At 44.3% G+C, this 288,358-nt stretch overlaps 2 protein-coding genes and 1 long non-coding RNA gene across 3 annotated transcripts; 2 read left to right on the top strand and 1 right to left on the bottom strand.

Annotated features, from left to right (window-relative positions):
• The first annotated feature begins 78,487 nt into the window (after window positions 1-78,487).
• On the top strand, window positions 78,488-227,661 carry myo15aa (myosin XVAa). Its single transcript, XM_078239875.1, is given in 63 exon segments — window positions 78,488-78,570; window positions 85,155-85,218; window positions 86,448-86,557; window positions 87,039-87,113; window positions 91,946-92,042; window positions 94,476-94,481; window positions 95,434-95,537; window positions 95,686-95,749; window positions 99,319-99,432; window positions 101,514-101,675; window positions 102,912-103,025; window positions 106,219-106,277; window positions 108,485-108,608; window positions 109,616-109,711; window positions 111,160-111,291; window positions 112,337-112,462; window positions 115,220-115,297; window positions 119,153-119,292; window positions 123,557-123,602; window positions 125,117-125,241; window positions 127,557-127,674; window positions 132,960-133,135; window positions 135,136-135,220; window positions 139,410-139,491; window positions 141,344-141,474; window positions 141,584-141,679; window positions 144,224-144,459; window positions 145,387-145,565; window positions 146,685-146,757; window positions 147,523-147,714; window positions 148,910-149,022; window positions 149,227-149,318; window positions 157,330-157,453; window positions 157,888-157,955; window positions 160,750-160,917; window positions 163,143-163,224; window positions 167,807-167,963; window positions 168,366-168,468; window positions 169,965-170,106; window positions 180,623-180,744; window positions 181,425-181,484; window positions 185,038-185,113; window positions 186,282-186,397; window positions 187,140-187,258; window positions 188,829-188,970; window positions 192,381-192,492; window positions 193,546-193,620; window positions 197,476-197,687; window positions 201,532-201,897; window positions 208,142-208,198; window positions 209,263-209,335; window positions 210,279-210,352; window positions 211,499-211,581; window positions 213,114-213,244; window positions 213,459-213,553; window positions 218,146-218,223; window positions 218,708-218,804; window positions 218,944-219,104; window positions 220,791-220,924; window positions 222,148-222,281; window positions 222,852-222,985; window positions 225,062-225,202; window positions 227,560-227,661. Coding segments are annotated over 63 exon segments (7,230 nt in total).
• LOC144510382 (uncharacterized) lies at window positions 120,289-120,591 on the bottom strand. The gene is made up of 2 exons (XR_013500627.1): window positions 120,459-120,591; window positions 120,289-120,390 (listed from the first exon to the last, which is right to left on the bottom strand). It is a non-coding gene; the product is annotated as an uncharacterized LOC144510382 (long non-coding RNA).
• Window positions 227,662-237,563: 9,902 nt separating the features above from the next.
• Window positions 237,564-271,904, top strand: alkbh5 (alkB homolog 5, RNA demethylase). Its single transcript, XM_078240385.1, has 4 exons — window positions 237,564-238,692; window positions 268,136-268,216; window positions 269,100-269,255; window positions 270,455-271,904. Exons 1-4 carry the CDS (start codon window positions 237,956-237,958, stop codon window positions 270,648-270,650), a joined length of 1,170 nt encoding a protein of 389 aa, XP_078096511.1. The 5' UTR covers window positions 237,564-237,955; the 3' UTR covers window positions 270,651-271,904.
• Window positions 271,905-288,358: the final 16,454 nt, after the last annotated feature.

Raw genomic sequence — 288,358 nt, 5'->3', positions numbered from 1 at the left:
TTTCTAAACTCCCAACGAGTATAGACCCAGAGTCCTCAACCGTTCCTCATACAACAAGCTCTTCATTCCAGGGATTGTTCTTGTGAACCTCCTCTGGACCCTTTCCAGGGCCAGCACATCCTGCCTTAGATACGGGACCCAAAACTGCTCACGGTACTTCAAATGGGGTCTGACCAGAGCCTTATACAGCCTCAGAAATACATCCCTGCTCTTGTATTCCAGATGTGGAGATGCCGGCGTTGGGCTGGGGTAAGCACAGTAAGAAGTCTCACAACACCAGGTTAAAGTCCAACAGGTTTATTTGCTACCAAATAAACCTGTTGGACTTTAACCTGGTGTTGTGAGACTTCTTGTATTCCAACCCTCACGACATGAATGCTAACATTGCATTTGCCTTCCTAACTGTCGAATGACCCTGCACGTTAACCTTGAGAGAATCTTGAACAAGGATTCCCAAGTCCCTTTATGCTCCTGATTTTCTAAGCATTTCCCCCTTTAGAAAATAGTTAATGCCACCATTCCTCCTTCCAAAGTGTATAACCTCACACTTTCCCACATTGTATTCCATCTGCCACTTCTTTGCCCACTCTCCTAACCTGTCCAAGTCCTTCTGCAGCCCCTCTGCTTCTTCAGTTCTACCTGTCCCTCTACATATCTTTGTATCATCTGCAAACTTAGCAACAGTGCCTTCAGTTCCTTCTTCCAAATCATCAATGTATATTGTGAAATGTTGTGGTCCCGACCCCTGAGGCACACCACTAGTCAACGGCTGCCGTCCTGAAAAAGACGCCTTTATCCCCCCACTCTGCCTTCTGCCAGTCAGCCAATCCTCTATCCCTGCCAGGATCTTACCCTTAACACCATAGGCTCTTAACTTATTTGACAGTCTCCTACGTGACACCTTATCAAAGGCCTTCTGGAAATCTAAATAAATCGTGTCCACTGGTTCTCCTTTATCTAACTTTCTTGTTACCTGCTCAAAGAACTCTAACAGATTTGTCAGACATGACCTCCCCTTGATGAAGCCGTGCTGACTCAGTCCTATTTTATCATGCACTTACAAGTGCTTCGTGATCTCATCTTTAATAATGGACTCTCAAATCTTGCCAATGACTGAAATCAGGCTAACCGGCCTATAATTTCCCGTCTGCTGCCTCCCTCCCTTCTTAAACAGCGGTGTTGCACTAGCTACTTTCCGGTCCTCTGGGACCCTCTCTGCCTCTAGTGATTCCAAGAGGGTTCTCTTTTAGAACCCTGAGATGTAGTCCATCCGGTCCAGATGATTTATCCACCTTCAGACCTTTCAGTTTCCCAGAACCTTCTCCTTAGTGATGGCCACTGCATTCAGCTGTGCCCCCTAATTCTCCTGGAGTTCTGGCATCCCACTGGTGTCTTCCACCGTGAAGACTGATGCAAAGTAACTATTCAGTTCCTCTGCCATTGCTTTGTTTCCTATTATTACTTCTCCAGTACTATTGATCGATCATCTTTACAAAGCAAAGTTATATATTTACAAAGCCTTTTAGGATGCATGCCAGAGTACTTCAAAGTCAGTGAAGTACTTTTAATATTTAGTCACTGTTGTGATTTAGGGAAATGTGGTAAACAGTTTTCACATCAGTAGGACAAATGAGCAGACAATCTATAAAATTATATTGTTGTTTGAGCTATGAATGCAGCTTGCGAGATATCTGTATCACCATCCTTCAATCTTTTTCCTCTTACCAAAATTAAAGTGTTTATATGTAGGTTTATTTAGCGATGGGACTGTGTTCCAAGGATGAATGAAGGCAGTTCATTGTGTTGAACCACAAAGGATAAGAAGCAGCTGAAAAAAGAGATCAGAGAGCCAGAGCTTTCAATCATTAAACAGTGTTAGGGCTCAGCTGTTCAGGTATTCAAATGGATTTCTGGCCCCTCCACTGAAGATGAATGAGGCTTGACTGACAGCCTAGACTGTTGAAGCAGCTGAGCCCCAGGGAAATCATTGCTTGATTGACAGTTCTGGCTCTCTGATCTCCTCTGTCAATTGCACCATTTGAATTTAAACAGTAGAGGTTTCAAGTGCTTGTAATTTAGAATCATAGAATCCCTACAATGCAGAAAGAGGCCATTCAGCCCATCAAGCCTTCACTGTCAACAATCTCGCTCAGGCCCTATCCCCATAACCCCACGTATTTACCCGACTAATCTCCCTGACACCAAGGGGCAATGGAACATAGCCAATCAAACTAACCCGTACATCTTTGGACTGTGGGAGCAAACCCATGCAGACATAGGGGGAACATGCAAACTCCACACACAGTTACCCAAGGCTGGAATTGAACCCGGATTCTTGGCACTGGGAGGGAGCAGTTCTAAGCACCGTGCTGCCATTCTCTCACTTTTATTGGCCTGTAAAAATGGAGGGGTTTTTTTTAGGAAAGTTATCAATGACTGGGTTGTTTTACCCATCACACTGTCACTATAGAGTTTTGTTCTATACATTGTATAGTGCGTGAATGAGCATTGAAGTGCCATAGTTTGGCATGAGGGGAGTAGGTGGGAGGCTTGGGGTAGCATGGGTGGGTTGTGAGGACCTTGCTTATTCCATTATAACTGGAATGAATTCCCACAGCACTGATGGGAGCTTTTTAAACTGATCACCTCAACACCCTCTGGCTTTTTCCTGAACCAGTTGGCTTGACTGCAGCCCCCCATCCATTAGAATGAAAATATGAAAATCCTATTTTTCCTGGTACTTTATTGTGAGGCAAGTGGGCCGAGCCCCTCATTTTCCAACTCCCATTAACCGTTTGAAGATGAAAATCTAGTCCATGGTATGTAAATGAATGTTGTCCGGTGTTTTCTTCAGTTAAATGTTGGGAAGACTGAAGGCATCTTTTCTGATTTATTTATTATGTCACATGTTAGTATACAGTAAAAAGTATTGTTTCTTGCGCACTATATAGACAAAGCACACCGTTCATAGAGAAGGAAGGGAGAGAGTGCAGAATGTGTAGGGAAAGATCAACTTAATGCGAGATAGGTCCATTCAAAAGTCTGATGGCAGCAGGGATGAAACTGTTCTCGAGTTGGTTGGTATGTGACCTCAGACTTTTGTATCTTTTTCCCAACGGAAGAAGGTGGAAGAGAGAATGTCTGGGGTGCGTGGGGTCCTTAATTATGCTGGCTGCTTTTCCGAGGCAGCGGGAAGTGTAGACAGTGTCAGTGGGGGGGGAGGCTGGTTTGAGTGATGGACTAAGTTTGTTAACAACCCTTTGTAGTTTCTTGCGGTCTTGGATAGAACAGGAGCCATACCAAGCTGTGATCCGAGAAAGAATGCTTTGTATGATGCATCTGTAAAGGTTGGTGAGAGTCTTCCTTGCCACAAACTCAATCTTGCCAACAATCCCACTCATCTCTCTGGCTACTGCTTCATTCTGAACCAGACTGATCATAACTTGTGCACCCTGATTTGACCCCCGGGGTGACCTTTCAACCCCCTATTCTCTATTACAAAGACCACTTGCAGGTAAATCCCGTTTTTACGAAATGGGTCGGAACGGAGTTCATTCTATAAAAAAGGATTTTCCTTAAAACTGATATTGTGCAGTTCACCTTTTGAGTTTACACAAAGATATTGATAACATTGGAAGCCATAGGACATAAATATGTTGATTATTGAACAGGGCTGTGTGCATTCAAGTGATTTCATGCATTTGAGGGGAGCAGGTTAGTTCTACCATACTGATAAGAAGTGTCGTTGCAATAGTAATCCTGCTCAGTACGAGAGGAACCCGCAGGTTCAGACATTTGGTGTATGTGCTTGGCTGAGGATGGTGCGAAGCTACCATCTGTGGGATTATGACTGAACGTCTCTAAGTCAGAATCCCGCCTAAACGTTGTGGAACTGTCGCATTTCCGGTAAAATAGTACTACGCAGAAACATGGTTTACCTGTACCTCCACCTCTGTGACGTTGCCACTTCACCACTACCAAAACCTATTTAATGTTAAACCTACATGCTTGTTTTTGTCATCTCCATTCCTCAGTATTCCAATGCGCTTGCTGTTGACCTCCCATCTTCCCTTCCAGATCATCTGACATTGTCACCTGTATCCTAGCTTAGTCACTCATCCCTAACCTCCTTTCATTCTCAGCCCCTCTCTGTCTCATATTTAACGTTTCCCTTGTCATATTTAAATCCCGTCATGACATTGTCCATTATCTGTTTGCCTTCTTAAAGCCTTCTAACCCCCCCCACCCACCCAAAACACACACATGTTCGTATGGTTCTGGTCTTCATAGAAATCATATTAAACCCTACAGTGCAGAAAGAGGCCATTCGGCCCATCGAGTCTGCACCGACCACAATCCCACCCAGGCCCTACCTCCCCATATCCCTACATATTTACCCACTAATCCCTCTAACCTACGCATCTCGGGAGACTAAGGGGCAATTTTTAGCATAGCCAATCAACCTAACCCGCACATCTTTGGACTGTGGGAGGAAACCGGAGCACCCGGAGGAAACCCACGCAGACACGAGGAGAATGTGCAAACTCCACACAGTCTTCTGTAAATAAAGAACGGGAATATATGCTGAGTCGAGAAGTGCTGAAAATTGTGCATGAACTGAGATCCTTAAGGGTTCACTGATGTACTGTCATTGACCTGAAACATTAACTCTGTTTCTCTCGCCAGAGATGCTGCCAGACCTGCAGAGTATTTCCAGCTTTTTCTGTTTTTATTTCTGGATTTTTGAGATCCATAGTATTTTGTTCATGTCCTGGATATAATTTCCTGAAACTGAGAGTGCAGGTGAAAGCAAAAAAAAAGGCCAGTATGTTTTGGTGTGGTCAGGTGCCCCATGACCTCCAGGCTTGTTTCAGAAATATTGATTTTTTTTCATGAGCGTGGATAAAAACTCAAAAGGTGGAAGCCAAGTTTAAACCTCACCTGACTGCACTTTGTAAACTGCAGGGCTGGAGCAGACAGTTTTCATGCAGCAGGCCTTGGACAACCAACTTCCCGTCGAAACCCAACAGGCCTAAAACTGCCCGGCCAGGTGTTAACAGCCACATTGTTCGAGAATGAACGATTGTTTACACCTCCATTGGACCTGTTTTGATAGAATGCTGCACAGACTCGGTGGCACCCAGCGCAGTAGGAGGCCTAAGAACAAAGAACAGTACAGCACAGGAACAGGCCCTTCGGCCCTCCAAGCCTGCACCGATCATGTTTGCCTATCTAGACCAGCTGCTTATATCCCTCTCGGCCCCGTTTGTTCATATGTCTATCAAGCGGGCGGCACAGTAGCACAGTGGTTAGCACTGCTGCTTCACAGCTCCAGGGACCTGGGTTCGAATCCTGGCTCGGGTCACTGTCTGTGTGGAGTTTGCACATTCTGTGCGTGGGTTTCCTCCGGGTGCTCCGGTTTCCTCCCACAGTCCAAAGATGTGCGGGCTAGGTTGATTGGCCATTCTAAATTGCCCCTTAGTGTCCTGGGATGCATAGGTTAGAGGGATTAGTGGGTAATTATGTAGGGTTATGGGGATAGGGCCTGGGTGGGATTGTGGTTGGTGCAGATTCGATGGGCCGAATGGCCTCTTTCGGCACTGTAGGATTCTATGATTCTAAGATAAGTCTTAAATGTGGCTAACGTAACTGCCTCAACCACCTCACTCAGCAGTGCATTCCAGGCCCCCACCACCATCTATGTAAAAATATTTCCCCCGCACATCGCCGCTGAACCTTTCCCCCCTTATCTTGAACTTGTGCCCCCTTGTAATTGTCATTTCTGCCCTGGGAAAAAGCTTCCAACTGTTCATCCTATCTGTACCTTTCATAATTATGCCTGAGGCATAATGGGACAAAGACTGGACACAGAATCTTGGAGAGAGGTGTGAAGATAGCAACCTGGAGCCCTGGTTCTCTGCCTTTTTGCACTTTCTTCAACGGCATCTCTAGAAAGCAGCTTCGACTGGCAGGTGAGAAGCACAGCATCTCCAGTTCCTTGTACCTCATGGCAAGCATCCAGAAGATCACCCCAGTGAGGTGACCCAAAGACCAAAACCAGCCCTAGACGAAAGGGACAGTTCAAATTCACGACTCCAGACCCTGAAACATCAGCCAACACTCAAAGACCAAGGAAAAGCCTTTTCCAAGCCTTATTGAACAGGTATCACCAGTCTTTTCAGACAAACAGTCCAGTTAGTAGGTGTAGTGAATCTTCAGAAGCTGGTGTTAGAAGTAGATAGCTATTGTAGATTTCAGACTATTTCCTTAAGAAATTTAAGACTGTTTTTTGAAGGGATTGAATATTGTGCTGCTTGTCACCCAGTATTGAATGAGCAAAGGTTCCTCCAATTAAATATTGAAACCATTGACTTCAGCCTTCCATTCCTTCTCCTAACCAGCGTCCCATCTTCATTATCTTGTGCTCTCTCATTCAGTAGTCTACTATCCAAATCTTTAGCTCACATATAAATGGTGTTTACCGATCACCACTGTGCTGTCTTTTTCTGAATTAAAGTCAATAAAGTGTAATCTTGTTTCATACTTCATTGAATCATCTGTCACTCTTCTCTGAATCTGCTACATTGGAAATATGTTGGTTTCGTGTCCAGAATCTCTCACTATAACACAAGTGCCCTTGTAAATGAGTTATATAAATTAAAGTAACCAGTTCCAAATTAATGTTCTCTTTGATGTCAATTAACTACGTTGATGACACTCAGACTGGATATTTTGTCATAGAGGTTTACAGCATGGAAATGGGCCTTTCGGATCAACTTGTCCATGCTGCTCCTTTTTCGTATCACTAAGCTAGTCCCAATTGCCCACATTTGGCCCATATCCCTTTATACCCATTTTACCCATGTGACTGTCTAAATGCTTTTAAAAAGACAAAATTGTACCCGCCTCTACTACTACCTCTGGCAGCTTGTTCCAGACACTCACCTCCCTCTGAGTGAAAAAAATTCCCTTCTGGATTTTGTATCTCTCCCCTCTCACCTTAAACCTATGCCCTCAAGTTTTAGACTCCCCTAACTTTGGGAAAAGATATTGACTATTTAGCGGATCTACTAGGCCCCTCATTATTTTTTAGAACTCTATAAGATCACCTCTAAGCCTAAGGGAAATTATGCAGTCAATTTCTTCCATTTTCTGTCTTCACCACTGAAGAGTTGTATTGCATATTTCATTCTTCAGTCTCCATAACCTTACATTTACCTATAGTCATTTGCATTTCCATTCTTTAACACATCTACTTAAGTATTCCTGATCACTTTTCAATACCAAAAATCTGTTCTGCATGGAAAAGAAATGTGAGCAGTTACTTTCGATGCAAGTGGGAAGATGGTACAGAGCGGAAATCTCCAATACTTGTGGTGGTTTGTGTTACTGGTAAATATTTAATCTACCTTTCCCTTGAACTAGATCAAATTAAAAGTTAATTAATTAAAAGACTAAACGCCATAAGTTAAGTTGATTTAATTAATTAGTCAATATATTTAATGAAGTGGGGTCACGTCGGAGTGGCAAGGGATGTGATGTCCCACAGCTGCTGCATGTTCAAGTTCCTGGAGAGCATTGTGATTCCAGATAAAGACATCTGTAGGAAGTGTCGCCCCTTCAATCCAGGCAGTAGTCATACCCTCTAGGTTAGGAAGTGGCGCATGTCTGGTTAATAAGTGACATTGAGAGGAAATAGTTAAAAGTTAAAACTAAAAGTCTTGTAGCTGAATGTGCAAAGCATTCGCAACAAAATAACTAAATTATAAGTAGTTAACATGTTTGACTTAACAGCCATTAAGGTTGCAGATTAATACTCCAGGATACTTGACTTTTAGAAGAGATAGGCAAACTGGAAAAGGAGGTGGGAGATGGGGAAATAGCCCTGATAATAAAACATGGGATAAAGACATCAGAGAGAAAAGACCTTAACTAGGACAATCAAGACTAAAATCAGATTGCATGGAGCTCAAGAAAAAGATGGGGCAGAAAACATTGGTGGAAGTAGTTTGGATACTAGTGGTGGTTACAAATAGTAGTTACAATGTTGTTTGGCAGAGAGTTTAAGTCAGGAAATTAGAGGTGCATGTAACAAAGGTAATGCAGTAATCATGGGATAAATTCTTATATAGACTGGGCAAAGCACATTTGTAATAATGTGGAGGATGAGTGCTTGTGATGTATAGAAGAGTTTTCAAGATCTATGTCGAGGAACTAACAAGTGGGAAGACTATTATAGATCTGTTATTGTGCAATGAGAAAGGGTTAATTAACCTTATAAAGGAGCCTCGAGGGAAGAATGATGATAAGTCAAAAGCAAGTCCCTTAAATCTGAACAAAACAAATTACATAGGAATGAGGGCATGTTGCCCAAGATAGATTAAGAAATTGCATTAAAGACATGGTGGTAAATAAGTAATGGCAAACATTTAAAGAATTAATTTGTCATTTGCAACAAATATACGTTCCCCGAAAGAAGAATAACGCCCCCCGCCCCCCCAACTGGAAAAGTGGTTCTACCATGGCTAAAGAGAGAAGATAAAAATAATATATAAATGGAAAAGACTTATAACACTGCCCAAAAGAGTAATAGGATGGAGGGTCAGGATTATTCTGGAATTCAAGACATTGACAGATTATGAGAGTAAAAAAGTAAGAGACGTAAAAACAGCCCGCAAAAGATAATAGGTATGTAAAAAGGAAGAGATTAGCAAAGGTAATTCTGGGCTCATTAGAGACAAGGACATGAAAAGTTATAGTAAAGAATGAGGAAATGGCAATGACATTAGACAAGTAAAAATACTCTGGAAATAATGGGGAACCAAAGGATGAGTGAAAGTGAGGAACTTCAAGAAATTGGTATTAATGAAGAAATAGTACTGGAGAAATAAATGGCATGAAATATTGACAAATCCACTGAACCTGAGGCCTGCATCGAAGAGTTTTTTTTTGTTTTGCATTTTAGTAACACCTAGATGGTTTAATTGCTCAAGGTGTATTCCATAAGGTAGAGTACATTCTACTCCAGGTATCCGCACATCTTCACTGTTGATGTGGAAATAGTGAAAGAATGTCAGGTTTCCCCTTATCTGAAATGAACTGCCCGTCCCGAATCCTTTCGTACGTGTTGGACATCTGTCAAAGTTGATTACCTTTAATTCGGGGGCAAGAGGATAAATTTAGGGCTGGATTCTCGACACCTGATGAAGAGTTAGCTGCAGAAATAGCGGATGCATTGTTGTTGATCAACAGTTTGAAAACAGTACTTGGATTGAAAGATAGTAAATACCATCCTACATAAGAAATGGGAGTAAGAGTAGACCATTCAGCCCTTGGAGCTTGCTCCACCATTCAATAGCTGATCTTCTACTTCACCACCACCATCCTTTATTATCCCGGTATCCCTTGATGTTTTTAATATGTAGAAATCTATTGAACTCAGACTTGAACATACTCAACAATGCAGCCTCCACAGCCCTCTGAGGCAGAGAATTCCAAAGATGCACCATCCTTTGAGTGAAAAAAAATCTCTCCTCATCTCAGTCCCAAATGGCCTTCCCCATATTCTGATACTGAGTCCCTTGGTTCCCAACCCCCAGCCAAGGGAAACATTCTTTCAGGCTACTATTCCAGAAAGAAGATAGCGAAAACGGAGGATGATAGGCCATTTAGCCTGACATCAGTAGCAAGAAAAAGGCTAGGGTCTATTATTGGGGGCATGGTAACAGAGCACTTAGAGAATCGTAACATGATGAGGCAGAGTCAACATGGATTTATAATAAGGAAATAATGTTTGACAAATCTGTTTTTTTTTGGCATAACTGGCAGTTTAAGGGAAAATCAGTAGATGAATTGTATTTGAATTTTCAGAGAATTCTTTAATGGTGATTATTTACCTCTAATAACACAAAATGTTGATGCACAAATTTAGGACCCGGGATTGGGGGAAAGGTATTAACTGGATTGAGAACTGGTTAATGGACAGAAAAGGAAGAGTAGGAATAAACGTATTAAGTTGATCCTCATATTAAGTTGACCTTTCTCTACATCCTAGCTATGACTGTAACACTACATTCTGCACTCTCCCCTTCTCTTAGTATGGTTTGCTTTGTCTGTATAGTGCGCAAGTAACAACACTTTTTACTGTATACTAATACATATGACAATAATAATCAAAATCAAACGAGTCCATTTTTGGGTTGTCAGGCGATACCTAATTGGGTACCTCAAGGATCAGTGTTTGGGCCTCAGCTACTTACAATCTACATCAATAACTTAGCTGAAGAGACAATGTAATGTATCCAAATTTCTACTCTCTGGAATTTTGAAGAATGAGAGGTGATTGAATTGAAACAGGTAAAATTTTAAGGGGCCTGATCATGTAAATACTGGGAGGATGTTTTCCCTGACTTGGGAGTCGAGAATGTGAGGTCACAGTCTCAGAACAAGAGTTTAGCCTCTTAGGACTCCTATGAGGAGAAACTTTTTCGCTTAGAGGGTTGTGATCTTTGGAAATCCCCATCTCAGAAAGCTGTAGATGTTTAGTTGTTCAGTATAATCAATAAAGTGATTAATATATTTTTTGATTAAAGGGAATTGAGATATGAAAAGTTTATTTATTAGTCACAAGTAGGCTTACATTAATACTGCAGTGAAGTTACTGTGAAAATCCCCTCGTCACCACACTCTGGCACCTGTTCAGATACACCGAGGGAGAATTTAGCATAGCCAATGCACCTAATCAGCACGTCTTTCGGATTGTGGGAGGAAACTGGAGGACCCGGAGAAAACCCACGCAAACACGGGGAGAATGTGCAAACTCCACACGGACAGTGACCCAAGCCGGGAATCGAACCCAGGTCCGTGGTGCTGTGAGGCAGCAGTGCTTGCCACCGTGCCGCCCCCAACGTGATTGTGAAGGAGTCAAGGCAGGTTATCAACCATGATCTTATTGAAAGATGCAGCAGGCTTGATGGGCCGAATGGCCTACTCCTGTTCCAATGTTCTATGAAATGAGCTAAGCAGAGAAGGAATTTAACCTAGAAACTTCTGTACTACACCATGTGTTGGCTTTATGTCACTAACGAGGGGTTGAGAACACATGGAACTAATGTGCATATCTGGGAACAGGATGTGATGCTTTTCAACTTGATGTAATGCCAAGTCTTCAGCTCACTGCATGTGAAAGCACCAACACATTGATAACCAGGTTTGCTTTTTATTCATATGCCTCTACAATACAGATAGCATTGCATTGTTTAGGTTGATGTTTAAATATCCTATTTCCTCGCGCATGTGATACCTCCCAACACAAACACACAGATGCAGTTTTGTTTTGTGTGATCATTCAGTGGCAACTGCGTTTTTCCGGCACAGGTAGGATATGAAGATTTTTTAAACAATAATTGAACTACCTGTTTTTGTATTGTTTTTCTCTTTTCAGGACAATCAAATATAAGTATTTTCCTCCAGTTGATCTCCTGTCTTGAGATGCTACCACTTGATGGGATGCAGTTCCACAGGTGCAGACATTTGTTGTGATACGGGTTCAGAGTTGCAGCTATTAGTTGGGGTTGTACAGATGCTAACAGTTCTGGGGTACAGTTCCACAGATGCTGACTGTTCTGGGGTACAGATTCATTGATGCTGACTGTTCTGGGGTACAGATTCATTGATGCTGACAGTTCTGGGGTACAGATTCATTGATGCTGACAGTTCTGGGGTACAGTTTCACTGATGCTGACAGTTTTGGGGTACAGATTGATTGATGCTGACAGTTCTGGGGTACAGTTCCACAGATGCTAATAGTTCTTGGTTACAATTCCTCAGATACCGACACTTCTGAGGTACAGGTCCACAGGTATTGTCTCTGACATTTTATTCAAGTATCCACTGTACATTTAGACATCAACCACTGAGAGCCATCATAGTTGATCCTGATGCTGTTCTACATTGTATTTATTTACACTTTGGAGCAGGGTTACTGCATAGTGATCTGGAGTGGAAACTGTGGCTTGTATTTCTCATGGCAGCCTGACTGAGAGCTCAGCTGAGATCCACTCATTAAAAAAAAAACTTTATTATAAAATGCTTCAAATTCTAGCTAAACAAGGAGAAAGCTCAGACCTAACACACTCCTGGTAGGAGACCTAAGCCCTTCAATACTGTTCACAATGAAATCTGATTGAGTCTGCTTACTCTCTGATTGTTAATTCATAATCCTCAGGGAAATAGGGTATGAACAAACAAAATCAGCAAGAAATGTTGAATCTACTGAAAGAAATTGTATAATCTATTGTCATTACAAGTTCTTGTTCATTCAGACACTGGGAATATCAATTCCCACATCTATCGTTTGCTGATATTGGAGATTATCTGAACACCTAAATATCAGGAAAGATGATAAAATTCAGACAGGATTGAATATTTGACATATATTGAAGGCTATTTTGATTTTGTTTCATATCGAAGCACCAGGTTAATAGAGAACAGCCATTGTATTGAGAGCTGGTTGGTTAAGACTAGCTACTGAGTTCGGGGATATTGATTTAGATATGTTGTGAGTTTCAGTTACTGATTGGGATGAATGTGGGAGATTAGGGAAGGGTGGATTTGAATAGCCAAACAATTTGGTCAACATTTGGATGAACTATAGAATACTTCTGAAACCATAAACCAATTGATATAGCAGCTACTAATTTTTATTTGCCGAGTTATGTAAAATAAGTACTTCTGCACAGTTTGAACAGAAGCAGAGTTGTAATTTAGACTATGAAACTGGCAAATCAAATGTTTAAACTGGGCAGCAAAATCAACAGCAATGCAAGATGTAAATAACGACATAATGATTAAAGAAGGAAACCTGGAGTGGTACAGAGGTTGAGTTTCTGAGGGTACATTTCCTTCTGATTATTCAGTTATTTCTACGATTCTGGCCTTTGTTGTTCATGCCTTTTGTACATTTGAGAACCTCCGCGCTATCTGCTCCCAGTGTCATAGACATCCCCTGTCTGGAAACGTGGAGCAGTGAGTTAATTGGTAACAACCTTCCCTACAAAGAGATACCCATCCTCCACTGAAAAGCTCCCTGCGTAAAGTAGCTAAATACAAGAAAACAGATTTCTAAAGCACCTTATGACATCTTAAAGTGGTCCCAGGACACACCACGTGCAATAAATTAGTTTCAAGTACACTCAATATTATGTAGCTAAATGCAGTAGGTATTTCACACCCAGCAAAAACTCATAAACGGCAAGGCGATGACTGATAAATTAAACTGTCTTAGGCAATGATTGAGGGTGGAATTTTGGTCAGTAGGTTAAGAGAATCTCCCTTAATGATAGATTCCAGCATTTTCCTATCTACGGATGTTAAGCTAACCAGCCTGTAGTTACCTGCCTTTTATCTAACTCCTTTTTAAAACAGTGACGTTACATTAGCTGTTTTCCAATCAGCTGGCACCTCCCCAGAATCCAGTGAATTTTGATAAATTACAACTAATGCATTTGCTGTTACGTCTTTCAAGGATAAAGCCCTATTACTCACCTTCCAATCAGAGGGAAAGCTGTATTTCTCACCTTACTATCAGAGGTAAAGTTATATTACTCACCCCACGATAATGGCAGAAATATCTTGTGATGTGGTCAAAAAATATACTTGTGAGTTTTCTTGGATTTAGCATTAACTGTGACATCTTGACAGTTTAAAGGCTGTTAGTGCTCACTGTATAATCTTTTGTATTGTCACAGAATTATTACAGTGCAGAAGGAGGCCATTTGGCCCATCAAGTCTGCACTGCTCCCCAAAGGAGCGTTCCACCTAGTCCCACTCCCCTGCCTTATAACCTTGCACATTCTTTATTTTCAAACTCATTTTATTCATGGAAAGTTGGTGACACCAGTCAGGTTGCATTTGTTACTCTTATTTTGTCCTGATGGTGGGTTTGCTTTCTAGGGTGATTCCTTTTACTTACCTTATCTTTGAGAAAGATCCTCTGTCTGTGATAAATTCAGCAACAGTTTCCTTAAGTTCTTAGGATTCAGCATGGAGAGTTTGCTTAGCCCTTGGCTTTCTATCTTATACCTGTTTAGTTCTCTGGCAATCAAAGCAATTTGGTATTCAGATATACCAGGGGAAATCACTGTCCAAAGTAAGTAAAATATTGCAAATTCTGGATTCAGTGGAACTGTGCTGCTGGTTCAAGTTTAGACCAAGATATACTATTACACTGTTGCAACATATTACCGTCCACCACACATATTGGGAAGATCAAATCAACACATGTGCCCCAACTACAATTGGTGCAGACCTCACAGTGACAGGAACAATGTAAACAGAATGAAGCTGTGTTCTTTTGAGTTAGGAGGTCGAATTACTTTCTAGATTAATCTCTATTCTTGAGATGACTAGTTGATCAGGTTGCAGATGAGAACATTAGAATGATAGACTTTCTGGATCCAACATGTTGTTTGATTCTGACATGGCATTTTATGACTCTTTGTAAGAGAGAGAATGCTTGCCACATAAAATTTAAATGATCCCAGTTGGAAGGATGATTGCTTTAAAAAATGTAACTCTTCTGACATGAACACACAGCTTGGAACTATTCAAACTGGCTTCAGATTATTTTTGCCTTGTGGCCCACCATTGCTCGGAAAAGAAATAAGGAGGTGGGGCACCAGGGATAGTAAGCAATCAAGAGAAGAATTTGCATATGGGAGGATAATTCAAGAGTCCCGAACAGCCAGCCCACTGCCCTTTGTGTGATCTCTCGGTTTAGTTCAGGCTGGTCTACGTTGGTCAGTTTTGACGTGGGAAAGTCAAATTACAGATCACCAATGACTTATGCTCCCAGTTCAGAATTACCATCGTCACGTGGATAGAGAATCGGAAACAGATTCCAAGGAGATCGGGAAATAGATGAGGGCGATATGGGAGCTGTTAAAAATGATATTTGCTGCCCTCAATGTGGTCTTCTCTACGTAGGGGAGACTAAATGCAGACTGGGTGACCCGCTTTGTGGAACACTTTCGCTCAGTCGACAAGCATGTTCTCTAACCATCCTGTTGCGTGCCATTTTAACTCAGCACCTTGCTCTCATGCCTACATGTCTGTCCTTGGCCTGCTGCAATGCTCCAGTGAAGCCCAGTGCAAGCTGGAGGAGCAGCATCTCACCTTCTGGTTAGGCACGTCGCAGCCCTCGGGACTCGATGTTTAATATCTAACACATTCTCCGTCTCTTCAATTCTGACAAAGAGCCAAAAGGACTAGAAACGTTAACTCCGCTTTCTCTCTTTACAGGTGCTGCCAGACTTGCTGAGTTTTCCCAACATTTTCTGTTCTTGTTTCAGACTCTGCCATTCGGTCCTGCACATTGTGGAAACATTGCATGTAGAGATCAGAGATACAGAGTCTCCACTTTCCAAATGCCTCTCATAATTGTTAGCAGCTACATTCAAGTCAATGCCAATACCAAGAATCTCACCACTGTAGTAATTACACTTTAACGTGTTGCCAAAAGCTGATTGATGCTTCTTGAAGACTTGAAGTGTGTATGAAATCAGCAGAGCTTTGTAATTCATTGAGCACATTGTCGAGGTGCAAAGGCATGGGAGAATGTTGGACCAGAGGGCATAGTCGCAGAATAAGGGCGTGCTCATTTCAGACGGATTTGAGGAAGAATTTCTTCTCTCAAAGAATCTTTGGAATTCTTTGCCTCAGGAAGCTATGGAGGCTGAGTCCTTCAACATTTCCAAGGCTGAGATCAATAGCTTTATAATCATTCGGGGATTTAGGATTACGAAGGTAAGGCAGGAAGGTAGACTGTGAGTGTAAGATCAATTGTGATCTTATCGAATGGCGGAGCAGGCTCAAAGGACTGAATGGTCTACTCCTGTTCCTATTTCTAATGGTCTTAAGAACTGCCCAAGATACCTGGCATGCTTAGCATATTATCAGCACCCCCTTTGTAATTGAATCCTATATTCATGGAAATGCTTTGTGTCATTTGCCCAATATGGGGGCTGGCAAGTGCGGAAGGCAGACGTAATGCACATTGTAATACTTAGAAGCTTCAGTGAAGAAACAGATCATTCAGCCCAACCAGTCCACATTAGTATTTACCCTCCACAAAATCATGCAATCCTCATCACATCCTCTTTCCCTAGCTGGAGAGCCTCAAACTAGATGTCACAGTCTTGGGAGTAGGGATTGGCCATTTAAGATGGAGACGAGAAATTTCTTCCCTCAAAGAGTGTGAACATTTGAAATTCCTACCTCAATGGGCTGTGATTCCCAGTCATTGAGTATATTCAATGCACCATCATTGGATAAATGTGTTTTAGATTGGCAGTGGTGAGAAAATCAGTCAGAGGATTTTGCAATGCCTCCCCCCACCCGCCCCCCCTCCTTCTCATCCTTGCAACTCTATTTGTCCTCGTGCTGTTCTAGTGCAGAGGGAGTAATAAGCATGCAATGACTTTATGGTTGGTATTTACACTTGTGTCCTGGTCATTCTAGGATTGGAAAGTCTATTGTTCTGATGTATGTGCAAATTTTAAGTTACTGGCATCATGTTTAAGATGAAACCCACAAATACCTTTTGTCTCGGAAGGCACTTCAAGGAAGGAACTATAAAAGGTCGTGAATGTAGCCCAATCCATCATGCAAATCAGCCTCCCATCCATTGACTCTGTCCACACTTCCCACTGCCTCGGCAAAGCAGCCAGCATAATTAAGGACCCCACCCATCCCGGACATTCTCTCTTCCACCTTCTTCCATCGGGAAAAAGATACAAAAGTCTGAGGTCTCGCACCAACCAACTCAACAACTGCTTCTTCCCTGCTGCCATCAGACTTTTGAATGGACTTACCTTGCATTAAGTTGATCTTTCTCTACACCCTAGCTATGATTGTAACACATTCTGTCTTGTAACACGGACCAAGAAGTCTAACATGTGCGCGAGTCAAAGGGTGTGACATGAAACCCCACGGCGCAATGAAAGTGAAGGTCGCTGCAGGTCGACTGAGGTGGGATCCTGCCGCCCCGCGTGGCGGGCGCACCACCGGCCCGTCTCACCCATTCCGGCGGGGAGGTGGAGCAGGAGCGCACGTGTTAGGACCCGAAAGATGGTGAACTATGCCTTGGCAGGGCAAAGCCAGAGGAAACTCTGGTGAAGGTCCGTAGCGGTCCTGACGTGCAAATCGGTCGTCCGACCTTGGTATAGGATCTCTCCTTCTCTATGAACGATATGCTTCGTCCATATAGTGCGCAACAAACAATACTTTTCACTGTATGTTAATACATGTGACAATAAATCAAATCAAATCTTTTTTATTCTGGATTCCCATCAACTGTTTGTTTCTGTCTACAGGACTGGAAACAGTGAACCATATAGATAAATGCAGATAACTTTCTCCAAATGGTCAGCAACAAGATGGAGGAGCAAGCAAAATCTGTGGTAAATCATCAGTTGTTTTCCAAGCAGGCACTAGCGTCGAGGATAAAACTTTGTTGGGAATTTCCCCTGCCCAGCTGCCGTAACTTTGACAGAAACCTATTTAACTCTCGACCTCAGATTTCTGCCAATCTTTTTCCAGAGTTTTGGTGCTTGGTTGGCTGAGGAAATTCTTGCTGGAATTCTCCCAGCGCCTCAGTGACTTGGTGCCATACTGAACCTTAAAAACCAGGAAGACCCCAGGGATACTTCCTGATCTGTGCTCAGTTCATGACGCTTAGTATAATTGGCCCTACTGTTCCTGGGTTAGGGCTGGGAATCTTTACTTTCCAATAAGTCCTGCTGGATGTGTGTGGATGGGGCGCATGAAGAGCAGGCATGGGCTGAATCATAAAATCCCTACAGTACAGAAGGAGGCCACTTGGCCCATCGAGCCTGCACCGACCACAATCCTAGACAGACCCTATTCCCATAACCGTCATTTATCCTAGCCAGTTCCCCTGACACTAGGGTCAATTTAGCATGGCCAATCAACCTAACCCGCATGTCTTTGGAGTGTGGGAGGAAATCGGAGCACCTGGAGGAAACACACGCAGACACGGAGAGAATGTGCAAACTCCACACAGACAGTGACCTGAGGCTGGAATTGAACCTGGGTCCCTGGCGCTGTGAGGCAGCAGTGCTAAGCACTGAGCCACTGTGCTGCCCACCTTATAGAGACCTATAAGATAATGAAGGGGCTGGATAGGATAGAGGTGGAGAGATTCTTTCCACTTAGAAAGGAAGCTAGAACTAGAGGGCACAGCCTCAAAATAAAGGGGGGTCAGTTTAAGACAGAGTTGAGGAGGAACTTCTTCTCTCAGAGGGTGGTGAATCTCTGGAATTCTCTGCCCACTGAAGTGGTGGAGGCTACCTCGTTGAATATGTTTAAATCACAGATAGATGGATTCCTGATCGGTAAGGGAATTACAGGTTATGGGGATCAGGCGGGTAAGTGGAACTGATCCACTTCAGATCAGCCATGATCTTATTGAATGGCGGGGCAGGCTCGAGGGGCTAGATGGCCTACTCCTACTCCTATTTCTTATGTTCTTATGTTCTGTGCTGTATGCATAATGATTCTATTCAAGCAGCCCTGAACCTGTACCAATAAAATCACCACCATCATTCGGGGTAAAGGGAGACTGTGGAAATTATAGCATACTGCAATCTTGGACAAAGCAAGCTACCGGAGAAGTATCGCCTCTGTCGAGGACTTCACAAACTACTGAAGCAATCAGTGGGTCAGAAATCAAGAATGATTATGGAAGATCAAATTTACATAGCACAGCGAGTTTCCCAACACCTTCAGTATTCTGGCCTCTTTTATTGAAACTGAATGATCAATAAATAAATGATGAATGTTCTGGGGAATAAATACAGTCAAAAGCTTTAGCGGCATTAAGGTGAGCTTCGTAATGAGCCTTTCCCAACTGTTGCTGACAACAAGGTGCTCACTGCACCGTACAAATGTCAGAAACTCTTATAACATAGCAAAACTGTTTGTTAAAGCTTAAAAACAGACTGGTGAAGATAAAGGGAGAATTATGTTAAATAAATAGAAGGAGGTCTGTCAGGTTACTGAGGATTGTTGAATGGAATGCTAATGTGTTCAGTTCACAGCAGTGAGAGATTAGATGTTCTCCCTTTCCATTCATGAGTGAAAATGAGAATAATGATGGTCATCAAATATGCATTCGGAGCCAGAAGGCTGTCACAATAGTGATCAAATATGGTTTACGTGGCATGGGCAATGCGAACGTGTAAAGTATTCAGCTGACCCCCTTGCTTCTTCACTGACTGAAAATGAAACTTTGGGGATGTAGAATGTTTTCACGTTAAGATATCGCAAGAGCAGAAAACAGCACAGGCAGGATGTTGGAGCCCTCAATGAGTGACAGGGGATAACGAGGTAGGGAGTTCGGCAATGCAGCTATTGTACGGTTCGCTGCCATATTGTAGGTACCTGATGCTGCTTCAACATGGCACAGTGTGTACAGGCGGTCAGGCTGGCATCTGTTGTACTCCGTGTGGAGTTTTATTGATGGAAGGTGTAATGTATTGAATGGAGTTTTGAGGTTAACATGCACTTGAGTAAGCAGATTGACTAAAATGGGGTAATCTAGTGGAAGGCTGGTTGAAACAGTTACTTTTATGATAGATGTTACAGAAAACCTGCTTCATGTGGGTTTGTACTCATCTGGAAACCTTAAATTAACATCTAAGATCGAACTGCATCATATCAACAGGATCACTGTTAATAGGAGGCACATTGCCTTCATTAAAAAATACATTTCAACAACTTTTTTTATTTTGTTTGAAGCACGTAATACAAGGGAATAAATTGTCTCAGTGCATCATGCCAGTTGTACATGGCAACATGAATAATGCATGCTCTTTATATTGAATTAAATAGAAATTCTTTTTAAGTGTATGTGTTGTTTGTGATGGCTCTCCCAGGAGATTGGTGCTCCCTGCATGGGGAGACAGATCTGGTTCATGGTATAGACGTTATGTTATGACAATATGGGACAGGTTTTGTCGACCAGTTGATCTTATTCCAGTCCATTGTTTCTGTACATTCATGCATCACGGCCATGGAAACAAGCCAGCCAGCTGAATACAGTTTGTATTGGTGCTTATCTTCCACATGAGCAGGGGTTCTGTGTCTTTTCACTCCATTTCCCTTCAACCACTAATCTTACCTTTCCATGTTCACCTGGTCACTCCTTCAATCACTAATTCAAAGAATACATTCCAAGCCTTACAACCCTGTGTGAAAAAATATCTCCCCTATTGTAGAATCTGCACTGACCCCTTCTCGAGTGCCTCAATACACTCCCTATAGTTTGAAGTGCAAAATTGCACGCTGTCTCCAACTGTAGTCTCATTGAAATTTTATATAGATTCTTTTAAGTTTATTTTATTAGCGTCTCATGTAGGCTTACATTAACACTGCAATGAAGTTACTGTGAAAATCCCCTAGTCACCACACTCTGGCGCTTATTTGGGTACACAGAGAGAATTTAGCATCACCAATTTAGATCTATGAAATCTTGACTTTTATATAATGTAACTTTGCCATTCAATCCAGAATTTGTAAAGGGGTTATTTACATCAAGTTCTTCAGTTCTCCCACAGCATCCAACTTTCCCCCATTCAAAATATAATTTTATTTGTAACAATCAGATGTACCACATCATATTTACCGGCACTAAATTCCATCTGGCACTTTTGCCTATTCAACTATCTTAACAATATCCTTCTGCTGCTTTTTTTAGTTCCTGGAGTTATTTACTATTCATCCTATATTAGGAATGGAGCAGGAGTAGACTATATGGCCCCTCAGATCTGCTCTATCATTCAGTACAATCATGCCCAATCTTATGCTTCAACTTCACTTTCCCACCCACTCCCCGTAATCCTCTGATATCCTGAGATGTCAAAAGTTGGCCTTTAATGTACTCCACGGCGGCGCATTCCACAACTCCCTAGGGTAGAGAATTCCAAAGATTCACAGCCTGCCGGGTGAAGAAATTTCTCATTTAGCCCTAAACCACTGACACGGTACCACTGTGATCTAGATTCCCTGGGCACAGGAAACAATCTCAGTGTCCACCCTCTCAAACCCCTACAGAATCTCATACGTTTCAATGAAATCGACTCTCATTCTTCTAAACTCTAGAGGGTATAGGCCTAGTTTACTCAGCCCACTCATCATAGGACAATCCTTTCATCCCAAAAACCAATCGCCACTGCTGTGCCGCCTCCAGAGAGGGTTGTCCCATGGTGAATGGTGCAGCTTGATAGACAATTTGTTACCATTTTGGACAGTTGGTGGCGGCCACTCCCAGTCATTAACATCAATACTGTCGCGCTTCAAGGAGTCGTTCAGAGTGCCTTTGAAGCATTTTCTTTGTCTTCTTCGGAGCACTAGCCATTTGAGAGAGGAGAAATCAAGATTTGGTGGGGGGAGATGCTTTCTGGCCATCTGGACACACTGTCAGTGCATTAAAGTTGATGTTGTCGGAGCTTGTTTTAACTTGTCTCCCTGACAGCTGTCTGAGGCTGCACCAGACTGGTTGCAACCTTAGTATCATATCTGACCCCAAGATGATCGTCTGATAAATTTGCACCATCTTTAAGACCACCTGTCAACATCCTTGGGGTTAGCATTGACCAGAAATTCAACTGGACTTGCCACATAAACACAGTGGCTACAAGAGCAGGTCAGAGGCTAGGAATACTGTGGCGAGTAACTCACCTCCTGACCCCCCCAAAACCTATCCACCATCTACAAGGCACAAGTCAGGAGTGTGATGGAATACTCCCCACTTGCCTGGATGAGTGCAGCTCCAACAGCACTCGAAGTTTGACACCATCCAGGACAAAGCAGCCCGCTTGATTGGCACCACATCCACAAACATTCAATCCCTCCACCACTGATGCTCAGTAGCAGCAGTGTGTACTATCTACATGATCCACTGCAGCAATTCACCAAAGATCCTTAGACAGCACCTTCCAAACCCATGACTACTTCCATCTAGAAAGACAAGGGCAGCAGATAAATGGGAACACCACCACCTGCAAGTTCCCCACCAAGCCACTCACCATCCTGACTTGGAAATATATCACCATTCCTTCACAGTCGCTGGGTTGAAATGCTGGAATTCCCTCCCTAACAGTATTGTGGGTCAACCCACAGCACGTGGACTGCAGCTCACCGCTACCTTCTCAAGGGCAACTAGGGATGGGCAATAAATGCTGGCCAACCAGCGATACCCATGTCGCACGAATGAATAAAAAAAACCACTTCCACCTCCATAATATGGCATGATTCCTCTGCTGTTGAAACCCTCATCTATGCCTTTGTTAGCTCTAAACTTGACCATTCCAACACACTCCTGTTTGTCGCTGAGGAATGAATTTTGTAGCACAGACATTTTCTTAGACTTAGGTTTTCCCATTGTTTAATTGGAGCAAATTCTTCTCATCCGATACCAAATGTCAGGCAAACAGTCTGGTAACTTAGCCACAGTAAATGAGTCAAGAAAGGTGGTGGTGAGATAGGGCAGAGTGTTGCCAGCCTACATGTGAAAACTAACACTGTTTTTGGTTGATGTTACCAAGAAGTAGCATGTAGATGGTGGTGGTCAAACAATGATTCTTTGGGGACACCAGAGGTAACGATGTGAGAGCAGGAAGAGATGCCATTTCTCTGACTATAACTGGATAGATGAGGATGAAACCAAATTAGGAGAGGTTGTGGAGAATCTGCATTAAAAATGTTCAAAGACTCTGTTTCCACTGCCTTCTGAGGAAGAGAATTCCAAAGACTCATAACCCTTTAAGAGAAAATAAATCTCCTTATCTCCATCTTAAATGACCAACCCCTTATTTTTAAACAGTGAGCGCCTAGTTCTAGATTCTCACATGAGAGAAAACTTCTTCTCCATATCTACCTTGTCAATACCCCTGTTATGGTTCAGGTCAGAAACTCCAAAGTATTTTATGGAGCCCGCCTAGATCAGACGTTTTGCATCTTGAATTTGGCTCAGATAAGCATGATAGGTTTCACTTCAGGTATGATTCAAATGACCCACGAGGGAGCTTTTATCAAATAAAGTTTATTTAAGAATATAGTTAACATATATAGAAAGAAAATTAGCAACAGCTTTTATTAATTACAAACAAGAAACAAACAATCATGATATAGTATAACCCTTAATCAAACCTATCCCATAAACAAACCCTTTGCACAGGTTTAAAACAGCAGAGAATAATGCTCACGTGATACTGGAACTGAATCCTTTGGTTGGAGAATTGAAACCCTGACCTCTCAGTCTCGATGCACCCAGAACAGTTTGACCAGCTTCCCAGAACACCAGGGAGACTCCAGGCAAGCTACCAACATCAGATTCTTTCCTCAGGAAGGCAAGACCTTGCTTTCAGATAACCAGCAGAATTTCCAAATAAAACAGGGAGAGAGAGACGCTTCTTTCCAGCTTGATGTCCCTTCTAAAAACTAAAACGTGCAGTTCAGAAGTGAAAATGAAACAGCTCCTGTCACCTGACCTGCAATGACCTCACAATGCAGGGTCATAAAACTATTTCCCAAAGTAAAAATGAACAACACCCTTTTAATCACTTAAGGAGCAATAAAAGGATTTCTCGTAGATAACCTGGTGCCACAATGAAATCAGCTAAGTCGGTGAGCTACAGAGACCATGATTGTTTTAAAAAACGCTTAACGTCACACCCCTCAGGAGCTTAAAGGTTTTGATTAAGTCACTTCTTATTCTTCTAAACTCCAGTGGATACAAGCCTAACCTCTCCAATCATTCCTCATAAGACAACCTGCCCATTCCAGGTAAACCTTCTCTGAACTGCTTCTAGCGCATTGACATCTTCCCTTAAATAAGGAAACCAATCCTGTTCACAGCCACGCCAATATCCTGTACAACTGAAGCATAACCTCCCTATTTTTGTAATCTATTCCTCTCACAATGAATAATAACACTCTATTAGCTTTCTTAATTATTACTTCTATACTATCCTTTTGTGATTCACCCAGATCCCCCTGGACAAGGCTTTTTTCTTGATTCGTTCTTGGGATTTGGGCATCACTGCAAGGTCAACATTTGTTACCCATCCCTAATTGCTCTTGAAATGAGTGATTTGCTGGGCCATTTCGGAGGGCAACCACATCGCTGCAGGTCTGGAGTCACACGTAAGCCAGACCAGGTAAGGATGGCAGAATTCCTTTCCAAAAAAGGACATTAGTGAACCAGATGTGTTTTCATAACAATCAATGATAGTTTCATGGTCACCATGCCTGAGACTAGCTATAGATGTCAGGTTTATTAATACGGGCATAGAAACGAGGCCCTCCAACCCGGTGCACCATTTAATAAGATCATGACTGATCTAATAGTAACCTCAAATCTGTATCCCGCCTGCCCCCGATAACTTACCACCCCCTTGCTTACCAAGAATCTATCCACCTCTACCTTAAAAATATGACCCCTAGTTCTAGATTCTCCCACAAGAGGAAATAACCTCTCCACATCCACTCTGTCAAGATCCCGTAGGATCTTATGTTTTAATCAAGTTGTCTTTTTCTCTTCTAAATTGCAGTGGATACAAACTAGCCACTGCAACCTTTCCTCATATAACAACGCACCCACTCCAGGTATCAATCTGGTAAATCTTCTCTGAACTGCTTCCAATGCAATGACATCCTTCCTTAAATAAGGTGATCAATACTGTACACAGTACCCCAAATGTGGTCTCTCTAGTGCCCTGTACAACTAAAGCATGACCTCCCTACTTTTGTATTCAATTCCACTTACAGTGGGTAATAGCATCCTATCAGCTTTCCTAATGGGGTGGCACAGTGGTTCGCACGTTCTCCCCATGACTGCGTGGGTTTTCTTCGGGTGCTCTGGTTTCCTCCCACACTCCAAAGATGTGGAGTTAGTTGTATTGGCCGTGCTAAATTACCCTTAGTGTCAGGGGATTAGCGAGGTAAAAATGTGGGGTTACGGCAGTAGGGCCTGGGTGGGATTGTGGTTGGTGCAGACTCGATGGGCTGAATGGCCTCTTTCTGCACTGTAGGATTCTATAACTGGCTTCTTTTCCTTCCTGCTAAAATGGACAATTTCACATTTTCCCACATGCTGCAGCTGTGACGCATCAACTGTCCTGCCATTCTTAATGTGTTCTAATTAACCATTGAATTATTTTATTCAATTATATATTTTACTTGTGCACTATTTGTGTTTATACATTTTATTAACCTCATTAAGGCGCGATACTATTTTGAACTTTAAGAATAGATTAAACCTTCGTTACTTACCAGATAAGCACCAAATAACTAGCTTCTTCTCCTGTAACAGAGTAAGACCACTTCCTGAAGGCTGAGATAATTAGAAAGCAAAAGTGCACCTCTTTCCTGAAATCCCTTAGTTACCCAACTCCCAGCACTCTATTCTAAGTCGCACACGAGCACTAAGCCACACTAAGTTGTCTGGCTTTGTTTGCTGCTAAGACAGGAGTTAGCTGAGTCAGTTACACACAAACCGGTTTGAGCTGCCCTTAATTAGCTAAGCCCAGCAACTCTTCCAGTGCAGGCATTGTTAAAACCCTGCTGAAAGCTGTGAAGTTTAGAATCTAACTTCGAGATTTCGGTTAAATGTGAACTACAAACAAAATTTGATTTTTACAAAAGATTTAAGAAGTTAAGACTTCTTACTCACCATTGACAAATTTAAGTTCCAGCAGTTGCCACAGTGGAAGTTGAACCCATGACCCCACACGCCTGGATTACTAGATCAGTGATATTACCACGACACCTATACCTCCCCTGAAACATGTGGCTGAGGATGTTGATGCATTGGAAAGGATGCAGGAGAGATTTACCAGGATGTTGCCTGGTTTGGAGGATATGGACTATGAAGAATGAAGAAAGATTGAACAAACTTGGATTGTTTTCATTGGAGCATCGAAGGATGAGAGGGGACCTGATGGAGGTTTACAAGATTATGACAGGCTTAGACAGAGTGGATAGTCAGAGTTTTTTTCCCAGCGTCAAAGGGTCGATTAGTTGGGGGCATAGGTTGAGAGTGAGAGGAGGAAAGTTTATTGGAGATGTAAGGGGCAAGTTTTTCACACAGAGAGTGATGAATGCTTGGAACGCGCTGCCGGAGGAGGTGGTGGAAGCGGATTCTATAGCAACGTTCAAGAGGGATCTGGATAGATACATGAATAGACAGGGAATAGAGGGATATGGACCACGGAGAGGCAAGAAAATATTAGATTAGAAAGGCATCTGTGTTGGCACAGACTTGGTGGGTCGAAGGGCTGCTCCTGTGCTGTACTGTTCTTTGTTCTTTGTGTTCCTCGTGGTGATATCTACTGGAATTATTATAGATTGGGACTGTAACCTGAAAAATAATGTTTATTTGTGAGTTTAGCTAATAGAAATCCTTTGGGAAATGTTGTAAGACTAAATTTCACTGTGTAACTGTAATCATTTGTGTTTAAATTATTTTTTAAAATAGCTTTTAATTTAATATTTAAAGTCTCGAAAGGTGGCATTAGAATCTTTAGTTCTGATTTCAGTATACATAAATCCTCATAATAAAAATACGAATTACAAATTGTTGTGATAGATTGATGAGGTTTCCCTTTGAGATTTGGTCAGCTCAGCAATTACACCTGCTCTTTCATAACAGCCGAATGGCCTACTCCTGTTCCTATGTGTCACATACCTATTTTTCATTGAGTATTAGAAATAGAGTGGTCTTTCAAAGTGTCTGTTTTTCTTACATACTGAATTAGTGCATGTCTCTGGGACTCTCTTCTTTTGTATTACTGTCTATATGTCAGTTTGTTTGGCCCCACAGAGGGTGGCACAATGGTTCTCTCCGCTGCCTCACAGCGCCAGGGACGCAGGTTCAATTCCAACCTCGGGTCGCTATCTGTGTGGAGTTTGCACGTTCTCCCTGTGTCTGTGTGGATTTCCTCCGGATGCTCCGGTTTCCTCCCACAGTCCAAAGATGTGCAGGCTAGGTTGATTGGCCATGCTAAAATTGCCCCTGAGTGACAGGGGAATTGGCAGGGTAAATACGTGGGCTTACGGGGATAGGGCCTGGGTGGGATTGTTGATGGTACAGACTCAATGGGCCAAATGGCCTCCTCCTGCACTGTAGGGGTTCTATGATTCAGTCAATAAAAGAGCCTATTTATACATGAGGTCTGCTAGGTCTTAGCTGTGCTACTCACATAGATAATTAAGGCTAGCATTATGATATTTCTTTTCGGAATGAGGCTGTTGACTTTTTCTGGTATGAAACAGCTTTCTATTTGCACGGTGAGTGATAAAAATAAAGTAAATAGCACTGCAGGTCAAACAGACCGTGCAACACCTGCCCTACTTACACTTGGAGGATGTGGCTGTTATTTGTTTAAATGATTAAAGTTTACATGTGAGCTAGTTTACTAAAGTACAGACTTGCTCACAAAAGACAATTTCGGACTTGATAAATATTAGATATTGCACCATGATGTGATTGCAAGTTTAACCTGGCAAATTAATCTCCAGCTGTCAACGATGTCAAAAGACAGCTGGAAGTGAGAGCTTCCAATCTCCCTTGTCAGAAACTGATTGCTCGTTGGATTAACACTGGGGCTGACTGATAACAGCGGAGAGTGGAAGCACAAAGATAAACTCAAGAAAGATAATCAGATTAATTTAAGTACATCGTCCCACAACGTAGGTTCCCACCAAAAATAATTAATGCTTTGTTAACTAACAGGTTTAATGCTTATCAAGTCCCAGGGGTTCACATGTTAAAGTAAGCCTTAACAATATAGTAATAAAACCACTCAACTGTCACGAATAACTTTGTTAGAGTGATGCTAACATTGCAGTATTTTTGAAGTTAAAAACATGCACTGTTTAGCTAAAAAACAACTCCAAATGCCAACATTGTGGATAATCAGGGCCCACAATGATATAAGAAATAGGAGCAAGGCTAGATCATTCAGCCCCTCGAGGCTGCTTTGCCATTCAATAAGGTCATGGCACATCTTCTACCTCAGCTACACTTGTTCACACCATCCCAGTCAGGATGTGACTGCACTCGAGAGGGTGCAGAGGAGATTTCTCAGTTGTCTGGACTGGAACGTTTCAGCTATGAAGAGAGGCTGGTTAGGCTGGGGTTGTTTTCCTCAGGGCAGAGAAGACTGAGGGGCAACAATATTATGAGGGATATAGATAGGGTAGATAGGAAGAAATCTTTCCCCTTTGTAAAGGGGGTCAATAACCAGGGGGCATAGATTTGAGATAAGGAGCCGGGGATTTGAGGAAAAACCTTTTCACCCAGAGGGAATCTGGAACTCACTGTCTGAAAGGGCGGTGGAGGTGGGAACCCTCAACATTTGAGATTATTTAGATGAGCACTTGAAATGCTGTAGCATACAAGACTATGGGCCATGTGCTGGAAAATGGGATTAGAACAGATGGGTGTTTGATGGCCAGCACACACTTGGGCCGAAGGGCCTCTTTCTGTGCTGTAAAACTCTATGGCCAGAATCTTACCACTGTCCACACCAGCGGGATTTTCCCATTCCGCCGCAGTGGACGGAGATTTGGCTGGCCGCCAAATTCTCTGACCTCGCAGCAGCGGGAGCGTGGTGTGAACGGGCGGTAAGATCAAGCCCCATGACTCTGACTATTCCATGTCCTTGGATTCCCGGAAATCTGTTGCTCTCTGACTTGAATATGCTCCATGTGTAAAACTTGACAGGCTGCATCACGTGTGACCAGGTCAATTCTTCAACGCAGAAACATTGCCAAGTTCAAGTTCTGTGCTGGGTGGCTAGGTCAGCCTGATCTCTCTCACACACACGCGCACACACACAAATAAGGCAACCGGTTGTTGACACTCATGAAGCTGAATCAAAGTTGTTCAAAGTTTTGAAGACATCTGTTTAATCTACACTTTCTCTGCTCTAAGAGGAACAATCTCAACTTATTTTAAAGAATAAGCAAGGAGAAAATGTATCTGCTGGGAGGAGTAACCGGTGGACATAAATACAGGATAATTGACAAAGAACCAGAAGGGAAATGAGAAGCTTTTTATGCAACAAATTGCTAATATCAGGAACATACACGTGCTGGATATAAGCAGATTCTATAGTCACTTTCAACAGCATATACTTGATGTATACTTGAAAAAAATACTTGCAATGTTGCTATGGTGAAAGGATAGGAGAGTGGGATTAATTGGGTAGCTTTTCAAAAAGTCAGTGCTGGAACAATGATTTGAATGGCCTCTTGCTATGCTATATGATTGGAAGACTATCTGGTCCTTCCACATAACTGAAGTCCTTGATTCCCTGGCACTATTGTAGTACATCTCCCCTTGCCTTTTCTCCAAAGGCTTTGACATCCTTACGAACTGTAGAGTCCAAAATTAGACACACTCCAGCAGAGGTTCAATATATTACAATATAGTTTAACACATTGTAACCTCTCCAGTTCAGAATGCTTGGGACCAAGTTATTTCTGGATTTTGGAATTTGCTGGATTGTAGAATGACATTTGAATGCCCTAAGCACAAGCCTGTGAACTAGGAAACACCGTGGATATAAATATTTACCTGAAGCTTAAAACAGTGAAAAAAAAATTATAAAACAGTAACAAAAATTCAATCATCCCAGCTCCAGGACAACTGCAGGAGTTCCTCAGGATAGTGTCCTAGGCCCAACCATCTTCAGCTGCTTTACCAATGACCTCCCTTCCAACATAAAACAGACTGAGAGCCAACATAAAACAGACTGAGAGCCAACATAAAAGGGAATTCCAAAGTCTTTTATAGGTATATAAATGTTAAAAGGGTGGCAAAAGGAGGAGCAGTGCCAATTAGAAACCTAAAAGAGGATTTACACATGGAGGCAGAGAGCATAGTTCAGGATTTAAATGAATATTTTGCACCTGTCTCTAAAGAACCCAATGCCGCCCAGGCCAAGGTGAAAGAGAAGATAATGCAGACACCAGATAGAAAAGGAGGAGGTATTGGATAGGTTGTCTGTACTTAAAGCTGATAAGGCACTAGGACCTACGATGCACCCTAGAATACTAAGGAAAACGAGAGTGGAAATTGCAGAGGCACTGGCCATAAATCCAGTGCAGATTTCTCATGGGAAAAGTCATGTTTAACTAACCTGCCATTTTTTGAAGAGGTAACAGTGAGGGTTGAATAGAGTAATGCTGTTGATGTGGTGCACATGGACCTTACAAAATTTGATACGGTTCCACACACCAGACTTGTGAGCAAAGCTATTGCTCATGGAATAACCGGGACTGTAGCAACATGGAACTGGCTGAGTGACAGGAAACAGAGAGTAGTGGTTCCTGAATGTTTTTCATATGAAGATACAAATGTACAAAGTTGGAGCAGAAGAAGGCCATTTAGCCCCTAAAACTTGCTCCGCCATTCAATAAGATCTGGCTGATCTGTTTGTGTTGAGTTCACATTCCCCACCTTCCCTGAACATCTTTGATTCACTGCCCAAGAATCTATCTACCTCTGCCTTAAGAATGTTCAGTGACCTCGCTTCCACCCCTTTCTGAGGCAGAGAGTGACTCCTCATTGAAAATTGGTTCTGGACTCACCGACAAGAGAAAGCTCTGTCATCATGTGAACCAGGCTGTCTAACTGAGGTGCTTCCAACTTTAACTTTTAACATCATTGACGAGCCTCTGTTACAGCTTTCAAGTAAATATTGTTGGCAACCTGAAGGTAAACCTCCTGTTTTAATCTCACTTCTGGGTTTCTTTCTATTTTAAAATAGCAGTTCTCTTGATTGAGGGTTTTTATGATTTATTTGCTGAGTGTGAAATGGCTACTCCTGCTGGTTGCAATCAGTATTGCAGGCAATGTGACAGACTCTATGGAAAACCAAAGCCACATTTATATTCTTGAGAAATCGGTGTGAAAGGGCCACTCACTCCCACACTTCACAAAGAGTAGGATAACCAACATAATAATATCATCGTGTGATATAAATCAAAGGTGAAAAGATAATTAACAAAGGGGCAATGAAACCATCCTGAGGAACTCCTGCAATAATGAACTGGGGCTGTGATCTTTGACCCCAACAACCGCAAGCAACAAACCATCCCACCTCCCAGAATTCTGCTGAAGTTGTGTATAAATTGGGGGATATTAGGTTAGGGAACCAAGGTGAGTAAACGGTGCTAAGATACAGATCAGCCATGTTCTAACTGAAAGGTAGAACACACTCGGGGCACAACATACTTCCTCCCCTGCCTGTGTTCCTACACCACTAATTCTCCCGTTATAATGGCCAGGCTCTTTTAGAATGAGCCTATTACATAACAGTAGTATTGAAATTACAATGCAGAAACAGGCCATTCAGCCCAACCAGTCTGTGTTGGTGTTTACCCTCCACATGACCATCATCTGTGTGGCCCCCATCCCTTTATTACACTTTCCTACAATCACCTGCCTAACCTATTCTTAAATGTTGACATAGTCTCCGCCTCACCTGGTGCATCCCACAACCTCGCGACCCTCGCAGGAATACAGGAACAGGAGAAGGCCATTCAGCCTCAATCATTCAATTAGGTCATGGCTGAGTTCCAGAAGGCATTTGATAAGATGCCACATCAAAGCTTCTTGCGGAAAGTAAAAGCTCATGGTTTAGGGAGTAATATATTAGCACGGGCAAAATTGGCTGGCTGGCAGTAAACAGAGAGTATGCATAAATGAGTCTTCTGCTGACTGGCAGGATGTGATGAGTGGAGTCCCACAGGGGTCTGTGCTGTGGCCTCAAGTACCACTGTGCTAAATGGGGTGGATTTTGAACAGATCCAGCAACTCAAACTGGGCACCCCTAAGGTGCTGTGGGCCATCAGCAGCAGCAGGATTGTACTCCAGCACAATCTGTAACCCCATGGCCGAGTATATCCCCCACTCTATCATTACCACCAAGTCAGGGGATCAACCCTGGTTCAATGAAGAGTGCAGGAGGGCATGCCAAGAGCAGCATCAGGCATACCTACAAATGAGGTGTCAACCTGGTGAAACTATAAAACTGACTACTTGTGTGCCAAACAATGAAAGCAGCAAGTAATAGATAGAGCTAAGTGATCGCACAATCAATGGCGGTCCTGCCATATCCAGCCATGAATGGCGGTGGACAATGAAACAATTCACTGGAGGAGGAGACTCCATAAATATCCCCATCCCCAATGATGGGGGAACCCAGCATATCAGTGCAAAAGACAAGGCTGAAGCATTTGCAGCAATCTTCAGCCAGAGGTGACAAATGGACGATCCATCTTGGCCTCCTCCCGAGGTCCCCAGCATCACAGATACCAGTCTTCAGCCAATTGGATTTACTCCACGTGGATTCAAGAAACAACTGAAGGCACTGGATACTGCAAGGGCTTTGAGACCTGACAATATTCTGGTAATGGTACTGAAGACTTGTGTTCCAGAACATGCCACATCCCAAGCCAAACTATTCCAGTACAGCTACAGCACTGACATCTACTTGGCAATGTGGAAAATTGCCCAGGTATATCCTTTCACTAAAAGCAGAACAAATTATGTCCATTATCACCCATCAGTCTGCTCCCGATCGTCAGAAAAGTGAGGCAAGGGGTCATCAACACTCACTCAGTAGCAATCTGTTCTCTGGCACGTAGTTTGGGTTCTGCCAGGGCCACTCAGCTCCTGACCTCAAACACGGAAAAAAGAGCTGAACTCCAGAGGTGAGGAGAGAGTGACCACCTTTGACATCAAGGCGACATTTGACCAAGTATGGCATGAAGGAGCCCTACTATAACAAGTTAATGAGAATCGGGGAAAACCTTCTGCTAGTTGGAGACATACCTGGTATACACAAAAATGGCTGTTGGAGCTCACAATCATCTCAGTCCCAGGATATCACTGCAGGAGTCCCTCAGGGTAGTCTCCTTGCCCAACCAGCTCCAGCTGCTTCATCAATTAATTTCTTGAGTGTTTCCTTTATAAATTCACCACCAAAGAAATAAATAAAAGGAGAGTCAGAGAGTTGTTTGGACATAGAATGCCAGAAATTAAAGGGCAAACAGATTCCAGAACAGCTTTTAAAAGAGAAGGTGGATAAATATTTTAAAAAGAGAAACATTGAAAAAGGGCAGAAGATTGGGACTTCTCCTTGAAAGCATCAGCACAGGGGCGATGAACTGAATGACCTGCGATATAAAATTGACCACTTGGTGGCAGCAGGAACAGACTGGTCAGCAAGAAAGAAGTGCAGAATGAAGTGAGATTGATGCTAATAGAGGTTTACAGCATGAAAACAGGCCTTTTGGCCCAACTTGTCCATGCTGCCCTTTTTTTTAAACCCCTAATCTAATCCCAATTGCCCACATTTGGCCCATATCCCTCTATACCCATCTTATCCATGTAACTATCTAAATGCTTTTTAAAAGACAAAATTGTACCCGCCTCTGCTACTACTCCTGGCAGCTTGTTCCAGACACTCACCACCCTCTGTGTGAAAGAATTGCTCCTCTGGACACTTTTGTATCTCTCCCCTCTCACCTTAAACCTATGCCCTCTAGTTTTAGACTCCCCTACCTTTGGGAAAAGATATTGACTATCTAGCTGATCTCATTGTTTTATAGACCTCAATAAGATCACCCCTAAGCCTCCTACGCTTCAGAGAAAAAAGTCCCAGTCTATCCAGCCTCTCCTTATAACTCAATCCATCAAGTCCCGGTAGCATTCTAGTAAATCTCTTCTGCACACTTTCTAGTTTAATAATATCCTTTCTACAATAGGGTGACCAGAACTGTGCACAGTACTCCAAGTGTGGTCTTACCAATGTCTTGTACAACTTCAACAAGACGTCCCAACACCTGTATTCAATGTTCTGACCAATGAAACCAAGCATGCTGAATGCCTTCTTCACCACTCTGCCCACCTGTGACTCCACGTTCAAGGAGCTATGAACCTGTACCCCTAGATTTCTTTGCTCTGTAACTCTCCCCAATGCCCTACCATTAACTGAGTAAGTCCTGCCCTGGTCCAATCTACCAAAATGTATCACCTCGCATTTATCTAAATCATACTCCATCTGCCATTCGTCAGCCCATTGGCCCAATTGATTAAGATCCCATTGCAATCCTAGATAACTTTCTTCACTCTCCACTATTCCACCAATCTTGGTGTCAAATGCAAACTTACTCACCATGCCTCCTATATTCTCATCCAAATCATTAATATAAATGACAAATAACAGTGGACCTTGCACTGATCCCTGGTCACAGGCCTCCAGTTTGAAAAACAACCCTCTACAACCACCTTCTCTCTTCTGTCATTAGGCCAATTTTGTATCTATTTAGCTACCTCACCCTGGATCCCGTGAGATTTAACCTTTAATCTCTGTTATGAAAGACTAGAGCTGCCTGTAGCTCCCTCCTCTATACTGAAGCTCATTTCACCTATCTCAGAAAGAGGAGAGCTGCATCCAGGATTCAAACCCAGGACTTGTGTCCCCGAGTCTAGCACACATACTCCTATGTTCATAGAATCCCTACAGTACAAAAGGAGGCCATTCAGCCCGTCGAGTCTGCACCGACCACAATCCCATCCAGGCCCTATCCCCATAACTGTACTTATTTACCGTACTAACTCCCTGACACTAAGGGTCAATTTAGCATGGCCAATCAACCTAACCCGCACATCTTTACACTGTGGAAGGAAACCGGAGCACCCTGAGGAAACCTATATAGACACAGGGAGAACATGCAAGCTCCACACAGACAGGGACCCAAGCTTGGAATTGAACCCGGGTCCCAGGTGCTCTGAGGCAGCAGTGCTAATCACTGTGCCACCATGTTGCCCATGTTGCCATGGAGCTCTGTTGCCCAAACCTGCCGCTCAGCAATGCTGTCTTTGGAAATGAGTTTACAGAGCCAAAGTATTAACCTAATTTACTGGAAATAAGTCAATAATATGCTACTGACACCCTGATATTCTGTACAAACACGACACAGCCTTACCAAACAGCGGGGTGCTGGTGCAGGCTGACATCTCCAACAACGACAGGACTTAGTTCAGAGAACAGGATCCCAGAATCTGTGGGGAGCTCCTTTGAAAACAATGCATATCATTGCTGATCTCAAAATCCAAAAGATTACATGACAAGACTTGAACGTAAGCAACACCGACAGGTGGTGAACCCTGGAGAAACTTGGGAGAAAATGTAGAAATATCGACAATGCCAATTGGACACGTACAGAGATTATAAGTAGAGGTCGTGAAATTACTGAGAATTGCTGAAGTGAAGACAAAGTATAAAACAAGTTAAAGTGGGTAGAGAGGGAGTATGGAAAGTGAGAGAGAGTCTAGGCATTGGTGAACATGGATACAGGGAGAGAGAGTGTGAAGGGATGATGAGGTAGACTTTGTGTATTTTGTGCATGGTTATTAAGAGTTTTTGAGGGCAGGGTAGATAAACCAGTAGATGTAGTGTTTTTCCACTTTCAAAAGGCATTTGATAAGGTGCTGCACAAAATGTTACTGCACTAAATTAGGCCTTATTGGGTTGGGGGTAATATATTAGCGTGGGTTAAGGATTGGTTAATGTAGAACAGGAACAAGTGCATCATATTCAGATTGGCATGCTGTAACTGGTGAAGAACAGCAATAATCAATGCTTGTGCCTCAATCCATATTAAATAGAGAGAATTCTTTATTTTACCATTGTAATCTCTTATTACCTTTGATTCTCCAGAATCTCAAGCTCTGACCACGGGCGGCACGGTAGCACAGTGGTTAGCACTGCTGCTTCACAGCTCCAGGGTCCCGGGTTCGATTCCCGGCTCGGGTCACTGTCTGTGTGGAGTTTGCACATTCTCCTCGTGTCTGCGTGGGTTTCCTCCGGGTGCTCCGGTTTCCTCCCACAGTCCAAAGATGTGCGGGTTAGGTTGATTGGCCAGGTTAAAAAAAAAAAAATTGCCCCTTAGAGTCCTGGGATGTGTAGGTTAGAGGGATTAGTGGGTAAAATATGTGGGGGTAGGGCCTGGGTGGGATTGTGGTCGGTGCAGACTCGATGGGCCGAATGGCCTCCTTCTGCACTGTAGGGTTTCTATGATTCTATGATTCTATGACCACTTGCTCATGTACAGCATTGAATCCAAATACGTGGAAGTCTTCTCACTGGATTCCTTTCTCCTATCTCCCTGTGCACTACCCATTGTCTGTTGTTCATATATTGTCTTCCCTGTCATTTCTCACCCCTTTTCCTCCCTCTGCTATTCTGTTCCTGATTGTCTCCCTTTAACTCTGCTTCCTGAAATAACGGGGACACTCTTCACCCAAGTGGCCATTCTTTTTGTGTATTTTTTGTCAGCGAGTGCTGACAGGCTGTTCCACCATAGTGGTCATCACAGCTGGATTTCATTCCATTCACACCTGACATCTGCATGTTTTCACATTCCAGCTACAATCGCGGGACAGCAAACCCGCCCCAAACCCAGTGGACAAAGATTGTAACACCGACCCTTGCCCCAGCTGTGATCAGCCAACTCAGAACAAACAGGCTTCACACATTTGGTCCCTTTCTGGTTTCTGTGGAGCAACAGCACACAGGATGCTGCATCTCCCCGCTGAGCCATGCATGTCGGCACGGTAGCACAGTGGTTAGCACTGCTGCTTCACAGCTCCGGGGTCCCGGGTTCGATTCCCGGCTCAGGTCACTGTCTGTGTGGAGTTTGCACATTCTCCTCGTGTCTGCGTGGGTTTCCTCCGGGTGCTCCGGTTTCCTCCCACAGTCCAAAGATGTGCGGGTTAGGTTGATTGGCCAGGTTAAAAAAAATGCCCCTTAGAGTCCTGGGATGCGTAGGTTAGAGGGATTAGCGGGTAAATATGTGGGGGTAGGGCTGGGTGGGATTGTGGTCGGTGCAGACTCGATGGGCCGAATGGCCTCCTTCTGCACTGTAGGGTTTCTATTTTAAAAAAATGTAACCTTGTGGAGCAGCACGCTGGCACAGTGGTTAGCACTGCTGCCTCATAGCACCAGGGACCCGGGTTCGACTCCCGGCTTGGGTCACTGTCTGTGCAGAATCTGCACGTTCTTCCCATGTCTGTGTGGGTTTCCGCTGGGTGCTCCGGTTTCCTCCCACAGTCAGAAAGACATACTGGTTAGGGGCATTGGCCGTGCTAAATTCTCCCTCAGTGTACCCGAACAGGCGCCGGAGTGTGGACTAGGGGATTTTCACAGTAACTTCATTGCAGTGTTAATGTAAGCCTACTTGTGACACTAATAATAAATAAACAAATAAAGTTGTACTCTTTGATCTTTTTCCAGGGAACAACAATCTGCTTTGACATAGGGAGGAATGAACTGTTACCAAGCCTCATAGAGAAGGAATTGGGAACACACTTGACAGTAAAAAGCCTATTGAGTGGAAAGGTAAATTGTCAAGTGTATTGATTGTATAAGCTAATACAGCACACTATAATGATGCATCAACACTCTGACACATTAACCCTGTTCCTGCTGCAGACTGTTACTGAATGGGTGCACCAGTCAGTTAATGGGTTAGAGAAAGTTTGTCTTGCATTTACATAGCACCTTTCATGACAATTGGACATCTCAAAGTGGTTTACAGTCAATTAAGTGTGCTTTGCAGTGTTGTGATGCGATAATGACCCAATCATTTGTTTTTGTGATGTTGATTGAGACATAAATATTGGTCAGGGCACCAGGGATAACTTCCCCGCTCTTCGTTGAAAAGGTGCCTTGGGTTCTTTTACAATCCACTGGAAAGGGCAGCCAAGTACCTCCGTTTCGTTTTTGTCATCAAAAGACAGCCCCTCTAACAGTACAGAACCCCCTCAGTACTCCACTGGAGTGTCAGCCTTGATTGTTGCACTGAAGTCCTGGATGGGATTTGAACCCACAACCTTCAGTCTCAGAGACCAGTATGCTACCAGCGGAGTCATGACTGGTGATCAGGGGAGGAATCTCCTCATTTTCAAACTGTGTAATGGCCTAATATGAGTTATAAACAGAAATATCCAACAGACAAGGTTGGATCTGTGGAGTGAGAAACAAGGTTAACATCCCAAAGGTGTGTGACCTCTCATCAAATGAGGGTTATGAAGAAAGGTCACAGGCCTGAAATGTGAACTTTGTTTCTCCACAGATGCTACCAGACCTGCTGAGTGTTCCAGCATTTTCTGTTTTTATTTCAGATTTTATTAATAATGTCAATCTATGTCTTCACGGTTGGAAGGAAAGAAAGCTATAGCAACGACAACTAAACACGAATGTAGCTTCTCTCTTGCATAGAACAACATCCCACAATGTTGTATAAAAGAATACCAAGCTAGAGGTGGAAGAAAGAATGAAAAGAGGTGACTGAAGACAGGGTGAAAATAACTGGGACTTGAAGAGGCTTAAAAAGTGGGAGAGCAGTGACAAAAGCAAGTAATTTGGGAAGAGAATTCCAGAATGTCGAGGCCTGGGCCGGAATGTTACAGCTGTGCAAGCCGATGGGATTTTCCCATCCCGCTGCAGTGAATGGAGATTTGGCTGGGTGCCAAATTCTCCGACTTCGCTGCAGTAGGAGCGTGGTGTGAACAGCCGGTCAGATCACGCCTCATGGTGTGTTTGCATTCACTGGAGTGTCTGCCGTGTTCACCGAGGCAGAGTGGAGTGGGGCTAAGGTGGGATTTGAAACCACAGACAAGGATTTTTAAAGCTGATGCGGGACAGAAATCCGCTGGCAGTGGGCGAGGAGTGGAAGTGATGGGGGTGTAGATAATAAAATTTCATATCTCTACATTGATTCAGTAAGCAGATTAATATACCGTAATAACCTGGAATAATACAAGTATGGGAATAGAAACTGAGTAATACGGTTCTCTGTGATTTGGAGTATATGTAAGTTAGAGCTGGAAAGCGCAATGGAGAGGCTTAGACAAATGTTTGAGGGTTTTTGCATTCGTCACGATGAAATTGGCTATAGGCAAAGATATGGAGAATTTATTATTGTCACATGTATTAACATACAGTGAAAAATATTGTTTCTTGCACACTATACAGACAAAATATACCGTTCATAGAGAAGGAAAGGAGAGAGTGCAGCATGTAGTGTTACAGTCATCGCTAGGGGTGCAGAGAAAGATCAACTTAGTGCGAGATAGGTCCATTCAAAAGTCTGATGGCAGCAGGGAAGAAGCTGTTTTTGAGTCGTGTCCTTAGACTTTTTGTACCTTTTTCCCAACGGAAGAAGGTGGAAGAGGGAATGTCGGGGTGCGTGGGGTCCTTAATTATGCTGGGTGCTTTGCCGAGGCAGCGGGAAGTGTAGACAGAGTCAATGGATGGGAGGCTGGTTTGTGTGATGGATGTAAAAGACACAAGTAGGCAGTGTTGATGATGGATTGAATAGGGTTTCAGGTTCAGCACAGCAGTAAACAGGATACTAAAGTGGTGCAAGCAAAGGCTGGAGAGGGGGGAATGGGGATCAGAGGCTGGAGAGAGGAGAGGGAATGGGGATCAGAGGCTGGAGAGAGGGAAGGGAATGGGGATCAGGCTGGAGGGAAGGGGGGAGAATGGGAACCAGAGGCTGAGGATCGAGGCAGAATGGGAAGCAAAAGCTTGGGGGGCGGGCGGGGGGGGGGGGGGGGGGGGGGGGGGGCGGGGGGGCGGGGGGGCGGGGCGTGGGGGGGAGGGTGCAGGAAGAATGAATATTCGGTCATTGATTGGGGGTTATAAATTTAATATTGTCATTCTGGAAGAGAGCAAAGAGGCTGGGAAAGCATCTTTTTTATAGTGAGTTGCTGGATCCTGGATGCTTTGCCATTGTGAATAGTTGAGGCAGAAAGCATTGTATCTCATTGAAAAATTAGATAAATAAATATCTCCAATATGGGCTGTTGGGAGAGAGGAGGCCAGAGGATTATTCTAACAAAGAGCTGGCAGAGACACTATGGTCCAAATAGCCTCCCAAAAGGTAAATGTCAATGTTTCCTGAGCTTAACTGAGGGAAAGAGACAGACGCACAAACTATAGAAGGAAGATTACAAACTCACTGCCAAATGTTAGAATTGTCCAGACAGGAAAGTCAAAGGTTCCAAATTTCCTCTGAGGTGAGATTGCAGAATTTCCAGTGGATCTACTGGGTTCCTTGTAATCTATCCAAATTCCAGTTGTTGGCAGGGGATAGGAAGGGAGCAATAGCCCTTCACACAGATATAATGGATGCTTTGGGGGGATGTTGGGAGTTCCAGGCCAGGCAGATAATTAGCATAAGGAGAATGAAGTGGGCAGGGTGCAGACCACTCTCCAGAGAATTTACTGCTGTTAGTTTACCAAGGGACTGGAAGGAAGGGGGGCAGAATTCTGTTTTGCTCCAATGTGGTTATGATGTAGTAGGAGGCATGACCTATCTCCATTGAAATACCCAGAGCTTCTGCCTCAGTGATGCTTGGAAGAACCAAGCATCAGGTCACTTGAGAGGAGGAAGATCCACCATTGCCCTGGACAGAGATGGCCATGAAACTGCTTCTTTACATTGTTTCAGATTGGCCCCATGATACATCCACCCTGGTGTGGGTTCCCACCCATGACACATTAATACCATGACATTTCATCACTTATCGCTGTGCTGAAGCCAGAACCTCTGGTAGGTTCAGAGATTAACAATACCTGACCTGCCACACATATGCCAACAAAACATGCCCAAAGGTATTCAAGCTTAAAGTTCTCTGTCTTCTGGTGTCATCCCTCTCTCCTTTATATCCACAATCATCACCCCTCTCCTCAAAAAACAACCCTCATCCCCATCATCCTTGCAAACTATCACCCCATCTCCAACCTCCCTTTTCTCTCCAGCTTCCTTGAACATCCATTGCTATCTTTTCCTGAACTCAATCCCTTCAATCAGGTTTTTGGCCCTTATATTAACTCTTATAAATGTCAAATAACTATCCTATCTGGCTGTTACAAAGATAAATGTTCATGCCATCCCCTTCTCAACCTGTCTGTCGTCTTTAACATCACATCATCCTCTCCCAATGCTTCTCTAGTCATCCATCTGGATAGGACTGCTCTCGCCTGGTTCCATACTCACCTATCTAAAGTTAGCCAGAGATCCACTCAGACACAGAACATTGGAACATTGGACTTAGGAACAGGAGTAGGCCATTCAGCCCTTCCAGCCTGCTCCATCATTCCATACAATCATGGCTGATCTGGCTGTGGTCTCAAATCCACTTTCCTCTCTGCCCTCCAAAACCCTTGACTCTCTTGTCTGTCAAAACTCTGTCTAAGTTCAATGACCCAGCCTCCACGGCTCTCTGAGGAAGAGATTTCTACATACTAAAAACCTCATTCTTAAACTATGTCTCCCAGTTCTACTCTCCTGATAAGTGGAAGCATCCTCCCAGTATTCACCCTATCAATCCCCTCAGGATCTTGTGTTTCAGTAAGATGAACTCTCATTCATCTAAACTCCAATGGGTATAGGCCCAACCTGTTCACCTTTCTCCATAAGATAAGCCCTTCATCCCAGGAATGGGCGGCACAGTGGCACAGTGGTTAGCCCCTTGGTGTCCCGGGATGCGTAGGTTAGAGGGATTAGCAGGGTAAATATGTGGGATTACGGGGATAGGGCCTGGGTGGGATTATTGTCGGTGCAGGCTCGATGGGCCGCCTTCTGCACTGTAGGGATTCTATGGAATGACTTGTTGGAACCTTCTATGTACTGCTTCTAACGCAAGGATATCCTTTTTCAAATAAGGAGACAAAACTGTGCACAATATTCCAGATGTGGCCTCACCAATGTCCTGTACGGCTGCAGTAAAACTTCTCTACCTTTATATTCCAATCCCTTTGCATTAAGTGCCAATATTATATTAGCCTTCCAAATCACTTGCTATACCTGCATACTAATTGATTATATATGATTTATATAAAAGAACACCCAGATCCCTCTGTACCATCAAGTTCTGCAATCTCTCTCTATTTAAATAATATCCTGCTTTTCTATTCTTCCTGCCAAAGTAGACACATTCACATTTTTCCACATTACACTCAATCTGACAAATGTTTGCCACTCATTGACTCTGCCTCATCACATTAAGGTTTTCTAAGTATCCTGCTTATAACCTCCTTAATAATAGATTCTCGCAGTTTCCCAATGACAGATGTTAGACCAACTGGCCTGTAGTTTCCTGATTTCTGTCTTCCAACTTTCTTGCATAAAGGTATTACATTAGCCATTGGGACCTTTCCAAAATCTAAGGAATTTTGGAAGATTATAAACAATGTATCCACTATCTCGGCAGTCATTGTTTTTAGGATCCTAGGATATAGGCCATCTGGTCCTGGGGAATTGTCAACCTTTAGGTCTAGTAGTTTTCCCAGCACTTTCCCCTAGTAATGGCAATTATTTTAAGATCCTCTCTCCTGTTCACCTTTTGATTTTCAAGTACCTTTGGGAAGTTTTCTAAGTCTTCTGCAGTGAAGAATGACACTAAATATCTGTTCAACATCTCTGCCATTTCTTTGTTTTCCATTATCAATTCCCCGGACTCGCTCTTTAGAGGAAAAACACTAACTTTAGTTACTCTTTCTCTATTTAAATAGCTGCAGAAACTCTTACAATGTGTTTTCATATTTCCAGCCGGTTTTCTTTCAGACTCAAATTCCTACCTCTTTGTTTTTTATTCTTAAAATCTGACCAGTTTTCAGACCTAGCACTAATCTTTGCAGATTTGTAGAGATTTTCTTTCAATTTGATGCAAACCTTAATTTCCTTATTCAAATAAGGTCAGACGATTAAAAAATAGTTTTTAAAAAAGGATAAAAAACTCTTTACCTGAATACTCGCAGCAATTGGAACAAGATGGATAAATTGATAGCAAGACTAACGTCAGTAATGGTGACCATAAAACCAGAGGTTATTGTTCTAAAAACATCTGGTTCACCAATGTCCTTTCGGGAAGAAAATCTGCCATCCTCACTTGGGTCTGGTCTACAGCACGCCAACCACGTAAAGCCAAGTTGGTGACTCACCACGATTTTCTGACGGGCAATTAAGGATGGGTGATAAATACTGGCTTTGCCGCTTACACCCACATCCCGTGATTGAATAAAAATACTCCCCAGTCTGTGTGTGAAAATGAAGAGACCTCTTCTCTTCCCATTTCTGTTTGTGTCTATCATCCATGCAGAAATCAGAAAACACACAAAGTTTGTCCAATTTGAAGCCACATTTATTTCCAGATTTGAGGTTTCAGTCATTGAATTAATGACATTTGAAAGATAATTGTTGGATGGACAGCTCCCTCTCTGCTCCATCCAGCTGTCCCTCACAACTGCGATGCCTTGTTCATCACAACATACTGACTCATCCCCACCCCCCCTCCCCCCCCCTTCCAGACCATGTGATCTCCAGGGAGAGGCAAAAACCCAGAGTTAAAACCAATATGGGGAAAAGAAATCTGGGAAATTCCTCTCCGACCCCTTGTGGCGATCGAAACAAGTCCAGGAGATCACACCGGCCCTGATCAGACAATGCTTCCCAAGACAATTTCTATTCCATTTCTGTTTTACAAATACCATCTGAACCCTCTGCCTCGGAGACTGGTTCCCAACTATCCGCAGTCTCGCTCTGTACTGGCACCAACAAGACCAACATTCAATGGAGACTTGAAACTAGTTGACGGGCTGTTCCCATTCCTGTGTTATTCCAACTTTAACAAAAACTCTCCTCAATCCTTTCTCTGAATTGTTAATTTGCAGAAATTCATTCCCCCACTCAACACAACCCATCTCCCAGAGCATTCACTGAGGTAAAACCTCAAGCCTGAGCTCAAACTCCCAGTGAGGGGAATTCTGGAAGCCACAGTTTCAGACTCTGGCTCACGTTCATGTTCAACATGAAAAGCTGAAATGATGGAGGGCTGAGTTGGAGTGACCAGATGTTGGGACGTGTGTCTCGATGAAGGACTCTTGTGAAACACGAGCAGTTGGGGTTTGAAAGCAGCCTAAAACTGGCACCAGTCAACACAGACATCTCCAGTCCCTCAATATTCTTTTTATAACATCCTGAATAAAGCTGCCTGCAGGGTTCTAAGTGTGGTCTAACCAAAGATTATTGCTGGTTTGTTATAACTCCCTGATTTTAAATTCCCTGTTGAAATGAAGCTGAGTGTTTGGTTCAGTTTTCCCCTGGCCATGCCAAGCTGTGCCACAAATTTTATTGATTTATTGGGATTGAAAGCAGCCTTAGATCGGCACCAGTCAACACAGACACCTCCGAGCCAGTTGGTGGCTCTATCATATCCTGGGAGTCTCAGAACAAGCTGGTGTCGATGTTTCATGTGAAGCTTTGCAGTGGATTGGCAGAGATGGGCTGGTCAGTGGCGTTTCCCAGTCAGTTTCACTCCACAACATTGGAATAACATTGGAGAGTTTCAGACTCATTTTCAATACAAATTTCTGGAAGGTTTGCAAGAATAATCCCGGGAATGAAAGGTTTGTCATATGAGGAGCGGTTGAGGAGTCTGGGTCTGTAATCGATGGAGTTTAGAAGGATGAGGGGGATCTAATTAAAACTTACAGAATATTGAGAGGCCTAGATAGAGTGGACGTGGAGAGGAGGTTTCCACTAGTGGGAGAGACTAGAACTCGAGGGCACAAACTCAGAGTGAAGGGACGCTCCTTCAAAACAGAGATGAGGAGGAATTTCTTCAGCCAGAGGAGGGTGAGTCTGTGGAACTCATTGCCACAGAGGGCTGTGGAGGCCAGATCATTGAGTGTCTTTAAGACAGAGATAGATATATTCTTGATCAATAAAGGGATCAATGGTTACGGGGAGAAGGCAGGAGAATGTGGATGAGAATCATATCAGCCATGATTGAATGGCGGAGCAGACTTGATGGGCCAAATGGCCTAATTCTGCTCCTATATCTTATGGTCTTATGGAAGTGATGGGGATCTTGTCTGATTCAGGTTCCAATTGTGCTTCAGTAGGAATGAGACATTCAGGAAGCTTCCTCGAGATTAACCAGCAGGGTTAACCAGCTTGGGCTTGTAATCGCTGGAGTTTAGAATAATGAGAGGCAATTTGATCGAGGTATATAACATTTCAAAAGGGACTGATAAAGTAAATGTTGACCAAATGTTTCCCCTTGTGGGGCAATCTAGAACAAGAGGTCACAGGTACAGGTTGAGAGGCGGCAGATTTAAAACTGAGATGAGGAGGAACTACTTCTCGCAGAGGGTGGTGAATTTGTGGAACTCGCTGCCCCAGAGCGCGGTGAGTCTGAATCGTTGAATGGTTTCAAGAAGGAGATAGATATATTTCTAATAACAACGGGATAAGAGAATATGGGGAACAGGTGGGGTGGTGGATTTGAGACCAGGGAGAGATCAGCCATGGTCTGATTGAATGGTAGAGCAGGTTAGTAGGGCTGAACTTGCCGAATTCTGCTCCTAATTTCGATGTTCCGATGTTTCTATCAATGTTGAGAATAAAGAGACTCTGAGAACAGACATGAGGAATGCTGTTTCAATTCTAAAGCAACAAAATGGTTCACTTTTTCCCTGGCCATGGCAATCTGCGCAAAAAATGTTATTGATTGACTGGGGTTTGAAAGCAGCCTGACACTGGCACCAGTCAACACAGACACCTCCGAGCCAGCTGGTGCCAGGGAGGACTCTTTATCATATCCTGGGAGACATAGGGATTAAACTGATTGGTGCATTCCCGAACATCAACTTATTGCAACCCAAGCAAAGTGCAAGGGTTTTTGCAACCTCCTGTTTGATCAAGGATGGCTCCTTGGATGGGTCACATGGGGACATCACAGAACAAGTCTGCCCCTCACCCTGTACATCACAGTGAGATCAGACATCGCAAGAGGAGACTGAATTTGAGGCAGGAGGCTGCACAGACTGAAGGAAAGGGAGCTGCACTGACTGACAAACTGGCTGATCTGTCTCAGAGTGAATGTAGTCGGGGAGAAGATCCAAACAGCTTTACTCTGTGATGGGAGTGTGAAGAATTGCATCCGAGATTCCTTTATTCCTCCCGCCCTGTCCATCTCCCCAATCCTGCACCTTCCAGGTAATAAGTGACCTCCCTGTCCTTCCGAATATCACGTTCCTCATGTATTTTGTTCAACTTAATTTTACAGTTATTGGTCCAAAGAATAAAGAAGAAAATTACAGCACAGGAACAGGCCCTTCGGCCCTCCAAGCCTGCACCGACCATGCTGCCCCACTGAACTAAAACCCCCTACCCTTCCGGGGACCATATCCCTCTATTCCCATCCTATTCATGTATTTGTCAAGATCCCTCTAAAAGCAACTATTGTATCTGCTTCCACTACCTCCCCCGGCAGCGAGTTCCAGGCATCCACCACCCTCTGCATAAAAAACTTGCCTTGTACATCTCCTTTAAACCTTGCCCCTCGCACCCAAAACACATTTCCGCTTGTAATTGATATTTCCAACCTAGGAAATGAATTCTGACAATTCACTCTGTCCATACCCCTCATAATCTTGTAAACTTCTATCAGGTCGCCCCTAAACCTCCGTTGTTCCAATGAGAGCAAACCAATGCCCTGGCTGATGAAGGCAAGCATGTCGTATGCCTTCTTGACTACCTCCTTCACCTGTGTTGCCACTTTCAGTAACCTGTGCACCTGTACACCCAGATACATCTGCCTATCAAAATTTTTAAGGGTTTTGCTGTTTACTGTACACTTTCCATCTGTATGAGACATTCCAAAATGCATTACCTCACATTTGTCCCGATTAAACTCCATCTGCCATCTCACCGCCCAAGTCTCCAACTGATCTATATCCTGTTGTATCCTCTGATGGTCTTCATTGCTATCCGCAATTCCACCAACCTTTGTGTCATCCGCAACTTCCTAATCAAACAAATTACATTTTCCTCTAAATCATTTATATATATTACAAACAACAAAGGTCCCAGCACTGATCCCTGAGGAATGCCACTTTTCACAGCCCTCCATTCAGAAACGTAGCCTTCCACTGCTACCCTCTGTCTTCTATGACCGAGCCAGCTCTGTATCCATCTTGCCAGCACACCTCTGATCCTGTGCGACTTCACCCTCTGTACCAGTCAGCCATGAGGAACCTTATCAAAGACCTTACTCAAGTCCATGTAGACAACATCCACTGCCCTACCCTCATCAATCATCTTCATCACTTCCTCGAAAGACTCGATCAAGTTAGTGAGACACAATCTCCCCTTCACAAAACTATGTTGCCTCTTGCTAATACATCCACTTATTTCCAAGTGGGAGTAAATCATCTCTCGAAGAATCCTCTCCAATAAATTGCCTACAACTGACGTAAGGCTCACCAGCCTGTAATTACCTGGATTATCCTTGCAACCCTTCTTAAACAAAGGAACAACGTTGGCTGTTCTCCAATCCTCTGGGACCTCCCCTGTAGCCAGTGAGGATACAAACATTTCTGTCAAGGCCCCAGCAATTTCCTTCCTTGCCTCTCTCAGTATTCTGGGGTATATCCAATCAGGCCCTGGGGACCTTGTCTACCTTAATGTTTCTCAAGAACCCCAATACCACCTCTTTTTTGATCTCAACATGACTCAAACTATCTACGCACCCTTCCGCAGACTCATCATCCACCAAGTCCTTCTCTTTGGTGAATACTGATGCAAAGTACTCATTTAATACCTCACCCATTTCCTCTGGCTCCACGCATAGATTTCCTCCCCTGACCTTGAGTGGGCCAACCCTCTCCCTGGCTACCCTCTTGCTCTTTATATGTGTATAAAAAGCCTTGAGATTTTCCTTAATCCTACTGGCCAATGATTTTTCATGACCCCTTTTAGCCCTCCTTACTCCTTGCTTAAGTTTCTTTCTAACTTTCCTTGTATTCCACACTTGCTTTGTGTGTTCCCAGCCTCCTAGCTTTGACAAATGCTTCCTTTTGCTTTTTTACCAGGCTCACAATATCTCTCCTTACCTAAGGTTCCCAAAACTTGCCATACTTATCCTTCATCCTTACAGGAATGTGCTGGTCCTGAATCCCCATCAACTTACACTTGAAAGCCTCCCACATGCCAGATGTTGATTCCCCTCAAACATCTGCCCCCAATCTACATTCTTCAGTTCCTGCCTAATATTGTTATAATTAGCCTTCCCCCAGTTTAGCACCTTCACCTGAGGACAACACTTATCTTTATCCATCAGTACCTTAAAGCTTCCTGAATTGTGGTCACTGTTCCCGAACTGCTCCCCTACTGAAACGTCGACCACCTGGCCGAGCTCATTCCATAATACCAGGTCCAATATGGCCCTTTCCCTAGTTGGACTATCCACATACTGTTTCAAGAATCCATTCTGTTAATGTATTAAACTCCGAGAATTTGTACTTTGGGATAAGAGTTTCTGGTCGATTCCTTCAGTCTCGCTGTCTGAGTTCATGATCTAGATCTTTTACGGATTTAAATCAATTCTATTCTTTCTCAGATTAAGTTCAGGGCATCAATTTCATTATCTTTTTAGAGAAGCCACTATCTTGCCTCATCCCCTGGGGGATAGGACTGCCAGCAATTTCCTATTTGAAATGAATGGAGAGTATGGATCCTAAATTAACCCCAATGTTGTAAAGCATGTCCTTTCTCCCTCTCTGAGCACTCTCTCTCTCCACTCTCTCTGTATCTGCTCCCTCTCCCCACTACTCCTCCCCTAGCGTCTTTCCTCTCTGAGAATTCCACCTTTTCCCACCCTTGCCGGCATTGTCTCTTTTACAATTCTCTTCGGTTTCCCAGTCGGGAAAAGGTCACTCAGGAATATCGATTGAGACAGCCACCAAATCCCACCTGGGACCAGAGGAACATGTGGGATAGAAGGAGGCCTTTTGACCCATTTTCCAGTCCCGTCCACAGTGGGAATCGTCACAGCCGAGAGTGGAAAATCCCGCATTATCATGTATGGGCGGTTGTTTGAAAGAGTTAGCCAATGATTGCTCTGTCTAGACGGTGAATGAGTGTCTGAGCTGAGCTCTCCTACACACCCCAGGCTCCAGGAGTAGCTGACTGGAAGATGCAGCTTGCACTGAGCTGCCCTCAGTTTTCAGGATTGAACATTGAGATCTGGACTGTTACTTCAGGAGTTTCTCACACTGACTCTCTCACACACCCATACAAACTGCAGCAAACAACCTTTCCACAGCAACACTTTTCCCACCGTCAGCTGCTTGAGGATGTCTCCATTCTTCACTCTCCCATCACAATGTCAAACTCTTCAGATCTTCTCCTCCAGCTCATTTACTCCGAGACAGATCAGCCAATTCCAGTCTGTCCATCTCACTTGCCTTCACTCTGTCTGCTCGTGCAGCCTCCTAACTCAAATTCAGCCAGTTTACAAACCGATTGTGATGTCTGATCTCACTGTGACGTACAGGGTGAGGCTCACACTGGCTCTGTGATGTCACCGTGTGAGGCGTCCAGTTAAAGGGGCCTCTCCCTGATCAAACAGGAGGTTTCAAAAACCCTCCAACTTTTCATGCGTTGTAATAAGTTGATGTTGTGGAAAACCCCCACACGCTTTCCACACTCTGTCACCCATTGGTTTTACACATCTCTGCCTCTACATCATATTCCCACACTGATTTGTGCTGTAGTTAGTTTCACCCAGTTTATTGCCCACACTGTGTGTGTTTACAGACATGCTTTGTAATCTCATTGTTTTCCTTATCGAGCTTCCTCGTCCACTCCAATCTGATATGGGATTCATTATTTCTCTCGTACTGCCGAGCTCTCTCACTTCATGCTCCTTATTCCGTTATTCTATTTCTTATTCTGGTGCCAGCCCCCCTTCCAATTTAGTTTAAACCTTCCCCAAGTTCACTGGTGAACCTCCCTGTGTGGACATTGGTTCCAGTCCTGTTGAGGTGTAAGCAGACCCTTTAGAATAGACACTTCCTGCCCCAGAATGCCCCAAGATACTGAAACTCTCCCTCCTGCCCCACGCTTCAAGCCAAACACTGACCCTCTCAATCTTCCCATTTCTACTCTGGTGAGTGTGTGGAACTGGGAGGAATCTGATGATTAGTATCTTCAAGGTTCTCCTTTTTAACCTCATCCCTAGCCCGTGGTAATCTGACTTGGAAACTCCATTCCTGCTGCTGCTATGTCATTGGACACAACATCTGGCTCACTCCCTTCCTGTTTGCAGCATGTTCTGCCCCCTCTCCATGATGTCCTTTACCCTGGCAGCAGGAGGTTACACACCATGTGGGGCTCACAATGATAGTTACAGAAGTGCTGATCTGTCTGCCTGACTATGGAATCTCCTGCAGCAACTGCATTTCTACACTTTGGTGTTCTGTCCTGTGCAGAGCCTTGCCCATTCATGCTGTGGCCCCGATTACACTCCTGCACTCAAAAGAGAAAATGCTGGAAAATCTCAGCAGGTCTGGCAGCATCTGTAAGGAGAGCAAAGAGCTGATGCTCCGAGTCTAGATGTCCCTTTGTGAAAGCTAAAAGGCATAGAACGTGGGAGATATTTATACTGTAGGGTGAGGGAATGAAAGATGAGACATGGCCACAAAAAGGGGAAAGGCTGCTAATGGCAGTCCATAGAGAGAATAGAAGGTGTGAATGGCCAAACGGCAGAGAAGTTGAAATCAGAGGGTAAGCTGTGACAAAATGGAGATGTGGGGGGAGGGGGGAGATGGGTGGGAGGGAGGTAAAATTGAGAAAAAGGGGAAAAGGGGAAGCAAAGGGGGAAAATAGATAAGGAAAGGGGGTTACAAAAGGGGGAAAGAGTGGAGAGAAAAGAAAAATAAAGAAAGACAATAAAGAAATAAAAGGTAGAGAACAGTTAAAACATAAAATGAAATGAAAACAAAGGGGTCGAAGTGGGGTGGAGCTAATCACCTGAAGTTGTTGAATTCGATGTTGAGACTGGAAGGCTGTAAAGTGCTCAGCAAAGCAATCACCCAGTCTACGCTTGGTCTCTCCGATATAGAGGAGACCACATTGGGAGCAGCGAATGCAATAGACCAAATTGAAAGAGGTGCAAGTGCTTAACCTGGAATGAGTGCTTCGGACCTCGGATGGTAAGCATGGAAGAGGTAAAGGGGCAGTCTGTCTCCAGATATTTCAGAAAATGGTTTGAAGTTATCGTGTAAACTGGAGAGGTTTCAATTCTTCATGTTATTCCCAGATCAAAGAAGCTAAAAGCATATTTGTAAATAAGGGAGTTTCTTGGTGGACCGAACAACTCTGGAAAAAGGGACAGTAATATAAATTAATCATCTGGGTCCCTGGATCAAAGGCTTGTTTGGAAGGTTAACAATAATCTACATTTCAGTGGACAGCATCTCAAGTATGCCACATTGCTTTTTAGACTACACTGTGCAGGTACCCTTTTGTGGTTTTGGTTTATCCGTTTGTTTACTCACAGAAACAAGCCAGTCGGTTTGAAGACAGGCAGAGAGAGAGAGGGTTTTCCCAGGAGCTGTAAAGCAGAGGGAACCATAGCAAAGGACTAACAAAAACAAAAAAAGATGTTTTGGAAGTCACTAAGCGAGAATGTGGGTGAGGTTCATGCTTGACCTGAGAGGTCCAGAGTCATGAACCTTTGAAAGAAAATTGGAGGGTTGCAAAGCTAATGGAAGGATCCCCGTGAAACTTTGTACCTTGGAGTGCATATTGAGAAGAAATCAATGCGAATTCTGGAGAGCTTGAATACTTGGTTTGAATTCCAAAAGGAGGAGTGAATGAATCCTCACAACCTTGTAACATATAAGGGGATTCTTGGGTGGAATTAAGAAGTAAAAGGAGAACTGGATTTATGCTCAAGTCTTGACAAACTATTATTAAATTAGTAGTGTTTGCTTTGTTTATTTTTTTAAATATATAATAATGATATATAGTAATGTTTATTTTTGTTTACAAATGTGAAATCTTGTGGTATGGCTCTTTCGATTAATTGCTGGGTGTTCAAATTTCTCTTTAAATATTAACAATCTCTGGAGGTATAACATAGTGAGAAATGACCTTGGTTCAGAAAATCAAGATGTAGAATCAATTTGGACAGAGATAAGATAAAGCAAAGGAAAGAAGTCACTGGTGGGAGTAGTGTTTCGGCCCTCGAAGAGTTGACTGAGTATAAATTAAGAAATAATAGGGGCTTGTAAGTTTATTGCTAAGGGAATGGAGTACAAAAGTAGGGAAGTCTTGCTGCTGCACTACAGGGCATTGGTGAGACCACACCTAGAGTATCGTATGCAATTTTGGTTTCTTTACTTAAGGAGAAATATACTTGCACTGCAAGCAATCCAGAGAAGGCTTACTAGGCTGATTCCTGGGATGAAGGGATTGTCTTAGAAGGAAAAGTTGAGTACGTCAGGCCTATGCTCATTGGAGGCTAGAAGATTGAGAGTTGATCTTATTGAAATATATCAGGTTTCGAAGGGGCTTGATGGGTAGATGCTGAGAGGATGTTTCCCCTCATGGGAGAATCAAGAACTAGGGGAGACATTTTAAAAATAAGAGGTCTCCTATCTAACACTGAGACAAGGAGAAATGATTTCTCTCAGCAGGTTAATTAATCTTTGGAAATCTCTTCCACAGAGAGCATTGGAGGCTGGGTCACTGAATATAATATTCAAGGCTGAGTTCAGATTTTTGATCAAGGGGCCAAAGAACCGAATGGCCTACTACTGCTCCTATTTCTTATGTTTTAAAGAGATATCTGCACTCTAATTCTGGCCACTTGTGCATCTTTACAGTTTTAGTTGCTCCACAATTGGCGGCTGTGCCTTCAGTGGTCTGGAACCCAAGCTTTGGAATTCACTCCCTCCAGCTCAAAGACACCCCTTAAAACTTACTTCTTTGCCCAAGCTTTTAGCCAACTAATCTAAAACACCTCTTTATGTGGCTCGTTATCATACTTTGCTTTATAATGCTCCTGTGAAGGGCCTTGGGATGTTTGATTATGTTAAAGGTGTGATATAAATATAAGTGATTGTCCTTAAAATGCCTAATTCTTTTGGACATTTTTGTGCTCCTCAGCACCTTGGCCAAACAGTCACCAGTTTTGTGATTGATTAGTCCATTCATTTAGTGCTAATTTCTATCATCCATTGTGGTGCAGTACAACAGGGACTGAGACAGGTCGAAAGTTTAAGAATCCCACTGGTGAGAAGATTTTCAGAATGGCTTCATGCTACCATTCCCAGGCTGTGATAGGGCAGAGTTGCAATCCACTATGTCTCATTTTAATTTTAATGTGTTTTTCAGTACTTACATGTAAACATGCTGATTGACAGTGTATAGTGAATTAGTTAAAACCAATGGTGTGACTGAGAATGATTCAAGTCCCTGTATCGTGTGACACCATTAAGTCTGAAATTAATGTGATGTAACACCTGATCGATTTACAATCGCATGATAGCATCGTTATCAGCAAAGCATTGGGTCAGTTACCAAATACTTAAGGAATTAACATCAACGTTAAGACAGAAGCAAGGCTGATATCATCCCTCCGGGTCTTGTCAATGCATAATAATGACTGGATTGGTTTACCAATAAACACAAGGAGATGAGATGAGTAATCTGAGACCCTCCTCACACATTTCCTGTCCTACTCTTTCTCCTGATGTGGAGATGCCGGCGTTGGACTGGGGTAAACACAGTAAGAAGTTTAACAACACCAGGTTAAAGTCCAACAGGTTTATTTGGTAGCAAAAGCCTTGGCTTTTGCTACCAAATAAACCTGTTGGACTTTAACCTGGTGTTGTTAAACTTCTTACTGTGTCTACTCTTTCTCCACCATCACACTAGTCTCTCTTTTCAAGAAGATTATGCGAAGAGTTTAAATTGTCCAAAATGCCAATTTCCCTCCATATCTTAATTGGTGTTTCCGATCGTATCAGTCAGTGTCAGTGAGTCAGTCTTTGACCATATTCTATTTATAAAGCCCCATAAATTATTAATGAAACTCATTAAGTCTCTTTTGTTACAAATGACTGCACATTTTTTTTACTGAGACACATATAATCACATATAGTTGGAGCAGCTTCCTGGTCTGCAGAGACGCATGTGGCTAATAATTGTCTCCAATTGCCAAGCTCCTGCAGCAAGCTTACTCTGTACAAATTTAGCCTGTCTGGCATTAAACTTTAACGAATACACAGCAATTTGAATCCTCTGCCTTTCATTAGCATTTGATGCATTCACGGTGTTGTGAATGTCACGTACGTTCTACACTCACAAAAGATAAGCTCAGAGAATTTTACAGATCTATCAACATCTGGGCTAATATTAGTGGATCTGATAAAGGATGCTCCCAAAGCAATTCCCTTTTTGCAGCCTGATCCACCTGCTCTCTATTTTGAGTCATTTCAGTTTCCATTTAAGTATTTGAAACTCCGTACGTTTGGCTTATTAAATTTAAGTGTATTTATTTGTGTCACAAGTAGGCTTACATTAACACTGCAATGAAGTTACTGTGAAAATCCCCTGAGTAGCCACACTCCAGCGCCTGTTCGGGTTTGGGAGCTTTGCAGGAATTACACATTAAATAGAAAAATGTACCTTGGCAGCTTTCGACACTCAAGAATACAATAATTCACAGCAGGAGTGGGCCATTCAGCCCCTCGAGCCTGATTCACCATTCAATAAGATCACGGCTGATCTGACCATAACCTCAACTGCACTTTTCTGTCTGCCTCCCCCCCATTGCCCTTGACTCCCTTGTTGATCAACAATGTTATGGTTCAGGTCAGAAACTCCAAAGTGTTTTATGGAGCCCATCTGGATCATAAGTTTTGCATCTTGAATTTGACTAGGATAAGCATGATATGTTTCACTTCAGGTATGATTCAAATGACCCATTAGGGAGCTTTCATCAAACAAAGTTTAGTTAAGAATATAGTTAATATGTATGGAAAGAAAATTAGCGATAGCTTTTATCAATTACAAACAAAAACAAAACAACCATGATAATGTATAACCCTTAACAAATATATCTAAGATGTTCCAATTAAACCAAAACCTTCCAGAGGCAAAACCCTTTAAACAAGTTCAACACAGCAAAGTCTAATGCTCATGTGATACTGGAATTGAGTCCTTTGGTTGGAGAATTGAAAACTCAGTCTTGTAAGTTCGAGTCGTCCTTTTGCACACCCAGAACAATTTGAAGTCAGAACAGCTTCCCAGAACCGAAGGAAGACTCTGGTCAAGCCGCCAACAGCAGATTTTCTACTCGAGGAAGGAAAGACCGTGCTTTCAGATAACCAGCAGAATTTCCAAATAAACCAGGGAGGGAGAGAGACGCTTCTTTCCAGCTTGCTGTCCCTTCTAAAAACTCAAACCTGCAGCTCAGAACTGAAAATGAAACAGCTCCTGTCACCTGACCTGCCAACCAGTTTTCCTCCTAACAATGCAGGGTCATCAACTAGTCGCAGAGTGAACATAAACAACCCCCATTTAAACCACTTAAGGAGCAATAACAGGACTCCTCATAGACAGCCAGGCAACAATGACATCAGCTGAGGCTGTGAGCTGCAGAGAGCATGTTTTTTAAAAAGCTGTTAAAGGTACACTAACATCACAACAGCCTGTCTAACTTAGCCTTAAACATATTCAAAGACCCAGCCTCCACTGCTCTCTGGGCAAGTCAAATCCCCAGACTTGCCCAGAGAACCTCAGAGCGAAAATATTTCTCCTCACTCCTGTCATAAATGTTCAGATCAGTTGGTCTAGATGGGTGCCCTTATGAAATATAAAACTTTCCTGTCCCTAGGATTTAATCAATTTCTGAAACATGACAGCTCAGATTCAATCGCTTGTCATTCTACAGTCAACAGGTCTTCCCAGGTCCAGGATAGCAGGCTGGACATTGCAACTGTTCCTGACTACAGGGAGGAGGATAAATCAGCCACAATTCCACTCCTGATCACTGAATTCCTACTGAGATATCTGCTTGTGTGTTTGTGCACAACTGGCAAGGCATCAGTCATACAGGGAACTGTCGGGGAGAGGTTATTGGGTGGCAGCATAAGGGAGCTAGATTTTTATTAGGAGAGAGATTAGGGGTGCAATCTTACTGGCTGTTCTTGCCACGCTCCTGCTGCAGCGAGGTTGGAGAATTTGGCGCCCAGCCAAATCTCCGTTCACTGCCACAGGATGGGAAAATCCTGCCGGCGTGAATGGTGGTAACATTCCTAGGAGTAACACATCGCACCATGCAAAGGGGATGGGCCATTCAAGAGCCCTGGGCTAATCAGGCAATTTAAGTAAAGTGAACAGTCTATGGCAGAATTGACGGGATGCAGGTGGTGGCTGGGGTTGAGGGATTGTGAGTGCATTACTGGCCAGTGTTGGTGGGCTTCCTGAAGAGGAAAACAGCTTTGAGGAATGAGCACTTTTCCAGGAAGACGTGCTTTCCTACTTTGATGGAACCCATTCTGCCAACTCAAGCTTCATGCAGGCGTACAGCACATTGGGGGAAATTCTAAACCAAGGCCTGTTGAACAATAGAAAGGAGCAGGAGATAATCCTAAGGTTCTGGCAAGTGTACAGATGGCTTCGATTTATACAGTTCAGGATTAAATTGCAAATCAAATTACTAAACTTCACATTAAAATGTCTAGTAAAATGTCTGGTCTATCAGCCTAACCTCTTCATTGTGAATATAATGTGACCAGTTGGCACTTTGTCAATATGTGTGGAACCCAGGCAATATGAATATCAGATTATGCAGGCAGATCATTAGAATATTAATCAGTGGAGTTGACACTGACATGAGGGACTATATCAAAGGGACTATATTTTGAGTATTATATCTACATTTGCTTCACTGTATTTTTGCAATACTGTCACGAACCCTGTAGAGATAAATGGCTTTTAAAAAAGAAAGGGGTCCCCATGAAAAGAAACCCGTTGAATAAAATTGTGTTTTAAAATTTTACTATAACAAACCAACTAAAATTGACATAATTCAAACATTATATAACAGGTAAAGGATATTTCAAACAGAGGTAAATTTTGCTTTAAATAGATGATATAACACATATACACCTCAAGTAGTTACAAGCATTCTCATTACTTACAAAATGTGGGGCCATGTGCAATCTCCCTGTTTTTCCAACTCAGCCTCCATTTTGTAGGATTTCTCACTTCCCATATCATCAATGCGATTCTTGAGAGTCACATTCACCAGGAGCCATATTCCACCCATTCTCCCTGGACACAGTTACCACTGCCGAGATGCACATTTACGAACCCTGTCTGGCTCTGGTTATGGTGGTCAGAATCCCCAGAGACTCCCTTCTCCATTCCCTATAATTGGTTTGGTGGACTCTGGCCACATGGAGAGAGCAGCAATGGGTCTTGTCCAATCTACAATTGTTGCCCTTCCTGTCTTTAGCTCCCTGCTCTTTCCAATTGTATAACATACAGTAACACACTCTTTGCTCTATTCTCAGAGAACTGCTCATACACCAGGATCTGTTCCAAGACTGCCAAACAGTAAACTGTTCCATTCAGCTAGAACCTTGCTCATTTCCTCTTTACACAAATTCTCTGTCTATTCTGAACTACAAAAACTAGAAAACATCGGCTGATCCAATCCCAATGCAATTAGCTTTCTATTTACCTTTTGCTGCTTAGTTGTTCATTCCCATGGCAACCCTCAGATCCAGTAAGAAGTTTAACAACACCAGGTTAAAGTCCAACAGGTTTATTTGGTAGCAAAAGCCACACAAGCTTTCGAAGCTCTAAGCCCCTTCTTCAGGTGAAGAAGGGGCTTAGAGCTTCGAAAGCTTGTGTGGCTTTTGCTACCAAATAAACCTGTTGGACTTTAACCTGGTGTTGTTAAACTTCTTACTGTGTTTACCCCAGTCCAACGCCGGCATCTCCACATCATCAACCCTAGATCACCTGAGTATTTCATAGAACATAATCAGGAAACCAATTGCTCTTCTTTCACTGTACTTCCCAGCCTATTTATGTCTTATGGCGGGGGCATAATGTTCTGTGTGAAGTTATAATGAATGCAGATCCATTAAAGAATCTAAGCAACTCAGAACACAATCCCCTGACTTTTGATAAGTTTGACTTGCTTACTTTAGCAGTGAATCCTTCAAAATGGAGTAGAAACATGAACTAAGGTGACAATGAATGTCAAGACGGTTTGCAGAGAGGTCAAAATTATTCATCCAACATGATGGTGGTCAAGGGAAAAGTGGCTGATTGGATGGTATTACCCTTCATGACTAAGAACTCTGTTAGCTCCTTGTAGGAGGTGATTGTGGAAGATATAGGAGAGAAAGGTTTAAGAAGACAGTTTAAATCGAGAAAATGGAGCCATTTTTGCATTCCAGGTTGATCTTGGACTGTTGAGGTGGAGAAGAGGGTCATACCAAGAGCAAGGACTGGGTTGAGAGAGACTGTGGCATTAAAGATGCAGTTGAGGATGTGATTAAGCAGATCAGTAGCTGCAGTAATATCAGGGTGAACACAGGGCTGAAGATAGTTGGGCAATTGGGCCAGTTCCAATGAAAGGTCATCAAAGCTTGGAAGTCTCTCCACAGCTGCTGCCTGACCTGCTGAGTATTTCCAACATTTTCTGCTTCAATAAGAAATAATTGGAAAAGAGGGCAATGAACTCAGATAAAAGAGAGTAAGACGAATTGAGATGCAGGTTGAACTCACCAAGGTTGAGGAGTCTTTCAGTGTGGAAGCTGAGGGAAGAAAGCAGTAAAATTATCTCAGTGAGATAATGTTTCTAGCACTTGGGTGGATGCTGAACAGTGAGGATTTTAAATGTAGTGTGAAGTGTGGAGCGATACCTGAATGAGGAGAAAGTGCCAAAGGAGTTAGGGGACAGACCAAGGTGTGATTTGGTGATAAGAGTGACAGCACCACCCTGATGGTTTTGGTGGGGCAAATAGGGGAAGGTGTAACTAGATATGGAGGCTTCATGTCGGGGAAAGGGGTCATCACCACTCAGCCAGATTTCCATCAAGGCCATGATATCAATTCAATCATCCACAATAAGTTCACAAATGAAAAGGCTCTTGTTCACAAATGAATGAATGGATATTCTGAACCCTTTCCTAACTTGCAGAGATGTAGAGAGGAATGATGATAGGTAACTTTCTGACAGGATCCACAAGGTCAGCATTGGGAAGGGTGGGGGGTTGGGGAGGGTGGGGGGGGGAGGCTGATTTGGACAAGGAGGAGAATGGCAAGATTAGCCCCAGCAGGCGTGCTGGGCAGGAAGGTAACTTGGTAGGCTGTTACCTACCCTCACTGAAGAGCCACATCATCACTACAATGACTGAATCATACAATCCCTACACTGCAGAAGGAAGCCATTCGACCCATCAAATCTGCACCAACAACAATTCCACCCAGGGCCCATCTCTGTAACCCCACATATTTGCCCTGCTAATCCCCCAAACACTAAGGGGCAATTCAACATGGCCAATCAACTAACGTGCACAACTTTGGACTGTGGGAGGAATCCGGAGCACCCGGACGAAACCCACGCAGACACATGGAGAACGTGCAAATTCCACACAAACAGTGACCTGAGGCTCGAATTGAACCCAGGTCCCTGGCGCTGTGAGGCAGCAGTGCTAACCACTGTGCCACTGTGCCACCCTGCATGAATGCACTGACTTAGGAAGGTGCCCACCATTATCTTTTCAAACCACCCATAGATGAGCAATGGACACTAATACTGCAATTGACCACCTCGAGAACATAGTTTTAAAAAGTGATTAATTTTCTCAATGAAAAATTATTCCATGGGTGTATTGAGGAGGGCAGTCAGAATAATAAATATAGTTCAAACTAGGAAGCATGTTCTGTAATGCTTTACAATGGGAGGATTGGGAGTGTGATCTCGGTAATTCAAACGCAGTGGGGAGGAACGGAGGGGGGTGGGTAGGAATGGGGCGGGGGAGGAATCATTGGGACGATGGTAAAAGTAAGCAAATACATGGAAAAAAATGGTGGAAATAAAAAGTTTAAAAGGAGAAAACAACATTTCTCAGAATGTAGACAGCAACTTAGTAAATGTGTGAAGCACAAAGGATAGATTATTGTTCCAAATGTGACCCTTTCTCAATTCCCAAAAGATTGAGCTACCTTCTCTCTTTCTGAAACTAGTTAATCTGCTGTGCAATTCCAACATGTTCTGAGAGTAGAATTGGTACAATATATACGGTGAACTTTTGTACTGCAAGGATTATACTAATAGAGCAATATTGTGAGGCTCCAGCAGTAGATTTGGCAGAAATTAAGATTAGGCTCCAATATTTAATGCATGATTTTCTAACCTGCATTTGTTGCTGGTGAGATTTGACATTGGAAATAGAGCCTTGAACAATTGGCATTTTAAATGTCAACATGAAGCACGCCCAGATAAAATAGAGCACAGGTTATTTGGAATGTAAATTGTTCCCTGCAATGTCCCATCAAACACTGATGTGGACTTGCCGGCGTTGGACTGGAGTAAACACAGTAAGAAGTCTAACAACACCAGGTTAAAGTCCAACATGTTTATTTGGTAGCAAACGCCACTAGCTTTCGGTAAGCTGGTGTTGTTAGACTTCTTACCATCAAACGCTCCCAAGAAGGTACTGCAGTTTAGAAATGAGTAAAGTCCCTCTACGCAGAACTTTCAAACAGCTTGAGTTCAAGAGAGTGAAGCTCCCTTTACATTGTCTCATCAAACAATCCCAGGGCAGATGCAGCACAAGTTAGATACGGAGTAAAACTTCCACCAGTATACTTGCAAGTCCAATGACAGTCTGAGTGAATTGCCACCAAACCTGAACTGTTGCATTTTTGACTTAAAGCTCAAATGGACCATTTTTCTATGTTTAACGATGTTTTGAAGATTAATAATTTTCCAAGCATGAGTTGATAAGCAGTCACAAAAGTTCAAAGCCATAGAGATTGAACTTGCCCAATGTCATTTCACATAGCCCTTTACATGTATCAATCCCAGGTGTCTGAGCTGACTTGGAACCTCAGATCAAAAGGATGAAGGACAATAACCTGAATCTCTGAACTGCACAGTTCCTCTGGAGCCTGTGGGAGTTTCAAAGTGTTGTTGTTTGGTGTCTTGATGGACTTCTCTCCCTCAAACTGTGGCTCAGTGAAGTTTCCATTCAGAGCATTTATTTATTTCATTAATGAGGAATGGAAATCTAACAGAGATAATAATCTGTGTGCAGTCACACTGAACCCTTTCCTGTCTTGCACAGTTCAGTGAATTTGTCAGATGGCACAATGATCTTGCTTTACTTGAGACAAGGAATAAAGGAGTTTAAATTTGTCATTGTCATTCCATTGTTCAGGCATGATCCGGGAGCAGTGATGATAAAATAAGGAGTGTAGCAGCCCAAGCCAGATTCACAGGGAATCCTGAGCTTCTGTTGAATTGGTCTTGAGATTGTTTTTAATTGACCCTGGCTGCTGCCTGTAAGGTTTAAACATTAAAGTGAAGGTCCTGAGACTAGAGTCATAGAATCATAGAGGTTTACAGCATGGAAACAGGCCCTTCGGTCCAACTTGTCCATGCTGCCCTTTTTTTTAAAAACCCCTAAGCTAATCCCAATTGCCCGCATTTGGTTCATATCCCTCCATACCCATCGTACCCATGTAACTATCTAAATGCTTTTTAAAAGATAAAATTGTACCCGCCTCTACTACTACCTCTGGCAGCTTGTTCCAGACACTCACCACCCTCTGTGTGAAAACATTTCCCCTCTGGACACTTTTGTATCTCTCCCCTCTCACCTTAAACCTATGCCCTCTAGTTTTAGACTCCCCTACCTTTGGGAAAAGATATTGACTATCTACCTTGGCTATGCCCCTCATTATTTTGTAGACCTCTATAAGGTCACCCCTCAGCCTCCTATGCTCCAGAGAAAAAAGTCCCAGTCTATTCAGCCTCTCCTTATAACTCAATCCATCAAGTCCCGGTAGCATCCTAGTAAATCTTTTCTGCACTCTTTCTAGTTTAATAATATCCTTTCTATCATAGAATTGTACACAGTATTCCAAGTGTGGCCTTACCAATGTCTTGTACAACTTCAACAAGACGTCCCAACTGTTCCTGTTTGCTAATTTTATGCATGGAGCACCTGCATGAATCATTGGATCGTAAGGCAATGATTTCCTAGTCAAGCTTAATAGTTATGAATCATTCTGCAGTAACACCATTTAGAGGGATAATTGTTTCCATTGTTACAATCCCAGCTAACGTTATTACTGAACAAATCAGATCCCAGAGTGACTAGATAGACCATAACTTTTTTAAACCATGGAGAAAAGTTATTGAACAAGTTCACCGGAGTCTACTGATGAACTTTTAATACAAAGAATAAAACATTTATTGAACATGAAAATGAACTATATTACACCCGAAAAAAAAGGTGGGATACATCTTACTACAAACACAAGAAAATGATTCAAATATTCATTGTTCCTTCGCTCGCAAGTATATTTACAGACACATACAAATTCAGAACGATAAAACAATTTACCATACCTATCTTATACTCTAATATTAAGGGTAAGTATGTGGCACATGTAAATGACAGATGTGACCAATGCAGATTCTATTGGTTTCTCAACAACCCACCCAGAAGCTAATCACACCATTAGCAAACTGGTCCCACTGAAACTTTGCCTTTCTCACAAGCGTTTTTAATCTCTACGTTTGAAGAATTCACCTTGGAATTCTTTTCCCAAAGATTGTTCCCACTTGGGCAACTTCAACAAGAATCCATCTCCAGAATTTCACTCTCACCTTCTGAGATTCCTTTCTCCACGTCAACTTGGGCTTCACCTTCCAAGCATAATTTCAGATCTTTGGCCATGCCAAACAGAACATCACTGCTCCAAAAGCCACCTTTGCGCTTACAGCTCACAGCACGGAATCACCAGACTTCACCTAAGCTCACGTTGCTTCAAGTCTACTCCCCACAGCTCGCTCTCTTCAATTTGGGGTCAATTGCTCTGCTCTTTTCAACTTTGTTTACCAAGATCTATTTCTGATTTCATACCTAGGACTGTCTTCTGGGATCTGTTTCTGACCTATTCCCTTGTCTGGGACCTTCTTCTTTGTTTGGGACCTCACCCTGTCCCCACTCTGTTCTGCTCCCTGGGACTTTCAAAGAACATCTTAGTTAAAACATGGGTATTCTGTTTGGTTTGGGAAGGAAGCAGACCTTACAGCATGAGTGTCCCAGCTATCGGTTTCCTATCTCGATCTTACAGATGAACGGTGTGTCAGGCTCCAGAGACACCATCTCCGGATGTCCCAAAGCACTAACTGGTCAATATAGCATTCTGGAAATCCATGTAAGAGGGTATCCAGGGCCTTGGTTTAACTTCTCACCCGAGAGCAGCCACCTCCAGCTGCACAACATTAATAGCTGCACCAGAGAGTCAGCCTAAACTCTCTGGGGTGGAACACAAACTCACAACCTTCTGACCTGGGCGCCAAGAATGCTACTGACTGAACCATGGTTGGAATCTAATATGACCTGTTGGAGTTTATAATGTTGCTGGATAAACCTCCATACCCTTGGCATTTGATTGGCTAGCACTGGATTTTCTCTGATCCCCTCCCCGACCTGCTCCAGTTACAATCCCAGGACTGGCTCTACTGCCTGGTGGAAGCCCCAGATATTCCTGGAGCAACATACAACAGGCGGTGACTCAACGTGATGGATCTTCACTGCCTTTCCTTCACTATCCTATCTGCAATAAGGCATTGCATCAAGATCTGTGGGTCTACCCTTTTAGGGGGGAAAATACACTTTAAAAAATAGTAAAGGAAGGTTAGTTCTGAGCTCATTTAGTAACACCACGCTTCCACTGCAGTGAAAACATTATTTACTGTCCCTCGTGAAACTGACGGCAGATTTATTATAGAGTTCAGTTCCTGGTCCTACACATGATGCTCAGATTATCAATGTAAATCAGATTGTACTCTGCCAGCTGTGGATCCTGGTACATTTCACACAAAAACCATCATTCTGTTGTTTTTTCTGTGTGATTCTCACCTTCGTTTTCAAATTCCATCCCCCCCCCCCCCGCCCCCCATCCCCCCCCCATCCCCCATCACTCCTGTGGCATTGAATGTCTCCTTGTCCCCTGTTGCCTGCCCTCCATCATCACAAGCCACTCACTACAATTACGTTTGGCCCTGAACTCTGCCTAACCCACTTTGCCTTGTTGCATCTCCTTCTGCCTCGCATAGCTCCAGAAATCCTATTTCTCTGACTGTGATTAACAACAGAAGATGCTACAAATACTCAGCAGGACTGACAACAACTGTGGAGAGAAAGAGAGAGAAAGAAAGACGTTTCTGGTCTGTGACCTTTCATTACACTCTGTCTTTGGTCTTTCTACACTTTCCCTCACCCCTCTCTGACCCTTCAAAACAGCTAGGGTTTGCTGCAAGTGAAAATGGAGTGGTTAAAAAATGTCAAGTGGATTTTGCACAGCTTTTGAGTACAAAAGCTCAAATGAGGTGGAATCAGGTATCACATTTAAACTTAAGAGGGTGACAATATCCAATTATATGTTGTGTGTTCTGGTGCCTTATTTGGCTGGTAGGACGGAGAAGTTTAACCAAACACTTTCATGTCAACCTTCCCCACCCCCCCTGTGTTTTTTTTGGTGTGGAAAAGTTCCCTCTGGCTATCGGCTGATGTAGGAGCGGTTCAGCCCATTTGCATTATTCATACGGGAAAAAGCTAGATAGCGTTACACTAAGGCAGTGGAACCAACATTAAGACTCCTTCAACACACCGAGAGAGCAAGCCGCGCCAGCCAAAACATGTGAGGGGCTGATTTTACATTGGAGAGGTGGGGGAAACAAACAGGTGCCGATTTTAAATGGGGAACTCCGGAAAGAGGCAGCGGGGTGACCTGTGCAGGTCTCGCCGGTTGAGTTAAAGGGGACAAGATGCGTGTCTATTCTCCGGCAGACAGCCGAGTGTAAGGGACTGGCTACAAATACAACTGTTGCTGCAACTTCTGTTCCAAGCTGAATGATGCAAAAGGCAGATTTATTTCGGCGGAGGGAGAATCGAGGCGAGGCCAGAGATGTGCCACTGGATATAAATGTGCGTTGAGAATCCTTCTGCTTTCTGACCTACCTGGATCCACATTCCTGGGTGCTGTGAAGAATTACTGCAATGAGGGGACATAGAATTTATGGTTTAATGTAAAAGGTTACTCAGATCTGGCGATCCATCCTGGTGTTAATTCCTGGTCTGTTTCAATAATTTGATACACTTTGAACCCTGGCATTTAATCGCAGGCAGCCTCTGGCTATTTATTGATGAAGGTTTTGCTGTGGGAGACTTGGCATCATTTCCAAGGTGAGTGAGATGGGATGCATGAATTGATTCGTGGGGCAGTTCAGTGGAAGATTGAAACATTGCTGATCTTGCCACTTAGTATGACTCTTAACAGAGGTCACAATGCCAGGCAAGAAAGGCGATTCTAAACCCGCAGTAAAGAAAGGGGGCAAGGGAGAGAAAGAGGAGCCACAGAAAAGCAAGAGTGCGGACAAGAAGAATCCAGGGAAAGAGAAATCAGGAGACAAAGCCGACCCCAAGAAAGGGAAGGACAACAAAAAAGGAGGAAAAGGTAAAGAGGACCTTAAAAAGGGTAAAGATGCTAAAAAAGCGAAGAAGGCTATAACTAGTGATGAGTCGGAAGAGGTGTCAGAAGTGGAGAAAAGTGCTGATGAAATAGAAGACAGCGAAGAATTGAGTGATATCAATGAAGAAGAAACTGAGGTCGATAGTGATTTGCCAACACCAAGGGGGAAAAAGCTCGCAGCTTTGAAAGGTGCTTCTAAGGCAGTGGGAGGTATAAAACGTGATGGTCGCAAAGGGGAGAAAGTACAGTCCGAGACGGAAGAGACAGAAGACAATGAAAATGAGGATGAAGAGGAAGAAGAAGAGGAGGAAGTGAAGCCTGGTAGACAATTTAAATTGAAAGGAGCCTCCAAAGCTGTGGCAGGCTTTGGCAAAAAAGAGAAGAAGCCAGCCAAGAAAGATCTTCACCTGAAGGGGACTTCGAAAGTTGTGATGGGGCTGGCAGGAGATGCAAAAGCAAAGAAGATGAAGAAAAAAGATAATGCAAAGACTCACTTAAAGGTGGCTTCGAAAGCTATGGGCTTGAAGGCATTCCAAGGCAAGACAGAAACAGCTGTCCAGAAGAAATCTGTGAAAGGAATGAAAAATGCCTCCAAGCTCTTCATGGGATTTGGTAAACCCAAACTCAAACCAAAAAGTTTGAACAAACGTAATTTAAAGAATACCTCAAAGATGTTTATGGGCTTTGGAAAGAACAATCTTCCAGCTGCAAAAGCCAAGAAGCAGTCCACCGGAGTCCTGAAGAATACTTCAAAGCTCATGCTGGGGTTTAAGTCGAGCATCAAGAAGAAGCAGGCTGAAGCAGCCCCCGGAGGTCCAAGAAAGGCATCATTCCTGTTGATCCGGTTGGGAGATAAAGCTGGAACAACGGAGAAACCGGAAAAGGCAGCCGGTAAGAAAGGGTTGGGGAAGCTGTTTGGTAAAGCCAAATTTGGTTTTCATACCAAGAAGAAGAACACCGATGCCAAATTTAAACCCAGCGCTCAGCTCCTCGGTCGGCTGGCCACTGCTTCCAACTGGCTCACCAGGAAGTTTCTGTCCAGAAAGGCTAACTATGGAATGCAAGTGAGAGGTTCAGCCAAAGGAGTTGGATCAACAGCTTGGTTCTCTAAAATCGGAGCCCAAAAGTTACCATTCCCACCCGGAGATGAAATCCTCGTGCACAGAGCAAACTTGATGAGAAACCCCAGGGGACCGCATGCGTGGAGCCCTGAGCAATATGGTTACAGTGAGCTATATGACGGCGGAGGAAGGAGCTACCAAAGGATGCCACCCCGTCACTCATGGAACCAAGGATCATTTCCCTCCCCTGGATCGTTCCAACAGTATGACTATTATGATGACGAAATGGAATACTATGATACACCAACTGAGCAGTATGACCAATACTATGATGAAGAAGAGGAATACTATGATACATATACATATACTGGCTATGGCTATCCTGAAGGGTATGGGTATCATGAAGATGAAATGGAATATTATAACTATCACAATGTACCAACAGAGGAACAGTATGATTATTATGAAGATGGAGCAGAATACTATGATTCACCCTATGGATATCTGGCACCAGAGCAATATGACCCTTATGACAATGAAGTCGATTATTATCATTTGCCGTATGAACAGTATGATCCATATGAAAATGAAATGGAATATGATATACCTACATCACCAGACCAATATATGTATTATGATGATGGATTGGATTACTACGAATCCCCTTATGCACACCCAGGAGAGATTGGTCCTTATTCAGATGACCCATATTCATCGCAGCATTTTGGATATGGGTTCAATTATAGCGAGGATGAGGGGTCACCGTATCTTGAGTCATCTTATAATCAGTTTGGCTACCCAATGAGTGATATTGAAGAGCAGGAAGAAATGGACAGCGAGTCTGATTTTCAAGGGTATATCTCTCCATGGGTTAGTCAGCAAAACACAGAAATGAGCTACCAGTTACCAGCTCCGCCATTTTCTTTGCCTAGACAGTACAAACTTTTTCCTAGGCCCCAAGTTAAACTATTTGGGCGTGAAAAACTTGAAGTCCCAAGGCTGCCCTCTCCATATTCAAGGTCAACAAATTTTGATTGTCAGCTGGAGGAGGATGGATTACAGGACCATTCTTTCGCTTGGCGTGAGGAATCAAGCTCAGCTTCATCAAGTCCATTCCTGCAGCAATATGGCCACCATGCCCCCTCGTCCCCACGATCACCCAGCAGACAATTTGGCCGCCCCACAGAACACCAAATCAGAACTTTCTCAGGAGCGACGTCAAGGCGTCCTAGAAGCCCAATACCTATGGAACCCCAAAATCAACCACCTAGAATGCAATACCACAGCCCCCCACTTTCACCCCAACCATCAATAAGGCGACTTGACAGCCCCGTGGCAAGACAACGAGCAAGGCCACTATCACCGCAGTTACCTGGTGAACAAAGGAGTTATCGATTGTCTCCACAACCGTCTATTAGACAGTTTGGCAGTCCCACTGGTAAGCGTAGTCCAAAGTTATCACAAGAACCATATGGTCTTCAAGCGCCTGAAACCCAAAGATCCCCAGCCCTTAACAGCCATCCAAAACGAAGCTCGCCGCAACCACTAAGACGTGCTAGTTTATTTTTACCTCCCCAGCCATCGCCGAGCAGTCGGGTGAGATGGGAAAAGCAAAGATCATCCTCACCACAGCCAACTCATCGGCACTTTGAGTCTCCACCATCTCCACAGCCTTCAGCTCGACATTTAGGCAGATCTCCCCAGTTGCCCAATAGGATGTTTGGCCAAAAGAAAGCACCAGCAGCATTGGCCCCAAACACAGTTTATCCTCACTTGTTTAAACGCTTTGCAGCCCCTTCTCCTGTAGAATTCCCAAACCATCCTTCTCCAAAATCTTCACTAAGACAAAATAGCCCATTGCCACCCTCTCAACCACCCTTACAAAAAATCGGCAGCTCGATGAAAAGAGATTCACAAAGACCATCTTCACCACCTTCGTCATTAAGACAACGTAGTCCACCTCTGCCACATTCGCCATTCAGGATGTTTGGTCGGAAAGCACCAACTTCTGAAAGACCAAAGCCAATCTCCCCAAAACCATTTAAACACTTTGGTCAACCTCCTCACAGTGCACCCCAGAGGCCTCCTTCACCTCAATCATCATTAAGGCAGCATGGACAGCCTTTGTCACAGTCACCTTTAAAAATTGTGCCTGGTGAAGAATCCAGAAAACCACCTTCACCACAGGCATCAATAAAGCAAAGGTCACCTTCTCCAAGGCGAGCTCTGGGGATGTTTGGCAACAAGGCACCAGAGGCAAAAGTCCCCAAACCATCATCTGGCAATCCATTTCTACGACGGATTGGTCTGCCTAAGAATGAGCCCCAAAGACCCACCTCACCGAGAGCATCAATTCGAAGACCCTCCTCACCGAGAGCATCGATTCGAAGACCCTCCTCACCAAGACCATCACAAAGCATAAGAGAAAGCCAAAATACACTGCTCCGTAAACAATCCGTTGCCCAACAAAGTCTTACACAAAGTGGGAATCCATCTCTTGACATATCAAAGTTAAAGCATTTTGGTCCTAAAAGAATACCATCAGAATTTCCCAAACCAGCTTCTGGAAATCCTTTTTTAAAACGGTTTGGTCATCCTGCAGTAAATTATCAACCCGGACCAAATTCTTCACAACAATCAGTGAGGCAGCATGGACCTCCCTTGGATATAGTGGAAACTCAAAGACCATCATCCCCTCAAGCATCACTAAAACAAGCACATAATCGTGTCAATGTTAGAGCATCCCAGGAGATTCCTCCTCAACAGGCATCAAAGCCTTTTCTTCGAAGTCCTTTTATGAAGCGTGGTGGCCTCCCCATGGGTCCAAGGTCAGTAGTAAGTCCTTCTTCAGATGCAAAGGAACCCCTGATAAAGCCTTCACAGCCACGCCTTACAAACCCATATTTAAAAGGTTTTCGTCACCCTATGGTTAGAGAATCCCAAACATTACCTTCTCCAAGACAATCCATCAAGCAGCACATGGAAGCAAATCCACACTGCCGATCACTTTCCCCAAAATCATCACTTAAAAAGCAAGGGCAGTTAGTGAGTGTCAAAGGGTTCCAAAGACCACCCTACCAGCAACCTGCTTTCGGGCAGAATGGACCACCAGGGGAACAGATGAGCTCTCCATTGACACCTTCTCCAAAACCAAAATTCAAAATGTTTGGCCGCAAACCTCCGCAAGCTGACAGCACAAAGTCAAATTCTGGAAAATCATTCTTAAAGCATTTTAGACAACCTAAGAGCAGTGAGCCCCAACACCCTCCTTCACCTCGATCATCAGTAAGGCAGAGAAGTCCATCTGGATCTCAAAGACCACCTTCGCCACAGCCATCAATGAGATCGGGGAGAATGCCAATGAGCGTAAGAGGATCCCCAAATCCACCCTCCCCGCAACCTTCGATGAAACAAGCTGGGGCACTCATGGGCCCTTTGCGTTCACCTTCAGCAAGTCCACAGATGAAATTACTTGGCCGTAAGAATACCGAAGGACAAATTCAAAGGACACCTTCACCAAAACCATTATTTAAACGTTTTGGCCACAAGACAGAACAGGCACCTGTCCTACAACATTCTCAAGGTGAAGTCAGCAAAACTATGGGACAGCGAAGTCCACAGTCTCAAAGGAGACCTTTTAATGTGCAGAGTTATCCGTCGGCTGAAATGCAATCATCTAATCAATCTCCTGAGTTAGAGTTCCAGAGACCTGTCTCACCAAAGATGTCTGGGAAACATTCGAAACCAATGGAACAACCTGACGATGAAGAAAGTGCAATGGGAAGGTATGCGGTCGTACTGCCTCGTGTTCACTCAGTACGTTATCGAACCTCACCTCCTCCACGTCACCATCACTCAAAATACCATTGGTCTCAAAGTGATTCAGGGAGGATGGCTGGCTCTTACTCAGCAAGAAAGGGGTTTCAACATCCACCAGTGCAAAACGTTACAAAACTCTCAGTCTACAGGCAGGAGAATACAACAGGCCCTCTAGTGCCAGGCCCTGTTCCGAAGGAAATGCATTCGCAAGAATGGGAAGAGGATTATGATAATGGAAAAGGAATGCCTTGGTTTAATAAGGTAAATCCTTTCAATATTGAGTACTTGTGTATTATTGTACAATTCTTATGTTGCACTGTATGAACCAGAGCAGAATTATTAATGCAATGAAGTATTTCATTTGTACTTATGCTCTCAAGTGTAGAAACATAGAATCCCTACAGTGCAGAAGAAGGCCATTTGGCCCATTGAGTCTGCACAAACCCTCCAAGAGAGCATTTTATCCAGGACCACCCCCCCCCCCCCCCCCCCCCACTCTATCCCCACAACATTTACCCCACTAATCCATCTAACCAGCACATCTTGGGACACTAAGGGGCAATTTAGTAAAACGTTTGACAAAGTCCCTCATGGTAGGTTGGTGCAAAAGGTTGGATCTCATGGGATAAAGGGGGAGGTGGCTAGATGGGTGGAGAACTGGCTTGGTCACAGAAGACAGAGAGTGGTAGTGGAAGGGTCTTTTTCCGGCTGGATGCCTGTGACTAGTGGTGTTCCGCAGGGCTCTGTATTGGGACCTCTGCTGTTTGTGATTTATATAAACGATCTGGAAGAAGGTGTAACTGGGGTGATCAGTAAGTTTGCGGACGACACGAAAATGGCTGGACTTGCAGATAGTGAGGAACATTGTCAGAGGCTACAGAAGGATATAGATAGACTCGAAATTTGGGCAAAGAAATGGCAGATGGAGTTCAATCCAGATAAATGTGAAGTGATGCATTTTGGTAGAACTAACGTAGGGGGGAGCTATACAATAAATGGCAGAACCATAAAGGGTGTAGATACGCAGAGGGACCTGGGTGTGCAAGTCCACAGATCCTTGAAGGTGACGTCACAGGTGGAGAAGGTAGTGAATAAGGCATATGGCATGCTTGCCTTTATAGGACAGATGTGGAGATGCCGGCGTTTATAGGACAGGGCATAGAGTATAAAAGTTGGGGTCTGATGTTGCAGTTGTATAGAACGTTGGTTCGGCTGCATTTGGAATACTGCGTCCAGTTCTGGTCGCCACACTACCAGAAGGACGTGGAGGCTTTAGAGAGAGTGCAGAGGAGGTTTACCAGGATGTTGCCTGGTATGGAAGGGCTTAGTTATGAGGAGAGATTGGGTAAACTGGGGTTGTTCTCACTGGAAAGACGGAGGATGAGGGGTGACCTAATAGAGGTGTATAAAATTATGAAAGGCATAGATAGGGTGAACGGTGGGAAACTTTTTCCCAGGTCGGTGGTGACGTTCACGAGGGGTCATAGGTTCAAGGTGAGGGGAGGGAGGTTTAACACAGATATCAGAAGGATGTATTTTACACAGAGGGTGGTGGGGGCCTGGAATACGCTGCCGGGCAAGGTGGTGGAGGCAGACACACTGGGAACGTTTAAGACTTATCCAGGTAGCCACATGAACGGAGTGGGAATGGAGGGATACAAAAGAATGGTCCAGTTGGGACCAGGGAGCGGCGTGAGCTTGGAGGACCGAAGGGCCTGTTCCTGTGCTTTGTTCTTTTGTTCTTTGTTTATCATGGCCAATCCACTCAAACTGCACATCTTTGGATTGTGGGAGGAAACTGGAGCATCCAGTGCAAAGGGTTTTAGGAGTGGTTTTGCACTGTGTGGAGTTTGCACATTCTCCTCGTGTCTGCGTGGGTTTCCTCCGGATGCTCCGGTTTCCTCCCACAGTCCAAAGATGTGCATGTTCGGTTGATTGGCCATGCTAAAATTGCCCCTTAGTGTCCTGAGATGCGTAGGTTAGAGGGATTAATGGGTAAAATATGGAGGGGTATGGGGGTAGGGCCTGGGTGGGATTGTGGTCGGTGCAGACCTGTTGAGCCGAATGGCCTCTTTCTGTGCTGTAGGGTTTCTATGATTCTATGGTTTGTTGAATCCACTTGAATAAAATGGCACTATGAGCTCACCGCATAAAAGTAGTATGCTGCCAATTTAGTAATTTGGATGACTAAATTCATCCTTGGCATCCCAAGGATTAAAGGACAGCTATACTTAATTATCAAGGGAACTTGATTTCAGTTTTCACAGAAGGATAGTTGGAATTGCAAAACACTCAGTGCCCTAGCCAATATTTATCCTTAACTGCATCACTACAAAACCAACTGTCTGATCGTTAACACATTACGATTTGTGGAATCTTGCTGTGCATAAATGGGGTGCCATTTTCTCTACATTATAACAGTGACTGCATTCCAAAAAGATATTTAAAGTGCTTGGGGCACCCTGAGTCCATGGAAGGCAGTTTTACAGCTATTGCTAAGGCTGTTGTAACAGGACCCTCGGAATCACAATATGATTAGACAAAGTCAACATTGTTTGAGTAAAGGAAAATCATGTTTGACAAATCTATTCAAGTTGTTAACTACATAGGGAACCAATTGATGAGTATATTTAGAATTTTAATAAGGTGTGACACAAGAGGTTGTTAGATAAGATAGAGATGATGGAATTGGGGTAATATGACATGGATGGAGGATTGGTTAACAGACAGAAAGCAGAGGATAGGAATTTATGTATCATTTTCAGGGTGGTAGGATGTAACAATGAAATGCCGTAAGGATCAATGCTTGGGTCTCAGTTGTTACAATTTCTATCAATGACTCAGACGAGAGGACCGAGTGGGGTATAGCAAAGATAAATGATAATATCTGATAAATATTTGATAGATTGAGGAATAGAGGGCTATGGGGAAATGGGACAGAAAAGGAGTTGAGGCTGGCATTGATCAGACATGATGGTATTGAATGGCCGGGTAGGCGTGAAGGGCCTGGTGAACCTACTCCTGCTTCTATTTCTTGTGAGTTCTTGTGTGACTGTTACAAAGCTAGATGGGGAAAGTAAGCTGTGAGAAGAATGGATCACCAGTTAAGTGATTGAGGAATAGGTGGTGGTTGGAGTATATTTTGGGGAAGTGTGAAATTATCCACTTTGGTAGGAAGAAAGAAAAAGCAGAATTTTTTTTAAGATGAGAGACTAGTAAATGTTGATGTTCAGAGGGATTTGGGGATCTTTTTACTTAAGTTGCAGAAAGTTACATGTAGATACAGCATACAATTTGGAAAGCAGAGGCAAATGGTATGCTGGCCTATTATTGCAAAAAGGTTTGCCAATATGTCTTTTTTCTTCCTCAGCTGTGGTTTTCTACCCACTGTGGTTGACAGGGCTCTCAACCACATTCGGCCCATCCCCTGGGCCACTGCTCTCACCCCCTTCCCTCCCTCCCTCCCAGAACCAGGATAGGGTCCCCCTTGTCCTCATTTTTCACCCCACCAGAATCCATAGAACCATAGAAAATTACAGCTCAGAAACAGGCCTTTTGGCCCTTCTTGTCTGTGCCGAACCATTTTTTGCCTCGTCCCACTGACCTGCACTTGGACCATATCCCTCCACACCCCTCTCATCCATGAACCCGTCCAAGTTTTTCTTAAATGTTTTCCACTTTATCCGGCAGCTCATTCCACACTCCCACCACTCTCTGCGTGAAGAAGCCCCCCCTAATATTCCCTTTAAACTTTTCTCCTTTCACCCTTAACCCATGCCCTCTGGTTTTTTTCTCCCCTAGCCTCAGTGGGAAAAGCCTGCTTGCATTCACTCTATCTATACCCATCAAAATCTTATACGCCTCTATCAAATCTCCCCTCATTCTTCCATGCTCCAGGGAATAAAGTCCCAACCTATTCAATCTCTCTCTGTAACTCAGCTTCTCAAGTCCCAGCAGCCTCCTTGTGAACCTTCTCTGCACTCTTTCAACCTTATTTACATCCTTCCTGTAACTAGGTGACCAAAACTGTACACAATACTCCAAATTCGGCCTCACCAATGCCTTATATAACCTTACCATAACACTCCAACTTTTATACTCGATACTCCGATTTATAAAGGCCAATGTACCCAAGGCACTCTTTATGACCCTATCCACCTGTGATGTCACTTTTAGGGAATTCTGCACCTGTATTCCCAGATCCCTCTGTTCAACTGCACTCTTCAGAGTCCTACCATTTACTCTGTACGTTCTACTTTGGTTTATCCTTCCAAAGTGCAATCCGCATTCAAAGGATTGTCCTCCGCCATTTCTGCCAACTCCAGCATGATGCCATCACTCAACATATCTTCCCCTCACTCCCCCTGTCAGCATTCCACAGGAACCATTCTCTCCGGGACACCCTGGTCCACTCCTCCGTCACACCCAACACTGCACCACCCTGCCCATGGCACCTTCCCATACAATCATAGAAAGTGCAACACCTGCCCCTTTTACCGCTTCCCTGCTCACCATCCCCGGTCCTAAACACCGCTTTCAGGTAAAGCAGCCCTTCACGTGCATCTCCTTCAATCTGGTCTATTGCAATCACTGCTCCTCCCCACCACTTTCAGGGCAACTGCCACATTCCTCTAGGCAGTCCCTTAACAGTCTGTGCCTCCATTCTGCCATCCACACATTCTGATCACTTAATGGACACTTTTAGCACCTTTCTCGGCCTTCTTCATTATCATTTACATTCCCTTTGTCCAATTGCAGCCCCCTCACCCCCACCCTCATAATATCGCCCTAATGAAGGGTCATCCAGACTCAAAACGTTGGCTCTATTCTCTCTCCACAGATGCTGTCAGACCTGCTGAGATTTGCCAGCATTTTCTGTTTTTGTTTGAGTAGAAGGTCTGGCTGCAATTATATAGGCCGTTGGTGAGATCAGACCTAAATACAATGTGCAGGTTTGTCCCCCTTAACTAAGGAAAGAGACATTTGTCTTAGAGGGAGAGCACCAAATGTTCAATACATGGATTCATGGGATGTGAGTGTTGTTTGAGTGGAATAGGCTGATATTCTCGGAGGTTTATAAGAATGAAGTGATCTCATTGAACATTTATAAAATGATTTGAGAGCTTGATGGGATAGATGCTGAGAGGTTGTTTCCCCTGCCTGGGACTAGGGGTCATTGTCTCAGAGAGTTCAGAATCTTTGCAACTCTCCCCTCCAGAGATCTATGGATGCTTCATGGTTGAGTATATTTAAGTCTGAGATTGAGAGATTTTGAGGCATTTAGGGAACAGAGGGATATAGGGATAGGATAAGAAAGTGGAGTTATAGAGGTTTACATCATGGAAATAGGCCCTTCGGCTGTCCATTGAGGTTGAGGTTGAAAGGCAACCATCATCTAATTGAATGTCAGAGCAGTCCCAAGAGTCTGTACAGACTGGCCCTGCTCCCATCTGTTATGTTCCTAAATGCAAGCTTTTGTTTCTTCTCAGCACCCAAAAGCAGCCTAAGTTGAGTGCCTGTTGAAAGGCCTGAATACCTTTCTCCTGTACTAAAGCTTCTACGTTAACACACTTAAGATTTCACTGTCGCGAAGCCTGGAGGAGTTCATCTCCAAAAAGGAAGAAGGCATTACACAGAACTTGGCCTCTCCACAGCCTTTGCCCCACTTCTCTCTTGTGTTAGAGCCACTGCCCCTTCTGTCCTTTCCATTCCTTTCAAAGCTTTTATGTGGACAGGTCACCTACTCCTCTCCCCTCCCTGTGGGGATGAGGCAACATTTTGTGGAAAATGTACCGACCCAGTTCCAAAAACACGGCACAGCACTTTCAGACATTTTGCAGTGGAAAAATTCCATAAATTTTGCTCACCTTTAAATAATATTGCAATAGGACCTTCTTTTAAAAGTGGGAGGGGTAAGTATTGGCAGGAGTTGTGTTGTCAAATTTTGGTATCTTGCTTTCACATTAGTCAGTTGTGTATCCTGTTGCCAGGATAGCACACAAGATATTTAGCCATATCATAGAAGAAAAGTGTGCAGATAGCATGCTGCCCCAGGAATCGAGGTAAGTCTGCATTGTGCCTCCAAATGTCATATAACATAAGGCAATTGGCAACATTAATTATCAGTTATTCCTATGACTTTAAGCACGCTTGCTTACACCAATAAACCAGTTACAGCCTCAGGTGATGGTGATCTCTGGGAAAGGACGTGTTCCTGAGGGAGACTATCCTCAAATTATATAATCTGGTTCACTTAAAGCAGGCCGTCTCTCTCTCTCTTTCTCATTGCATGTAGCAGCCTCGGCTGTCTAAAGGTTGCTAATCGAGGGTCTCCACACATTTCTATCTCTAGCAGTCTTTCGATTATACCTCAATGGGATATATAGAAGAAGCAGCCTCAAGAACTACTTAGCTAGTACAGGGACACACATTCTAACCAGCTGAGCTAACCAACTCTACAGCAGACTATCACACCCCGAGAAATGGCATCAACACACACTTTGTACCCATCCAACCCGCCACCCAACCTTTCTCATACACACAATCACTGTACCCATCCAAGTCTCCACCCTTTCACCCACACTCATAATCACTGTGCCCCATCACACACACACACACACACACACACACTGTAGCCCAATCAACTCTCTATCTTTTCACACATTCCCTATACCTTACATCCAGCACTCTACCTTTTCACAAGACACAGTGCTTGTTCCCCCTCCCTCTCCTTTAAGCTATTTACTCTGTTTAGTTGGCCCCCCTCCCATTCCAGCTGTTATCCTATTTTTCTGTATCCTCCTCCAAGTTGGCACTTTTTAGCCCACTGATCCACTTGAGAACAAAGCAGATTCTCATTTGTCACCTATTTTGATTGAAACACAAGATTCTGAGGGATATTGCCAGGGTGGATGCGGAGAGGATATTTCCTCTTTGGGAGAATCTAGAATGAGGGGGTCACTGTTTAAAAGTGAGGAGTCGCCCATTTAAAACGGAGATGAAGTGAAAATCTTTCACTCAGAAGATCGGGAGTCTTTGGAACTCGCGGTGGTGGGAGCAGAGTCTTTGAATACTTTTTAGGCAGAGGCGGATACATTCGAGGGAAGCACGGTGGTGATAGATTATCAGGGTTAGGCAGATTTGAGGTTACTATCAGATCAGTCATGATGGAGCAGGCTTGAGGGGCTGAATGGCCTACTGCTCCTAGCTCTGTACTCGTATTTTACACCCTGGCACAGCCAATGATGCACTGAGCTATCTTTACCAGTGGAAAGGATTCCTCCCTGGCTGAGACCAGTTCCAGTGCTTCAGTTTCCAGTGTCTAACTTTTTTACTACAGATCAGGATTATTCTTAGTTGCTTAGTTGACTTCACTGCCAATGTGTACCTGTCAGGATGGTAAATATATTTTTTGTAAAAATTGATCTGTATACTTCGAGAAAAACCTCAAACCGGAAATGTGTCTCAACATGCGAAAAGACCGTTCGGGGCTCAATCCCATTCTTTATAGTGTTATCCTTTATCTGAAACTATTTAACCTCTGTTGCCTATACTCAACATCAAAGTATGTGCTCCCTTTGCACATTTAGGTGTACCAATTTCCGTAAAAATGGTTATAAAGTTAGGAGGCAATAAAGAGATCTCATAATTTTTTGTATCATCAGGAACATATTCTGGAGGACATTCTGAAATTAGAAAGAAAATGCCCAGAGTTCAGGAGGTGGAGGGGTTTTATTTGAGATAAAGATCTGGTTTGAATAAGAAACAGATGTTTCATTCACAAGTTCAAAATGAAGGAAAGATTAACTGCTTGTGTTTCTGTGATTTGTTCTTGGCTCCAGATGTACTCCCTCAGTGATCAGCCTCTTGTGCACCATCGGAAACACCTGGAAGAAGAGGGAGTGGCCGATATGACCCAGTTGGAGTAAGTTCAGCTGAACTATACGCATGTGTTTATGGTGCGTTGGGCATTTCCTAGTGTAACTTATACTTTCCCAGGACTTCTCCAGTGTGGAGCTAATCAGTCTTCCCATCATACAACCTGCAGCTTTTTCATAGCTCAGCAAGTAGCATCTAACACCTTTCTAATTCATTTAGTCACCTTACCTACTTTCCTCAACTTCACTGGGAAGGTCTTAGCCTTCTTAATTAAAAAAAAACAAAACTGAGACAATGCTGACAGCCCTGGTAATTGTAGGATCCTGGAGGTGGTGTTGATTTGATTTGATTTATTATTGTCACATGTATTAACATACAGTGAAAAGTATTGTTTCTTGCGTGCTATACAGACAAAACATACCGTTCATAGAGAAGGAAACGAGAGAGTGCAGAATGTACTGTTACAGTCATAGCTAGGGTGTAGAGAAAGATCAACTTAATGCGAGGTAGGTCCATTCAAAAGTCTGACAGCAGCAGGGAAGAAGCTGTTCTTGAGCCGATTGGTACGTGACTTCAGACTTTTGTATCTTTTTCCCGAAGGAAGAAGGTGGAAGAGAGAATGTCTAGGGGGTGCATGGGGTCCTTAATTATGCTGGCTGCTTTGCCGAGGCAGCGGGAAGTGTAGACAGAGTCAATGGATGGGAGCCTGGTTTGCATGGTGGATTGGGCTACATTCACGACCTTTTGTAGTTTCCTGTGGTCTTGGGCAGAGCAGGAGCCATACCAAGCTGTGATACAACCAGAAAGAATGCTTTCTATGGTGCATCTGTAAAAGTTGGTGAGAGTCGTAGCTGACATGCCAAATTTCCTTAGTCTGAGAAAGTAGAGGTGTTGGTGGGCTTTCTTAACTATAGTGTCAGCATGGAGGGACCAGGACAGGTTGATCTGAACACCTAAAAACTTGAAGCTCTCGACCCTTTCTACTTCGTCCCTGTCGATGTAGACAGGGGCATGTTCTCCTTTACGTTTCCTGAAGTCGATGACAATCTCCTTCGTTTTGTTGACATTGAAGGAGAGATTATTGTTGTCACACCAGTTCACCAGATTCTCTATCTCATTCCTGTACTGTGTCTCGTCATTGTTTGAGATCCGACCCACTACGGTGGTGTCTTCAGCAAACTTGAAAATCGAATTGGAGGGGAATTTGGCCGCACAGTCATAGGTGTATAAGGAGTACAGTAGGGGGCTGAGAACACAGCCTTGTGGGGCACCGGTGTTGAGGATGATCGTGGAGGAGGTATTGTTGCCTATCCTTACTGATCGTGGTCTGTGAATTAGGAAGTTCAGGATACAGTCACAGAGGGAGGTGCCGAGGCCCAGGCCACGGAGTTTGGAGATGAGTTTCGTGGGAATAATAGTGTTGAAGGCTGAGCTGTAGTCAATAAATAGAGTGCAACCCTGGAACACCTAGATAACAAGGACACCTGTTGGGATTAACGAGGGCACTCTTCAGTATTGTAGAGATGAGCTATGAAACTTATGGAGCTGTGACTTGATTAGCCAGATTCACTGGAAGAGAATCTTAAAACACTTATACAAGCTGTGTAACAGAACAGAGGAAATAAACCTGGCACAATATGTTCAAAAATTTCAGGACAGAGGGCACAAGATCCCATTGTGAAGGGAGAATTTAGATTGACAACAGAACTGGTCATTGTTATAGGGAGGCAACGGATGGAATCAGATTCGCAGGAAGGACAGTCAAAGTGGATTGGAGCTAATCAGCTGAGTGCTAAAATGGGGAGTCAGTGGGGTTGGTATTTTGTGTTCGGGTTAGGTGAAATATGTAAAGGTTTTGTATGCAATCCCTTTTTTGTGATTGTTTATTTTTGAGCTTTTATCGAGAATATTGCAGTCAAACCTGCATTTTGCCGAATGAATCACATGTGTGGAGTTTGCACATTCTCCTCGTGTCTGCGTGGGTTTCCTCCGGGTGCTCCGGTTTCCTCCCACAGTCCAAAGATGTGCGGGTTAGGTTGATTGGCCATTCTAAAATTACCCCTTAGTGTCCTGGGATGCGTAGATTAGAGGGATTAGCGGGTAAAATATGTAGGGATATGAGGGTAGGGCCTGGGTGGGATTGTGGTCGGTGCAGACTCGATGGGCCGAATGGCCTCTTTCTGTACTGTAGGGTTTCTATGATTCTATGATAATCTCAAAGCTGTAGCAGAGATGGATGTGCAGAGACTCTGCTGCGGTGAGGGCCTTCCTGCATATTCAGAGTGTTTTATCCATTCCATGTGTCATATCTGACACATGAAGTGGTGCCTGGGGCTGTGAATGAGTGGTCTGTTCTCTCTGAGCCTTGGATAATCTGACCCAGTGAGGCCAGGAATCTTGGGGCTACTTGCCTACTCAATGGGTTGTTCTGTTGGAGTTTTGTGTACTGGATTTTGAGTGAGACTTTTCTTGGTGCTAGTCTGCTATTGGTGAATTTATCAGGACAGCAACCTAAGATATCGCCAAATTAATAGGAGCACTGACTTACAATTGCATATAGTCTGGGAGGATTTGTGGTAAGAAGTTTAACAACACCAGGTTAAAGTCCAACAGGTTTAAACCTGTTGGATTTTAACCTGGTGTTGTTAAACTTCTTACTGTGTTTACCCCAGTCCAACGCCGGCATCTCCACATCAGGATTTGTGGTCTCAGGGAACTATAAATATCAAACTGCTACGAACAGCAGAGAGAAACTGAACGTCTTTATCCTCTCCCTATCTGACTTACTTTTAAAACGAGTTGTGGTGTGTTTCCCCACAGTCTCAGTTTGTGTGATCTAATTTAATAATAACTCACAGCAAGCTCACGTTATGATTTACTCAGAAGGTTAGTTTATTCAATTTAAAATCCAGGGAGGACACACACACACACGGGCATGCGCACACACACCTATACGGGGGGGGGGGGTAGGGATAGAAAAGAGGAAGATTTACAACTATGGGCAACAACAGTGAAAAAAACATCGAAATGAATATTAGTTCACCTGATTTCCACAGTCCGAGAAGTCAAAAGTCCAGAGGGTGTTTCCTTTGTCGTGCGATTCAGTCCAGATGAGCTTCTGGTTGGGGGCAGCAACACGAAAATCCTTGAAACAAATGACGATGCAGCATGATGGAGCTTCTGTGCTTAGATCATGCAGGCAATGATCAGACTTTTAAAATCAAACAGGCTGAGAGATGCTGGCTGACTGTTTGCTCAACTGGTCTGCTGGAGTTCTTAAAACAGGCGTCTGAGAGTTTCTCGGTTCTCAAAGGAATATTGAGGTTTCAAAATGGCCACTCAAGTTACCTGACCTTCTTTCTCCACAATGATGTTAAAGGGATCTATTGTCTGGGACTGGCTTTGGTTACAGATAATGTCCCAGTCATTAGCTTTTACCCTCTGTCCATATTCTTGTATTGGGAAGCCATTGTCTAGGCACATTCTCTGACACTGCTAGAGGGGTAAGCTTATCAAGATGCAAATGATATCCATTGTCCTCTCAATGATCACCTTTTGAAATGCATCTGGACAGTCATAGAATCATAAGAATCCTACAGTGCAGTGCACCGACTCACCGACAGAAAATCCCAACTAGGCCATTTCCCATTATCCCACGTATTTATTCCGCTAATCCCCCTAACCTACACATCATGGGACACTAAGGGGCAATTTAGCACGGCCAATCCACCTAGCCTGTACATCATTGGACTGTGGGAGGAAACCGGAGCCCCCGGAGGAAACCCACACAGACACGGAGAGAACATGCAAATTCCACACAGTCCAAGGCTGGAATTGAACCTGGGTCCCTGGTGCTATAAGACAGCAGTGCTAACCACTGCCACCATGACGCCCTTCCCAGGTGTGAGATGGGTCTGTTAACAACTCTATAGGCATAACAAGTTTTGATCTGCGAGTCCCCTCGTTTTGTTATAATGTCCTTACAACTGGATGTGAGATTCCACAATAATAAGAGAAGGATTCTGTTGTTCCTGTAACTCCTGTTGGTAGCTTCCAGAACACAGGACCAATCCTGTGGTCATGTGACTTGTAGCAACCAACTTTTTGGTTCAGCAGAAAGTCCATTTTAAAAATAGCAAAAGGCAATAAATATTCAATATATATAGTTTTGGATTTCTTTTCACGTCTTATTGACCTAACAAATAATTTTGACTCTATTGACGTCTTTTAAATGTGATCCTAGCACACCCTGATTAAGGATTTCACGAATGAGATCGAGGCATTTCAACAAGGAAAGAGTGTCTCAGCTGAAATCAAAGTTCAGCAGTGTACATCAATACAAACCCTGTGATAATGTGAGTGATAAGCAAGCTGTTGGGTAGAATGTGCAAAAGTATTGTGCCATACATGCAAGCTTTTGGACAGTACACAAGAACTAGGAGCAGCAGTAGGCCATTTGGCCCCTCGAGCCTGCTCCACCATTCAATAAGATCTTGGCTGATCTTTTCGTGGACTCAGCTCCACTTATCCACCCACTCACCATAATCCTTAATTCCTTTGCTGTTCAAAGATCTATCAATCTTTGCCTTAAAAACATTCAATGAGGTAGCCTCAGCTGCTTCACTGGGCAGGGAATTCCACAGATTCACAACCCTTTGTATGAAGAAGTTCCTTCTCAACTCAGTCCTAAATCTGCTCCCCCTTATTTTGAGGCTATGCCCCCTAGTTCTGGTTTCACCTGCCAGTGGAAACAACCTCCCTGGTTCTATCTTCTATTCCCTTCATAATTTTATATGTTTCTATAAGATCCCCCCTCTGAATTCCGATGAGTATAGTCCCAGTCTACTCAGTCTCTCCTCATGAACCAACCTTCTCAACTCCAGAATCAACTTCGTGAATCTCCTCTGCACCCCCTCCAGTGCCAGTATATCCTTTCTCAAGTAAGGAGACCAAAACTGTACACAGTACTCCAGGTGTGGCTTCATCAGCACCTTAAACAGCTGCAACATAACCTCCCTGTTTTTAAACTCCATCCCTCTAGCAATGAAGGACAAAATTCCATCTGCCTTCTGAATTACCTGCTGCAACTGCAAACCAACTCCTTGTGATTCTTGCACAAGGACACCCAGGTCCCTCTGCACAGCAGCATGCTGCAATTTTTTACCATTTAAATAATAGTCCATTTTGCTGTTATTCCTACCAAAATGGATGACCTCACATTTACCAACATGGTATTCCATCTTTCTCCCTCAATGTCAACTAAATGAAGGAGATTGTCATCGACATCAGGAAGCGTAAAGGAGAACATGCCCCTGTCTACATCGACAGGGACGAAGTAGAAAGGGTCGAGAGCTTCAAGTTTTTAGGTGTCCAGATCACCAACAACCTGTCCTGGTCCCCCCATGCTATAGTTAAAAAAGCCCACCAACGCCTCTACTTTCTCAGAAGACTAAGGAAATTTGGCATGTCAGCTATGACTCTCACAAACGTTTACAGATGCACCATAGAAAGCATTCTTTCTGGTTGTATCACAGCTTGGTATGGCTCCTGCGCTGCCCAAGACCGCAAGGAACTACAAAAGGTCGTAAATGTAGCCCAATCCATCACGCAAACCAGCCTCCCATCCATTGACTCTGTCTAAACTTCCCACTGCCTCGGCAAAGCAGCCAGCATAATTAAGGACCCCACGTACCCCAGACATTCTCTCTTCCACCTTCTTCCTTCGAGAAAAAGATGCAAAACTCTGAGCTCACATACCCCAAACGACTCAAGAACAGCTTCTTCCCTGCTGCTGTCAGACTTTTGAATGGACTTACCTTGCATTAAGTTGATCTTTCTCTACACCCTAGCTATGACTGTAACACTACATTTTGCACTCTCTCGTTTCCTTCTCTATGAATGGTATGTTTTGTCTGTATAGCGTGCAAGAAACAATACTTTTCACTGTATGTTAATACATGTGACAATAATAAATCAAATCAAAAATCTGCCAGACTCTTGCCCATTCCCTTGAACTATCTGTATCCCTTTGCAGACGTTCAGTGTCCTCTGCACACTTTGCTCTGCTACTCATCTTAGTGTCATCTGTGAACTTTGACACACTACATTTGGTCCCCAACTCCAAATCATCTATGTAAATTGTAAACAATTGCAGTCCCAACACTGATTCCTGAGGCACACCACTAATCACTGATCGCCAACCAGAAAAACACCCATTTATCCCCACTCTTTGTTTTCTGTTCGTTAGTACTGGTGGTGGAGGAGAGGTGGGGATGGTGGCGGCAGTTCATTCACAAAACACAGTTGCAAGTGGCACTATATGCACAACACTTGATTTCCTAGGGGCAGACAGAGCTGTGAGCTGCTATCTGCAGAACCCGAGCTGTGTTCTTCAATGATATCAATAAGAAATGCTGCAGGTTATATGCAAGTGGCAGTTAGTGGCATTGCCTGCCTCAGGGAATCAATGCAAATGATTTTTTTCCCCTACATGTACATGTGTTTACACAGTACACACAAGTTATTGGACAGTGTGTTACAGGGCTTTTACACGTTACATTTGTTACTGGGCCTTTAAGAAAAATGGTTCTCACATTGCAGCCTTTGTAATATTTCTGTTTTTGTTTTCAGAGACCTACATGATGGTTCAGTGTTGTACAATTTAAAGAAGAGGTTTGAACAGCATATTATATATGTAAGTACTGTAACACCAGGTGTGTTCAGGGCAAGAGAAGAAAACTTACCATGAAAATGTGAATATGGATCAGGAAACTCTCAGTGACTGGAGAGAATGACGATTATCGCGATCCCAAAAGAAATCTAAGTGGCAAGGAAGGAAGGGGTTCCCAGCTGTTCAGCTGTGCTCTCTTTCAGTTTATTTTTATTCAACAAGAAAAATATTCTGGATCTAGTTTAGGGGATGGGTTAGGAATGCAAGAGTTGGAGAAGCATCGAGGAAATAGCAACCAAACACAAATTAGTTCTTCTTTCAGCTTTTCCCATGCGACACGGGGTCACCACATCATCCACCTATCAACCATCATATTTTGGGATTTGGTGGATGGTTGCAGTCAGATGCCCCCTCCTGCCCCTCACCCTCCCTATTTATCCAGGCTGGGGTCCAGCACCGACACGCACTGGTGTAGCTACAAGGACAGTAAGCAGTCTCACAACGCCAGATTAAAGTCCAACAGGTCTATTTGGCAGCACAAGCTTTCGGAGCGCTGCTCCTTCATCAGGTGAGTGAGGACTTGTGTCCACAAATAGGGCATATACAGACACAAACTCAATTTACAAGATAATGGTTGGAATGCGAGTCTTTACAGGTAATCAAGTCTTAAAGGTACAGACAATGTGAGTGGAGAGAGGGCCAAGCACAAGTTAAAGAGGTGTGTGATTTTGTTAGTGAGATTTTGCAAGCCCAGGCAAGTTGTGGGGGTTACAGATAGTGTGACATGAACCTAAGATCCCGGTTGAGGCCGTCCTCATGTGTGGGGAACTTGGCTATCAGTTTCTGCTCAGCGATTCTGCGTTGTCGTGTGTCGTGAAGCCTGGTGTTGTGAGACTTCTTACTGTGCTTACCCCAGTCTAACGCTGGTATCTCCACATCGTAGCTACAAGGAGCAGAAGCAAATGGGTATTCACTTGGGAATCATATAAATAGGTGATTGGGTTAGAAAGTATATGCTTGTAATGTATATGTCTGTAAATAAATGCTTATAAAAATGTGTAAAGATTGATTTCACTGCCTGGCTACCTGGAGTATAACAAGTTACCTTCCTGATTTCAACAATTAAGTCACTGTAACCAGAAATGGATGAATGGTTCGCAAGATTCTGGTGAGCATTTTGTTCAGGGTTATAGTCCATGGCCCACATTGATTCTCATCACCACTTTATAAACAAATGTGTTTCTTTCTTGCAGACATACATTGGCAGCATCCTCTTATCTGTGAATCCATATAAAATGTACAACATTTACGGGACTGATGCAGTGTTGAAATATAAAGGGAAATCATTTGCAGAAAATCCACCGTAAGTGCCCAGCTTTAACTTCATTGGGAATGGGGAACTATCAGAGGCAGGGTCTTCAGCAGATGGTCACAGTGGGAGCAGCAGTTCAGGTGTTTAGTGCCACTGGGCTAGGTAGGGTTGGAGTAAGTCAGGCTGACTGCTGATTGCAACCCTGTGATCAAGGCGAGCAAGTGTGCACATTGAGGACAGAGTCCAATTTGGCTGCCTTGAACCTCCATTAATGACTAGTCTGCTAATGGCTGTTTGCTGGGATACTTCCAAAATCTGCACCTCCCAAAGCCCAGAAAAGGAGGGGGGAGAAATAGGTTTAAAAATGCAACAAACCAGCTGTATTGGGAGTTGACATCCTGTAGCTCAGATTACGTCAAGACTCCTGATCAAAAGGTGTGGCGCGCAATATTGAAAAAGGCAAAATAAATGTTCTTGTGTTGAAATATTAGAAAGTTCTGTAATTTCCATCTTCATGCTTCTTTTGTTGCAGACATCTCTTTGCTATTGCGAATGTGGCCTACTCAAAGATGGTTGATGCCAAACACAATCAGTGCATTATAATCAGGTACAGGATTGTCTCTTTCCTGTTCAGTTCTTGGTTTTATTTTGAGGCACTCAGATGCCCTGGGTGCAAATCTTTGATCTAGTTTGTACTCAGATATCAGTGTTGGTAATTTTACACTTTCAAGAGTCAGGAAGCACTAATTTATTTATTGATGTATTTATTTATTTTACTCATTTCTGGCATGTGGCAAGACCAGCATTTTTTGCCCATTTGCAGGTGGTTACGTGCCACCTTTTTGAACTAAACAGTTTATCTGGTGTAGGCACATGTCCAGCGGTATCAGGAAGGGAGTTCCATGATTTTGATACAGTGATAGTGAAGGAATGACAATATGGTTCCGAGTCTGGATCGTGTGTGACTTGGGCAGAAACTTGCAAGTGGTGATGTTTCCATGCATCAGCTAGCCATGTTCTTCAAGTAAACATCCTACTTCTGGCCTCCGGTTTTCATTCATTGTTGAAGCAGCTGAAGATGGTTGGCTCTCAGACACTACCCTGAGGAACTCCTGCAGTGATGTCCTGGGGCTGAGATGATTGACCTCCAATGACCACAACTATCTTCCTTTGTGCAAGGTATGACTCCAGCCAAGGAGATTTTTTCCCTTGACTTCAGTTTTGCTGCGGTTCCTTGAAGCCACACTCGGTCAAATGCTGTCTTAATGTCAACAGCAGCCAGTCACAGTTCACCTCTGGAATTCAGCTCTTTTGACCATGTCTGGGTCAAGGCTGTAATATGAACTGAAGCTGAGTGGCACTGACAGTACCCAAACTGAGCTTCAATCAACAGGTAACTGCTGAGTAAATGTCACTTCATAACACTGTCAATGATACTTTCATCACTTTGCTGATGATTGAAAGTAGACTGATGGAGTGATAATTGCTCTGGTTGGATATGTCCTGCTTTTTATGGACAGGTTAATGGGGAATCTTCCATTGGATGGGTAGATGCCAGTGTTGTAGTTATACTAGCACAACTTAGCTAATGGAACAGCTAGTTCTAGAGCACAAGTTTTCAATACTACACTCCGTGTTGTTGTCAGGTCCCAGAGTCTTTACTATATTCAATGCCTTCAGCCGTTTCTTGATCTGAAGATTGTCATTTGTGACGGTGAGAAGAGGAGGCCGAGATGGATTATCTACTCGCCACTACTGACTGTAGATGGTTACAAGTCGTTCAGTCTTGTCTTCTGCCATCACATGCTGGGCCCTGCCATCATTGAGGATGGGGATATTTGTGGAGTGTCCTCCTCTGGTTAGAAACATAGAAACATAGAAAAACTACAACACAAACAGGCCCTTCGGCCCACAAGTTGTGCCGAACACATCCCTACCTTCTAGACCTACATATAACCCTCCATCCTATTAAGCTCCATGTACCCATCCAGGAGTCTCTTAAAATACCCTATTGAGTTCGCCTCCACCACCCCTGACGGCAGCCGATTCCACTCGCCCACCACCCTCTGTGTGAAAAACTTACCCCTAACATCTCCCCTGTACCTACCCCCTAGCACCTTAAACCTGTGTCCTCTCGTAGCAGACATTTCTACCCTACTTGTCTCTACAGTTAGTTGTTTAATTGTCCACAACGGGCGGCATGGTGGCACAGTGGTTAGCATTGCTGCCTCACAGAGTCAGGGACCTGGATTCGATTCCCGGCTGTGATTGTCTGTGTGGAGTCCGCATGGGTTTCCTCCGGGTGCTCTGGTTTCCTCCGACAGTCCAAAAGACATGCTGGTTGGGTGCATTGGCCATGTTAAATCCTCCCTCAATGTAACCGAACAGGCGCCGCAGTGTGTTGACTAAGGGATTTTCACAGTAACTTCATTGCAGTGTTAATGTAAGCCTATTTGTGACACTAATAAATAAACTTTAAACTGTGAAGTGACTGGATGCAGCTGAACTGCAAAGCTTGGGTCTGATCTGTTAATGTGGGAATGCTTAGCTCTGTCTATCATGTGGTCTTTCCACTGCTTAAAATGCATTTGGTCCTATGTTGTAGCTTCACTGGGTTGGCACCTCAATTTATGTATGTTCTTTGCTGCTCCTGGCATACCCAGAATGAGGGATGTGCCGGACAATTATTGCAGATTGTGGTTCAATACAATTATGCCGCTGCAAATCACCTCATGGGTACCAATTTTGAACTGCCAGATCTGTTCTAAATCTATCCCACTTATCATGGTGGTCGTGCCACACAACACGATGGAGTGTATCTTCAGTGTGAAGATGGGACTTTGTCTCTACAAGGACTCTGCAGTGGCCAGTGCATTCATACTTTTTAAAATAATCGAGGGAAGAGGTACTACAGGTACTAATACACATACAGTGCCAGAGGACTGACTGATACCTAATATTGCACCTTCATTTAAGGTGGGAGATGGCGGTGGCGTACTGGTCACTGGACCATTAATCCAGAGGCCTAGGCTGATGCTGTAGGGATAGGGGTTCAAATCTCACCGTGGCAGCTGGGGGAATTTAAAGTCAATTCATAAATCTGCGTTTAAAAACAGGTCAAAACAATTATCAATTGTCATAATCACTTCAAGGAAGGAATTCTGAAGTCCTTACCCAGTCTGACTCCAGACCCACATCAGTGTGATTGACTCAAGTGTCCTCTGAAATGGCCTAGCAAACCATTCAATAGTATCACTAAGTGTAAAAAAGAATGAAACCCAACAGGCCATCCAGCATCCACCTAGACGATAGAAAGGACAACAGCACAGGCAGACCTGTTGACCCTGCAAGTCCTCCTTACTAACACCTGGGTCTAGTGCCAAAATTGAGAGAGTTAATCAAGCAACAGCCTGATACAATCTTACTCACGGAATCATACCTTACAGACAATGTCCCTGACATCACCATCGCCATCCCTAGATATGCCCTATCCCACCAGCAGGACAGACCCAGCAGAAGTGGCAGCTCACATGATATATAGTTGGGAGGGAGTTGCACTAGGAAACCTCATCATCGACTCTGGACCCCATGAAGTCTCATGGTGTCAGGTCTAATGTAGATAAGAAAACCTCCTGCTGGTTATCACCTACCATCCTCCCTCAACTGATGAATCCTCCACGTTAAACACCACTTGGAGAAAGCACTGAGGGTGCTGTCGAAGGAGCTTTGCTGAGTTTCTGAAGTGCACCTTGTAGATGGCACACATTGCTGCCACTGTGTGTTATAGTCGAGGGAGTGAATGTTTAAGCTGGTGGATGAGGTGCCAATCAAGCGGGCTGCATTGTGCTGGATAGCGTTGAGCTTCTTGACCTGCAACCTTACCAGCTAGAAGGACAATGGCACCAGATATATGGGAACATTGCCACCTGCAAGTTCATCTTCAAAGCACTCACCATCTTGATGAGGAAGTATGTCACCAGTCCTTCAGTCACTATGGGAAAATCCTGGAACTCCCTAACAGCACTGTGGGTGTACCTACATCACATGGACTGCAATGGTTCAAGAAGCTCAATGCCACCTTCTCAGGGGCAATTAGGGGTGGGCAATAAATACTGGCACAGCCAGCAATCCCATGAACAAATAAACATTTTAAAAATACACATAACATGCCGGGGGACTTTAGACTACTCAGCTTAACATGGGTTTCAGGAAAGATGATGGAACTCTTACTAAAGGCGAAAATAGGAAAATATCTAGAATCCAAAAACGTAAAATAATAAATATATAATGAATCGTCAGTGTGAAATTTAGAAAGGAAATTCTTGCTTGACCAAACTGATTACATACTTTGAAAAGGTAGCAGAGAATAGACAAGTGTATTACAGTGAGGGCTGCAACAAATTATAAAACAATAACTTTTACAATGAGCATATAATCGGCAAATGAATTTCACCACAGTTGAGTCTGAGATATTATAGTTTGCTAAGGAAAGTAAGTAGATCACATATTGCTTGGAAAATAAGAATCTGAATGGGGTAGAGGAACAAAGGGATCTCAGAGTTCAGATACACAAATCACTAAAGTAGAGTTATAGATTAATAAGGCCACAGGAAAAGCAAACAAATCACTTCTTTTTGTTTCTGGAGTATGAAAGAAAAATATCGAAGTTCTGCTAAACCTATGTCAAATTTTGGTTCGACCATTCTTGGAGTACTGCGTACAGTTCTGGTTGCCATATTATTAAAAGGATACAGAGCACTGGAGACCAGAAATATGAGTTTATGTCCATTCGCCTCTTCCTGTGCTTTATATTCCATGTAATTTGACATTGTTCTTTATTTTCCTTGAACACTCGGGTCCCTTTAAGAGCAGCACAGCAGAGTAAGGGTCACCCAGGTCAGGTGACCCTTACTCTGCCATGTTGCCCTTAAAGGGACAATCATCACAAACACCATTATTTATTAGCCATAAAAAATATTGCAGATGAGCAAAACAGACAGTTTGACAAATAGCTAAGAAACATCCAATTGGTTAAGGAACGGTCTGTTTGCCTTCCAGTTGGTAGGAAAGGTTTTTAGACTGTGTGTGCGGAGGTTTTAGAAAATCAGTGATGAATTCTCCAGCAATACCTCCAACCCTTTTTCATGTTAGTGAACAGCCGTGCTTTGCTCCTTTTCCTCTCTCTTCTGAGTGCATCTGGTGTTGTCTCTTCTCCAACTTCCCCAGACACCAAAGGAGCCACAACTGCATCTTCCAATACCCCATCCCCAGGGTCTTTACAACTTGTATTAACATTGCTCCCAAGTCTCAGAGTGTGTTGGTTTCCTGGATTTAGCCTGTCGCTGTGTGTGCAGGTTAACATTTTAACAGCTATTGCAAACACCATATCCATCCCCAGCAAGGATTCTACACTCATTGTGCTTCTTTCTATTTATCAAGTGGTGAAAGCGGATCAGGCAAGACTGAAGCCACCAAACTGGTTCTCCGATATCTAGCTGCAGTGCACCACAGACGCAAAGACAATGTGACGCAACAGGTAACCTGCAGTGACATTTGATGAGATATGTTGACAGTTATCATTCCAATTCTAAATATTAGATATCAGGCTAAACTTCCTTGTAATCAGTTATCTTCCCAAGCAGCCATTCTTCATGTGTGAACCTAGCTTTCATGCATTTTTAAAATTCATTTCTGGGACATGGACGTCATTAGCTGGCCAGCATTTATTGCCCTTTCCTAGTTGCCCTTGGAGGGCAGTTGAGAGTCAACCACATTGCTGTGGGTCTGGAGTCACATGTAGGCCTGACCAGGTAAGGACAGCAGATTTCCTTCCCTAAAGGACATTAGTGAACCAGATGGGTTTTTCCAACAATTGATAATGGTTTCATGATCATCAGTAGATTCTTAATTCCAGATATTTTTTATTGAATTCAAATTCCAATATCTGCCATGGTGGGATTCGAACCCGTGTCCCCAGAACATTAGCTGAGTTTCTGGATTAATAGTCAAGCTATAATACCACTAGGCCATCGCCTTCCCTAGAAGGGAAGTGGTAGGCATCTTAAAGTTGCACAGGAGATGCTGCCCTAGATTAGTGGCTATGGAGTTGCGACACTCAAGACTTTGTTTATAGATGCATTTCTCACAAGGGTCACTAGATATCAGGGCAGGTAATCCTGGTAGAGTTTGGGTCACAAAGGAGCCTAATCTTCTTTGTGGGTTCCACAGACAGTGACTCTTCATGTGTTCACTTTTCACACACCAGCCTAGACAGTATCAGTGGGTGTTGGTCCAGGGTTGGCTTGTCTCACAGTCTAATCCAATACAGTCCAGGAGCAGTAGTGGATCAGCAATCATTAGCATGAACTTTCATTGACCTTTTAATTTATAGCCAATTATGTCACCAGGTTAGGCCCCTTGCAGATTAGACATTTCAGCAGCAGATCTGGCTCTGCATTTGAGTGAGTGCTGTTCCAACAAGTGGAGGTGCTGGGGTTCACAATTGGTTACAAGGTTTAATAAGTACCTCTTTCCACCTGGAGCAGAGGGAGACCATCATTTTGCACCACCACCCCAATCCATCACTGAATTGAATCATCTGTACCTCAACTCTGTCTTTGCTCTTTATGTCTGATTTTTAATCAGTAAGGGAATTGAGGGTTATGGGAATAAGGTGGGAAAGTGGAGTTGAGGATGATCAGTCACACTCTCACTGAATGGCAGAGCAGACTCAATGGACCGAATGGCCTATATCCGCTCCTTTTTCTTCTGGTCTTATCCCTTTATAAACCTTCCCAACAAAAATCTATCCATGTCAGTCTTGAAAATTTCAATTGACCCTCAGCGTTTACTGACTCCAGAATGTCATTGGATCTGGGGCAGAAACATGTGACTGAATTGTTAAACCCATTCAAACAGACATCATCCAAGAAACAGCAAAGACGTACAAATTCTACTATTATCAGTTTGGGGTTCTTTAGTTCCTGTGCAACTTCAGCCAATCAATTTAGGATGGGAATGTTATTACCTAGCAGTTAGCTACTGCTGTTCTATGAATAGTGATAGGCAGATAAAGACACCCCTTGAACCCCATGCAGCCTGTTGTCCTACACAGCTGCTGTGCCTCATGTATCATAATATACACTGTGTTATCTCCTGAGAGAGATGAAAAACAGATGAAAAACCCAAATTGTGGGATAGATCTGGGAAATTTTTTTTCAAACCTATCTAGGTGATTGAAACTAGCCCAGGATCATTCTGACCCTGAATTCTCTCCGATATAAGAGCTGATGACCACCCAAACCAGAAACAGGTCCAGCTTTTGCTTGAAACTCTTGCTGCTCAGTGAGTAGGAGACCACTACATGCACCTGCAACCTGTTCCAGAGATCCATTATTCTCTGGGTAATGGACCACCTCCTGACTTCTAACCTAGATCTGACCTACAGCTTAAGATTTTGATACCTAGTGATTCTGAACACATTTCATTGAAACAGATTGCAAACTGGAATACAATCTGTTCCTCAGATCATCCTAATTTAACACTTCTCTAAAGCATAAAGTCCTAGCTTCTTTAAACCTATCTTGATAACTGAGATGTGTTATTTTGGGGTCTAGTTTAGTGGCCCTTTCCAAAACTTCAACATCATCCACCACGTGAGCAGACCAAAACAGCTCCCAGTGGCTGGAATTTTACCAGCACGCCCGCCCAGATTCCGGGGCAGGCAAGGCTTGGAGAACAACATTCTCCGCTGGCCTCAGTCGGGATCGTACGAACCTCGGACGACATGCCGGTAAAATTCCACCCATTATTCCAAATGAGACCTGATCAAGGTCTTGTACAAGGACAAAATAGGTTTTTGGTTTGAATTGGAGAGAGTTTGTGGTGTTTTTGGTTGTGTGTATCATGTGTTCGATGTTATTTACATCTTCTGCCTTTTTCTCTTTCTTGCTCCTTGATGCCGATGAAGATTGAGGTACGGTAACAGTTGCTGCGAGTGTCTCCAACAAAAGGTCAGAATGTCCAGCTGCACTTCCAGTTTTATGCACTTGTTTCAAATGCAATTGAAGAGGCAACAGTGCCCTCCAAAAGTATTTGGCAAACCTTGGAAACCTGAAATTAAAGCAGAAAATTCTGGAAATACAGCTGGCCCATCAGCATCTGCAAAGAAAGTGCTTCACGTCTTAAGGCAAAACTCAGTCCAGCAAAGGATTTTTAACCAGATCTTTACTCAAGGTTGACTCTAATTGTTATGCTGGTCGGGAAATGCAGGGCAGTGAGTTGACTGCCTGTTGATACTTGTCTGCTCTTCCTTTCCATGGGCTTCCCACCTGGTGCCAATGGTCGAATTGACTGAGTATCTTATCGCTTCTAAGACGCAAATACACCCGCTGTGTTTTCCTGTCTTTATGCACTGGAAAATGCATCATTTCTGTAAATATATAAAACTTGCATGCTAGCTTTTCGTTTCTTGGTTCAAAACAGTTCAAAAATATCTTACAAAAATTGCAAGCATTGGGAATATTGTTGCAAGCATCCTGTGTCAATTGAAAGCCCTGTCAGGCAGGTATAACACAGAGTAAAGCAACCTCAAGACAGGCGAAGCATTATTGGGTAGAGATAAGGCACTCTTGTGACAGGTGGGACATTTTTAGACTGAGTATAAGGCACCTGGGAGGCAGGTAGAGTATTATTAAACGGAGTGTGGAGCTCTCTCGCGCGAGGTGACAAGTTGGTCCTGAATATACATGGAGCAGAATCACAAGGTTAGCGAGACAGATCACCAATCCGCTCACAGTGATGTGTTTCACTTTGGGAATGCAACATATCAAAATTGGTCGATTTAATTGAGTCTCTTTGAGTGATTGGCTGTTATTCTGTGTTGATGGGTGAAGAGTCGGTGATTATTTTTAACTTCTCCTGAACAGATCCTTGAAGCCACGCCCCTGCTGGAGTCCTTCGGGAATGCCAAAACTGTTCGAAATGATAACTCCAGTAGGTTTGGGAAATACATGGAAATATTTTTGCAGGAGTAAGTATCAGCGTTTGTCAGCTTGCACCATCCAAAATTGTACCCACTAGTCCATTTGCTGAGACACTTAATCAGGTCCTCGAAGACCCTGTGCCAGGGGGTCTAATGTTGATATTGTCTCTGTACTGATGACATTCTTTTTTTATAGTGGGGTGATATGCGGTGCCATAACCTCGCAGTATCTTCTTGAGAAATCGAGGATTGTGTTTCAGGTGTGTGCTATGTTCCACTTTTTGGTTTCAAATCATACCGCCATTCTCTGTATATATCTGGTCAAGCTGTCATTTCTGTTTGATGAGTCATAGAGTCATAGAGGTTTACAGCATGGAGACAGGCCCTTCGGCCCAACTTGTCCATGCCGTCCTTTTTTTTAAAAACCCCTAAGCTAATCCCAATTGCCCGCATTTGGCCCATATTCCTCTGTACCCATCGTACCCATGTAACTATCTAAATGCTTTTTAAAAGATAAAATTGTACCCGCCTCTACTACTGCCTCTGGAAGCTTGTTCCAGACACTCACCACCCTCTGTGTGAAAACATTGCCCCTCTGGACACTTTTGTATCTCTCCCCTCTCACCTTAAACCTATGCCCTCTAGTTTTAGACTCCCCTACCTTTGGGAAAAGATGTTGACTATCTACCCTGTCTATGCCCCTCATTATTTAATAGACCTCTATAAGGTCACCCCTTAGCCTCCTATGCTCCAGAGAAAAAAGTCCCAGTCTATTCAGCCTCTCCTTATAACTCAATCCATCAAGTCCTGGTAGCATCCTAGTAAATCTTTTCTGCCCTCTTTCTAGTTTAATAATATCCTTTCTATAATAGGGTGACCAGAATTGCACACAGTATTCCAAGTCTGGCCTTACCAATGTCTTGTACAACTTCAACAAGATGTCCCAACTCCTGTATTCAATGTTCTGACCAATGAAACCAAGCATGCCAAATGCCTTCTTCACCACTCTGTTCACCTGTGACTCCACTTACAAGGAGCTATGAACATGTACCCCTAGATCTCTTTGTTCTGTAACTCTCCCCAACGCCCTACCATTAACTGAGTAAGTCCTGCCCTGGTTCAATCTACCAAAATGCATCACCTTACATTTGTCTAAATTAAACTCCATCTGCCATTCGTCGGCCCACTGGCCCAATTGACCAAGATCCCGTTTCAATTGGAGATAACTTTCTTCACTGTCCACTATGCCACCAATCTTGGTGTCATCTGCAAACTTACTAACAGTGCCCCCTATATTCTCATCCAAATCATTAATATAAATGACAAATAACAGTGGGCCCAGCACTGATCCCTGAGGCACACCGCTGGTCACATTACATGTGAAATGTACCCAAAGAGTCGCCATACTTTGTACAGACCCCACATGTATCACAAGCGTACACCAACCTCATGAGAGCAGTGATGTGTCACTGAAAGCAGAACCTGTTTCAAATGACCACAACATGTAGTAAAGTGAAATACCTGCCTGCTATATTTATTACATTGGGGGTGCTGTCACTGGCCTGGGGCATTGGCCTCTGACCATAATCCCTATCAGGATCGAGTGGCCTTTGCTAGTAAGTGTAAATGTGCAGCCATTGTTTCCAGGCCATATCTTAGCATATGAGGCGAATTGTCTCAGTGGGAGCAATTTTAATGTAACCTGTCCGGTGTGAAATCAATGGACAGTAATTACGAGTGGGATATAAACTGTGTGGGTGATCTAATCCTGTCTGCTATCCTCCAGGTGGGTTACATTAAAACTTAAATTCTTCACAGTATTCCAGGTGTGGTCTAATTAGTGCCTTGTATAGTTTTAGCAAGACTTCCCTACTTTATACTCCATTCTCTTTGAAATAAAGACCAACATTTCATTTGCCTTCCCGATTACCTGTTGAGCTTGCATGCTCGCTTTTTCTGATTTATGCACGTGGACCCCAAATCCCTCTGAGCGGCAGCTTTCTGCAGTCTTACTCTATTTAAATAATATTCAGCTCCTTTATTCTTCCTACCGACATGCATAACTTCACATTTTTCCTCATTATATTTCATCTGCCAAGTTTGTGCCCACTCACTTAACCTGTCTATATCCCTCTGGCGACTCTTTGTGTCATTCTCACCACTTGCCATCCCACCTATTTTTGCATCATCTGCAAACTTGGCAATAGTACATTCACTTCCTTCATCCAAGTCATTAATGTATATTGTAAATAATTGTGGCCCCAGCACTGACCCTTGTGGCATTCCACTAGTTACAGGTTGGCATCTTGAAAATGCTCTCTTATCCCAACCCCCTGTCTTCTATCAGTTAACTAGTCCTCTATCCATGCTAATATACTATCTCCAGAACCATGGCCTCTTATCTTATTAAGGAGTCTTTTGTGCAGTACCTTATCAAACACTTTTTGGAAATCCAGGTATATTACATCTACTGATTCCTCTTTATCTATCCTTATCAGCTTAATGAATTCTAATAAATTTTCCAGGCATGATTTCCCCTTCATGAAGCCATGCTGACTCTGCATGATGATATTATGTATTTCTAAATGCTCTGCTATTACATCCTTTATAATGGACTCTGGCATTTTCCCAATGACAGAAGTTAAGCTAACTGGCCTTTAGTTGCTTATTTTTTTGTCTCTCCTTTTTTGAATAAGGGTGTTATATTGACAGTTTTCCTATCCTTTGGGATTTTTCTAGAATTGAAGGATTCTTGGAAGATTGCTACCAGTGCATCCACTATCTCTGTAGTTACTTCCTTTAATATCCTAGGATACAACCCATTAGGTCAAGAGGACTTATCTATCAGCCTTTAGCCCCATTACTTTCCCTAGTATTTTTTCTCGAGTGATAGTTATTATACTTATTTTCTCCCCTTCCCCCCTTAATTATTTAGTATTTTTGGAATGTTATTAGTGTCTTCTGCTGTGAAGACTGACACAAAGGCCAGAATTCTACCGCCTCGCCCATCCTGATTCTCGGGTGGGCGAGGCTCGCAGAACAGAAATCTCCATTGGCCTCGGGCAGGATTTGATGATCTTGCCTGAGCAAGGTCGTAAAATCCCACCTAAAGTATTTGTTTAACTCCTATGCCATTTTCTAATTCCCCATTATTACTTCCCCAGTCTCATTCTCGAAGGGGCCTATATTCACTTTGGCCTCTCGCTTCCTTTTTATATATTTAAAGAAGCTTTTGCTGTCCATTTTATATTACTTGTTTGTTTATCCCCATAGTTTATCTTCTCCCTTTTTTTTGTGGTCACCTTTTGTTGGTTTTTACAACTTTCCTAATCCTCAGTCTTGTAACTAATTTTTGCCACATGATATGTTTTTTCTTTCAGTTTAATACTATCCTTAACTTCCTTGGTTAACCATGGTTGATTTGTCCCCTTCCTAGAATCCCTCTTCCTCGCTGGAGCATATCTTTACGAGTCATGAACCAATTACATAAATGTCTGCCATTGCTGATCAACCATCGTTTCTGCTAAACTTCTTTCCCAGTCCACTCCAGCCAACTCTGTCCTCATTCCTTTGTAATTACCATTATTCAAGTGTAGCACAGTAGTTTCAGACCTAAATTATTCCCCAGCAAGGTCATACTAACTAATGCAATACGTCAAGGACCCCCACAAAGGAAATTGAATCCACTGATTAAGTCAAAAATTTGGGGAGCTTGAAATATTTTACCCAGTTCCAAATGCGTTACCTGGAACTAGGAGATAAAAGGTACTTTCTGTTCTACTTCGAGGGTGACTGGAAATGAGCTTTTTTCACATTTTTCAATACCCAGGCCAAAAATGAAAGAAATTACCATATTTTCTATGAGATGCTGGCTGGACTCTCGAGTCAACAGAAGCAAAGATTCTATCTTCAGGAGGCTGAGACGTACTACTACCTGAATCAGGTAAGTTCTTTAAGAGGTGCAGATATAACCTTCACTCATTCCTCAGTGACTAAAGGTGTCACCTGATGTAGGAGTAAGCCACGACAATGAGAACGGTTTTGTGGTTCAATCCTCATTGGTCTCAATTAGTTTTTCTTTGTTTGTTCTTGCCGTGTGGGAAATGCTGTCATGATCACATTTATTGTCCATTCCTAGTTGGGCTGACATGTTGGTGGTGTGCCTTTGCCTTGGACCACTGCAGTCAGTGTATTGAAAGCATTGTACAATAGCGTTCAGTAGAAAATTTCAGGATGCTAACACAGTAACAATGAATGATAGAACATGTCCAAGAGATGGTGTGTAACTTGAGGTGATGACCTTGCCCAAGACACTCCTGCCCTTGTGCTTCTCGCTGGTAGAGATCATGAGAATGTGGTGCGGGTGAAGTGACCTTGGAGTTGCTGCGATGCATCTTGTAGATTGTAAAAGTTGCACCAGTGGGGGAGCAGATGGAGATTGAGTCCAGTGGTAGGGATATCAAACAAGAGAACATTGTTGCCCTGAATGTGTTGAGCTTCTTGAGTACTTTTGCAGTAATACCGATATCCAGGCAATTAGTGAGTCGCTCAGGACAAAGCAGCGTGCTTGATCGATACCCCAACCTCAAACATTCATTCCCTCCACTGCTGGTGCAGTGGCAGCAATGTGTACCATCTTCAGGATGCACTGCAGTAATGTGCCAAGGTTCTGTTGACAGCACCTACCAAACCCATGACCTTTACTGACCAGAAAAACAAGAGCAGCAGATATATGGGAACACCAGCATCTGAAAGTTACACTCAAAGTTATATGTTCTCCTGATATGGAATTATATTGTAAGAAGTCTAACAACACCAGGTTAAAGTCCAATAGGTTTATTTGGTAGCAAAAGTGGCTTTTGCTACCAAATAAATCTGTTGGACTTTAACCTGGTGTTGTTAGACTTCCTACTGTGTTTACCCCAATCCAACGCCGGCATCTCCACATCATGGAATTATATTGCCAGTCCCTGACTGTCAGTGAGTCAAAATCCTGGATCTCCCTCCTATGTGTGTGTACCTATCTCACATGCACTACAGCGGTTCAAGCAAGTGGTTCACCACCACTTACTCAAGGGCAATAAAGGATAGGCAAAAACTGATGGTGTTGCCGGCGACTCACATCCCAAGAACGAATGCAAGGAACCATGTTTGACTGAGCTGTGTAGACTTAGCAAGGGAATCAAGAGGTGAACCAATCATTGCAGACTATAGCCTCTGACCTGCTCTTGTATTTGTCTGGCTGGAGGAGTGAAGATTCTGGTCAATTGGCCAAGATATTGATGGTGGGAAATTCATCAATGGTGAATTGATTGAGGGTGGAGATTTCTGGGCCTTCCCTTTTTTGGGGATGGTCATTCTCTGGTACTTTTATGGATTGTCTGCTGCCACTTGCCAGCCCAAATCTGGATGTTTTCCAAGTCCTGCTTTGATTGGAACATGCTGTCTCATAGTCAAAGGAACTGTAGTCCTGGTCTTATAATGGAAGGTAAATCACTAAAACAGCGTAGAGGACTGGGCCTTGTGGATCTCTGATAGTGGTATCCTAAGTTGTGATATTTGGCCTTTCCAGCAAGTTTGAACATCTCCCTGTGTTCCACTTATGCTTCCAGCAGCTAAAGGATTTTTCTTTGACCCTGTTGACCTCAGTTTTGCAAGATTTCCTTGTGTCATACATGCTATTGATGGCACTCTTGATGACTTCTACTACCACTTTGTTGGTGATTTGATGGAGGTTCCAAGGGTATGATTTGGCTAGTTATATTTATCCTGCTTGTTGAGGATCGGACACGTTTTACCTATTGTTGGGTAGATGCCAGCATTGTAGCGAGGTTGGAGTGTCTTGGCTTATGGTTAGTTCGAGTGCACTACAGTTAGGATGTTGACAGTTGACATAATCTTTGCCGTGTCCAGCGTACATAGAGTGAATTTGATTGACTGCACAGTGGTATCAATCATGGTGAGAACCGCGTTCACTCAGACTGATTTGAAAAATAGAATTGAGACGATGTTTGTTTTTTTCAGGGTGGAAACTGTGAAATTCCTGGGAAGGATGATGCTGAGGATTTCCTCAGGCTGCTCAGCTCAATGGAGGTGCTGAGTTTTAGCCCAGATGAACAGAACAGCATCTTCCGCATTCTTTCTTCAGTCCTTCACCTCGGGAATGTCTACTTTGAGAAATATGAGGTTTGATTTTTAAACTCTTATACCGAGATAACAACAGAAAGTACTGGAAATATTCAGCAGGCCAGGGAGCATCATGGAGAGAGAAAGGCAGGGCTAATGTTTCAGACCGATGGCCTTTGGAAAGAGAGAAAAGCTTGCATTTATAAAGCACTTTTCATGACTACAAGACACTTTACAGTCAGCGAAGTACTTTTCAAGATTAGTTGCTGTTGTAATGTAGAAAATGGGACAGTCAGTCGCACAAACAGCACTCTGATAATGACCAGGTCATCTGGCTTTGTGATTTGGTCATCACAATTATGCCCAGACACCCTTTTCTCCTTCTTCGAGATGGTGGTTCAGTGATCTTGCGATCTTGGCTGTCAATGTGTGAGAGTTGGCCTGTTGGTGCAGGTCGGGGTACTGGGAGCTTTGGTTTTGTATCTGACCTTTATCTGCTCAGGCTCCTTGGGAGCAACAGAGCTGGGAAATGTACCACGACAAATGGATTCCTGAGCTGAGTTACACACTGGGATCGAATCAAAAACTTAATGTTGGTTTATAAACAGAATAATGGAGATGGAGGAGTGAGATGCAAGCTGTAATTTAATTGAGGGGTTTTGCATTGAATGTAGAAGGAGGCCATTCGGCCCATCAAGCCTGCACCAACAACAATCCACCCAGACCCTATCCCCGTAACCCCACATATTTGCCCTACTAATCCCCCTGACACTAGGGGGCAATTTAGCGTGGCCAATCAACCTAACCCGCACATCTTTGGACTATGGGAGGAAACCGGAGCATCAGGAGGAAACCCATGCAGACACCGGGAGAATGTGCAAACTTCGCACAGACAGTGACCTGAAGCTGGAATTGAACCTGGGTCCCTGGCACTGTGAGGCAGCAGTGCTAACCACTGTGCTGGTTTATAGACTGAATAACAAATGTATGTTACATCCAATCTAATTAAGAAGTTTTGAAGCTTTACAAATAGAATAATATATCCTTGGAAGGATTACATCTCATTGGAGAGAAATATTTGATTATTATTATTATTGCATTATTATTTTGTGATAAACCCCCAAATCCAGATTTGATTGTCATCTCTGCTGATGTGACTTGTCAGTAGGAATGTTGGTACATTCTTCCCGCATGGACCTTATTGTTCAAATCTAATATATTTCAACCAGGATTGCTGGCGGTTAAAGAATGCCTGGAATGTGTCTCATTGATATCTCACATACTTAAATGTTACAGACTGACTCACAGGAGATTGCCTCGGTGGTAAGTGCTCGTGAGATCCGAGTGGTGGCAGAGCTGTTACAGATCTCTCCTGAGGGGCTGCAGAAGTCCATCACATACAAAGTGACAGTAAGTTCAGTTCACTGAAGCTGCAGTTGATGCAACCTCATAACGAAGCCTTTAACAGTCAGCCTCCACGTGGAAACCGTCTCTCTGAGCAGAGAAGCTGTGTTTCTCGGGCAGTGTCAGATTCATAGTACCACAAAGATATACAATGCAGTAGCGCCAAACCAGAGGGGAATTCATATCGGCACGAGCATCACATCTGCTGAAATTGCAAAAGATACAGAGGCAGCTTTAGAATGGAAGATCTCCGTGTGTTCAGCATTGCGCGCTTTGTGCTGTGACAGTCTGAGAACAGTGTAGAGCACCCAGCTGCTCTGCTCAAATCAACAACTCTCATCCAACTACTCCCTTTCACTGATAACACTCTGCCCACAGTATTCAAAACAACTGACCACACCTTCCCCCCACCCCGCTTACCTCTCTGAGAGACTGTCTACCCATTCCCTTACACTTCTGCAGTGCAAAACCTTATTGCCCACTTGGCCCACGATGCCTGGTTTCCTTGGCAACGCCTCTTCACTTTGGTTTCCCTAATACAAATTTCACATCACAATCTCCAAAACTCTCCAAGCATTTTTTATGATCTGCTTTAACAAAAATGTCACCTCCTAAAAGTTTTATCTACACACTAGTTGCTGTGGTGTTGAAAGAAAGAACTTGCATTATAGCTTTCGTAACTTCAGGATGTGCAGAATTGCTTCACAGTCAATGAGATAAAAGTATCTGTTTTCGGTGTTGGTTGAGGGATCTAATGGTCTAATGCCTCATCGACAAAATGACACCTCTGACAGTGCAGCACTCTGCGGGATTAGCCTAGATAATGTGCCCAAATGGAGAGTGGGGCTTGAACCCACAAATTTATGACTCTTGGAACCAAATATTTGTCTCTGGGCCGTGAAATGCCATATCATGGCTCACAAAACAGCACCCACGAACCCTGCCCATCTTCACCCACTATTTTCTTTCATTTCGGGAAGAGGCAGATTGTGGGTGCAGTTTGTGAGCCGAGATTGGATTCTGGCTCGCATCTGGGGTCGGAGCATGTCCGAGGCAGAAGTGGGTTCCTCCTGTGCTAAAAGGACATCAAATGGTGCAACGTCAACACATCATCTGAAGGAAGGCATGATATGCTTGCTGGGGGTGACCTATAACCCTCCAGCCTAAATACAGTTTTGGTGGAAGAGATACAGTTGCGCTGTGTGAGCTGACCCTGAAGTCACCCGCCCTGACAAAAAAGGTTTTGGTTAGCTGCATCTGTGTGCTGTGGACTGTGAAATCCCGCAGAAATCAGATGCAGAACTTTGGAAAGAACCAGCTGCAAAGACATTTAGGACCACTATCACCTTAAAGGCTACTGAGGGAGCGTGGCTCTGGCTTCCTCCTGGCTAAAGGTCTTCTCGCAAAAGGATGCAAAGCTCAAACGCAACCTCCAGGACAGAAACATCCTCCTCCAACATTGCCTTTGGATTATTTCAGGGTAATTGGCCCTGTTTCTGTACAGCCGCGCAGATGGGTAGTTCCTCAGCATTGTACACTATTCCCTTGCCTCCCTGCTTTGGAGAGATGCAGGGGGTGAGCAAGCCACTTTAGGCTGCTGCTGTTCCAACGGTGCCTGTACGCACCACAGATGGGATGGGGCTATTCCCATTGTAGACTGCGGATGTTAAAAATGCTTTTGTTAATGCTCAGGAGGTGTGTTAAAGTCACCAATCTCTCTGAACTTTCTGCAGTTCTAATGCGGGGGAGAGGGGTGTCCCTTTAAGGGAACCCTCCTTCCACTATCCACTCCCTGCCAGACATGAAGCTTACTTGCTGGCAGTGTCTGATGCAGCAAAACAGACCAGACATTGAAGACGCTTGCTTATTGGAGTCAGAAACAGACTCCAATGAAAATGGGGTGGGGGGGGGGGGGGAGCGCGGGAGGTGTGGGGGAGTGGTGTTAGTTAAATCATTCCCCTCTTATATAGGGGAGCCCAACATCGGCAGGGATGGGTGTGTGTTGCACATAGGAAATATTACCCTCCTGCAAACACCGGCAGATAACAATGGAGTGGATTTGGGAATGTGGAGGAAAATCAGATTTCCTCTGAAAAATAGTGTAGCCTTTCACCATTGAAACGAACCGCCAAACCCAGGCAAAAAGATGGGAATAACATTGATGGGGAGCCTGGATAGCATCCTAACCTGGAATTATAGCACCAGACCCATACCTTGGGTAATTCTTGAGGTGTTTAATGATCAAGAATGGGAAAGCCTGAGGAACACCCCAACATTCAGTGCAGTACCAAGAGATTGCTGCACTGTGGGAGGTGCAGTACTGAGGGAGTGCTGCACTGTGGGAGCTGCGGTACCAAGGGGGTGCTGCACTGTGGGAGGTGCGGTACTGAAGGAGTGCTGCACTGTGGGAGGTGCAGTACTGAGGGAGTGCTGCACTGTGGGAGCTGCGGTACCAAGGGGGTGCTGCACTGTGGGAGGTGCGGTACTGAAGGAGTGCTGCACTGTAGGAGGTGCGGTACCAAAAGATTGCTGCACTGTGGGAGGTGCGGTACTGAGGGGGTGCTGCACTGTAGGAGGTGCGGTACCAAAAGATTGCTGCACTGTGGGAGGTGTGGACCTGAGGGAGTGCTTCTCTGTGGGAGGTGCGGCACTGAGGGAGTACTGCATTGTGGGAGCTGCGGTACCGAGGGGGTGCTGCACTGTAGGAGGTGCGGTACCAAGGGAGTGCTGCACTGTAGGAGGTGCGGTACTGAGGGAGTGCTGCATTGTGGGAGGTGTGGCACTCAGGGAGTGCTGCATTGTGGGAGGTGCGGCACTGAGAGAGTGCTGCTCTGTGGGAGGTGTGATACTGAGGGAATGCTGCACCGTGGGAGGTGCGGTACTGAGGGAGTGCTGCTCTGTCAGGGACTTTTGTTGCCAGATTGTTTGATCATGACATTGTCTGAGCTGAGGAATGTGTGATACATTTTAACGTACAAAGAATTTGCACATTAACACACTGTTCATGACATTGGCGGGAATGTTCTGGCCCAGCCCACAGCCGGAAGTGTCGCTGGCAGGACAGAACATCTGATAAAGCAGCCGAAGGCCTGTTCACTTTGTGTGGGACTTTCCTCGTCTCGCTGCAGGAGGGAGGAACTGGAAAATCCCTGCCCTTGGATTTCTCGGGAGCTTATGTTTTGGTTTTTTATGCCCACAGGAAACCATGAGGGAGAAGATTTTCACCCCTCTAACTGTGGAAAGTGCAGTCGATGCCAGGTATGGATATGGTTAATGACTCACTTTCTGTGATGTTGATCAATTAGAATGTGCCAGGCTGAGTGTCATTGAGGCGAATTGCTTCCTGTGATGAGGCAATGGTTATGGGTGAGGGGGGATTTCACAACTTGCGATGCCGCACCACACTGGGTGAAGCAGGAAGATGATTGGAGATTAAATTGATGACAGATCAGTGTTGAAGTAGAAAAATGGAGAGAATATGTCAGCTGATATTTTGTTGACTATTTTACATTTAGAGAAATACACTGCCTCTCTGTGAATACCATGTGTACACTCTGTCCATTCAGCAGACTTTGACCAGGGCACCTGCTCATTCGTCTCCCACAGGCAAAGTTTGCTTTGTTTCACCTTGAGAAAGATTTACTCACTGCCTCGGGAGAGGTGATGGTGTTGGGTGGTTTATTGGAGACGCGGAGGTACAGAGGCTGGAATTCCATGGAGTTCCACCAGACTCTTGCTGTTATTCCGATGTGAGACAATCAGAATTGCACTGGGAGATAGCCAGAGACTAGCACAACCCCTGTACAATTCCAGTCCCTGGTCTACTGGATACATACAAGACGGAAGATATGAACTTGGGGACGATTAGATGTATGCGATTGGAAACTCTCGTCGCACTTCTCCAGTTAGTTCCTCCAGGCTCCCACCAGTGAGCTAATGATGGGTAACTGGAAGAATGTGTAAGTAATTTCAGGGACTGGTGGACATGTGGACATGCAGCGAAGGTCACAGGTTCAAGGCTACGGGCAATTCAAAACTGCGAATGAACATTTTAGCTTTGAGCACTGGGGGAGTTTTTGATTTATGAGGTGAATGAAGGGGTATGGGGGGCCAGGCAGGAAAGTGGAGCTGAAGCTACGATCTGTCCCACCATAGGAGCAGGAACAGGCTATTTAGCCCATTGAGCCCACTCTGCTATTCAATATGATCAAACTGATCTTCCACTTTTTCCCGCATTATCCCCACATCCTTTTACTCCACTGGTATTTAAAAATCTGTCAATCTCTGCTTTTAACAAATTCAGAGACTGAACTTGTGGTGATCTCACCATGATCTTATTGATTGGCAGAGCAGACGCGAAAGGTTGAATGGCATTACTCCTACTCCTCTATAGAATGGAAGTTAATGCAGTACGTTGATAAGTGAGCTGGATTTAGTACCAGATAGGACACAGATGGCAGCATATTGGATGAAGCTTATAGAAGATGGGAGGCCAGCCATTAGATTGAATCTGAAAGTCACAAAGAGATTTGGGTTGCAGACAGGAAATAGCCTTGATAGTGGAGAGGATATGGGGTCAGAAGCTCGGTTCAGGGGTTGAATTAGGTGCTGATATTCCGAACATTCTGATTCACCCTGAGACCATAGTTCGGGAGGGAATTGGAATTGGTAATGGGGTAATGGACTTCAGGGTATATCCAATACTTAACTGGTGGGAACAATTCCAATCCTGGGTGTCAGACAAGCAACATGACCAATCAGAAGCAGTGGAGAATTGAGAGAACTGGTAACGGGACAGAACTGGTAACGGGACAGAACTGGTAACGGGATAGAACTGGTAACGGGATAGAACTGTAACGGGATAGAACTGGTAACGGGATAGAACTGTAACGGGATAGAACTGGTAACGGGATAGAACTGTAACGGGATAGAACTGGTAACGGGATAGAACTGGTAATGGGATAGAACTGGTAACGGGACAGAACTGGTAACGGGACAGAACTGGTAACGGGACAGGACTGGTAATGGGATAGAACTGGTAACAAGATAGAACTGTAACGAGACAGAACTGGTAACGGGATAGAACTGGTAACGGGATAGAACTGTAACAGGATAGAACTGATAACAGGATAGAACTGATAACAGGATAGAACTGGTAATGGGATAGAACTGGTAACGGGATAGAACTGGTAACGGGATAGAACTGGTAACGGGATAGAACTGGTAATGGGATAGAACTGGTAACGGGATAGAACTGGTAACGGGATAGAACTGATAACGGGATAGAACTGATAACGGGATAGAACTGATAACGGGATAGAACTAGTGGGGGTTAGATCTGGATGCCCTCAGATGCATGTTTGTGGATGATGTTATCAAGAACAGCTTGGCAAGAGTTTTTCCAGTTGGTAGTGAATCCATGGACCAAGATTATTGATGTAATCACTCTTGTTCTTTTCTTGCAGAGATGCCGTTGCCAAGATCCTTTACTCCCTGCTCTTCACTTGGCTCACTGATAGGATAAACAAGTTGGTTTCTCCCAAGACAGAATCCTTGTCCATAGCCATTTTAGATATTTATGGATTTGAGGTATGTTAAGTACTCAAGAAAGGGAGCTTGGGGAAGTGGCAAATCCTTAATCAGGCCAACTGATATTAAAAATATCCTTTCTCCTTCAGGGTTTTATAAAAACAAAACTCTCAGCAGCCACATCCTGACATTGCAAGACCTTTGGCCTGTGTCAGGACCCTTGGCCACTGCAGGACCCTTGGCCATTGCAGGATCTTTGGCTGTTGCAGGACCCTTGGCCATTGCAGGACCTTTGGCCATTGCAGGGCTCTTGGCCATTGCAGGGCCCTTGGCTTGTGTCAGGACCCTTGGCCATTTGTGGGATTTGTAAAGCAGGGCTGTAGTGGATAGAATATCATTGTGGTCTAAATTCCTCCCCCCCAAAAAAGAGTCAAGGTTTAGGTTTTGTATTCACATGTTAGATCATAGAATCCCTATAGTGCAGAAAGAGGCCATTCGGCCCATCAAGTCTGCACTGACTCTCCAACAGAGCAACCCACCCAGGCCTTATCCCCATGGCCCTATGTAGTTACCCTGCTAATTCCCCTAACCTACACATCTTGGGACACTAAGGGGCAATTGAGCATGACCGATCAGCCTAACCTGCGCATCTTTGGAATGTGGGAGGAACCCACACAGACACGGGGAAAAGGTGCAAACATTTTTCCACACATTTTTCGTTGACCAAACCACAAAAAGACTTTGATTTGAACAGATCTCATACAAATCTTTTCCAAATTAATTCATTAATTTGCCTCTCCTCCTGTCTCCCCCATCCTCATCAACCCTCCATGAGCAACTCCACATTACATCTGCCTGTTAGAGGAACTGAAAGATACAAAGGAGAGAGAGTAGATGGGGTGGCAAAACACAGAATGATGAGATCCAAAATCACATTTTAGGGAGGTTTTGAATAAAACTCTAACTATCCTTAAATCTCTGCAGCCCATGTTTGCTATATACACACTGTATACAGTCTGACATCTCTAACTCCACATTCTACACTAATTATTTTACTTCACTTACAGGATTTAAGTGTTAACAGTTTTGAACAGCTATGCATTAATTATGCTAATGAGTACCTGCAATACTTCTTCAATAAGATCATCTTCAAATTGGAGCAGGTAAGAGATTTAAGGTTTTGTTTTTAATTTTATTTGACATTAAGATCTCTATTATTTTTTTCACTGTGTCAGTGAGTACCAATGGAAGATTATTGAAATTAAAAGTTAGCTTTTTTCCTCTCTACGGTTGACTTGATCTGCTGAGTGTTTCGGTTCATTTCACAATTCAGGCGGGTGGAGTTCCAAATTTACTGAATTCTATCTCCCGCTTTTTCTGTAATGAGAGACTGAGCCAAAGCACCAGATAATGATGTGCCAAAATACTGTCCTAATCCTTCCCCAAGACATTGTAATAACATGCAAACATACACTGTCCCTGTCCTGCACTGGACTGTATAATGGTGTGTAACATACTGTCCTGGTCCTGTACTGAGATTGTATAGTGGTGTGTAACACACTCTTCTAGTCCTGTACTGGGCCTGTGTAATGGTGTGTAACACCTTCTCCTGGTCCTGTACTGAATCTGTGTAATGGCATGTAACGCACTCTCCCAGTCCTGTACAGGGTCTGTGTAATGGTGTGTAATGGTGTGTAACACACTCTCCCAGTCCTGTACTGGGGCTGTATAATGGCATGTAATACCCTCTTCTGGTTCTATACTGGCTCTGTATAATGTTGTATAACACCTTCTCCTGGTCCTGTACTGGGGCTGTCTAATGGCATGTAACACCCTCTCCCAGTCCTGTACTGGGGCTGTATAATGGCATGTAACACCCTCTCCCGGTCCTGTACTGGGTCTGTGTAATGATGTGGAACACACTATCTCGATCCTGTACTGGGACTGTATAATAGTGTGTAACAAGCATACTGTCCCAGTCCTGTACTGGGACTGCATAATAGTATGCTCACACACTCTCCCAGCCTGCCACTGGAGTATGTAATGATGTGCTAACTAACATACTGTCTTATTCCTATCCTGGGACCATATAATGATGGGTTAGTGTACCATTACACTATACAGCCCTATAATTCTGCACCATATCTTCCCCGTGAGACAATGAGTAGATGTCCCGCCGAAGTGTCACTGAGCCATGTAATTGATGACTGTTTGAAATGTTAAATTTCTCACACTGTGCTAATCCAGTTGATCTCTGCTACAATTACAATAGCTTGGGAGCTCTTCGAGTCCTTGGCCTAGTGAGGTGAAAATTAGTCAGGGCTCTCACTCCTGAAGCCTAATCAACTCTAGAAAGTGAGTGAGTAAACATGAGTTTAGTGACAGGCCTTAACAGCCACGAGCTATGCTCACACATGCAGACTGGTCATTAGAGTAAGGATGCTGGAGGAGACTCCTGTAGTCTAACACAATCACACCAACCTTTCCTAGAAATTCCAGCAATTACAGGAATTGTAAACATTATCTGGAAGTAATCTGCCTTGTTCTGTTAGAACAAGTTAATTTTCTTCAGATTTGGCTGATTTTAGCTTTGTGCATTTTCCTTTTACAGGAGGAGTATATCAGAGAACAGATTGACTGGAAGGAAATCACCTTCAGTGACAACCAGGCTTGTCTCGATCTTATCTCACAGAAACCGCATGGAATTCTTAGGATACTGGATGACCAAAGCACCTTCCCACAGGTTGTAGGGATGTGGATCAGAGGCAATCTTGCCACTTGTTCAGTAGCTTGTTAAAGAATAGTTTGTTAAAGGGACACAGCTTTAAACTATCTTAAAGATCATGCTGTTTCTCAACCTCTCCCTCGCTCTGGCTCATATTTACTCTTGTGTTCTATGTAAAGTATAACCCTCTTCCCCATTATAGACGTGAGCCCCTTCCATCCATACTGCTCAAAGGAAGTTCAAAATATCCACCAGATTTACCTAGTCACAGCAACAGTGCCAAAATCAACATTCTAATTGACCTTTGTTCCCGGGTTAGTCAGAGGGCACAATTTCTATTCCTGTACTCCAGCGAGAGTCAGCACCTTCAGGAACTGTATCCCAGTGAGAGTCAGCACCTTCAGGAACTGCATCCCAGTGAGAGTCAGCACCTTCAGGAACTGTACTTCAGTGAGAGTCAGCACCTTCAGGAACTGTACTCCAGCGAGAGTCAGCACCTTCAGGAACTGTATCCCAGTGAGAGTCAGCACCTTCAGGTACTGCACTCCAGTGGGAGTCAGCACCTTCAGGAACTGTACTCCAGTGAGAGTCAGCACCTTCAGGAACTGTACTCCAGTGAGTGTCAGCACCTTCAGGAACTGTACTCCAGTGAGTGTCAGCACGTTCAGGAACTGTACTCCAGTGAGAGTCAGCACCTTCAGGAACTGTACTCCAGTGAGAGTCAGCACCTTCAGGAACTATACTCCAGTGAGAGTCAGCACCTTCAGGAACTGTCCCCAGTGAGAGTCAGCACCTTCATGAACTGTCCCCAGTGAGAGTCAGCACCTTCAGGAACTGTCCCCATTGAGAGTCAGTGGGTCCCTGCAATTTACAAATTCAACTCTGAACCAAAAATACATGGCATCCTCAGAAAAACTAGAGACAAGGATATCAGAGATTCAATAGGTACGATGCGTACCAGTCTGTAAACTCTTCATATGTGTTTCTGTTGGAATGTTGTAGCATTTGTTGAACCTTTGACTAACTGGCAGTGTGGCTGCAATTCTCTGTTCTTTCAAACTAGGCAACTGACCACACCTTCCTGCAAAAATGTCACTATCACCATGGCAACAACCCCCTGTACTCGAAGCCAAAGATGCCTTTGCCTGAATTCACCATTAAACACTATGCTGGGAAAGTGACATATCAAGTAATTATCCTTCTTCATTTTACCCGCTTGCCTCATCCTTAATTCACACTGTATTTATCTATAGCTCGGTTCCTGACGTTGATTTTGAAGTTCAGGGTCTGTTGTTGAGTTCAAAGTTCAGGGTCTGTGATTGACGGAAGATTTCGGCCTATAATTCCACCAGTAACTGATAGTAACACGCTGAAATTTCATCAAGAACTAACAGTTACATTGATAACACTCGTATTCTATTTCCCCAATATGCAATATATAAAAACTTACCAATAGTCTAAATAGAATACCTGAATATCTGACCATTAAACCAGCAGTAATCATTTAACCTGATGATATTCACGCTGTAACTGTCTGAGTATGGTCTGGTATATACAGGGTTAATGTGGGACTGCACATACATTGATGTAGGCATGCACGTGACCCAGTGCTATGGTCAGTGTGGTGTTGGCTATGGATGTATTAAGGCCTCAGATGGAGATAGCTCCTTAACTGTACCCTTTACTTTATGTTTGCATACAGTTAATAAAGACTTGCTGTTAACATATAGAACACTATCCTGACACTAACTGATGCCACAAACCCCCTGCACTATACAACAGCAGGATGAGACCATATGGCCCCTCAAGCCTGCTCCACCATGAATAAGATCATGGGGTTAAAGAGAAGGTGGCAGCACGAACACCTGGGGGAGAAAACAGAGTATCATGTTGAACAATTGTTTTTCGGTCTGACGGGATCCCTGTAGTTGGTATCAGGATCTCTGCTGCTTCGGGGATGTATTGATAACTTGGACCTGAATACACAGGGCATAATTATAAAAATTGCAAATGAAACGAAGTGTGGAAAAAATTAGGTTAGTAAGAGACTTTGGGAGGATTTCAAACAGTTGGTACAAGCACTATGGAGCAAGCAGTGTGCTGCCTCACTCTGTGGATAGCATTTAATGTAGGTGACAGGGGTTTTACCCACCAGCTGGAGAGGATCATCACCATGGAAGGCATTGAGAACATGGCCGCGAAAAGCACACAGAAGAGGGTTGGCACTCGCACACAGTCCTGTTTAGCTCCATTCGTAACTGGGAATGTGTCACCATTACCCCGACGTACACAAGCATGCCGTCATGGAACTGTTGAACCACTGTGATGAATTTCTCAGCCTAATTTCTCCAGGACCTTCTAAAGGCCCTCCACAGTTGACTGTGTCAAAGGTCTTAGTGCAGAGGTCCATATTCTGCTTCTTGGACTGTCTCCTGGAGTTGTCTAACTGAGAACATCATCACAGCAGTTCCTTGACATTTTCTGAAATTGCATTGCCTCTCTGGCAGCAGATCCTGGTCCAGATGTTGCACTAATCATTTCAAAAGGCTTCCCAAAACTACTGGAAGAGAAAGATTGCCTCTCCAGCATTTAGCTCAATGACAACTCATCACTATTCCAGCACAATGCCTGACAAAATATCCGCACGACTGTCCAGTGCAAGTTCAGAAAGATGCAAGACATTTAACTCAATCAGAAAGGAGACAAACTTCAGTCTCATGCAAACCACAAAGACTTGAAGAGATTCTACAAAGCTCCTGAAATCTGTCCACAAATCCGAGTCTACTTGTTCACCACCAATCCTCAGTGCCAACAGATCAACACTTCCCACAGAACAAGCCCAAACTCTGGAAGGATGGGCAGAGTGCTGTAACCAAATCCTCAATTGGCCTTCATCCATCAATGATGAAGCAGTCAACTGCCCTCTTGATGACCAATCCCACACTGTCAGAAACAATAAGCACATTCGTACTCCTGTCCAGCAGCCAAGCTCCTGGAACTGATGTTAACCCAGGCTGGAGGTCAATGTCTGGTCAAGAAGCTTACGGAGCTCCTTAACCATCCTGTAAGAATACAAAGATGCTTCCAAATGTACAAGCAGAAAGGAATTAATTAATCTTGCAACAAACAATGAGGAATCTCATTCTCTCCATCGCCAGTAAAACCTTCACCAAATAGGCATTAAATGCCCACTTAAAGACCTCAATTAGCAGCAGGGCAACAAGGATATAATTGGGGGAGAGGTGAGATGGTAGCAGGGTCCTCACCTGCCACGTTCCTGCCCAATTAAGTGTTCCCCCATTACAGTGGGGAGATGGTTGCATAGTGGGAATTTCACTGTACTTGTGCTCCAGAGGCCTAGGCTAATGCTCTGGAGACCTGGGTTCAAATCCCACCATGGCAGCTGCTGGAATTTAAATTCAGTTCATAAAACCTGGAATTTAAACCAGATAGTGACCAATAAACCATTGTTGATTGTTGTAAAAATCCATCTGATTCACTAATGTCCTTCAGGGAAAGAAATCTGCCATCCTTACCTGGTCTGGCCTACATCTGATTCCAGACTCACAGCAATGTGGCTGACACTTAAATGCCCCTGAAATGGCCGAGCAATCCATGCAAAGCAAGGGCAATCAGGGAGGGGCAACAAATGCTGGCATTGCCAGTGATGCCCCTGGACAAGGCATTAAATTCTGCTCCATGATTCTACAAAATAGATGATTTGTGATGCAAATAGAATGAGAAAGAGTGGGTGAGAAAGGAGGAATTTGATGTCAGGAGATTATGTAACTGAATGGGTGGATAGTCCCTGACAGCATCGATTGAGCATATCTTGTTGGGAGAATTGAATTTGGCCCGGTGAATGGTCTTCCCTTACCCCATGCCTTCCGGCTTTGCAATGGTGCTGAGCAAATCTGTTTCTCATTCCTGTTTCTATTTCTCATAGGTCTACAAATTTGTTGAGAAAAATCATGATCAGGTTCGACAGGATGTCATGGAGCTGTTTGTCAACAGCAAAACCAAGGTGAGTTGTGGAGATTTGTTTGCCCGAAGTTCCAACTCAATTCATTGCTTATGTGTGGCATTGATCATGCCCAGAACTGTCAGAGATGACAGAGAAATACTCTGGTCAGACCACCCTGCCAAGTGGACATGTGTATTTTAGCTGTCAGGTGGCCTGCCACATTCAGTGACCTACTTCTATACCCTGCACCAAGAGGTCTGAATTAAAAGTTCCTCCAGCCTTGAAAGCAAATATGTAATTGGTGATCGGAAAATTGTAACTATATGAGAGCAGTACAAGGGATCAGAGATTTAATAAAAACCATACCTCAGATTGATGCCTGCAGCTTCTTCACAATAACCACCACACTGAATACATTCCTAAATAAAGTGAATCTGCAAATCTTACAAGAACCACTTGCGTTCTGCATTGATAGTGCTGGAGGGCTACACTGGATGGATGAGAGGGGAGGGTTCAATGGCTTCCCTCATCTATAACCATCTTGTGATCATTCAAACTTACATCGATAGTGCAAAAACAAACACTGAAAATGCTGCAAATACCCAGCAGGTCTGGCAGCATCTTTGGAGAGAGGAAGAGAGTTCACATTTTAGGCCATGATTGCTCTCATTACCACCCAAGGCCCTAAACACTCCTTGCAGATGAAGCAGCGACTTACATATACTTTGTTCAATTTAATCATGGTTACTGTATCCGCTGGTCACAATACAGTCTCCTCTACATTGGTGAGACCAAATGCAGATCGGGTGGTTGCTTTGTGGATCATGTTTTGTCATGTGTTAGCTATTTAGACAGGGTTTGGGAATTGTCCCAAAACGTGCTGCTCGAGCCTACAGTCTTTTTAATCAGAGCTGTTTGTTTACAGCAAGATCTCTTATTTCTCTGGCATGTGATCTGACATTATTGTTATCTCAGCATGGTGTGTGCTTCCAATGTTAACCCTTTAAATGATTGCACCATCCCCCTGTTGGTCACAGGCCCATACTCTCCCCCTGGGCTGCAGCATTGGTAATTCATGTGCTATAGGCCTGAGTGGAAAGGAAGAAGATAATACTGGTTTCTTTTGTTCTTGGCTGATTACAGCACAGTTAATACAGTTAGAAATCATTTCCTCTATAGAGCAAATAATACCTGACACCAAACTGATTGCTATGTCCTCACACAAGACTTTGCAATTCGTAAATGTCCTTGGTGAAGTCTTTGAAGAATATCAACTTGGAGGGCTCTCAGCATGACTAATCTCTCTCTGAAGACTAGTAAGTAGTCAGTGACAGTGAGGTGCCATGCTGTTCAAAATATTGGCATCATCTTGTATTACTAGGAATATAGTCTGGCCATCCTTCCAGACAATCTTCTCAGATTTGAAGACATTCTTCATCCCATTTCTGGCCTTGCTTTTATTTCCTGAACATTCCTTGGTATGTGCTGAGCGATTAAGGCCGTAGCTGTTTCAACCATCTCGCTGAAGTCTAAAACCTCTTGTTCAGTTCCTTCTACCCCTGCCTCTTATGAGGTCATCAGCGATAATTCCTACAGCATTAAGGAGGGTAGTATCCGGTCTTTCTGGGTTTTTTAGTGTAATTGTGAAGAGGTTCTGTGCCTTGTGAACACTTTCTTCAGTTGTCCCACTTATAGCCTGTTATGGGCCTCTCGCATTCGGAAATGGTTCTGAGAGTGGGAGGGTAGATTCCCTGATTCTGCTGAGCCCTGGAATTGTTTCTGCATTTGATTCTGCTTCTCCATTGCTGCTTGCTGTTTTGGCCCTGTGCTCAATGCTGTCTGAACTCTAGGTCTGTGTCACAGCTTGCCTCCCACAATGTTCTGACATCTTGGTGAACCTTGGAATTTTTTCTTGTATCCTTCCTTCGAGGTTCTCTTTCCTTGCCAGTCTGTATCATCTTTCAGTCTTTGCTGGGTCTTCCACTCACTGGCGCCATGCTTTGTTCTGTGGTAAGGGTTTAGACAGAGTTTAGGGGTTCTCTAGTCTCCCAAAAGTATGATGCTTGAGTCCATTGTCTTTTTAACCAGAACTACTTGCTTACGGCAAGTATTTACATATTTGGACCTACACATGAGATAAGAGGTTCTACTCCCCTCAAAATCTTGCTACTACTCCACCATGTGATCTGATATCATTATCACATCAGTGTCATGATTAGGTTGATTGACAAGGTCATGTGATAATGTGATTAATGGGAGGAGCTAGGTATGCAACAGAGAGAAACAACTTTTAGTTCTGGCTGAGGTTTGCTTAAAGACAAAGATCTGCAAGCTGCTGTCTCCACAAAATCTCTCAAAGCTTCAAGGCTGTTTACTCCCCTTATAGCAAGTATATTTATGGTTGTTAACTGTACTTAAAGTGGTTTTTGAGTCTGTAAGAAGAATGTTGCTTATTTGGAACTGAAGCTGTGATAAGTTAGAAATGAGCGTTTTTTTCATGTTTAAATATTATTGAACGAGTAATAGTTAAGCTGCTCCATTTGTTGGAGTTACAGTTAAACCATGTTATTAAATAAAGTTTGTTTTACTATAAAAGATCCATAATTTGTCAGCGGAATTATTCCTGGAGTGCAACATCCTATCCTCTTGTTTGTGCCAAAATAGAAAAATGTTTGAGGTCTAGTCTGGCTTCCTAATGTAATGTGGGATTCTGGTCCAGAGCCCGAGCACTCGATATGTAAGAATTGCAAGGAAGTGAGGGGTGGTTACTGGCAGTCCTGTATGAGCGAGGGGATGGTGGAATGGTGAATCTGTGTGAACAGCGGCTGACATTGCTGCCAAACCTGTAAAAGCATCAAACATCTCGTATGTAGACATCTTCCGATGAGGCACATTACCACCTAATAGACTCAACACCAAGTTCAACAGGGCGGCACAGTGGCACAGCCATTAGCACTGCTGCCTCATAGCGCCAGGGACCCAGGTTCGATTCCTAGCTTGGGTCACAGTCTGTATGGAGTTTGCATGTTCTCCACGTGTCTGCGTGGGTTTCCTCCGGGTGCTCCAGTTTCCTCCCACATTCTGAAAGATGTACTGGTTAGGTGCATTGGCCCGAACAGGCGTCAGAGTGTGGCAACTAGGGGAATTTCACAGTAACTTCATTGCAGTGTTAATGTAAGCCTTACTTGTGACTAATAAATAAACTTTAACTTTACTTTAACAATTTCAAACTGTAATCTCTGTTTCCTTTTCCTTTTGTGTGTCAACCTTTACTCACTTTGCTTATGGGCATCAGCTATTCGCTATTCTGCTGTTGAACACCTTCTCTGTCCCCATCTTTTGTTTCTTTACTTGCCCCATCATTCCCTTTGGCTCTGCTCCACCAACTCTTCTGTCAATTAATACTTCCAACCTTCCAGCCCTTATTACAGACCTTCCCTTTGTTCCCCACCTTCTCCAATCAAGCTTTTGTAACTCGAACTCTGGAAGGTCAGCTGTGGCCAGCCAGAGTCCAGAGTACAGTCACAAATAAGCAGATATAATTTCAGATTTGATTACAAGTAATTAACAAATGCCAGCCAAGGTATAGGAGTTATCTCTATCCACCCACAACTATTGATTAGGGCTACATCATGCATAAGATACACGACCATCCATGGTATTTTGTTCTCAAATTATTCATCAGTATTCACAATTCCTCAAGGTAGCATTCTCACCCTCCCCACCCATTTCCACCCTCTTAACGCTAGCTTTCATAACTCTAACTCTAAGCCTAACACTATCCCTAAGCACCAACATTAGTAAACCACAGGAACCACCAAATTAATCAGGCTATATAACTAGAACTCTGGAAGGTCAGCTGCGGCCAGCCAGAGTACAGAAAAGTAATTGATGGAATGGATTTTTGTTTCTTAGATTCTCACTGCTCTCTTCTCTGGACAAACCATGAAAATCATGTCAGCAAGGAACAATACCGTCAGCCGCAGATATCAGGCTCCCACTGTGGCAGCCAAATTCCAACAGTCTCTGATGGAACTGGCAGAGAAGATGGAGAGGTAGGTTCAGAACATGGAGGCAGCATTCTCCCTCTCCCCACTCAGCATCACACTAGCTTTCTCTTAACCCTAATCCTGACTGCATTATCCTCCCATTCAGCTCAGTCCTCCACCAGAACCCTAACCTCCAAACCCATTAACTCTCTAAACCCAATCCTCAAATTTAACCCCTAACTCTAATGCTAAGCTTGTGGGCGGCACGATGGCACAGTGGTTAGCACAACTGCCTCATAGTGCCAGGGACCCGGGTTTGATTCCCGATTTGGGTCACTGTCTGTGCGGAGTCTGCACCTTCTCTCCGTATCTGCGTGGGTTTCCTCCCACAGTCTGAAAACCGTGCTGGTTAGGTGCATTGGCCATGCTAAATTCTCCCTCAGTGTACCCGAACAGGCACTGGAGTGTGGCAACTAGGGGATTTTCACAGTAACTTCATTGCATTGTTAATGTAAGCCCACTTGTAACACTAATAAATAACCTTAACCCTAATATTTTTGTTCCTAGCTTAGCTCCTCACTTTAACCCTAACACTCTAGCCCTAATCCTAACTTAACCCGGCAGGGACCGGGGTTCGATTCCATCCTTGGGTGACTATCTGTGTGGAGCTTGCACATTTTCCCCGTGTCTGCGTGGGTTTCCTCTGGGTGCTCCGGTTTCCTCCCACATTCCAAAGATGTGCAGGTTAGGTGGATTGGCCACGCTGAATTGACCCTGAGTGTCCCAAGACGTCTAGGTTAGGAAGGTCAGCTGGGTAAATGCTTGGGGTTAAAGTGGGGTTACATAATAGAGCAGGACAGGAGGTCGGTCTGAATAAGATGCTCTATTTAAGAGTCAGTACAGAATTGATGGGCCGAATGGTCTCCTTCTGCACTGTTAGAGTTCTATGATCTCCTATCTGACAGTTTTGGCTGCGATGGTGAACACTCCAGATCCCTGGCTGTGATTTGAAGCAGATCATCAGATTCTCTCAGAGTCAACAAAGAACAACAAAGAACAAAGAACAATACAGCACAGGAACAGGCCCTTCGGCCCTCCAAGCCCGCGCCGCTCCCCGGTCCAGGATTGAATCCTGAATCCAGGATCCCCTCCCAATTTTCCAGCCTATCTACATACCAATATCCTATCCACCGAGCTGTCCCTCACAGCTACGATGCTTTGTTCATTACAACCTATTAACTCACCCCCACCCCCCCATTCCAGACCATGTGATCTCCAGGGAGAGGCGAAAACCCAGAGTGAAAAACCCCAGGGCCAATATGGGGAAAAAAAAATCTGGGAAATTCCTCTCCGACCCCCTGAGGCGATCGAAACGAGTCCAGGAGATCACAATGGCCCTGATCGGAAAATGCTTCCCAACCCTAGTCATTTCCACTTCCACGAACACCATATGAATTCCCTGCCCCCGAGACAGGTTCCCAACTATCCGCAGTCTCGCTCTGTACTGGCACCAGCAAGATGATCATAGAATGAAGCCTTGAAACGAGAAACAAGGAACAATTAGCCCGCGCCGCTCCCTGGTCCAAACTAGACCACTCTTTTGTATCCCTCCATTCCCACTCCGTTCATATAGCTGTCTAGATAAGTCTTAAACGTTCCCAGTGTGTCCGCCTCCACCACCTTGCCCGGCAACACATTCCAGGCCCCCACGACCCTCTGTGTGAAATATGTCCTTCTGATATCTGTGTTAAACCTCCCCCCCTTCACCTTGAACCTATGACCCCTCGTGAACGTCACCACCGACCCGGGGAAAAGCTTCCCACCGTTCACCCTATCCATGCCTTTCATAATTTTATACACCTCTATTAAGTCTCCCCTCATCCTCCGTCTTTCCAAGGAGAACAACCCCAGTTTCCCCAATCTCTCCTCATAACCAAGCCCCTCCATACCAGGCAACATCCTGGTAAACCTCCTCTGTACTCTCTCCAAAGCCTCCACGTCCTTCTGGTAGTGTGGCGACCAGAACTGGACGCAGTATTCCAAATGCGGCCGAACCAACGTTCTATACATCTGCAACATCAGACCCCAACTTTTATACTCTATGCCCCGTCCTATAAAGGCAAGCATGCCATATGCCTTCTTCACCACCTTCTCCACCTGTGACGTCACCTTCAAAGATCTGTGGACTTGCACACCCAGGTCCCTCTGCGTCTCTACACCCTTTATGGTTCTTCCATTTATCGTGTAGCTCCTCCCTACATTATTCCCACCAAAATGCATCACTTCGCATTTATCAGGATTGAACTCCATCTGCCATTTCCTTGCCCAAATTTCCAGCCTATCTATATCCTTCTGTAGCCTCTGACTATGTTCCTCACTGTCTGCAAGTCCTGCCAGTTTTGTGTCGTCTGCAAACTTACTGATCACCCCAGTTACTCCTTCTTCCAGATCATTTATATAAATCACAAACAGCAGAGGTCCCAATACAGAGCCCTGCGGTACACCACTAGTCACAGGCCTCCAGCCGGAAAAAGACCCTTCCACTACCACCCTCTGTCTTCTATGACCAAGCCAGTTCTCCACCCATCTAGCCACCTCCCCCTTTATCCCATGGGATCCAACCTTTTTCACTAGCCTACCATGAGGGACTTTGTCAAACGCTTTACTAAAGTCCATATAGACAACATCCACGGCCCTTCCTTCGTCAACCATTTTGGTCACTTCTTCAAAAAACACCACCAGGTTAGTGAGGCATGACCTCCCTCTCACAAAACCATGTTGACTATCGTTAATGAGTTTATTCCTTTCTAAATGCGCATACATCCTATCTTTAAGAATCTTCTCCAACAACTTCCCCACCACGGACGTCAAGCTCACCGGCCTATAATTACCCGGGTTATCCTTCCTACCCTTCTTAAATAACGGGACCACATTGGCTATCCTCCAATCCTCTGGGACCTCACCTGTGTCCAGTGACGAGACAAAGATTTGCGTCAGAGGCCCAACGATTTCACCTCTCGTCTCCCTGAGCAGCCTTGGATAGATTCCATCAGGCCCTGGGGATTTGTCAGTCTTTATATTCTCTAACAAACCTAACACTTCCTCCTTTGTAATGGAGATTTTCTCCAACGGTTCAACACTCCCCTCCGAGACACTCCCAGTCAACACATCCCTCTCCTTTGTGAATACCGACACAAAGTATTCATTTAGGATCTCCCCTACCTCTTTGGGCTCCAAGCATAAGTCCCCACTTTTGTCCCTGAGAGGTCCGATTTTTTCCCTAACAACCCTTTTGTTCCTAACGTATGAATAAAATGCCTTGGGATTCTCCTTAATCCTGTCTGCCAAGAACATTTCGTGACCCCTTTTTGCTCTTCTAATTCCCCGTTTGAGTATTTTCCTACTTTCATTGTACTCCTCCAGAGCTCCCTCCGTTTTTAGCTGCTTGGACCTAACATACGCCTCTCTTTTCCTTTTGACCAGTCCCTCAATTTCCCTGGTTATCCACGGTTCTCTAACCCTACCCTTCCTATCCTTCTTTTTTACAGGCACATGCTTGTCCTGTAGCCCTAACAACCGTTCCTTAAAAGACTGCCACATACCAGATGTGGATTTACCCTCAAACAGCCTCTCCCAATCAAGAGCTGCCAATTTCTGCCTGATCCCAATAAAGTTAGCCTTCCCCCAATCCAACACCTTACCCTTGGGACACCACTCATCCTTTTCCATCACTATCCTAAAGCTAACAGAATTGTGGTCACTATTTGCCACATGTTCCCCAACCAAAACTTTGAAGACCTGACCGGGCTCATTCCCCAGTACCAGGTCCAGTATAGCCCCCTCTCTAGTTGGGCTGTCCACATATTGTTCCAACGAACCCTCCTGTACACATTTTACAAATTCCTCCCCATCCAGAGTCCCTGCCCTCAGCGATTTCCAGTCTATACCAGGGAAATTGAAGTCTCCCACTACAACAACCCTACATTTCCTGCACCTATCCAGTATCTCCTGACATATCCATTCTTCCACTTCCCTTGGGCTGTTGGGGGGCCTGTAGTACACCCCCAACATAGTCCTGACTAACAGCCTCACCTCAACCAATGGCTGAATCCAGATGAAGCAATTGTTAATGGGATCAAGTGTGTTCAAAATTTCAGCCGTGTTTAACCACATAGTACCATCCATTGCACTTTAAAGTAATTTTTACTGTGAAGCGTTCAAAGATTTTTTTTCAATCTGAAAAGGTACAATATCTTTTGAAGTCTTTTCCCAAAGCACAAGATTAATCTGATCAACTGATAATCAATCCACCCTCTGTTTTTTTTTTCAGCTGCAATCCTTTTTTCGTCCGCTGCATCAAACCAAACAACAAAAAGGTAAAACGAATGGAAAGTGGGGCAAGGGTATTAAATGAAGGTCAACACCTCCCACGGGGTTATAACTGTCTCTCTTTTCCGGAGAAGGTTAAATGGTGGGGCAAAAGGCTACACTCCAGCAAAATGGAAACGTTGGAAATAGTGGAAGCATTTAGATTCTTAAGGGAATTAATAAATTGAACTTGAGATGTAATATGGAAACTGGAACAAGCTGTCAGAGCAGGGGACGCAGGCTACAGCACAGGTACAGAGACAGTTATCTAGGCAGTCTGAAGTGAGTCGCAGGCACAGGTGTGGGAGGCAGAAAGAGATGACTATTTGAGGAAGCAGTTGATTGATGGGATTCATGCTTTGCCCAGTCAGATTGGTTGCACCCTTTGCCTCTTTACTGTAATAATGCATGTTCACAGACTTCGTCTGAAATACAAAAGGTATTCATTAATTAGAAAAAAACTGGACAGAGGATGCATTAATTAGAAAAAAACTGGACAGAGGCTGCCCTATTCCCTACATGTCTCTGTCTGACTTCTGCCTAAGAGAGGACTCCACCCCCTAGGGTGGTTACCCCTCTCAGATCCAATTGGTCCCTCAAACCAAGTGACCCTGTTCTGCTGTGTTGTCCTTAAAGGAACAATCACCGCATTTACTTTCCTGTTTTTCTAAGGTGAGGTCAATAAAGAAAGCAGCAATTCAGTGGTATAAAGTTGGGTGTTTTAAAGTCTGCAGCTTGAAAGAAAAAGAGAGCCAAGGGATGTAAGGTATTACGCAGTGTGAGACCTTGGGAAAGACTGGACATAAGGAGAAAAATGCAGTCACTGCAATTTCAATACAACGAAGTTGCAGTGAAGTGGAAGAGGATGTGGGAGGGAATGTTTGTGGTTCAGGAAGAACAAGACAGGAATAATTAGAGAAGATTGACCACCGTGGCTTTAATAGGACAGAGAGTGGTGAGAAGGGTCTCAGGTAGTGAAGGCGGTGAGTAACTGAGTCTTATGGAATGTTCCAGGTCTGTACTGGTCTCAGCCTCACTGGGTTCGAAAGCTGCCCTGACCTTCACTGAGAGCTGGATGCATATGGTTTTTGGTGAGAACAGCATTGGGAGCTGATGTGATTCCTCTAGACCGTTGAATAGCATCTTGGCACTCACACATGGAGAATTGGGCAAGTTACTGGAGAGTGCCGTGGAACTGTTTCCAGCAAGGAGTCCACCAGAGAGGAGGAAAGGGCAGAGAGGGAGATGAGCATTTACAACAGAGCTTAAAGGAGGAGGAAGGACAATCCATCAGATGACAATAATAAAAGCAAAATACTGCGGTTTTGGAAATCTGAAAAACAATCAGAAAAGGCTGGAAAAACTTAACAGCTCTGGCACCATCTGTGGAGACAAACAGAATTAACGTTTCCAGACCGGACGACTCTGAGAAAGATTCATACATACTGGAAACGTGAACTCTGTTTCTCTCCACAGATCCATCAGATGACAAACTAGAGTAAGAACTTCTCCCTTTCCACAGGAATCCGAACTCTTTGAGGTCGATGTTGTCAGCTCTCAGTTACGGTATTCCGGGGTTTTGGAGACTATCCGTATCCGGAAGGAGGGCTATCCTGTCCGCATTACATTTGATAATTTCATCAAGAGGTCAGTGTGGAATTTGTCTGTACCTCGATGCTGTTTGATGCTCATTTTTAAATCATGGGTCAGGATTTTACAGCCCCTCCCGCCTGGTGGGATATCATGGTCCCGCTGAAGTAAATGGCAATGTAAATGGTAATAGGGGAAGGGTGGCACAGTGGTTAGCACTGCTGCCTCACAGTGCCAGGGACCCGGGTTCAATTCCAACCTTGGCTGACTGTGTGGAGTTTGCACATTCTCCCCACGTCTGCGTGGATTTCCTCCGGGTGCTCCAGTCCCACCCACACTCCAAAGAAGTGCAGGTTAGGTTGATTGGGTATGTTAATTTGCCTCTTAGTCAAGGGTATTAGTGGGGTAAATACCTTAGTAAGGGTTATTAGTGGGGTAAATACATGGGATTATGGGGATAAGGCCTGGGTTAGGTGCTCTTTCGGAGACTCAGTGCAGGCTTGATGGGCTGAATGGCCTCCTTCTGGGTTTCTTTCTCTGATTCTGGGCTGTGGGGAGCTGTGAAACCCTAGCCATGATTTCTATTAGACTTTTATAATCAGATGGCCAAATCTAGAGAAACAGAACTGGGACTTCAGTGACCCAGGGGTTAACTGTGCTCCACACCCTGGGCCCCGAATTTGATTCCAGTTCAGAATGATGACATCAAAGACATTTTGTCCTGACAACTCTAAGTTAATTGAGTTTGTTGTTTTTCCAGTTTTATACCTTTACAATATACCTGTTACAAATTTTAATGGCAACCCAAAGTGCACAGTCGCACAAACCAGGAGCGAACATGGTCAAACAAGAAGTTGCGTTTAGATGCTAATCAATTTGGATTGTAAAGTCTGTAGAGGGTAAATTAAGGGAGGTGAGGAGTTCAACTGCTTTGAGATGATGGAAAATAATGACTTAAATTCAAAAAAATTTGAATTTATACATTGAGGTTGCCTTTCACAGCCTCAGAACATCCCAAGAACATTACAGCCAAGGAAGTAATTGCTGTAATTTGGAGTGGGATTATGGCTGAAATTTTCCCACTGTTCCCGCCAAGGATTCCCCAGTGATGGAGAGTGTGATCAGCTTGAAAATCCATTGACAGCGACTTGACCGCTGCCGGCCAATGGTGGGCCAACACTGCTGGGGAGGGGGTGGAGCGGAGGAGGGGGGGGGCGCGGTGGGGGGGGGGGGGGTGGTGGTGGCGGTGGCAGAGGACAGAAGATCCTGCCCTTTTGTGTTTTGAATCCAACACGATGAACCATCAAACAGAAGGTATAGACTCCAGAGGGAACTCGAACCGAAAACTGACCTGCGGCAGCAAGAGGACTTATGTTGATACAGTAGAATACGAGTTTATGAATTGGGGTGAAGCTAAATATAGAGATCACTCCGCAGAGGTAACTTCCAATTGCCAGTCCGTGCCTTGCCACTGTGTCCATTTGAAATTTGGATGGATCCTGCACATGATTTTAAACACATTTCAATTAAAAGCAGGTAACCTGGGGTAGTACGCACCCAGATTTTTGATATATGTTCATTGCCTCTTAGATTTTGCAATGCCATTTTCCTTTGTTTGACCTCGGGATGTGGGTGATGCTGTCGAGTTCAGCATTTATTATTTATCTTTAGTCACCTTGGGAAGGTGGTGGGGGGGGTCAATGATAACACAACTGATTGCAAAACCACTTCGGGAGGCATTAAGAGTGAACCACGCAGTATGCGACAGTGGTCAAGTGGAGGTCCAACTGCTGTGGTATCAGGCCCCCTCCTTTGAAGGACATTAGTGAGCCAGTAAGGGGTTTACAACCGCTGACACCATAACTGTCGCAACTGCACCCATCAGCCAGGGTGAAGGTTAGAGGGGGAGTGACTGACCTCACTGCTTCTGAGCTAAAGAGAGGAATAATTAGCCAGGATCTCCATCAGGATGCAAGATGAAAAATTCCCAAAATGTGGAGTTGGCTGAGGGCAGTTGGAGTAACTTCAGTCTCCCTCTTCCAAAATCTCCCCGATTCGGCCTGAACTGGATTTCCTCCTTCAACTTCCCCTGTGCCTTCCGCAGTTATATAGGCCCCCCAACAGTTAGTGTCTAGTTAGAAAATAATATGAATTAGACAGACAGTGGATAAATGAACTGAGAACTCTGGCAACTTTTCAGAAAGGGAGATGTGTGAATACTAAATCAATGGAACGACCAAAGGACTTCAAGTTCTACATTTTACAACCCTCTTTGTTTGGAGGGCTCTTAGTTTGGAAAAGAATCACTTGTTATAAATGAGTAAACTGTATTGTTACCCAGACAAGATTAATTATACCAACTTTTCTTATAGGTACAAAATCTTACTGGGACTGACAAATCAGATAAAGGCGGATGGCGAGAACTGTGTAACCATCTTGAAACAGATTGTTCCAGTTAGTAGAGGAATGTACAGCATTGGACTTACCAAGGTCTGATCACATGTGAATTCATATGCCAATCTCAAATCCACCTCTACATTATCTTCTGTTACTGTCCCTTGCTGACAGGACTTTCTTCTGCATCAATTGCCTAAAACTGATTGAACGTTATGGAAGTTTTCTCTCTCACCTAATATTTTTGTTCCATTTTTTTCTCCTCTGTTCAAGATATTTATTATTTCTGAGTATCCTTCCACAGACACTGATTCTCACTGAGCTATGATTGCACACACACACTAACTCTCACTGGGGTACAGCTCCACGCACACTGACTCTCACTGGGGTACAGCTCCACACACACTAACTCTCACTGTGGTACAGTTCCACACACACTGAATCTCACTGGGGTGCAGTTCTATTCACACTGACTCTCACTGGGGTATAGTTCCACACACAGTAACTTTCACTGGGGTAGAGTTCCATACACACTGACTCTCACTGTGGTACAGTTCCACACATACTGACTCTCACTAGGGGACAGTTCCATTCACACTGACTCTCACTGGAGTACAGTTCCACACACACTAACTCTCACTGGAGCACAGTTCCACACACACTAACTCTTACTGGGTTACGGGTTCCACACACACTGATTCACTGGGGTACAGTTTCACACACACTAACTCTCATTGTGGTACAGTTCCACACACACTGACTCTCACTGGGATACAGTTCCATTCACACTGACTCTCACTGGAGTACAGTTCCACACACACTAACTCTCACTGTGGTACAGTTCAACACACACTGACTCTCACTGGGGTACAGGTTCCACACACACTGATTCACTGGAGTACAGTTTCACACACACTAACTCTCATTGTGGTACAGTTTCACACACACTAACTCTCATTGTGGTACAGTTCAACACACACTGACTCTCACTGGGGTACAGGTTCCACACACACTGATTCACTGGGGTACAGTTTCACACACACTAACTTTCATTGTGGTACATTTCCACACACACTGACTCTCACTGGGGTACAATTCCACACACACTAACTCTCACTGTGGTACAGTTTCACACACATTGACTCTCACTGGGGTACAGTTTCACATACACTGATTCACTGGGGTGATGCACCATCAATCGAGCAAAGACTAGTTTGTATGCAAGAACAAATAGGCTTTTATTAGCAAAAGACTTGGAGCACATCCATGCCGATGAACTGGTCCAGACTGAGGCAGGGGGGTGGGGAGCAGTTGCCTTTATACCTGGACCGGGGGGTTGAGGAGTCTCGGGTAGGGCCGGCAGGGATGTGTCCAGGCATGTCACATATACAGGTAATAAGCTAACAGTGGTTTACCACATGGGGTACAGTTTCACATATACTGACTCTCACTGGGGTACAGTTTCACACACACTTACTCTCACTGGGGTACAGGTTTCACACTCACTGACTCTCACTGGGGTAGAGTTCCACACACACAGATTCATTGGGGTACAGGTTCCACACACACTGATTCACTGGCGTACAGGTTCCACACACACCGATTCACTTGGGTACAGTTCCACACACGCTGATTCACTGGGGTGCAGTTTCACACACACTGACACTCTCTGGGGTACAATTACTCAGGCATGGTCTCTTCACCAAGTTATACTTCTGAGGAGTCTTGAGGTATACTTGAATGTTAACCTACTCCTGGCGAAATGTTACTCCATGCGTTCTGGGTCTTGTATGGGTGCAGTTCTACATGCTGGAATACTTTGCTGGAATAAGATTCCATGGGGAATAACGCTTTCTCGGAGCCAGTTTCAGGTGAATTTAGACTTACTGGTTAATAGTTCCACAGGTGCTGATTCTTGGTGAGGTGCAGATTTGTCCCGGAACAACTGGGAGGGAGGCGGGGGGGAGGGGGGCGGGGGGCGGGGGGGTGGTGGTGGTGGTGGAGGAGTGTTTGCTGAGATGATTTTATGGGAGTGATAACGTCCTATAGCTTTACCTAAATGGCTCATTTAGAATCATAGGGTGGTTGTAGCACAGAAGATGGCCATTCGGCACATTGTGTCCATGCCTGTTCTCTGCAAGAGCATCTCACCTGGCCCCACTCGCCTGCCCTTTTCCCATAGTCCTGTAAACATTTTCTATTTAGATAACGATCCAATTCTCTTTTGGAAGTCTCAGTTGAATCTACCTTCAGCATACTCTCAGCCAGTGCATTCCCAAATCCTAACCACTCACTGCGTAAAACTGACATAGTTCTATATAAATCTTATTGTGTATGAGTACATTTACTGTCTCATTGATGGATCTTGAGACATGTATGTTTAAACATGAACATTTTATTGGTAGTCTCTAACTATGTGCAGATCACAGTTATTGCCGTGCATGGTGCTGCTGCCAGGCAGGCTGGTTCCTTCTAGATTGTTTTCTGAATCTATTACCATGTGACTCCATACAGCATACTGTCGGTGGTGCTATTCTCCAGTCCCACATTAACCCATGCTCTACCGAGCACATATACCATGCCGGCACATACAGCACCTCCTATCTTCTCAAAATAAAATTTTCCTTCTTTCCATCAGAATATAACTATTTACAGCACAATCTTTATTAGCTCTCCCTTCACCCCCATCTCAAGTCTTTGACTTTATCAATTCAGATCGTCTTGAGGCTCGACAGTTTTTCCACATCATAGTCTGTCACGTTTGGAAGAATGGTCGTTGTATTCTGTATTTCTGGTACTTAGCTATGTCTGTTTGATTTGCTTTTTGCATTCCTCCTTTACCAGCACCTCATCTTTTTTTTAAGATACTGTGAATTGTCCCGATCCTTCTGAAGGGCATATGCACTCTGCTCATTCCTAGAGTGAACTCGAATTTTGTGTTTATGTGATGCCTGCCATGGTTTTGCTGGATGGATACATTTTGCAAATGGAACCTTCATTTCCACTTGTTTCGTAATCTCAGCCATTTCATTTTTCAACAGTTCAATGGTTGTCAGTATGTCTGAGACACACAGTGTTTTTTCTTCTTCTAGTTCCTCTTCCTTCAGTGTTTGATCTTATTTTTTTCTTTCTCTGTCTGCAGCGAGAACTTTGTTGTTGGCCTTCCTTTTGGTTTCACTGTTGGCCAAGTCTGTCTCCAGTAAAGATTTAACTTGTTTCAGTTCTGTGCTACTCATGGCTTCATTATCCACGCGGAAAGTTTGACAGCTTTTCCTTGCAATGCCTCCTCATTATCATTCAGTTCTTCAGTCTTTTTCTTGTAGCTTTCAGTTTCCTTCTGGAATATAGAACATAGCTGAGTCTTCTCTGCCAATTTGTTCTTCAGTTTGTTCAGAGTGATGTTAAATTCATTTTGCTTCTCTTCATAATTTTCCAGAGGAACGAACTTTGTCCTGGGGGATTCTTGTGACATGTGAAGATCCTTCAACAGGCTTTCCTTTTTTTTAGGAAGATCACTTGCTCCATCTTGAGTTTTCCTGTAATTCAGTGAAGCTTTTGAGTGTCTTCTGGTGTGTTTCTTTTCTGCCATTTAAGACACTCTTCATTTCTTCATGTTGCTGAATGCTTACCCATTCATTTTGCATTTGATCATAAAGGACAATCAGCGGTTCCTTCAGCTGTTGCTTTTCTTGTTAGGATGTGGAGATGCCGGCGTTGGACTGGGGTGGGCACAGTAAGAAGTCTCACACACCGGGTTAAAATGCAACAGGTTTATTCGGAATCACGAGCTTTCGGAGTGCTGCTCTTTCATCATCTGAGGTCTCTGGGGTCCCTTGTTGCCCACAGTGCTTTATTGGGGGTGTACTAGACCTTCCTCTAGGGTCTGCAGTCTCCACAGAGTTTGAAATACCTGTAAAAGTATCTCACCAAATGGTGTCATGTACTGATCTATACATTAGCTGTGGATTACTTCACCCACAAGTGAACCAAATACAAATAAAAACTTCGCAACTTGTATTTCTTCTTGATTCCTTAGTTAATCCTGTAATTCTCCTGTATATTAAAAATTCTCTTCTCCAAGACTCCCGTTGTTGGGTCTGTCTTAGCCATTTCCTTATCCAAAATGGATCAGTCTCTTCTAATTTTCTGTCTATGGATGTTTTATTTTTGTATTAGTTGCAGCTTTACATATTGTTACCCCTTTCTGGCAGCAACCATTTTTTTTCACTCAGGCTGTCTGTGGTCTTTGGTTCTCTCTCTGTGATTTTTTGCACTCTTCCCTGTGATCATGGCTGTTCTTTTTAAAATTTGAAAATAGCAGCAATTTGGTTGTCTTTTCCACTTATTAAAATCTCTGCAGGCATTTTTCTCCACTCTGCCATATCTCCTTCATTTAAGCTTTTAAACTTTCTTTTTTTGCAAATTGCTGAGCCCTTGGGACTGCTGCCTATTCTACAGTACAATACAGCTTCTTTTCTGTAATTCTGCTCACTTGCCTTGTGATCTGCCCAGGTTAATTCACTCTGCATTACTCGAGGTCTTACAATGGACCACAACTCACACTAGTGGATTCCTCAACTTCCAAGTTTTTAGTGAAGCTTCTCCAGCTGTTCCTTCAATTTTACGACTGAGGTGCACATCGCTCTAGTCAGGCTTTGGCTGCTTTTAGTTTCTCATATCTTGAAATTCTGTTTTGGATTAATTGTTTAAATGCCACCTTTCTTACCATCACTGATCACCATGTTGCGTTATGGATTTGTTTCTCATTGATGAGGTCTTTAGACTTGTATATTTATACATGAACACTTTTTTGGTATTCTTTAACTATGTATACATGATGTGGAGATGCTGGTGTTGGACTGGGGTGGACACAGTAAGAAGTCTCACAAGACCAGGTTAAAGTCCAACAGATTTGTTTGGAATCGCGAGCTTTCGGAGCACTGCTCCTTCATCAGGTGAGTCACTCACATCAGGTCACTCAGCTGATGAAGGAGCAGCGTTCCGAAAGCTCGTGATTCTAAATAAACCTGTTGGACTTTAACCTGGTGTTGTGAGACTTCTTACTGTCTAAACTATGTATAGATCCACGTTACTGCCATGCATGGTACTGCTGCCATGCAAGTTGGTTCCTTTTAGATTGTTCTCTATTATCATGTGACTCTACAGGTCATACCATGGGCAGTGCTAGTCTCCAGTCCCATGTTAACCCTTGCTCTGCCAAACACCTTTACATTACAATGGCATGCAGGCACATACAACAAATCTTATCAAATACCAAATACTGGACATTGAATATTAAATTAATCTTTGTACTGGAGAATGTGGTAAAATTCAATAAAACATTATTTGGAAAGCAACAAGCTAGCATCTTTTTTTTCCAGCTTTTTCTCAAAGAGAACTTGTATCACACTGTGGAGATCAAACGGGATGGTCTCCTGCTCATTGCCTCCCTCACCCTGCAACGCTACGCACGTGGATTCTTCGCAAGGAAGCGTTACAGGATGCTCCGGAGAACCGTCATTCTGCTGCAGGCTTCCGCCAGAGGTTACCTCATCAGGTAAGAGAAAAATCCAGAGCCTAAAAAAATATAGAGATTAATCTGGTGTCTGTTAAAGGGAAAAGTTGGAAGGTCAACTTGAAAGAGAAAATCGTCCAGGAGAAGCAAACCGCAATGTTCATTTTTTTAAATTAAATCTTCTTCAACTGCTGATAAGAGTCCCATGTAGTACGTTGCCTTCCAATGCCAGACTAGAAGACATCCCTAAAAGGTAAAGAATGCTTTGAGGGGGGAAGAGGCATTCGTGGTCCAGGTGGGAACCAGTGAGATAGGAAAGAAAAGTGTGGATGCCTTTCAGTCAGAGTTTCAGGAGCTCGGGAGGAAATTAAAGAGTAGGAGCTCAAAGGCAATAAATCTGGATTGCTCCCAGTACTCTGCACTCGTGAGTACAAGAAGAGTAGGATAAAACAGATTGACGCATGGCTGGGGAAATGGTAAAGGAGGGGAGAACTCCAGCCTCTTGGGGCACTTGGACCCATTCTGGGGCAGGAGGAACCTGGTCAAGGCGGACAGATTGCATCTCAACAGAGCTGACAACAATGTCTTTGCCCAAAGGTTATCTGGACTTTGGGAGCATTTCAACTAATTTGATCGGAGGTTGGCACTCGGATGAAACATGATAGAGGGGAGAAAATGTACACAGAAGATTAGAGAGAAATGGCAGAAAAGTAAATAGTAGTTCAGGAATAGCAGGAGTCAGAGAAGGGGAAAATGTGAGCCTGTCTCAGATGGGTTTGGTATTTATGTACATAAATGGTAAATAATATTGGTGAGTTGCAGGCACTTGTCACCACATGGGACTCTGATATTGCAGCAAAAACAGAGACCTGATTTAAAGAAGTCCTCTTGGAAGCTGAATTATTCTTGAACACAGGAAGGGAATACAGAGAGTTGGGGAAGGGGCTTTGGAGGGGTTTTGGTGAAGTGGAGTCTGGGAAGATATTTACCATCACCTGGCAACCTCCCCTACCTGGCTTGATCCACGTGATATTGCAGTTACACATTCAAGAACAAACTTCAAAAGGCTGTACTTGGAAATAGCGTCTTTATTCTGTGCATTCTTATTTTGATTCTGCACCTTATGTTTCCCCAGGGTTCAGCAAGCTTATCCAATGAGCAGTTTAACTATACAACTCAGTTGCACATTTAATTCCCAGTCCATACATCTCAGGCCAGGTTTCAAACAGTCGTGGCTTTGATTCCCTCTATGGAGGATTGGCTTCTGGACACTTCCTGTGTCATATAAAAAATAGCCATTGAATTGACAAAGAGGAAAGTCCCCAACGCCCATCGATCTCTGCATTCTTACTCATGGTACTCAAACGCGGCATCCATGGGGGTGCCTAACCAAGGACTTGTACCTTCAAGGAGGATGAAAATTGGTTAAACAAATGGAGTTAAGACTTGAGATTCTTTGGTATGAAGATAAGGGTCCAAGAGTCTGTGACTGCAGTCCAGTGATTACACTGGGATCCTGTTCTGCAGCCTGACCCCATTGGAGTTTGCAGGATAAGTGGCAGGGCCTAGTTTGTATGGGACTCGCAAATGGCACTGCCAGTACAGATGCATGTCCATAAACCCACCTATCCCTTCACAGCCAGAGATCCAGTGCTTGTCCAGCAGGGGTACGATGGGGCCTAGGCTCACTCTTTGACACCGTCCCTCTTTTTCAGGATTCTGGCTAGGTCATGACCCCCTCCCTGGGTGGAGCCCATTTGCAGACATCTCACAGACTTGCTCCCTGCCACCCTCAGCATCTTGTTCTCCGGGTCTAAGGCAGACCACAGGTGAACTATGGAGGTGGGAATTCTAGCATCAAGACACCCTGTGCACGGGGACACCAGTTGATGTTCACTGTCTAGAGAGGGGAGAATGCATGTTCTCATAATCTGTGGGACCCAACATAAAACCTTGTTCTCCTGGAGTTATTTAAAGAGACCAGTGGAAATGAAAGAAGTGAGACCTTCCTCTTGCATATCGCTCTTTGTTTTTCCTGACAGGAAGAAATTCCAAAAGTTTAAGGAAAGTTTGATCAAAGTACGATCCATCGTCCACATGTTTACAAATCGCAAAAGATTCCTCAGAGTAAGTAAGAACATTGAGGGCACCATTTTACTCAGTGTTACCACGGACTCCGTGTCCACCATGTCAGAATGTCCAACTGATCCGTGTCCACTTGGCCCACAGGCTCCATGTCCACCTGGTCCACAGGCTCCATGTCCACCTGGTCCACAGGCTCCGTGTCCACCTGGCCCACAGGCTCCGTGTCCACCTGGCCCACAGGCTCCACGTCCACCTGGTCCACAGGCTCCGTGTCCACCTGGCCCACAGGCTCCGTGTCCACCTGGCCCACAGGCTCCGTGTCCACCTGGCCCACAGGCTCCATGTCCACCTGGCCCACAGGCTCCGTGTCCACCTGGTCCACAGGCTCCGTGTCCACCTGGCCCACAGGCTCCGTGTCCACCTGGCCCACAGGCTCCGTGTCCACCTGGCCCACAAGCTCCATGTCCACCTGGTCCACAGGCTCCGTGTCCACCTGGCCCACAGGCTCCGTGTCCACCTGGCCCACAGGTTCCGTGTCCACCTGGCCCACAAGCTCCATGTCCACCTGGTCCACAGGCTCCGTGTCCACCTGGCCCACAGGCTCCGTGTCCACCTGGCCCACAGGTTCCGTGTCCACCTGGCCCACAAGCTCCATGTCCACCTGGCCCACAGGTTCCGTGTCCACCTGGCCCACAAGCTCCACGTCCACCTGGCCCACAGGCTCCGTGTCCACCTGGCCCACAAGCTCCATGTCCACCTGGCCCACAGGCTCCGTGTCCACCTGGTCCACAGGCTCCGTGTCCACCTGGCCCACAAGCTCCATGTCCACCTGGCCCACAGGCTCCGTGTCCACCTGGCCCACAGGGTCCGTGTCCACCTGGCCCACAGGCTCCGTGTACACCTGGCCCACAGGCTCCGTGTCCACCTGGCCCACAGACTCCATGTCCACCTGGCCCACAGGCTCAGTGTCCACCTGGTCCACAGGCTCCGTGTCCACCTGGCCCACAGGCTCCGTGTCCACCTGGCCCACAGGGTCCGTGTCCACCTGGCCCACAGGCTCCGTGTCCACCTGGCCCACAAGCTCCGTGTCCACCTGGCCCACAGGCTCCGTGTCCACCTGGCCCACAGGGTCCGTGTCCACCTGGCCCACAGGCTCCGTGTCCACCTGGCCCACAGGCTCCGTGTCCACCTGGCCCACAGGCTCCGTGTCCACCTGGCCCACAGGGTCCGTGTCCACCTGGCCCACAGGCTCCGTGTTCACCTGGCCCACAGGCTCCATGTCCACCTGGCCCACAGGGTCCGTGTCCACCTGGCCCACAGGGTCCGTGTCCACCTGGCCCACAGGCTCAGTGTCCACCTGGCCCACAGGGTCCGTGTCCACCTGGCCCACAGGGTCTGTGTCCACCTGGCCCACAGGGTCCGTGTCCACCTGGCCCACAGGGTCCGTGTCCACCTGACCCACAGGATATGTGTGTACTGGGCCACATGGTCTGTGTCCATTTTGGTCTCTGGTTGAGGTGCGTATTAACAATTACCGTCACTATTTGAAAAAGAGGTGGAGTCCTGACTAACCTTTCTTACTCAATCACCATCTCTAACAATGAGCTTACTGATTATTCACCTTGTTGCTATGGCTGAATAACAGTAGTTAAATTTCAAAGCAATTCATTGTGGGGTTAGATTTCTACTGGAAATCCCCCACCGACACAGGATAAATGCAATGTTTTTCTCCAGAATTTGAAAGACCCCCTGCTGTGGTGGCAGCGGGGAATTGGAGATTGAACGTATGTGAAACATTGTTGGATTTTTCTGAGACATGAGATAGTATTTCATTTTCCTAAAATCATGTTTTTCTCTTTTGTAGCTACGAGAGCAGAAACGTGAGAGAATTGAGATGGTAACAGACTTCTTTTCGTATCATTTTTGGTTTATCTCCCATTACTCCTCATACTTGGGTTCACTACCACACACTGGGGTTTGGTATCCCATACAGGGAAACAGAATCACATGCTGGGATATGATCCCATAGTAAGAAATCTCACAAACCAGGTTAAAGTCCAACAGGTTTATTTGGTAGCACAAGCTTTTGGAACGCTGCTCCTTCATCAGGTGAGTCACCTGATGGGAAGGAGCTGCGCTCCAAAAGCTTGTGCTACCAAATAAACCTGTTGGACTTTAACCTGGTGTTGTGAGACTTCTTATTGTGCTTACCCCAGTCCAATGCCAGCATCTCCACATTATGATCCCATATACAGGGATTTAGTATTGTATGCTGAGATATGCTACCATACCTTGAGGTATGAAATCGCATACTTGGATATGAACCCACATACTGTAGTACAGTCCCACATACTGGAATATGGTATCACAAACTGGGATTGCACTGGGGTAAGGACCCTAATACTGGGATATGGTATTATACACTAGAGAATATTACTATCCCTATGATATTCATAGGTTATTTAACATTACCCTCGCCCTAAAGTGCTAATAACCATTTTAATGATTTTATCAGTCAACAATAGACTTTCACTGAACACCCTGTGCATACACTCTTCAGGATCATTTCACTGAGTTTATACTCCTATTACTCATTTTTCTCCCAAAATATTTTGCCCTTGCACTTCTCCAAATTAAGTTTCTTCTGCATCCGTCTGTCTAACCCGGTAACCAACCAACCGTAACTCTTGAACTAACCTTAATCCTAACCCAAACCCTAACCCATCCTCAGAAAAGAGGATATTTGAACAACATGTTTCAAATCATGAGGGGTTCAGGCAGAGTAGATCGAGAGAAACTGTTCCCATTGGTGAAAGGCTCAAGAACTGGAGGATGTCGCTTTAAGGTGACTGGCAAGAGAGCTGACAATGGTTTGAGATGTTTTTGCACAGCGAGTGGTTAGGATCTGCCAAGCCCTGCCTGAAAGCATCATGGAGGCAGCTTTATAAGGGATTGGATAAGCACCTGAGGAGAGAAAATGTGCGGTTAAAGGGCAGGAGGTGAAACTAGCTGAGTTGTTCTTGCAGTAAGTTGGCATCAATACAACAGACTGAATGGCCTCATTCTGTTTTAACCTTACTGTGATTTTGTAACCCTAACCCTAATCCATTAACCCCCACTCTAACCCTAAACCTCTACACCCTAACTATGACTGTAACACTACATTCTGCACTCTCTCCTTTCCTTCTCTATGTACAGTATGCTTTGTCTGTATAGTGCAAAAAACAATACTTTTCATTGTAAGCTAATACATAATTGTAATAAATCAAATCAAAACCTAACGCACTAAAACCTCATCCCAACCTTAACCCACGAACCCTAATCTATTAACTCTAACTCATTAACCCTAACTTTAACCCTCAACCTAACCCACTAATCCTCGCTCGAATCCAATAACTCTTATCCTAACCCTGAACCTTCCTCACTTTCATTCAGAATTCTATCCAGGCTGCTACACTTCTTCCTGTTCAATATGCTTGAATTTAACTGCATTTATGAAGGTTTTGTGACACAGTGGCAGCGCCCCCTATCTCTGGACCAGAAGCTCCAGGTTCAAGTCCAATTCCAGGACTTGTTGGCCACGGAAGGAGTGTTTATAATGCGGATTTACAAGCTGATAATCAGCTCGGGAATCTTTCCCCCTCTATTCCCCAAAAAGGGAAAAACAATGACTGGAATTCTCCCATCCTGCCCGCCACAGGAATTGTGGGGGGGGGGTGGGGCGGGGGCGGGGGCGGGGGGGGGGACGGGGTGGGAACGGACCATGAAAAGGTCCATTGACCTCGGGCAGGATTCTCCGGCTTTGAGGCACTCTCAAACCCGCACCGTGTGTGTGTAAAGATATGCTAAAAAACAGTTTATCCTCTGAAATGTCTAATAATGTTCTGACAATCTAAATACTCTGCATCTCAGTGTATTCCCTTTATCTCTAAAACAGTCAAATAAATTCAAATAGAAACATAAGAATATAGGAATTGCTAAATGGAAAAACATCACAGTCATTGCATTTGAGAGAAGCCCCAAGTGAGGGAGACCCTTTGGGACAATGGGTTCACAGATATCTGTCCCTCCAAAACACACTACACTCACCACATGCCGTGATTCAAGTTACTTGTATACTGTTGTACCATTTTTTTGTAAACCTGTTGAATAATTGCTGTCTCAAAATTAAGACTCCAGCTGTATCTGGAAAGTTATTCTGCTGAAATAAAACAATGATCCTTTCAATCAGGAACAAACGATGAGGGAAGTGGTGAATGTGGCTCACCTGGACATTTCTGCCGAGTTGGCGTCTTTACTCCAGGCTGCAGCAGGTAAGCTATTCCACTGGTTAACCTGTGATGTTCCATCTCAGCTACTCCCCCTCTCTCTCTTTCTTTTCCTCGTCTGTCTTTCTGTGTTTTTTCACTCTTTATGGGCCCGATTTTACCATTTTGACTCTAAGTGCTGAATCTGGGCGCAATTCAGATCCGACTTGGAAATCTCTCAGGCGCCCCCATACACACTCAGCCTGAATTTTAAAAATCGCCAGTCTGAATCGCTCTGTGGGCGGGGCTTATTGCACCCGAAATGCTGCAGCTCCGCTCAGAGCTTTGAACTGCGCATGCGCGGTGAAAGAAAAATTGAAAAACGTGCCCATGTCACATCGCCCCTGGGCCGCAAAAAGCGGATAAAGCAGCCTGGGAGCGAAAAGCGGGAGTGATGGCCCCCACAACATAACTGTCCCCCTCATCCACGCCCCCCGCCCGCTACCCAGACCGATCACGACGCTCTGCCCTCCTTCCCCCCCAACCGATCGCCCACAGAGTGGCAGTGGACCTCCCCCGCCAGAGAATGATCGGGCCTCCCTCCCACCAGAGAATAATCAGGCCTTAGGTCTCCCTCCCACCAGAGAATGATCGGGCCTCCCCCCCCCCCCCCCCCCCACCACCGCCACCTTCCCGAGAATGATCAGGCCTCCTTCCCTCCCCCCCCCCCAGAGAATGATCGGGCCTTGCCCCCTCCGCCCCCCAGAGAATGAGCGGGCCTCCCCCCCACCAGAGAATGATCAGGCCTCTTCCCCCCCCCCCACCCCCGTCAGAGAATGATCAGGCCTCTCCTCCCAACCCCCAGACAATGATCGTCCCTCCCTCCCACAGAGAATGATCGGGCCTCCCCCCTCCACCAAGAGAATGATCGGGCCTCCCCCCACCTCCTCCCTACCTCAGAGAATGGTCAGGCCGCGCCCCCCCCTCCCCCCTCCCCAGAGAATGATCGGGCCTCCCCCCCCCCCAGAAAACGATCGGGCCTCCCTCCTCCCTCCCCCCCAACCAGGGAATGATCTGACCCGCCTCCTCCTCCCTCCCCTCCCTCACCAGAGAATGATCTGGCCCGCCTCCCTCCCTCCCCCACTCCACCACCTATCTGAGTCAGAGAGCCATTGGGAGCTCTTCAGAAGCTGGAGCGCCCGAAACAGACCTTGGCTGAGCATGTCACAGTGAATCTGGATGCATGAACGTGGTGGTAAAGGGGGAAATGCTGGTAGAGTTGGGCGGGCAGCCCTTTAATTCAACTTAAATGCACACAAATCCATTTAAATCACCATTGCGCCCGTTTCAGGCGCAATTCGGATTGTGGCCATTCCCGGGTCTCGGTAAAGTGGGCATCTGCGCGGACGCGGATCGCATTAATAGCCTCATACCCGACTTTACCAAGTTTTCGCGCCCAAAAACAGGCGCGACGCAATGGTGAAATCGGGCCCTATATCTCTGCCCTTGTAATGGAAATATTACACCAGTAAGTAATTCAGCTATTCGACTGACAACAGTATAAAGATTACAAACGAAATAATCCAGGAGCACTATCTGGAAAATCATGCAGTTCCATGAAAATCCCACCTTAAATGTCACAGAGGCTGCAATGTTGTACCTCTTTACTCTAAAAGATGAGAAACCTTTTAACCTTTCAGTGAGATTGTAAGTCATATCGTAATAAACATACAGGCAATTCCAGTGGTGGAAGCTGCCAGCTGGTTTACGCTGCTAACTTCATGCTTTGCTCTTCGTGAATTGTGGTATTTGTTATTTATTACCTAGAATCCATGAAATCCCCGCTTTCTGACCAAGGCAAGTACGTTAGAAATTGTGAGAAACCTATTGATGTCTAATTTTATTTGTTTTCTTGCAGCTCTTAAAGAGAACCAGAGCGATTGCATTATCCAGATTGAAACTCCAAAAGTGCAATCTGAGGAGCAGCTGATCATGGCTCTTGACATCAACAACTATCCTTTCTCCAAGTTTGTACGGACTAACTTCAAGGTAAACGTGCGCGGAATCCTGTGCTGGTTATATGGCGCATAAATGATTTGGAGGAGGGGACAGAGGGCTGTTCCTTACATTGCTATCATTGAAGCCTTTGTTTGTGCAGAAACACTTATTCGGTATGTTGACCACCCCACTGGATGGAGCACTGACCCAATCGGAAGAGGATTTGAAGGAGGAAGCTGTTATGGTCTTTAAGCTGGTAAGATTAATCAGACTGCCCATAAGCAAACGGTGTGCTGTACCCGTGATACACTGGCTGCAGCCCAGAGTGTGATTGAGGAGCCCACTCCCAGGCCCTGCCCTGAAGCAACTGCCTGGGGATGAGCCTCCCAGTAATTCTCCTTACATCATTATGAGCTGCCCCACTTGTGTTTTCACACATTTGGCTGCAGTGGCAATTCAGCAATGTGGGGAAATGCAGGCATTTACTGAGGATTTCTCTCCTGCCCCATTCCTTACTGTTATTTGTACGGGCTGACACGCAAAACCCTTGATTAGAATTTAGTCTGAATTCACTCGAGGCATCATTCAAGGATTCATGTGGTCATGAAGAGGGTTTAAAGACGCTCAGCTTTTAAGCAGGATCAGTTTGAGAGGATTCCACCTCGTTTCTACATGAAACCAAAGCTCAGAATTTTCCCCATTTCAGTATTAATTGATATAAAACCTGCTCAGGGAGGTGAGGACGAAAGCGGGAGTGGGGAATGCAAATTTCAGAATGGTTCAGAAGGACACTCACAAGGTTTGGAGAGGGTTAGGATATACTATTTGGGTAGAATAGTCTATGACCCACACAATGTGGGGATACTTGATGCTGAAATGTGGTCTCCAGAAGTAAATATTCCACCTTTCAAAATCTCACAAGGAACGGATGAGGTAAAGCACATTAGCAGAGCTCCACTCAGAGGCCAGGTGTAGTATTGAGCTGTAAAAGTCCCAGATTTAATCCCTGCTCTGATAATGTGATCTCGGCTGGAGTGGTGATTGTTGTGTTTTAATTGGCTTGGTTTTCCTGGATGAACAATGAGAAAGGTCAATGCTCCCTTTAATTGCTAACGTTCAACCTGCTGGAAGCTGTGTGATTGTATGTGAGTGTGTGCAACTGTGTGTGTGCATGTGTCTTTTTGTGTGTGTATGTGTGCACATACATGTGTTTGTATACATGTGTGTGAGGACAGGAGCCAGTGTTTCCTGTTGGTAATTGTGTGCACATCTGCACCTTTTGAGAACATACAAGCAGACAAATTAGGAGCACGAATCGGCCACTAGTGACCCCTAGTTCCCGATTCTCCCACAAGAGCAAACATTCTCTCCACATCCTCCTTGTCAAGAGCTTTTTGGATCTTAAATGTTTTGATCAAGTTGCCTTTTACTATTCCTCTAAACGCCAGTGTATCCAAGCTTCGTCTGTCCAACCTTTCCTCAGAAGGCAATCTGCCCATTCCAGATATTAGTCTGGTAAACCTTCTCTGAATTGCTTCTAACACATTTACATCTTTCCTTAAATAAGGAACAATACTGTACATGGTACTCCAGATGTGGTCTCACCAGTGCCCTGTATAACTGAAGCATAACCTCCCTAATCTGTAATCAATTCCCCTCAAAATAAATGATAACATCCTATTAGCTTTCCTAATTACTTGTTGTACCTGTATACTCGTATTCATGCACCAGATCCACCTGCACCTCACAGCTCTGCATTCTCTCACCATTTAGATAATAAGCTTCTTTTTTATTCTTCCTGCCAAAATGGACAGTTTCACACTTGCTTACATTAAAATCCATTTGCCAGATTTTTACCTACTCACTTTACCTACCTATGTCCCTTTGTAGCCTCCTTACATCCTCTTCACAATTTATTTTCCTATCTATCTTTGTGTTATCAGCAATTTTAGCAACCATACATTCAGTCCCTTCATCCAAGTCATTTATATCAATTGTAAAAGGTTCAGGCCCCAGCACGAATGCTGAACTTGACATATCTTGCCAACCAAGAAAAGATCCATTTATGCCAGCTCTCTGTTTCCTGTTGGCTAGCTATTCTTCAGTCCATGCCAACGTTTAACATGAGCTTTTATTTCCCACAAGTATTTATGTGTACGCACATAGTTGCGTGCATATGCTTTTGAGTAGATTTGTATATATGTATGCATGTACATGTATGAGGGGGTGGAAGTGGCTTAGTGTTTTTGTCGCTGGACTAGTAATCCAAAGACCCAGGGTACTGCTTTGGGGATCCTGGTTCGAAAATTTAAATTCAAGAAAAATCTGGAATTGAAAGTCTACTGATGACCATGAAGCATTGTTGATTGTCGTAAAAACCCATCTGGTTCACTAATGTCCTTTGGGGAAGGAAATCTGCCGTCCTTACCTGGTCTGGCCTACATGTGACTCCAGATCCACAGCAATGTGGTTGATTCTTAAATGCCCTCAGGGCTGGGTAATAAATGCCCAGCCAGCGATGCCCACATCCCATGAACAAATAAAAGGGTATATGTGTGTGTGTGTGTGTGTGTGTGAGACAGGTGAGGATCACACTTCCACATTTTAGCCAATCTCTGAACCCACTTTCTGGGCTCACCCATGATTTCGGGGTCAGAAGGTGATGGCATTCATTGAACAATAGCCCAGAGAGAGGAGAGGGGGAGCTGACGGGAACCGAGGAAACGCCAGTGATGAGATGCCTCCCGATATTTGCCCTTTGCATTTTCATTTCTCCTCCACTGCAATGTTCCTCTTACAGATAATGCGATTCATGGGCGACCCTCAACTCAATGGAGCTCCGGAAATCCTCTTTGGCGATTACATCGTCCAGATCGGGCTGGCTAGCCCTAATCTGCGGGACGAAATCCTTGCTCAACTGGCCAATCAGGTGTGGAGAAACCCCAATGAGAAGAATGCAGAAAGAGGCTGGCTCTTATTGGCTACTTGCCTCAGTTGTTTTGCCCCGTCTTCCAAGATGGACAAGTACCTGCTGAAGTGAGTATTACGTGAAACAGATAGGGAAGGCGGGAGGGAGAGAGGGGGAGTGCTGATGGTGGGGTCTGAGCTGCAAACATGGGGCCAGAGGCTATTGCTGGAAACCATGTCCAAATCTGTACCATGATCCTGAGATATTTTTGATCTTGTTTAGTCTTCTCTTTTGCTTTTTAAATGCATTGCTAAAATGTTTAATCATATGCCAGATATTTTACTTGGGTTCAGCGTCAAGAATGATTCTAAGAGAATGGACTCCCTAGCTCCCGTGGCCTCAAACGAGCCTTCATCTGGCCAATATCCAGGTCACAAAGGGACAAGAGGCAGGGTTGGAGCAGAGACCATTGCTACTACATCACAGCTCCCTGCAGTTTACCATGTGATTTTTCTGCATATTTATTATAAAGGTGAAAAATCACCCTTAGAATGTGATTCAGGAAATGTATTTATCTTTAGACAGGTAAGGAACTAGCACTTGGTTCAAGCAGTGGTCGGGTAAGGAGGGAAATCACCTACCAATCATCCACCACACCCACACGTCACTTCCACTAATCCATCCCTTCCATCAGCATCTCCCTCCCCCACCCACAATGACCCAACCTCCTCACTCCCACCTTCACCTCCCCTCACCCTTTCTTCCACTGACCCACCTGCCCCCCCCTCAGCAATCCTCTCCCATGCTGATACCCCCACCCCCGGTACTGGGAGAGAGTACCTAACTCTAACCAGAACAACATCTGCAGGAGCTGGAGATTGTGTACAGCCTGACATCTCATCTTATTATGCTGTAACCAGGCAAACTCTGGGATCACCCTCGGATGCAGTCGGTCTAGGTATGGGGAAGCAGGAAGATTAAATAGGGAGAGTTAATGAACCACACCTATCTGACATTTTCCTCCTCTCTCTCTCTCTCTGCTTTTGTCTTAACAGGTTTGTATCAGATCATGCATACAATGGCTTTAAGTCTGTGTGTCAGTACAAGCTCATGCAGGCAATGCGGAAGGCCAGGTTCGGCCCTGAGGGAGCCAGAAGCTACCCACCATGTCTGCTGGAGTGGACAGGCAACAAGAGGAAGGGCAGCATTGCTCTAGAGGTCTCCTGCTTTGATGGTGAGCACAGATTCTCCCAACCACTCAGGCTCACTCCATCATGTCCAGCACTGCTTGCACACAAATTATATAACAGAGTTGAACTGGGGTTGAACTTGTTTGGGGAAAAGAAATTTGCAAATCCATCTCTCTGAGCTTAGACCACCACCTGAGGAAGTAACTTGTTCCCTCCCACTTCCTTCTCCCTCAGATAACCTCTCCAGTTACAAAGTCAGAATTCTTGACTAACATGTGAGCTGTAGAGGAAGATCGGGCATTAGCAACTGTTCAATGTTGCAACAGAGCTCTAGAAATTTCTGGCAGATGAATAGGCCATTCTGCCCATCATGTCTGTGCTAGTCCCAGCTTACTAACATTCTCTTGCACACTCCCCGTACCATGGTGGCACAGTGGTTAGCACTGCTGCCTCACAACGCCAGGGACCTGGATTCAATTCCCGGCTTGGGTCACTGTCTGTGTGGAGTCTGCACGTTCTCCCCATGTCTGCATGGGTTTCCTCCGAGTGCTCCGGTTTCCTCCCACAGTCTGAATGATGTACTGGTTAGGTGCATTGGCCATGCTAAATTCTCCCTCAGTGTACCCAAATAGGTGCTAGAGTGCAGTGACTAGGGGAGTTTCACAGTAACTTCATTGCAGTGTTAATGTAAGCCTACTTGTGACAATAATAAATAAACTTCAAAAACTTTAATTTCCAATTCCGCCTAATCCAGTTCTCCCTCTTACTCTATGTATCTTTAAATAATTATAATAATAGTCTAATCCAATTCTTCTGCTCACTCAGGCAGAGAATTAGTTACTCGAAACTTCCTTTGTTCACTGAACTCTATTTCAAAGCATTGAATAAATATTTCTCTCTATCGTCAGGCATTTCAGACACTCCACGGACAGCTAATTGGCACTGTCAAATCTTAACAATCCTCTTTCAAAAGATTTTCTAATAATCTCTCTCAATTCTTTTGGTAATGATTTGAAACTGAGTAAAGTTTAGTTACTGGCACACTGACCAGTGAGAACACTTTTACCATATCCAAACCCCTCATGATTTCTGATCTAAACAAAATATGTAAATTATAACAGAAATGACAGCAATGTAAATAAATCTCTTTGTCTTGTTTGCAGGTGTGAACTTTCTATGTCCGGTGAATTCCTGGACCACAGGAGAGGAACTGGGACAAGACATTCTGCGACACAGGTAACATCAGAAGAAGGAAGAGTTAGCATGCTTTCAGGGCAGGTACTGTTGGTGAAATTTTGCTGATATAGGATTTTATATTCTGTGACGGTACCAAAAATATCCCATGTCCACAACGGGCATGCAGCTACTTCCAGGCAAACATACTTTGTGAATAAATGAGCCACATCCACAATTACAGCAGGTGCTGATGTAAATACCCAGATCTGCAGACCACTGCCAGAATTTCTCACTCTTTATCGTAGTGGAGAGACAGTGGCGTAGCTGGTAATGTCACTGGATTAGTAATCCAGAGCCCAGGCTAATGTACTGTGGATCATGGGTTCAAATCCTACCATCTCAGCTAGTGGAATTTAAATTCAATAAATAAAATCTGGAATATAAAGCTAGTCTCAGTAATGATGACTATGAAACTATCATCATAAAAAAACCCATCTGGTATGCTAATGCCCTGTATGAAAGGAAATCTGCCGTCCTTACCTGGTCTGGTCTACATGTGAAAACAAACTCTTAACTGCTCTCTGAAATGGCCCCACAAGGGCAATTAGGGAAGGGCAGCGAATGCTGCCCTTGCCAGTGATGCCCAAATCTCATGAAAGAATACATTTTAAAAACACACACGTAACAACACATAGAGAAACATGCACAATACAACACGCGGAGACAGATATAGGTTCACATGTAGATGCTGTCCCAAACAATTACACGCACACACTAATCGCCTACGTGCACACACTCGAGTAATAATGCTAAGTGTTATTCTAGGGGTGTGACAGAAGGCTGGCGAGGTTGGTCGGTGGCAAGGAAGAGTAAAGGTGAATGGGCTGAGCTTGGAGGCCATGACTACCCAATGGACCTTATATCTGACCTGGAACTCATGACCGATTTCCCAAGGCAGAAATCCTACTTCATCATTTCATCCGAGGAAAAGGCAAGAAGCCAGAAGAACAGAAATGTGTAGGTATCCATGGCTGTGTTTGATTCCGGGGTTATGGACGGGATTTAATCTCCCTGATTTGGGGTTCACCCAGGAACACATTTTCTGCCCATTCATTTGAATGAGGACAGAATTGGGAACTTTGAAAGTTCAGCAGACTAACTCTCTATGCTGAGTTCTATAATGTGTTTTTGGGTAACTATGATGTGGAGATGCCGGCATTGGACTGGGGTAAGCACAGTAAAAAGTCTCACAACACCAGGTTAAAGTCCAACAGGTTTATTTGGCACGAGATTTCGGAGTCTCAGGCTCCTTCATCAGGTGAGTGAGGACTTGTGTTCACAAACAGGTCATATACAGACACAAACTCAATTTACAAGATAATGGTTGGAATGCAAGTCTTTACAGGTAATCACGTCTTAAAGGTACAGATAATGTGAGTGGAGAGAGGGCCAAGTCGTGGGGGTTACAGATAGTGTGACATGAACCCAAGATCCCGGTTGAGGCCGTCCTCATGTGTGCGGAACTTGGCTATCAATTTCTGCTCAGCGATTCTGCGTTATCGTGTGTCGTGAAAGCCGTCTTGGAGAACGCTTACCCGAAGATCAGAGGCTGAATACCCGTGATTGCTGAAGTGTTCCCCGACTGGAAGGGATCTTGGGTTCATGTCACACTATCTGTAACCCCCACAACTTGCCTGGGCTTGCAAAATCTCACTAACTGTCCTGGCTGGAGATAATACACATCTCTTTAACCTGTGCTTGGCCCTCTCTCCACTCACATCGTCTGTACTTTTAAGACTTGATTACCTGCAAAGACTCGCATTCCAACCATTATCTTGTAAAGTAAGTTTGTGTCTGTATATGACCTGTTTGCGAACACAAGTCCTCACTCACCTGATGAAGGAGCCTGAGACTCCAAAAGCTAGTGCCAAATAAACCTGTTGGACTTTAACCTGGTGTTGTGAGACTTCTTACTTTGGATAACTAGCCAGGCAGCATTGTGGCTGATATCATAATGTGCCAATGTGTAAGCAATGCCCACAGACAGGGCAGACAGGCTGTAAAGGAAATTAGGAGATTTGCCCGAATTGTTCCAAAGCTCTTTATGGTCTTAAATTCCACAGCGCCTAGGAGCCAGGCTACCCGATTACCTGCTGGAACTGGGTAGTATTGCGAGATGCCTCATTAGTAACTTGTCTTTGTTCCCGAGCAGTGTCTTTGGCCATGGTTTCGACTCAGATGATGATATTCCCTCCCCTCCCGTCACACAGGCCCCCATCTTTACGCCAAGCTCAGCCGGACACCTTTCAGGATCCGTTACACGAGGTGAGATTGCTTTCTGTGAGTTATTTGATTGGGAGTTACTGAAAGTTTTGAGAAGCTACCTCCGCGCAACTGAAACTGGAGTATTAACAACTTTCCGAAGTTTCATGGATAATAGTTTGAACTTTTACTCGTGACGATCCTTGCTCCTGATTATTATTATTCTTATGATTCTCTTTAGACTTTTTTGTCTTTGTGTTTTGTTAGATTCCAATGCCTTCAATGAACACCGCTCGCAAAAAGGACTCGATCACTATCTTGATAGCCTCTTTGATCCTGTTTTATCGTATGAAAATGGGGTATGGAACTTCAGGCATGTTCTAAAAGGAACTATGTCAGTAAGATAAGATAATCCTTCCAAAAGGCAGTGTTGCATTGTGGAGAACTCAAGGATGAATAAAAAGGAAGATTCCCGGATCAGTTAAGATGAGAGTGTTAGAGAAAATTAAGAATGCTCCAAAAAGATTAAAGATTAGAAAGAATTTTATCCTGAAGATTTGGGGTTGAATGGATTGGACTCTGAGCAAAATTTGAGTAAGTTACATCTGTAAAAAAAGAGCTGAATAAATATGTGATACAAATAGGTCCAAGGGTTGGAGGGGTAAGTACCTACTGAGATAATTGGTGTTTATTTTTATTTTTACTCCATCCTTAAAGTTACAAAGCCAATGCTCAGAGTGGACCAGGCAAACCCAAATCCATTCCTTGCTTTCTCCAAAAACCAAATTCAAACACCAGTTGAATCCAATTCAAGGTCTCCACAAGAGACAAACAAGATCCAGCTGACAAGATAAGGCATTGCACCCCATCTTGGGCTTGATCTGATGCTTGATCTTAGCCAAAAGGCCAAGATGCAAGTAATTGGAGTTGTTGGGAGCACAGAATCATGGAGGCTTATACACAAAGAGTCCCCAGCACCATACACTGTCTCAGATCTTCATGTTAATATTTTGGAGAAGTTGGCACATTTCCTTTCACTCGTGTGTCCTGTTATTGGAGTTTCAATGGGTCCTCGGTTGTCCTGGTTGAGTAACCAATCCCCCTGAAAATTGCTGGAACCTATTAGAGCGGGGCACTTAGAAAACCTCAATGCAATCAAGCAGAGTCAAAACATGGGTTTATGAAAAAGAAAATGTATTTAACTAATTTATTGGAGTTCTTTGAGGAAATGACAAGCAACTTGGATAAAGGCAAACAGACTGTTAATAAGGCCACATCTAGAATATTGTGTACAGTTTTGCTCTCCTTATTTAAGAAAGGATATAAATGCATTTGAAGCACTTCAGAGAAGGTTCACTCAACTGCACGCGACTTGGGCGACACGGTAGCATAGTGGTTAGTGCTGCTGCCTCATAGCGCCAGGGACCCGGGTTCAATTCCGGCCTCGGTCACTGTCTGTATGGAGTTTGCACATTCTCCCGTGTCTACATGGGTTTCCTCCAGGTGCTCCGGTTTCCTCCCACATCCAAAGATGTGTAGGTTAGGTGGATTGGCCATGCTAATGCTAAATTGCCCTTTAGTGTCAGAGGGACTAGCTAGAGTAACTGCATGGGGTTATGGGGATAGGGTCTGGGTGGGATTGTGGTCAGTGCAGACTCGATGGGCCGAATGGCCTCCTTCTGCACTGTAGGATTCTATGATTGTTACCTGGGATAGAGGAGCTATCTTACTTTCTTACAAGAAAAGTTTGGACTTGTATCCATTGAAACACACGGGCGGCACGGTAGCACAGTGGTTAGCACTGCTGCTTCACAGCTCCAGGGTCCCGGGTTCGATTCCCGGCTCGGGTCACTGTCTGTGTGGAGTTTGCACATTCTCCTCGTGTCTGCGTGGGTTTCCTCCGGGTGCTCCGGTTTCCTCCCACAGTCCAAAGATGTGCGGGCTAGGTTGATTGGCCAGGTTAAAAATTGCCCCTTAGAGTCCTAAAAAAAAATGCGTAGATTAGAGGGATTAGCGGGTAAATATGTGGGGGTAGGGCCTGGGTGGGATTGTGGTCGGTGCAGACTCGATGGGCCGAATGGCCTCCTTCTGCACTGTAGGGTTTCTATGATTTCTATGATGATCCTCAGGGGACTTGACAGTGTAGATGCTGAAAGGATGTTTCCCCTTGTGGGAGAGATAGAACCAGGAGACCCTTAAAAATAAAGTGTCTCCTATTTAAGACAGAAATGAGAAGACATTTTTTCTCTCAGAGGATTGTCAATCTTTGGAACTCTTTTCCCCAGAGAGTAGTGGAGGCACAGTGAATTAATGTTTTTAGGCAGAGGCAGATTCTTGACTAAGAAGGGAATCAAAGCTTATCGAGGGGGAAGGCGGAATATGGAGTTGAGGCCACAATCAGACCAGCCATGTTCTTATTGAATGATGGAGCAGACTCAAGGGGCCGAATGGTCTACTTCTGCTCCTAATTCATATACATTCATAGGTGCTGTTGTCACCACTCTCTCAGTTACTTTCATATGATCCCAGAGATGGGGAGGATCCAGCTACATTGACAGGTCACTTCTTCCAACCAGTGTCACCATTGTCTATGGATTGCTCATCATAGCTTATGCCATATCACTATTGGGCAAGGCAAGGAGATCCTTGGCCAATATGGGGATTAAACCCATGCCTTTGGCGTCATTCTCTTCACAGTCTTAGCCAACTGTGCTCATGACTCTCATTCAAGTTCACCCAGTATTCAGGGTGGGGTAGAATCCACAATAAATTGCATGTGGAAGAAGTGACTTGATGGGCTGACTGCTCTTTGTTTATTGTATAGATCCTCAATGCTGCTAATGCCAGGCACCCTCACAATAACTATTAAACCAGTGTCCAGAGTCAGTGAGCCCTTAAGCTCTGCATCTGAATGGGAAACAGGGTCAAAGTAAAGATTTGGGAATAGGTATTGAGGATTTTCCTAAGTCGGCATGCACAAAGCAGAGAGAGATTGCCACTGCTATTCCAGTTCATAAATCTTCAGGGAACAAGATGTTGAGGAAATCTTTAAAAATCAAAGGGAACTAAGGTGGTCAGCAGAAATAAAGGAGCAGGAGTCATAGAGGTTTACAACATGGAAACAGGCCCTTCGGCCCAACTTGTCCATGCCGCCCTTTTTTTTTAAACCCCTAAGCTAATCCCAATTGCCCGCATTTGGCCCATATCCCTCTATACCCATCATACCCATGTAACTATCTAAATGCTTTTTAAAAGACAAAATTGTACCCGCCTCTACTACTACCTCTGGCAGCTTGTTCCAGACACTCACCACCCTCTGTGTGAAAACATTGCCCCTCTGGAAACTTTTGTATCTCTCCCCTCTCACCTTAAACCTATGCCCTCTAGTTTTAGACTCCCCTACCTTTGGGAAAAGATATTGACTATCTAGTTGATCTGTGCCACTCATTATTTTATAGACCTCTATAAGATCACCCCTCAGCCTCCTACGCTCCAGAGAAAAAAGTCCCAGTCTATCCAGCCTCTCCTTATAACTCAATCCATCAAGTCCCGGTAGCATCCTAGTAAATCTTTTCTGCACTCGCTCCAGTTTAATAATATCCTTTCTATAATAGGGTGACAGAGTTGCACACAGTATTCCAAGTGTGGCCTTCCCAATGTCTTGTACAACTTCAACAAGACATTCCAACTCCTGTATTCAATGTTCTGACTGATGAAACTAAGCATGCCGAATGCCTTCTTCACCACTCTGTCCACCTGTGACTATGAACATGTACCCCTAGATCTCTTTGTTCTGTAACTCTCCCCAACGCCCTACCATTAACTGAGTAAGTCCTGCCCTGGTTCAATCTACCAAAATGCATCACCTCGCATTTGTCTAAATTAAACTCCATCTGCCATTCGTCAGCCCACTGGCCCAATTGATCAAGATCCCATTGCAATTGGAGATAACTTTCTTCACTGTCCACTATGCCACCAATCTTGGTGTCATCTGCAAACTTACTAACTATGCCTCCTATATTCTCATCCAAATCATTAATATAAATGACAAATAACAGTGGGCCCAGCACTGATCCCTGAGGCACACCGCTGGTCACAGGCCTCCAGTTTGAAAAACAACCCTCTACAACCACCCTCTGGCTTCTGTCAAGAAGCCAATTTTGTATCCATTTAGATACCTCACCCTGGATCCCGTGAGATTTAACCTTAGCAAAGGCCTTGCTAAAGTCCATGTAGACAACATCAACTGCACTGCCCTAATCTACCTTCTTGGTTACCCCTTCAAAAAACTCAATCAAATTTGTGAGACATGATTTTCCACTCACAAAGCCATGCTGACTGTCCCTAATCAATCCTTGCAACTCTAAACGCCTGTAGATCCTGTCTCTCAAAATACCTTCCAACAATTTACCCACCACAGATGTGAGGCTCACTGGCCTGTAGTTCCCAGGCTTTTCCCTGCAGCCCTTTTTAAACAAAGGCACAACATTTGCCACTCTCCAATCTTCAGGCACCTCACCCGTGACTATCGATGATTCAAATATCTCGGCTTGGGGACCTGCAATTTCCTCCCTAGCCTCCCACAATGTCCTGGGATATACTTCATCATGTTCTGGGGATTTATCTACTTTGATGCGCTTTAAGACTTCCAGCACCTCCTTCTCTGTAATATGTACACTCCTCAAGACATCACTATTTATTTCCCCAAGTTCCCTAACATCCATGCTTTTCTCAACAGTAAATACTGATGAGGAATATTAATTTAGGATCTCACCCATCTCTTGTGGATCTGCACATAGATGACCTTTTTGATCCTTAAGAGGCCCTACTCTCTCTCTTGTTACTCTTTTGCCCTTTATGTATTTGTAGAAGCTCTTTGGATTCTCCTTTGCCTCATCTGCCAGAACAATCTCATGTCCCCTTTTTGCCCTCCTGATTTCTCTCTTAACTCTACTCCTACACTCCCTATACTCTTCAAAGGATTCACTTGATCCCAGCTGCCTATGCATGTCATGTGCCTCTTTCTTCTTCTTGAGCAGGGCCTCAATATCCCGAGTCATCCAGGGTTCCCTCCTTCTGCCAGCCTTGCCCTTCACTCGAAGAGGAATGTGTTTACCCTGAACCCTAGTTAACACACTTTTGAAAGCGTGCCACTTACCAGACGTCCCTTTGCCTTCCCACATACTCCCCCAATTAACTTTTGAAAGTTCCTGCCTGATACCATCAAAATTGGCCTTGCCCCAATTTAGAATTTTAACCTTTGGGCCAGACCATTCTCCATAGTTACCTTAAAACTAATAGAATTATGGTCACTGGTCCCAAAGTGATCCCTCACTAACACTTCTGTCACCTGCCCTTCCTTATTTCCCAAGAGGAGGTCAAGTTTTGCCCCCTCTCTAGTTGGGCCATCCACATACTGAATGAGAAATTCCTCCTGAATACACTCAACAAATTTCTCTCCATCCAACCCTCTAATACTATGGCTGTCCCAGTCAATGTTGGGAAAGTTAAAATCTCCGACTATTACCACCCTATTTTTCTTGGAGCTATCTGTAATCTCCTTACATATTTGCTCCTCAATTTCCCGCCGACTATTTGGGGGCCTATAGTACAACCCTATCAAAGTGATTTCCCTCTTCTTATTTCTCAGTTCTACCCATATAGGCTCAATGGCAGAACCCTCAGATATATCCCCTCTCAGTACGGCCGTGATGCTTTCCCTAATCAAAAGTGCAACTCCCCCTCCTCTCTTACCTCCTGTTCTATCTTTCCTATAGCACCTGTACCCTGGAACATTGAGCTGCCAGTCCTGTCCCTCCCTTAGCCAAGTTTCAGTAATTGCTATAATATCCCAGTCCCATGTACCTATCCATGCCCTGAGTTCATCTGCCTTGCCCGTCAGGCCTCTTGCATTGAAATGAATGCAGTTTAATCTGGATTTCCCTTGCTCTCTGTCTTGCTTTTGCCTGATCTGTCTGGTACTAGGATTGCTGACGCTGCCTTTACTACTTAATGTGCTCTCTTTAACTTCTGTCCTCAAACTTCTCTTCTGTCTCCCTACTGCTTTGGATCCCACCCCCTGCCAAACTAGTTTAAACCCTCCTGAGTGGCTCTAGCAAATCTCCCCGCCAGGATGTTAGTCCCCCTCCAGTTCAGGTGTAACCCATCCCTCTTGAACAAGTCAACCCTTCCCCAGAAAAGATCCCAATGATCCAAAAATCTAAATCCCTGCCCCCTGCACCAGCTCTCAAGCCAGGCATTCATCTGCCTAATCCTCCTATTCCTACTCTCACTAGCACGTGGCAGCGGTAGTAATCCTGGAATTACTACCTTCGAGGTCCTGCACTTTAGCCTTCTGCCCAACTCTCTATATTCACACTTCAGGACCTCATCCCTTTTCCTACCTATGTCGTTGGTACCAATATGTACAACGACCTCTGGCTGCTCACCCTCCCCCTTAAGAATATCCTGCAATCGCTCAGAGACGTCCTTGACCCTGGCACCAGAGGGAGAGGGATGAGAAACCATTGCAAGTGATTTTCTGACCACAATTAATTGGATAAGAACATAATCAGTTGAGGCAGTCCCACCCAGCTGGTTGATGGTGGAGACATGATGTGTTAAAGTGTCAAAGGCTGCAGGGAGGTCAAGGAGGACAAGGAGAGGAAGTTTATCTTTGTCACAGTCAGATAGGATGTCATTTGTGACTTTCATAATAGCCAGTGCAAAGCAGAAAGCTGATCGGGGGGGATTGAAACATGGAGTTTTGGAAAAGACAGAAATAAAGGCACCAACACATTCAAGGACTTTGGAGAGGAAAAGGGGGGTAGGAGATGGGGTGGACAGAGGGATCAAGAATTGGTGCTTTGAGGAGAGGGGTGATGATGGCGCGTTTAAAGGAGAAAGGGACAACATCTGAAGAGAGACAGACATTTACAATAATAACTAACATGGAGACCCGGAGGGAAAGCTGGGTGATCAGCAGTTTAGTGGGAATATGATTGAGGGAACAGGAGGAAGGTCTCATGGACAGGATGAGCTCAGAGAAAGCATGAAGGGAAATAGGAGAGAAACCTAGAGAAAGCTGTACATTCAGGATTAGGGCAGCAGGGAACTTCAGAGGAAGGTTGGCCCGATGGGCTAGTGGAAGGAAAGGATGTGGCAGAAACAGCTGGTTTTAAATCAGATGGAAACAGATGGTTTTAATTTTAGTGACAAAAGAAATCCATGAGTTCCTCGCACCAATTGTTGAGGGGAGAGGGGGTTTGAGAAAATGGTTTTCAGCACAGAAAGGAAGCCAGGGGTTATCTTGAATTCCAGCATGATCGTGCAATATGTCTCAGCAGACAAGAACCGTACCAGATATATAGTCCAGCCAGATCTGGCATTGGATGGCTAAGCCAGTTGTACACAATATCCTTTCAAGTCTGCACTCAATGGACTTAAGGGTGTGTAGACGAGTGCTGTACCAGGAGAATGGTCAGGGTGAGAAGTAATTCAGTGTAGATGCTGAGGAGAGAAAGCAGTGGAGATACCTGAGGGTGAGAACATTTTTATTATATGGGGGGGGAGGCTTTAGAGAATAATGATTTGGAGTGAGAAACAAGGGGCTGGAAGAAGGTGAGATGCTCAGAGAAGAGTAAGTGCCAGGGAAGTGAGCGATTAGGCCAAGGTGAGATTTATGATAAGCATCATACTGTGATGACCTTGATGGGACAATTGGGGCAATTAGTGGAGGATATAGTCTGGCATGGAGGCTTCATTAAGGTGAAAGGCGTCATCGCCCCTCAGTCCATAAGACCATTCGGCCCATCAAGTCTGCTCCGCCATTCAATTAAAGCTGAAAAGATTCTCAACCCCATTCTCCCGCCTTTTCCCCATAGCCTCTGATCCTCTTACCAATCAAAAACCTACCTATCTCTGTCTTAGTGGAGGATATAGCCACTATACTCAATGACCTGGCCTCACAGCCTTCTGTGGCAATGAATTCCATAGATTCACTACCAAGTCAGGCCATGATGTGTGTGTGGTTTCATCAACTTAGTGGGGTTTCATTAACTAATGGGGTTTTGATATGTTGTGGGACATTATTAACTAGTTGGGTGATGTTAACCTGTAGAGATGGTTGTGGTGTGGGATTTCACTCATGCAGTTTATTCACTTGTGGCCTTTTGTTAAGATATGGAGAAAGTTTTGTTGGGGTTTCATTCAGTTGTTGCTTTGAATTGAGTTCTTTTTGATGTTAATTAAATTGTTGGGTTTTAAATAACATTGCCTGTGAAATTTGTTAATTCTGGAATTAGTTAAGCAGTGGGTTTTATTGATTGGCACGTTTTAGTTTAAAGCAATTTTTCTCCCTCTCATTTGAAGGATTTGGAACGATCTTCCTTAGTGTCAGCCCGAATGAAGGGAGGTGGGAAAGTGGGAGCTGGCAATGGGGATGATGCTCCACTGAACCCTGTGAAATCCATGGAAATCCCTGGAGCACATCAAGGTCAGTATCCGTGGGGCTTTTTGATGGGAACGGTTCTTTGTGATCCAGTCAGTTCATCACGATTGGGGTCAAGCAGTGACTTTTTTTCTCTGTAAATAGTACTAACTCACACTGGTGCTGAGCTGACATCAGTCAATCCCATTACATTCCATTAGGGCAAAGGGAGGAAAGGAAAAAGACCCAAAGTTCTTTATTGAGAACACACAGGCACTTCAAAGAGAATGACCCCCATTCCCACGCTGATTCTCAGACCCATTCTCAGCAGCATTCCCATTCCCAGTCCTATTTCTATTCCCAGGCCCATTCCCGGTTGTTAAGAACACCTGGATTAAAAAGGGGGAACGAGAAAATACGAAATGATTTCTCAAGTCTATGGAATGAGAAAGTGTTATTGCAACTTAATTGGTACTTATGTTCTTAATGTTTCTCCCCAGGCTATGACCCTTCTTCCCAGCTGAATGCCCAGCAGCAAGATTTCATAAACCAGCAAGCCTACCTCCTGGTGAGTTCTGGTGACAACACCGAATGATTTATAAAGAATGCACAGAGGGGAGGAGAAGATGTTTGGTGGTGACATCATGCTGGAATGAGCGAAGGATGGTCTGTTGAAAATGGAGGCTAGTGGAGTGACAAGTGGGCCAATGCTGTGGTCCTGGAAGGGAGGGAAAGGGCAGGAAACGGGACAGACATGGTCAAGGGCCAGGCTAACCATGGTGCGGGGGATTCCTTGGTTGAGGAAAAAGGAGAACATGTCAGAAGTAATGTTTTGGAAGGTTTTACCATCAGAACAGATGTGACAGAGACTGAGTAACTGGGAGAATGAAGTGGAGCCCTTCAGGGATCCAGGGTGAGGTATCTAAATGGATACAAAATTGGCTTCTTGACAGAAGCCAGAGGGTGGTTGTAGAGAGTTGTTTTTCAAACTGGAGGCCTGTGACCAGCGGTGTGCCTCAGGGATCAGTGCTGGGCCCACTGTTATTTGTCATTTATATTAATGATTTGGATGAGAATACAGGGGGCATGGTTAGTAAGTTTGCAGATGACACCAAGATTGACACCAAGACAAATGCGAGGTAATGCATTTTGGTAGATTGAACCAGGGCAGGACTTACTCAGTTAATGGTAGGGCGTTGGGGAGAGTTACAGAACAAAGAGATCTAGGGGTACATGTTCACAGCTCCTTGAAAGTGGAGTCACAGGTGGACAGAGTGGTGAAGAAGGCATTCGGCATGCTTGGTTTCATCGGTCAGAACATTGAATACAGGAGTTGGGACGTCTTGTTGAAGTTGTACAAGACATTGGTAAGGCCACACTTGGAATACTGTGTGCAATTCTGGTCACCCTATTATAGAAAGGATATTATTAAACTAGAAAGAGGGCAGAAAAGATTTACTAGGATGCTACCGGGACTTGATGGATTGAGTTATAAGGAGAGGCTGAATAGACTGGGACTTTTTTCTCTGGAGCGTAGGAGGCTGAGGGGTGACCTTATAGAGGTCTATAAAATAATGAGGGGCATAGACAAGGTAGATAGTCAATATCTTTTTCCAAAGGCAGGGGAGTCTAAAACTAGAGGGCATAGGTTTAAGGTGAGAGGGGAGAGATACAAAAGTGTCCAGGGGGGCAATGTTTTCACACAGAGGGTGGTGAGTGTCTGGAACAAGCTACCAGAGGTAGTAGTAGAGGCGGGTACAATTTTATCTTTTAAAAAGCATTTAGATAGTTACATGGGTACGATGGGTATAGAGGGATATGGGCCAAATGCGGGCAATTGGGATTAGTTTAGGGGTTTTTAAAAAAAAGGGCGGCATGGACAAGTTGGGCCGAAGGGCCTGTTTCCATGCTGTAAACCTCTATGACTCTATAAGTGTAGATGAGGTACAGTAGCTATGGGAGTCAGTCAATACTGTAATTGTTGATAGCCCAACTGCAGATATGGAGAAAGAAAAACCGAGGAAGGAAATAGTTCTGGATGGACCAGGTGAAGGTGAAAGAAGGATGGATATTGGAAGCAAAGTCAATGACGTTTTCCAGTTTAGAGTGAGAGTAGGAAATGACGCTGATACAGTTATCAATGTAACAGAGAAAGAGGTGAGGGAAGGGACCACCACTAAACATGTCTTTCCCACCCCCTTCAGCGTTTCCCCTGTGACATCCAGGTCCATGCCTCAATCACCCTCATTACCATCTCTCCTTCCTGCAGTACCTTTCCATGCAAACGCAGGTGATCTAATACTTGCCCTTTCACCTCCTTTCTCCTCACATTCCAAGGCCCCAGACATTTCGAACAGTTGAAACAGTGATTTACATGGCCATCTTTCAATTTAGTATCCTGTATTCACTGTTCACAGTGTGGTCTGCCCAACACCGAGGAGATCAAATACAAATCTTATGGTTGCTTAGCGGAGCACCTCAGTCCTCAAACGCTTCAGGTCATCTGTCATTTTCAGTCTCCACTTCAGTCTGACACTGACCTCTCCTTTCTCGGCCTCATGCACTGTTCCAATGAAATTCAACTGAAATTCAAGGAACAGCATATCATCTTGTTATTCAGCACTCTGCAGCCTTCTGGACTCAATATTGAGATCAGAATTTCTGTCCCCATTTTGTTTCTATTTTCTTTGCAGTTGCGGTTTTAATCTACTTTTCCCCTTGTTCAGCTGTTTATTATTCTGCTATTCCCATCTCCTCTAGACAAATCCATGGTTTCTTTACTTGCTCCATCACCACCCACCTGCACCAACTCCGTCATCATTTAATTTCTCCTGTCTTCCATCCTGTCTCAGACCTTCGCTTTTGTTCTTTTTCCACCTTTCCCCCCTCCCATTTGCTTAAAACCTATTACATTTCTAATTTATCCCAGTTTCTATGAAAGGTCATTGACCTGAAATGTCTGTTCTCTCTCCAAAGATGCTGTCCGACCTCAAAATAACTCAATTCAAAGCAACCACTGAATGAAACCCCAACAAAACTTTCTCCAGATCTTAACAAAAGGCCACGAGATACTAAAACCCCAAAGGATAACTAACCATCCGCACAGCTCAATAAACTGCGTGAGGGAAATCCCACACCACAACCATCTCTACAGGTTAACATCACCCAACTAGTTAATAAGATCCCACAACATAACAAAACCCCATTAGTTAATGAAACCCCGCTAAGCATTCCAGCATTTTCCCTGAATTTAACATGGTCAGTATCAGATGTTGATAACAGATGATCATATTTTTCAGCCCTAACCAACTGCTATCTTTGGGAATTATGTAGTTTGTGTTCCCTCTTGTTTCCACGGATAGGCCCAGCAAATGACCATGCAGGCCATGGCCCTCCAACAGCAAATGACAAGTGCCAGCCGAGCAGACGCCAGCCTGAACCATGACTCCAACGCTGCCATGAAAGCCACCAACAGCACCCAAAGCGCACCCATCACAGCACCCAAACCAAAAGAGGCCTTCCCTCGTCAGGTGGGTGCATTTGTACCTGAGAAGTTTACAGTGTGTCTTGGGGCTGATTAGTCTGTTGCTGGGTGGATATTTCACACCACTGGCCTGAGGAAATCGATAATGAGTCAGGATTACAGAGATGTCACCAGGATCTGATTCAGAAACTTCTAGAACCATTGTGGTAGCAGCCATCCATTTCCGGATTTCCTCCTACTCATAATGTCCCTGCCTTTCCTTGTAGCATTGTAATATGGTCACAGCCTCAGATTGGTAACCAATACCCAATCTACAGTGTGCAATTATTAACAGACCAGCACATCAATATTTGTCACATTCTCAATGCGCAGAGCAGTTTTGTTTCCATTAAGGAGAGAGCTGTTATGGTTATGGACTAGAATGGTTTACTAAGTTTGGTACCCTGTGTTTTCATAAAGCACTCCCAGCTCAGCTTTAGAAAGATCTACTTTCCCTAGAAATATACCTTAGCCCTAATCTCTAACAGCCTCCACCTGACTGCTGCGATATTTCCAACTCATGCACTGCATTGTCTTTGAAGCATGACACTCCTAGTACAAAACCAAACAGCTTGGTGTCATGAGATCAAGCTCACAAGAAACCTGTTGCAGTTCCTGAAACCCTGTTATTATTGGCCTAACCCCAGACTGACACAGATATTCACCAACTGTACAAACATTGCCTGTTTCCAGAGCTTTAGGAAAGTGTACAAGAGTAGAGGAGGATGAAGGGGGGTGTAAGAGAGTGTAGGAGGATGTTGGAAGATGTAAGAGGGTGTAGAAGTGTGAAGGAGAGTCCAAGAGAGTGTAGAAAGATATAGGAGGAAGAAGAAGGGGGTAGGAGGATGAAGGAGGGTGTAGGTGGATGTAAGAGGGTGTAGGAAAGGGTATGGGAGGATTTAGAAGTGTGTAAGAGGGTGTAGGAGTGTGTAAGAAGGTTTGGGGGAGGTTCCTATCTCTTCGTGACCATTTGGGAACTTGAAAGAACTTAATAACCATCAAAAGGAAACTTGCCTTCATGTAGCACCTTTCACAACTTCAGGACACCCAACACATTTCACATAGAAGTACTTCTGAAGTGTAGTCAATGTTATGCTAAGGAAAAGTGATAGCCAATTAGTACATGGTAAGATCCCACAAAGGGCAATGTGTGATAACAAGCAGATTTTAGTGAAGTTGGGGAAGGGGATATTGGCCAGGACAGAAGGCAGAACGCTGCTTTTCTTTGGATGAGTGGCCGTGAGATTTTTTGCATCACCTGAGAATGCAGACACGGCCTCAATTTAACATCTCATCCAAAAGGCAGTGCAGAACTCCCTTAGTACTTCCCCTCTGACATTGTTGTGCTCCCGCCCTTCTGACAGTTCAGGGCTCCCTCAATATTATCCCTCTGCCAGCATACTGCTTCCTCTATATTGTCCCTCCAACAGTGCAGCCATATCTCAACACTGTCCTTTCAATAGTATAGCACTCCCTCAGTATTGTCTGCCTCCCTCAATACTGACCCTCTAATAGCGCAGCACTCCCTTAATAGTGCACTGGAGTATCGGCCTGATTACGGACTCTACTCCCTGGAATGAGACTCAAACCCCTAACCTTCTGATTGAGCAGTGACAGTGCTACCCACTGAGCTGTGGCCGTCACACGGAAGAATTGATGTGCTTATTCATCATTTAGATTAGCTCTTGGGATGATATTCACTAGATTGGTGCCTGGGGTGAGAGGGTTGGCTGATGAGGAGAGACTGAATACCTTGGGTCTATATTTTCTGGAGTTTAGAAGAATGAGAGGTGATCTCATTGAAGTAGCCAAGATTCTGAAGGGGCTTGAGAGGGTAGACACTGAGATTGTTTTTCAAGGCTGGGGAATCTAAAACACGGGCAGAGTCTCAGGATAAGGGGTTCACCATTTGGGGCTGAGATGAGGAGATTTCTTCACTCAGAAGTTGTGAATCTCTGAAATTATCTACCACAGAGGGCATTGGATGTTCCAGTGTTGAGTTGGAACATCCAATTGAGGCTGAGTTGGATTTTCAGTCCCTCAGGAAATAAAGGGATATGGGGATTGGGAGGAAAGTGGAGTTGAAGCAAAAATCAGCAATGATTATATTGAATGGTGGAGCAGGCTCGAGGGGTCATATTCTCCTGTTCCTGTTTCTTATGTTCTCATTCCAGACCAGACAGACACTGCAGGAAAAACATTATAACATCATCTGCTCTGTATGTTTCACAGACTAACACTGCCAACAAAGACCCAGCCCAGCCACTGATCCCCCACAATGCTGCCAAAGGGAAGCCATCTGTTAACAGACCCGGTAAGTCTTCCTCAGCATGCAGACTAGAGTGCTGTGTGACACCAGATAATAACTAGCTCAGTTATACTGTACACTGATATGAAGATCAGAAGGGTCAGTTAGCTGTACCTGGAACAGAGAGACATCTGTACCTGGGATAGAGAGACAACTGTACCTGGGATAGAGAGACAACTATACCTGGGATAGAGAGAGACAACTGTACCTGGGACAGAGAGAGACAACTGTACCTGGGACAGAGAGAGACAACTGTACCTGGGACAGAGAGAGACAACCGTACCTGGGACAGAGAGACAACTGTACCTGGGACAGAGAAAGACAACTGTACCTGGGACAGAGAAAGACAACTGTACCTGGGACAGAGAGAGACAAGTGTACCTGGGACAGCGAGACAACTGTACCTGGGACAGAGAGAGACAACTGTACCTGGGACAGAGAGAGACAACTGTACCTGGGACAGAGAGAGACAACTGTACCTGGGACAGAGAGAGACAACTGTACCTGGGACAGAGAGAGACAACTGTACCTGGGATAGAGAGAGACAAGTGTACCTGGGACAGAGAGAGACAAGTGTACCTGGGACAGAGAGAGACAAGTGTACCTGGGACAGAGAGAGACAAGTGTACCTGGGACAGAGAGAGACAAGTGTACCTGGGACAGAGAGAGACAACTGTAGCTGGGACAGAGAGAGACAAGTGTACCTGGGACAGAGAGAGACAAGTGTACCTGGGACAGAGAGACACAACTGTACCTGGGACAGAAAGAGACAACTGTACCTGGGACAGAGATGCAACTGTGAGCTGTGTAATAGTGGAGAGGGGAGGGGATATGAGCTGTGTGGTGGTGGGGAGGGACTGTGAGCTATATAATGGTGGGGAGCGAGCGTGAAATGCTGGGGAAGGGCTGTGAGCTGTTTAATGGTGGGAGGGGCTGTGTAATGGGGAGGGGCTGTGTAATGGTGGGTAGGGGCTGTGTAATGGTGGGTAGGGGCTGTGTAATGGTGGGGAGGGGCTGTGTAATGGTGGGGAGGAGCTGTGTAATGGTGGGGAGGGGCTGTGTAATGGAACATAGAACATAGAACAGTACAGCATAGTACAGGCCCTTCGGCCCTCGATGTTGTGCCGAGCTTTGTCTGAAACCAAGATCAAGCTATCCCACTCCCTATCATTCTGGTGTGCTCCATGTGCCTATCCAATAACCGCTTGAAAGTTCCTAAAGTGTCCAACTCCACTATCACTGCAGGCAGTCCATTCCACACCCCAACCACTCTCTGAGTAAAGAACCTACCTCGGACATCCCTCCTACAACTCCCACCATGAACCTTATAGTTATTCCCCCTAGTAACAGCTACATTCACCCGAGGAAATAGTCTTTGAACGTCCACTCTATCTCTCCCCTTCATCATCTTATAAACCTAACATCTAAGTCGTCTCTCATCCTCCTCCGCTCTAAAGAGAACAGCCCTAGCTCCTTCAACCTTTCCTCATAAGACCTATCCTCCAAACCAGGCAGCATCCTGGTAAATCACCTCTGCACTCTCTCGAATGCTTCCACATCCTTCTTATAGTGAGGTGACCAGAACTGCACACAATATTCCAAATGTGGTCTCACCAAGGTCCTGTACAGTTGCAGCATAACCCCACGGCTCTTAAACTCAAACCCCCTGTTAATAAACGCTAACACACTATAGGCCTTCTTCACAGCTCTATCCACTTGAGTGGCAACCTTCAGAGATCTGTGGATATGAACCCCAAGATCTCTCTGTTCCTCCACATTCCTCAGAACCCTGCCGTTGACCCTGTAATCCGCATTCAAATTTGTCCTACCAAAATGAATCACCTCGCACTTATCAGGGTTAAACTCCGTCTGCCATTTCTCGGCCCAGCTCTGCATCCTATCAATGTCTCTTTGCAGCCTACAACAGCCCTCCACCTCATCCACTACTCCACCAATCTTGGTGTCATCAGCAAATTTACTGACCCACCCTTCAGCCCCCTCCTCCAAGTCATTGATAAAAATCACAAATAGCAGAGGACCCAGCACTGATCCCTGTGGTACACCGCTGGTAACTGGTCTCCAGTCTGAAAATTTTCCATCCACCACCACCCTCTGTCTTCTATGATGGTGGGGAGGGGGTGCGTTATGGTGGAGAGGGGGGTGTAATGGTGGGGAGGGGGGATGTAATGGTGGGGAGGGGATGTGTAATGGTGGGGAGGGGATGTGTAATGGTGGGGAGGGGATGTGTAATGGTGGGGAGGGGATGTGTAATGGTGGGGAGGGGGTGTGTAATGGTGGGGAGGGGGGGTGTAATGGTGGGGGGATGTGTAATGGAGGGGAGGGGGTGTGTAATGGTGGGGAGGGGGTGTGTAATGGTGGGGAGGGGTGTGTAATGGTTGGGAGAGGGTGTGTAATGGTGGGGAGGGGGTGTGTAATGGTGGGGAGGGGGTGTGTAATGGTGGTGGGGGTGATGTGTAATGGTGGGGAGGGGGTGTGTAATGGTGGGGAGGGGGTGTGTAATGGTGGGGAGGAGGTGTGTAATGGTGGAGAGGGGGTGTGTAATGGTGGTGGGGGGATGTGTAATGGTGGGGAGGGGGTGTGTAATGGTGGGGAGGGGGTGTGTAATGGTGGGGAGGGGTGTGTAATGGTTGGGAGAGGGTGTGTAATGGTGGGAAGGGGTGTGTAATGGTGGGGAGGGGGTGTGTAATGGTGGGGAGGATGTGTAATGGTGGGGAGGGGTGTGTAATGGTTGGGAGAGGGTGTGTAATGGTGGGGAGGGGGTGTGTAATGGTGGGGAGGGGTGTGTAATGGTGGGGAGGGGTGTGTAATGGTTGGGAGAGGGTGTGTAATGGTGGGGAGGGGGTGTGTAATGGTGGAGAGGGGGTGTGTAATGGTGGTGGGGGGGATGTGTAATGGTGGGGAGGGGGTGTGTAATGGTGGGGAGGGGGTGTGTAATGGTGGGGAGGGGTGTGTAATGGTTGGGAGAGGGTGTGTAATGGTGGGGAGGGGGTGTGTAATGGTGGGGAGGGGGGGTGTAATGGTGGGGAGGGGGTGTGTAATGGTGGGGAGTGGTGTGTAATGGTTGGGAGAGTGTGTGTAATGGTTAGGAGGGGGTGTGTAATGGTGGGGGGTGGTGTGAGCTGGATCTTGCCGAGAATGTAAATAATTTAGGGAGACTAAACACATTTCCTGGGAGGGTTTCCTTCCAGCCCCCAATTACCTTGCAGACATCCCTGGTGAGGAAATCTGTCAGCAGCTTACATATTTCATACATTGTGCTGGCAGATGGATGCATTTACTCGATAATGGGAACATCCTGCCGCATCTCTTTTTATTTACTTCATCTGGAAATTAGCTGAATTCATGCAGGCCTCTGCCTGTCAGACATCAACCATATATCCAGTGTAATCGTATGTATGTAAACCTATTTAACCCCTCAGGCCTCTGTCCTTCTGACCCTTTTTGCCTGAGGTGACCCCAGGGCAGTGCAAACAAGGTGGAGACCTGGCGTAAATGCTATTGTGACCTATTAATTTGCCCCAAGGCGTCTTCTGAGCTGGGGACTCAGAAAGGAAAATATTCTGTTTCTTCAAGCTGATACCCTTAAACTGGAACAGAGCAAACGTTCATTGAAAAAAATCCAGCTGGTCATTTGTTGAATCAATCCCCTTTATGGGTAATGCAGCCCATGGTGCAGCAGAATTGTTCCCAAGCCTCGTTCTCCATACAAGGCTAATAGAAAGGGGAGTAGAATGGATCAGATAAATGCTTGTTGCATTATTCCACTACACTCATTCAGTGCTAACTAAGATTGGAAATTCACCAATTGAACCTGAAATTGCGATACCACAGCACAGATTAGTTCCTTGAAGCTGATGTACTGCACCATTCCCAGTGTTGGAAATGTGTTACATTTGTGTTAGTGTGTTAGCTTTTATTAACAGGGGGTTGGAGTTTAAGAGCCGTGGGGTTATGCTGCAACTGTACAGGACCTTGTTGAGACTACGTTTGGAATATTGTGTGCAGTTCTGGTCACCTCACTATAAAAAGGATGAGGAAGCGCTGGAAAGAGTGCAGAGGAGATTTACCAGGATGCTGCCTGGTTTGGAGGGTAGGTCTTATGAGGAAAGGTTGAGGGAGCTAGGGCTGTTCTCTCTGGAGCGGAGGAGGCTGAGGGGAGACTTAATAGAGGTTTATAAAATGATGAAGGGGATAGATAGAGTGAACGTTCAAAGACTATTTCCTCGGGTGGATGGAGCTATTACAAGGGGGCATAACTATAGGGTTCGTGGTGGGAGATATAGGAAGGATATCAGAGGTAGGTTCTTTACCCAGAGAGTGGTTGGGGTGTGGAATGGACTGCCTGCAGTGATAGTGGAGTCAGGCACTTTAGGAACATTTAAGCGGTTATTGGAGAGGCACATGGAGCACACCAGGATGATAGGGAGTGGGATAGCTTGATCTTGGTTTCAGATAAAGCTCGGCACAACATCGTGGGCCGAAGGGCCTGTTCTGTGCTGTACTGTTCTATGTTCTGTGTAAGAAATACTACACACAATTGTTGTATTAATTCTTCCCTGGAATACAGGTGCTGCACAAACCCCAAAGCTCAATCTTGCAACACAAGACCCTGTCCGTCACACCACGCTCAATTCAGAGCACTTTCCAGAGCCAACTCACAACATCAAGGATATCATCAAGCAATACGAGCAGCCAGCAACTCAGAAGAAAACCGGGCCAGTCAGGTAAAATTGAGCGTACCGTGCTGATTGTGGACCTCAAGATGGCATGGGTGGCAGGATGTGGGTTTGCAACCATGATTACACGGGCGGGCATTACCGCTGGCAACCCGTACCATAGGGGACGAATACTAGCAGAGAGCTTAGGAAGTCTGGGAGACTGTTCCATTGACAGGTTTTACAAAATGATAGGAACTGGGCAGAAATTTGGAACCCTGCCCAGTGGGAACAATGGGACAGTCGTTCGATCATTGGAATTCTGTACAAGGGGACAGGGATTTGATCCTAGACTGACAGAATTCCAAAACACATCTGTAGTTTTCCAGTAGAATGAGTGAAGGATGACTGAAGATTGTAATAAACTCAGCGTGTGGATAAGGTTGAACATTCGTGTTTCCTTGTTGCCAGAAAAGAAGGTGGGAAGGTATTCACCAAGAAAATGGACCCTCATGAAGAAGCTATGTTTATCTTGAAAGGACAGAAAATGCCACATGTCCCCCAGGTAACACAACATCATTGAGGAATAGTTGCAGTCTGGAACTTCATTTTATACGGCTGGTGGTTTTTTGAAGTTTAATGCTGACATTAGTGGGCAGATCTTCTGGGGAATGCTCTGTTCAAATTGCAAACTAGAAAAATAGTGGGCGGGAAATCTTGCGAATGGCCTTTCTCTGCCCACTTTACCTTCCCATGGAATTTCTGGCGCTCCCACTGAGGGTGTGAACAGAGAGCGTGGCTGAAGAATGAGAGGCAGGAGCAGGACTGTCAGCCACTTGACGGCTGACAGTGGCCAAGTGTTGGAGCCAGCTCCGGTAGGTCAATCACACGAGGACACATTTAAAAAAGACAACCTTGCTCAGTAAAAGATAGCATTCTGCTGCCTAAGGGCCACATAGCTGTGAATAAGTTTAGCAGTTAATGGCTCATTACTAACATGGGCGACTTACTTTAAAGATTGGCAATGGCTTGTAACTCCAATGATGAGAGCAAGTCAGAAGGAAATTACTGTCCTTAATGGTTTTTGTTTCCTGTCTGTTTCTAGTTTTTATTTTTTTTAAGCCAATCATGAGTGACCGTTTAGATATGATGCAGAAATGTGATAAGAGATTTTTATATGACTAGATCAGGGCCTCAAGAATCATAGAGTCATAGAGATATACAGCATGGGAACAGGCCCTTCGGCCCAACTCATCCATGCCGACTAGATTTCCTAAATTGAACGAGCCCCATTTGCCTGCGTTTGGCCCCTATCCCTCTAAACCTTTCCCATCCATCTACCTGTCCAAATGTATTTTAAATGTTTTCAGGAGCATTTGCAGTCCATGTCTATTAGGAATGGTGGGAAGCCTGGGAGTTCGGCCGCAAAATTCCTGGACACCTGTTTGGGAAAGAACCATTATTCATCTCGAGTGTGGCTCCTAATACCATTGCGGTGTGAGCAGGAGCTTCCTCAATCCCAGCCTGGCATCCACCGGGTGGGTGGCTGTTACACCAAGAGACAGGCACAGCAGCCCACCTGGGGGTACCAGTTTTCACCTTAACTCTGAAAGGAACTCTGCAAGTTCAGTGGGGAATCAATGGGACAAGGACTGTCCCGCAGGGGCTGCAGCAGTTCAAGAAGGCAACTCACCACCACCTTCTCAAGGGCAATTAGGAATGGGCAAGAAATGCTGACTAGCCAACGACGCCCACATCCCGTAAACGAATAATAACAAATTAGGGCAATTGCTGGAGCTGGGCTTCCAGCAGAACAAGTGGCTGGACTATACTGCCCTCCCCAGCCCAATTTCTCCCCGCACCATCCTCCCTACTCTTCCCACGCCACTGCCTCTCCCCTACAGCCCCACTAACAGGGCAGGTACATGTCAGAATGTAACAGTGGCCTGATAGGAGAAGCTTGAACAGAATGAGGGTCCACATACTTTGAGTAACAGCTCTGGATGGGGAATTGGGGAAAATGGAATTGGAAAAAGATGCTTTCTTATTGTTTCTATTTTGCTGAAACAGAAACCAGCGTCTCCCACACCGTCACAGGAAAAGAGTTCCAAAGAAACTGTTGCCATGGTGAAGCCTGTCAGTGGCGTGACCCTGAGGAGCAGCACCCGACCTGTGCCAGCTGTTTCTGCCAGGCACCCTGTGTTCTCGGGAGGTCAGTGTCAGGCTACAGCTCCATTCACATTAGATAAAGTCATCATGAATCGTGATCCCCGCGGTTCAGAATGACACAGCCCCTGATTATACACACAGAGCATGTTGCGTGACATTAAACCTTACAGTGAAGGGTGGGCCAGTGGTAGAAATCAGTCAGTGGGTAATACTGAGCCAATTCCTATTCCGTTCAGTTTCCAATCAGAGTGGCTCTCAGCTCACTAGTTAAAAGATATGAAGTGTTAACCAAGAATTAAGTGAATTGTGATGTTTCTTCCTTTGTTAAAGACATATATATTTGTTGTGGCACCGTCTCTATTAAAAAAACTAAAAATCTTGTGCAGAGGGTGCACTTGGTAGACTCTAAGCTATATCTCATCATGCCTGGGTGTCACATTTAAATGATCACCTATACAGATAATTACCACATATACTTTACCTTTCAGTCCTCCCTAGGTTATGCTACAAAGGCAAATATAAAGGGCAAATACAAAATATAAAGATAAGAGTTTCTATAGATATTTAAGTAAGAAAATAAATGACATGGTGAGCATTGGTCCGAGAGAAAGTGAGTCTGGGGAATTAATAATGGAATATAAGGAGGTGGTAGGTGAATTGAACAGCTATTTTGCATCGACTTTCACTGTAGATGACATTCCAGAAATAGCTGCAAATCAGGAAATGGAAGGGAGGGACAAGCTCAGGAAAATTACAATGGCCAGGGAAGTGGTACTGAGCAAAGTGATGGAGCTGCGAGTTGACGAATCCCTAAGCCCTGATGGACTTCATCCGAGGGTCTTGAAAGAAGTGGCTAAGGAGATAGTTGATGTCTTGGTTTGAATTTTTCAAAATTCCTTCAATTCAGGAAGGTTCCATTAGTTTGGAAAATAGCAAATGTAACTCCTTTATTCAAAAAGGGAGGGAGACAGAGGGTCCTATTTTACCATTTTGATTCTAAGTGCTGGGCAGACTTGAAACTGGGAGTGTTTCAGATCCGACCTTTAGACCTGTTCTCAGGCGCTCCCTTACGCACTCTTCCGAATCGCACTGCAGAAGCCTGTGGGTGAGGCTTGACGCGTCTGAAATCCTGCAGCTCCGATTGGCGTACCCAACTTCGCATGCGCAGAAACAAAAATGATAGAATGGGCTCCCCAGACACATCCCTCCTGCACCAGATAGTGCCTCCCCCTGGCCCCCACAGACATTGCCCCACTCCCACAACATTACTGACCCCCTTATCCCCCCTCCCCCGTCCCTCCCCCCTTCCTCCTCACCAATCTCAGGCAGAGTGGCAGTGGACCCCCTTCCCCTCCACTGATCTCCGGCAGAGTGGCAGCGGACCCCCCTTCCCCCCCACTGATCTCCAGCAGAGTGGCAGCGGACCCCCCCTTCCCCCCCATTGATCTCAGGCAGAGTGACAGCGGACCCCCCCATTCCCCCCCATTGATCTCAGGCAGAGTGGCAACGGTCCCTAGGCACCTACCTCCTCTCTAACTGGAGCACCAGAATCGGACTTTTATGGAGCATGTCTGTTTCGCGCCGATTCTGGATGGGCGAACGCAGTGGTAAAGGGGGAAGTGCTGGTAGAGTTGGGCATGCAGCCCATTAAATCAATTTAAATGCATGCCCATTAAGTCAATTTAAATTGGCATTAAGCCAATTTAAATGGATACAAATGCATTTAAATGGCCGTCACGCCCTTTTCGGATGCAGTCCCGATTGCGGCCATTTTTGGGCCTTGGTAAAGGGGAACCGCAGCGGAGGCAGGCGCAGGTCGCACTACTCGCCTCACGCCCGACTTTACCAAGCTTTCACGCCCAAACACGGGCGCAACCGATAGTAAAATCGGGCCCAGAAAGCAGGAAACTACAGGCCAATTTGCTTAACATCAATTACAGGGAAAATGCTAGAAGGTATTATTAAAAATGTTATATCATTGCACTTAGAAAAATTCAAGATGATCAGACAGAGTCAACATGGTTTTGTGAAAGGGAAATCATGTTTAATCAATTTATTGGAGCTCTTTGAAGGAGTCACATGTGCAGTGGATGTAATGTATTTAAATTTCCAGAAGGCATTCGACAAGGTGCCACATCAAAGGTCATTGCGGAAAATAAAAGCTCATGGTACAGGGGTAACATATTGGCATGGATACAAGATTGACTAGTTAACAGCAAACAGAGAGTTGGCATAAATGGGTCTTTTGCTAGTTGGCAGGATGTAACAAGTGTTCAGTGCTGGGGCCTCAACTTTTTACAATTTATATAAATGACTTGGATGAAGGGACTGAATGTATGGTTGCTAAAATTGATGATGACACAAATATGGGTAGGAAAGTAAATTGTGAAAAGGACGCAAGGAAACTACAAAGGGACATAGATCAGTTAAGTGAGCGGACATTGATCTGGCAAATGGAGTATAATGTGGGCAAATGTGAAATTGTCCATTTGGTAGGAAGAATGAAAAAGAAGCTTATGTAAATGGTGGATCGCAGAGCTCTGGGATGCAGAGGGATTTGGGTGTCCTGGGTGCATGAATCACAAAAGGCTTCTATATAGGTACTTAGGTAAGTACTTAGGAAAACTAATAGAATGGTATTATTTATTGCAAGGGAGGAATTGAATACCAAAGTAGGGAGGTTATGCTTCAGTTGTACAAGGCACTCATGAGACCACATCTGGAGTACTGTTTAAGGAAGGATGTAAATGCATTATAAGCAGGTCAGAGAAGGTTTACCAGACTAACACCAGGAATGGGCGGGTTGTCTTATGAGGAAACGTTGGACAGACTAGGCTTGCACCTGCTGGAGTTCAGAAGAGTAAGAGGCAACTTGATTGAAACATATAAGATCCTGAGGGATCTTAACAAAGTGGATGTGGAAAAGATTTTTCCTCTTGTCGGGAGAATTTAGAATTGGGGGTTGCTGTGTGAAAACAAAGGGTCATTCATTTAAGACAGAGAGGAGGAGGATTTTTTTTTCTGAGGGTTGTGAGTCTCTGGAATTTTCTTTCTCAAAAGACAGTGGAAGCAGAGTCTTTGAATATTTTTAATGAGGATGTAGCTAAATTCTTGATAAACAAGTAGGTGAAAGGTTATCAGGGGTTGGCAGGAGGTTACAGTTGTATCAGCCATGATCTTGTTGACTGGCAGAACAGGCTCAAAGGGCTGAGTGGCCTACTCCTAATTAGTTTGTCCCTTTATGAAGCATTTATGATAAGATTTACTAGGATGCTACCGGGACTTGATGGTTTGAGTTATAAAGAGAGGCTGGATAGACTGGGACTTTTTTCTCTGGAGCATAGAAGGCTGAGGGGTGATCTTATAGAAGTCTATAAAATAATGAGGGGCACAGATCAGCTAAACAGTCAATATCTTTTCCCAAAGGTAGGGGAGTCTAAAACTAGAGGGCATAGGTTTAAGGTGAGAGGGAAGAGATACAAAATTGTCCAGAGGGGCAATTGTTTCACACAGAAGGTGGTGAGTGTCTGGAACAAACTGCCAGAGGTAGTAGTAGAGGTGGGTACAATTTTGTCTTTTAAAAAGCATTTACAGTTACATGGGTAACATGGGTATAGAGGGATATGGGCCAAATGCGGGCAATTGGGATTAGTTTAGGGGTTTAAAAAAAAGGGCAGCATGGATAAGTTGGGCCGAAGGGCCTGTTTCCATGCTGTAAACCTCTATGACTCTAAATGCCGTTCCTGTCATGGAGTGGCAGGAAACACACGCCACAATTGGGGGAGGAAGCAGACAATCACACCCTGTTTTATTGCCGATGGTATCCTGCTGTTCGCCAGGGTTCCTGCCCCGCCACTGCTGCCAAATCTCCATTCATTGCAGCAGGACCAGAGAATCCCAGCTGAATGCAAGCTCAGAGAATCCAGCCCACCATTACATCTGCCAAGGACAGGCCTGGAAAATCCCAGCAATTCTTCACGCAAAGTACAGCAAATCTGGAATTCTCTCCCCCGAAAAAAGAACTCGACTCTGGGAGCAAACTGAAGATTTGAAAACTGAGCCTGATGGATATTGTTGGGCAAACGGTATTCAGGATGAGGAAACCAAGGTGAGCAGATGGAATTGAGATATGGATCAGCCAAGAACTGCAGGAAAAGGCTGAAGGGGCTGAATGGCCTCCTCTTGATCCTCTGATACTCTCAGTTCTAATTTACAGCATACATATGACATTATTTTATGCGTCATGTGCTGATTTCTAGCCTCACCTGAATGCTGCCCTGCTCATATCCTTCCCCTGACCTGTGACCCGACAAAGCTGCAACCCTGGACTGGATCCTCTCACCAAGATCCCAGTCCCAGCTGACCCTTCCCACCCAGAATCGATAGAAAGTAAGAGAATCAAAGAGAAACAGAGGCAGAGAGAAGTGGAAAGAAAGTTTGAAATTAGAAAAGGAGAGAGTCACAAAACAGGACATTGGGAGAGAGCCAAAAGGGGAGTAAATTCCACTCTCTGGGCCCCAAATTCCCATCACTGACTCCATTCTCAAGCAATCCTTGAAATGGATCGCTCTCAACCTAGGCAGACTGTTTGTAGATTGCCAATTTGCTACAACCTGGTAACTATTCTGATGTGTCAGGGACCAGGCGTGACTTCGACATTTGAGCGATGCATGTTTCAAAGCATGTGGGAACCCCCATTGGGACAAGTAGGTCTGTGATTTCAATACGCAAGAAAGCATATTAAACCCTAAAATCCTTTAATTGTTAGCAGACAGGTTTTCTGAAACTCACCAGGGTCAACGAGGTGAAAGCACAGTGGGACTTAATGGTGAAGGTAATAGACTGGTATGGCTTTAAGTTCTGAGTAAGAGTTTTAACAACACAAGGTTAAAGTCCAACAGGTTTATTTGGTAGCAAATACCATTAGCTTTCGGAGCGCTGCTCCTTCGTCAGATGGAGTGGAAATGTGCTCTCAAACAGGGCACAGAGACACAAAAATCAAGTTACGGCTCCAAGTGGAGAGGATCTCCAAGAAGATCGCGCACTGTAACTTGATTTTTGTGTCTCTGTGCCCTGTTTGAGAGCACATTTCCACGCCATCTGACGAAGGAGCAGCGCTCCGAAAGCTAATGGTATTTGCTACCAAATAAACCTGTTGGACTTTAACCTGGTGTTGTTAAAACTCTTACTGTGTTCACCCCAGTCCAACGCCGGCATCTCCACATCATTTAAGTTCTGATCCAGGACAGTTGCTTCTACACCTGAGTGAAAGGCTTTTGTCCACAGGACTCGTTCTGTTTTGGAGGTGGATTCCAAGGTATTGGAGGACATTTTTACTACCTTTTTTGACTTTGATCTGTGCTTCCCAGCTGCCTGCCTTCACTGCAGCATAAGCACCGTCTGTGCAGCTCTACCTTGGATCTCAGATCAAAGACTATTTCCTCGGGTGGATGGAGCTATTACAAGGGGGCATAACTATAGGGTTCGTGGTGGGAGATACAGGACGGATATCAGTGGTAGGTTCTTTACGCAGAGAGTGGTTGGGGTGTGGAATGGACTGCCTGCAGTGATAGTGGAGTCAGACACTTTAGAAACATTTAAGCGGTTATTGGATAGGCACATGGAGCACACCAGGATGATAGGGAGTGGGATAGCTTGATCTTGGTTTCAGATAAAGCTCGGCACAACATCGTGGGCCGAAGGGCCTGTTCTGTGCTGTACTGTTCTATGTTCTACTGTTCTATGTTCTAGGTACAAGAGCAGCACCAATAACACCAGCAGCTGAAACCTAAAGAGAAAATGCTGGAAAATCTCAGCAGGTCTGGCAGCATCTGTAAGGAGAGAAAAGAGCTGACGTTTCGAGTCCAGATCACCCTTTGTCATTCTCTTTTGGTTTCAGATTCCAGCATCCGCAGTAATTTGCTTTTAACACCAGCAGCTGCCTCCTTCTTAGCTACTTGCCACTCCACAGGACAGGGCTAGGGGGTAAATATAGAGCTAAGTTTAAGTTTATTTATTAGTGTCACAAGTAGGCTTACATTAATACTGCAATGAAGTTACTGTGAAAATCCCCTAGTCACCACATTCCGGCACCTGTTCGGCTACACCGAGGGAGTATTTAGCACGGCCAATGCACCCAACCAGCATGTCTTTCAGACTGTGGGAGCAAACCAGAGAAAACCCAGGGAGAACATGCAAACTCTGCACAGAAAATGACCCAAGCTGGGAATTGAACCCAGGTCCCTGGCGCTGTGAAGCAGCAGTGCTAATCACTGTGCCACCCACATTGCATCTCACAGGAAACAAAACCCCAAAACCCGCAGAGGATCATCTTGCCAGACATGACTGAGCAACAATACCTCAGGAAGCTCAGACTTTCTCTGCGTATCATTGCTGACATCTGCAGCCTCCTGGAATACAGCCTCCTATCCAGGTGGACCAGATGGGCATGCAGTGTCAGTCAACTCGGGGTCACCATAATCCTGAATTTTCCACCTCAACTCCTTCCAGTGATCTTCCGGTGACTTCTGCAGGATTTCATAATCTGCTGTGCACAAGTGCACCTCCCAGGCGACCCAATGCGTATTTGCCTGGCCCACCACTTATGCACACTTTTCAACTGATGAGGCCAGTCAGAATGAACGAGCCTTCAGATTTTCAAAAACTGGATTGCTTCAAGTCCAGGGAGTCAAAGATTGCACCCACGTGGCAATTGAGATGCCCTCAGAACAATTAGCAGTAATTGCCAATCACAAAAGAATCCAATCCATTTAATCTTCAGTGGGAGTGTTAACACAGGATGTTAATCATGTACATCTCTGCAAGTTATCCTGGAAACTGACATGATGCCTTTGTGCTGCACCAGTCAAGTCTCGCACAGATTTTCCAAGCTACAAGCAGGCTCCTTGGAGACAGGCTATTTATAGCCTGAGGATGTGACGGGACACCTGTGAGGAGCCGTACCACTGATGCGCAGGAAAGGTACAACAGAAGCCACAGGAGTACAGGAGTGGACACTGAGCAAACCAATGGGCTGGTGGAGATGCAATTTAGGTGCCTGGACAGATGTGGAAGTGCCCTTTAGTCTGCAGCATCAAGGGTGTTTGGAAGGGTGGTCTGCTGTACCTTGCACAAATACTGCAGGAGAGAGCGCTGTAAGCTACAGGAGGAGGAAGGTGACAACTGCACTGTATCTTTGGAAGGCAAGCTTGATGTGGTCAGGGCCCCTGTAGCTTCACACTTAGCTGCCAGAAATGCCTCGGGAAGCTTCATACAAGCACAATTCAGCTCACCTGAGGATGTGCAGTCATGTGGTTCACTAGTGCTGAACACAATGCCTGTGCCCATTCCACCACCATCATCAAACACAGTAACCCCACAGTCAATAACCCTTACATTTCACTGGCTTTCTCTGCTCACTGTCTACTCCTATCATATTTACCTCAAGGCTGATCAGCACTTGTCAAGCAAGAAGCTGACTGAATGGAGGAGATTTGATATAAAGTTTATGGTGCATAAGCATTTACAATGAATTTGACACATTAACACACTTCTAAACACCCAAGTGATTCCCTGAGTGAAACGACAAAGTTTTGCTGTTCCTATTTCTTCCACATTGTGTTACACTTGCAGTTTCAGAGCTTGAGGCAAACTGCTTTGTTCTCCTGCTCTGGTTACTCAGATGCTTGTGGCCAATGTCCTCTGAGCTTTGGAGCTCATGTGACCGTGTCAAAGACTGCTACCTGCACCTGTGTAGGGACAGACTCAGTCATCGGGATGAGAGTCAGTATGTGGGGTTCGGACTGAGGGAGGGACAAGGGGGAAGGAGTGAGGTCTCTTGCAGCAAAGTCCCCAACTCCACGTGTTCTTGCTCTAACTCCCCTCTCATGGCCTGCCCTCACTTGCCTGCCAGCTAAGAGTTGGAGAGCACTTTGCTGCACTTCAGTGAAGCACTGAACAGCCAACATGAGGCCTTCCTCCACCCTAGTTAAACTCGCAGACTGAGCGTACAGGCCATTGGTCTGGGCCAGCAAGCATTTAATTTCCTCCCATGTCTGATTTGCCATGTGAATGGTCACTCTTTCCATGGAGAGGAATATAAGATCAAATTTCGTCACCCAGAGAGTGGTGAATCTGTCAAATTCACTACCACAGAAAGTAGTCGAGGCCAAAATGTTGTGTGATTTCAAGAAGAACTTAGATATAGCTCTTGGCTGAAGGGATCAAGGGATATGGAGGGAAGGTGGGATCAGGATATTGAATTTGATGATTAGCCATGATCAAAATGAATGGCGGAGCAGGCTCGAAGGGCTGAATGGCCTACTCCTGCTTCTATTTTCTATGTTTCAAATATGTCAGTTAACCGGGGTCAGCATTGGAATATTGCGTGCAGTTCTGGTCACCTCACTATAAGAAGGATGTGGAAGCGCTGGAAAGAGTGCAGAGGAGATTTACCAGGATGCTGCCTGGTTTGGAGTGTCGGTCTTATGAGGAAAGGTTGAGGGAGCTAGGGCTGTTCTCTCTGGAGCGGAGGAGATTGAGGGGAGACTTAATAGAGGTTTATAAAATGATGAAGGGGATAGATCGAGTGAACGTTCAAAGACTATTTCCTCGGGTGGATGGAGCTATTACAAGGGGGCATAACTATAGGGTTCATGGTGGGAGATATAGGAAGGATATCAGAGGTAGGTTCTTCACGCAGAGAGTGGTTGGGGTGTGGAATGGACTGCCTGCAGTGATAGTGGAGTCAGGCACTTTAGGAACATTTAAGCGGTTATTGGATAGGCACATGGAGCACACCAGGATGGTAGGGAGTGGGATAGCTTGATCTTGGTTTCAGATGAAGGTCGGCACAACATCGTGGGCCGAAGGGCCTGTTCTGTGCTGTAATGTTCTATGTTCTATGTTCTATGTTCAGCATTAAGACTCCATCATTGCAGTTGCTGTCTATGTCCTGACAATTGCAACATGCATCCATTCTGATCCCTGCTGGGCTCCCTGTAAATAGCGAGGCGGCACGGTAGCACAGTGGTTAGCACTGCTGCTTCACAGCTCCAGGGTCCCGGGTTCGATTCCCGGCTCGGGTCACTGTCTGTGTGGAGTTTGCACATTCTCCTCGTGTCTGCGTGGGTTTCCTCCGGGTACTCCGGTTTCCTCCCACAGTCCAAAGATGTGCGGGTTAGGTTGATTGGCCAGGTTAAAAATTGTCCCTTAGAGTCCTGGGATGCGTAGGTTAGAGGGATTAGCGGGTAAAAATATGTGGGGGTAGGGCCTGGGTGGGATTGTGGTCGGTGCAGACTCGATGGGCCGAACGGCCTCCTTCTGCACTGTAGGGTTTCTATGTTTCTAATAGTCAGGTATGGGTCATGATCATGTCTCTCTGCTCCAAACTGCGAACTGGTCCATCAGTTACAATTCTGTCTAAAGGGTCAAATTGCCTGAATCTGTGTTGTAAATCTTCTTGGTTTTTCTGTGTCCATTTATGGACGTAAAAGCCCAATTGTTGTGAGATAAAAGCAGGCATGGATCAGTCAGAATGTGTTTGCTTGGGACATCTTGGAATGAACTTGCCTATGAATGAAAACAGAAATGTAGTGTGGCATGTGTAACTGTGTGTGCATCTGTGTGCCTGTGTATGTATCTGTGTGTGTGCCTGTGTGTGTATCTGTGTGTGTGCCTGTGTGTCTGTATGTGTGCCTGTGTGTGTGTCTGCGTGTGCATGTCTATGTGCGCATGCGTATCTCGTGTTTGTGCATGTGCACGTGTGTTGTTGCCACATATGCATGTTAGGCCTGAATTGTGATTGCTGGAGGTTGTTGACAGGTGCAGATGGGAGTGTGGTACATTGAGCAGTGTGTCAGGTGACCAGTGCAATGGGTAGGAGATGACATTTAAACATGCAATCACTCACCTTGACCACTTGCAGGAAGCCTTTGTACTTTTTCCAGTACTGGAGGGGCCAGTGGTCCTGCATTGACCACCGTGGCTATCTGCTTCCAGACCTTTAGCAAGTGTGTGTCTTGAGGGCCTCCTGTTTCCTGCAGAAAACTGATCTCTCTCCCAGTTCAGCCTCCTGCATTGGAGAACCCAGGAATCCTCTCTGCAGGCTGCTGCTCCATTGATCTGCGTTCTTCCTGCTGAGAATCACATTCACAGACACGTGCACTTACAAGCTGCCTTTAAAAGAGCAGGCAAGTTTTAATCAGTGCTAGCTCTGCACAAACTGGGGGCCCCTGCTCAGCGTGGGGTCACTCAGCAGTCCATTTAGTGTGGGGCCATACCTCCATCATGTAGATGAGTGGACATGGTGAGATTCACCTACATTACTGCCACTGGTAACTGTGTATCACAATCCTGATACTTACTAATACTCTTATCCAGTTTTTAGCCTTAACTCATTGCAGGACATCGTTGTGCCCAAGAATTAGCTGTCACATTTCCCTGACAACACTTGAAAAAGTAATGATTTGTGTGTGCATAGCTGTGACACAGCCTGAGTGATGTGGAGGAGCTAAATTAACTCAAGTTCTTCCTTTCTCCCTTCTACTTGCACTTCGCAGCCTCAATTTCTCGGGAGCTGACAGGAGAAGACGAGAAGATCCAGACGCAGCTTCATGGGCAGCCCAGTGAGGGATACTACACCTACAGCAAAATGCCCTGCAACCTCTACATCCGCAAAGAGGTACCAGCACCTGGGTGGTCATAGCATTCCGGGAAATGAGCAAAAGCTGACATCAGCCACAAAAATTGTCCTATATAGGCACTCGATAACTCACGAAGGTGACAGAAGTGCAATGGGACGGGGCTGGGTATAAGCTCAGTTCCAACTATATCCAGTCTAAAGCTGCTCTCACACCCTGAAGTGTATGAGGAACGGAATTTGTATTGTGAGCTGGGAGGGCACCCAAGGGACAAGGAGTGGACCCGCAGAGCTGCGATTGAAACTTAGGGGGATTGGGAAGGGAGCATGGGCAAGAGGTGGGCTCCAGGGGACTGGAAGAGGTCCTGGAGGAGTTGACCAGAGGGGACTGAGAATGGGCTACAAGGGATTGGGAATGGGGCACAGGGGACTGGAAGTAGAACACAGGGGACTGGGGATGGGGCACAAAGGACCAGGAATGGTCCATATGGGACTGGAAATGGACAAAGGGGACTGGGAATGGGCTGCATGGGATTGGGATTAGGCTTGTACACAGGCTGTAATCTGCTTCTTAACTTGTCACAGATCAGCCAAAATATGTTGAAGAGGTGTGTGAGGCTACATTTGCTGGGAACATTCCTGTGCTCAGAAACTCAGTAAAGGCAGAGATACGGGCTCCTGTTCATTGCTCTTCATGTTGTATTCTTTTTCCCCTGCTTCAGGTGTTTTATCCTAAGGACAGTTTCCACAGCCCTGTCATACTAGATCTCATTTTCAGACAGGTAAGAATATTAATGGATTCTAAGTTTCCTTCAGAAATAGGACATTGAATTTGGAGCAATTTCACTCAGGTCTGGACCTCTCTGTGGACTGGCTCAGTGTCTCTGCTCCCAAGTTAGTGTGATTTAAGGTAACGCTTTTGTGCAGTGGTGTCTTTTGGGGGTATTTATTATTTTCTCTGCCTCCCAGTACCTGTCCAGTTTTTAGTACTCAGTCCCGCGATGTACATTCTCAGCAGAATATTTCATTCTGTTTCTCACATGTTAAGTTTGAGTTTTAGAGAGCAGCAATTTTTTTAAAACTCTAAACATCTAACACATATTACATATCTAAACTCTATTTTGATGTAAACGCACTGATCTATTGTTTGGGAACTTACTGCAAGTCACTGCATTTTTGTACAAGAGGAGTTTCAGAGCCCTTTGTTGAGGATTATTCACATCCCATCAGCTTCACCTCTGCCTCCCTTTCTCCTCTCAATCCAGATGCTCGATAACTGTTGCTCTCAGCAAGATATAACATTTGAGGGTGGGAAGCCTTTCTTGATTGGGGTGATTTTTGTGGTGATTAAATTTTAAATTGCTCCATCTCCTGTACTCTGCAAACTACTTTGCTCGACGGGGAACTTTTCCTCTTTTAACCAGCTTTGGACCCGCGCTCTCTGCTATCTGAGGATACCTGAGGATTCGTTTGCCAGAAGCTCGTCTGTTTCAGTGTGATTCTTTAAGCACTCACAGTTCCGCTAGATGATCAATAACTATAATTGAGCTGCCCACCATGTGAGGAAAGGGCCTTCTGCAACAACATTGTCATTGTGAAGCCGATGTCAAAATTTGTTCAGTTGTTGGTAACACGTTAAAACAAGAAATGGTTCCTCTGTTATGAAACAATTGATTAAATTCAGTAGCGTTCAATTAACTGTTTGTGAAGCAAGTTACACTATTGCTGACATTTTGGAAACCTAGTCCCTAGGAATCCTAGTCCCAACTCTCAGAATGTTTCCGGCCAACGTTTGGATATAAAAGTTTTATTTTGAAATTGTAAAACTAAATGCAAACGTGTGACTAAATGCCATTAGTGGATCGTAACTGTGACTAATCTAAACCTCTTCTCAATTAGCGTTGGGAGATATGAGTAATTTTTTTGTTTTTCCTCTGGGTTATTTTACTCTCCCATCACCACCAATACCTCCCCCCCCCCCACCCCACCCATCCCTTCCCCCACCCACCACTTCCCATCCCACCACTGTAACAGCTAAAGGCAACTCGGAATAGAGATCAAAACTGAACTTTCTGTGTATAAAAGTGGCACGTGCATCCCCATCAATGCTATTTTCTAACTGGTCAGTTGGAGGTGCAGGTGAATATAGAGTCCAGTAAGTCTGACTCAAAGGTCAGTGGAGAAATCAGTGTAGACGCTCAGCACTAACCTCCCAGTGTAACAACAGGAAACACACATTTCAAGAATAATTAGATACCCCATAATAAAAGACTGGGAGCAAACCGAGGGGTTTGGACATTTATATATTGAACACTCGATAATCTGGAGTGAGTTACAGGCTCCAGTCTAATTGAGTGGGTTGATATATAGAGAATAGCAGATACCCAGGAATGAGATACAGGTTGGGAGTTTATACCTAGAATACCAGATAACCTGGATGGAGCAGTCTCATGTGCTCCCTTTCCTTGACATGTTAGTTGAGAAACCCTCCAGTAGGTTATCCAAGACTGCCTACTGCAAGCCTACCTTCACTGATCAATATACACATTGGAATTCATACAGCTCCACACATTATAACATTGATCTAGCTATGTGCTCACCTGCAAGTTTGATGTAGAAACAGAGCGTATCAATGCTATCCTGTAGGACAATGACTATCTCCATCAGATCATTGTTCACTGTATAATAACATAAACATAGAAATGGTCCAAAGCCTGCCACTTTCCCACTCAAAGTGCCCAGTCTATCTCAAATTACCCTGGAAAGGCAAAGGGCGGAATTTTCCCACCTCGCCCGCCACAGAAATCATAACACGGGACATGGACCATGCAAAGACCTGTTGACCTCGGGCAGGATTTTCCGGTTTCAGAGTGAGCGTGGCCAGAAAATCCCACCCAAAATGTCTCAAAAAGGTTAAGGGAGCAGTTTCACACTGCTACTATGCAATGACTGCAAGTGGTATTTTATTTTCAGGATGCTGCCATCAGCCCAAAATGATGTTCTGCCTAGGAATTTCAGTGCCATAGTGATGTGAAGTATGTGGACTGTATATCCCAATGATTAGCTGATTGAATCAAACAGCATGTTCCTTTGATTGTTCGTAACAGGCAGAGTACAGACTGTATTCAAATAGCCCACATTTGCAAAATTCAAAACAAAATGTCTACTGTAAGATGTGATTCCATGATTGGGCAGCATTTGTTGAACAATCCTGAGTGTGCTAATAGTTACACCAACATTTAATTTAAGATAATCAGTCAAGCTCCTAACATAGCTCATTTAAACTTGCTAGAAGTGTCACACATTCATATGCATGGACCCATTCTCTGCAAAGAAATGTGTTCAAGCCTTGCATCTTTTTGTTACCCAGCATTTTTGGGAGCCTATAGTTCCTTGCTGCTTCTCCATGGCAATGCATCGACCAATCACAGTCTACATGCCAACCAATCAGCACGTTTTGCTCCTGTAGATGAAATAGTTTCGATCATTTGAAATTTGACATTCTTGTTTTTTATTTATTAATTTATGGGATGTGAGCATCGCTGGCTTGCTAGCGATTACCTATCCCTAATTTCCCTTGAGAAGATGATGGTGTAGTTGCCGCCTTGAACCACTGCAGTCCATGTAGTGTAAGTACACCCACAGTGCTGTTAGGGATGGAATTCCAGGATTTTTATCCAGTGTCCATGATAGAATAGCGATATATTTCCAAATCAGGATGGTAAGTGGCTTGGAGGGGAACATCCAGGTAGTGGTGTTCCCATGCATTTGCTGCTCTTGTCATTTTTTTGGTAGTAGGTGCTGTGTAAGGAGCCTTGGTAAATTCCTGCAGTGCATCTTGTAGGTGGTACACATTGCTGCTACTGATTTGTACCTTTATAGATGGTGAACTGTCTTAGGGGGGTCAGGAGGTGAGTTACTCGCCTCAGGATTCCCAGCCTTTGATCTGCTTTTGTAGCCACAGTAGTTATATGGCTAGTCCAGTTCAGGTTCTCGTCAGTGGTAACACCCAGGATATTGATAGTACGGAATTAAGTGATGGTAATAGCATTGAATGTCATGGGGCAATGGTTAGATTCTCTCTTGTTGGAGATGGTCATTGCCTAGCACCTGTGTGGCATAAATGTTACTTATAACCTCTTGTATTTGTCCTGATGAGTGCAAGATGAAAAGCTTCAGCAACATTCAAGTTCTGTACCTCCAAATAACTCGAGAATAATAGATATCTAGAGTGCGTTAAAGAGAGGATCTAATTGAAGCTTTTGGAGATTACTTGTGGAGATATTGTGTAACTTTTAATAATTTTTTGTTTGATATTCCTTTAATTCTGTTAAGATCGTGAATGACACATTCTCGGAAACTTGTGTGAGGCTGAACAAAGAGGAGCAGATGAAGATGAAATCTTTCTTAGGTCAGTATTGCAAACTCTGCTGGGATTGGATAGAGGGGCTGAATGGCCAACGAGTGGAGAAGAAAAGGGGGAAATGTGGCAGGGTAATGGTGCGAATGGGATACCTAGGTGCAGAGCACAGGAGACCGATGCTGAAATGAATTCAGCTGATAGAATATTGGGGATAGCTGCAGCCCAAGTGCACTCTGACTGTAACTACTTTTTGTGTGTCCGATTTGAGTGTATTTTGGCTTCATTTTTCAGAGATAAACAAAGTAAATTGTAAAACACTAATAGTAAAACACTACTGAAATTCTAGAAACTTGATATAATAAAAAGGATGTCATTTATTCAGTCACCCTGAAACATTGGCCTTGATCCCAGGCTTTTAATCATGCTGAATATCAGTTGTGTATTGCTTCTTGACCTGTCAGCTCTTTTTGGGACTGTGCCAGTTTTTTTTTGCAAGCTATTGATCAACTTTTCCAATTACATTGAATCATAGGAACCGTGTTCAGAAATTTAACCCCTTGCACTTTTACACTACTAAATTATATTCTGGCTGATATGTGCCTCATATCTATCTCAGCATCTGTGAGGACAGAGAATGATGTTTTCAGGATGTGACTGTTCATTAGAACCAACTTGCACACCCAAAGTATAATAATCAGTCTTTCCTCTGGGAAAGAAGTGGGAGAAGGTACTGAATGACAGGAGTAACAAGTCTCACAACACCAGGTTAAAGTCCAACAGCTGTTGGACTTTAACCTGGTGTTGAGAGACTTCTTACTGTGCTTACCCCAGTCCAACGCCGGCATCTCCACATCATGACAGGAGTAATACAGGGCACCTGGGGAAGGTGTTCGAGAGCTGAATTAACATCAGTTAAGTCAACAGTCCGGTGCTAACTGGAAGACGTTAGTGCCTTTGGTGAACACCAACTTGTCTGTGTTCTATTGACTGTATTTTTACTGATGCTAATTTATTTCCTTGCACCTCCTTCCCACCATTTCCTGAATGTGCTATCAGTATTCACGGCTGATCAGACTAATATTAAAGTGCTGTTAGTGGATCCACCCTTTGCTTTTTTGAAAGCATTCCCTCTGAGTGAATCAGACTGGTTTAAGAACAATAATATTGGACAGTGTGAAAAACAAGAAAAACAGCGGCATCTATTTATCTCCTTTAGCTGAAAACAAGATTCAAGCCTCAGCCCTGGTGAAGGATGAAGCTGTCAAGAGGAAGATTGTAATGGCGGCCAGAGAGATTTGGGATGTTTATTTCTGCCGTCTGTTCCCTGCCTCCGTGAGACAACTCTCCTGTATTTAGACAAATTTATTTCAATCATAGCATATTGTGCAGTTAAATATTATTTATCAATGCTTTTAAAATCTCCAGCATGACCTATAATGGGGTGAAGATTGGAGTAGCGTCCCTGATGGAGGGGCTGCTCATTGAATCATAGGAACCGTGTTCAGAAATTTAACCCCTTGCACTTTTACACTACTAAATTATATTCTGGCTGATATGTGCCTCATATCTATCTCAGAACAAATATTCCGGTCTCCAAAGATTATTGAACAATGCTCCACAATCTACATCAACATTACATCTCCAATCTGGCTGTGCTTTCCAGATATTTTCTCTACCCAGAGACTATTTCAGTCTATAATTCCCCAACCCAACTCCCAGCCATATTTGTACAACTCAGTTTTGAAGTAATTGTGCATTTAGCTTTTCCTGGAAGCCTGTTCCATGATTCTGGGGAAAGGAGTTGGTTATCTGGTATCTCTTGAGGTGTTTAACTATAATCCTGCACCCTCCAAAATCAAATAGTCAATTTACACTCCAACATTTTGTTTTTCTGTTATTTTCTCCCCTAATGTAACCGTGACCAGCACAGGAGCAGCCACGTCCACACTGGAAATTCCTGGATCAGGGAATGGGAGAGAAAAACAGAGAAGAGTTAAAAATGTATCTCTGCACGTTGCGTTGTGTTCTTTTTTGACTTGATGCTAATTTGCAAGTACTGTTGGAACTCTTTCAGGGCAGTGTGGGCACTGGAGTGCAGATCCTGGGAGTCTCCCATAAAGGAATCTGCCTGTTGAAACTAGTGAGAGCCAGCGGTACAGCAGCAGAGAACCTACGGGTGCTCAGGAGCTACAGGTACTGAAAGCAGACTGCAAGATGTCCCATTCCTCCTGCTGCCCTGAGGACTTCCCCATCCTGGTCTCTCTTTCCATGCCATCTTTGGTATCTCACCAAACACCCATTCTTCTTTTGTACACTTAGATAATAATTTGGCAAGTTGTTCTATCACAATGGGCATATCAGCTGAGTTTGATCCTGTTTTTCACATCTTCTTTCCTGCTGGACAATGACCAACAATAGCAACTTCCATCCCTACTCCAAGGGTACTGAGGCTAGTTGTAGCCCCATCTCCTCTTTGTTACTCTTGCTAAGATCAGCTGACTCATCATAAGCCTAACAGCTGGGATCACCCTAATTTGTACCTGTATCACACCCAGAAAACCAACAAGGAAGCTCCTGCCCAAACTACGGTCTCTAAACACCAACTCAAACTTTCCTATGGGCCACTGTCTGAGGCTGAAGCAGACCGTTTACAACTGTGGTGCCATAACTGCCCCTGGACTGAGGTTCTGACCCCATAATCTTTCCATCGCCAAGACCACTGACTTCCATCTCTGTAACATTCTCTGTCTCCACCCTTGCCTCAGCTTATCTCCTGCTAAAGCACATGCTCGTGCCTTTGTTACCTCCAGACTTGGACTATTCCAACCCCCACTCTTGGCTGGCCTCCCATCTTCCACCCTCCAAAAACTTGGGCTCATCCAGAACTCTAACGTTCATCTCCTAAACTCAACACGATTTCCCATTCATCCATCACCAACTGTGTTCAATGAGCACCACTGGCTCCTGGTCTGACAAAAACCTCAAATTTAAAAGTCGTACTTGCTTTCATAATCACTCCTTCATCTCACCTCTGCCCATCTCTGTGACCTCCTCCATCCTATAACTTTTATACTCTTTTGAATACAACTAAAAATCAGTAAATTAAACGAAGATGAGAGGGGTGGAGTGACAGTGCGTGGTGGAGCATTGTAACTGAAACAAAATGTCAGAGTAAATTTAACTAACTAAACCAAAATGTCATTCTGGGGGTGATGATTTACCGCACCCCCGGTAGTGCCCACCGGTCACGGAAAGCCAAAGCCAGTGGATACCATGGCCGGAATCTTACTGTCCCGCTCGCCACAGGAATCGGAGTGGGTGAGGGGCGGAACATGGAAAGGTCCGTTGACCTTGGGCTGGTTTCGGGATGAGCGTGGCCATAAAATCCCACCCCATGTGCTCAGTGCAAACACGATGGCCAAAGGGCCTCTTGCTTTGCTGTAAAACTCTATGACTTTAAGTGACTGACCTGCTCTGGCAGATCTGAGATTACCTCCATCATTGCTAGCTTGTAACCAGCCAAAGTGAGCTGGCTTACACAATGGGGAAAGGTGACCCTATGTGATCTCTTGAAATTGAGGTATGAGGAAGGAGTCACATGTCACATGATATGTAGATCACATCAGCCCCGAGTTTTCCCCAATCTGCCTCTATACCGGAATTTAGTATGACAGTCAAGAATCCAGGGTCAGAGCCATGGATCCAAGAGTGCTTTAAATGTACAATACCCGATTTAACCATTCTCCTAATGACTGCCTTTCAGCTACTCAGACATCTTGTTTGTCACCATCCCTTCGAAGAACATGCTGGACTTCAACCTCACCAATGAAAAGTTGATTCTGTTTTCTGCCAAGGCTCCACAGATTAAGAGTATGATTGATTACTTCATCACTGAACTAAAGAAGGTTCGTAAAGGATTTGCTTTTAAACTCTTTCACATGGTCATTGTACGAAGGAGATGATTAAAGTTTCTCAAAAATTTTCCGTTCAGGAAGCAAGGCATGAACTCTTGCCTTGGAGGCCAAGGTCATGGGTTCAAGTCTTATTCCAGAGATTTGAGCACCTGATCCAGGCAGTGACTGTGAGGGGGTGCTGGAGGCGCCCTCTTTGGGAAACTGATCAACATTACTAAAGCAGATTATCTAGCATGCTGTACAAATATTGTACATTACATCAGAGACAAAGTCCTTCGTTGGCTGAGAATGAGAAAGGTGAGGATGAAAAAGCTCTTTTTTTAATCTCTGCATCACTGACTTAAATGTTCCCGTCTCTGTTAAATTCGAACCAATCAGAAAATGCAGGCCACAAAGCCTGCAGCAGTCTCAAATGTTGCTGAGATTTCGGGAAGTAAAGAAGGGTTGAAGGGGACCTATGTAGTGTTGGATTCCTCACTTGTTCTTTTGCCTCTGGAACCCAGACTTAATTCACTCATGACTGATATGGTGAAACTGATGATTTATAGGGAGGTTAAAAACCAAATGCTGCAAAAAATATCTGAAATAAAACCAGGAAGTGCTGGAAATACTCAGCAGGTCTGGCAGCATCTGTGAAGAGAGGAACAGAGTTGATGGTTCAAGTCAAATATTACTTCTTCAGAATCGGTTCAGAACAGTCCCTCATTTAGCGATCTCACTTACACAGAGTTGACCGTTGGTTGGGTTGGCAATGGGCATTCATCCTGGTTCTAGGATGTTTGAGTTAAGGCATTGTGTTGGGCTGGTGAGTGGGAGATTGGCATCAGTGTGATACAGGAACACTTGTTTTCAATGTCTAGGACGTAAGAGTGCATTACAGTGTCACCAGTACACTGCCACCAATATGCTGTCCACACATCCTCAATTTTATTGTGTATGATATCCATAGAGACCAATTTTTAAAAAAATTCAAACTTCAAGTTAATAGCTGAAAGACAAGGTTTCACATTTTAAGCTGTTTACTGCAACAAAAGATTAAAAATACAATTGGATAAACACAATCTTTGTTGGTAACTTATACTTTAAACCATAGAGTGGAATACCCTCCCTTCTTAATTTTAACCAAAAAAAATCCTACTATCAGATATATATTACACTGTCATTGAAATAGACATCCAATTTTCCCAGAATCAGTCCAAAATGATTCTTAGCTCCCATGGGGTTTGCTTCTTTTCATTTCCTTTCTCAGCCCGGTAACTTCCAAGCCCAGAACTACTCTTCACACTGAGAGTATTACTGGAGATTCTCCTTCCAGCATAAGCTAGACGCATTCCCAGTTTAATTTTGGCTTCACATAAATTTGGTCTTTTCAATCTGAATATAAGCTTTCCAGGAGGGTAAACCATAAACATTTTCAGACTCGAGCTTCCTTCTCACTCTCTCCCGGACATGGCAGACTAACTTGTCTGTGATATTCAATTAGATTTTAGGAAAGCCTGCAACCTGGTATCACAACGGCTTCCTCTGTATCCTTCCCATCACCGTGGCATGTGAATTATATGGACCTTGTAGCCAGGCAGAGTTGCTGATTAGCTATCCCAACTCTCTTTTATCTTGGAAGTAAATGGACAGCTTTAAATGCCACTCATTACAACCCACCATTCTCAACTCTTTTTTAGGCTTATCATAATCTATCCACTGTTAGCATACAGGCTACTGCCATTGACTCCAAATGTAATCACCCTGCACCTTCTTCCCATTAAAACATTCTAGTCCCCCTTTAATATTTAACAATCAAACCACCCAAGCCTGCTGTCAGGTCAGCGCAGGTTGCACGACCCCCTTCATTTTATTTAAATTAAACACACAGGCTCGAACACAGAAAGATAATTAGCCATAGTCCACGAAGAGCTGTCAGCATCTCTCTCCATCCGAGAGAGACAATTGACTGTAAATAGTTTGCGGCATACCACGCCACATCAAGCGTCGGGCAAGGCAGTGAGGCAGGTCGCCATGGACTATAAAGTCAGTATGGGGATTGAACCCGTGTTCTTGGTGTCATTCTGCACCAAACTCTAGCTATCTACCCAAAGAACAAGGAAAATTACAGCACAGGAACAGGCCCTTCGGCCCTCCAAGCCTGCACCGACCATGCTGCCCGACTGAACTAACCCCCCCTACCCTTTCGGGGATCATATCCCTCTATTCCCATCCTATTCATGTATTTGTCAAGATGCCCCTTAAAAGTCACTATCGTATCTGCTTCCACTACCTCCCCCGGCAGCGAGTTCCAGGCACCCACCTCCCTCTGTAAAAAACTTGCCTCGTACACCTATTTTGTACATCAATTATACACCCAACTGAACTAACCCACCCTACCCCCAAAGACATCACTATCTTATAAACCTCATAATTGTAACAATTGTACAACTTCTGATACCAAAATTGCATACTGCCCGGTTTTATTCTAGTTCTGAAAAGAGTCATATTCTCATTCCACAGATGCTGCCAGATTTGCTGAGTATTTCCAGAACTTTCTGTTTTTAGTAAAAATATAGGGAGAGTTTCAACCCAGTTTGTAATGATCTATGGCAGAACACAATCTCTCATTTAGCAATCTCACTTACACAGAGTTCAGCAATGGCTGGATTGACAATAGGCATCTACCCAGTCCTGGGATGTTGGAATGGGAACTTGGTGTCACTGTGACACAGGAACTCTCGGACCAGGTTCTAGGACATAAACAGTGCCCTGCATTACAATGTCACCCGTACACTTCCATTAGTATGCTGCCCAACCGTCCTCCACTTTATTGAACAACCTCTGGAACCCAAGTTGCATACCATCCCTGGTCTCCATTGCTAATAGAACTATAGAATCCCTACAGTACAGAAGGACGCCATTGGGCCCATCAAGTCTGTACCAACTCTCCAAAAGAGCATCTTACCCCCCCCCCCCCCCCCCCCCCGTCCTATCCTTCCCTGCACATTTATCATGGCTAATAATTCACCTAACCCACAGATCATTGGACACTGAGGGGCAATTTAGCCTGTCCATTCCACCTAACCTGCACATCTTTGGACTGTGGGAGGAAAACAGATCACCTGGAGGAAACCCATGGAGGAAACACAGGGTAAATGTGCAAATTCCACACAGACAGTGACCCCTGAGGCTGGAATCGAATCCGGATCCCTGGAAGTTTTCACTTTCCACTCCTTTGCCTGACCAATGCTGTCCCTTCCTTCACAGCCCTTCTTACCAAGCTTTCAATAACCCCCACCCCTCATCTTCTGCTTGCTGTCTTGGATGCTTTGTTAGATGTTCAGTGCTGTTCCTTGTCAGTGCCTGTGGTTAGCAAGAGCACAGAGTTAATGTTACCTTTATCTATGGTCTCTCCCCAGGACTCTAACTATGTTATAGCAGTGAAGAGCCACATCACAAACAACAGCTCCTACCTACGATTCCACAAGGGGGACATCATCCGCTTGCAACCCATGGAAGGTCTTGAGGAAGGTCAGTGTCTGTAGATGTCTAATTATTCATTCATTGGGATCAGAAGGTAACAGCCAATTCCAGTTTTTTCCTGTAAACCTGAGTGCCTGGAATGATTGTAAGCAACCTATCTTGTCATCGCTTTTTTCTAATGCACGGCCAGTTTGTTTAAGCATCGGCTTAAATGGGCCAACTTGTACCCAGCCTCTGCGGCAGCATGCTAATTGCACAAAGGGAACATTAATTGTAAGTAACTGGATGGTTAAATGGGTCACCTGCTGTGGTATTGAAGCTCGTTAAGCAGAAAGACCCCAAATTTCATCCCGGATCTGTACCTCAGTATACCTGACTAAAGAGCGGGATTCCAGTAGGTCACATCCCCACTGGGTGGCTGGATTCTTATCCCAACAAAAGTCAATCCATTCAGAGAAGGAGAGAGAAAAGTGGGATCAGTTTGCATCATGCATCTATTAAGTTCAGTAAGAAGTTTAACAACACCAGGTTAAAGTCCAACAGGTTTATTTGGTAGCAAAAGCTGTCTATTAAGTTCATGCAGCTCCAAAGTCCATAGAATTGTTGGCACAACACTATCAGGAGTGGAAATCTGTTCTTATTAGTATTATCAATCTATAATACACAGACTGGTAACTTGGAGGGGTCATATTGTGAGATTTTGGGGGGTGTTGAGTGTGGATTCACACCCCGGTGATAGCGAGTGTGGATTCACACCCCGGTGATAGCGAGTGTGGATTCACACCCCGGTGATAGCGAGTGTGGATTCACACCCCGGTGTCAGTGAGTGTGGATTCACACCCCGGTGTCAGTGAGTGTGGATTCACATCCCCGGTGTCAGTGAGTGTGGATTCACACCCCGGTGTCAGTGAGTGTGGATTCACACCCCGGTGTCAGTGAGTGTGGATTCACATCCCCGGTGTCAGTGAGTGTGGATTCACACCCCGGTGTCAGTGAGTGTGGATTCACACCCTGGTGTTAGACAACTGTCATTTTGATGTATTTTGTTGTGTTTCTGCACTGCTTGATTGCTGTTCCCTGATGTTTTGTGACTGCACACAGACTGTTGCTATGGCTGCATAGTCAGAAAGAAGGTTATATACCTGGAAGAGTTAAAGAAATACATTCCTGATTTTGGTGGGTTGAAAGCAGAGCCAATCTGCTTTCTTACTGTTTGTGTGTGATTCATCCCTCCCCCTCCCCCTCCCCCAACACCTCCCTGCAGTTGCTGATTTTTGACACAAAACAAATTTGGAATGGGTCCCCCCTCCCCATTGGCTCACTTGATAAACGGATGGTCCCTGATCCTGTGTGGATACAGTAAGAAGTCTAACAACACCAGGTTAAAGTCCAACAGGTTTATTTGGTAGCAAATGCCACTAGCTTTCGGAGCGTGCTGCTCCTTTGTCAGGTGGAGTGGGAGATGTAAAGCTAGTGGCATTTGCTACCAAATAAACCTGTTGGACTTTAACCTGGTGTTGTTAGACTTCTTACTGTGTTTACCCCAGTCCAACGCCGGCAACTCCACATCATGACTACCTGTGTGGATAGTCCAAGGTCTGATGTGAATGGTCAAGTCCAGCATGGATAGGCCCAGGTCATTTGCCAATCTGTTAGGATTCCATCATCTCCTGCTCAAAAATGTGTACATATGTGGAGACTGGACTGAGCTCAAACCTGGCCTCAAAGACCAATGAACTAATGAAGAACAGTACAGGACAGGACAGGCCCTTCAGCCCACCATGCCTGTGCCAACACATGATGCCTTTCTAAACTAAAAACCTTTTGCCTCTACCCAGCCCGTATCCCTCTATTCCCTGCCTATTCATGTATCTGTCAAGATGCCTCTTAAATGTTGCTATTGTATCTGCTTTTACCACCTCCTCTGGCAGCGCATTCCAGGCACTTACCACCCTCTGTGTTAAAAACTTGCTTCTCACACCTCCTTTAAATTTTCCCCCTTTTACCTTAGACCTGTGACCTCTAGTAATTGACATATCGACCCTAGGAAAAAGATTCTGACTATCCATTCCATCCATGCCTCTCATAATGTCGTAAACTTCTACCAGGTCATCCCTCAGCCTCTGACGTTCGAGTGAAAACAAACAAGGTTGTCCAACTCTCTTCATAGCTAATACCCTCCAAACCATCCTGGAACATCCTGGTAAATCTTTCCTGTGTCCTCTCCAAAGCATCCACATTCTTCTGGTGGTGTTGCGACCAGAACTGTGCACAATATTCCTAACTAAAGTTCTATACAGCTGCAACATGACTTGCCAATTTTTATATTCTGTGCCCCAACCAATGAAGGCCAGCATGCCATACACCTTCTTGACCACCTTATCCACTTGTGTTGGCACTTTCAGGGAACTGTGAACCTGTACGCCTAGATGCTTCTAAGGGTTCTGCCATTTACTGTATACTTCTTTCCTGCATTAGACCTTCCAAAATGCATCATTTCTCATTTGTCCGGATTAAGTTCCACCTGCCATTTCTCCGCTCAAGTCTCCAGCTTTTCTATATCCTGCTGTATCCTCTGGCAATCCATCTCACTACTTGCAGTCTTCCCCAATCTTTTTGTCATCCACAAACTTACTAATCACACCAACTACATTCTCCTCCAAATCATTATATATATATTATAAACAACAGGGGCCCAGCACTGATCTCTGCGGAACACCACTGGTCACAGATCTCCAGTCAGAAAAACACCCTTCCACCGCTACTCTCTGTCTTCTATGACCAAGCCAGTTCTGTATCCATCTTACCAGCTCACCGCAGATTCCATGTGACTTCACATTCTGTGTCAGCCTGCCATGAGGGACCTTGTCAAAGAATTTGCTAAAGTCCATGTAGACAACATCCACCGCCCTGCCCTCATCAATTACCTTTGTCACTTCCTAGTTGGAAACATACTAACTGACTCCCAGCACCTCTGAACCCAGGAGAAATGGGAAGAAAACTGGAAAAACTGTCAACCATACTGACAGCATAAGTTACTGTTTTCCATACTGTTGTATTAACGCTTCAACCCCACCTGTATTAATGTTCTATCGACATGTATTAATAACTCCCTTCCCTGTATCAATACCTTCACTTGCTGTATTAATACTCCCTCCCCCTGTATTAATACTCATTCTCCCTGTATTAATACTCATTCTCCCTGTATTAATACTCCCTCTCTCTGTATTAATACTCTCACTCCCTGTATTAATACTCCCTCTCCCTGTATTAATACTCCCACGCCCTGTATTAATACTCCCTGTATTAATACTCCCTGTATTAATACTTCCTCTCCATATTAATACTCCCTGTATTAATACTCCCTTTCCCTGCATTAATACTCCCTCTCCCTGCATTAATACTCCCCCCCTGCATTAATACTCTCTGTATTAATACTCCCTCTCCCTGTATTAGTACTCCATCTTGCTGTGTTGTGCTCCATTGTCTTCAGAGGCCCCAGTTGTTTGCCTGTGGACTGAGCTGAGTAACTGTAATCTGCTGATATTTCTATCAGTGGGGTTTTAGAACTGATTTGTGCATGTTTGTTTTGTGCTCACTGTGGCCATGCCTATTTTACAGAATTATTTATGTAATATGGAAAACAAAAGCTGGGAGAAGCCAGAAGCAACCAGCTTCAGTCAGCATTGGGAAGGGGAAATAACAGCTAGCTTTCATTACAGCTGATGTTCCAAGTGAAAACTTACTCCATGGTTTGAACTGCTGCCTGTCTCCAGTGTGTTGAGTGTTTTTACTGCGTCATTATATTTCAGCAAACCAGGTAGCGGAGGATGTTTTGCTGGCTCCTCCATGTGGAGTGGATGTCAGCACAAATTTAGTTATGGCTCAGATTTGCTCAATACTGATGTTTAATGGAAACTCTGGGAAGCAGAGGAGTGCTTTTCCTTTTACTAAAAGCCATTGACATTTTATTCTAAACTGCTCACTGAAGCTTTTATTTTTCTCAATTTAATTTTTTAAATCTTTTGGTGTGTTTTTTTTTCATCCTTATTGATGTCAGGGATTTACACTGAAAATTGAACCCAGTGTCAGCATCAAACATTCCCAGGACAGGTAAAGTAAGTAAAGTCACCATAGTCCCAGATGGCCATAGACTGTTCTCCACTTTGAAGGGGAGAGCTGACTGGTGGTGATTTAACCTGAGGATCACCACACCTCAGGCGAGAGGTGAGATTGAGAAGGCGGGCCTTTACGAATAAGCTCAGCTGGTTCGGGAATTGGCATTGCTCTGCATCACAAACCAGCCGTCCAGCCAACTGAGCTAACTGACCCACTCCTCCCAGGCAGGTACAGCACGGGGTTAGATACAAAGTAAAGTTTCCTCTGCACTGTCCCCATCAAACACTCCCAGGACAGATACAGCAGTATTAGGTAGAGTAAGTCTCCCTCGGCACTGTCCCCATCAATCATTCATAGGATAGGTATAGCACGGGGTTAGATCCAGAGTAAAGCTCCCTCTCCACTATCCCATCAAACATTCACAGGGCAGTTATGGCACGGTGAAATGCACAGTAAAGCCTACTGTACACTGTCCCATCAAACACTCCCAAGGCAGCTACAATATGGGTTTAATAAAGGTCCCTTCACACAGTCCCACTCATCACTTCCAGGCAGATACACACATACAAAATCCCATCAAAAACTCACAGGACAGGTATAGTTTGGGTTAGATACAGAGTAAAATTTGGATGTTGTGACCCAGAGGAAGGGTGGACTCTGTTCATGTCTCTTCTGACAGCTGATCTAAAAACTGCATTCTGCAGGAACAATTGAGCAGATTGGAAATAGGTGTTGGGTGATGAAACTGGGTAGCTCGCAGCTCATGGACCAGTGGATGAAAGATTATGAGACAGATGAGGTTCCCAGCACTCACAATCCCTTTCCTGAATGAATATAACTGAAACGTATTCAGATTTGTGTCCACAGGTTACAAGCCACTCTGAAATAATAAACCTTTGCCTGTTTGGACAGGGTGGAAGTTTGGAGCTTTCCATGGCAGGTCTGGGATGTTTCCCCTGGAATATGTGCAGCCAGTGGCTGCCCCAGACTTCATTCACCTAAGCACTGACAAGAAAGAGGAACCAATGGACAAAAAGGGCAAAGTAGCAGCTTCCGCCTCGGCCGCTGTGGCAGCTGCTGTGGGATCGACGGCAGCAGCTGAAGAACTGGACAGAAAGTCAGAGGTGCGAAATTGATCCTCCAGCCGTTCACTGCATTCCATTGCTCTGCACTGCTGCTCTTGTCTGTACCCATAGAGTTTACTTAAAGCTGCCTTCCTAACGTAACCAGGGCCCAATATTAATTGGCTTTCACTTTGAAATGACATCACTCGCACCATAATGTCAAACCAGGGTGACAGGTTTTGATCTGTGGTGGTGAGTGAGGAGCAAACAGTCAGATGGCCATTAGTTGCAAGCTTTCTGCTTCTAGCTCAGCTTTACTTAGTTGCTGGACTTTAGATCTAGAGCTTCACTTTGTAGCAATTCTTAGGAATTACAGACTAATTTGCAAAAGATCATCGGGGTGGATACTAACCTTTTTAAGAGTGCCAGTGGGTTAAAGCAGCAATCGGTGAAGTTATGAAGAGACCAGATTCCAGTATTGATTCCCAGGCTGCACTTACCTACCTGATCGCAGTGCCAGCTTACCTGATTCCAATGGGCTGGGATGTGTAAAATCATGATGTGGAGGTGCCGGCGTTGGACTGGGGTAAACACAGTACGAAGTCTCACAACACCAGGTTAAAGTCCAACAGGTTTATTTGGTAGCAAAAGCCATTTTGCTACCAAATTGTGCTACCAAATAAACCTGTTGAACTTTAATCTGGTGTTGTGAAACTTCTTACTATGTGTAAAATCAGCCAGATTTCCTGCTCCTGCTCGCTGTACAGTGGTCCCTACAGGAAGGTACAGACAATTTGATATCAGGTGGCAGGGTTGGCTTTGACTTAGCTCCACCAGAGGGGGAATTGATGGCACAAAGTCAGCAGCATGGATAGCACAGTCAGGATCAGTGAGAATGGATGACACACAATCAGTACCTGTAGCAATGTATGGTGACGAAGTCGGTATCTAAAGAATAGATAGGCAAGGAGTCCTCAGTGAGAATGGATGGACATTGAGTCAGTCCCAGTAAGAATGGATGGAAATGGAGTCAGTCCCAATGGGAATGGATGGACATTGTTATGTTGTGGCTGTTATGCCATCAAGAGATTTCAAACTTTGTTAGAAACAAAAGATATTTATTGACATGAGAAACTCAGATATAGAAAGTTAATGCAGCACGAAGACTGTCCTGGGCAGAGCCCCAGCTCTAAGCGTTTACAACATGGTTCCAGAAGTAAAATGCCTGAGAGAGGACACACTCTCTCTCTCTCGTGTGATCACTCACTCATGATTCCCTCAAGTCAGGTGACTCACTTTTGCTATACTGTCTTAAAGAGACAGACATGACATACACTAACATCCCGCCCCCTTTAACTTTCTTCCACAATCTTCAAAATCGATTTACTCAACCCACATTCTAAATAACATTATACACACAAGTTAGACATTTGTAAATTGATGTTGCAATTGCTCAATGGAGGGATCTTGAGGCTTTCATTTTACATAACACTCCTTCTAGAAAGTTTCAACTATGCACAGTCCCAGATGTAGTTTTGCAAGGAATTCTTCCATACAGGCTTGCTGCTTTCAGAGTTCTGTTTTAGACTGTGTACTGACCATGGACTACATACTTTATTCTGCGGACGGTGTCATTCTCCAATCCTTTGTTGGTTACTTACTCTGTTATGCAACTTATTCTACAATGCATTCAGATGCCATCGTCACAGTACAACACAGTCTTACATTTTTATAGTTCTTGCACAATCTCAGTTTGTCACTTGTGAAGGGAATGGTTGTGATACTCTATTTCTGGGACTTAGGTAGCGTGATAAAGTTTCTTCTCTTCCTAGCATTTCTATTCAGCATGTTTTCCATCGACCATGTTATCATATTGTTTCTTGTGCATTTCTATCAGTGTAACCATTTCAGCAATCTTGCTCTAGCATGTCATCTCAGTTTCCTTCTCTGCCTGATTTGCTACTTTGCCTAATTCTCTCCAGCACATTTCCTGAAGCTGAGTGGCTTAATTTACTAATCTTCTCCTTCTGTCTTCCATATCAACCAATCTCCTGCTTCATCATGAGTTGTTCTTTATTTTAATGCATCTGTTTTTGCAATCCATTCAGTTTATCCATTTCTGAGTTTCTTCCAAAGTGAATCCATCACTTCCTTCTAACAACATTTGATAATGATCTCTTCCTACTTATACTTTGCGTGTTTTCAGACAATTGCCACATTCCTTTTACATAGATACATAGATATCTGTAAATTGATTTTGTTGTAATTGTTTCAAACTCTACTTCTATGTTCAACACTTCTTCCTTCTTCTTGCCTTTTTTTATTACACAATTCTCCTGAATTGCTAACTTGTTCAACAGTTGTGTTCTCGCTTTGAGTTTGTCCATTGCTATGTCCTCCTCAGCACCCTCGAACACCAGTCAATTTCTGCTTCTCTGCAGAATGTAAAATTTCTCCAGCTCATTTGTGTTTTCCACCTGACTGGTAGTTTGATCATTCAATTGGATCTCTAGCGAATTCCCAATATGGCTGTGGTGAATAACTCTGCTCTAATTTCTGCTTCAACTTTCTGACCACCTGCAGTAGATGATATAGGATGTTGTATATGAGCGCTATGGATCAAATCCTTGAGGTGCTACACTCTGAGACAAGCAATTCTCTCACCCATCACGAAACTGATAGCGTCCATTAAATGGGATTTCCTTTGCTCTTCTCGAGTTCCATGCTATGACCTCTCTGTTGAGTTCCGCTTGTGCTTTTTCTCTCCACCCTTTTTACTTTTTATTCACATCTTCAGGCTCCAACTCCAGTTCTTTCCTGCTTGTTAGTGAATGTTGTGCTGTTTATAACTGGCCCTAACAGATTTCCTAGTTGCATCCACCTTTTTCATAGAGCTTGGTTTTTTTTCTTGTAGCCGGGCCGCTTCTCATTGAAATTAAGGGTCACAAACTTTTACCTCATTTTCTATTTGCTGTAGTTCTCAGTGAAATTTATCCAACTCTTTTCTCTTCACTCTTAGTTCTTCTGCTGTGGCTTGTCTTACTTTCTGACTGATTACAGTTTTAACATTTGCTTGTAATTCATCGCTACAACTTTCAAGGAACTTCTCATTATAATACAAGGGTGAGACTTTTGTTGCCCTCTTGGGGTCTTCCAGTACCCATTTCTCAAGGGACTGTCTAATCTGAGTCTGGTGTTCCCTCTTGTTTGAGAGCTTATTACCTCCTCAGAGCTCCAGCATTGCCTCTTTCCTGAGGTCTTAATTACTGATCCCCTTTTTTAGAGTTGCCTCTTTTTTTAAGGGTTGCCCTCTATCTGAGGTCTTCTCTGGTTTTCCTGTTCCTTGTTCTTTGACACCACATACACAACAGACATGGAGTCAGTACCAATGGGAATTGGTGAACATGGAGTCAGTACCAATGGGAATGGATGGACATGGAGTCAGTACCATCATTATTTTTTTCACACTGACAAAGAGAGGGATTAAATGCACTGGGTGGCACAGTGGTTAGCACTGCTGCCTCACAATACCAAGGACCTGGGTTCGATTCCGGCATCGGGTGACTGTGTGGAATTTGTACATTCTCTGTGTGTCGGCGTGGGTTTCCTCTGGGTGCACCGGTTTCTTCCCACAGTCCAAGGATGTACAGGTTAGGTGAATTGGCCAAGCTGAATTGCCCCTTAGTGTCCAAAGATGTGTACTTTAGATGGATTAGCCATGGTAAATGTGTGGGGATAGGGGGGTGGGAAGGGCCTGAGTAGGATGCTCTTTTGGAGAGTTAGTGCAGACTCAATGGGCTGGTAGCCTCTTTCCGCACTGTGGGGATTCTCTGGCTTTGTGGCTAACCCCAGCTCCTCTCCAAGTTAGATCAATCATGTGTCCATCTGGTAATCCTTCTAGTAACCCATGCTGGAAGCATGCAGGCCAGCATGTCAGGTAAGTGTAATGCACAAAAACATCCCACGTCAACAATGTGATAATGATCACATAATTCCAATGTTCTTTCTGATATCCAGGCATGCTCGGTATGGACTGGAACTCAAGACTCGCGCCCTGTTTATGGTGTCTACGACTTGCTGCATAATCTGTGCAGCACATTATTTCAATATGAATCCTAACTTCATGTTATTCTTGACTTTTCTGCAGACCTCTCGACCAGTCAGTGAGTTTGTGGAGAGTATACCTGAATACATCTTTCAGGATAACCAGTGCACCATGATCGAATTTGCCAAGAAATACTTCCGTCAGCCTCACAAGTTAAAAAGGTGAGTGAGCATCAAGTCTTCATGTTAATCCGAGTCACACCAGCACTGCACAAATGAACAATCCCAAGTGTGATATTTCTGGGTTGAGAGCTTGATTTCCGACTGATCAAACATAAAACTGGTTGAGAGTAATCTGACCAGTCACATGATTACAGGCCTTGGCTGCTCAGCATTAATCCATTCCTATTTGCCCTGTTTCTTCCAGTTTTCTCTTTCTCCACACCTATTCCACTCTTCATAGTTTATTTATTAATGTCACAAGTAGGCTTACATTAACACTGCAGTGAAGTTACTGTGAGAATCCCCTAGTCGCTGCACTCCGGTACCTGTTCAGGTACAATGAGGGAGAATTTCGCATGACCAATCCACCGAACCAGCACATCTAAGTACATAGATCAGTACAGGCCCTTCGGCCCTCGATGTTGCACCGACCAGTGAAACCAATCTAAAGCCCCACTAACCTACACTATCTTTCGGACAATGGGAGGAAACTGGAGCACCTGGAGGAAACCCACTCAGTCACGGGGAGAACGTGCAGACTCCGCAAAGACAGTGACCCAAGTCGGGAATTGAACCCATGGCGCTGTGAGGCAGCAATGCTAACCACTGTGCCACCATGCCGTCTTCACCCAGATGTATGATCTGCACTGTGGGTTGTGCCATATGTCTTTTGCCTACGTCATTTAACAGTCTTAAACTAACCAGGGTGGATAAAAATGAATTGAATTTGCTAAGCCACTATTGGATCACCTCAATTTTCTTGGATGAATGATTTCTTGCCAAAGCATCAAGGAAAAAGCCAGATCACAAGCATGCACTAAAGACTCTTTATTGGATATAAACTCAACCTCTCACATTCAAGGCCATGTACACAAATATTTAATACACATATCTAACCAGAGATTCCTAGCAATAGGTTGGCAGATCACTAATTGGCAGTTACATAATAAAATGACTAGCAAAAATCCCACAGAAAATTCAGTGTTAGCACTGAGGAGAGAGAAAGAAAGACTTGCATTTATTTAGCACCTTTCACAACCTCAGGATATTCCAAAATGCTTTACAGTCAGTGAAGTATTGTTGAAATGTAGTCACTGCTGTAATGTTGAAAAATCACTAACTGGTGCTGAGTAACTATAGCAGTGACAAGATGTTACACAGGATACATAACATAGAAAACAGGACATTTGGCCCAGCCAATCCATGCTAGTGTTTACACTGCACCTCCTTCCATCTTCCCTCATCTAAATCTGTCATCGTAGCCCTCTAACCCCACGTCTGTCAAATGCTTTTCTAGATTCTCTTTAAATGCATCTGTCCAACCATCCCCTGTGGGAGCAAGTTCCACATTCTCACGGGTAAAGATGTTTCTTCTGAATTCTCGATTGGATTTCTGGTGATTATTTTATATTGATCTTCCACACAAGAAGAAACATTGACCTGAATTTCAGGCTTGGCATGCATGTGAAGTCGGTGGGTCTGGAAGCAGACGTAGAATCCACTCCTGGGCGAGATCACGTTCTCAAGGCGATTTCAGGCTGGGTGGACAGTTAAGATCCACCCAACGCGAAACGCGTCTACCAGTTGACCTGACAGTGTGGACTGTAGTGGGAATGCATCAGGCATCCGATGGTAACTCCCAGGACTTTGGTAACTTCAGTTAAATTTCCAGTGGAGAAACAGATTAGGTCCTACAACATGGAAACAAATTTGGTGTTAATACGCAGCTATGACATGGTCCGGACTTAAAACCTTCACTGACTTCATGTATTTGTATATAGTGGTGCAGAAGCATGCCTTGAAAATCTACAGGTCCTGCACAGCATCTGCTACTGATCCAATTAAACCTTGGGGCCGCGGCAAGGATGTGGAGGAGGGAGGGAAAAGAGTTGGAGAGAGAGTTCCTTTTGTGTATTATATCAGCGAAGAAAGAAAGAATCACAAATAAGCATTTCTCCAACAACTTCCAATACTTCATGACATCCCAGAATGCTTTTTAAAGTGTGGTCAGTGCTATAATGTGGAAAACGCATCGGCCAGCCACATTGCGCACAGCAAACTCCCATAAACAGACATATATATGTGGAGAAGGCATATAGTGTGTTAGCTTTTATTAACAGGGGGTTGGAGTTTAAGAGCCGTGGGGTTATGCTGCAACTGTACAGGACCTTGGCTATTGTTGATTTGGAATATTGCGTGCAGTTCTGGTCACCTCACTATAAGAAGGATGTGGAAGCGCTGGAAAGAGTGCAGAGGAGATTTACCAGGATGCTGCCTGGTTTGGAGTGTCGGTCTTATGAGGAAAGGTTGAGGGAGCTGGGGCTGTTCTCTCTGGAGCGGAGGAGATTGAGGGGAGACTTAATAGAGGTTTATAAAATGATGAAGGGGATAGATCGAGTGAACGTTCAAAGACTATTTCCTCGGGTGGATGGAGCTATTACGAGGGGGCATAACTATAGGGTTCATGGTGGGAGATATAGGAAGGATATCAGAGGTAGGTTCTTCACGCAGAGAGTGGTTGGGGTGTGGAATGGACTGCCTGCAGTGATAGTGGAGTCAGACACTTTAGGAACATTTAAGCGGTTATTGGATAGGCACATGGAGCACACCAGGATGGTAGGGAGTGGGATAGCTTGATCTTGGTTTCAGATGAAGGTCGGCACAACATTGTGGGCCGAAGGGCCTGTTCTGTGCTGTACTGTTCTATAAACAACAATGTCTCACGTGAACGCTGGCATCACAGACAGTTCAGTACTCTCTCAGGACTGCGCCAGACTGTAAGTCCACATGATCAACTCTCTGGAGTGGGATTTGAACCCATATTCTACTGAGCTCCAGCAGAATGTGCAAATGTGGTGACACCCATGCCATCAAGGGTGCATCTGGTCTACCTGCTACTGACAGAACGTGGCAATGGCTGTGGTGGAGCTGGAGGGGGAGGGGTGCAAAATGAGGAGGGGGGTGCTGGGGGATGCAAATGAGGTGTGGTTCATAGAATCATAGAATGCCTACAGTGCAGAAGAAGGCCATTTGGCCCATTGAGTCTGCACCAACCACAATCCCATCTAGGCCCCATTCCTGTAACCCCATATATTTACCCTGTTAATCCCCTGATACTAAAGGGATTAACCTGCACATCTTTGAACTGTGGAAGGAAACCGGAGCACCCGGAGCAAACCCATGTAGACATGGGCAGAATGTGCAAACTCCACACAGACAGTGACCCGAGGCCGGAATTGAACCCGGGTCCCTGGCGCTGTGAGGCAACAGTGCTAACCACTGTGCCACCGTGCCGCCTTTTGTCGAAGAATTCATTTTTTAAAAACTGTTTTAATTATGCAGTGATCTGGTCATAGTCTACAGCTACTGCCGGGTCTGTTGGGCCACCCCGATGACAAACCTACAGCATCTGTATGCTGGGTCATTATGAAGGCCTGGGTCATGGGGAGTCTGACATTTAGAGAGCCCCTTACCCTCAGACAAACCCTCCACCCTCCCCATATAATTACAGTGGCAACATGCCAAACAGCCATGAATTTTCAAGACCAATATATTTTTTAACGTCAATGTTCCTCATGGTCAGTACAGACTGATTTATTTTGTTAGAACATTGCCACAGATTTGTAGGTGAACCAGCTTTAAAAGCTGGTGCAACCATAGGAAATCTGGCAAACCTCCAAAATCTGTGTTCATCTGTGCTTTTTAATGGCTTTAATTGGCCCTTGAATTATAGGCAGGTGTGGCTCCGACAGGCGACACGGTCGCACAGTAGTTAGCACTGCTGCCTCACATCTCCAGAGACCCAGGTTCAATTCCGGCCTTGGGTGACTGTCTGTATGGAGTTTGTATGTTCTCCGTGTCTGCGTGGGTTTCCTCCGGGTGCTCCAGTTTCCTCCCACTGTCCAAAGATGTGCAGGTTAGGTGGATTGGCCGTGTTGAATTGCCCCTTCAGGTTCCCAAGATGTGGAGGTTAGATGGATTAGTCATGGGAAATATGTGGGGTTATGAGGATAGGGCGGGGGAGAGAGCCTGGGTTAGATACTCTGTTAGTGAGTCGGTGCAGACATAATGGGCCGTATGGGCTCTTCTGCACTGTAAGGATTCTATGATTCTGTGCACGCCTGCCAACCTCAATATTACACACATGTGTGGTGATGTTAGGACACATGCCCCATGTCATCTCACACAATTTTACCCATGTTCAGATTGGGTAAAATTCTGAAGGATTCCTTTAAAAATAATTCCTTAGGTAGCTGACTTGTTTTAACAGCTTTTTAGGGCGGCACGGTAGCATAGTGGTTAGCACTGTTGCTTCACAGCTCCAGGGTCCCGGGTTCGATTCCCGGCTCGGGTCACTGTCTGTGTGGAGTTTGCACATTCTCCTCGTGTCTGCGTGGGTTTCCTCCGGGTGCTCCGGTTTCCTCCCACAGTCCAAAGATGTGCGGTTTAGGTTGATTGGCCAGGTTAAAAAAAAAAATTGCCCCTTAGAGTCCTGGGATGCGTAGGTTAGAGGCATTAGTGGGTAAAATATGTGGGGGTAGGGCCTGGGTGGGATTGTGGTCGGTGCAGACTCGATGGGCCGAATGGCCTCCTTCTGCACTGTAGGGTTTCTACGATTTCTATGAATATCCATTCTATTAAACAGTTAAAGATTGCATGTGATTAACAATATTCAGAGCTTACACAGCCTTATTCTTCCAAGCGCTGTGGCTGACTCACTTTTCCTTCCTTCCCTGGGATGCAGCCATTAGCAGACTTGACAAACCCTTTTGCGATGGATTCAGGAGAGAAGCCTTGGTGCGCCTCCTGTTTCTGAGCCCCTTAATCCACACCTCACCCTCACCCGCCATCCCCAATTCTAGTAAAAAAACCAGCATCAAATGCACTTCAAATAATGACAAGAAGAGTAAGGTCATTTATTTTTCCACACAAGCCTTTGCAACAATACTCAGAAAAAGCCCCAAATTGCCCCAACAATGAGGTGTTTAATATAATCAGACTAACCCTGAAACACTTAATTTTATTTAAGAGAAGTAATAAAAACCTATAAGTCACTTTTAAAGGAGAGTGCCTTTCTGCATTTGCTCCTGATGCTTCGAACACATTAACTAACACCAGTGGATGACACAGATCCAATCACCGCACCTCACCTTTGTCTCCAATCTCCCCAGGCATGGAGGCTGGGAGGTGGAGAGATTTAAGGATTGAATCAGCAGCAAGTGGGAGGTTTATTAGCAATGAAGACTGGCAGTGTGGCCTGCAGGACGGCAGCAGCTGCTGCCACCTCCTGCCTTCAGCTCCCCGCCCACTGTCACATCGCTTGTTTTTTAAAATGTGCCTGTTTTTCTTCGGCCTTCCTTTACTGACTCTCAGACTCTAGCGGCTTTGACCCTCCAAGATCCCGCCGGCTTGAATAGCCCCTCTGAGCCAGTGCTTCATGAGATAACAAGTGGCTGGGCATCCCATTCTGCACTTGCTCCACACAGCTGCAAATGATGTCCCTCATGCCTGCGCAGACTCAGACAGCTGCGCGTCGCAATGCTGTCTTGTTATCAACCACATGCATATTGCCTTCATTGTGTCCATTTGGAGATAGGAGCTTGGGGCTCCCCCAAGGGCTTTCTCTATCTCAATACTCAAAATGAAGTGACACCCTTGTCTCTACCGACAACAGCCTGACTTAGCCACAAATTGGCTTCTAACCTCTGGCACCATGTCCTTAAAGGTACCTTGCATTTGTAACAACACATGTTTTATCTTCCCTATCCTTCAGTACGACCTTTATCCTGGTTGAGCTTTCCTTGCTTTTAAAGAGAGACACTGGAACTTTACGGCTGTTCAAGCTGGCGGGATCTTCCGGTTCAAGCTGGCAGGATCTTCCGGTCCCGCCGACGGTGCATCCCCGCCGTGGATTTCACAGCAGCAAGGGGTGCAGTCAACGGGAAACCCCATTGACAATGGTGGGACCAGACGATCCTGTTGCCAACCAATGGTGGGCTACATCCGCAGTTGCATGGAAAATCCCACCCAGAGTGTCAGAGGTACTGAGATATAGGTCAGCATCTTCAGGAGACCAGAGACAAGAAGAAAATATGAAACAATAGATCCTAATTTCATGAAGTGTTAAACTAAGAAAAAATAACTATTTGACAATTGTAAACAATGCAAAAAATAAACATGCAGTGTAAAACCAGGCTTAAAATACCTGGATATGGATGTATTGTTCTTACAGTGAGTTCAACAAAGAGAAATCTAAAAAAGGCAAAGATCCCAAGGACCCAGCTGAGATGGTGAAGTACACAAAGGTAAGGGATGCTCAATTCTCTATCCCACCCCCATGATGACTGCACAGCAGCCTGTTCCTGGACAAATTGCACTCCCAGAGAAGCCAGCATTAAAGGGAACTCACCACTGATGGGAATTACAGGCAGGACGAGCTGGGCCTGCCTACCGGGCCACCCCGTAACTAATGGATGGAATATCAAAGGCCGGGGTGTACTGGCTATGTGAAGCCAAAACTGGGTACTTTAAACAGAGATTGTTTGAAGCCTGCCATTTTCCATTAGATACAATTCCACAAGAGCTCTTTTTGGATGGGTTAAAGATTGGAATACTCTGCACAGACCCACTCTTTCTGAACACTAGTACGGCCTTGGAAGAGTGGGATTACCACCATGTATTGCCCCAGTACCCTGGATCCCACTCTGTGGGCATTACTCGCCTTGGGAGAGTGGATTACCCCGCTGCCTTCATTCCTCCCACAGTTTTTTTTAAAATCTCCCCTGCATGTAAACCCTACATTGAACTTTAATTGAATTTCACTTCTGAATTAAATCTCCAAAGGTGTGTGCGATGGAGAAAATCTTCATTGCTGCACATGGTTAGACATGATTTTACAAATATGTACAGATAACAAGAAGCCCATCACGTTGGCCACGTGTAACAAGAGATTGGCGTTTGTGGCCGTCACCCCTCGTGTTTTCCTCTATCATGTATTAAATTCCTGACCCCAGGCTGCCGGTATCAGAAACGCACACACATGCACACCCCCTGGTTGAACTACATGTGATACCAGCAATGTGGTTGACACTTCACTGCCCTCTGAAGTGGCCTGGCAAGTCTCTCAGTTGAAGGGCAATTAGGGCTGGTCAACAAATGCTGGCCTTGTCCACATCGCATGAAATTATTTTTAAAAAGCACACAGTGGAAATACAAAGTTGTGTTATCTGGTTGACAGGAAATAATACACAAACCTTTCTAACTCATGAAACAAAATACTTGCAAAATACTTTATCTTAAGATAAGCAAGTTTAATAACCAGAGGAAGCCACATGTTCTTATTTCTGATACTCTCACATTTCTTCCATAGACTCCAATCCAAGAGTCCCTGATTGAGTTCTCCGATGAGAACATGAACAAGATAGCAGCTGAGATCTTTGTTGGTAAGAATTAGCTCGGATTTCTGTTTATGAAATAAAACGTCACTCTGGCTATATTCACTGTGTCACTTTCCAGATTTCTTTCTTTCTTCCAATTTTCCCCACTTCTGAAAACTCCATTTCTCACAAAGGGTTATGACCTGGTCCTCAGTCCTCACAGCCTCAAGTCACCCAAGTGACCCATTCATCACCTGTCAGTCTTTGCATTGAAGACAGGGCAGTGAGGGTTCTCATCCCAGCCCATCGCATGGCTAAGAACCTTTGTCCCGACCAAGAACCTTTGTCCCGACCCCTTGTTCTGCCCTGACGCTTCATTAATGACCCCTCACCCCAACCTCTTCACTCCTGACACTCTGCCTAACTCTGTCGCCCAACCCTCCCCTCACCTTCTCACCCAAACTCACCCCCTCCAATCAAGAGGCCTGTGTTAACAGCAGAAGAGACTATGACATTTTTCTGGTGAGATGAGGTAGACTGGCCTTCCAGTCTGGTGCCGTGTGACGCTGAAGCCTCAATCTCTCCAATGTCTCTGAAGGTGAAGCTATTTCATCTACTGAGTGCTTCACCCATTTAAAATGTTGTGTTACAACATCAGATTCCCTTCTCGACCTTGCAGGGTCAATGACTCTTGGCCTGTGAAGATGGATCAAGGATGTGGTGCAATCAGAGGGATAGGTGGCGAGTGAGCGCTATGTGTCCTCACACACTATTTTACTGTCTGGAATCACACTTGACGTTGTCTTTCCAGCAGTGATTTCTGAAGGAAGTCAGGAGTGGGAATGTTGATTTGTTTCTGACAAGTCTACAGGTGCTGAGGACCACTTATACCTGAAATCAATCTGAGCTCAGCAAAGGACTGAGAATTGTACCTGGTGCTTTCTGATCTTTAGAGCCAAGTTCCACAACAGCCAGTTATTGAGAACTGTCACATATTTCTCTACTGCAGCTATCATGAAATTTATGGGGGACCATCCACTTAAAGGACAGATGGAACAAGACACTGTCTATACCATCCTTAAGGTAAAGGGAGACCTGCATGCCTGTGCAATGTGCATGTGTTGGTATGTGTGATTGAGTTTGTACTTGTATGTTCACACAACATATAAGTAGGTGATTGTGTGTTGCAGAGTGATTAAGGGCCCTTTAAGAAACCTCACCTTTAAAATTGCAAGGTGATTGCAATTGGATTTGAGGGAAACTTGGCAGCCGGCTGAGCAAAGAAATGTGGTGTTTAAGAGGAAGAAGAAAAAAAAAGAGGAGAGTTGGAGATTTGACGGATCTCCGTAGGTTAGAGGGATTAGTGGGTAAATATGTAGGGATATGGGGGTAGGGCCTGGGTGGGATTGTGGTCGGTGCAGACTCGATGGGCTGAATGGCCTCTTTCTGTACTGTAGGGTTTCTATGGAGAGTTTACTAAACAACTGTTGACAGGGAAAGGAAGCTGCAAGATACTAAGACTGAGTAACAACTCGCAGCAATGAAAAGTCAATGTGTCAACTCACTGTCCATGTTGATTCTTAACGGGATATATCTTTGTGACACCATTTGCATTTTTGGGCCATGTTGCCCTCTGGTGTGTCCTATTTCCACCCTTCCTACTCTAACTTGGCTCCAATGAACCGACAGCCAAAAGAACAGCAACAAGTGCAGCACGGTGGCACAGTGGTTAGTACTGCTGCCACACAGCACCAGGGACCTGGGTTCAATTCCCGGCTTGAGTCACTGTCTGTGTGGAGTTTGCACATTCCCCCCGTATCTGCAAGGGTTTCCTCCGAGTGCTCCAGTTTCCTCCCACAGTCCAAAGATGTGAGGGTGAGGTAGACTGGCCATGCAAAAATTGCCCCTTAGTGTCTAGGGTAAATGTGTAGGGCTATAGGGATAGGGCCTGGGTGGGATTGTGGTCGGTACAGACCCGATGGGCCAAATGGCCTCCTTCTGCACTATAGGATTCTATGATTCTAAGTGGGCAGATCACTACCTCCAACCAGTGATGCTTCAATTATTGTGACATTCCTGATTTCTCCCTGTATTGCTTGGTCCTCTGCACAACAGTATAGAGAGAGTGGGATGGTCAAACTTTGTATGCAAGATCCCTGTGCCAGATTTCTGCCAACTGTTTAGTGAGGAGTTTGACTCTTTGCTTTGATTTTGTTCTGTCTTTTGTAGCTGTGCGGGGAACACGAGGTGATGAAAGATGAAACCTACTGTCAGATTATCAAACAGATCACTGACAACAACAGCTCCAAAATGTAAGGAAACACCATCTGCCAGTCATAGCCCCAAGCCACCCAAACACAGAGCATTGAACATGGCCTGGCCTCGGCCGTAATACATTCACTGCTGCTGGTTAGATAGAAATCTCTCCGAGAATGGTAGTTGGAGAAAGATGGCAAGCGTTCAGTACGTGCCCACAATTGTCTTCCCTTCATATTACCTTTAGGTAGGATCCAAGCTGCAGCAAATAGCCCAGTCTTGGACTTGCCGATGAAGATCCTGTTTGTGGTGCGTGAGATGTTGGGTCCACTCCCACGCATGATTTGTTAAACACGGTGCCCTGCCAACGCAAGACGGCTGCACAAGATGGCCAAGCATGCACAGAAATCCACTGACATTACTCCGCTGTGCCCAGATTGCCAGAGCTTTTTTGACTAAATGCTATGGTGGTGGTTTGCAGAGTTTCACTGGCTGTCTTGTCTGGAGACAATACACATCTTTTTAGCCTGTCTTGATGCTCTCTCCACTCCCATTGTTTTGTTTCTTAAAGACTGGATTAGTTGTAAGTATTCGCATTCCAACCATTATTCATGTAAATTGAGTCTGTGTCTTATAAGTTCTGTTTGTGAACAGAATTCCCACTCACCTGAAGAAGGGGCTCAGAGCCTCGAAAGCTTGTGTGGCTTTTGCTACCAAATAAACCTGTTGGACTTTAACCTGGTGTTGTTAAACTTCTTACGGTGGTTTGATTGACAGACACACCAACCAGTGGGCAGGAGGCAGGAGCCAAGCTCCCAAGTTCAACCTCAGTCATCAAGCTGAGGCAGGCAGCCTCATCCGGAGCTCACTGGGGTGGGTGGCCAGGAATCCTGACCATCGTTTCCCTAAATACACTGAGTAAAAGTGCTGCCATGTTGCTTCTTGTTTATTTATGGCCTACTCTATTGCTCACAGTGATGTAATGGAGTAAAACAGTAGAACCGTGCATGCACAGTGTTGGCAACGAATGCAGCCTTTCATAAACCGAAGCCCTGCATGTCCTCTTGCGCAGATTGAAAAACTCCACAGCCACTATTCAAAGAAGAGCAGTGGAGTTCTCTCTGGTTCTGACCAATATTTATTCCTTAACCAACATCGCTTAAAAGATTATGTGATCATTATCACATTGCTGCTTGTGGGATGTTTCTGTGCATTACACAATGACTACAGTGAAGTACGTCATTGGTTGTAAAGTGTCCTGAGGATGTGAAAGGCGCTATAGGAATTCAAATTCTTTCTTTCTATGTCTGCAGCAAGGGTAGTCTTACAACACCAGGTTAAAGTCCACCAGGTTTATTTGGAATCACAAGCTTTTGGAGCGCTGCTCCTTCATCAGGCTTCGCCTGTTGGACTTTAGCCTGGTGTTGTGAGACTTCTTATTGTGCCCACCCCAATCCAACGCCAGCATCTCCACCACCTTGCAGCAAAGGTGATTAAGGGACATGAGCAGTTTATGGAATTGATCACCTGCAGTAAGCAGGTTCATGAGATCAGAGAGTTGTTGAAGTTATTCCAATGTCTGTTGCAGTGATAGTATTCAGAGAGGTTGGAGGCTGCTCTACATCCTCACCGCTTATTACAAGTGTTCAGAAGTGCTCAAACCATTCCTCTTTAAATTACTGGAGTCTGTCTGCAGGATGCCTGGTTCCAGTTTTCAAGGTACTCCTTTTTATCTATTTGTACTTTGTTCAGTTGTGAATACGTTCCTTGCTTATGATTTTTCTTCTCCATTTTGTTTTCATAACTATATGTAGAGCAGCGCTGTTTAACAGATTGATTCTGATCTACTCTGCATGGCATTGTTTAATACACTGATTCTGACCTATTGTGCACCAGCAGTGTTTAACAGCCTCATTCTGACCTTTGTGTGCAGGAATCGCTAAAGCTTGTGATCACAACCTGAAGAAAACCTTCCAGTTTGGTGGCAGGACCCAGTTCCCAGATGGCATGGAGCTGAAAGCTATGGTGGTCAGTGAAATATGTCTCTTCAATTCATTCACTGAGATTTTTTGTTAATTTATCTCCTCTTTTTGGCAATCAGTTCCTACCTTCTTCTCTTCTAACAAACACAAGAATTTCAAGGAAGATCCAAGAGTGGCAGAGGAGTTAGCACTGCTGCCTCACAACGCCAGGGACCTGGGTTCGATTCCTGGCTTGGATCACTGTCTGTGTGGAGTTTGCACATTCTCCCCGTGTCTGCGTGGGTTTCCTCCGAGTGCTCCTGTTTCCTCCCACAGTCTGAAAGTGCTGGTTCGGTGCATTGGCCATGCGAAGTTCTCCCTCAGTGTACCCGAACAGGTGCCGGAGTGTGGCAACTAGGGGATTTTCACAGTAACTTCATTGCAGTGTGAATGTACGCTTACTTATAACACTAATAAAATGAACCTTGAAAACTTTGAAGAGGGTTGGAACAATGTGAGGTGTGCAAAAGAAGAAGTGTGCCCAAAATTTTGGTGATAAGCTGTGTCCTGTCACTGCAGTGTTTTGGTAAGGCAGGTAATGTGGCTCGGCCTTGGTAAGGCTCAAAATGTCAGTGCACACTTTGATTTGATTTATTATTGTCACATATATTAGTACAGTGAAAAGTATTGTTTCTTGCACGCTATACACAAGCCAACTTTCAGTCAAAACCTGGCTATCAATAATCTATTAGATTGGAGGGTGCATTTACATATGATTAATACGAGGCTTATTAGAAAATTGAAGGCATAACAGCAAATGTAGCAGTTTGGATAGAAAATTGATTGACGTCAGTGGTACAATAAACAGATGTTGTTCAAGTTGGTGAAGAGTTGAAAGTAATGATCCCAGTGGTCAGTACAGAATGCTCACTTGCTCTTAGTGTACACAGATGATTTAGACAGGTACGGGCAACTCATAAGAAGGAGGTGTGCCAGCTGAGGAGGAGGACTGAAAATCTTCCAGGAGGATGTCACAGAATGGGCTGCACAGTTTTATATGGGTAAGCATGAGGTCATATATTTTGAATGGAGAAATAAGAATTTATTTTTTATTCATTCATAGGAAGTGGGCACTGCTGGCTATGCCAACATTTATTGTCCATCCCTAATTGCCCTCAGGAAGGTGGTGGTGAGCTGCCTTTTTGAATTGCGACAGTCCATATTGTGTAGGTACACCCACTGTGCTGTTAGGTAGAGAGCTCCAGATTTTAACCCAGCAGTAGTGAAGGAATGGTAATATAGGAGTGTGAGTGACTTGGATGGGAATTTGCAGGTAGTGGTGTTCCCATGCATCCGCTGCCCTTATCCTTCTATGTTGGAGAGGTCATGGGTTTGGAAGATGCAGTGGAAAAAGTCTTGGTGAGTTGCTCTAGTGTATCTTGTAGATGGAACATACTGCTGCTACTGTGCATTGGTGGTGAAGAGAGTGAATGTTTGAGCTGGTGGATGGGATGTCTATTAGGTGGGCTGCTTGGTCCTGGAAGGTGGCAAGATTGAGTGTTGCTGGAGTTGTATTCATCCAGGCAGGGGGAAAATATTCCATCTCACTCTTGACTAAGTGCCTTGTAGATGGTGAGGAGGCTTTGGTGAGTCAGGAGGGGAGTTACTTCTTGTGGAATTCCCAGCCTCTGATCTGCTCTTGTAGTCACAGGTTTCATATGGCTGTTCCAGTTCAGTTTCCAATCGATGGTAACCAACAGGATGCTGATAGTGGGGGTTCAGCAATGGTAATGCCATTGAGTCTCAAGGAAAAATGGTTGGTTTCTCTCTTGATGGAGATGGTTATTGCCTGGAACTTGTGTGGTGTGAATGTAACTTGCCACTTTTCATCCTAAACCTGGGTGTTATCCAGATCTGCAGGTTTGTTGTCCAGACAGATTGCTTCAGTATCTGAGAAATTGTGAATGACGCTGAACATTGTGCAATCATCAGTGAACTTCTGATCTTATGGTGAAGGGAAGGTCAATGATGAAGCAGCTGAAGTTAGTTGGGCCTAAGACACGACCCTGAGGAACTCCTGCAGTGATATCCTGGGACTGAGATGATTGACCTCCAACAACCTCAACCGTCTTCCTTTCTGTTAGATATGACTCCAACCAGCAGAGGGTTTTCCCCCTGATTCCCATTGATCACAGTCTTGCTGGGGCTCCTTGATGTCACACTCAGTCAAATGCCACCTTGATGTCAAGGGTAGTCACTCTCACCTCACCTCTTGAGTTCAGTTCTTTTGTCCATGTTTGGATCAAGGCTGTAGTGAGGTCAGAAGCTAAGTGATGCTGGCAGAACACAAACTGAGTGTCAGTGATCAGGTTATTGCTGAGAAAGTGCTGCTTGACGGCACTGTCAATGACTCCTTACATCACTTTATTGATGGTTAAGAGTCAACTGATGGGAATTGGCCAATTTGGATTTGTCCTGCTTTTTGTGTACAGTACTGGGCAGATTTCCACATTGCCGGGTAGATGCCAGTGTTGTAGCAATAGTGCAACAGCTTGGCGAGGGACATGGCTAGTTCTGGAACATAAGTCTTCAGTACTATTGCCGGAATATATCTGGGCCAAAAGCCATTACGCCTTTGGCCGCTTCATGATATCACATGGAGGGAATTGTGTTGGTTGAATTCTGGCATCTGTGATTCTGGGGACCTCAGGAGAACGACAAGATTGATCATTCATTCTGTACTTCTGTTGAAGATTGTTGCAAATGTTTCAGCCTTGTCTTTTGTACTGATGTGTGAACTCTCCTCATTGAGGGTGGGGATATTTGTGGAGCCTCCTACTCCAGTGAGTTGTTTAGTTATCCACCACCATTCACGATTGGATGTGACAGGACTGCAGAGCTCAGCCTATCACATGTTGCCTATGCTGTTTGGTGTGCATGTAATCCTGTTGTAGCTGCACCAAGTTAACACCTTATTTTTAGGGATACCTGATGCTGCTCCTTGCATGCCCTCCTGCACTATTCATTGAACCAGGATTGATCCTCTGGCTTGATGGTAATGGTCAAATGGAGAATATGCTGGGCCATGAGGTTGCAGATTGTGGTTGAAAATAATTTTGCGGTTGCTGATGGCCCACAGCACGTCATGGATGGTGTTCAACATGGAGGAGTACCGATTAATAAGATGTCATAGGGTCTAGAGTCAATGTTGAGGTCTTCTACTGCAACACCTTCTCAACTGTTTACCACTGTGCCACCACCTCTGGTAGGTCAGTCCTGTTGGTGAGACAAGACATACCCAGGGACAGTGACAGTGGTGTCTGGCACACTGTAAGGTATTATTCCATGAGTATGCTATGTCAGGCTGTTGCTTTACTATTCTGCAAGACAGCTCTCCCAATTTTGGCACAAGCCAGTTGTTAGTAAGGAGGACCTTAGAGTCAGAGCAGGGTGTGTTATTGCCATTTCTGGTGTCTGTGTCAATGCCCTGTGGTTTGTCCAGTTTTCATTCCTTGTTGAAATAAAAACAGAAGATGCTGGGAAGCAGGTCTGGGAGCTTTTGTGGATAGTGTGACATGAACCCAATATCCCGGTTGAGGCCAAGGCGGCCTTCACGACACACGACAGCGCAGAGTCACTGAGCAGAAACTGATAGCCAGGTTCCGCACACATGAGGACGGCCTCAACCGGGATATTGGGTTCATGTCACACTATCTGTAACCCCCACAACCTGACTGGATGTGCAAAATCTCACTAGCTGTCCTGTCTGGAGACAATACACATCTCTTTAACCTGTGCTTAATGCTCCCTCCACTCACATTGTCTGTACCTTTAAGACTTGATTAGCTGTAAAGGCTCACATTCCAATCATTATTCATGTAAATTGAGTTTGTGTCTTTGTGCCTTGTTTGTAATCAGAACTCCCACACACCTGATGAAGGGACAGCCTGTTCCGAAAGCTCATGGCTTTTGCTACCAAATAAACCTTTTGGACTTTAACCTGGTGTTGTTAGACTTCTTACTGTGTTTACCCCAGTCCAACACCGGCATCTCCACATCAGATAAAAATATGGCAGGAATGGGGTTTGGTGATGGGTTCAGGTTTTGGAAATCAGGAATGGGCTCAACTTGTGTTTCCCAAGCCAGAGACAAAGGTCTGGACCACACAGTACTGAAGTAGAATTTGTACTAAACATTGGTTAATTCACAGTTAAAGACTGGATTCAGTTTTGGACATTCCATTATAGAAAGAATGTCCTAACCAGAGACAGCAGAGAATGTAGATTCACCCGGATGATGTCAAGGATGGGAAAATCAGTTTTGAGGAGAGATTTAAGATACTTGGACAGTTCCCATTGGAAATCTCTATGGAAATTTACTAATGTTTAAAAAGATGAAGGGTATTGATGGGGTGAAAAGGGAAAGGCTATTTGCTCTGGTTGAGGAATCTGTGGTGATGTTTGTCAATTAAAACTCTCCCCGAGGAGAGAGGTTGAGAGAAACCTCTTTACCCAAAGGGAATGCTGCAGCACAGAATGCTTTGCCTCAGGGAATGGTTCTGACAAAACGTATTGCATCTTTTAAAAGATAATTAAATAAACATTTACATTATCTTGATTGTTTTGAATGACATTTCCTCTTTCTTCCCTCCCCCCTCAGGCTGGGAGAAGCTCGAAACGACAAGTCTTCTTGTTGCCTGGTAACGTGGAGAGACATCTGAAGATAAAAACCTGCACAGTGAGTCCAGAATGGAAAGGGATAATTGAAGACACCTTGAATTGGGCAGTACAGCTGGTGGAAATATTAGCACAATGTACCCAAAATGCGGCCCACAAATTGGGCATAAAATAATAAACTTCCTGCTTGCAACGTTAATTATCAGATGAGAAGATATCCCTCTCACACCACCCCATCTCTCCTCTTGCCTGACCCCTCCCTTGCCAGGCTTCCTCTTACCCAACACCCCCTTTTCTTTTTGCCTGATTCCCTCCTTACCCTAGCCCAGCACCCCCCACCTCTCCCTTACTCAAACTCCCTTTGTCTCCTGAGCTAACATCTCTCTTCCCCCGTGCTCTCTCCCCCAACTCTTACCCCTTCCTCTCTCTTTTGCCTCCTCTTCTCTCATGTCCCTCCTTTCCATTCCCCCTTTAGAAAACTATTGTGAAAATCTCATTATAATTGCTTGATGATTAGAATGAATGGCTGTTTTGTTCTGGTCCAGGTTGCAGCTGACGCAATTGAAGATTTTTGCAGTGAAATGGGGCTTCAAAACCCAGAGGCTACAGATGAATATTCCGTGTTTGTTATCACCAACAAAGGTACTCTCTTTAGAGACCATTTTAGTGCCTGTTTTTCCAATGAATATGAGCAATGTAAGGGGAAAGTCTGTGTGTGACGGCAGTGTGGTTGGACTGTCTGCTACAGTCCCATGTGACAATACTCCATGTTATGTTTCAGGACAAAATGTGCATCCACTGAAAAAGAAAGATTACATCCTTGATGTAGCTGCAGAGATGGAACAAGTTGATCAAAACTTCACTTTCTGTTTCCGGCGTGTGCTCTGGTTTCAACCACTCAAGTTTGAGAATGAGCTGTGTGTGATTGTGCATTATAATCAGGTACTGGGTATCGCAGTAATGGAGAGCTGTATGTGACTGTTTGTTATGACCAGGGACTGGGATATTAGTAATAGAGAGCTGTATGTGACTGTTTGTTAAACCAGGGCCTGGGATATCACAGTAATGGAGCTGTATGTGACTGTTTATTAAACCAGGGACTGGAATATTTCAATAATGGAGAGCTGTATGTGACTGTTTGTTATAACCAGGGACTGGGATATCAGTAATGGAGAGCTGTATGTGGCGGTTTGTTAACATAGTAAGAAGTCTCACAACACCAGGTTAAAGTCCAACAGGTTTATTTGGTAGCAAAAGCCACACAAGCTTTCGGAGCGCTGCTCCTTCATCAGGTGAGTGGGAGTTCTGTTCACAAACAGGGCATATAAAGACACAAACTTAATTTACAAAATAATGGTTGGAATGCGAGTCTTTACAGGTAATCAAGTCTTAAAGGTACAGACAATGTGAGTGGAGAGAGCATTAAGCACAGGTTAAAGAGGTGTGTATTGTCTCCAGACAGGACAGTTAGTGAGATTTTGCAAGCCCAGGCAAGTCGTGGGGGTTACAGATAGTGTGACATGAACTCAAGATCCTGGTTGAGGCCGTCCTCATGTGTGCAGAACTTGGCCGCAACCGGGATCTTGGGTTCATGTCACACTATCTGTAACCCCCACGACTTGCCTGGGCTTGCAAAATCTCACTAACTGTCCTGTCTGGAGACAATACACACCTCTTTAACCTGTGCTTAATGCTCCCTCCACTCACATTGTCTGTATCTTTAAGACCTGGTTGGCTGTAGAGATTCGCATTCTAATCAGTATTCTGTAACTTGATTTTGTGTCTCTGTATGCCCTGTTTGAGAACAGATATCCACTCCATCTGACGAAAGAGCAGCGCTCCGAAAGCTTATGGCATTTGCTACCAAATAAACCTGTTGGACTTTAACCTGGTGTTGTTAAAACTCTTACTGTTTACCCCAGTCCAACGCCGGCATCTCCACATCATGACTGTTTGTCATAACCAGAGACTGGGATATCAGTAATAGAGAGCTATATGTGACTGTCATAACCAGGGACTGGGATATCACAGTAATGGAATCATAGAAACCCTACAGTGCAGAAGGAGGCCATTCGGCCCATTGAGTCTGCACCGACCACAATCCCACCCAGGCCCTACCCCCACATATTTACCTGCTAATCCCTCTAACCTACACATCTCAGGACTCTAAGGGGCAAATTTTTTTTTAACCTGGCCAATCAACCTAACCCGCACATCTTTGGACTGTGGGAGGAAACCGGAGCACCCGGAGGAAACCCACGCAGACACGAGGAGAATGTGCAAACTCCACACAGACAGTGACCCGAGCCGGGAATCGAACCCGGGACCCTGGAGCTGTGAAGCAGCAGTGCTAACCACTGTGCTACCGTGCCGCCCCTGGAGCTGTATGTGACTGTTTATTAAAGCAGGGACTGGGATATTGCAGTAATGGAGAGCTGTATGTGACTGTTTATTAAACTAGGGACTGGAGATAATAATGGACAGTAATGGACAGCCAAAGTAATGAGAGATCAGGAGACAAAATGAAAATGAATACAGTTGAGCTTCTTGTCCGGTGAAATTCATATTTGTTTTGTATGATATCCACCTGTAAATAACACAGATAAATATGTTTTCTTTACAATCCAGATTGTTCCAGATTATCTGAAAGGACTCTTGCATATCCTGAATCAGGACATGATGAGTGACAGTCAGCTGCAGCAAGTGTCAAAGTTGGCAGCTCTGCAACATCGGGCAAAGGACAGTGTCTACCTGCCCACCATGTGAGTTCATCACAGCAAACTTTAACAGGCACAGACCTGGTAGACCTGTCCAGAAATTCTTCAGAAATTACAGTCCCTTTAACTCATAGAATCTGATTAACCTCCTTATGGAGAGACGTTCAGGAGTCAGATCTCACAGTCCATTAGAACATTGGCTCATGCAACAGTCCTACAAATCAGTTAAACAATGGATGGTGGGTTTGTCATGGACTGTTGAGTTTGGATGGATGTGTTGCCTTTCTCTCTCTACCCAAATCATGACCGGAATCCTGTGTGGTGCCATTCATAATGATCTGTGCGGTTATTGCACGTTTAGCATTGGGGTATGAAGCCAACTGCACAATCTCACTGCCTGAGTGACAGGCTCTATTAGATCACTGGACAGTGTAGTTGGAGCATTACTCCTGAACTTTAACCTTGATTTAACCTGCACTGTACCTGCCCTTGGGAGTATTCATAGGACGGTAAAAAGGGAGCTGCACTCTGTGTCTAACCAGTGCTGTACCTGCAGTGCAAGGCTCCTGCAGGAAGCAGAACTAACACATTCCTGCTCCAGGAAGCAATCATGTTGAGAAGGCCAATCTTGATGGACTAGCCAATGTTTTTCCCCCTGCAAGCTCTATAGAAAATCCAACCTCTGCTTTGTGTTGCAACTGGTACAGTTACTGCAGAAGCTGCAATGATATGAGGGACTTTGGGGTCAACCTTCCTCTGTGACATCGCAGAATGCACCAGAAGTAGGATTTCAGGCCTTAAATGATCTTTAATTAACCTCTGCTGCAATTCCAAGCAGTTTGAAAATACAGGCCAACATGGCAGTCAAACATCTCAAGCTGCACCCCAGACTTTTGACTGCTGTGGAGTAATGCCACAGGAAAACCAGTAGTTTATACATAATTTGTATTTGCTTAAGATAACACAGGAACGGAGCTTAACACTGACATACCGTTGTGGAGCAGGTCTAATCCCTGCTCTGTTAAATGCCTAACCTGAACTCTCCTGGGTGGGTCAGATTCTGAGGGCCCAGTGTCCCACAGGACACGAGGGCAAATTGAAGCATCAAGCGAGGACCATGTGGGGTTTGGTGAATTTGTAGACCCACAAATCCCTTTGGAGTTCAGTTTGGTATTTAAATGTTGGGGATAACATTCAATTTATTTAAAAATAAGTTGCCGTACCCCACTGTGTGAGACTCATACTTTTTCTCTTTCTGTTTCTCTAAGCCGTGAGATGCAGGATTACATCCCCCCACAGATTTACCGGCATCAAAGGCCACAGCCCTGGTTGAACATGGTGACACAGAATATACAACATGTTCAAGCCCTCAGCTCTCACCAGGCCAGAGCCCAGTTCCTTGGTAAGTGTCTACTCTCACTCGGCACATCACAGTTTTCTGGCGCAGGAGATGGGCAAGTTCTGCGACAGATGGCAGTTTACCCTGATGCACTACATGGTACACAATTATTATGATTCTGACATGAGTTACAGCCTCCAGTGGAAGATATTGAGTAGAGAACAGAGTTTTTCCTATCACAGTTGGGGTCAAATTGTAATCGCGATGGCTGACATTACGGTGCAGTACTGAATGCTTCTGGCCATTGGAGGAAGGGAGAAACATCAACGGCAATCTTAATCCTGCACATGAAAGTTGAATGGGGAAAGAATGGTGTTTGTTATATTCCATGGATTCTGTCTACTCTCAGAAATCTATCCATTTTGGCAAGGTACCAGGTTGGATTGGGGAGGTGGTGGCGGGGGAGAATGACTCATTGTTCCCAGACTCAAATGTGCCTATCATCTGTAATTTTTTAATATGTGATCCCAAATTCTCCCTCTCACCCATTGAGCCTGTGCTTCACTATAAGAAGAGATTGATTGGCAATGTTCTCACTCTGTTTCAGTAACTAGTTTCTCTTTCTTCACAAAGGGCTTGTGAGTGCATTCCCCATGTTTGGATCTTCATTCTTCTACATCCAGAGCAGCAGCAACAGTGCGATTGTTGCCCCTTGTATTTTGGCCATCAACCAGAATGGACTCAATTTCCTAAACAAGGAGACTCATGTGAGTTGCTAAAGAAATTTTAAGTCTATTGAAAACCACAGATTGACAAGTTCATTAAGTCCATTAAACTCATTCCTTGTGCACTCAAACCTACCACTGAGCCTATCCACAAACTGAGTATCCTCTGACAGCCCATGTAGCAACTCCACTATCATCCACCCATTGAATTACCAGAGCAAAATTACAGATAAATAGTCTCTGATAAAGATGATCTTATAAAACCCCAGAATATTTGTCCATCTCCTTTCTTCAACTGTGACCAACTATCTGTTCATGGACATGGACACTCGTGTGTGCCAGCTGTCTCGTTGGTAGCATAGTTGTCTCTGAATCACAAGATTCCAAATTCTTAATCCCGCTCCCCCAGGACCCGAGCACAAAAATTGAGGCTCCAGTGAAGTACTGATGGAGCACTGCACTGTTGAAGGTGTTATCTTTTGGATGAGACATTAAAATGGGGCCTCATCTGCCTGTGTGGGTAGTTGTAAAAGGGCCCATGGCACTATTGCAATGAAGAGTGGGGGAGTTATCCCTTGTGTCTTCGCCAATACTTATCCCTCAATCAACATCACAGAAAGCAGATTATCCAATTATTATGACATTGCGGTTTGTGGAAGTTTGCAGAAGGAAAATCAACAGCGTTCTTTCTTACGTTATAACAGTGACTACATTTCAAAAAGTACTTAATTGGCTGTAAATGCTTTGAGATATCTAATGGTTCTGAAAAACGCTATATAAATGCAAACCTGTCTTGCTTTCTTTATCCAGTCCCTCCCAGCAGTTAAACAATAGTCTTATTCCCCTCAATGTAACGTTGTCAGTCACATCTCTTGACATTCACTTTCTCCATTTGTTAGCCTTGAGCAATTACATCTCTTCCTCTTCAAAGTAAGTGTTCAGAATGCTCAGATGCATCTCCCACTGGTTTCTCCATAGTCACAAATGTGTTGGGCATCAGTGCAAAATATTTAAAATATCATTATCTATTAATTTCAAGTTATATTTTCTCTTTGGGTTCCCCTCCGTAGACTATGCTCTGGTTATTAACTCAAGGAATTGGGTATAGTTGTGATTAGAAATTCAAGAGGGACCAGGGTGAAGGTGTGATCAATAACTCATGGGGAATTGGGGGAACATTTTGTCAATATGTTCAAGAAATTGGGGAAATACCGTGATGAGTAACTAGCATGGAATTGGAAAAACATTGTGGTCAATAACTTGCAACAAATTGGGGAAATGCCATGATGAATAACACAGTGAAACATGGCCACCTTCCCTGCACTGACCCTGCCAGCTTGAGACCAAACTTCCACTTTCGGAAAATTGGGTTACCTCCTTGTTGTCACAGGGTTTATCCTCATCTTCCTTAACATTATCCAGATCCAGCCTCAAGGGCATTTTAATACTTTGGCAGAAGTCTGGCTTCCACAGAGGAATCCGCCGATTGTGACAGTGGAAACATTCTGCAGCCAGCCATCAATCGCCAGGCTTCCCCACATTCAGATCAGAAGTTCTTTGAGGCAGCTCAGCACGCGACCCCCACCCCCCTTCCATTGGTTGTCAAAGAAACATGGCGATGACAAATGAATGTTCCTTTTGTTCACTATTAGTAGAGATGGGAAGGGTCACGTGACATAAATGGATCGGATATTCTACATGGGATAATAATCATTTTAACCACACTGTCATATACAGAGATATTTTGAACATCTTCATAATTTCCAATGGGAAGACACACTGCAAGGAACCTGTATCCCAGTTCCACACAGGAGGATGGGTAGTGGGTGGATTAAATCCAAGTTAAAGGAATAATCTTTGAATCGGGGGGATCCAAACTTCAGGAAAGGAAAATGGTCCCAGATTCTGTTCTTGGCCCCATGATGGGGGAGTTGGAATATGAGGATCCTGTCAAGTTGACAAGAAGCAGCATTGTGAGCCTGAATGTTCCGTCCCACTCTCTCTCTCTCTCCCCACCCCCTATGAGTCATCTCTTCCATCTCTCCCCACCTGACCAGGATACTTTCATCTGGAGTTCAGAAACCATAAAAGCTGTATATTTGACTTTTTTTTTAACAGGAGCTGATGATCAATTTCCCATTGAAGGAGGTACAGTCCGCCCTTACTCAGCGATCAGGCCCTAGTAACAGCTATCCATACGCAGAGATTAAACTGGGAGACTTGATGTCCCAAAGAATAACACAACTTCAGCTTGATCAGGTTTGTAAGGATTGTGTGAATGTTCAGTGTTAGTATCTGCAATTAGTGAGAAGCCATTTAAGGTTTAGAAGGAATTGGGTCCACCTAACCTGTTCTTTCCACAGAAACTGTGTATCTCCTGTGGAAAAATAAAAACGTGAGAAATAGGAGGCCATTGGGCGCTCTGAGCCTGCTCTGCTATTCAATAAGATCATGGTTGATTTTCTACCTCCGTTTCAACTTCCCACACTATGGTCATATCCATTGCCTCACTATCCAAATATCTATTGATCTCTATCTTTAATATTCACATCGAGCTCTCCAGGGTTGAGAATTTCAAAGATTCGCAACATGTGAATGAGGAAATTTCTCCTTTCTCAGTCCTACATAGTTAATCCTTCAATCTGAAACTGCAACTCCATGTTCTAAATTCCCCGGTTAGGGAAACATTTTTTCAGCAAATACCCTGTCACACCCACATCCCTTAGAAATTTTAAATGTTTCAAATAGATCACCTCATATTCTTAGAAACTCCAGGGAATATAGGCCTCGTACACTCAATACAAGGGATTTTGAAGGAAGATCCTGCAAAGTCTGCCTGTTTAGCCAGGTGTGAATCCGGTTCTTTGAGAGACTAGCATTTGCAATATGGTTGACTCATTGAGGAGAATTTTTACAGGGTTCCAATGCTCATTGCTATTAACTGGATGGAAGAATCGCAGAAGCCCTAGACAAGTGGCGTAATCAAGATTTGTGCAGGATTTCCACAGTTCTGCCACATGTTGGAACAGGGTAATTTAGCTTTCTCCCTCTGGCATGGTGCCATCCCATTAGTGCAGCGGTGTTTGGATCATGTGATTATTCAGAGCTAACACATAATTAGAGCACTGAACAAAAAGGCAAACAGCAGAACATCTCACACTCCCTTAACATATTAACACATTGAGGATCTAGGGTGTCTGGAAATAAAGGGTGACTCTATGGAGGGGTGAAAATGGCAGACAAACCTGGTTCTGCAATTCTCAACTTCATTCCTTGGTTTCTGATTTTCAGCGGTACCATTTAAGGGTGCGGGCTGGTTTGGGTTACAAGCTTGCAACCTACATTCCCGACCTGGCCAGCTCCACTGGGGGGTTAGGCCCGTCCTAGTCTTCCACAATTTTCAATGAGTCAGGCCAGCTTTTCAAAGAGTCTTGGTTTACTCAGCTATTGAGTTCACAGGTTCTATACAAGGTGAATGGGGATGGAAGTGCCGTAGCTTGGCATGGCGACATGAGGGGCCAGAGGGGTGGGTGAAGGGCATGAGGCGGCATGGGGAGTGTCTGGCAGGTGAAGGGGTGTGAAGGGCAAGGGCTAGAGGGCCTTACTATTTTTGTTGTAACTGGGATGAAACCCCACAGCACCAAGGCCGGCTTGTTAAACTGCCTTACCTTGGCACCCATGTAGCTGCCTCCAAACTTTTCTCCCGGGCCGACTGCAGACTGCATCGCCTCCACCCTCACAATGAAAATTCCATCTTACCTTCTCCTGAAGTGGAAGGGGCAAACAGGAATTTTTCCAAGTCCCGCTGCAACCCAGCCCAAAATTACAGAAACTTACGGAAGGAGGTCAATTGGTCTGTAATGCTTGTCCTGGCTCTCTGAAAGTGTATGTGTGCTTAGGCTTACACCCCAGTTTTTTGCCTTGTAAATTCCTTGTTCTCAAGTACCTATCCAAGTCCTTTTTCAAAGCATTTCAGATCCCGACAACTCTGAGTGGAAAAAGGTTTTCCTCATCTGCCCACCAGATCTTTTACCAATGATTTTAAATCTCTGACCTCTGGTTATTGACCCATTTGTGCCTTGTTTGTAATCAGAACTCCCACCCACCTGACAAAGGGACAGCCTGTTCCAAAAGCTCGTGGCTTTTGCTACCAAATAAACCTGTTGGACTTTAACCTGGTGTTGTTAGACTTCTTACTGTATTGACCCATTCGCCAGAAAGTTCTCCTTATTTTGAAAACTTCTATTAGGTCACCCTTAACTTCCCTGATCCAAGGAGGACAGTCCTACCTTCTCCAATCTTTCATTATAAAATATCACAGAGTCCTCATCCAGGTAACATCCTGGTAAAGGCTCATGAATAGCACTTCCCAAGGAACCATATTCCAACTAAAGTCATTATCTTCAGCACATAGAAAAAGGAATTGGAAAAGCTATGGTGATGTTACCCTCACAGATGGGATCTGCAGCAAGTGAGTAAATGGGTTGATGTACAGGTCAGCCATGATCTGACTGAATAGTGGAACAGGCTGAAAGGACTGAGTGGCCACCTCCTGCTCATATAGAAATACAAACCATTGTGCTTCTGCTGTAACCACCTGATATATTCCCCTGCAGGCTCTGGAAATGTGCCGTGTCACAGCCATGCATGTGGAGTCGATGCTGCTGGCTCGAGAGAAGAGACTGACTCTCCCCCCCAGCGAGATTACCTTGCTGTGATTGGTGCTGGCTATTACACAATTGCACCCAGTGCTGATGGAACTGAACACAGAAATTGTGGCCTCACCAAATCACAGTCCCTGCCCTATGCAGCAACACCATGAATAAACATGGTAACTTAACATAGTGGATAAAGATGGTATCTATTACCAACTGATACACTGGAAAGAAGCAGGTATTAACTTCAGAGAGATGCGTACAAATCACAGAACCTCATCTTCAATATAAACTATTGTTAAATCCACACAGGGGTAGAGTGATATAGAAGCAGCACTGGTTTCCTGAAGGAACATTAGAAGAAAACACTGATCCCTTGGGATGTCCCAATGTGTTCTAGCCACTACTGTGTCACCATCCTCTTTTAGACTGAAAGAGACTAGCCATGGATGTGGGATTCTCCAACTATACTGTTATGATCTTGGTAGAACCTGCTTTATTTAAAGAACCTGAAAAACCACGAGTAAAGCCACAAGGTTCGCGGTTTAAAACACAATAATTTTACTACCTGGTACCTCCCACTTCCTGGATACATCTTCAATCTCCTGGACAGATAGCCACCCGCTCAACTCTTCAGATACACAATCCAATCAGTAACAGTAGCTATTCTTATAATTGCATTTATTTGATCTGCAGGGAGTTACTGATTGTGATGACTTAACTCCAAAGGCTCGATCCCAAAATGTATGAGTAAATGGAATTTCCTGCACTGTGGAGTTGGGTTGGTGTCCAACTCCAGGAATCCTTCTTCACAATAATGTGTGACTCAGTGTTTGCAGGCTATTCGACTGCAGCGAATTGGTGGGGATAGAGTGTGACACTACCTCCTCCACTGAAGCTCAAAACAAACTTAAGGAACAGTATCTTATCTTTTGATTAGACACCCTACAGTCTTCTGTCCTCTACACTGAGGTCAACAACTTCAGATCTTAATCTCATCCCACATTTTGTTTGCTCTTGCTTTGCAGGTTTCAGTTTTAATCTAGGTTTTCCCCTTCCAATAGCAGCTGTTGGTCATTCTGCCATTCACACTGCTAGACAAATCCTTTAATTTCTTTACTTCTCCCATCACCACTCACTTTGACTCTGCACCACCAACTCTCCTTTCTACCACACTATTACAGGTCTTCCATCCTTCCCCCTTTCATTTGCTTAAAACGTTTATAACTTTCTCATGAAAGGTCATCAGCATCAAACATTAAGTCGGTTTCTCACTTCACAGGTGCTGCCTGACCTGATGAGGATTTCTAGTATTCGAAGTAAATTGTTTCTGTATCAGAGTTCAATCTGTTGCTTACCAGATCTCCATAGATTCTCCACTGGGTGTCACTGGTCAGTGATCAGGAAGGAGATATCTTAAAGATGGAACTTTTGACCTTTTGGTGCTTTTATCTTAGTACTATACAAACACAAAGGACAGAAGTGCCCTCAAGCCTATTCCACCATTTAATGAGATCATGGTCTGACTCAATATATTTTGCCCAATTATCCTAAATACCTTTGGTTAACAAAAAATTATCAATCTCAGATTGAAAATTAACAAGTAATCTAACACAGGTTGTTGTTTGTGAAAGAGTTCCAAACTTCTAGCAACCTTTTGGCTGTAGAAATATTTCCTAATTTCACTCCTGAAAGGCCTGACTGTAATGTTTTGACTATGCCCCCTATCACGAGACTTCCCAACCAGCAGAAATAGTTTCCCAACAGAAATAAAATGCTGTGGATGCTGGAAATCAGAAATAAAAATACCAAAAGCTGGAAATACTCAACAGATCTGGCAGCAACTGTAGAGAGAGGAACTGAATATGTTTCAGGTTGATGACCTTTTATCAGTCAGTTCTGATGAAGAGAAATGTTTTCTCTCTGTCTAACCTTCTATTAGTATCTTAAACTTCAATCAAATCACCCCTTAAGTGTCTAATTTTAGGGAACACAACACTAGCTTGTGTAATATCTTGTTGTAGTTTAACCCTTGGAATTCAGGCATCATTCTGGCACTCACTCCTAATGTACCACCAGACTATCCTTCCTACGGTGTGGTTTCCAGGTATAGTTCATAATGCTCCAGGTATGTTCTAACTAGAGCTCTGTTTATTTGTAGTACAACTAATAGTTCAGTTCACTAGATATAAAGGCCAGTAATCCGTTAGCTTTTGTGATTATTTTCTGTACTCATTGTGACATTTTAATGATCTAATGTACCCGACTCCCCAAATCTTTGTTTTTTTGCCATTTAGAAAGTAATCTGTTCTAACTTTTTTAGGTTCAAACTGATGACCTCATACTTGGTGACACTGAAATCCATTTGCCAGTTATGCCCATTCACTTACTCTATCAATATCTCTGTGTAATTTTATACTTTTATCTGTACTGTTTAAGAAGGGCTTGTGGTGTAGTGGGTAGCATCCTAGCCTCTGAGCCAGAAGCTCCAGGTTCAAGTTCAACCCCAGGAGCATTCACAAGGTGCATTCATAATGTGACCAACCAAATTTGATTATCAACCTGCAAATCCTTCCAAAACGTCCCGATGCAGGCGTAAGAGCAATGAGATAAAAGTTGGAGCCTCTAGCATCATTTTCAATAGTTCCAAACTACCACATGCATGTGAACATGCATGTTGTCACAACAACTCGGATTCCCTGAGTGATCTGTAACACACGTACACAATGCTACCTATCTTTGTGTCATCAGCAAACTTGGCTCAGTGGCTCCCATTGCCCAACTCATTAACAAATTCAGCAAGTACACAGATCCTTGCAGGTTATTCACGACTTTGCTCAATTTAAAGGAGTTCTCGCGTCATTAATAATTAACACAACATCCTTGCATCACGATTCAGCCTGTCATTGACACTGTCTCATATTTTTAGCATAGAGAAAGGAAAACAGACAGCATTCCTTCGAACAACAACCCTCCAAATATTCCACTCAAAGATCACGCAGATTTATAACATGTTTTCTTAAGAGATACTGTTGTCGAATGTATTTTTAGAATTTTTCAGCTGTCAAATCGATACAGTGAAAAAAGTGCAATAAATATAAATTCTTTTTAAATAAACATTTTGAATATATCCAATGCTGTTGAATGTCATTTTGAGTCATTGTTTATGAGTTGTTGAAGCTGTATATTTGCACCCAGGCCTTTTTTTAAAAAAAGAACTGAAGGATTTTTGGTGCTTGTATTCGTTCAATAAATATGATATATTTTTATAAAATTATAATTAGATTATTAGGTATTGGTGTTGCAGAACTCAAGAATATTTTTGTAAAATTCTTTAGATAATAAGCTACTTTAAATCACTTCTGCTGAGTTTTTTGAGAACATAATTTTTTTTTCCAAATATCTTTACTGTCTTTTACCTACAGCAACCCTACATTTCATTTCATTGAGTTAATGGATATTATATACACATCCTTCTGTTAATGTGAAATATGTTTTGAATAGGTCACCTCCATTGTTTGAATGTTGGTATTAGGGTGTTTGGGTATTTTTCCCCCTTGTTTTCTGATTTTTTAAAAAAGTTCTGTTCTTTGTGTGTTTAGCCTGATTGCCCCAACACTCCATTTCACGATATCCAGTGGCAATTCTTTGTTTCACATAAACATTTGCAAATATACCTTAAAAATAGAACTCATGTTAATAGTGTGTCATTCTTCATGGGATAATTAATTTCTTTGATTATACCGGTCAGTTTCTTGTGCTATTGTACATATGGAATTAACACTGAAAATAGCAGAACAAGTTCGATGGACTGAACGGTCAACTCCTGTTCCTATAATTAAGACTCTTCTAGGACATGTTCGTTCAGCAAGGAAAGTAGTAGATTCACATAGAATCATAAAATGTTTACAATACAGAAGGAAGCTGTTTGGCCTATTATTTATGTTCATGCCAGCCTACTGTTAGGGCAACTCATAGTGCCACTCCTATACATTTCCCCTATGGCTTTTCAATTGCTTTCTCATTAGATACTTATCCAATTCTAATTTGAAAACCACAATTGAATCTACTTTCACCAGACTCTTAGGCAGTGCCAGTTCCTAACTCCTAACAAAGTAGCCTCATGTCACCTCAGATTCTTTTGCCAATCACTTCAAATCAGTGTCCTCTGATTCTCAACTCACCAATGGGAAGAATTCCTCTTCCCCTCATGATTTTGAATATTTGCAGCAAATCTCCTCTCAATCTCTTCCATAAAAAGAACAACCCCACCTTCCCCAATCTGCCCTCAACACGGAAGTCCCTCTTCTCGGAAATCTTTTCTGCAACCTCTCCAGTGTCTTCATCTTCAAAAATATGTAATCTTGAGAGCCATCATGATCCTCACTATTCAAAGTTTTATGCCACCTGTAAATTTGGAATTGTACCCTGCAGGCCCAAATCGAAGTCAATACATGTCAAGAAAAGCAGTGCTCCTCATGCTGACTCCCTGGGGAACCTCACGACATACGTTCCTCCAGTGGGGTTGTTTTTTTATAGAACAACAACTACTCTTATTTTCAAGGAATGTTTCAGAACTTTACGAGAGGTGAATCTGTTACCGAGACAAAAGACATTGAGCATTTATTTTAAAATACATTGGGTGTCCTGTTTACATTTTACAAATTGTAACAAGTCTAGAAAAGTTTGTTCACCCACAAGCAATGGGTGGAAAAGATATTGGAGCCACAGGGAGCAATACAGCATAGATTTACCAGGATGATAAACTATGGTTGAGTGATTATTTCATCTGGCTGGGAAACAGTAATGAAATTAAAATTTTAAAAATGCAATTTATATAGCTACTTTCCCCACACACCCTTTCAAAGCACTTTACTGCCCAATGAAGTACTTTTGAAGTATTGTCAGTTGTGGGAAATGCAGCAGCTAATTGACATATTGCAATGTGCTGTCACATTTTTGTGACATTGATTGATGGATAAATGTTGGCCAGGGCATGGGGGTTAACTCCACTGCTCCTCTTCAAAATAGCACCACAGGACCTTTTACATTCACTGAAGAGAGCAGACAGAGTCTCGATTTAACATCATGGAGATTACTTCTGGGGCATTGAGACCAACACAGCTCAAGTGGCTTTCTGCGAGAGCACATTGAACATCCTGATGTCGGCAAAGGAAACATCTTCCTCAAAAGAACACCACGAGCTGACAGTTAACAAAGCACTCCCATTAACACAGGCACTCAAGAAAACCACATGTACTCATCCAAAATCCCATACCCACTACTGGAACACAATCCAGACTCTACAAACTGACGACACCTCGATGGCACACACACTGGTTGACTGCAAGGTCACCAAACATAAGCTGGTAACTGACCAGAGTGATGAAGTCGCAAGTTTCAACTTCCCACGGAAAATCTGGAAAACCCTTAACTGTTTGAGAATGGAGCAAGGATGATGTGGTCACTTGCTCCACAAATGGGATATGAGGAACAGCTCAAATGGTGACTGTGGCCATCTAAGTCAGTCCATTGCCCATATACTGAACTTCTGCCCTGAAGAATCAGTTCCTGGTAGCATCACAACCATTCATACTGTGCCAGCTGAAGAAGAACGAAGAAGAACAAAGAACAATAATATAGCACAGGAACAGGCCCTTCGGCCCTCCAAGCCCGCGCCGCTCCCTGGTCCAAACTAGACCATTCTTTTGTATCCCTCCATTCATGTGGCTATCTAGATAAGTCTTAAACGTTCCCAGTGTGTCCGCCTCCACCACCTTGCCCGGCAGCGCATTCCAGGCCCCCACCACCCTCTGTGTAAAATACATCCTTCTGATATCCATGTTAAACCTCCCCCCCCCTCACTTTGAACCTATGACCCCTCGTGAACGTCACCACCGATCTGGGAAAAAGCTTCCCACCGTTCACCCTATCTATGCCTTTCATAATTTTATACACCTCTATTGGGTCACCCCTCATCCTCCGTCTTTCCAGTGAGAACAACCCTAGTATACCCAATCTCTCCTCATAACTAAGCCCTTCCATACCAGGCAACATCCTGGTAAACCTCCTCTGCACTCTCTCTAAAGCCTCCACGTCCTTCTGGTAGTGTGGCGACCAGAACTGGGCGCAGTATTCCAAATGCGGCCAAACCAACGTTCTATACAACTGCAACATCAGACCCCAACTTTTATACTCTATGCCCCGTCCTATAAAGGCAAGCATGCCATATGCCTTCTTCACTACCTTCTCCACCTGTGACGTCACCTTCAAGGATCTGTGGACTTGCACACCCAGGTCCCTCTGCGTATCTACACCCTTTATGGTTCTGCCATTTATCATATAGCTCCCCCCTACATTAGTTCTACCAAAATGCATCACTTCACATTTATCTGGATTGAACTCCATCTGCCATTTCTTTGCCCAAATTTCGAGCCTATCTATATCCTTCTGTATCCTCTGACAATGTTCCTCACTAACTGCAAGTCCAGCCATTTTCGTGTCGTCCGCAAACTTACTGATCACCCCAGTTATACCTTCTTCCAGATCGTTTATATAAATCACAAACAGCAGAGGTCCCAATACAGAGCCCTGCGGAACACCACTAGTCACAGGCATCCAGCCGGAAAAAGACCCTTCCACTACCACCCTCTGTCTTCTGTGACCAAGCCAGTTCTCCACCCATCTAGCCACCTCCCCCTTTATCCCGTGACATCCAACTTTTTGCACCAACCTACCATGAGGGACTTTGTCAAACGCTTTACTAAAGTCCATATAGATGACATCCACGGCCCTTCCCTCGCCAACCATTCTAGTCACTTCTTCAAAAAACTCCACCAGGTTAGTGAGGCATGACCTCCCTCTCACAAAACCATGCTGACTATCGTTAATGAGTTTATTCCTTTCTAAATGCGCATACATCCTATCTCTAAGAATCCTCTCCAACAACTTCCCTACCACGGACGTCAAGCTCACTGACCTATAATTTCCCGGGTTATCCTTCCTACCTTTCTTAAATAACGGGACCACATTAGCTATCCTCCAATCCTCTGGGACCTCACCTGTGTCCAGTGACGAGACAAAGATTTGCGTCAGAGGCCCAGCGATTTCATCTCTCGTCTCCCTGAGCAACCTTGGATAGATTCCATCAGGCCCTGGGGATTTGTCAGTCTTTATATTCCCTAAAAAACCTAACACTTCCTCCCTTGTAATGGAGATTTTCTCTAACAGGTCAACACTCCCCTCCGAGACACTCCCAGTCAACATATCCCTCCTTTGTGAATACCGATGCAAAGTATTCATTTAGGATCTCCCCTACTTCTTTGGGCTCTAAGCATAATTCCCCACTTTTGTCCCCGAGAGGTCTGATTTTTTCCCTGACAACCCTTTTGTTCCTAACGTATGAATAAAATGCCTTGGGATTCTCTTTAATCCTGTCTGCCAAGGACATTTCGTGACCCCTTTTTGCCCTTCTAATTCCTCGTTTGAGTTCTTTCCTACTTTCTTTGTATTCCTCCAGAGCTCCCTCCGTTTTTAGCTGCCTGGACCTAACGCACGCCACTCTTTTCTTTTTGACCAATCCCTCAATTTCCCTGGTTATCCACGGTTCTCAAATCCTACCCTTCCTATCCTTTTTTACAGGTACATCTCTATCCTGCAGCCCTAACAACTGTTCCTTAAAATACTCCCACATGCCAGATGTGGATTTACCCTCAAACAGCCTCTCCCAATCAACAGCTGCCAATTTCTGCCTAATCCCACTAAAGTTAACCTTCCCCCAATCCAACACCTTACCCGTGGGACACCACTCATCCTTTTCCATCACTATCCTAAAGCTAACAGAATTGTGGTCACTATTTGCCACATGTTCCCCTACCGAAACTTTGAAGACCTGACCGGGCTCATTCTCCAGTACTAAGTCCAGTATAGCCCCCTCTCTAGTCGGGCTATCTACATATTGTTCCAAAGAACCTTCCTGTATGCATTTTACAAATGCCTTTCCATTCAGACCCCCTGAAGCTGTTGAATGGATTTTTAATCAGTGGGGATAAGTCATGAAAGTGAAGTTGAGGACTATGTCAAATCAGCCATGATCTCATTGAATGGCACAGCAGACTCATTGGGCTGAATATGTCTTATGGATTCTTAACCTTGATATCAAACTATAACTGCTTTCTCAGCCATACAAATTAAAAAGCAGAGTGGCACAGTGGTTAGCATTGCTGCCTCACAGCGCCAGGGACCTGGGTTCGATTCCCGGCTTGGGTCACTGTGCAAACTCCACACATTCTCCCCATGTCTGCGTGGGTTTCCTCCGGGTGATCCGGTTTCCTCCCACAGTCCAAAGACATGTGGGTTAGGTTGATTGGCCATGCTAAATTGCTCCATAGTGTCAGGGGGGATTATAAGGGTAAATACGTGAGGTTACGGGGATAGGGCCTAGGTGGGGTTCTTGTCGGTGCAGAATCAATGGACCCAATAGCCTCCTTCTGCACTGTGGAGATTCTATGATCTATGAACACATCTGAAAGACAGTACTTCCACAATGCAGCACTCTCTCAGTACTGTACTGGAGCATCAGCTTTGATTTTTGTGCTCAACGCCCGGAGCACGAATGGAGAGCGGCAATCGTGGGACAGCGCTACCAGTTGCCACTGCAAAGACAAGTGGAGAATGTGGGCAATGATGATTGTTCCCACCACCTCTCATATTGATCACAAGGAAACAAGTTGGAAGTTTCTTCATAGGTTGTTGCAGGATGGAAATTTTTGCAACAGCAAGTGTTTTAGGCAGAGACCATCAAATCAGGGAGAATATTTGGGGAAATATTTAAAACTGAAAAAGTAATAGAGCAATGGGTTGACAGAGAGCCAAATGAGTTAGTTTAGGAAAAGGTTGGCATAGACACAATGGGCCGAATGGTCTCCTGTGCTGGAATTTTCTACGTTGCGAGAGTTGATTGACTCACTCCAGCTGGGAATGTTACCTAATGGTAAAACAGAGTTGGCCTCTTTTAGGTCAAACCAAATAAACAAACTCAAGTTAAATCAGGACAAAGTAAAAGGGGCAGCTCCCCAAAAGGAGGGGGAAACAGCCCGAACAAAAATCAAAGTACAAAAGAAACTTGAAAACATCAAATTATAATGTGATTATTGGGGTCGATAAAGCACCCCAACCCTTGCGGTGCCCAACGGGCGCAGAAGGCGTCAACCCTGCGCCCGTGGACACCGCATGCTCCCTCTCTCCAGGGACACCTGGCTGCGAAAACAGAGTTGGCCTCTTTTTGTTAGGTCAAACCAAATAAACAAACTCAAATTAAGTCAGGACAAAGTAAAAAGGGCAGCTCCCCAAAAGGAGGGGGAAACAGCCCGAACAAAAATCAAAGTACAAAGGAAACTTGAAAACATCAAATTATAATGTGATTATCGGGGTCGATAACACACCCCAACCCCTGCGGTGCCCAACGGGCGCAGAAGGCGTCAACCCTGCACCCATGGACGCTGCATGCTCCCTCTCTCCAGGGACACCTGGCACAAAAACAGAGTTGGTAATTGGATCAATGTTGACAATGAGGTGATAGTGAACCTGGGCCAATTGATCCTAGTCACGTGCTGCCTTCTCTACTTCCCTCGCTGGCCGGAGATATGCATTATATTTTATTATCAGTGGCATCCATTCCCCATCTCCCAACCCCCTCCCCGCCCAGAGGAAAATCGATTCATAGATAACTGGCGATAAAATAACCTGAAATAAATGTCATTTTTAGTCAGGCTAAATAACGGACGACTATTCAGCCAAACCGTTGAGGTGAAGACCGGGAGTGGTGCTGGTCTAACGAACTTGATAGCCGGAGGGAGGGGCAATACAATTCGATTGACAGCCGGGAGGACCAATCAGCACCGGCCATAGCGCCAGTTGCTCCGCAGCACGCGGCCTCTAACGAATCAGCCCCTCGCGAGGGCGGGGCATCCGTCAGCTAGGTTCGGTTGAGGCGTTAGCATATGTGGAGAGATCTGCGGGCCGTCTGGGGGGAGGCTTTTTGCGACCAAGGATGCTGTGAAAATTACATATGAACGAGTAACGACTCGTTATCACTGTTGGGTGGAAATCGCGTTCGATTCGTCCGGCGGAGACTCACGAAAGATGAGTCGTTTATTAAGGTTGTTAAATACCTGAACTGTGTTCGTAACGGTCCGTTGGCGCCGAGCATGCGCACCTGCAGCCTGTGACTGAGCGTGTGCCGTGGAGAGCATGCGCAGTGGCCCATTGTTGACAATTATCTGGCCCTCGCTGACACCGCCCCCTTTGTTCTAAGCCCCGCCCCTTGCTCTAAGCCCCGCCCCCTTCCCCGGCCAAGATGGCGGCAGGTGGCTACGCAGACTTGAGGGAGAAGCTTCAGTCGCCTCACCGCGAGAAACAGCGGGCGGCCTCGGCGCCTTATAACGGGCGCAAGCGGAAACTCGAGGCGGAGGCGGGGGAGGCCGGCCTGCCGGGGCTATGCGGCGGCAACGACGAGTACGAGCACAGCAAGTACCACAGCGACTACGATGACGAGCGGCAGGGAGAAGCCCGGCGGGTGAAACAGGGCATTCGCCAGGTGCGGCTCTTCACCGCCGACCAGTGTACCCAGATCGAGTCCCAAATCGACGACGTGGTTTCCCGGGCCGAAAAGGGCATATACCGCGACCACACGGTGGACAGGGCCCCATTACGGAACAAATACTTCTTCGGAGAAGGCTACACGTACGGCTCGCAGCTGGAAAAGAGAGGTCCTGGCCAGGAGCGCCTGTACCCCAAGGGAGATGTGGACGACATCCCCGAGTGGGTCCACGACCTGGTCATCAAGAAACTGGTGGATCACCGGATTATCCCTGAGGGCTTCGTCAACAGCGCCGTCATCAATGACTACCAGCCGGGCGGCTGCATCGTCTCCCACGTGGATCCCATCCACATCTTCGAGAGGCCCATCGTTTCCGTCTCCTTCTTCAGCGACTCGGCTCTCTGCTTCGGCTGCAAGTTCCAGTTCAAACCCATCAGGGTGTCGGAACCGGTCTACTACTTACCTGTCCGGAGAGGGAGTGTCACTGTGCTTAAGTGAGTTGCAGGAGGGATGAGCATCAGTGCAGTCACGCTGCGTTTGATAACGTTTTTCACGAATGTCATCTCTCCAAAGTTTGAATGTTCTTTGCCCTCGCGGGGGGGAGTGAGAAAGATATCAGTCAGTTCTCAGCTTTCTAGACAAAAATGAAGTGCATGAAGGTGAAACGACCTTTCCAGTTTTGGATCACTTTGTATAGTGTACATTTATAGTTGCTTACTGTCAGAAAGATTCAAGTCTTAGAACCAGAGCAGTTATCTCATTTTTAGAATCAATTTTTAGAATTACTGAAAGAAGCACATTGAAATTGCTATTCTATTGGTCCCTGTCCTTTTCCATTTTTTTAACGTTTCCTGCAATGTTTCAAAAGTAACAAATACAGAAAATGCTGGAAAATCTCGGCAGGTCTAACTGCATCTGTGGGGAGAGAATAGGGCCAACGTTTAGAGCAGCTCTGACGAAGGGTCATGGAGACTCGAAGCATTGGCTCTATTCTCTCGCCACAGCTGCAGTTAGACCTGCTGAGATTTTCTAGCATTTTCTGTTTTGTTTCAGATTCTAGCATCCGCAGTATTTTGCTTTTATGTTTCAAAAGTTCTTCATTGGATTTGTAACGATAGGTCTTGTCTAACAAACATAGTTGAATACTTTGAGTCAGTAACTAAAATAGACTGGTCATTATGTTTGAAAGGAAATTTACATGGTAGAGTGAAACTTTTTCCATTGGTCAAGCAACTTAGGGCACAGGACATAACCTAAAATTAGAGCCAGACCACTCAGGGCAGAAGTTAGGAAATACTTTATGTAAAGAATGATAGAAGTGTGGAACCCAGTCCCTCCATTTTCCACACACAAGGGGCTGGATGGCCTACCCCTGCTCCTTTGTAAAATGCTTTGGCATGTTCCTTGCCCATGATAGGCACTGAATAAATGTAAACTTTTCTTCCAATAACCAATTCCTTTTTGAATCTAGTTCTGGTATCCTTTTTTACACTCCAAATTATAATTCAAAGTTCTCATCTCTTTCTGGTTATTTTGCTAATTATCCCTTTGGTTGCGGGCCTTCCTGCCACTGGAAATTTTTCTCTATCTACCCTATCAAAATCTCTCCATTTAATAGAGGTATTCAGAATTAACATTCCAAATAATGTTCAAGGAATTTTGTTGTGCCTGATTTACATTGGTAATTATAAACTTGCTTAAGTCAGATCAGTGTCATGTAAATATATGCAATGTAATTGGAAGCTAAAATTCCAATCTCCAGCACATTCAGGGTGAAAATATACCCACGTACTGTGCCACAAATCAGTTATGAATGCAAATTGCCAGCTACAAGTGAGATTTTGATGTGTGGGGGGGAAAAAAGTGAGGGGTAAGCACTTCCCCTGTGGGAGAAAAGACTGGCAGCTGAGGTTTCAGGGCTCCTTTGAACAGCTGGTTGAAGAATGACATTGGCAGGGGCCAGTGAGTAGATTGCTTATCTGTATCTAGCCAAAAGATGATAAAATCAAACGGAGCTGGGCAAAGGAAATAAGACACTTGGTGGTCATATATAATCAACACCAATTTGGTTGCATATATTTGTTCCTGTTCACCATTAAACCAATATACCTAGATTCACTGACGGTTATGACCTGCAAAGCCAATTTCCAGGATTAGATTTTAGTTTATAATCTTTTCATTTTGGTGTTTGACCTTGTTTCATCCATGGATTATTTTCACATGCAAATTTCAATTCCTATCATTGTTTATTTATATAATTCAGAATTGGCAGCTTCTGAGAAATTATTTCTATTCAATAGGCACCTATCAACTCTGTGTATTTTCCTTGTTCGTGTTTCTGCATTGAATTAGTAGCCACTGTATGAGGCTCTTCAAATTTTCTAAAAGCTTTAGTTGGCATATGAAATGCTATTTTCCAAAAGTGCACCTTTTTTTTGAGGCTGTAACATGGTTGGATGGGAACATGGCCTGACTCTTTCCAGGATTCAATTTTTAATCGAACCCATCCCGATCTTTGTTTGTAAATCTCTTCTTTTTTTTGAAGCCTGTACTTGTGCATTGAGAACTACGGCTATTAGTACTGTATTCAACAATATAACTGATTTTTGGTAAATCAAGTTTTGTAATGGGTGATGTGTTTGTATATAGCCAGTCAGCATGAGTGTGTTTGTGATGTATGGCACTACATACAGTAGGCACTCCGGTAAGCTCTTTAGCAAGAAATTTGAAGGTCAATAATATTCAAACCTGTCCTAAATGGTGAGTTGGCTGCTGCAAGCAATGCTTATAATTTTCCACATAGCTTAATGGATAATTACAGCACCTCGTTAATACTAATGCTTTACAGAATAAGGTCTTGGTTTGCTCTCAGTTGAGGAGTGTGTGTTTACCCAAGTGTCTCCATGCTACAAGCAGGAAGCAATGAGCCTTTTTTTCTTTTGATCACTGTACAGGAATATATGTCTGAGTTTGTCAGGTGGAGACAGCATCTTGACCCAGTCAGAATTCTCAGGCTAGTTGTTAGCGCTGAACTTGGCATTTCAGTGGTGCATTAGTACCCTTAGGGCTATTTCCTTTTGTAATTTTGCACCTTTAAGGAAAATTAAAAGTGTGGGAAAAGAATTTGCATGCGTGATTGACACGGCTTGTATGCAGGTCATGAGTGGTATTTCCTCAAACCAGGAGCCTTGGGTTAGGCCTCTCTCTTACAACTCTTCCTTTTGGAGAAACATTCATTTCATTCATTCCACTCAGTACCTCAGGTTTATGGCATAATTGAGATAAGGAGAAAAATTGCCAATGTTGGAAATCAGAAATAATTGTTGGACTAACCTGTAGATTTCCAGCATTTTCTGTTACATTTGCCATTGAGAACCTTTAGCAGGAATTGAAACAGTCTCTGGTTGATGCTCAAGGGTGTGCAGAATTGTAGGTAGGACTCTGCAAACCATCAATGGAGCATTGTTCAGTCAGTCTGCAGTTCTTATTCTGAAGTTATTACATTGGCCTTCTGTATTCTACCTCATTTATTCACAGGAGCCTGGAGAATCCTAAGGGCTAGATTCCGTTTGATATGTAGTGGTAATACCCAGAAGCAGCATGCACTAAATGATTTGTAATTTTAAAAATTCTTCCATGATTTTAGCATTGCTGGCTAGGCCAGCACTTTTTATTCCCCATCCCTGATTGCCCTCGAGAAGGTTATGATGAGCTGCCTTCTTGAACCACTGAAGTCCATGTGGTGAGGTATACTCACATTGCTGTTGGGGAGGAAGTTCCAGGATTTTGACTCGGTGACACTGAAGTAATGACGATTGTAGTTCCAAGTCAGGATGATGAGTGGCTTGGAGGGGAACTTGTAGGTGGTGGTGTTCCCATGCATTTGACATCATTGTCCTTCAGGGTGGTAGAGGTCATGGGTTGGGCTGCTTTGTCCTATATGGTGCCAAGCGTTTTGTGTTGATGGAACTGCACTTATTTGTGCAAGTAGAAAGTATTCCATTATGTTCCTGATTTGTGCTTTGTAGATGGCAGGTAGGCTTTGAAGAGTCAGGAGATGAGTTGCGCGCCACAGAATTCCTGGTTTCCAACCTGCTCTTGTAGCCACAATATTTAAGCCAATTCCAGTTCATTTTCTGGTCAATGGTAACCCCCAGGATATTGATAATGGGGGATTCAACAATTGTAATGCCACTGAATGTCATGAGGAGATAGTTAAATTCTCTCATTGGTAGATGGTCATTGCCTGGAACTTGTGTAGCAATTTTCAACTTAACAGGCAAAGCCTGAATGAAACTCGGGCCCTGCTGAATATTGCTATGGACTGCAGTAGTTTGAGAAGTTGCAAAATGTTACTGAACATTGTGCAATCATCACTGAACATCCCCACTACTGACCTTTATGATGGGGGAATGTCATTTGATGAAGCAGTTGAAGGTGGTTGGGCTTAAGATACTAACCCGTGGGACTCTTGCAGTGATGTCCTGGGAGTGAGATGACTGACCTCAGCATTTTCCTTTGTGCTAGGTATGAGTCCAACCAGTGGAGAGTTTTCCCCAGATTTGCACTGACTCCAGTTTTGCTGAGGCTTTTTGGTGCCACATTGTCAATTGTTGCATTGATGCCAAGGGCTGTTACACTCATCTCACCTTTAGAGTTCTGTTCTTCTGCCCACCTCTGGACTAAAGCTGTAAGGAGGTCAGGAGCTGAGTGGCTTTGGCAGAATTTGAGTGTCATTGAGCAAGTTGTTTCTGACCAAATGTCACTTGATGGCACTGTCAGTGACCCCTTCCGTCACTTTGATCGAGAATAGACTGATGGTGCCATAATTGGCCAGGTTGGATGTGTCCTGCTTTTTGTTACAGGACATAACCTGAATAATTTTCCACATTGATGGGTAGATGCCAGTGTTGTAGCTGTGCTGGAAAAGCTTGGGTAAGGGCACAGTTTGCTCTGAAGAACAAGTTTTTACTATTGCTGGAAATTTGTTAGGCTCCATAGCCTTTGCAGTATCAACTGCCTTCAGTTATTTCTTGATATCACGTGGGATGAATCAAATTGGCTGAAGATTGGCATCTGTGATGCTGGGGACCTTTGGAGGAGGCCAATCATTCACTTGGCACTTAGGGCTGAAGAATGTAGCAAGTGCAGCCTTGTATTTTGTAGTGATATGCTGGGCTCCTACATTATTGAGAATGGGGTCTTTGTGGAACTGCCTCCTCCTGTTCATTGTTTAATTGTCCACTTCCATACACGACTGGATGTGACAGGACTGCAGAGTTTAGATCTGATCCATTGGTTGTGGGACCCCTTAGCTTTGTCTGTTTCATGCTGTTTGTTGTTTGGCATGCAAGTAGTCCTGTGTTGTAGTTTCACCAGGTTGACACATTTTTAGGTATGCCTGGTACTGCCTTTTGCATGCCTTGCTATACTCTTCATTGAACCAGGGTTGATATCCGGTCTTGGTGGTAATGGGGGATATGTCAGGCTATGAGGTTGCAGATTGTAGTTTTATACAATGCTTTTGCTGACCACTCACGATGCCTCATGGATGCCCAGTTTTGAGTTGTTAGATCTGTTTGAAATCTAACCCATTTAGCAAATTGTAGCGCCATTCAACACACTGAAGGTTATCCGCAATGTGAAGACAGGACTGCGTCTCTCTGCAAGCACTATGCAGTGGTCAGTGCCAGCAATACTGTCATGGACAGGTGCATCTGCAACAGATAGATTGGTGAGGAGGATGTCAAGGAGGTTCTTCCCTCTTGTTGGTTCCCTCACTAGCTGCTGCAGATCCAGTCCAGCAGCTATATCCTTTAGGTCTCAGCCAGCTCAGTCAGTGGTTGTGCTATTGAGCTACTCTTGATAATGGACATTTGAAATCTCCCACCCGGAGAATATTCTGTGCCCTAGTCACCCTCGGTGCTGCCTCTCAAGTGGTGCTCAACATAGAGAAGTACTGATTAGCTGAGGGAAGATGGTAGATACTAATAGCATGAGGTTTCCTTGCCCATGTTTGACCAGATGCCATGAGACTTCCAGAGTTGATAAGAACTCTGGTTTTATAACAGTTTTTTCTGGTTTTATAACAGTTCCCATGTGATAGAATTTAGAGTTAAGAGAGAAATGAGGAGGGCAAAAAGGGGACACGAGATTGTTTTGGCAGAGATTTGGACAGGCTGAGTGAGTGGGCGAGGATATGGCAAATGGAGTATAACGTTGAGAAATGCGAGGTTATACACTTTGGAGGAAATAATAACAAATGGGATTACTATCTCAATGGAAACAAATTAAAACATGCTACCGTGCAAAGGGACCTGGGGGTCCTTGTGCATGAGACGCAAAAGCCCAGTCTGCAGGTACAACAGGTGATCAAGAAGGCAAATGGGATGTTGGCCTATATTGCGAGGGGGATAGAATATAAAAGCAGGGATGTCTTGATGCACCTGTACAGGGCATTGGTGAGGCCGCAGCTGGAATACTGTGTGCAGTATTGGTCCCCTTATATGAGGAAGGATATATTGGCATTGGAGGGAGTGCAGAGAAGGTTCACCAGGTTGATACCGGAGATGAGGGGTTTGGATTATGAGGAGAGGCTGAGGAGATTGGGTTTGTACTCGTTGGAGTTTAGAAGGATGAGGGGGGATCTTATGGAGACTTATAAGATAATGCGGGGGCTGGATAGGGTGGAGGCGGAGAGATTCTTTCCACTTAGTAAGGAAGTTAAAACTAGAGGACACAGCCTGAAAATAAAGGGGGGTCGGTTTAAGACAGAGTTGAGGAGGAACTTCTTCTCCCAGAGGGTGGTGAATCTCTGGAATTCTCTGCCCACTGAGGTGGTGGAGGCGACCTCGCTGAATATGTTTAAAGCGCGGATGGATGGATTCCTGATCGGTAAGGGAATTAAGGGTTATGGGGATCAGGCGGGTAAGTGGTACTGATCCACGTCAGATCAGCCATGATCTTATTGAATGGCGGGGCAGGCTCGAGGGGCTAGATGGCCTACTCCTGCTCCTATTTCTTATGTTCTTATAAGGCAAAGAAGAATCCAAAGAGCTTCTACAAATACATAAAGGGCAAAAGAGTAACAAAGGAGTAGGGCCTCTTAAGGATCAACAAGGTCATCTATGTGCGGATCCACAACAGATGGGAGAGATCCTAAATGAATATTTCTCATCAGTATTTACTGTTGAGAAAAGCATGGATGTTAGGGAATCTGGGGAAATAAATAGTGATGTCTTGATGAATGTACATATTACAGGGAAAGAGGTGGTGGAAGTCTTAAAATGCATCAAGGTAGATAAATCCCTGGGACCTGATGAAATGTATCCCAGGACATTGTGGGAGGCTAGGGAAGAAATTGTGGGTCCCCTCGCAGAGATATTTGAATCATCAACAGCCACGGGTGATGTGCCGGAAGATTGGAGGGTGGTAAATGTTGTGCCTTTGTCTAAGAAGAGCTGCAGGGAAAAGCCTGGGAACTAAAGACCGGTGAGCCTCACATCTGTAGTGGGTAAGTTGTTAGAAGGTATTCTGAGAGACAGGATCTACAGGCATTTAGAGACGCAAGGACTGATTAGGGACAGTCAGCTTGGCTTTGAGAGTGGAAAACCATGTCTCATGAATTTGGTTGAGTTTTTTGAAGGGGTAACCAAGAAGGTAGATGAGGGCAGTGCAGTCGATGTTGTCTACATGGATTTTAGCAAGGCCTTTGACAAGTTACTGCATGGTAGGTTGTTGCATAAGGTTACATCTCTCAAGATCCAGAGTGAGGTAGCCAAATGAATACAAAATTGGCTTGACAGCAGAAGACAGAGGGTGGTTGTAAAGGGTTGTTTTTCAAACTGGAGACCTGTGACCAGCGGTGTGCCTCAGGGATCAGTGCTGGGTCCATTGTTATTTGTCATTTATATTAATGATTTGGATGAGAATTTAGGAGGCATGGTTAGTAAGTCTGCAGATGACACCAAGATTGGTGTCATAGTGGACAGTGCAGAAGGTTATCTAGGATTGCAATGGGATATTGATCAATTGGGCCAGTGGGCTAATGAATGGCAGATGGAGTTTAGTTTAGATAAATGCGAGGTGATGCATTTTGGTAGATCGAACCAGGGCAGGACTTACTCAGTTAATGGTAGGGTGTTAGGGAGAGTTAAGAACAAAGAGATCTAGGGGTACTGGTTCATAGAGTAAAGTTTAAAAGTTTATTTATTAGTCACAAGGAAGGCTTGCATTAAGTTGCTGTGAAATTCCCCTAGGTTATACTCCCCTGGGTTATAATAAACTTCACACTTTAATAAACTTTAAAGGTTCATAGCTCCTTGAAGGTGGAGTCACAGGTGGACAGAGTGGTGAAGAAGGTATTCAGCATGCTTGGTTTCATTGGTCAGAACATTAAATACAGGAGTTGGGACGTCCTGCTGAAGTTGTGCAAGACATTGGTGAGGCCACACTTGGAGTACTGTGTACAGTTCTGGTCACCCTATTATAGAAAGGATATTATTAAACTAGAAAGAGTGCATGTAAGATTTAGTAGGATGCTGTCGGTACTTGATGGTTTGAGTTATAAGGAGAGGCTGGATAGACTGACTTATTTCCCTGGAGCATAGGAAGTTTGGGGGTGATCTAATAGAAATTTATAGAGGGTCCAGAGGGGTGACTTTTTCCACACAGGGTGGTGAGTGTCTGGAACAAGCCGCCAGAGGCACTAGTAGAGGTGGATATAAAATTGTCTTTTAAAAAGCGTTTAGACAGTTACATGTGTAAGATGGGTATAGAGTGATATGGACCAAATGCGGGCAATTGGGATTAGCTTAGGGGTTTTTAAAAAAGGGCGGCATGGACAAGTTGGGCCGAAGGGCCTGTTTCCATGCTGTAAACTTCTATGACTCCCAAGACAATTCCCTCCTGAATATACACCACCTCTGATGGTGGTGTCTGATACATGGTCATTCTCTCAGAATCATACCTTGTTGTTTGACTAGTCTGTTGTACACCTCTACCAATTTTAGTACAAACCCCCAGGTGTTAGTAAGGAGGACTTTGCAGGGCCAAAAGGGCTGGGTTTGCTGTTGTTGCTTCCGATGCTGAGGTTGTTGCCAGATGGTCTGTCTGGCCTTATTCTTTTTTGTAGACTTTAGCAGTTTGATACAACTGAGTGACTTGTTAGGCCATTGGGAGTTAACCGGATTGTGGTAGGTCTAGATTCATAGGTAGGCCAGACCAGGTAAGGTTGGCAGATTTCCTTCCCAATTCATCAACCAAATGGGTCTTTATGACAATGGTGACAATTACCAAGACGAGCTTTTTTTAAAAATTCAGATTGTCATGGTGGAATGCAAACCCACCTCCCCAGAGCATTAGTCTGGGCCTCTGGATCACTAATTTTATGCCATTACCACTACACCACCATCTCCTCCTAAACATATGTGTTTGTAAACTCTAAATTTAATTGGGATTGTCTATTTTGTTTTGGTTGCCAGTCATGCTGGAGCTCATTACAGCCAGCCAGTATCTCATTGACATAGCCACTGTAATATCTTCTGCTGTATATTCCTGGCCACTGAAATCAGTTCCAGCCAGGAGGGTGGAGTCACTTGGCACTTTCATCCAGGCAGCAGTTTCTGGCTGTTTTTTTTTATTGTCTGCGTGTGTCCAACTGGCAGGAAGTGGAGTTAAACAAGAACTAGTCTGGTCCTTGTATCTTTCCTTTCTTCCCCTACCCCTGAAAGCAACAAATGGTCCAATCGAGAATTAATCAAACGCACTCAGTGAAAGCTAGCAAGTTGGAGAGGTAAATACTGTGAATGTAGCTGTTGGATATGATTGGTATGGGCAACATGGTGGCACAGTGGTTAGCATTGTGGCCTGTCAGTGCCAGGGACCTGGGTTCAGTTCTGGCCTTGGGTGACTGCGGAGTTTGCATGTTCTACCCGTGTCTATGTTGGTTTCCTCTGGATGCTCTGATTTCCTCCCACAGTCCAAAAATGTGCAGGTTAGGTTGATTGGCCATGTTAAATTGCCCTTAATGTCCAAAGATATGTGGGTGAGGTGGATTAGCTGTGGTAAATGTGCGGGGTTATGTAGGTAGGGCGGGGTGATGGGCCTGGGTAAGATGCTGTTTTGGGGAGTGGGTGCAGATTCGATAGACCAAATGGCCACCTTCTGCAGTGTAAGAATTCTGTGATTGATAGAGGGGTCTGAAGTTGTGTGACAAAAAGCAGCAGATGTCAGCATGTCCTTGACCAACTTGGTGAAACTGCATTTAATCTATACTATTTGTATTTCTGAACAATTAATGTATGCAAATATATAAAACACTTCAATCAATACGATGCAATTGCATTAATACAGTAATGGATCAGTTGAGTTTTATTGGAAAATTCAGTGTGTTAGCCGTTGGACTGGTTTTGTTCTGAATATTGACAAACGGTTGGTTGAATTCAGTTGATGGAGACCCATGGCAAAAATACAAGTGCTAGAGATTTGAAACAGAGTGGTTAGCACTGCTGCCACTCAGCGCCAAGGGCCTGGGTTCAATTCTGGCCTTGGGTCACTGTCTATGTGGAGTTTGCACGTTCTCCCCATGTCTGCATGGGTTTCCTCCAGATGCTCCTTATCCACTCTGTCCATGTCCCTCATAATCTCATACACCTCAACAAGGTCGTCCCTCAGTCTTCTCTGCTCCAACGAAAACAACCCAAGCCTATCCAACCTCGTAGCTTAAATGTTCCGTCTCGGGCTGCATCCTGATGAATTTCCTCTGCACCCCCTCAGTGCAATCACTTCCAGTAATGTGTCGCCCAGAACTGCACACGGTGCACTAGATGTGGCCTCACCAGAACTGCACACACTACTCTAGCTGTGGCGTCACCAAAGTTCTATATAGCTCCAACATGACTCCCCTGCTTTTGTAATCTATGCCTTGATTGATAAAGGCAAGTGTCCCATATGCCTTTTTCACTACGCTACTAGCATGCAGTTCCGCCTTCAGAGGTCTATGGACAAACACACCAAGATCCCTTTGTCCCACAGCACTTCCTAGTGTCATGCCATTCATTGAATAGTTCCTTGTCAAATTACTCCTTCCAAAGTTTATCTCACTTTTCAGGGTTAAATTCCATCTGCAACTTCTCTGCCCATTTGACCATCCCGTCTATATCTTCTAGCCCAAGGCACTCAGCCTCGCTGTTAAGCACCTGGCCAATCTTTGTGTCATCCACAAACTTACTAACCCTATTCCCCACATAGTCATCTATGTTGTTTATATAAATGATGAATAGTAGGGGACCCAGCACAGATCCCTGTGTTTTGCCACTGATCACTGGCTTCCAGTCACTAAAGCAGCCTTCTGTCATCATCATCTACAACTGAACCAATTTTGAATCCACTTTATCAAATTACCCATGTGCATTTGCCTTCTTTATAAGTCTCTAAAGGCTTTGTTGAAATCCATATAGGCTACATTAACTGCACTACCCTCATCTACACACCCGGTTACCACCTCAAAAAATTCAATCAAATTTGTTAGGCATGACTTCCCTCTGATGAAGCCATACTGGCTATTCCTGATTAAGCCTTACCTCAAGTGGAGATGCTCTCCTTCAGAAGTTTCTCCAATAGTTTCCCTACCACTGATGTGCAACTCACTGGACTATAATTCCCTGGCTTATCTCTAAAACCATTCTTAAATAGCCGAACATTAACTGTTCTCCAGTCCTCCGGCACTTCCTCCGTGGTCAAAGCAAAGGAGGTGGCCCCTGCCACCTCCCTTGCCTCCTACAGCAGCCTGGGACACAATTCATCTGGACCTGGAAATTGGTCCACATTTAAGCCTGCTCACACCTTCAATAACTTGTCCTTCCCTATGTCAGTTTGCTCAAGAACCTCGCAGTCTCTCTCCCTGAATTCCATACCATCATCCTCATCCTCTTGGGTGAAGACGGATGTGAAGTATTCATTCAACACTCTACCAATGTCCCCTGGCTCCACCTGCAGATTGCCCCATTTGTCCCTAATGGGCCCTACTCTTTCTCTGGTTATCCTCTTACCATTGATATACTTGTAGAATATCTTGGAATTTTCCTTACTTTTACCAGCTAGAGCTTTCTCATTTCCCCTCTTTGCTTTCTTAAGCTCCACCTAACACTTTCTGAACTTCACTGATGCCTTCGCTGATTTCCCCTTTCTTTTCCTTCTCATTGTATCCTGAATATCTCTGGCCATCAATGGTTCTCTGGGCTTGTTACTCCTCTCTATCACCCTAGAGGGAACATGCTGGGCTTGTACCTTCCCCAATTCATTTTTGAGCCCCCCCTCCACCACTGCTCTTCCAAATGCCCCACGATTAGCTGTTCCCAGTCTATCTTGGCCAGATCCTGCATTATTTTACTTAAATCTGCTCTTCCCCTAATTCCAAAGGTTTTTTTTTGCAACTTGTCTATTTCTTTGTCCATAACAATCTTAAACTGCACCAGGTTGTGATTGTTATCACTACCACCACCTCAACCACCTGTCCAGCTTCACTCCCCAGAATTAGGTCCAGTATACCACTCCTTCCCTTGTCGGACTCTAGACATTTTGGCCTAAAAACTTCTGTACACATTTGAAGGTTGCCCTGACCTTCTGTAGGATCACTGTAGAATTAATGTGAACTGAAGTAAGAAAATGTCTTCTCAAAAATTAAATTTTCTTCCTATTTGAAGGAATGGAATGTTTTTCACGAGATCTATGTGACACTGTGTACTTTTCACTATGCTGCTCCATGAATTTGCTGCCTTTCAGTTCCCTCTCAATAGTTCCCTCCATAAAGAATACTTCTACCGATATTCACAACCACCCCTTCAACTTTGCCATCTCATGTGTCCTCTATATTTCCACAGTTTCTCATAGACAGGACCATCTCCAAGCATTTCCTTTGTATGTCTTAACTGGTAATTGGTTAGCACTGCTGCCTCACAGCACCAGGGACCCGAATTCGATACCGGCCTTGGGTTGACTGTATGGAGTTTGCACGTTCTCCTCGTGTATGCATGGGTCTTCTCCAGGTGCTCCAGTTTCCTCCCACAGTCCAAAGATGTGCAGGGTAGGTGGATTAGCCATGGTAAAAGTGTGGAGTTATGGGGATAGGATGGAGTCATGGGCCTGAGAAAGATGCTCTTTCGGAAAGTCAGTACAGACTTGATGGGCCAAATGTCCTCTTTCTGCACTGGAGGGATTCTATGGTTAACACACATCCCAGTCTTCTGTCCTCCCATCTTTGGCTATGGCCAGATAATGCTCTGTGATGTCTTCTCTTCCTGCTCCCTCGCCATTGCCTCCGGAATTGCCAGAACATTAGCTGAGTTTCTGGATTAATAACCTAGCGATAGTATCACTAGCCACCACCTTCCTAGATTGTGATATGTCCCCAAAAGTGTTGTGAATGTAGGGTTGTAATCAGTTATTCAAAGCTGTAGGGAAGGAAAAAAATAGTTGATCAAATCATTAGGTAGAGAGCAAGAGGTGATTTTAAATGATAGTATGAGACAAGAGAAGGCACAATGAGAGTTGATGTAGAAGCAGATACTCTCTGGGTCTCAGAGACTATGTGAGTAGTTCAGAAGAGGGGAAAGGAAGCATGGAATGATTGTCAGGCTCCATAACTCGAGAGTATGTTTGGGGGAGGGGGGGGGGGGTGAAGGCTGGTGGACACAAGACCATTCTTAGTCTTATTTCATCATTTCTTGCTTTTAAAGTTTGTTTATTAGGCTTGCATTAACACTGCAATGAAGTTACTGTGAAAATCCCCTAGTCGCCGCACTCCAGCACCTGTTCGGGAGGGAGAATTTAGCATGGCCAATGCACCTAACCAGCGCGTCTTTCAGACTTTGGGGAGATATTGACCTTTATGCCATTCTATAAAAGTTTGTGGCTATAAAGTTTCCCAGTAAAGTTGTAGTTTTTAATTATTGGGCAAAGTATTGTTACAATTAACCTAATTTACAGGAACAAATTCTTGTTAATTTGTGATGTCATATGATAACCTGACCTACATATTTCCAAAATCTAGTTTAAAAATTAGAACTTTTTAATGAAAAAGTGAAATGGGTTATTTGTTTAACTTTTTTTATGCTTTGATAACTAGATGTTATCTGAAGTTTAAAGGATGGGGAGTCTGCTCCCAGGTTCTTGCTAATCACTGACTTGAGATACTTTCTTTGATTTGGGGCTACCATCTTGAGACTGGATTTCAAGCAGTTCAGTTATAGTTTTATAGTAATTGTCGTTGGTTTAAAAAAAGAATTCTGCAATAGGTAAACATATTCCCAATAGGCACTTCAACGATGGCTTTGGCTAAAGAGATTTTGTGAGTGAGTAGCTATTCTTGATGTGAGACAGTTTGAATATGCAATACCTTTCATCTCGGAGTCACAGTTGTGAATATACAGTTCAGAGTATGACCAAAGGAAAGAGATTTGAAATTGACCACCCTCCCACCCACACCCCGCTCCCTCTTGCAGTGTCAGAATACATTTCTTGGTTTTCTTTTGGTTCTGCCTGTCAAGCTATTACTCTTTGTGTAAACATTTTATTGATGCATCCATAGAACTTTGACTAGTGGCCTGCTGGATGCATCTGTCTGTTTATCCCAGGAACTGTCAACAATCAGAAGCTGTGTTCTTTGCAGTTCCATTGAGAGGATGTGGCAATCAGTTGTCCATGTTTGCTGTGTAATCAGATAAAATACTGTCTTAAGTGTCCAAATGCCTATCTGAGGAGGCAATAGGACATCATTTAATACTGAATCCTGACACATGGAATGTTATATATTTCTGAGGGGTAAATAATAGACTCATGATTAAAGTCAGAATATGTGATGTCAGTGGGGGGAGGGGGGCACAAGTAAAAATGGATAGCAGGCTGACTGCAAAAAAATGAAACTCAGATTGGCAAAAGGTGGGAAATGATGTTGGGTGGATTAGTGCTGGAGTCCCTGTTGTTCACTGTTTACAGAAACAATTTGACCTTGAGCATCGAAAGTTCAATTTCAGAAGTTTGTGGATGATACCAAATTGGTATAGGTAATACAGGGAAAGACTGCAACAAAATACAAGAGCTGGAGTTCTGGTAAAAGGTTGTAGAAGTACTAGATAAGGCACAAAAAATGGTTTCCTAGAGTAATGCCACCAAAGTTGTAATACCTATCAGAAAGGTTAATTAAACTGGCTGTTTTCTCTGGAAAAGAGAAGGCTGAGGGCTGACCTAGTAGAGGCCTTCAAAATTATGAAGAGGCAGATATGAGAAAATACTTCCACTTGCGGATGAGTCCAGAACTCATGGGCATAAATATAAGGTAGTCACCAATAAATTCAACTGAAAAATCCAGAGACTTATCTATAGAACTTGCTACCACAAGAGGTGATTGAAGTTTCTGGTGTAAGGTCAAATTTGAGAAGCACATGAGGAAGAAAGGAATTGAAGGATATATTGATAAGGAAGGTAAAAGAATGCATAAACACCAACATGAACTGATTGGGCTGAATGGTCTGTCTGTGAGGTGTAATTACTATATAAACCAATTGTGAAACAATTTGAGCTCTGTCCAAAAATGTCACCGTTGAAGTTCTCAAAGTGCTGGGGTTTTATCACAGCAGGTAGAGAATGGGTGGGAGCAATTTTTTTTCACTGCTCTACTGATCATTTATTAGGACTGATCATGATGGATGGAGGCCTGCAGGTTGAATTGTTTTCTAAATTTTTAGCTGAATAAAAGTTATGTGGCAGTTGTCAGAGATTAGAAGTCAACTACTATACCATATTTATTTGGAATTCTGATGAAAGGAACACTCTTAATCATTGTGTATATATTTGTAATTCTGGAGGAGGTATTTCAGATTTGTAATATAATCACAACAGTTTTGCATTGTTCCTCAGAATTCTTTGTTGCTCCACTAAATTGGCTTCATATCAAATTAAACACAATATTACTGGTTAAAGAAAACTAGTACTTACAAGGCAGTAAATTCAGTTCACTGACTCTTGTATAATCTCGGAGACTGGTATAGGGCTTTCAAATTGTTTCAGGTTACACTTTTTTCAGCTTTTCACGACCTCACTCTTTGTCACTGTTCTTGCCTTTTCAAGATGCTCATTATCTTCAAGCCATATCCCCATTTCACTCAGTTCCTCCCTTGATTCCCTTTTTGTTTTCATGATCTGATTCCTCACCATTAGTGGTTTACATGCACCTGAACTCTCCTTGCCTCCCTCTTATCAGATTCTTCCCTTCCTTTCCTCAACTTATGAGCCTGTAGAGCCACTTGTAGACCTCAGTGCTGGCACCCTCCTACTTTATTATCTACATGTTCACTGATGATGCATCAGCTCTCCTTCACTGAAACTATTAACCTTGGGGCTGTTGCTGTACTTATAAATTGCCAGTCTGACATCAAATCCTGAATAAGTTGAACTTTCTACACTTCAGTGTTGTCAGAATTGAATCTGTTTGGTTCATTTGTGTGATTTCAAACTACTTTGTTTTTTATTTAAGCTGATGGTACGTACGCAGGCTCATTTTCTGTTCAACCATGAGCTAACATTCCTGCTCGACTTCCAGTTACTGCCTTCCACATATACAGTGAGAAGTCTCTCAACACCAAGTTAAAGTCCAACAGGTTTATTTGGTAGCCCAAGCTTTTGGAGTGTTGTTGCTTTTGTGTTCACGAACAGGGCATACATAGACACAGACTCAGTTTACAAGATAATGGTTGGAATGCGAGTCTTTACAGGTAATCAAGTCTTAACGGTACAGACAATGTGAGTGGAGAGGGAGTTAAGCACAGGTTAAAGAGGTGTGTATTGTCTCCAGCCAGGACAGTTAGTGAGATTTTGCAAGTCGTGGGGGTTACAGATAGTGTGACATGAACTCAAGATCCTGGTGAGGCTGTCCTCGTGTGTGGAACTTGGCTATCAGTTTTTGCTTGGTGATTCTGCGTTGTCGTGTGTCGTGAAGGCCGCCTTGGAGAACACTTGCCCGAAGACCAGAGGCTGAATGCCCGTGACTGCTGAAGTGTTCCCCGACAGGAAGAAAACACTCCTGCCTGGTGATTGTCGAACGGCGTTCATTCATTCATTGTCGTAGCGTCTGCATGATCTCACCAATGTACCATGCCTCAGGACATCCTTTCCTGCAGCGTATCAGGTAGACAACATTGGCCGAGTCACAAGAGTAGGTACCGTGTACCTGGTAGATGGTGTTTTCATGTGAGATGATGGCATCCGTGTCGATGATCCGGCACATCTTGCAGAGGTTGCTGTGGCAGGTTGTGTGGTGTCGTGGTCACTGTTCTCCTGAAGGCTGGGTAGTTTGCTGCAGACAATAGTCTGTTTGAGGTTGAGCGTTTCCCCAGAGCGGAGAAGCTACGACATCTCAACACGTCATTGATGAAGACGAACATCTCGCCAAGGCCATCCTCACACCCCCACTTCTTGCCTTCAAACAACCGCACAACCTCAAACAGACCATTGTCTGGGAGGGGGAATCAGGACAGGTTGTTGGTGATCTGGACACCTAAAAACCTGAAGCTTTCGACCATTTCTGCTTCGTCCCCGTTGATGTAGACGGGGGCATGTTCTTCACTTCCTGAAGTCGATGACAGTCTCCTTCATTTTGTTGACATTGAGGGAGAGATTATTGTCGCTGGACCAGTTCACCAGATTCTCTATCTCATTCCTGTACTCTGTCTCATCATTGTTTGAGTGTCGACCCACTACGGTGGTGTCGTCAGCAAACTTGAAAATCGAGTTGATGGGGAATTTGGCCACACAGTCATAGGTGTATAAGGAGTATAGTAGAGGGCTGAGAACACAGCCTTGTGGAGCATCGGTGTTGAGGATGATCGTGGAGGAGGTGCTGTTGCCTATCCTTACTGATTGTGGTCTGTGGGTTAGGAAGTTCAGAATCCAGTCGCAGAGGGAGGTGCCCAGGCCACACAGTTTGGAGATGTGTTTTGTAGGAATAATGGTGTTGAAGGCTGAGCTGTTGTCAGTACATAGGTGTCTTTGTTATCTAGGTGTTCCAAGGTTGAGTGCAGGGACAGGGAGATGGCATTTGCTGTGGACCTGTTTCAGCTGCAGGTGAACTCTAGTGGATCCAGGCAGTCCAGGAGGCTGGAATTTATTCATGCCATTTCGAAGCACTTCATAATGATGGGTGTCAGAGTCACTGGACTGAACCGCTGCTCTTCATGAAGGTCACTCATCACCAGGGCAATTAGGGGTGGGCAACAAATATCAGCCTTTCAAGTAATACCTGCATCCTGTTAAATAAAGAAACCACAAATTTGAGTATGATTTCTTGTAGATTGTATCTATTTTAAATGATGTCACTAGTAAATAAATCAAGTGAAAAAGCTGGGAAGGACCAGCGGGTGTAGTTAACCCATTCCGGAATGGAAGTGCTGTGCTTTTTAAAAACATTAATTCAAAGACTAGTTTTCTTTAACTTGACTGAGTCTAAAAATACACTTCAGTGTGGTGGACCAAGTCAAATGTTGGTATTCAGTTACTCTGGAATGATAGACTCCTACAGTGCAGAAGGAGGCCATTCAGCCCATCGCGTCTGCACCAAACTCTCTGAAAGAACATCTTACCCAGGCCCTCCAACCTGTGCATTTACCATGGTCAATCCACCTAACCTGCACATCTCTGGACTGTGGGAGGAAACCCACACAGACACAATGTGTAAACTCCACACAGGGCAGCACAGTGGTTAACACTGCTGCTTCACAGTGCCAGGGATCTAAGTTTGATTCCCAGCTTGGGTCGCTGTCTGTGTGGAGTCTGCACGTTCTCCCTGTCTCTGCATGGGTTTCCTCCGGATGCTCCAGTTTCCTCCCACTGTCCGGAAGGCATGCTGGTTAGGAGAATTGGCCATGCTAAATTCTCCCTCAGTGTACCCGAACAGGTGGCAGTGTGTGGCAACTGGGAGATTTTCACAGTAACTTCATTGCAGTGTTAATATAAGCCTACTTGTGACACTAATAAATAACTTTGCTTTTACTTTGACAATCACCCACGGCCAGAATTGAACACCGGTCCCTGGTGCTGAAAGGCAGTAGTACTTGCCACTGTACCACGTTCTCACTCTCTTACCTGATGTTCTTGCTTCGATTTCTTGTGTTGAAATGTTTTATCACTTCACCTTCATGTCGTTTATTATTTCAAAATATACAATTCTTTCATAGTCTCAGGATTTTGGAATGGAATCTAAGGTCATCACATTTTTGTTTGTGGGGCTGCACATCCTCAATATTAAAGCACATTGTTACAAATTCTGCCTTCAATATCTTTCCTGTATTTGTTAGTTTGCAAGTGCATTAGTAGTTCTGTTGCCTTTTTCTGATGGAAAAGCAGTACCTTCACTTGAATCTCAGATTTCCATTGGGTAACTAACATTGCTTTCTGTAACTAGATTGAGTGATGTGCCAAGGAGCATGAGGCTTCCAGGAGTGCGTCACCACTTACTGTGCAAAGAAATTCTCCCTCAAAACACGTGTCTCTTGCCCAAAACATTAAATCTTTGCCCCATAATACCTATGCCAACAGCTAATGGGAACAGCTTTTCTTTGTCTACATTATTCAAACCTAGATCGCTTCATACCTTCATTAAACAAGTTGTTTTAACTCCAGGCCAATACAATTCATTAATAGTAGAAAAGGTGTCTAACCAATAAAAAATATAAGATACAGTAGCAAGCAGATAGTTTTGGGCTTGATAGATTATTAACTGCTAGTTCATCTCGCATTATGCTTGGGCTGGATGAGTGATTAACTGCTGGATTTTGACTATATAATCTTAGTATTCAACAAAATTAGAAAGTGGTTTGCAAATTTTTTTCAAATGACAAATTACCTCCAAACACTGATCCTTCCCAAGATTCATTACTCCCACTTAAATGTTGATACACACTTGGAGACCATCAATGATTTTGAAAGGAACTTGGATGGGCACTTCAGGGAAATACGCTTGCAGAGCTACAGGTGTAGAATGAGAGAATTAAACTGATTGGATTGCTCTACAGAGAGCCAGCATGGACTTGGGCTGTGTGGCCATTTTCTGTGCCATAATAACTATAACAGTCACATTCTTGGTCACCTTGTGCAATTTACTGAGTAAGCAAGGAAATATGCTTCCAGACAAGTTACAACCATTCCATAGTCTTATTTCCATAGCTAAGTGCTTCCCTGCACAACATCACCTCCCCCATTCTGCCTCTCCTATACATGTTGAGCTCAGCATTATTGTATCTTCACTGTTAAATCAGCTGAGACCAGGCACAAACATGGAACCCTCCTGATATTTATGCCCAGAAGACATGCTCAGAAGTACCTTTGCCAATCGAGGTGTGGAGGAGAAATGGTCACTTTTCTCGGGCTAGAATATTGTCTAGGGAAATTTGGTATTTTTTTAAGAAGTTGCAAAGAGGTGAAATCTTGGACTGGGATCTGAATTCTATCACTGAGCATGTTGGTGAAACAACCTACTGCCGACCATATAACACCTAAAAATAGCTAACTCCCAGTCTCTGTTGCTATTCGTGTAATGGCAGCTTGCCCTCAGTGTAAGTCATATGACTTGGCCAGAAGAGAAGCACTTGGAACAAATGGGCTGTTTTTCTGTATTCTGGACAACAGGAAACATCTGTGGCCAAAGGAGACCCCCTTCCTTAGCTGGACCATTAGAAGATGCATCAGCAGCTTTCATGTCCTCCACTCCACAACTGGGGTTTAAAAAATTGTGCCATCGCTCCCCCCTCCACTAACTGCTCAGGCCTTATTGTCAGACTAGTATTCCTCTTTGAGTCGCAGTGCCCCAATATGGAAGTTTCTAAGGACTGCTAACTGTTATGTGCCAAGTGCGTCTAATCTGAGCTCTGTCTGCAGCTCTTACATCATGTTTGTACTGCTTTTCTTATCTAAGCTCAGAACACAGCTTCTAGAAAAAGTATATCAATGTATTCCAAAGCTAATGGAAGCCAGAGGAGTTATAAAGTTGGTGGGTTGGTGCCTGTCCAAAACGAGGGGAACAATTTTGAGTTCATAATGCTTAGTTGCTATATCACCCTGCTCGGAGATTTGTTTAGATAATTACTCCAGTAAATTACCCCTCGCAGATTTAAAATAAAGGCATTGATTGTGCTGGCAGTTCTTTATTACTCTGGAATTGGTGCATGTTGATTGTTTGATTTTAGGCTGAATGATACTCTCTTCATTGCAATAAATTCAAATCCTCATTGAAGAGTAAATGCATTCCCCAATGGGAAATGGAGCCATTGTGTCTCATCTTGTTCATGTTGCTGATGTTCTCTGTCCAGTCAAATGCACTGAGAATAGGCACCTGTTTTGAGGTACCATGGCGTTACTGCACATTTAGAGATTTTGGGGGTGAAGTTTGTAAAATGTGTTTAATTTGCTTATGGAGGGGAAAGCAGGCAGTTAATCTTTCTCATTTTGCAGAACTATGTTTTACAGCATTTTTGTGGTGATGTAGCTTTACTTTCTGTGTAAACATTTAACATCTAATAGTGATGTTATTTAACAGTGTTCCAAAGCCTTTCTTGACATTTGTTTTGACTTAATACTGTGTTAGTCTGCGAAATGCTGTGTAAACCCATGTAACAAAAATGCTATTCCTAAAGTTAACGTTTTTGGAAAAGGCCCAAAGTTTAGAAATTGTGGGAATAAAGCAGGTATTTAATCTTCCTTTATTTGTTGTCCCCCACCCCAATTGAGTCTTACTGCAAGGCAGTTACATCAAACTGACTTATTCATGAGATGTGACCAGTGTTTAAAAGTGTGCATATTTTGTTCTGAAATAGGTTCAATGCATGTTGCAAGTATTGACAGATTAGCAAGGGTTTTATAAGCCTCATGTATGTTTTGGGCAGGCTGGAATGATCTTCAGCTTTATTTGAATTGCACATGTAGATAAAGTTTATTCTGTGGGAAAGTGCGCAACAGGGTACTTTTAAGATTTTGGGGAAGGTCTTGTGTGAAATAAATTTGGCTGTCTCAATTATTCTCATTGGTCTAGCTGATGGTGCCAACACATTGTGTTTTTACCTTTAATAGCACAATTTTTAACAGATAAGCAGTAAGCAATAGGATAAAACACATGAAAAAAAATTTGTTTTTCTTGGCACAAAGGGTCGCCTGGACTCGCAACATCAGCTCTTTCCTCTCCTTACAGATGCTACCAGACCTGCTGAGATTTTCCAGCGTTTTTTCATTTGGTTTCAGATTCCAGCATCCGCAGTAATATGTTTTTTATCTGTTTTTCTTGATGTCATCACTCCCTCCTCAAAAAATCATTCCTTGCAAACACCATCCTCCCTTTCCATTCAAACTTTTGAATGTGCTGACGCCTCCTGAAACCATGCTCTTCTTTTCCTGAACTCCACGTTTGAAATCTTCCCAATAGGCTTCTCCCCCATCGCAGTACCAAAACAGCTCTTATAAGATATAATTTGTGACCTTGCTGAAACTCTTTCTCCTCATCCTTCTTTACTTGCCCGTAGCCTTTGACAAGTTGACCTCACCGTCCTCCTCCAGTGTCTCTCCACTGGTGTCCAGCTGGGTGAGGCTGCACTTTCCTGGCTCCATTCCTATCAGTTGAGTCGTAGTCAGAAAATCGCCTGCAGTGGCTTTTATTCCTGCCCCAGCATCATTAATTACCTCTGGTGTCCCCCAACCATCTATCATTGACCCCCTCCTATTTATTTCCAGATGCTGTCTCTTGGTGACATCTGAAAACAAAATATTAGCTTCCATGTCCTTGTTGACGACACCCAGATCTATCTCCCCTCTGCCACTCTTGACTGCTCCACTCTTTAAATTATCAGACTGCTTGTCTGACGTTCTATATTGGATGAGCGGAAATTTCCACTAACTAAATATTGAGAATACAAAGTCTTTCTTCCTGGCTATAAACTGTTTTGTTTCCATTTAGTCCATCCCTCTTGCTGGCAACCATCTGAGGCTGAACCAGATTGTCATATTTAACTCTCAGATGACCTGACCACAGATCAGTGCTGTCATGAAGGCAACTTATTTCCAAATCCAAAACATTGTTCAATTCTATCCTGCCTCTACTTAACTACTGCTGAAATCCTCATCCATGTCTTCTAGATTCGACTAGCCAATACACAGCTGGCATTCTTCCATTCTACTCCCTGCAAACTTGCAATAATTCAAACTCTTCCCATTTCCTAACTTGCACCAAGTCCCATTTGCTCATCACTCTGAGCTTGCTGGCCCACATTGGTTCTGAACTCGGCAATGCCTGGATTTTAAAATTCTTATCCTTATTTCCAAATCCCCCTCTGACCTCATCACTCCCTATCTCTGTAATCTCCTCTAGCCCAACAACTTTCAGATACTGTATCCATACTCTTCTATTTCGGGCCTCTTGCGCATCCCTGATTTTAATTGCTCATTCAGCTGGCAAGGTACTAAGTTCCAACATTCTCTTAAAGTCTCTACTTAACTTTACTTTCCTCCTTTTAAGACACTGCATAAAACCTGATTTTTTTTTTTGGTCACCTGCTCTAATATCGCCTCATGAAGTTTGGTGTCCGTTTTAGTTTGGTGCTCCTGTGAAGTGCCTTAGGTTTTGCTTTATTATGTTAAAGGTACTATATAAATACATGTGTTATTGCCATTTTAGTGACTAGTTCACCAAAAGGTTAGAATACTTGTAAATGCTGAGATCTTGTACCTTATTGGTGTTTTTACTTTTTTAATTCACTAATCAAAATTACATTTGTCTACACCTGCATTCCCAATTAGGCACACATGACTAGTAGTTAACATATTGGATAACACTGTTCTACTTAATCTGGAACTACTTGATGCAGAAGGAAAAAACTTGCACGTATATAGTGTGTTTCATGTCCTCATGCCCCAATACACTTCACAGCCAATATTTTTTTCCTAAGTGTATTGCTATTACTACGTAGACAAAGATAGAAATAAGGTCCCACAACAGCAGTGAGATAAATGACCTGCTGATCTGTTTTGGTGGTGATGGTTGAGGAAAGGATTTTGTCTAGGTCATTTGAAAAACACTGCCTGGTTTACTGGTGTTAAAAGTCCTATCATGCTATGCAATTAAAAAGCAGACGGTCCTCTGTTTAATGTCGTATCTGAAAGAAGGCACTTCTGCCAGTGCAGCACTCCTTTAGTCAGTGTCCTCCGGTTTCCTCAGTGGTGCTTGAACCCAAGACTTGCAATGTTTGAAAAGGATGCCATGCCATTCTCCAGCGCTACCACTCAACTTTGAACATGAGGGATTCAAAAATGTTTAATGGCAATGTTTACTAACTGTTTTTCATACTGCCTGACATTTTAAGAGGTTCTCTTATATGCTTATTGGAGGTCTACTAAAGACTGAGCTGGTTCTTTTGTGTTTGATATCTTTCTATTTTCATGGAAAAATCAGGGACTCTAGTTAGATGTTGGCATGCAATGGATTGCTGCAGTATTTTAAAGTGTGCAATGCAAAGTTCTAAGTTGACCAATCTACACCAGTGCTGCTTAGTTGGCATCAAAGGGCACAGCAAACTTGTATAACAGGTTCTGAAATTATGGGTTGCAACATCATGGTCCGAGACTGTAATGGTGGCTGTGGATCAGAGACTCTGTCCTATGACCAGCTTCAAGGTCCCACGATGTATGCACCCAGTTTTTTTGCTCTGCTTGCACCTTTCTGGAGGGGAGTGACTGAGTGTCCACAGGCAGGCTTCAACAGGAATCCCAATTTGAAGGAAGAGTAAGTGGATGGGGGAAATTATGATCCAATGGAGGGTTTGAGGTGAGCGGATGGGGCCAGGAAGTAGCCTCTGTATATGTAAAACTCCTGAATTCCTCATTGGCATACTGCAAAGGTTTTACTGGTTGTATTTGTAATGAACAGCTAAAAAATGGTATTCATTGATTTTCTGTTACTAAAATATGATATGCGTTCCTGTTTATGCCACAAGCATATTTGGGAAACTAAATGTACTGAATGCAAACATGCTAGGAAAGAACACACACATTCTTCAACTGAGTGATCAGCTCACAACATTTGTGAAGAAAGCTGCATTTTGGAAGAGTAATATATTAAGGTGAACTGATTCTTTTCTCCCACTTTTCAAATTTCTCTCTGACAAGTCACAACATGCATGGTGATGTCTCATTAGGCCCAGTGTTTTTTGGATGATGGTATGTTTAATAATACATAGTGAAGATTACTATCTAAAGGCACCCATTGCTCAACAATCCTGGGGTCACACCATGTCTGAGGTGTTAAAAGTTTGGTAACCACTATTGTACAATGAAATTAAACTGTATTATCACATTTGTTAACTAATATCCTTCAGCAAATTTTTGAAAGTCTAATTCTTGCAACAGCACTCATTTTTCAAGAGAAGAACCACAAGTTAGATTATTTAACAGCCTGTCGCAGTGATAACCAGCTATCTCTTGGCACCTCACTTCTGCAATGTTGTTTCTACCAATTAAACTCCGAGCTGATTGGATCTGCGCTGCAGGCTTAGGTATCAGAGACACATTGAGCATGGAAAACAAGTAATAGGAATTGTTTAGTGCTCAGTGTTTCCTTGCATTCCAACTGCAGCTATACTTCTAAAGTATTTAGAGCTATTTAAAATATATATTGAAACCTGGATGAAGGAACCGGGTGTAATGTAACCAAATTTGCTGACTATACCAAAGTAGGTGGAATAGCATGTTGTGAAGCGAATGCAGAGTCTGCAAAAGGGATATACGCAGATTTAGTGTGCAGACAAAAATTTGTAAATGGAGTATAATGTGGGAAAATGTAAGGTTATACACTTTGGTAGGGCAAAAAGAAAAGTGGATTATTGTTTAAATGGAGAGAGCATACTGAATGTTGCAGTACAGAGAGATCTGGATGTCCTTGTACATGCATTACAAAAAGTCAACATGCAGGTTCAGTAAATAATTAGGATGCTAAATTGAATATTGGCCTTTATTGCAGAAGGGATGGGGGTATAAAAGTAGGCAAATCTTGCTTCAAACTATAGGGCATTGGTGCGACCACACCTCCGTACTTTATAGAGTTTTGGTTGTCTTTAAGGAGGGATCTATGTGCATTGGAAGCAGGTAAGAAAAGATTCATTAGGTTGATTCCTGGGGGTAAAAGGGTGGTCTTATGAGGGAATGTTGAGCAGGTTATTGGAGTTTAGGAAAGGTGATCTTATTGAAGCATGTAAAATTCTGAGGGGGCTTGACAAGGAACATGCTAAGAGGATGTTTCTCGTGGGAAATCTAAAACTAGGAGGCACAGCTGCGGAATAAGGGGTCTTCCATTTAATACTGAGATGAGGAGGAATTTCATTTGAGGGTCATCAATCTTTGGAATTATCTTCACCAGTGAGCAGTGGAGGCTGGATCATTGAATATGTTCCAAGGCTGAGTTAAATTTTTGACCTAGAAGAGTTGAGGGTTATGGAGGGACAGGAAAATAGAATCATAGAATCCTACAGTGCAGAAAGAGGCCATTCGGCCCATCGAGTCTGCACCAACCACAGTCCCACCCAGGCCCTATCCACATATCGCTACATATTTACCCACTAACCCCTCTAACCTATGCAAACTGGGACACTAAGGGGCAATTTAGAATGGCCAATCAACCTAGCCCGCACATCTTTGGACTATGGGAGGAAGCCGGAGCACCCGGAGGAAACCCCGCAGACACACGGAGAATGTGCAAACTCCACACAGACAGCAACCCGAGCCGGGATTCGAACCCAGGTCCCTGGAGCTGTGAAGCAGCAGTGCTAACCACTGTGCTACCGTGCCGCCCTCAAATAGGATTTCAGGCTACAATCAGTTCTGAGATGATCTTATTGAATGTCGGGCAGGTTCGAGAGGCCAAATGGCCTATCCTTCATTTTCTTAAGTATTTCATTATCTTTAAGGTGATTTGGCAAATCCTGATCTTGTGAAAGGTGCAATATACCATCCATTCTTCACTTCCTACCCACTTCATGTCAGAATATCAGAAAGTCAAAAATGTAAAAGCAAAATACTGGAAATTTGAAGTAAAAATAGAAAATGCTGGAAAAGCTTAGCAAAAGCGAAAGAGTTAAAATTTATCAAAAAATGCCAAACCTTTTCTGATCATGTTCAGAATCTCCCCTGCCCCCAAGAATGTAGTTTTTGTGGTAGAGAGAAAGATAATAGCAAGGCGATATGATATCTTCCTGTATTGCTCAGGCTTCCTTTCTACTGCTGTTGATGGATGTTTTCATAATAATCTTTCAAACTGAAAGTAGTGTGGGTAAGAGTTACAACTTGGTTTGGAGATGGTCTCCGTGAAAATAAGAGATTTATTTTACCCACAGTATCACATTTGTGCAGTTCATGCAATTGAGTGGCACTGATTGTAACTGAACAAAGAATGTATCAACAAACTCAGGTACAGAATTGAGGTTCTTTTCAACTTGAAACTTGCTTAGTTATTTAAATATCTGGCACATGTCTCCTATCTTATAAGATTTCACATAAACATTCAGCCAGAACAGTAGAGATTCCGTTTCATGTATTCTATTTGACACTGGTCTAGATTTAAATTTGTTCGTTTATTGCATCTCTTATAGAAAGGTATCACAGTTGGCAGCATGTGTAGTATTCATGTGCAGGATTGAAAAAGCAGGAACTGTTGGTAAGCCTCTTGGGGTTTAATTCTTCTATTCCAGCCTTGCCCTCAAAGGGTAATGAGTGCCAAAAAATCACATTTCAGTGAAGAAATTGAAGCAGTAAATAGAAATAAATAATATTGAAAAAGATGGGATTACTGGGCACATTTCTTCAGTCTCATGGTTTTCAATTTGTGTTAAGAAAATCAGTTGTGATGACAGCGCTTGTGATTATTAAGGCCAAATCTGTTTGGCAGCATGTGGTTTAAGATGAAGTGTAGTGATGTGTATATTCTACTGCCTTTTGAGGCCAGGTGAGATTGCATGACGGTGGGTGGTATAACAAGCATATTGGGGAAAAAAAATCTATTTAATGTCTGGCTTTAGTCAAATTGTCTAGATGCAGAGTAGGTGAAATCACTCACTGAGCCATAGGAAGCAAGAGTTTGCCAAGAAGAGTATACTGAGCTGTTGAGCCCAATAAAGTTATCTAGTGTAATAGTACTAAAGTCTAGAAGTGGCAGCAACAGATGGGATAGAATATTGTTTTAGACCAACAGGCTATTCAAACTGTAAGTATTACATTCACTGAACCATAAATAGTTGACAGGACTTAAACTCTTTGGCAGAAAGAACTCGCCCTTTTGGCTGCTGAGGGAAAATAATAAAGAAATGCACATTTCATCGGATGTGCAGGAACAGGGAGAGCTAAAGGTGTATGTACTCGAGCTTCTTGAGTGTTTTTGGAGCTGCACTCATCCAGGCAAGTGGAAAGTACTCCATCACACTCCTAACTTTTGTGTCTTGTCGATTGTGGGCAGGCTTTGGGGAGTCAGGAGGTACGTTACTGGCCACAGTATTTATATGGCTAGTCTGGTTGATCAAAGGTAACCCCTCAGGATGTTGATAGTACCATGAATAATGATTATCACTTCTCTTATTGCTTCCTTGCTCTCTTGCCTTGTCTTCTCTCTTTAATCACACATTCCTACACTTGATGACCCCTTGCCCCCACTATTTAGTTTAAAGCCCTCTCTACCACTGTAGATGTATGACTTATGATGTGGAGATGCTGGGGTAGGACTTGGGTAAACACAGTAAGAAGTCCAACAGGTTTAATTGGTAGCAAAAGCCACTAGCTTTCGGAACAGGCTGTCCCTTCGTCAGGTGGGTGGGAGTTCTGCTCCCGCTTGAATGGCTTTCTGTACCATGGTCAATTTGCTCATCCACCACTTTCATCCATACAGGTTGCAAGAACCTCAAACCTGTTAGACAACTGCAAAGGCTGAGGCTCCTCAACGTCAAACCTCCTTCATCCCCATACCTGCCTGACTCTCAATCATACTCTCTGACTACTAACCCGATCAGAAAACCCTGTCCTAACTGGTGTGATACTTCCTTGGTGTAAAGTGTTCAAGTAGCTTTTCCTCCCCTGTGAGGTATTACAGTGTCAGCAGCTCAGCTTCAGCTCAATCTTGAGTCAAGCTCCTCAGGCACAGACTCATACTGCCAGTGGCTTTGCTGTGGGTCATATTGACATCCAGGAGCTCCCATTTGATGCAGTCACAACAGATCACCTATCCTGTCATCTTTATTATGTATTTATTATTTTCTTAATTGATTGAAAATCTTGCAATTTCCAATAAACTTTAGTACTGATGATAAAGCTTATTAATAAAATAAAGCCCTTATAGTTATAAATTAATCCAGTTTTGAAAGGTAAATGAGCAAAATACATGCACCAATCAATTAACTGTTTACTTGTGACATCGCATTTGGATTTTTTTTCCCAACGTGGCTCCAAACTGCTTTGCCCAATGCTGCTCCCATGCTGACAGGCTGTGCCCGCTTATAATATCTGCTAATGAGTGAGCTGAGGTGTTGGGCAGTTAGTTTCATTTACAATGGGATATGACATAGTCACCAATTCGGATTGCTGCCCATAAGTTCTTTGGCTACCAGCATTCATGCGCCTAGCCTTTCAGTAACACATGTCATACTCAACTGTGATGTCTTCCCTCATAGAATACCTTGCTGATGCTCATGGTGTAAGCTTGAAGGTTTTTGGGTAATATACCCACACCCCTGGTGTTACACATTTGCCAAAGTTGGTGACTACAGAAGATGAGATAGAGGGGTGGGGTTATAAAAGCATCTGGTACCCAGAAATAGTGGAACATGGGTGGGTGGCAGTTTTCCCAGTTACTTATGATCTTTTCTTTCCTTACAGCGATTACGCAGCAGATGAAATCACTCACTGCATTCGACCGCAAGATATCAGGGAGCGGAGGGCTGTTATCATACTACGAAAGTAAGAGCTTCTCTTTTATTTTTATTGCCAGTGTGATGCAGCAGTTGTCAATACAGAGCATTGTGCTCTTCAGTTTGCTGCCTGTGGTTGTAGCTGTTTCCATCCCTTCTCAGTCTAATCCATTTATGGAAAATGACAAATATATTATACCAAAAAAAAAATGGGTGTAGAAATCTGACCAAGTTAATTTTTTTCCACTGATAATTAAGTTTTCTGTCCATAAGTTTTTGAGCATTGGACCAGGAGTCATGATCATGGTTTCAAATCCTGGAACCTTTTACTCAGCCTTTTGCTCTCGGGAAGAGATAAAACAAGTACTTGTGGATATTGGTGTGAGGAGAGAACAGGAGGTCGTGAACTGTACTCTCCATATAGTTACAAGTGTCATCAAAAACTCTTGACTGTTGGCTTTCTTGCACTAGTATTGGGAATGTTGCCCTTTCCGCATTTTTTCTTGCATCAGTGATTTTCTTCCACATTCTTGTGTTATCGTATCCTCTCTCTCGTGAGCAGACTGCCCTGTTTCTGCTCACTACCCTCTGATTAATTGCCTGTGATTTGACACTGATCTTAGTGACTGCTCTCCGGTGTTGTAACAGTAAGGGATGCTTGCAGCACCTCACTTAAAATAACTTTCTCTCTGCTGATCATTTTCTGCAATTATTTCATATTTTGTTTATTTGTTTTCCTTTTTATTTTAGCTATTCCCAATCCGTCCATTTGCAAAGCTATTGCAAGATAAGAAAGATACATGAGATGTATCCAACAATCAATATTTTTAATCTGCACGCTGTCTTGCAAAGTTCTACAACAGTTGTTCAGTGTTAAGGTTTGCTCAGTCGTGTAATGTTTTTTCTCTTGCTTCTATGTTTTTCTCCCACAGAACAAGGACAGATGCACCACGTTTAGAGTCAAAATCATTAACCAGCTCAGTGTTACCAGTTCACATGTCCAACAGACAGTCGAATAGTGACCGATATCAAGTAGTACTAAAACAGAAACGGTCGCACCGAAAGGCAGATCCCGATGCTGCACACAGGTAGGAAGCAAGTCACATGCTGGGGATTATTTGGGAGTCTTGTACCTGGAATCCCCCTCCACATCACTGTGCAGCAGGTGTATTAATGTATGAATGCATTGTATGATGTGTTGTGAAGAAAATTTTATTTACTAGTCATAAGTAAGGCTTACATTAACACTGCAATGAAGTTACTATGAAATTCCCCTACTCGCTACAGTCCGGCACCTGTTTGGGTTAATGCACCTAACCAGAATGTGGGAGGAAATCTGAGCACCCAGAGGAAACCCACGCAGCCACGGAGAACATGCAAACTCCACACAGACAGTGACCCAAGCCGGGAATTGAACCCGGGTCCCTAGCGCTGTGAGGCAACAATGCTAACCACTGTTACCGTGATTTGCATAGCAGGATCTCTCAAACAGCAGTGAGATATATGGTATATATATCTTGAATAAATGTTGGTCAAGACTTGGAGAACTTCTTGCACCCCCCCCCCCCCCCCCCCCCCTGCTTTTTGGAAAATACCTTGCCCTCTTTTATGCACCCCAGTGTAGGGCGTAACAAGAGGTAGGGATTCAGTTTTACTTCACATTTCACACGTGGCATCTCTCAATGCTTCCTGAGTACTAGCATTTGAGTCCTTCTGTGAAGATAGCCAGTTTCAGCTGAGTTAGAATGAGGAACATTTGGGCAGCTGCTTTTGCTGATGCGCTTTCCTGCATAGATTACCAGTGGCTGAGTAAGGATGTTGGCCGAGTTGAGGATCAGACATGAATATAAACTGTCACCACTTGGCATGCATGAAGCATTTCCAGTTGGGCAAGATTCCATATGGATGACTAGGATCCCACCAAGTCAGTGACCTGTAATGTAACTAGTAAGGACTACCATTGAGATTAGGATTGGTCAACCTGTGGAATTCACTACCACAAAGCTGTTGAGGTCAAAAAATTGTATGTTTTCAAGAAGGAGTTGGGTATAGCTCTTGAAGCAAAAGAGATCAAAGGATGTGGGGGAAGGTGAGATCAGGCTATTGAGTTGCATGATCAGCCACAATCATACTGAATGGCAGAGCAGATTTGAAAGGTTGAATGACCTATTCCTGCTTCTATTTTCTATGTTAATAGCACTGTTAAATATGTCTTCAATACTTGTCACACACCAATAACAAATGTGTTCATGACAAAAGTTAACTTGAGCTTTGTTTTCTTTCAAAGGCCGAGAATTCTAGAAATGGACAAAGAGGAGAATCGGCGGTCTGTGATTTTACCAAAACACCGTAGGAGGAGTGACTGTGCTGCAGAAAATTATTGGAGAAAGACACACGAATGTGTGGATGATGAAGATGACGAGGGTGATGAAGGCGGAGGGGTAGATAGTCCAGTCCGAAAAGTTAAAATGCGACGACACTGATTGAGAAGGGGAGAGAAAATGGGAACTTTAACTTGAAGGCTGATGGACAAAAGTGCACTACTCAGTTCTGAATGGGACAGCTCAACAGTAACTTTAAAATTCAAAGAGGAAAATGTTTTTTAAAAAACGCTCTTTAAAAAAAAAAGGATTTTATTGAACTCTTGAGGATAGAAAACGGCAGGAGATTGTCGTTGTGTTGCAGGCAGGTGGCCTCTGTGTTTCATTCTACCTTTGTTACTGGGTAATGTTGTATAGCCTATTTTCCCCTCTTTGTTTTATGTATTTAAAACCCAAAAATAACTCGCACTGCTCTGTGCGTGTGAAAGCAAAGTGTTTAAAAAATATATTAATTAATTTTTTTTTAAATGAGAAGCTACTTTTTTTTGTTGAAATGAGGAGCAGCCACTGTATCATGGTATTGCGTGCTTCTTCAAACTTCAGCGCTTCCATTGTTAGGGTTGCAAAGTTCCTAAAATTACATTAGATATATTGTTGCTGAGGAACTCTTACTGAGGAATTTTTGTTTCCATATAGGGTATAGGGTATGGAAAAACACACTCGTGTTGGCTTGTAACAAAGTTGTACAGTTCTGAAAAAGGCAGTTTAAAATGTACGCAAATGATTAAAAAAAGTTATGTAAATGAAAATAGGTATTTTATGTAAAAAACAAAATAAAAAAAATCTTTTAATTTGGGTAACTGTCAAAAGGAGAGTTTGACTGTCAGCGGGGCCTTTGACCTGGATGCTTACTTTATTTCTTGTATAAAACCTAAATTTGATTAAATGCAAAGAGCATCACTTTAACCTGTGTTGAGTTTTGTGTCTAAACATATTTTGAATTCTGGGTTGCTTTTTATTTCAGTGACAGTATAATAGGAACAGTATGAAAACTGACATTGTGGCTCACCGAAGCAAACTTTTGATTATGGAACAGGGACTTGCAGACGAGGAAGATAAGTTAATTTCCCCTCGTAACAGTTGGTTCCTCACCCTTGCTTGGAAATAATTTAGGAAGAGGATTCTTTTGCTCCTGTTTGATACTGTTGGCTTGTGTTGAAATAAATTAGTGGTACTGTTTGAAGACAGGGTGGGGGGTCAACTATAATGACTCACTAAACAATGTACTGATGATCATTGGTTGAGGATGTATTTAGGTCTGGTTGACAAACTTGTACATTGGTCAGTTGAGTACACCTCAGTACCTTCAGGTGGAAACTGTTTAACTTCACAATAAATATTTTTTCTGTTAATGTATTCCAAATACTTCTGTATATACTTTGGTGTGTTTTAATTGCATAGTTTAAGCCACTGGCCTACAGCAGTAATGTGGCTATGTGTGCACAACTAGTGTGTATCAGTTGCACACTAGGCATCTCACACGGTTACAGATGTAAAGCAATATTTATTTCAGAAAGTCAATTACTCACCTGAAGCATGACCTTTTGTGAAATTCTAATGTCTAATTAACTCCATAGTTTATAAGCAGCCACTTTCGTAATGACCTTGAAAGACTTGAAATAGTACTTTTCATGACCAACAAACACCTCAGTACTTTACAACCAATTAAATACTTTAGAAGTGCAGTTTCTGTTGTAATGTAGGAAGTGCAGCAACCAATTTTGCAAAGTGATGTCCCACAATCAGTGTGATGTTGATTGAAAGATAGATATTGAACAAGACACGGAGAATTCATTTGCTCTTCAAATATTGGTATGAGATCTTTTGCCACCAGTGAGGGCACACAGGACCCCAGTTTAACATCTCATCCAAAAGACAGCAACTTCAATAGTGCAGCACTGCTTCAGTACTGCATTGGAATGTCAGTCTTGATTTTTGAGCTCTAATGCTGGAGTGGTACTTGAACCTGCGACTCTCTCAATTGCTACCAACTGAACCACAGCTAGCCCTTGAGGAAATCAGAATTTTAAACATCTGTCATAATCCAGGTCCTGCAAATGCAAGAAATCCCTTTGTAACAAAACCTTCTGTCTGCCTACATTCCTGTCTGGATTACTTCCTGTTGTTTCTGCTGCACATTTTGTAGTCAGTCTTTCTCGTTGCAACATCAGATTTATAATGGAAACTACTTCTGAAGTCATCACTCTTATTGCACAATCTGGCCACTGAATTCCCAAAAATCTCTCTGGGCTTTTGGAAAGCCTTCATCTTGGCTCTTTCTCTTGCTCAGTAATTCAAATTTCTAATGTCCAAAATAAAAGCCTAACCAAAATAAAATTACTTTCTTTTTACAAGAGCACATTAGAGTTATCCATTTATTTTTTCTGTTAATGCTTTCAAATATATTGCTAAAATAGGGGTAAGGAGGAGGCATTTGATCCTTCAAGCCTGCTCGGCCACTCAAGATCACGACAGACTTTCTATCTCAACTGCACCTTTCTGCATTATCCCCATAAAGCTTGGTTTTCCTAATTCTGCTAATTCTGACATCTTGAGCATCCCCTATTTTAAATCATTTAACTTATGGAGCCTTCAACTACCTGGACCTTTAATTTCTAGAATTACCGCCCTGAGCTTCTGTGCCTTGCTTTTCCCCCTCTAAGACTCTCCTTTAAATCTACCATATTGACTAAGTTTTTGGTCATGTGTCCCAATATCGCCTAATGTGGCTCAGTACCACACTTTTTGTTTTATAATTCAGTGTAAAACACCTTGGAATATTTTGTTACATTAGAGGCATTGCATGCATACAAATTCTATCCAGAAATATGTTACTCTGACTTGAACATACTCAGTGTACATCCATAGTCCTCTGGGACAGAAGAATTCCAAAGATTCACAGTCCTTTGAAGAAATTTCTCTTCATCTTTGCCTAAATGGCCGAATCCTTACTCTGTGATTGCGACCTTCAGTTCTAGACTCGTCAACCTGGGGAAATATTCTCTCAGCACCTATCCTCTCAAGCTCCTTAAGAATTTTAAACATTTCAGTGCGATTACTTCTATTTCTTCTAAACTCCATGGAATAAAGGTTTAGTCTACACAACCTCTCATAGGACCGTCTTCTCATCCCAATCTTAACAAATCTTACCTCGAAGGTAAGCATATCTTTCCTTGGGTAAGGAGACAAAAATTGGTCTTCCAAGACGCGCAAGTTGTGGAATTTTTTTTCAACATTTAACAGGTTCTGTTGAAATTTGAAAAGCAGTTGGATAAATTTGCAAATGTTTTCTGAAATCAAAATCACTTTGAATAGTTGGTGTGAAAGGGAAGTGTTCTGAAACATTTTTTTCTATACTCAGAAAATCAGAGAGGGAAATGAGTGGGAGAGATGGTGTGTCTTTAGGGTGTCATTTTAAATAAATACTAGTTGTATTTTGAAGCTCATTTACCATGCTTGTATTGGGTGACGCATTCAATTCCAACCACCTATACAGGTGGAGAGACTGAGAAAGAGGGACAAGTTTATTCCCTGCTAATTTTTTTAGTAGTTTGCTTCTGAAGACAACCAAAGCCTCCAAGAGAGGAATGGGAAGGAAGGAAAATGGGGGAGATCCTGGCTTGTTCCCTACGTGTAGCTATGGATTGAGGATTACTGGTGAGGTGAGTGACGACAGTGTAAAAGGAAGGAAAGGATAAAGTGAGCTTGAAGATGATGAGGAAAAGGTAAGGGTAGTGAGGAAAGTGAATTGATTGTGAGAAGACAAATGTGGGGGCATTTGATGGAAGTGATAGGAAGATCAGAGGACGTTGCTGAGAGCACTTGCCCCAACCTCCACCCTAAATGCAGCCTGAATCTATTGGAGGCTCCTTTTCCATGCTACTCCATTCCATACTACAGGCTAGCTAAAGGAAAAAAGAAGCAGCCAGGTGAAGGTCCAGTGTCAGATAAGGGGCCATTGTTCTCCAGTTGTCCATGTATGCTGCCATAAGCAATTGGAATCTTGTCTGGAGAACTGCTTGTATAAACTTATCATGTTACTTTTCATTGTATACTAATACACGTGACAAGTCATTCTAATTTCACTTGGACCAATGGATTGTCATTGACGATTTCACTTCATTATCAAAGATGGTCATTTCTTGCATTTGGGCATTACATGACTGCAGAATCCACTTACAAACCTACATTGCTTTCCACTGTGTGGGCAAGGATGAAATGTCTGATTTTTGACTGCCCAGTCTCACTCTGGCTTACCTTTTTGTCATTAGCTGCCTGTATCCTTTGCTGTTTGAAAGGAGCAATGTCAGAACTTGAGATTGCTCCCAAAGTTGTTCATTTTTGTGCATTTTCTCCCAACCTGTGGGTGGGTGTGCCATATTTTTGAGGTTCATCTTCAAGGAGTCCATGAATACAATAGTCTCTCGCAACTTTAGGTTGTGAACACATGACCACATTAGTGATTTCATCATCAATTGTATGTACTGCATATCCACTCAACCTGAGCTGAGCATTGATGATTGTTTCAACTCCAGACATTTCTGTTTGAAATACCTCTGTGTCGGTCCCATTTGCTGCCTTTGAATGTTCTGAATGCATCTCATGTGAGATCTGTCCAACACAGTTGGACAAGTTCCACATGACCACTGCCATCTCGGGTAATTAGGGATTGACAATAAATGGTGGCCTAGCCAGCGACACTGACATCTGTGAAAGAACAAAACACGCAAGAAACTGAGGGATCAACGCATCAAACTGCAACAATATGTTCTACGTGCAAAGCTGCAATAACTCTTTTCCTATATGCCTGTCCTATTCCGGTCCATGTACATCAGTGTTGGAGGCAGTTAATGTTTAAGTGGTGGATGGGGTGCCAATCAGGCTAGTTACTTTGTTCCTGGAGAGTGTTGAGCTTCTCGAGTGTTGTTGGAGCTGCACTTATCGAGGCAAGTGGAGAGTATTCCATCACACTCCTGACTTGTGCCTTGTAGATGGTGGACATGCTTTGGGGAGTCGGGAGGCAAGTTACTTGCTGCAGGATTCCTAGTCTCTAACTTGCTGTTGCAGCCAGTATTTATATGGCTAGTCCGGTTCAGTTTCTGGTCAAAGGTATCTCTTTCTCTTCCCCCGCCTCCCCCCCCCCCCCCCCCCCCAACCAGAATGTTGATAGCAGATTCAGCAACAGTAATGCCATTGAATGTCAAGGGGAGATGGTTGGATTCTCTCTCTTGTTGGAGATGGTCATTGCCCGGTACCTGTGTAGCACGAATGCTTCTTATCAGCCCAAACCTAAATATTGTCCAGGTCTTGCTACAAATAGAGACGTGATTATTCAGTGTCTGAGAAGTTGTGAATGAATATTGTGCAATCATTGGAAAACTCCACACTTCTGACCTTGTAATGGAGGGAAGGCCTTGATCAAGAGTAGATTGATGGGCAGTAATTAACCAGGCTGTATTTGTTCTCTTTGTAGACAGGACATATCTGAGCAATGTTCCAGGTAGATGCTAGTGTTTTAGCTATACTGTAACAGTTGGCTAAGAGTGGAACTAGCTTTGGAGCACAAATCATCAGTACTATTGCTAGAATGTTTTTGGGAGCCCATCTGTGATGCTGGGGACCTCGGGGGGGGGGGGGGGGGGGGGGGGATTTCTGGTTGAAGATGGTTGCAAATGGTCCAGCCTTATCTTTTTCAGTGATGTGCTGGGCTCTTCCATCATTGAAGATGGGGTATTTGTGGAGCCTCCTCCTCCAGTTAGTTCTTTAATTATCCACTGCAAACTGGCAAATGCTGAGCTTGCTCTGGCAATTCTATTTGCCACCTCCCTGCAGATGCAGACATTTCTGGAGGTCATGCTCTTGAGGTAGATTAATATCTATAGACTTTTGTTATTATGGTTTGGTGGTATAGTGAGAGTTTGCTGATTAGTGGAGTATCTTAGGAATCTTCCTAAAGTGATGACTCTCGCACTGACTGTTTTTCAAAAGCTACTGTGACTTTATGACCTGTTGAAGGATGTGATCAAAGTGTAACGTGAGGCCATGATCATCGGCAAATGGCAATTCTGGTAACACATCACTGAAACATTAGTTTAGGATTTCAGGTTGAACAGATTGCTATCTGTTTTGAATTGGATTCCATATACATTTTGATCAAATGTCATGAAAACATGGTAATCTATTGAAGAGCACAGGGGCTATGACCCTGAGTCACACTACACTACTTCGCACCATTTATTATGTCAAAGGAGTCAGTGTATTCAGCACAGTCAGTGATTCCAGCTGTCAATCCATCGTGAAACAGCTGTATCAGATTTTCCAGTTCTAGCAGGAGATCAACTTTCTGCAAGTCCAAGTCCTCTCTACCATGTTGAAGGCCTTTGTAAAATTAACAAAAGCAAAGTGGAGTCCTAGCTGTTCCCGGCATTTTTCTTGTATTTGCCAAAGGGTGAAGATTATGTTGCAAATGAAGATAAGAATTAGGAGCAGAAGACCATATTACCCATCAAGCGCGTTCAGTCATTCAGTATGGATGACACACCGGTTTGCACTGCTGCCTCACAGCTCCAGGGATGCAGGTTCAATTCTGGCCTTGGGTGACTCTGTGGAGTTTGCACATTCTCCCCATGTCTGCATGGGTTTCCTTTGGGTGCTCCGGTTTCCTCCCACACTCCAAAGATGTACAGGTTAAGTTGACTGGGATGCTGAATTGCCCCTTAGTATCAGGAGGATTGGCAGGGTATATACATGGGGTTACGGGGGATCGGGCCTGGATATGATTTTTTTTAAAAGGTGGATCAGTGCAGACCCGCTGGGCCAAATGGCCTCCTTCTGCACGGTAGGGATTCTATTCTATGATTGATCATGACTAACATTAGGCTTCAACTCCATTTTTCCAACCATATAATCTCAATCCCCGAGACACCAAAATTCTGTCTTATCTCAGCCTTAAATGTATTCAATGATGGAACATCCACAACCCTCTGGGATAGAGAATTCCAAAGATTCACAACTTTTTGAGTGAAGTAATTTCTCCCCATATCAGGCCCCTTATCCTGAAACTGCTCCCTTATTTTAGATTCCCCAGCCAGGGGAAAGGTTGGGTGGAATTTTCCTATATTTTTTCAGTGTCAGTTGAGGTAAGAATCCTGCCAGCACTGACAATGGGAAAACTCACTGAATATTGAGCCACTTTAACAATCTTTTTTCCCCACATAATTCATGCCATAGTATGCAATCAGTGGGACGCTCCTTTTAAATGCCTCCCCAGCACTTGGTCCCAAGCCTAGTCGGGGGATTGCAGCCAGGAAGACAGCAGCATGATTTTCGGAGGGAGCTCATACTAAACTCCTGGATGGTGTAGAGCAGAGACGTGACGTCCTGTACCTGTGTTCATGCAGACGTCTATCAGCCAGGGCCACCACCCCGGCCTGGGAGGCAGTGGCCACAACAGTGAGTGCCAGCCCATTGCAGAAGAGGACAGGGCAACAGTACCAGAAGATGAATGACCTTCCCGCAGCCAGGGTAAGTCTGCCTCCTGGTGTATACTGCTACAGCCCATCACACCTCCATGGTAATCTCACACCTAGCCACCTCATGTGTTCCCAACAATTCTCATGGTGGAATTTCACCACCCTACCCCACCCCCATCCCCACCGTCCATGTTCCCTCCAATAGATAATCTGCTCCTCACACCCCGGCTCCTACTCACATCCCACACTCGCCAGACTTCATTACCATCTGACCTGGTAGGATTCCCACCTACACTCTCCTCAATGCAGGATGAACATGGGCACAACCGGCCAGAGTCATGCCTGAGCTGAGATACCTAATGTCCATTGAGCCCTTGAGCTGGCAGGCAAGGCACAAGATTGCAATCAGTGGCAATCATGTACTGTAATGCTGATTTAATTGGCAAAATTGACTCATCAAGGAAGGATCCGGGGGCAACTGCCTTCCTCTTGTAGCAGATGTGGCACATCTGATTCGTGTGAATGTCAACCTCATCCTTGGTGGGAATCCTAATTCCTCCAGTTCACAAGGAATCTTGTCACAGCCACCCACTCTGAAAGTCCCGCTGCCATAACCAGTGGCCTTGAACTTCCACCACAGCTCATCCCTTCTGGTCACAAAGTGATGCCTGAAGTGGGATTGAATCCATCCTTACTGCAGCAAAACCCTGCCTTCTTACTACAGCACCCCTCCCTCACTGCAGTACCCCCCCACCATCCCTCACTGCAGCACCCCTCCCTCACTGCAGTAACCCCCCCCCCACCATCTCTCACTGCAGCACTCCACCCTTTGACTGTGGCGCTCCCTCCCCCGACTGCGACACTTCCCCCTCTGACTCCAGCACTGCCCTGCACTTTGCCCTGCCATCAATGTTTAAATTATTTTTAAAGTTTAAGTTTATTTAATTGTGTCACAAGTAGGCTTACATTAACACTGCAAGGAAGTTACTGTGAAAATCCCCTAGTCGTCACACTCCGGCGCCTGTTCGGGTACACTGAGGGAGAATTTAGCACATTGGGTTGCGCTGAGACTTCATATGTTTCATATGAAGCAATTTTTAAAAGCGGCATCTAGGCCTTTTGGCTGGGATGCAAATGAGCTCAAGTCTTGGAGGAGGATCCTCCCCCTTCTCCAATCAGCTTGACTCATGTAGATCAGGCCCAGGACAGGGTGGTTTTGGTCTCCCGTCCTGTCTTGTCAGCCTGGATCTGAAATGTCTCAACTTGTTGAGACTCTGAATTCGATTTGATTTGATTGAATTGGAAAAGTATTTTAAAAAAATCCACCTAACCAGCGCGTCTTTCAGACTGCGGAAGGAAACCGGAACAAATTGTGAAAAACGGTTCATCTTCAAGGACCAAGAACATTCTGGATGAATTTGTGTTTTGAAAAGTGACTAGGTGAAATTTAGTTGGCCCGTTCACCATGGGTGCAAATCCCGTTACAACCACTAAATCTCACGAGTGGGCCACTAAAGGATTTGCATCTGTGAGATCTCACTTCCCCATTCCCTGCCGCTGACTTTCATGGCGTGAACTTGATTTGCATGGATTTAAATATGATTATACGGCTTTATTGTCCGGCCCTGTGGAATAATTCCTTCACACTGGCGAGATTCACTACTAGTTTTTGAAAACTAAAACCAGTTGAGAGGGCTACACAAAGGGTATGGAGGTACATTGACCCCCTGGGGGGGTTGAAGGTCAAGGCTGGGTTCTGCCCCCAGCACTCTGGCAGGGGGCAGTGTCAGTGGGCACTGCCGAGGGGGTTATCCTCCTCCATAGGTGGGTGTTCCCCTTACGTGTTGTTGGGGGGGTGGAGGGGTACATGCCGAGGACAGCGTAGAGGGGGACAGGTGCCCTCAGTGGTGGGAACTGCCACCCTGAAGCTTGTGTGTGGGGTTCTCCCTGGCGTGGCGGGGGTGGGAAGGAGTCAATTATTTTCAACCTTTTGAAATGGTATCCCAGTCTCTTTGGAACTGGCCTTGTCGACTCTATCAGGCCCCACTCCACCAGAGTAAAACATACCCCCGGATTTTTATTTGACAGATTGGTGGAAGATCTGGTGAGAAAATCTGGCTGTGTTTCTGGGGGGAAACACATCGGTTTTCAGTCAGAACATGACACTTCATTTTTTTTGGAAAATACCATCCATTGTACCTTAAAAGGTTAATGCAAGGACTCTGGTTGCTGCCGTACCTGGACACGATAGTATTTTACAAGAAAAGGTAATTAAGCAGTTTTAGAGGAGCTGAAAACTTCCTGGTCCCAGGAGACTGTTTGCAAGAGGGTCACATAGTGGTATATGGTTTTGAAAAATACAATGCCTTGGAAACTATATTAATCAGCTGGTAAGTTGTTTTGCTTTGTGCTAAGTCCCAGGCCAGAACTCCAGGGTATTTTATGGAGTTAGCCTAGACCCTAAGTTTTACATTTGATTTTAGCATTAGGGAAAGCATAAGGTGTTTCACTGCGGGTATGATTCCATTGACCCACTAGGAAGCTCTTAATAAACAGTTTATTTAAGAACACAGTTAAAATGTAACAAAAAGAATTCACACAACTTTTACCAGTTATTAAACTAAAACATGACACACTATAACTCCGAAGAGCTAGTTATCTCTGTTGTTCCCAGTTAAACATCATCCCACAGACATACACCCTTCTTCAGACTTGGCACAGATACACGTATACTCAGGTCTTGCTGGATTTGCAGCTTTTTTACCACCTGCTGTGAATCGGTCCTTTGAATGTTGGATCGAATCTCTGAGGCTCCCCAGTCTTGATACTTCCAGAATGTCTCTGGAGGGAGAGACAGAGAGACACTGCCATCTTCCACCAGCTCCCGGCAGCAACTGAGAAATGAAACTAAAAATTTGGAATGTTCTATAAAAAGAATAGCTGTCCCCAGGCATATCACCTGGTCTGTCAATCATCCCAAATCAAGCTCCACTCAGCAATCCCTATAGGACCATTAAACCCCAGAACACTGCATTAGTCCAGATTAAAATCAACAACATATCAATTATACTGCCTCAGTAAAATACAGGATACAGACAACACGGCACCAATACAGCTTGCAGACAACACAGCACCAATACAGGTTACAGACAACACGGCACCAATAAAATGCTAGAAACATCCTGCAGAGAAGCATGACTAAAATACATGCCTTTAAGGTACAGAACCATCACACTTTGGGTGGAGAAACAAGAAGAATCAACTGGTCAGGTCCTGAAGCTCCAGACCCAGTCCAAAGTAAAAAGTGAATTGAAGTTGCTCCAAAGTCACTCTGTACTCTGAAATTGACTGACTGCAAGTTTTCCTTCAATTCCACCTGAAAGAATCATCAATTGCTGCCTAGGCTAGTGCTGAGAAACTAACCGTACAACCTATATACCATCCCAAGCACTCCACTGCCTATTCTTTTCTCTTGAAACATTGACTTTTAACCTTTTGCCAAAATGCCTCTATTTTATGTTTTTTTTGGTGTATGTGTGTGTGTGAGAGAAAATTAGGACATTTGTAAAAAATAATTATTGTACTTTCATATTTCATATTGTATTTTAACTAGCTTTGCCTTTCTACTTGACAAGTTTGGTTTCATAATAAACTAATAATATTGGTGTTTATTGAAAAACCTGTGTATTGGGTGATCATTCTGAGATTAGCAAGTGTGAGGGCTAAGATATCGCTCTGTATGTTTCTTAATAATATATAGAGATATGCTTATTGCTTTTTCTAAAAATTTCAAACTGGACAAGGACCTAAAATGACTGAATCTATATCTGCCTGTGACCCCGACCAAAAGAAGTTACCTGGCAGGATCGGGGAGAGTTGCACAAATCTAAAAAACACCTTTCTATTTATGGACAGGTGGTGAGGAGAGATTAATGCTGTTTAAATGAACTCCGTCCCTGTCCACAACAGGGGTAAAGCACATTGTTGGTTATGTAGCTGGCTGGAAAAATCCTTTAAATAAATGCCATGACCGCTGGACCAGTGGAACTAGAGGCAGTCGGTGTGTTCCTCCCATCTCAGTTGTGATGGCAATGAGGTGGACATGATTTTTTTTTTATATAAAAGGGTAGGTGTTTATACTTTCCTCCTTTTCCATCCCGGACCCTACCCTTAGCTGAAATTTAACTCTAATCTCAGGTCCCCATTGAAACGATGTCCAGTTTGTCCTGTTGGAGTTCTTCCATGCCATCGGGGTTAAAGAACTGAGCCTTAAATATTCAAAACCAGCTAGTACCACAAGATGGCAGCAGTGATAAATGAGATCAATGGCAATCCCCAGCTTGAAGAACAAGCCGTCATTTGGCTCAGGGAATTTGTATCATTGAGCAGCTGAAATTAAGCAATTTAAATTTAATTTACACAGCACATGATCTTGTTTGTTTGCAATGTGAATGAAATAATTTGAAATTATGAGGAACAGACACGAAACGCTGCTATTATTGTGGAAATGCAAATTAAAAGCACCCAAAGAGATGCTTGTGTTACAGGGTGGGATAGTGCTGGGTTTGATCTCTTCCCTTTTTGCTGAGTTAGCTGATCTCAGCTTGGAGTCAGTACAAGTGTCAAATGAGCCAAGTAAGTGGAATTATTAAACAGTTCCACCAAAAGAAGAATTTCCTTTGAACTGGCAAGTGTTGAGCTATTCTGAATCACTTTCTAAAGTACAGCTCCGGGCTTTTGCAGGAATTTTTTTCCCTGGGTGATTACTGTTAAAAGGGTACATTTTACTAATTAGCTCTGCTGTACAGAATTTTGTGTGATGGCTGTGGGGTACTGGGCAATCCCCTGTGCTTTACTTCTAATCTTGGTCTTTCCAAATTATCAAGCTGTTCCTTAAAGTGTTTGTGACCTCCTTACCAATGTGACAAAGTTCCACCTAATTCCACACTCTGGGCCCGACTTTATCATTTTGATTCTAAGTGCTGGGCAGACTTGAATCTGGGAGTGTTTCAGATCCGGCTTTTAGACCCGTTCTCAGGTGCCCCCCTACGCATTCTGCCTGAAAAAAGATCAGCGATTCTGAATCGCGCTGCAGAAGCCTGTGGGCGGGGCGTAATGCACCAAAACACTGCAGCTCCAATCGGAGCCTTCACCTGCGCAGAAAAAGACATAGAAAAACGCTCCCCTGCCACATCGCTCCCGGGCCGGATAATGCCTCCCCCCTGCCCCCATAGATATTGCCCCACCCCCACAACATTACTGTCCCCCTTATCCCCCCACCTCCCTGCCACCCAGACCCGATCACGGCCCCCTGCCCCCTTCCCCCCCACTGATCGCACGCAGAGTGGCAGCGGACCCCCCCACCCCACCACCGATCGCACGCAGAGTGGCAATAGACCCCCCTGCGCCCCCGCCTCCCCACCAGAGAACGACCTGACCCACCTCCCTCTCCCCTACCAGAGAGCGATCTGACCTGCCTCCCTCCCCCCCACCAGAGAGCCATCTGACCTGCCTCCCTCCCCCCAGACAGCCATCTGACCCACCTCCCTCCCCCCAAAGAGTCATCTGACCTGCCTCCCTCCCCTCCCCACCAGAGAGCGATCTGACCCGCCTCCCTCTCCCCCACCAGAGAGCGATCTGACCCGCCTCCCTCCCCCCCACCAGAGAGCGATCTGACCCACCTCCCTCCCCCCCACCAGAGAGCGATCTGATCTGCCTCGCTCCCCCCACCAGAGAGCCATCTGACCCGCCTCCCTCCTCCACCCCACCAGAGAATGATCTGACCCGCCTCCCTCCACCCCACCAGAGAGCCATCTGACCCGCCTCCCTACCCCCAGAGAGCCATCTGACCCGCCTCCCTCCACCCCCACCAGAGAATGATCTGACCGCCTCCCTCCTTTCCCCCACCAGAGAGCCATCTGACCCGCCTCCCTACCCCCAGAGAGCGATTTGACCTGCCTCCCTCCCCCACACCAGAGAACGATCTGACCTGCCTCCCTCCTCCCAGAGAACGATCTGACCTGCCTCCCTCCTCCCAGAGAGCGATCTGACCTGCCTCCCTCCTCCCAGAGAGCGATCTGACCTGCCTCCCTCCTCCCAGAGAGCGATCTGACCTGCCTCCCTCCTCCCAGAGAACGATCTGACCTGCCTCCCTCCTCCCAGAGAGCGATCTGACCTGCCTCCCTCCTCCCTCCCCCACGTCCCACAACCGATCTGAGCCAGAGAGCCACCAGAAGCTCTGACCTTACCTCCTCAGAAGCTGGAGCGCCCGAATCGGACCATTGTGGACCATGTCTGTTTTGCACCGAATCTGGATGGGCGAACGCGGTGGTAAAGGGGGAAGTGCCGGTAAAGTTGGGCGACCAGCCCATTAATTCAATTTAAATTCATTTAAATGCATTCAACTGATTGTCGCCATTTTCAACCATTGGTAAAGGGGGAACGGCCGCAGAGGCGGTCACGGATCGCACTACTCGCCTCACACCCGACTTTACCAAGTTTTCGTGCCCACAACTTGAGAGTAAAATCGGGCTCTCTCTTTCTCATGTGCTCCCTCTCCTGTACAATTTTCTACGGGGTCTTGATGTCCAGTGGGTAATGTCCCTGCATCCGAACCAGAAACTCCATGCTTGAGTCCCAACCCAGGACCTGATGGCCAAGGAAGGTGCATTCATAATGTGACCAAACAGGTCAAGTACCAACCTGCAAATACTTCCAACAGACGCCAAAGACAGGAGGTAGGAGTGAAAGAGATTCCTGGTGAGGAAGTTGGAGTCTCTGCGAAAAGCATCCATAACTCTGGACTACAACATGCATGTAAAGATGCATGTTGCCACAGCAACTTGGACCTCCTTGAGTGAGCTGTAACACACCACCACCGTTCTCTAATTCATCCAGATTTCCAATTTTTGTTGCACTTACTTTTTGTGATAAAATGCAGGCCAGGCATCTATGAAGAGAGAAACAGACTTTATGTTTCAGGTCAATAACCTTTCATCAGAATTCCCTCAGTCGGTTTGTGTGCTAAATGCTTCTATAGTTTCTACAAGCAATGTGTACTAGCGAGTAATTATCCAGGGATTATCAACGATTATGGCGAATCAGTCTGCGTTGCGAACCAGTCATCGCTCCATTTGTCAACAGCCTGCCACTCTTGAGATAATCTGAAATCACAATTTGCAGTGAGATCAATGCTGGCTGAGGTCCAAGTGGGTCATTGGCTGGAAAACAGCCATCCAGGGGTGGGGATAAAAAAAAAAAAATTCAATATTCAGGTAGAAACAGAACATGCTTAAAACATACAGCAGGTCATCAACAGAACAGAGGGAGGACAGGTTAGCAACTTGTGTAAATGACACTCAATTAGAACTGGAGAGAAAGCTGGCACAATCAAACTGCACCACTGTGTACAGCCGCACTTGAGTGGCCAGTTGAGCAAGGTACTACTGCCAAGCTGCCAGTATGAATGAGAAAATTCACAGCATGGTTGCCTTAAGTAGAGAGGGCAGGAAATTGGGAGAGTTAACTGAAGACTTTCTGATTCAACAGTTATTGGTGGGCTTATGTCTATGGAGTAGCAACGGAACCCTGTGCTGTATTTGGCTTCAGCCCATGGTTAGCAATCTAAGGTATGAATTGAGTCAATATTTATTTTCAAAGTTTATTTAAAAATTAAGACAATTTGCATTTCCATAATGTCTTTAAGCAGAAATACAGGGCTTGATTCTCCCATCGTGACCTGCAACTTTCATGGCGGGTCCAGTCTGGAGAATCGTGTGTTGGCCATTTTGCGGGATTCGCACATGCGTCAGGAACGCATGCGCGTCTCCCAGAGCCGGAGAACAGACGCAGTCGACACCGCACTGGAAACCGGCGGGAAGGGAGCTAAGTCATTTGAATCTTTTTTTAATGTATTTTAAATATATTTTGCATGTGATTATCGGGCCCGGCACGGAACTTGCCGGGCCCGATAGCATCTCCCACCCCGCCAGGAGTACTTCATTCCAGCGGGGTTTAGTGTAGCTTCCCACGTTCTGGGAACTGGCGGGAGACCCCGCTGGAATGAAGGGGGGGGGCAATCGGGATCCTTGGGGCCAGGCAGCAAGGGGGTGGTGCCCCCTGGGCATGGGCACCCTGGCAGTGCCAGCCTGTGCCCCCTGGCACTGCCCAAAATGCCCATGCCCAGGGGGCACCTTGGCACTGCCCACCAGGCGTGTGGTAGTGCCAGGGGGGCCTATTGTGGGCAGGGTCTAGGGGTGATTGGTGGGGGTGTGAGGGTCCCGCTGCCACTCGGCATTGGGATCGGTCTGAGCTGGAGGGAGGACAGCGATTGGGACAGGCTGGGGGGGTGGGGGGGGGGGTGTGGTCTGCCGGAGGGACTGCCTCTGGGGAGGTCTGACCCCAGGGTGGGGGGGGGGGGGGTAATCTGGGGGGTCTGCCAGGGTGAGGGGGAGGGGTGGGAGAATCACCATTGCTGGGGGGCCGTGGGCTGGATATCGGGGTGCTCCGGGGTGGGGGGGGGGGATCAGGGCTGGCTCAGGAATTGTTGTGGGGGCCGCGATCGGGCTGTGGGGGGGTGGGGGCGGTGCTGGAGGGGCAGAACTGTGCAGGTCCCGGGCTGGCCAGTGTTTGAGCTGGTCCGCAACTCGGGAGACTGCCAGATCGGGACCACTGTACATGCGCAGAGTTCCAGAACTGGCTCTGGCGCAAATAGGCCCCCCCCCCTCCCCCAGGTTTTTAATGAGATTCATAATTATGACCTCTGCAGTGCTCAGAATGGGGAGATTCAGGTCTAATGTTGCACTGAAAAAACAGTCGTGATCTAGATCAGTTTTCCCACCAATCCAGCACTTTTGGGAGAATCGCCCCCACAATTTCTCTCTGACACTCTCTCTAAAATCAACACATAACAATTTATTTATCTAACTAACAGTGAGCAAATTAACTAAACTATTAACAAACCAAATAAATCTGTTCTATTAACTATTCCTGAATAAAACAAGATTCTAATGGTATGCTGTTCAAATAAATACAATTCCCACTCATTAATAAAATAGAATTTAGTCACTCTCTAAATTACAACCAGGTTTTGTACCTTCCTGAATATTCTAGGCCTTTTCTGTTGATTCTTCTGTCTGGAACTTCTTTCTTCTTTGGTACCTTTGTTATCTAGATGGTGTTTTCTCTAAGACATAGATGAAGCTATGTGAACCAGCGATTCCAGAGAGATTCCAGAGAATCAGAGAGATAGAGAGAATTGCTGGTTCTCATAGCTTCATCTATTTCGAGAGAGAGAGAGACAGTTGAGAGCTGTTAGCTCTGGCAGGTGGCAGTTGCTCTACTCTCTTTGTCCCACTGCCCCCTTCTTTTATACCCATGATGACATATCAATATTTCCCACAATAGGATTAGTCCTAGGTTGTCAAAACCATCAGATTTAAATTTAATAGGTTTTTGGTATCTAAGTACCTGATTCAAATTGATTGGCTAAATTCAAAAAATTCAAAAACTTGTAGTCTTGGTAACACTGCTGCTTGGCCTTTTGGTACAAATGTTTCAGTTTGGGCTCTCTATGTACTTGCATTTTTAAATCTCTAAGCTCAGAAAAAGCACCACCTTTCAACCCAGCCATGTAATGCTTTACCCCTTGCATTTTACAATTTTACAAACAGCAAATTCTAACTTCCTACTTCCCAATCTACAATTACTCAACCCAACTTCACAACAAACACCAAATTAGGGGACTGCAGCAAAATACAGGAATGTATTAAATTTAACAAATGGGTGTGTAAATGGAAAATGAGCTTCATTATGGAGAAGTCAGATGTGGTACGTTGTGGTAGATACAATATGGAGGTCATGTATTACTTTGGAAAGTAAGTGGCTAACTGGGATATAAGAGCAGGGATTTGGGGGTACAGAAATACTAATCATTAAAAGTTGTGTTATTGATGCTGGTAAATAAAGCCAAGAAAAAGAACAGTGGAGTTCATTTCTAGAGGGATAGAAAAGTAAAGAAATTATGAAATTATGCTAATCTTATATAGAACCTACCTAGATAACAAGAACACTTATGTCAGACTCCTATTTATTGACTATAGCTCAGCCTTCAACACTATTATTCCCACAAAACTCATCTCCAAACTCCGTGGCCTGGGCCTCGCCACCTCCCTCTGTGAATGGATCCTGAACTTCCTAACTCACAGACCACAATCAGAAAGGATAGGCAACAACACCACCTCCACGATCATCCTCAACACCGGTGCCCCACAAGGCTGTGTTCTCAGCCCCCTACTACACTCCTTATACACCTATGACTGTATGGCCAAATTCCCCTCC

This window comes from Mustelus asterias, chromosome 23 (genome assembly GCF_964213995.1).
Source record: "Mustelus asterias chromosome 23, sMusAst1.hap1.1, whole genome shotgun sequence".
In the NCBI taxonomy this organism is placed as follows: Eukaryota; Metazoa; Chordata; class Chondrichthyes; order Carcharhiniformes; family Triakidae; genus Mustelus; species Mustelus asterias.
This window is presented reverse-complemented; position numbering and strand designations above follow the sequence as displayed.

What these genes read in the sequence shown, in the direction of transcription:
- alkbh5 (XM_078240385.1), top strand. Translation starts at nt 237,956, where the DNA reads ATGGCGGCAGGTGGCTACGCAGACTTGAGGGAGAAGCTTCAGTCGCCT. An exon ending in GGGAGTGTCACTGTGCTTAA is followed by an intron (nt 238,693 to 268,135) that starts GTGAGTTGCAGG and finishes CTTTCCTTACAG; the next exon opens with CGATTACGCAGCAGATGAAA. An exon ending in GATCCCGATGCTGCACACAG is followed by an intron (nt 269,256 to 270,454) that starts GTAGGAAGCAAG and finishes TTTCTTTCAAAG; the next exon opens with GCCGAGAATTCTAGAAATGG.